Raw genomic sequence first — 224,968 nt, forward strand, 5'->3', positions numbered from 1 at the left:
ACACCTCAAAGGTGTCAAAGAGGCCCCTGTTTTGGACAGAACAGAACACTGGAATGGAAAAGAAATGGACAGACCTTATTTCTGTTCTTGTTCCCTTCAGATCAGGAGTGGAGGACACTTGGATTTCCTTTGTGTTCGTTCTGGTGACTCCTGCCTTCCAAAATCCCAAGATTTATTTACCATTTATCATCAGCTCAGCTCCCAAGAAAGCACACCCCACTGCAATTCTCCTTTTGTTCCCAGTCACCCATTTAATAAATAACGGGCACCTGCTACAAGGCCAGGCGCAGTCTAACCGAGATCACTGGGGAGCAAAGGAAAGGTCTCCCTGCCCTGGTGGGGCTGACATTCTGGGGGCAGGATGGTGACAAAGGGTAAACAATGAATATCAAGAAGTAAATTATCTGGGATGTTAGAAGAGGTCAGTGAGGAGGAAAAAGAAAAAAGAATATTGGCATGGACCACAGAATTAAATAGGCGGGGTGTCAGTAGGCCTCCTTAGGAAGGTGGCATTTGAGCCAAGAGGGTTAGAGCCCACTCTAACAAAGTCAGTAGTTAATCCTCAAAGGCTTCGTTCCCCGCGGAAAGTGGGGAAACCCAGCAGGTCACCAGGGATGCGCCTGACTCGAGAAAAGGCGACCGCTGGTTGCCGCTGGGAAGCCGCCCCGCAGCCCCGTGCGCCCCGCCAGGGCGCGCTGCCCTCGGCAGGGTTGCAAAGGGCGCCCCGCGCGCGGCCAAACCGCATTCCGCTCCCGGCTGCTGGCGCTCCAGCGGGCCCGGGCGGGGCCGGGTGGCCCGGCGCACACACAAACAAACCCAGGCGGCCCCCCTGGCTAGCGAGGACCGAGCAAAACAACCGGCCCTGGCTCCCCGAGCGTGTCCAACCCCAGAGAACGAGCCCCGGGACGAGGGCTGGGGCTTGGCCAGCCCCCGCGGCCGATCCCGGGGTCTGAAGTCGGGCGGCGGGGTTCGGCATGGGAAGGGGGTGCGCTTGCGTTTGTGAAAGAACGAGAAAGGGAAGAATCTCCAAGAACAAAACCGGTCCTCGCCGGGGAGCGCAGAAGAGGGAGGCCGCAGCGCCCAGGCGGGCCGGCGCCGGCCCAGCCAAGTTTGCTCGGCGTTAGATAAACTTTCCGATCCCAGTTTTTCCTGGTCGCAGCCTGGGTTCCTGGTAACAGGGTAAGCGCCCAGGGAAGACGACTGGAGGGGCGCAGGGTGGGCAGTACGAGGGGCTGGGGAGGGCCAGATCCGGGGTCGCGCAGGCGCCTTCGACGCCACCTCGGATCCGATCCCCCCGCCCCATCCCCTCCGCGAGCGCCACAGGATGGCGGGGGGAGGGGGATGGCTAGCCCTGCAGCGGAGGGAGGGCCGCAGGCAGACACAAAGCCCTTCCCTCTCCTCCCCCTTCCCCTCCTCTCTCCCCCTTCCTCCTCCTCCTCCTCCTCCTGCTCCTCCCGGGTGGGGAAACCCAGCCCCGCGCTCGTCCGCGGGGCCACCGGTCGCCCCCGCCTCCGGGACTTGCGGGGAGGGCCCGCGAGAGGTAAGGGGCGGTGGCAGCGGAGACCCCACCCCCTGTGCCCGCACCCAGCGCCCGGGGAGGCTCCGGGCGCGGGCGGGGCTCTCGGGGGTTCCAGGCGCCGGGTGCTGCTGCGTGCACTCTGCTCCCCTCCGAAGGCGAAGGGGAAGAGAGCCAGGGAGTGTCCTCAGGGGTGGTGGGGGACATACAGGGTTGGGGGCACCAGGGAGTGGGAACGAGTGCAGGGTGTTATTCCAGCGCGCGAGGTGGCCTCTGGTCTAGGCAGGGTCACCGGGTATCCTCAGCTGAACTCTGCGGAGTGGGGTGAGGGGCAGCCGGGGTGCAGGCACGATGGCTCGCGGTGCAGGGGGTGTGCGCGTGTGCACGGGAGTGGACGGCGGGGACCTTTGTGGAGTTCTACCTGCGGGGCTGCCTATCTGGTGTCAAGTGCGCCTTGCGCCCGTGCGCGCAGGCAGGGCTGGGGGTCGCACAGCCCCGTCCCCAGCGCGGACCCCGCGGGTGCATCTAGCCACCGTGCAGGGCAGACGCACCAACGCAAGATGTCCTCCCCCGGGTGGAAAAGTCCCCGCAGGAGGGTCGGTGAGTCCTGGCAAGGGGCGTTTGGGCTGTCGCGGTGATTGATGGCAGCGCAGCGGGCGGAGGAGGAGCCCCGGGCTCCTGCCGGGAAGGGACGGGGCCACTTTCCCACTTTGAGGCTTCCCCGCCCCCTTCTGAGCTCAGCCTCCACCCTTGGCCTCGGCTCCCACGAGCGCGGTGTCCACCCACCGGCGATGGCGCGCCCCTTGACGGCGGGGGACCGCAGGGTTTGCAGACGTTCAGCTTTAAAGGCTATGATGTGTTGCCAAGAAACACGACACAAGATCAGTCCCCTGGGCCCTGAGAGGCGCCTCTCTTCTCGGCGCTCTCAAATCCTTGGGGCTTTTCTAATTCAGCAGAAGAGGCTGCTGCATGCAGTGTAGCTGTGCTTCCTTGCAGGATTTGGGGACAATGGGGTTTCTTAGGAACATGCAATAATCAATAAGGAAATTTCGGAGTACTCTTCTACCGAAAGGCCCTTTTAAATATTGAAGCAAAAATAAACACTTGGCACCACTCAGTAGTTAAGATAAATAGTATTTTAATGCAATATTTTTTTTAAAAAAATCGATTGAATGTAAAAAATCCATGACGACCAAAATATCAACAGTTTGAATAAAGATGGGTGTTGTTATGACCCTGCTTCGTTGTGCAATGGAAACAGTCGTTTCCAATCCCTCCCCTCCCCACCCCCATCTGTCTTGTTCCCTGCCTGGTGGTTTATGAGGGTTGACAATGGCATGCAACAAAATCGGCAACTCGGCTGCATAGATGGTCGTGTTTATTGTCTGTAGAGCTTTTGTTAACTTTTTACCTAGTTCAGGTATGGGAGGGCATTTTGGTAAGTATGTATAGAGGCGTTCATTTTCATTTTTATCTCAGATCCAGTATGTCTTTGAACACGGACACATTCTCAGGCTTTGGCGCCTCAATAGACGACATCACAGGCCAGGGATGGGGGTGAGGGGGACCTGGGGCACAGTGAAGGGCCCTTGCATTTGGGACTTGGGAAGAAAGAAGGCTGTGGACAGGAGCTCTTGGGTGTGGGGACTTGCTCTCTCAGTGGTTGAAGGCTGGGGACATGGGCGAAGACCACCCTGCCACCAGGACCTCTCTTGTCTGGAGACGTTCTCCTGCAGACAGGTGACCAAGAGAGGAAACTAAAGTAGCCCACGCTTGACCTCCAGTGTAAGGACAGATGGGAGGGAGGTTGACTCCCTCCAGGGCTATCATTTGTGCTTGTTTAGGGATAACTTTCCAGCGATCCTTTTATCCCCACCCAAGGTGCTCCCCCCACATGCCTCCTCCAAAGTCAAGGGCCACTACTTACTTCAAAGAGGAGTTCCACTCTGCAGAAAGAACCTCCTTACTTAGCTAAATCCTCTTCCTCTGCTTCCACAGGTAAATCATTTCTCTTCTGTCCAGGGTATGCTACACTGGGCGGTAGGTACACATTAATGGGACCCATTGATGGGAGGCCCATTCTTCACATAGTCCCCACGTTGTATCATTTTGACCTTGTGTCGACTCCCCTTGTCCATTCAACCTTCCTAATGATCCTTCAAGAGTCCTACTGGGGCCGGGCGGGCGCGGTGGCTCACGCCTGTAATCCCAGCAGCACTCTGGGAGGCCGAGGCGGGCGGATTGCTTGAGGTCAGGAGTTCGAAACCAGCCTGAGCAAGAGCTAGACCCCGTCTCTACTATAAATAGAAATTAATTGGCCAACTAATATATAGAAAAAATCAGCCGGGCATGGTGGCGCATGCTTGTAGTCCCAGCCTGGGCAACAAAGTGAGACTCTGTCTCAAAAAAAAAAAAAAAAAAGAGTCCTACTGGATTCAGCAAAGGTTTCCCTGGCCCCTCCTCCTTTCCCCGCGTAAGGCACCGCCTCAGTGCCACAAGAAGTCCTTGTGTGTATCACTCAAGAGCAATATGCGGGGGACCTCACGTGCCCATTGTCTGTAAGCCTCTCGGGGTCCAAAGCCAGGCCACAGCCCTTACAACCTGCCACTCAAGGAGGGGGAACTGAGTGAGTGCATGCACAAAAGCAGTCCTTCATAAAGGCATTTTGGGGAGTTACATGGCAAGAAGTATTTTAATGCAATATTTTTAAAAAATCAATTGAATGTAAAAAAATCCACGATGAACAAAATATCAACATTTTAAATAAAGACGGGTGCTGTTATGACTGTAATGCCTGTAAAGAAAGCAGATAATATTTTTATAGCACTTTATAAAATGCCTTTACAGATAGTATCTCAGTTGTTTCTCACGACAGTAGTATTCATTGCATTTTGTAGGTGAGGAAAGGGAAGTCTAAAGGAACCAAAGTGCCAAAGCTGAAGGGAAGGTCTAGTAGTCGTTCTACGGCACCACAGCTGACTTGCTAAAGGTGAACCGGCTCAGAGGCCCACTCCGTGCAGTGTACGTCTAGAGCAGAATGTACCGAGTTGTGTTTCAGGATCCAGTTTTACTAAAAAAATTACTAAAGAGTTATAGTGATAAAATATGTTAGGGAAATGCTAATGTTAAGCTGGTTTTTTACTGCAGGACTTCTCAGGGCCTTTATTATTATAACATGCATTGGGACTCCTTAGGATGACACCATAGTATGGGTGTTTGCCAACTTTATTGGGCCACAGAACACTCTCATGAAGCATCTTCTGGATCCAGTGTTCCAAGGAGTACACATTTGGGAACTACTGCTTAGTTGACCCACCACCTTCTGACATCTGGGTCAGTTTCCAAGGAATGTTGATCCCACCCAATATGTGGTGCTCTGGACATGAGAAAGGCATAGCAATCCACCTTTGTAAATTTAGAGTGAACTGTCGGTTTGCTAGCTTCTGTGCCTCTGGTTAATGTGAGTCAGTTCTCAAAGGTTTGATCAGGTCAAAGGGAACCCCAGGCTCTGAAGAATACTGTCTTTTGCCCAGAAGTACTCAGATCTCAACCAGCCTTCCCAACAAGAGAATACTCTTAAACACAGCTATATATAGAGAGAATGGCAACTTCAGGGTTCTTGTACTGAGAGCACTAGTTCATCCTGGTTTTATTACATCCACTGAGTGGGAAGATATACCCACTCAATTAGTTTCCAGTCTTCTCACTTCCTTTTTCCCTGGGCCCTGGCCAAGTGGATTCTCTAGGGTGTCAATGTCTATATTTACTTACGAAAAGGTAGAAATAGTCACTCTCTGATTGTGGCAAACCTGGAACACGGAGCTGCTAACAGTGGGTCCCTCCCCACAGGAGGTACAGACCCCAGTTCGTAAGCACCCATTGTTTGAAATCAGGTGTTTCTAAATCAGAGTTTGCCTGAAATCTATTAATACTTGTTAGGGTGCTTTTCACAGACCATAACCCCAGCTATTCCGGCTTCATTGCAGTTAAATAAGTGATGAAGAAGGGAAGCTGCAGTTAGCATTTCAGAGACTCAAAGGGGACTTGTGGGCTAACCAAGGAGCCATGGGAAAGGTAACCAGAGTGTTACGGCTGTGGAAATTGAACATCCATCCGCAGATATTTCCAGCGCTGAGCAAATATAATATATCTCAAGATTCGTTCATAGACTTTCCCAAGCATGGAAAGTAAAGGGTCTCATTCAGAGATGTGTATTGAATAGGTGGCCTCACAGAAGTCGGGGAAGGAGTGTTGTGAGCAAAATGGACTTATCAGATGGGGTGGGATGGGAGTGCCAAGGGGAGGGGGAGAAGATGGAAGGCTGATGGGCCGTAGCCATGCCGTGGAGTTGCATGTATGTGTTTGTGTGCACACACACACATGTGCATGCTCATGTATGTGCCACCAAAGAAGAGAGTGTGGAGAAAATACTGAGTGTGATTTTTAACCTGTCGAGTTTAAAAGTCCTGTATGCTACCCAGATAGCAATGCAATGAGCAACAGGAAACACAGGGAGTCATTCAGCCACAGTGGGGACAGAAACAGGGGAATTGAAGAACTGACCACTCAGGAGAAGCCATGGGTCAAGCAGGAGGGGCCGAGGTGGAATTCTGGAAGGCACTTCTAGGGGGTGCAGAGAAGGTCGCTGTGAAGCCTGGGAGGGGGCAGGGGGTGCCTGGGTTGTTGATGAGTCTGACTGTGCAGAACTTCCCAACTGCCGGTGTCTGTTGTGACCAGCCAGGACCCAGGCTATCGCAGGCTGTTAGGTATTTTTAATATCAGCACAGAGAAGTGTGGAATGTCAGCTGAGCAAGTGACTAGAGCCATGCAAGTTCATACAACCACTAGCCAAGCAAGTCAATAGCTTTATCGCATAATGAATGAATGAATGAATGAATGACATTGTTTTTGTGGCAGAAACTTTTTTTAACTTGCTAAGGGTTCTGCGAAAGTTTAGACACATCCATTTCGTAGAAGAATCTAAGAAATTATTAATAAAGTAGGATTTTTAAAAAATATAAGTAGACAGTTTATTTGAGCCAAGTTTGAGGACTGCAACGTGAGAACATAGATGCAGGGTAACTCAAGTTGGATTTTTTTTTTTTTTCAATGAAGCTATGGACACTTCAGCCTGTGTGAAATATCTTATTCTGATCAAGAATCTTTGGTTGCAAGGGCTTCTAGTAAGAACTTTGAATACCCCCAAAAGTGGACCGACCATGCTTGAGAACCCCTGACTTTATCTGATGCCAGAAAAGTTATAAAGGCGTGCTCGTTTGGTTTTTTAAAACCAACTATAAGAGTGATTTAAAAGATATTGCTGAACTTTATAGTATTCAAATGAGAAACCAATTTAGGAGGTATTTTGACTACTACTGCGAGGTTATTTTAATTTGATGTTGCCATCTAGCCAAGTGATAATATTTAATACATGAAGGTATGAACATATAATCCTTCACTTGCCTAAAATTCTCAAAATTTGAGTCATTTAAAAAAATCAGACTTGGAAACATTTGTACTTTATGATTTAACATTTTAATGAATGAAGTCTTTTTTTAAAGAAGTAAATCGGGAAAAGAGACATTTTGGTTTTTATATATATGATTTTATTTGCTAGACCAGAAATTCAAAATACAAAATTTAGCTTTCTTAAATAGTTATCTAGTTAAACTTCAGTTGCTTTATAAAGCATTTCCCCCTATATTAAAGAAATCATCACAGATTCTTTTCCCACATAGGTAACTACTCTTTGCATTTAAACTATGGCTTGATTATAAGAATACTTTTAAAAAATGAATGGAGGCAGATACGTCTCCTATGTGGTAACCAAGGGCAGTAGCAGGGTGGGAGTGCATGTGAACCTTCGAGTGTCCTGAAGTCAGCCAAGATCCCCACACTGGGCACGGGTGCCAAAACCAGTGTCCGCGTCTATGCAGGAGCAGCCTGGCGGGTGTCTGACCTCAACACAGCAGTGTGTCCATTGTGGACGTAGTCCCTAAACGGTACTTATCATCTGACTTTTCTTGCCTGAGGTCTGAGTGCTTATGACTTTTTGTCATACAAACACTGTAGGCCGCACGTGGTGGTTCACCTGTAATCCTAGCACTCTGGGAGGCCAAGGCAGGAGGATCCTTTGAGCTCAGGAGTTCAAGACCAGCCTGAGCAAGAGTGAGAGCCCGTCTCTACTGAAAAAATAGAAAGAAATTAGCTGGACAACTAAAAATATATAGAGAAAAAATTAGCCGGGCATGGTGACACGTGCCTGTAGTCCCAGCTACTCGGGAGGCTGGGACAGAAGGATTGCTTGAGCCAGGGAATTTGAGGTTGCTGTGAGCTAGGCTGATGCCATGGCACTCTAGCCTGGGCGACAGAGTAAGAAGACTCTGTCTTAAAAAATAAACAAATACATATAAAAAAAAAACTTTAACTTTTTACATAATCTAGTGTTTATACTCTTCCTTTGACTTTCTCTAGTGGGTTCCTGTGCACAGAAACTAGCCTTCCCCTTTCTCAAACAAACAACTAGCCAATAGTAATATTTCCTTCTAATGCTTATGGTTTCCGTTTTACCAATTACTGTTTAAATTCATGTGAGATCATTTGGTAGGTGGCTTTTGAAGTAAGAATGAATCTTAATTCTCTTTTCCCCATGGCTTACACCCAGGCCTGGCATCATTTGGTGAATTAACCTGCCTTACTCAGCTCTGTAATACATGTTACATTGGGAAGTGTAAGTCTCCCTCCATTCTGCCCCTTTTTTCTTCTCTTTTCCCCCCAAATTTTCTTGGAAAATTTACCCATTAATTCTTCCAGTCTAATTTTATTCCAGGGGATTTTTTTTTTTTGGAATTATATTAAACCTAGAAACTAATTTGGGAAGACCCAGTAGGTAGTTTGGGATCCTTTTCTTCCAGAAAACTATGACGCTGAGTTAGAGCCTACAGGCATTGATTGCATATATTCAGACCACCGTGCTTACTGGTCCTGGGGGTGCCTGGTGAAGAAGGCACAAACCCAGACTGGTCGCACCTAGACAGCTCTGGTGTCAGGGCTGCTGGGAGGTGTGGAACCTTGGCTGTGCAAAGGTCCATTTGCAGCTGGACCTGTGCAGGTCTCCTTCTGTGACCCCCGGCCTCAGGGCCTTGCAGCTTAGCAGGAAAACTCACACACACTGGCAGGGACAGGACAGTGTAGCCCATGCTTGATTCCTAGCAGACAGACACATCTGTATTGAGTTTGAACTTGACAACCCCTAATCCAAGTTCTGTTATCTTCCTTTGCAGTGGTTTTTTCCCCCCTTGGCAATTTAGGGATCCCAAAAGACAGGGACTCCTGTCATTTTGGAAGAGGTATTTATCCCTCTTCCCTTCATTAGACAAGCACAAGGATCTGGGGGATGGGGTGGATTCGGGTTTAGAGAGTCCTCCGGCTCTTGGCTAGACTAGGAGAAGGAAGGAGATGTCATCTTCATGGACAATAGGACCTTTCAGAAGGTTTCGTGGCTTGTGAGCAAGCCAGCGGGGGAACCAGCGAGACAGACGAGGGGCAGACGGGGAGCGTGGCCCGCTCAGGTTGACAAAGGTGCTTTATCCAGGCTGGCCTCCTTAAAGCTTCTTAGCCCCTCCGTTGAAGTGGCAGTCAGACAGCTCCTGCCCCTCCCCATGGTGGGAGCCCGTTCCTGGCCATCTGTCATGGGGCACCCCACCCATTCTCTCTGTATTCTGGAACTCCTGCCTTAACAGATGGTGTGTACTTTGTATGACAAACACTTTTTTTTCTGGGCACATCTCATACCCCAGTTATGCCTAATATTTTTAGCCAATGTCTTCCCCTGAACAGTTTTCGAGGTGACCTTAGACCATGTATCTGCTCTGAAAAATACAAATAACTTCCTACCTCTTAACATCGGCTCAGGCAATCCCTCTGTCTTAAACTGTATTTACGGGAGACTCTGGGATTGGAGGGGGAGCTGTTTCAAAGGGCAGAACTAGGAAAGGGCAGATTTAAGGTTGGCTCCCAGACCTCTTTCTATTCAAGGGCAATATGGTTACATATAGAAAGGGACACTTAGCTCTGTCCTGGGCGTCAGAAAAGGATCCACAGTAGAAGGGGTGTCTGAGCTCTGACGGATGGCGTAACTGGTGTGAGCTAGTGACAGGTGGGTTCCAGGCAGGAGCAGCAAGCACCAAGAATGAGGATCGAGAGGAACTGGCAGCCTCTGGGGAAAGAACAGGTAGCTCATCATGGCTCCACTTGAGGTGCAAGGTGGTCCAGACCCTTGAGGGATTTCAGTGCAGGGAAGGAGGCAGGACCTGTACCTGCAGGACAAGTGGAGGACAACTTAGGACAGCGTCATATCCCAAAGAGTCACACTGCGGCGAGATGGTGAAGTCTGCCAGGGAAACGTTCCAGGCCACAGACAGATGCTCAGGTCCTGCGTGGACTTGTGCCCTATCTCTTGATGTAAGTGGAATCGCAGCCTCTTTGTCTATAACAGGAGCTGTGGGTAGACTTCTGTCTCAGATCAGGTTCCCTAGAAGCAGACCTGAGGGGAGAATGCATGTGAAAATGAGTTAGGAAACGTTCACAGGAACATAGGAGAATGGGCCAAAAGGAAGGTGCAAAACAGGAAAGTTCTGGAGACAGTGTTGGCCCCATCAGCTCAGGGGCCAGCCTACTGGAGTTATGCCCCTGCATGAGTCAGACTGTGGCTAAGGGCTGCCCCAAGCACTTCTATCTGTGCCTGCACGCAGGCAAACCAAGCCCCGTGAGCCTGAGGACCACCCTCCCACAGAGAGACACAGGTGCTGGCTGTGGAGTGACAATGGTTTGGCACTCTGAGGGCGTAGGGCCAGAGCAGCGTCTTCTGTGGCCTGGGATGCCTGTTCTCAGCCTGGCTCGAGCAGGGCAGAGTGGACTGTCACGAGGAATCCACCCTTCATCTCTGGTAACCTTGACAGTATGAGAGAGCAGGAGTTTCTCCCTGACCCTCTGCCGGGCATGGTAACATGTGGCTTACTGGCTCTATAGTGGTTTCACTGGCCCACCGGAAACTGTCTTTCCCAGCCATGCTCATTTCCCACAATTCTGGTTAAGATTTTTATGCCTTTCGACTTTATTGGAAACATTCAATATAATCACAAGGATGCCTAGAGCTGTGTAGATATCCTTCTTGGAAATAGTTGGCTTTCTGTTCCTATTAGTGTTGACTCCGGGTTCCTTGAAGAATAACTGAAGAGGTGTAGGCTAGAGGACACTGAGGACCTCAGGTCTAGGGGACCAGAGGACACGGAGATGTGAAGAATTTCCTCTTGGTGTCAGGAGGCAGCAGCACACACCACATGGCCTAGGCAGATCCTTTCCCTAAATGCACGGAAGCATCTGAGTACCTAGGCACCCTCCCACCTCGTCCTTCCTGGCCACAGCCGTCATCACTCCCTCCCTCTCTGGTAGGTTGCACAGGCCCTGCCAGTGAAGCCCGAGACAATCAGATGTGTAAATTACTTCAAACCAGCCAATCAGGAGGCTTCGGAGATGAAGCACGTTGTTACCAGGGGATTGTGAGTGAACGTGAGCATCCTCCCAGTATAAGCCACAAGTCAGAACTTCCTGCATCTGCTATTCTGAGTGTGCAGCGGCTGGAAGAGTGGTTGAGACAGAGAAGCCACGTGGCAGGACCCGATGGAATCAGATGAGATTTTAAATATTATGGGTCAAGATCTCAAGAGATGTGTCGTAATAAGGTCTAATTTGAACTATTGCAATACCGTTAGAAATCAGTCTTTCGTTTTTCATGCAGTTTAAGAATCAAGAAACCATAAGAATAATCACTGTAAGAGAAGAAACTATCAATGATAAGAACAAAAGAAATAATAGGGTATTGGGCAGATAGGAGGGGGGAGGGGGACGGGTATATACATACATAATGAGTGAGATGTGCACTATCTGCGGGATGGTCATGATGGAGACTCAGACTTTTGGGGGGAGGGGGGGAAATGGGCATTTATTGAAACCTTAAAATCTGTACCCCCATAATATGCCGAAATAAAAAAAAAATTGAAAAAAAAAAAAAAGAACAAAAAAAAATGTATAGCACAAAAGGGAAGGGTAATGTTTTAGCTGCTATTTTCCAGTAAGCTCTTTTAAACTTCTGGGCCACAGTTGATCTTTAATATTCTAAGGAATTACGTCTATTTCCCACTAAAGATTCTGCAATGAAAGTATGAAAGGCTTGGGGGGAAGCTGTGCTCACATCTTCTAGAGAGGAAAGAATAGCCCCGCATAGGAACCAAGATTCACATTTCAAAAGGACCATGATGCCTTTGTAAAGTAAATATCGTTCCAGAAGCTGAGATAAAAATGAATCTCTATAGCAAAATAGTTGTTGAAAGTTGACTGAACTGAAGGAACTATATGATTAAGTATTATTTAATTGACCAAAATTGCCTTTGAGAAAAACATTTTTTGGTGAGTGCTGGGAAAGTTGACCGAGACGTGGTACCGTTTGACTTCAAAACTTCATACGTACTGTCTGGCAAGCCCAGCACAGGGGCACGGAGAAAGGCCCCTGCCTGACAGAAAATAGCATGTCCCATTTAACAGAAAACCTCGGAGAATGAACGTTTGTCAGGGGACACGGTTCCCTGCCCTCGACCTTGAGGAGGAAATGTGAGATCTTGTCTTCCCTGGGGAGGCGCTTCAGCTCAGGGCCACCATGTTCTACAAGCCACTGGCCCTGCCACCTCCGCTCTGTTCCTCCTCTGCCTCACGCCCTCCCTGCCTCCTTCCCAGCGTGGCTTCCACATTCTGCAGTTATAACTCCTTCACATGTCCCTTAATTCTTTCCCCTGATCTCTCTCAGGGTGCTCCCCTGGCCAAACCCCAACCCTGGCTGAAGCACGCGTCCCCTAGGCTGTGCCCACACTGGGCAGGTGGACGTGGCCGGGTAAACCACAGCTGTGTTGGGTGTTCATGGCCATTGGTCTCGAGCAGTCCTGCTCCTTTCACCTCCCTCTTCAGATCAGTCTTTGATAAACTTGTTTTTAAAACTACATTTTATGTATACAGCAGTGAAAGTAAGTTTTGGAGACTAACACTTACTATTCTGCTATTTCCTTTTTTTGTCCTTTCTAATCCTATCCTATTCTCATTTCATTAAAATGCTTGGCTGGCCAGGCACGGTGGCTCACGCCTGTAATCCCAGCACTCTGGGAGGCCGAGGTGGGCGGATCGCTCAAAGTCAGGAATCCAAAACCAGCCTGAGCAAGAGCGAGACCCTGTCTCTACTATAAATAGAAAGAAATTAATTGGCCAGCTAAAGATATATAGAAAAAATTAGCCAGGCATGGTGGCACATGCCCGTAGTCCCAGCTACTTGGGAGGCTGAGGCAGAAGGATCGCTTGAGCCCAGGAGTTTGAGGCTGCTGTGAGCTAGGCTGACACCATGGCACTCTAGCCCAGGCAACAGAGTGAGACTCTGTCTTAAAAAAAAAAACAAAAAATGCTTAGCTAGCAACTTACTAACTTGGTTTCACACTAATGGGTTTTGAAAAAAGATGCCCTGGGATATGATTTCACTCTGACTCTTCCCTTCTCAAACCTCCCACATGCTCCCACCTTCCTTGCTCATATTTCACAGAGACACTAGAATTCATCAGCAGAATTTCTGTCACCTCCCCCCTCCCAGCGCTACCAGCTGGCCTATGTCCAAGGTGCAGGCTCTGCGCCCCCTCCTGCTGTCGGGACAGAACAGGTGTGCTCCTCTCCCGGTCTGCCCCTCCGCCCTGTGCAGCAGATCTGGTGTCTGTCGTAGACGATACAAGGACATTGCTGCAGCAGTTGTCCCTGTCTTTGCTGGGTCACCAGTTTGTCTCTGCTGGGTCATTTCCATCCAGGTGCAATCATACTGTAATGTTGCCCATCTTTAGGGAAACTTCCCTTGACCTTACATCTGCCTCCAACTCTGGCTTCTTTTCTCAACTTCATTTTACAACGGAACTCTTCACAGGGGCGTTGCTGTCCCTCCCTCCTGTTCTTTCCTTGCTCCTCTCCAATCAGGATGCTGCGCCCTGAACCGAATGATCTTGTCAAGGTCACTGAGGACCTCCCTGTTTTCAAAACTAGTGGTCAGTTTTTGCTCCCCATCCCATTCTGGCAGCATCTGATGTCATACCTCTCATGCCAGGAAGCCAGCCCTGGAGCTGATGGATCTTGTGTGCCATGTTGTGTGAGGCATAAGCTCCCATGGGCAAGTGCTCCAAGATCCCAAGAGATAATCATAGCAGCTGAGGGTACTGAGTGCCCACCACGTGCCAGACTCTCTGTCCAGGACTTCACACATTCTGGCCTCATTTCAGAATCACAACCAGCCTGTGAGGTGGTTCCCCATGTACCATTGCCGTGGTACACATGAAACAGTTTTATTTTCCCTCTTTTTTCCAGATTGTAGAAACTGAGGCACAGAGAGGTGAAGTAATGTGTCTATGGTCACAGAGCTTGAAAGTGAAGGAGCCACAATTCAAACCAGGTCCATCAAGTGCCAGGGCCTATGCTCTTAGCAACTACTCTACAATATCTCCAGAATATCCCTATGTAGAAATATGTGCATTCATTTTCTAGGGCTGCTATAAAAAAAATAACCACAAAGTGGGTGGCTGGAAACAAGGTAATTTATGATCTCACAGTTTTGGAGGCGGAAAGTCTGAAAATCAAGGTCTGGGAGGGATATGTCCCAGTCTTTCTCCGGGCACTGGCAGCTTCAAGCGTTCCTTGGCTTGTAAACACATCAGTCCAGCCCTCTACATGCACGTGATGCTCTTTCTATGCCTTCATACCGCCTTCCGCTATGCATGTCTGTGTCCAAACTCCCCTCATGTTGGAGAGAGCTCATCTGATGACCTCATCTTAACTTGGCTAAATCTGCATAGACCCTATTTCCAAATAAGGTCACATTCTATGGTCCTGGGGGGTGAGAATTTAAATATATATGTTCTGGGGGAGGGGACACAATTCAGCTATTAACCAGGCGTAAGATTTACAACTGATCAAACATCCAGGAAGTGTGGCCAATGCACACAGTCAGAAAATAGAGTCAGGCATTCTCAGTAGTAAATAGTTATCCCATGGTCAAAGTGCCCAGTGTGAATTGCCCTGTCCTGCCTTGTTCTGCTGGGGGTCAGAATTCGGGAGCGGGGCCCTTAGCACCTTCTCAGGAGTGGATGAAAGCAGAGAATGGAAGCCCAAGGCTTAAAGAAATGGCCAAGTGAAGTGGGTGGTCCTTGACCATTATTTGGTGACATGTTGTCCATTAAACCTCCGTGGCCAGTTTTTCATGATCTCCTCTTGATGGTACTATTAGATACCAGGTACTTCTTAAGGTGTCAGAGCTTAATAAATTGCAACTTCTCCTTTCTGCTGGCTTAAGGTGCACTAGAGGCCAAATGACCACATTTGGGAGATGAGTAGTAGAATTTCATAATTCCAAATAATATAGTGATTCTGATCACAATCACTATTAAAATCACATCATGGATCATGATCATAACAATAAAATGATAATAGATACTATAAACTATAAAAAAGATAAAAGGAATAATTTTTAATTCCTACAAAACCCGCCATTGTGTCCTTGATCTGTTCCTGACCAGCAGTAGTTCCCATGACCTTGGGGATTCCTGCGTTCTAACCCTGAGTTCTGTTGCATGGAGCAGCTGCTCTTATGAGCTATTGACCAGCTGCCACAGGCAGGGGTCAGAGGCCTTTGCGGGCTCATGTCTTTTGTCTTACAGAAAATTGTTAAAAACAGATCTCAGGTCCCAGAACTCAACTTACACAATGCATCTAAAATGACATCAATATCAGGTCCTCTCCTTTCCCACCCAGAGCAGCAGACCACCAGTTCACTGAAGCAGGAGAGAGAGAGAGAGTTGGGATTGCTGGACAGGACTGGATGACAGAGGGGTGTAAAGAACTCAACACAGCCCTACCCTGATTTGTGTTTCCAAAGGAAGTGGGATAGATAGGAATGTGGGCTGGGCACACTGCGGTTTCTTAGAGCAGCACGTGATAAAAGCAATATTTCTACAACTATAGGAGAAGTGGGAAAAAGATCAAGTCTCTGACTGAGACTGCAGATGATGCAAGAGGAATATTTCACTGGGACAAGCCATGCATCTCCCTTGTCTCCTGCCACCGTGGCACATGAATTGAAAATGCCTATAGAAAATCATTCACATTCTAGAAAAGGTCAGGAGACAGTGAGACCCATGCATTCTCTCATCAGATTACAATTGTGTACCAACTAGATGGTCCGGCACTGAGTGGGTAGGGTGCCCACTTTTGCACTTCCCTGACTCTCCGTGGCTATGGCTCTGTTCCAAGCCATTGTCCCTCTCATGGAGAGGATCACAGGATTTTGGGTTACAAAGATCACCCTGACTGCTGACTACAGACAAGAGTTTAGAAGTGGAGCAAGAGTGGCGAGACCAGATAGGAGAAGACTATGATCATTCAGAGAGTGGTGCTGGGCTGTAAGGAAGAAGTAGAGGCAAAATTTGGAGAACGACCCAGCAAAGCTGTGGTGAGTTTGAGGTGAGGAATGCAAGAGCTGCACCGAAGATGGCCCATCACTGACCACCTGTGTTCATGGAGGTGCCATTGAAGGAGATGGTACGTCTGGGAAGAAAAGAAGGCTTGACAATCGAGTTCCATTTTTTATACGTTAAGTTTGATGAGCCTGTGAGAACCCAAGGAGTTGTGGAGGAGGCTAGCTCCAAAGATCTGGAGCTCCCAGGAGGGCTTTGGGCTACAATATATAGGTAGCAGTTTTCAGTATATATAAAGCCAGAGGAGGATGAAATTGCCTAAGTAAAGGGTAAGGAGATGTTGTCTTGGGGTTAATTCATGTAGCACAATGCTAATAAGTGCAGAATTTTATATTGCCAGATGTGGCACCCAAAGTCTGTTGAAAACCTGGCAATTAAGGAGTTGGCTGCTGGTTCATTTCACTGGGTTGCATATCTCCCCTAAAAACAGAGCCCCCTTTGCAGTTGGTATTTAGGACATTAGCACCTGGCTCCCTGCAGTGCAGAGGGTTTCTGAGTCTGGCCTTTTGAGTTTGGGGCTGAGGACACCACTTGATGTCGGGGAGAAACTGTAGATTGCGTGCTGAGAGATGAGATCACTGGTGGTCATCATGAACTCTAGTATCTGTTGAGTAAATGTGTGTGTGTCACTCCTATGCTTGACATGGTCCATGGGCTATCTTATGAAATACTCATATCAAAACCTTGAAGTTGCTCTCTAAAACAGTCTCAGAGAACATAAGTAACTTGCTTGATGTTAATCAGTGGTAGAACAATGCTTGGACTCAGCTGTGTCCATTGACAGAGCCCAAATTCGTAAGTGCCAAGCTCTGCCATTTCCCCAGAAGTGAGCAGTCTAAGGAACATACATACTGTTCCATGACCCTCCGTTGTTGAGCTGAGTGTGGGACTCAGTGTTCATCCTCCACGGGCTGTCCCAGCCTCCCACTCAACTCCAGCCACACCTGTAGAGAAATGCCCAGGAAATCTGATTTTATAGTTTCCCTCTGAAATAGAAGTATTATTACTAACAAATAGTTCTGTGATGCTTACAGTTCATTAGAGACTTTCCCTGGCATCCTCTGGTCTCCATCCTTCGTGTGCCGTAAGGTCTACCATTCGCTTCTTTTCAGTTCATTGACAAATAAGAAAGAAGTTAGGGAGGGAGGTTGGTGCCTTTAGGGGTGGGTCCCTCCAGGAGGGAATGTTTTTGATCCTGGCCAAGTGTTGGGTTTTTTTAATGCAGGACTTTTAGAAGGGCTGTATGCTGAGAAACTGGGGACACAGGGGGAGGACCCAGGGGAGCACCTCGACATCCCAGGCTGTAAGCCCTTGATCCCTCTCCCTCCTCACCCCACCAGGCCCCTTCTGCTTCTGGCTGACCTGCCCCACTGGGGTCTTTGCTCCAGTCCCCCCAGAATGGGACCAGAGGTCCCACTGTGGGGAGTGGAGCCGGGGCTGGGGTAACCCCCAACTCGTTTATGAAAGCAAATGGAATTTTAGAACCTCAGGTCTGCATTCTTCATGCATTTCCCCTCTGCACCAGGAGATTAAAACATCATAGTCCAGTTTCTATGCAACTGCACCACAAGGATTTAACAGGCTTTTATAAATTGTTGGTTAGACCTGATGTCCACATTGCCTAATGGTTCCAGGAAATGACCATTTAAACTAATCTTTCAAGTAAACTGGGGCTATCTTTCCTCAGAGCAGACATATTCACCATGATTTTTCTCTAATTTTGTATAAGTTTCTGGATGACAATAGATTTTCCTTGTAGTAAATGGGGGATTTCCTGCTCCTGTGAAATCTTTAATTTCTCTGCTTTAGTTTTCATTCCACATAAAAAATACTGTGAATAAACAAACAAAATGCCCAAGCAGAGCAAAGGCCTGCTTTGTGGCATTCCTGGTTGTGTTGTTTTTGTTTTTTTTAATTTTGCTTTTTTTAAAAAGTCGAATTTAAAAAATTTTAAATATTAAAGAAAATTTGACTTTCTTAAAAGTCAAATTTTACTCATTTGGGAGCAAACAAAATGTAACTGACTTTTGGGAGGCTTTGAGTGTGTGATTACAATCAACACATGCTACAATCTACCATCTCACTTTTCTAGTGAGATTTTTCTCCAAATCTAAGGAAATTCTAAGAAAGACAAATAATGCTAGAAAAGCTATATATATATTTAGTGGGAAAAAAGAAAAAGCATGCCTTTGTTTGGAGTCCACCTGAATATATTTTCATCTGTTTCAGAAGGAAAAAATTAAGTCTTCTGATAAAGAAGAGAGAGTTTTAGAAATAAGGGTATTGCCCCTGGGCATTTATAAACCATCCTCATGATTCCTTGCCAAGTACTATAATAGAGGCAGAGTATTAGTGCTCAAACTAGGTGGTGAATTAAAGTTGCATGAGCATTTGCAGAGACAAAGAATTCAAGATAACAAAAAGACCCTAAAAAAATCAATGAATCATATCACCTAATTTTGCAGAAGGGGAGACAATCCTAGAAAAGTCAGATTATGTGCCCAAGTCCTTGTACCCAGCACACTTACCCTTTGGGGACTCTAAGCTGTGTGGGAAGTATTATGGCAGGAACTTTACCCACTTTACTTCACTCAAGTCTCCCCATACAGTTTTGTGAGGTAAGTGCCTTGATCCCCACTTTATAGATGGGTAGACAAAGGCTCTGAGAAGTTAAGTGAACCGGTCCCAAGGCATAAATGTAGCAAGCAGTTCTATAGCCAGGATTTGAAACCAGGAGTGGTTGATTGCAAAACCCAGTGTAGACTTTTCATGCTACATCTGCAAAACAGGCTGATTCTTAGCTTTGGTCAGATGCTGGGCTGACCCTTTGGGGCGAGGGACCAAGGTGTGACCTAGCCCCAGCAGCCAGTACTTGGGTCACACCAAGCAATGAGGTGGTGGGCTGAGAACACTTGGAGGAAGGGCATTGGGGTTCAGGGCCCTCAGAGGGACCCTTAGGGTACAGAGAAGGGAACCGAGGCCAGAGAAGCCACTTGAATAGCCTTACTAGTGTCTAGGATTGTGTTCCATGCCTCCTGACTTTTCTATGACTCCTGGAGTTCCACTTCTCCGCTTCCTCACAGCCAAAAACTAGCAGTGGAAAATCTGCATCTTAACTTGAGTAGAGTCTGGACTGGGAATATCACAAAGACAAAAGGTTGAAATGTCCATAAGAAAATTATAAGTAACTTAAAAGAGAAAATAGAGCCATGTGGCTGATCCAGCGAGGATGCTAATGAGAATGTTTGGGAGGATCCATCCTCTTAGATCACCACAAAGCCATGAGAAGGAGACCGAGCCATTTTCTCTGCAATTCTGGGTGAAGCTCTGACAGTCGTCTCAGTGAGGGGATCCTGGGGTATCTGATTTCTGGCTCAATTCTCACCTAAATCCACCCAGTTCTGCACAGCAAATGCCTATCCTGCATATCAAAACGAGACCAGGCATTCAAGCCCAGATAAAGAAATCTTTATGATAATTAATAATAGTAGTTAATATTTATTAAGTGCTAGCATGCAGCAGGTGCTAAGAGAAGTGCTCTTCTCTGGGCTGGGATCTGGGCTGGGCTTGCCACAGAGATCATCTCACCTCATTCTTAAAGCGAAATCCTGAGGGTGGGGCGTTCTTATTATCCACAGTTCATGGGTCAGTGGAACTGAAGCTCAAAGGAGTATAACTAACTTGTTTGGGGTCCCAAGATGAGGGATATGGAAGCTGGGATTTGAATAAAGAATGAGGTCAATATTCCATGATCCATGTTGCCTCCCAGGATGAAAATCTAATTCATTCTAGTTACTCACATCATATTGTAACTAAGCAGAAAGCCTCAGTTACATGTCTCTAGACCCAATCATTAGAAATGCAAGTATTTTTATAAATGAATGCTTTGAAATTTCCTAAAATAAGAACTTTGGTGGTTATAAATCTAGCCATAGTATGGCTTTCAAAAGTATCACAGTCATTGCTTATAGAGTTAATGTGAGTAATTTGGTTTTTACTGGTACCAGCCTATTGTGTACCTCTAGGGAAAGAACACACCAAATCTTAGGTCTGCCCAAGTGTAGCAAAAGCAGCCTTTTTCTGGAAGTCAGGGTGTTTGCCTCTGAGCAATGTTATGGCTTCTGTAATAGTTGAGTCATTTCCTTTCCTTTCTGCTAGCACCTCATTAACAGATAATAGCTTTTATTTCTACTTATAAAGCCAGTATCCACTCACTGTACACAATATCAACAATTCAGAAAAATACAAAGACAAACATACAAAATACCAATGCCTCATTGATTCATCTCTTGGGCCAGAGTGTAATGTAGTTCAGATCATGAATTGTTCATGTGGAAGATATTTCTTGAGAAATTTAATTTATCATGCAGGCAGCTATATAATTGTAAGGCTGCATATGCCTAGAATTCCATTAAAAGGAACACATTAGAATGGCATGGAAGCAACCATGACCTGGGTTTGTTTGCAGAGACAGCTTCCCATAATGGTCATACATTGGTAGGGTTTGAAGAAGCAATGACTCCCTTCCATTCTCGGGTGAGATGTCACATCCTCTGCCATCCTCTGAGATCTGGGTGTAGTAAACGTCTCTGAGAGTAGAACAAGCCAAGTATAAATCGGGGGTATCTCCATGATACCTCCTGCGAGCCAGCGTGGTGTGAGTGCACAGTGCTCAAGGCCCCAGCTGGTGCTGAGACGAAAGGATGGGTGGAGCAGTGGGACAGCGTGGTGACTAAAAGCACAAGACCTCTGTTCCAACCCTGGTCACTCCACGTACTAGCTGTGGATCTCTGGGCAGACTAATTAACCTCTCTGAGCCTCAGTTCCTTCATATGTAAAATGGAGAGAAGAATAGCACCTGTGATAAAGGAGATTGAAGGAGTTATGCTTGTACAGTACTTAAATTTGATTGGCATGGGGTGTGCACGCAGCGATTGCTCTTGTGATTTTTACATGCAATGAGGTCAGTAACAGAGGTCCTGAACGGGGAGGCAGGGCCTGTGTTTATTGTTCCTCAGGGCTTCTAGTGATGGAGAGGTGGAAGAGTGGCTGCGGCCTGGCTGGGTGGTTGCATTTGTCAGGAGAAACCAGCAAATAAACCCCACACTTCGCACATGAAGCTGTATGTGCAGCCGGTGAGGGTTGGGTGGCTCTTCTCTCAGAAACCCAGGCTGCTCCATCTTGGAGCATGTCACCCGGAACATAGTGTTGACAAGGTCATTGCAGAAGGGGAGAGAGGGCTAGAGACACATGAGTTGGTTTTAAATGCCATGTCTGGGGGTGACATAGATCACTTCCACCCATGTTTTACTGGCCCAAACCCCATCACATAGACCACCCCCCTCCCAACGCAGGAACACCTGGGAAGTTGGAGATGTGTGCAGGTGCTCAGCCAGCAGCCGTGGCTTCTGCGACAGTGGCTGCCGCGTTGTGAGTAGTGACATGGAGATCGCTTATTATTGCCAAGAGAGAGAACGTTGACAATGACTTAGAAGTGGGTGGCTTTCTGGAAGTTAAGGAAACTCCTTGTGTCGTGGCTTTTGGGATCTGTTTAGAAAATTAGCAGTGTCACATCACCCAGGAAATGTCACATCTGCATCTCCTTTACCGTGCTTTCATGAGAGAGGCAAAGACCTATGCAAAAAACTATACTGCTTTTTTTCTTTTCCTCCAAGAAAAGCATTCCAAGGTATTCCTATGTGGCCAATCTTCATTACTTCAATCTGCAACCCTGTGCTTGCAATTGTAATGCTCCCTGTAGCTAAGGATGCAAAACCTAAAACATACGTATTGAGATGCCCTGCATCATCGGAGAAAGGTTACGTTTCCCATGATGGGCTGGGTACTAAGGTAGGGTGATTTGGAATACATTTTAAATACCCCCCTATAAGAAAAATCTGCTTATTTGAGGTCTTAATGCCTAGATGGCGAATCTTTCCTTATCTGGGCTTGGCACATGACCAGAATCCTAAGCCCCATATCAGACAAGCAGGATGGAGAATTAAAGGAGAATAACGCATACGATATTTAATGGATTGATCACACTAGATTGGTCTACCTCTCCCACTAAAACCCTTGAGGGAAGAAGGATCCAAGCCTATCTCTTCCGTGCTGTGTTCCTAGCACCTAACCCAATGTCAGCCAAGAAATATGTATTTAAAAATGTTGATTATTTAAATTTTATTACTATATAACAAAGTTGTTTAAAAAAATAACTGTTGATTTAATTAACTGATCGCCCCTCAAATTGGAAAAAGCAACGATTCTGCCTATAAATGTTCATCTTTTTCTTGTGTGTTCTAAATGCCTCCCTTGCTCTCACTTGGCGTGAACCAAACTCATCAGCTTTGCGTGTCCATCTGTCCTCTTCCAAAGCATGCCCAGGTTGATGGGTCTCCTGTCTTCATCATTAAGGTATTTCCTACTTGGTGCACAGATTTATTTACTTCTTGGCCACTCAACAGATATTTAGTGTGACGCCCTGCCTGCCTGGATGCTGGGATGGGAGGGAGACTGGTGTGCCTGCCAGCTTTGTGATGACAACATGTGGCAGCTCCACATACGACAGCTGCTTCAATATGCGACCCCATCCAGGAATTTAAAGAGTGGCCCTGGTGGTCATTGGTGGGTTTTCTAGAATCCCACACGGTAGCAGTAGGAGGGAGTCTGTAGAATCCAGCTCTCCTGTCCGTCCTGGTGGTCGTGTTGCTCTAGCAGATCATAACCCAACAAATATTTCTATCACATTAGAGTCATAACCAGAAAAACCTTCTGTGTTTAAGAGGGTTTACATTCATGTGGTTTTCTCAAACTAAATTCCTCCTCACTCATTCATTCATTCCCGAAACATTTTTGGAGAAGTTTCTGTGTCCACAGGCCTTTGCCATGGACTGTGACAGGTCTGCCCACCACGTCCCCTTTAAATCCCAAGCATGGCCACACCAGGGGTTCTCTGCATACTTCCAATCGGACCTTCCCATTAGCTTCCCTGGACCTCCAGGTCCGTGAGCATCACATCTAAGGCCTCCCCTGGTCCCTGTTCATCTGGGGGACCCAGTTTGGGGCATCTTCCTGCCTCTGACCTGGGAGATTCCTGTCCAGGCAGAGGTGCTGGGAGGCTGGGGAGCTGTCTTAGTCTGAGTGCCCCCAGAAACAGGCTCTGAACGAGGATTGGAATGCAAATAGTTGATTGAAGGGCAGGGGCGATCCCAGAAAGCCCCTCCATAGGGGAGTGGGGACCCGAGGCAGGCAGCAGTATGGGGGACGTTATCAGTCATTTGCCCTGTAGATAGCTAGAGCTTAATCCTACAGGACAGCTGGCTCAGCTACCGCCAGGGGCGGAGGGGAGGAGGGTGAGGGGCCAGGTCTTCATGTGCTACTTCAGTCAGTCACAGGTTAAGGGCTGCTGGCGGTCGGGGGTCGATTCCCAGCACTTTAGGCCTCTTCCTGGATAAAAAAAAAAACCCTCCAAAAGCCAGAGGAACCCCTGGCAGAGAGATGCCCATGCTGGCAGTATGGGGTCGGGCAGGTTAGAGCCAGAGGTGGGGCTTGGGCAGCACTGGCACGTGGCTCTGCTGGAAACCGGCGGGTCACCTGTTTCAGAGGCAACTGGCAAATCAGGCGTGGCTTTTCCAGTAACTCCTACAACCTGTGATTTCAATCAGGATGATGGGTGCTATCAAGAGTGCTGTGCTCTGGCTGCTGGTGTCCGGCAGGAGGCTTGCCTCTTTGGGTGGTGGCTGATGACAAGTAAGAATTTTAGCTTCAGCTGTGGGGTCACAGCTGTGTGTGTGTGTGTGCCTGTGTGTGTGTGTGTGTGTGTGTGTATGCATGATAGTTATTACAAAGGTCTCCTTGTTTAAAAAGTCACATATACTGTTTTACTTAGACATGATTGTATTGTGAAGAGTAAATAGGTTTGGGTAAAATTGATATTTTTTTACTTCAGCATATTATGGGGGTACAAATGTTAAGGTTACGTATATTGCCCATGCCCCCCTGTCCCTTCGAGTCAGAGCTTCAAGCGTGACCATCCCCCAAACAATGCACATCTCGCTCATTATGTTTGTATATACCCATCCCCTCCTCCCCACTCCCACCTGCCCGACACCCGATAAAAATGGATATTTTTAACGTAGTAAATGGCACTATTATTTAAACATAGAGACCTCTGAGATGCGGTAGAATAATGGTGCTTGCCCAGATCCAAATCTCTTCCCATACCTTAAAAGAAGCCACCCAAAGCAACAAATAGAGCAAATTAAGCCACTGTTTACACAAGCCCTCCAGATTACTAAGAGACAGAATCCCACAGACTTCCAATTCCCAGTAAAGTAGCGAGAGAAGCACGCAGGCCCAGCCAGGCAGGCTCTGGGGCCCACCCCTGCGGGGACAGCTGGGTGCAAACCGCGGAGGACAGGGGGGAGAAGGACAGGAGCCCGCAGAGGCAAAGGGAATAAAACTAAGCGTCCTGCATAGATCAAAGATAATCACAAAAATCACAAAGCTTGCACCCCCCTCTCCAAGAGGATGCACTTATTTAGACAATAAAGAAATTACACTCCACCACGTCAACGGTAGAGGGCGCATTTGAATCAGGAAACCCATGCGCCGTCCCTGGTCTGCACCAACTCTCACCTCAGGTCCAGGAAACAAAATATATCACAAAAGGAGCCAGAAGCGGCAGACAACGTGCAAACAAAGCTACAATCAGAAGAAAACAAGATCTGAGAATCAAAGCATTTCAGCTAATGAATGTTCTCACCCCTTCTAAACACACACGTACACACATCGCAAAACAGAAGAAAACTGTAATACCATGTTCCAAAATTAATTAAATATCCTAAGATAAGTATCTTCATATATAAGAAAAATCTCAATCTTTTATCAAAAATTCAAAAAACCAGAATTAGAATGGACAAAACTCCGGAAGATGTGAAATGAGAGCTGGCTGTATTCTGGAGAGGAAATGAAGAAATTCATTTTGCAGATACTCCTGTTGCCAGCAAGGATGGCCCACATCCCTGCAGTTGGACAGCGGTCGAACCAATAACCTGGCACCTATTGTCTCTTGCTTTTTCCCATCCGCAGGCCTGTCCTTCCTAAGTTCCAGCCCAAGGCGAGTGAGCATTTCTTACACATAAGCATCCTGACTCTTCCAATGGGAAACATTTTGTAAGGCTGATCTTGGTGATAATTTTATTTGCCAATTTCTCTACTAAATGAGACTGTAGGAAATACCCAAATACTTTCCCAGGGCGAATCAAGTGGAACTTGTTGAATAGATTAAACTTTCCAAAAAGAGCTTCATTGTCTTTGATAATATGTCAAAATTTCAGAGATGTTTCCAAATTGTAGGGAATGACTACAATAAATTATGGTGAATTTTATAATTGAAAAAGTAATTTTCATACATTATATTTATCATTAAAGTTGTATATTAGCCAAAGAACACATGAAATAGGTTTTTTTTTTCCCTGCCTCTGTGTGACCAGCTTAGAAATGCTTTGCCTGGGTTTATATATTTGAAAAATAAGTGTGGCAATGGCTTCCTTATATGTGATATTTGCAGTGCATTGCTAACTTCAGACTGTGGGACAGATAGTATTTTTCTAAAGATGGCCACAACAGCATGTTCTTCTAGCCCATCCCACATGTTCTTCTAGCCACCACCCCCACTAAGAGATAAAGTCTAATCCCTTCCCCTGGAATCTGGGTGGGATTGTTTCTCACTTACAACCAATAGAATGTGGCAGAAATAATACTGCATTACTTCTGAAGATAAGTTGGAAAGGAAAAGGGAAAAGGGAATGCAATTTGTACGTTGCTCTCTGCTGCATTCTTGCTGGAGCTCTGAGCTGCCAGACAGACAGTTAGACCGTCTGAGGCTGCCATGCTGTGAGAAAGCCCAAACTAGCCCATGCAAAAAGACCATATGACAAATCCCTGAAACTACAAGAAGAGAGAGATGCCCCACCATTCTCTAGCTGTTCCAGCTGCCCTACCACTACCCCTTTTGTTCCAGTTGCAGATACCGCCTGGCTGCAATTACATTTGAGACTCTCAGCCAAAACTACCCAGCCAAGGCCTTCCTGCATTCCAGAGCCTCAGATACAATAGCAGTAATAAAATGATTATTGTTTTAAGCTACTGAATCTTGCAGTGATTTGTTATATAGCGATAGTTAACTAGGGTGAATGAAGCCACAGGAATAAGTACTATTTCTAGAGAAGTAATAATAACTATGCCTAATATCTTTTGTGGTTATTTTATTCTGGATAATTTTTAAAAGGGAAATTGATAAAGCAGAACATGCCTCTTTAGAGAAGAATTATGTTCCTTTCTAGATTTCACTTATAAATTAACCTTTCTAGTGGAAAAGAATTGAGTTGTGTTCAGATGATTTTCTTTTCTTTTTTCTTTCTCTTTTTTTCTTTTTTGTAGTTGCAAACCTTTAAATATCTATTGCTTTTGGCAAAAGGAAATGATGGGACAGGTTGATTGAGAGAGCTGTTTACTTTGTGCCTGGTGGGATAAAGCTAAAAAGATGCAGGAACTCAGAACATATCTGTGGCTCAGGGGTTTTTAATGAAGCCCAACATTGGGTAGCTTCCAAGCTGGCTATTTGGTAAGCAAACAGATCCAACTTTTAGGGTATAATAAAGTGACCTCAAATGGAGGGCTTGAGCAAGGAGCAAGCATTTCTGATGGCTAATGTTATGAAGTCAGGTGACCTGGGTTTGAATCCTACTCCCTCACTTACTGTGTGACCACTGGCAGTTAAATTGATCTCGTCTTGCCTCTGTTGCCTCTTCTATTGTTACAAGGGTTATTGTGAGGATTTAATTAAATAATACACATGAATGGCTTAATACAATGTCAAGCACATAGTGAGTACTAAATAAGTGGTATCTACTACTATGGTTATTATACGCTGTCTGGATTTTAAGCTCTAGATCCAGAGACCCAGATCTATTGAGGGGAAGATAAACTGTCCAGAGATTAAAATGTTTGACTCAGGTGCATGTTTGCTGGCTACCATGTTACTGCCCTGTGCAGTACACAGGACAATTCCAGATCTACTTAATCTGTCCAAGGCGATGGTCTTTCCCAATACAGGAGGACAGTTCCTCAACCAACAGTGTAAAGTACTTCACTCCCTTACTGAAAATCCCAAATAAATTATCAAGTTTCCATTGTAGAATTTAACATTTAAGTTAAAAATACCTAATCAGATCTCAGCAAATTAGGATTAAAAGGTCATCACTTTAATCTGATAAAGGGTATGTACAAGCCATATTTAATAGTGAAACACTTAATTGCTTTTACTCTGAGGTAGGGAACAAGACAAGCATGCCCTATCACTCTTATTTACTCTCACCTTGTATATCATCTATCACCCTATCACTTGTTGTTCAACATTGTATTGGTGGTCTTACCAGAGCACTAAGGTGAGAAAAAGAAATAAAAGTTATTAAAATTAGAAAATAAGAATGAAAATGGCCATTATTTAGGGTATTCAGGGGTTAGTATACTAGCAACAATTAGAAAATTAAATAGAAACATATAATTTGTAGTACCATAAAAAATTGAATATCCACGAATAAATTTAACAATAAATGTCCAAGATCACCTACCACACTGAAAACTACAAAACATTGAAAGAAATCAAAGAAAACCTAAATAAAGAGAAGGATATACCATGTTCATGGATTGGAATACTCATTATTTTAAAGATGTCAGTTCTGCCCAAAATGTCCTATAGATTCATTAAAATTCCAATTACAGTCCCAGCAGAGTTTTTTTTTCTGTATAAATTGACAAGTTTATTCTAAAATTTAGATAGAAATGAAAAGTAATTATCACATCCAAGGCAACATTTAAGAACAACAAAAAATCTGGAGAACATCACCAATTATCAAGACTTATTGTAAAGCTAAATAAGACTGTGGCATGAGGGCTAGGCTTGGTGGCTCACACCTGTAATCCTAGCACTCTGGCAGGCTGAGGTGGGGGGGGGTCACTTGAGATCAGGAGTTGGAGACCAACCTGAGCAAAAGCAAGACCCTGTCTCTACTAAAAATAGAAAAAATTTGTCAGATGTGGTAGTGTATACCTGTAGTTCCAGCTACTCGGGAGGCTAAGGCAGGATTGCTTGAGCCCAGGAGCTTGAGCCTGCAGTGAGCTATGATGATGCCACTGCACTCCAGTCCATGCAACAGAGCAAGACCCTGTCTCAAAACCCAAACAAACAAACAAAAGACTGTGGCATCAGAACAAGGTTAGACAAATAGATCAATGGAACAGAAGTGCAACTTGCAACAGAAGTGCAAATCCAGAGACAGACTTACAAGATATATGGTCATTTGACTTACCACAACTACAGTACAATTAAGTGAAGAGAGGATTTTCCATAAATGGCATTAGGTCAGCTGGAAATTCATAAGTGAAAAAAATGAAACTTGATTCCTATGCCATACACAAAAACTATTTCATGACAGATCAACTGTTAAAACTGAAACAATCAACCTTCTAGAAGAAAATATAAGAGAATGTCTTCATAATCTTGGGGCAGGCAAAGTTTTTTTTTTTTTTTTAAATAGCATTGTTCACCTAAGACTTGTGCACTTTACTGTATATTAGTTACAGTTAGTTGCAATTCAAGAAACATTGCATTGTATTCAATTCAAGGAACAATTGACTTGTCCCTTGTCTTTCATTATGTGACAATCTTAATTTTCTTCCTATTCCTTTTTGACTTCTCTATCTCCATTAGCTTCTTTTTGTACAATATTCTTTCTGCAGTTCGCTTATTTCCTGTTGCTACCATCTGTAATTTGGGCATCTTACCTATCTGTGGCTTCATCTGCCTGCTCTCTCTAGGTAGTTCTTTATCATACATCTGTTGCTCCAATCTGCTTCTTCATATGGGGTTCCAGGACTGACATCCAGCTGTGGTCTAGTTCCCCATGATGAGCTTCCATCCTCTCTGTAACATCCCTCCGAGTTGTTGTCTGGTCTGTGCTTTAATATCTTTAATGAGAAAGAAATCACCCCCCACCCCAAAATGCTATCCGGAAATTCTTTACTTTGAGTTGCAATTTGCCGTCTAGTTTCTGTCCTTGGTTCTACATCTACCTCTTAGATGTTCCTGGTCAAGTCTAATTCTACTTTCACGTGACAGAGGGAGCCCTCCCTGCTTTTTCTTTTCTCCAAGCCAACAAATTGAGGCTCCTTCAAACACTTTCCCCTAAATGTAGTCACATACTTCACTTCTATCCTCTTCTGGACAGGCCCCAATTTTATCATGTTCCTGTCAAAATGCAGCTCCCAGAATTAAACAGGAGGCTTAAGGGTGCTCCAGCTTCTGTAGACCATTGCCTGCCTCATTGCCGCCATGTTATCTTCTGGACATAGAGTTATCCATTTGTCTCTGGCAAACTGCCTGTTAGGTTTCTTAATCTGGATGTCCCCAGGAGCCTCATACTCAGCTTACCCAAAAATGCAGTAATCATATACCCACTGACACCAGCGGCTCCCATAGTCTCGCCCAGGCCCTCAGGTCACGTTGCCTGCTTCCCACTCAGGCAACTTGGTCCAACCCCTCTTCATCACAGGGCAGCTATTACACCACTCCTCCTGCATTCTCTCCTTGTGGATGTAGGCTTGGGTGGGAAGGACTTTTTATCCTGATATGGAATTATCCATTTATTCCTGTTAACTTTTCAATCAATGTACCATTCAAGTTAGACTCAACTTATCTAAAAATAGAATAATCATTCACCGTGCACACCAGTTACTCCTGTCAACTTCCCTATCCTCTGGGTGGCCATATCTGCCCCTTCTTCCTCATGTCTAGCACTTTTGTTCCCAGTTCAAGCCCATAGTTCATGTGTCCATGACCTACCCAAGTGGTCCTTCCACCTCCAGCACCTATTCCCGCCTCAGAGATCATCAGTGGCTCCCATGGGTTTGCATTGTATAACAGAAACCTTCCCTTAGTCCAGGCCCCTACCTGGCCGGCTTTTCCACATTAATTCTCAGTTTCCCCAGGGCCACTGGGATTCTAATGCTTGTACCTTGGCGCAGCTGCTTTTGGCCACGTGGTTCTGTCTAAACTAAAATGCCTTTCCCTACACTCCCCTGGTGGAACTGCACCCATCCTCCACATCTCTTTCAGATGGACCCCATCTGAACACAGGACCCCATTATATGTCCCTGCAGTGTCCCTCTTAGACCTTGATCCAAATCAACAAGTGGTTGTTAAACTGAATAAACAAATGAATCATTAATACTTGTCCCATTTCTTTAATCAGCAAAATTTAATTAGAAATCATTGAAAAATTACCACAAAGATATATGTATTCCTAGGAGCACTGGTCATTCCTGAAGATAAGAAGAGGTGTAATAGTAAATGGTGAAAGTATTTATTTGAGAAAAGGACTCAAATACGATCTTGGGGATTTTAATCTCACATATTTAAGATAGGCCCAAAGAATCTAAACTAATCTAAGTGCTAAGGTTTAGATAGTTTAAGGTCAACAAATTCTTAACTTGTTTTTTGAAAGAAAACATGCCAGGGTAAAAGATGATCCACCAGGAGAGGAGATGTGCTTCTCACCTCAAATATTATAGGACAGAAGTGAGAAAACTTCACTGTCACGACAACCTGGTTTCTGAGGGAGATACAGAGATCATTTCTTGAGAAGGTATAACCAAGAAGTCCATTTTAGAATAATCTAAAGTAAACTAAATTTTCTTCATTATACAAAAGCCTTTGGAAAGGGAATTAAAAGTATAACAAATTTAAATACTTATTTTTCATAGGTACTATAATTGCCTTTACCAAAAATAAATTATTCCTTGGGATAAGTATTCCTAGAACTATTAACAGGAGTTGTTTTATAAAGGAAGTGCTAATATCCTCATACAGACATCAGCTTTTGGATGCCTGGTTATCAGTATAACCAGGATCTTAATTCTGCTTGTATTGCGCCCCTTGCAGACAGCAAATAGATGAAGGACAGAGAGTCTTCTAAACTTACCTGAAATGCTCATGTTTTGGAATTCCCCATAGTTATGGTCTTCATTCCTTTCATGATTTTGAAATGGCAATATGTATTTCCTTCTCTCCCTGCCCGTTCCAGTTTCTTCTCAGGCAGTTTTCTATGGTTGGAGGTCAGGGGCACATGGCCAGAGAAGTTGACAAGGTCAAGTTGATAGTATGAGCTGAAAGAGAGAGGAATCAATCTTTGCAGACAGAGGACCCACCCTAGGAAACCTCCCGAGGGGAAGCCTACCAGGGAAAATTATACTTCCAGCCGGCTTGGCTTTGCTTTTCAGATCCTACCTGTTCACAATGGTCTCTCTCATCAGTTCACCCAATTCCCACCTCAACTGCAAAAATCTACCATTTTTTCAAAGGTGATGAGAGAAGAGCATTCAGCTATGTCACATGCATTACATTAATCAAATATTGACTGAGGCCTCAGAGTGTCATTTCCCATGAAGATTTTTTTTTTTTTTTTTTTTTTTTTTTGAGACAGAGTCTCGCTTTGTTGCCCAGGCTAGAGTGAGTGCCGTGGCGTCAGCCTAGCTCATAGCAACCTCAAACTCCTGGGCTCAAGTGATCCTTCTGCCTCAGCCTCCCGGGTAGCTGGGACTACAGGCATGTGCCACCATGCCCGGCTAATTTTTTATATATATATCAGTTGGCCAATTAATTTCTTTCTATTTATAGTAGAGACGGGGTCTCACTCTTGCTCAGGCTGGTTTCGAACTCCTGACCTTGAGCAATCCGCCCGCCTCGGCCTCCCAAGAGCTAGGATTACAGGCGTGAGCCACAGCGCCCGGCCCCCATGAAGATTTAATAAGGGAAGAACCCATCTTGGTGGCCAGAGTATATCTTGTAGGTGAGACAAGTATCAAAGTAGTGGCGATGCAAGGTAACGAGCTCTAGGTGCCGTGGACAGATGCATTGACCAGATGTATGACATGAATGCAGGGTGGGCTCACAGGAGTACCTGCAGGTGGGGACTTACAGAGCCTTGGGGAGTGATGGCAAGAGCCACCACAGGGGTTAAAGGTGGGGGCAGTGTGATTGACAAACTAAAGATGAATCTGGGCTTTGCCACTGACTAGCTCATGGCATTCGCCAGGTCACCTCACCTCTTCCGGCTAAGAAATGAGAATATAGTACTACCCACTTTGTAGGCTGCTGTGGCGTTTTGGGGAGAAGAGTGCTCAGCACAATGCCTGGTGGGGAATCACATCTTAACAAATGCCAGCAATTGCCTAGTATTTCTTGAGATGGATCTTAAAGGATGGACAGGATGGTGACAGGAGGGGGCAACAGAGGGTAAAGTGTTTAAGGCTAAGCAGCTACGTGTGTGTGTGTATGTGTGTGTGTGTGTGTGTGTGTGTGTGTCTTGAGAATATAGCAAATACACTAGCCCAGCCAAGGGATATTGCTGACCAGCAAGGCTTTGGAGACTATTCTATAGTGCAGCTCTGTCCAATACAAAGTTATTTTCCAATGTTCTTCTTGCTATTGATTCCTAGTTTTATTCCATTGTGGTCAGAGAAAATACTTGGTATGATTCCAGTTTTAATTTTTTGAGACTTGTTTTGTGGCCTGACATGTGGTCTATTCTTGAGAATGATCCATGAGCTGAGGAGAAGAATGTGTTATTCTGCAGCTGTTGGACGAGATGTTCTGACGATATCAATTAGGTCCATTTGGTCTCTAGTGCAGATTAAGGCCAATGTTTCATTGTTGATTTTCTGCCTGGATGGCATGTCTAATGCTGAAAGTGGAGTGTGAGGTCTCCACTGATTATTGTACTGGGCTCTATCTCTCTCTTTAGCTCTGATGATGTTGGCTTTATATATCTGGATACTCCAGTGTTGGGTGTGTATATATTTAGAATTTATATCCTCTTATTGAGTTGACCCCTTTATCATTATATAATGACCTCCTTCGTCTCTTTATACAGGTTTTGTCTTGAAATCTATTTTCTCTGACGGAAGTAGAACTACTCCTGCTCTTTTCTGGTTTTCATTTGCATGGAATATCTTTCTCCATCCCTTTATTTTCAGTCTGTGTGTGTCTTTATAGGTGAAGTGTGTTCTTGCAGACAACATACAATTGTTTTTTTGTTTTTTCTCCATTCAACCACTCTATGACTTTTGATTGGAGAGTTTAGTCCATTCACATTCAATGTTATTATTGATAGGGAAGGACTTACTTCTGCCATGTTGTCATTTGATTTCTGGTTTTGTAGTCCTCTCTTTCTTACTTTCTTCCTGTCTTCCTTTGCTAAAAGTGATTTTCTCTGGTAGTGTGTTTTAATCTCTTGCTTTTCACTTCAAAAAACCTTGTGTATCTGTGTACAACAGATACACAAGGTTTTTTGATTTGAGGTTACCATGAGGCTTGCAAAAACCATTTCATAACCAATTATTTTAAACATATGACAACTCTGCTTACAAACAAACAAGCAAAGAGAAATCTAACAGAAATTCTAACCTTTTAACTCCATCTCCCACCTTTTAACTTCTTGTTGTTTCCATCCATATCTTTTTATACTGTTTGTCTCTCAAGAAGTTTTTTTTTTTTTTTTTTTTTTTGAGACAGAGTCTCGCTTTGTTGCCCAGGCTAGAGTGAGTGCCGTGGCGTCAGCCTAGCTCACAGCAACCTCAAACTCCTGGGCTCCAGTGATCCTTCTGCCTCAGCCTCCCGGGTAGCTGGGACTACAGGCATGCACCACCATGCCCGGCTAATTTTTTTTTTTATATATATATCAGTTGGCCAATTAATTTCTTTCTATTTATAGTAGAGACGGGGTCTCGCTCTTGCTCAGGCTGGTTTTGAACTCCTGACCTTGAGCAATCCGCCCGCCTCGGCCTCCCAAGAGCTAGGATTACAGGCGTGAGCCACAGCGCCCGGCCAAGAAGTTATTTTTTATAGGTTTGTCTTTTAGTCTTCTTACTCAAGAAATAAGTGGTTTATATACCGAAATTACAGCAATAGAGTGTTCTATATTTGTGTAATCACCATTACCAGTGAGTTGTATACCATCGGATGATTTCTTATTGTTCATTAACATCTTTTTCTTTCAGAGTGAAGAACTCCTTTTAGCATTTCTCATATGACAGGTCTTGTATTGATGAAATCCCTCAACTTTTGTTTGTCCGGGGAAGTCTTTATTTCTTCTTCATGTTTGAAGGATATTTTTGGCAGGATATAATATTCTAGGGTTAAGGGTTTTTTTCGTTCAGCACTTTGAATATGTCATGCCTCTCTCTCCTGGCCTGTAAGGTTTCCACTGAGAAATATTCTGCCAGATGTATTGGGGCTCCTTTATATGTTATTTTTTCTTTCTTCCCTTAGGACCTTTTCTTTATTTATGACCTTTGGAAGCTTGATCATTAAATGCTTTGAAGTAGTCTTGTTTGGATTAAATCTGTTTGGTATTCTATGACCTTCTTGTACCTAAATATTGATATTTTTGTCTAGGTTTGGAAAGTTCTCTGTTGTCATTTCCTTGAATAATCTTTCTATCCTAATCTCTTTCTCTATCTCCTTTTTAAAGCTAATAACTCCTAGATTCGCTCTTTTGAGGCTATTTTCTAGATCTTGTAGGTATGCTTCATTCTTACTTAATATTTTTTTCTTCTCTTCTGTGTATTTTCAAATAGTTTGTCTTCAAGCTCACTTTCTTCTGCTTGGTCAATTCTACTGTTGAAAGACTCTGATGCATTTCTCAGTTTGTCGATTGAATTCTTAAGCTCTAGAATTTCTGCTTGGGTTTTTTCATTATTAAATTTATCTGATAGGCTTCTGAATTCCTTCTCTGGGTTGTCTTGCAGTTGTCGTGACAGTGTCTTCCCTCACTCTCTGTGCTGGGCTGCTGGAGTTGGGGGAGGAGTGGCATGGGCACTTCCTGGTGGCCACCAGCGCCAGGTCACACCTGAAGCCAGCCCAGTCTCACCCAGAGCCTGTGGTGCCTGTTGCCTGGCTACCTCTGATGTTTATTCAAAACCCAAGGGCTCTTTAGCCAGCATGTTGTGAATCCTGCCAGGACTGGGTCCTTCCCTTCAAGGCAGCATGTTTCCTTCTGGTCCAGGGCGGGTCCAGAAATGCCATCCAGGAAGTAAACCTTGGACTCAGGGACCGCAGGAGTCTGCTTAGTACTTTATTTTACTGTGGCTGCGCTGGTACCCAAATTGCAAAACAAAGTCATCTGAGCTCTTCCCTTTCTTGTCCTCAAGTGGAAGAAGACTCCCTGAGCTGGGCTGTCTGTAGCCGGGGGAAGGGTGACACAGGCACTGGCTTGGCCACCGCGGGTGATGTCTCACTGGGTCACATGCACTCCATGTCCACTGGCTCCGAGCCAGCACAGCCGCAAGCATTGCCCAAGGACTGCAGCCCCAGTGGCCCAGCTGCCTTACGAATTTAGTCCAGGCCCCAGGCTGCTCTTTGTCAGCCAGTGTTGGGGCTGGCGGGGACTTGGGTTTCGGAACCAGAGGATTTCCCTCTGGCCGGGCTGGTCAAAATGCTCCCTCTGTGGGCACCGGCAGAATTCTGCCCTGTGCCATGTTCCCCTGTGCTGGGGTGGCCCTGAGTTTCAGTGCAAAATCCCACAATCCCTCTCCCTCCCCAGGCACACAGAATCTTTCTCTACTAGGAGCTGGCACCGCACTGCCGGGGGATGCAGGGTGGCCTAGGCCATGCGGGACTGTCCTTCTGCTCTCTTCAAGTGCCTCTTTCCATGATGTAATGTTAAAACTGGGTAGTATGATCGCTCACCCGGTTTTTGGTTCTTCTGAAGGTTCTTGCTTGCATGAATACTTGTCGAATTAGTTGTTCACGTGGAGGGACGATCACTGGAGGTTTCTGTTCGGTCATCTTGCTCCCTAAGATTCTATCCAGTAGAAATATAATGTGAGCCACATTGTATGGAATTTGAAATATTTTGTAGTCACATCTTAAAGAGTTAAGATTAATAATAAAATTAATTTTAATAATATTTTATTCAATCCAATATACCAAAATATTTCAACATGTGATCAATATGAAAATTTATTCATTTTATTTAATATTAAGTCTTCAAAGTCTGGTGTGTATTTTATTTATTCTTTTTCTTTCTTTCTTATTTTTCTTGGACACAGAGGCTCACTCTGCGGCCCAGGCTGGAGTTGTGCAATCATAGATCACTGTAACCTCAAACTCCTAAGTTTAAGCAATCCTGCCTCAGCGTCTCAAGTAGCTGGGCCTACAGGCACATTGCCACCATACCCAGCTAATTTGTACATTTTTTGTAGTGGTAGGGGTCTCTCTACATTATCCATGCTGGTCTCAAACTCCTGGCCTCAAGTGATCTTCCCACCTTGGCCTCCCAAAGTGCTAGGATCATAGGCATGAACCACCATGACTGGCCCACCCTAGTGTGTATTCTCTGCTTACAACACATCCCTAGTCAGACTGGCCACGCTCAAGAGCTGAATAGCAACACAGGGCTAGTGGCTGCTGTATTGGATAGCTCAGCCGTTGAAGATCTTAACTCTGACAGCAGCATGGTTTTCTCTGAATGTTACTCTTTCTCTCCCTCCTCTCCCCCAGAGAGAGAGATGGCAATGCCTCTATCTAACACAATAATTTAAAGGAATAAAAAGAGAGATAAAAAATACTCCGGGGAACCTTCTTTCATAGCCAGTCTAATCCTGAGATTTTCACAAACAAAAGCTCAAAAAATTTCGATGGATACTGGAACATACTTTACCTGTTCCTGATTATATTAGCATAGATGCTCTGGAAATCTTGCAGCAAAGAAACCTGTTTTACTTTATATAACTCCACATTTTCCAATTTATTAGGATTGTGGAGCAATGTTGTAATACTTTCTAAGGCTGAGAATCCAGAGTTTGGTAGGAAAAGCTGTGGGAAAGGCTGGAGAAGTCTAGCTTTGGGTTCTCTGTGATAGCTACTGAGGCGTTACTAGGTAAAGTACTCATTGGAATCGGAATGGGAGAGAGAGCTCCTAGCTCCTAGCTGGCACAGTCAAGCTTAGCCTGAACCAACACCAGGAATGTGGTCCACTCATCATGACCATAACTTTGGCTGTATTTGATATCTAATGGAAATCAGTCAGATTGGTCATTGAATTTTTCAATATGTGAAGCTTGGGTACACAATAGTGGAATGAACCTAAACAGTTTTACCTTCTTTAAGAGAAGATCAGGGAAAATAATACACCCAAGACCAACATTAACAATTCGGAGAGTAGTACATTTCTGGTCACTGCGCACAGAATGGAAAAGAAGAGTTGTAGTTAGAGATAAACTCTACTAATAACAGCCTTTCAAAATGTCATCAAGCAAGATGCCTGCATGTGCAAACATTTGAAAATGTTTAATGACGCACAGTGATGGTGAACAACATGCGTATGAACCTTGTAGATGACTTTATCAACATATGTGGAAAAATGAGCAACTCCTTCTGTTTCCAGAGTTAACTACTGCTGTATTAAGAAAAGTTAAACCTACTTCCTATCTTGTTCTCTCCAACCTGCTTTTGCCTTGGGGGTTGTAATTTACAAATTTCTTTAGAAAGACTTCAGAGCTTCTCTTGAGAATAGTCACTCAATATTTCCCACAGTGCCTTGCACCTAATAGATGCTTAATCGACATTTTGTTTAATTAATGAGTAGTTCTGATCAACACAATCCCCCTTCGTAAATGTGGCTTTCCTCCACAGAGAAAGTAAGTTGAAACTTGAGATAATTTAAAATTCTCAAGGTTAGAAACACTTTCATAGCCTTTAGAGAAATTCTAGTTTGTTGAGAAACCAATGTAAGTTTGAAATGAATCTGCATTTCTCTTAGGAACACAACACTGTTAAAATTCGATAAGCCACTTAGAACAGATGCCCTTTGCCAGGAAAATGCTCCGGTGTATACATGCTGTGACGCTGACACAGGAAGGTCCACACGGCATCTCGAGTTGTTCTGCTGCTTAACCCTGGCTCGGGGAAGCCTCAGTCAGTCTGTTTTTCTTCTTAATATACAGTTATATTTTTCTTATATAAAAACACTGTTTTTAAGTGGATAGTATTTTAAGTTTCTATAGGTAAGATAGTATAACATACGTCATCAATATATATTCAGCGTAAGTTCAGTTTTGTGTCTTTTTCTTAAGATTATTTGGATTTGACTATTTCCCAAAGTCAAACCCCCCTTGGAAGTTGACTAATAGTATTTGCATGGTGAGCTTTTTTCCCTTGAGTCCTCAAAAGACTAAGTTTTAAATGCTGCTGCTACTGTAGCAACACTAATGAAAATTGGGTATTGTTACCGCCTCCTGTTCCCCTTTAAGCAAACGCCTTTCTCTATAAATGTGCTTTTTTTTTTTTGAGACAGAGTCTTACTCTGTTGCCTGGGCTACAGTGCCATGACGTCAGCCTAGCTCACAACAACCTGAAACTCCTGGGTTCAAGCAATCCTTCTGCCTCAGCCTCCCAAGTAGCTGGGACTACAGACATGTGCCACCATGCCCGGCTAATTTATATATATATTTTTTTTTTCGTTGTCCAGCTATTTTGTTTTTCTTCTATTTTTAGTAGAGACGGGGTCTAGCTCTTGCTCAGGCTGGTCTCAAACTCCCCAAAGTGCTAGGATTACAGGTGTGAGCCACCACGCCCAACCCTAAATGTGCTTTTTATCAGCCTCCCTAGAGTGCTATTGTGTTAAATCCAAGTGGGAAATATATGCCAGAATGCTACAACTCAGGCAACAAGTATTAATGCACATACCTATTTCATGCTTCATACAGTGTGATGCTCCATGCCCCGTGGGCAAAGGGAGAATTGAGACCATTGCCTCTGAACAACACACACCAAAACACCATTAAGCTCTCAGAGCTCTGTGTTTAAGGATCCACAAAGTAATCATTTAAAGATCTTTCAGATATGAAATAATAGTTAGTGGGCAAAGCATGACAAACACAGGCATGGATGTATACAAGAGGGGATGTATGTATGAGTTTGACGTTTTCTGTTTTGTAAAATGAAGGATTTGGCCTATAATAAAGATTTTCAAGGCCAGGCACAGCAGCTAACACCTGTAATCCTAACACTTCGGGAGGCTGAGGCAAGAGGTTGCTTGAGGCCAGGTGTTCAAGACCAGCCTGAGCAAAAGCAAGGCCCTGTCTCTACAAAAAGTAGAAAGATTAGTCAGGCATGGTGATATGCACCTGTAGTCCCAGCTATTCAGGAGACTGAGGCAGGAAGATTGCTTGAGCCCAGGAGTTTGAGGTGGTAGTGAGCTATGATGATACCATGGCACTCTAGCCAGGGTGACAGAGCAAGACCCTGTCTTTAAATAAATAAACACATAAGTATTTTCAAAATGAGCACCTAGAGGTATGGACTTACTCTCAGGGCTTCACATATTGTCTTTGGAATTTATGTTTTTATATCAAAGATAATAATTTAAAAGTAATTAAATTATATTCTGGGTTATTAAGAGCAGTGTTTTTCAAACTGTGGATCATGATTCCCTAGAGGCTTGTGACCTATTAAAGGGTGAAATTGGGCACATACAGAATTGTTTTAAATAAAAGTGAAGAGAACAGAAAATATAAGAGTGTATAGCTGGTAGTAAGAGCTAAGTATAATATCATCTTATAAAATGTTTGTTTGTTTTATACATATGTGCATGGATATGAATCATGATGTAAAATGTATTTATGACCGTGCACAGAAATCAAACAAGCTCAAAAGCCATTAATCAATAGATCACTGGTTCTCAACCTTCACTGCACATTTTGGAATCACCCACAGAGCATGGAAAATAGGGCTGCATGGGTCCCACCCTCTGAAATTCTGCTGTAATTCGTTTGGGATATACCCTGGGTTTGCAGCTATCTTAAAACTTCTCAGGTGTGTAGCCAGAACTGAAAACCCCTAAAGAGTTGAGCCTTGTGACCAAATTCTGCCAAGTATTATAATTTCAGTGCCTGCCTCTGGGCTTGAGTTTATTTAATTTGCCTCTGGATCAAGTTGTTCCACAAACTGGAATTGTTGCAATGAAGAAGGGGCAGAAAGAGGCTTACCACACACATAATGTTTTTGCCCCAGGTGAAGGTCAATGCAGTTTAGTGGGGGTGAATGAAAGAAAGTTTTGCAGTAGTACAAGTAGAGAAATGTAGTGGAAGGATTCAGAGAGAGAGAGCGGAAGAGCTTGGAATAATTTGAATCGTGTGAGCAATTCCACCTGCCCTTCCACTCAGTCCACACTCAGCATGCTGTGGGGCACTGAAGTTTGCTGTTTCTCCAGTTGTCTCTGTATATAGGGCCTCTGCGAGCCTCTCCACACAGTAGATTAGCTTTAAGGGTAATTTTTGATTTATTCTCTTATGTGAGCCCTTCCTGTCACAGACAATGCAACTCTACCATATTCATGCTGCAAGAATGACTTAGTTTCAGCAAAACATCATCCATTGCATTAACTGAGTTACTTTTTTTTTTTGAGACAGAGTCTCACTCTGTCACCCTGAGTATCAGGGTGTTATGGCATCAGCCTAGCTCACAGCATCCTCAAACTCCTGGGCATAAGCCATCCTTTGCCTCAGCCTCCTGAGTAGCTGGGACTACAGGCATGTGCCACCATGCCTGGCTAACTCTTTCTATATATTTTTAGTTGCCCAGCTAATTTCTTTCCTTTCTTTTTTTTTTTTTCAATGGAGACAGAGTCTCCCTCTTGCTCAGGCTGGTCTCAAACTCTTTGACCTCGAGCAATCCTCCCACCTTGGCCTCACAGAGTGCCAGGATTATAGGCGTGAGCCACCGCACCCAGCCAAACCGAGCTACTTTTAATTGCATTAGTTTACATTCATGTTCTTATGCAATTTCTGATTGTGCTTGGTTTTATAACTGTATAAGAACAAGGACATAGGTCATTTATACTTAGTTATTTTATTCACACATATTTATTGAATACTATCTTATAAACAATGCAGCAGAAGAAACACTAAAATTTCTGTCCCTTAAAAGAGTAATCTTACTTTACTCACTGGCTTCTTTTGCCCTGTGTGATTTGTGCTGCTCACCCTGAACACAGTGGGACTTTAAATTAAATCCAACATCTTATCTATCTATTAGTAAAGATTAGAAGAAATTGTGAAGTGATATAAATGGAGCTTAAAGTTTATTGGGATTATTTTTCAGTTGTCCTATCTGTGTGTGAAGTAAGAGTTCACAGAAAAATTTGGATTAAGAAGGAAAGTGAGGCCAGGAACAGTGGCTCATGCCTGTAATCCTAGCACTCTGGGAGGCTGAGGCAGGAGGATCATTTGAGCTCAGAAGTTCAAGACCAGCCTGAGCAAGAGCAAGACCCCGTCTCTACTAAAAATAGAAACAAATTAGCTGGACAACTAAAAATATACCAAAAAAATTAGCCAGGCATGGTGGTGCATGCCTGTAGTCCCAGCTACTTGGGAGGCTGAGGCAAGAGGATTGCTTGAGCCCAGGACTTTGAGGTTACTGTGAGCTAAGCTGATGCCACGGCACTCTAGCCCAGGCAAGAGAGTGAGACTCTGTATCAAAAAAAAGAAGGAAAGTGGATTTAAGTGATTCCTGAAAAGGGGTGATTATGATGGTGGTGGTGAACAGTACTGAGCATTTACTACGTAACCTGCAATGGGCCAACGATTTCCACGGATTATTTCACTTGATCTTTAGAACAACCCATGGAGATAGGTGGTGTTACAATCATCCCATTTCATACACCAGCAACCCAAGTTAAGTAGTTTGCCTGAGTGATTCAGCTGGGACTCAAGCCCAAATGTGTCCAGGCCTGAGAGCTGAATCTTCTCAAGTGTAAGAAGAAGGACAGGGGGGGATATTCCAGGCCAGAAACCTAACTCGGATCCAGACATGAAGGAAGGGATGTGTGTGTGTGTGTGTGTGTGTGTGTGTGTGTGTGTGTGTGTATGGAAGGGAACCAGGGGAGGTGCTGATGGAAAAACAGATGCCAGTTATAGAGCCTGACAGAGGAGTTGAGGCCATTAATTATTATGAAAACATTAGGAAAAAAAAACAAAACAAGATAATCTTCTTAGACTGATGTAGGGAGTTCAATAGGACAAGCAAGGAGAATGGAACAAGGGTTACTTGAGGATGGAACAAGCAAGGAGAATGAAGCACATGATAAACATTTATTTAGAAAAGAAACTCATACTCATGTGTGTGCATGTGTGTCTGTGTGTGTATAATTGAATATTCAAATTCACTGAAGCAATCTGGAAAGATATAATCCAAATTATAATGATGCCCACCTCTGCCAAGGGTATAGGTGTTAGTGGGGATGGTCAAAGGGAACTTGAACTTTGACCTAACATTTGCATTTTGTTTTCTTTGTTTGCAAGCAAGATGACTGCATTTATGTACTTAGGTAATTCAACACAGGGTATTGAAACAAACAGTCAAGATGAAATAAGGGACACTTGGGAGTTTCATATTCAGCTTACGCCCATCTCCCAAATCCTAGATGGGGAGATTGTAGGATCTTCTTTGTAGGAGCTGGGATACAGAGGATACAAGGGATAAGGGGAAAATGAATTGTCACTTGACTGATAGAGAAGACAGGACTGTTGTGGATTAGACCATTTGGAGTTTTTTCTGAACGTCGGCACAGGGATTTAGGAGTGCATTCTGGTAAAGGAAGCCCACTCCTTAGTTTCCTGGTCCAGAGGTAGAGACGGGATCAGAATGGGAAGGAGAAGCCATCACTGTGCTCCCATTTATCAATGTGTCATCCCAGAGCCAAGCTGGGAAGCAGGTCCTCTGTGTGATCTTTCATGGTGTTTTAAAAATGCATGCAAAACCCTAAGCAGTCGATTCTGTGTGTTGTAGATGGAGACAAGAGATCCAGACTTCTGAACTTCTACCAGAAAAGATAAAATGTGCAAGCCCTGCAGAATGCTGGGGAGGTCAGCCTGAACTGGAGTGAGGGAAGAGCAGAGATGCTGGCTTGAAGGGGTATGTAACAATGAGGTTATAAAACCCAGTGTGCACCAACCCCAGGGTTTTTTATTTCATTTCCAAGCCTGTCAACATGATCGGGGCTATTTTATGCTGTATGGTATGTGGCTGTGGAAGTGAGTTTCCTCTGACAGGGTGTCAGGGAAGATGTTTTCCTGTTCCTAGATGTCTGAAGGATTCTGGTTGTGACAGAGTAGCAGCAGGGCCACACCAAGATCAGGACAGGTTAGGAGCCCCAGGAGCATAAAGTCTAACCACTCATAATTATGGAGTAGCCATGGGCCAGGCATGGCTGTAAGCACTTTAATAGGTTAATTCATTCACTTCTCACAATGACATCATGAAGTGGACACTGCTGTTGCTCCCATTTTAGAGAGGATGCCACCAGGGAGCCCAAAGAACCTGGTTGGCTGCCAAGAAAGGACATGGCCTTTACCATGTCCTCCTCTTCTTTTACTCCTCTTCTTTTTTCCCTCCTTGCCCCACTTTTCACTGATCTTTTTCATAGAATTATAACTCTCCGGAATGAAAAGATATTAGCATCAAAGGGATATCAGTATAGGTCACTGTGGCAGATCATATTTTCCAAAAATGACCACACAAATATTACTGCTCTTCTAGAATCTTGCTAGAATCTTGCTCCATTTTCCCTGCCCTTGAATCTGGGCAGGATTCAGTGACTGCCTTGACAGAGAGAATGTAGCAGAAGTGACACTGAGTGACATGAAAACCTATATCAGCAAAGACAACATGGCTTCCACCTGGGTCTCTGAATCCTTTGAGAGGCACACCCTTGAGACCCAGCCACCGTGTTTCAAGGAAGCCCAAGCCTCCCAGAGAGGTTATAGGTAGGCACTCAAGCTGACAGCCCCACTGACATGTGACTTTAGACAGCTGGCACTAGTCCCCAGCCTCTGACCTGCCTGCACTCATGCCGAGGGGAGCAGAGACAAGCTGTCCCTGATGAACCATCCTTGCTGAGCCCTGCCCCTATAGCAGATTCATGAGCAAAATCAGCATTGGCATCATTTTGAGCTATCTCATTTAAACCCTTAGCAACACCATTTAAGGTAGGTATCATTACACTCATTTACAAGTAAGAAAACTGAGGCCAAGTGAGATGCAAGTGACTCACCCAAGGCCACACAACTAGTGTGTGTTTTGCTGAGATTTAAACCCAAGGCTGCCTGATTTCAAGCTTATAAGGTTCACCAGTGCCCCTGCTACATGTTCCTTTTGGGCTAGGAGTTGGCGCCTTAGCTGCTGCTCAGACACAACTGCTGTCAGAAAGCAAGCCCTTGAGAAGTAAAAGGTCAAGAAAGCAACATTTTTGAGAACATCCTCTGCACAATATGTTGCAACTCTATTTCCTTAATTTGGACACTGATTAAATGGCTCCTGTCCAGGCTTAAATGTGGAGTTATCTCAGGAAGCTATCTTCCCTCCATGACCTTAGATCCTATGGTTTCTGCTCGTATTACATAATATGTTTTTTCCTATCATGTAAACTAATAGTCATTGTATGATTATATGATCAATATTTCTATGCCTCACTTGACTTTGTAAAGGCCAGGGATTGGTCTGTCTCTCATATTCCTCACCTCATTTCTTCTAGCAAAGACCCTGACCTGAGCAGACAATGAATAAATGCATGTTAAAGAAACAGCAAAGGGCATTAAATGTAAATTTTCTTGATAATGAGGATGACAGGGTGAGCAAGTGCATTGTTTCACATATACACACTGATGCCTTATCATGTGTCGAAGGTTTATCTTTTGAGGCCAAAGATTTCTTTCTCACTTCCTCTGTCCTTCCTGTTGCATAAAACATCTTTGTGTTTGACTTTTATAAATAAATAACTTCACTAAAATGCAACCATAAACTAAACAATAACAGGAATTTCCACAGGGCTCTGAGCCTGCACTATATTATATTCAAGTGGAAAAGTTGTTATCCAAGTGGAAAATTGTTTCCAAGGTGGGAAAAGGGAGTTGGAGAACTGACATTGGTATGAGTGTTGAAAAATGAAATATGTAACTTCTGCATTCTTTTTGGTCAGCCTTTGCTGACGGGAATTGTGGCCCTTCTCTATTCACTCATATTTAGGAGTGTGTGAGTGCCTGCCACTGCGGCTACTTGAGAACTGTGAACAACTCTCATCTTTACATTGTCCAGAACATCCAATACTTGACCCTACACTTAGGAGCAATAAAGTCCAATATAATGGAGGTGGCAGCAGGACCAGAATATGAGGATGTTTTAAAATTACTATTATGAAGGATGGATAAATGCATGCAAGATGTTAGATAAGTTTAATCCTTTAATTGTATTTTTATTGCCTAGTCTGTCAGTTAACTTTTGCTGCCTAATAAACTGCCTCAAAACTTAGTAGCTTAAAATAACAGCCATGTATTATTAATAGTTCACGATTCTGTGGGTTGGCAATTTGGGCTGGACACAGCTGGGCCAGCTGGGCTGCCTTGAGCATCTTCGATCACCTGGCAGCCTGGCCAGGAGCTGACTGGTAGAGGATGGCCTTGGCCTGGGAGGGCTCATCTGTGATCTGCATGCCTCTGGTCCTCCAGCAGTGTAGACTGAGCTCATTCACTCAGAAGCGAGGCCCCAAGGGAGAGAGCACTCAAGGCTTCCTGAGGATTGGCCTTGAAAATGAGACAGCGTGACTTCTGCCACATCCTATTGGCCAAAGCAAGTCACCGGCCAGTTCAGATTCCAGAGATGAGAAATAGACCCCAGCCCTTGGTGGGAGGAGCTGCTTGGGCACCCTGCTAGAGGCAGGGGTTCAGAGAGGGTGGAGGACTGTGGTCATCTTTGCAACCAACACCCACGTAAAATGCAAATATTTCACCGAGGGAATTAATGACATTGCAAAGGAAAGGAAATCATTTGCATGGTTTGTGACTTATGAGAAAAACTGAATGGGTTTGAGAGATGGGGGTGGGCAGAGCACAGGGTTGACAGCTGGTAGTAAAGACAAAGAGTCTTTTTCTCTGCTGCTTCCTCCCATTGTCAGCTGCGGGTGCAAGCAACAAGGGCTGGGCAGGCAGATGGGAAGTAAGGACTAAAGCAGCCACTTTCATGTCTAACTCAGTAGAAAGAGACCTCTGGAATTTGACAGACCTGGCGTGGTCTCAGTTCTGCCTCCTTCCTGCCACCTAGCTCCAAGTTCCATACAGGAACTTATCTGATAGGTCTTGTTTGTTGGAAGCGTGTGGGGACCACCAAAGAGGGAGGGGAAGGGCCAAATGGTCTGTCTCCAGTATCTTTTTTTCCCCATGGATTTGAGGAAGGCTTCAACTTATGAACACCTGGCCTCGTAATACTACCACCATATCTGTTTTCTTTTAGCATATTATGGGTGTACAAGTGTTAAGGTTACATATATTGTCCATTCCACCACATTAATTGTTGCATGTAATCATCGCCATAGCCCTATAAGGGTGGAGTTATTATTATTCTTATTTCAGAAATGGGGAAACTGAGCCCTAAGAGGCTAAGCAGCTCGCCCTAGATCACACAGTTAGGTGGTGACAAGGTGGAATTTGAAGCTGGGCCGTGTGGTGTCACGGCACCCTGTGCTCTCACCCCACTTCAAGATGGACTTCCTGCCAGGCAGGAGTGGCTGCCCACACCAGGGATAGTCAGGGTCCTGGGGTTTGGCCTCCCTCCCTCTTCCCCTTGCCACCGTGTGATTGACAGGCCGGGGATGGGAGGGGTGTTACAGAAAGGTCAGTCAGTGGGATGACCTCGCTGGAGGCGAATTCCCTGGCAAGCAATAAGTGGACTACCTTTGGGTGGGCCTCGACCTTTACCTGGGTAATTAGGGATGGACGATTTTTAATGCCAACTGGGTAATCCCTTTTCTTCCCCCGGCTGAGTCCTGTGGGCCTCCCAAAGGCTGGGTTTGAGTAGTACTCTCTTTCATGGCACTAGCAAGCCCTAGTCGTCTGTCCAACAGGGCGAAGTCCTGCAGCCATTCCTGAGCCTAGTTGGAATAAGTCCTCACTCGGGCACAGTCCTCTGGAAACGCCTCCGTGCCTCAGCTCTGCACACCAAAGAATGCAGCCTGGCCGGTATCTCCCACCGGACGCCCCTCTTTTATCTTCTCTGGCTGTCTGGCTTCTCCTCCCCTTGATGCAAAAGAATTTCACTAACCAAATAAAATTCACGGAGGTGCTTTGTTTTCTCTGTTGTTCTCCGTGCTCCATGTTCAGGAAAAGGCTCGTGCTGCCATCCCCTGGCTGAGAATTTTAAAGTGGTTTGATGAAGATGGAATTGATCCCTCTTCTCTTCATTCTCTTTTCTCTCCTTACTTTCCTCAATCTTATCCCATTCTTTCCAACACTGGCACCTGCAGCCTAGAAGCCTGATAGTAACGAGGATAAGCAAGTCTCGCTTGAAAATAAATAGCACTTACCAAAAGCCTGCTGTGACTCAGGTCCTGTTCTAAGCATATTGCATGTTACTACTGCCTCACATGAGGTTGGCAGGCACTCTTCTTGTCCCCATTTTACAGATGATGAAACTGAGGCACCGAGAGGTGAAGTCTTCTGTGTGTCGTTACATCTGGCACATTCACGCGCTCAATGTGTGTTAGTTATTATTTGTAAAAACGAGGCTGTGCCTTAGTTTGGGTCAAGAGCTGGGGTGCAAGTGTTTCCAGGGGTGGCGCTGCCCAGAAGCACAGTGAAGGAGTGGAGAGTGGGATGAGGAGGGTGAAGGGGCCGTAGAGTCTGTGACCACGAGCAGGCTGCCACTGTGGGCTCAGTTCCCCTGGGGCACATGGCAGACTGTGTAGGATACATCTTGGAATTGTCCCACTAAGGGACACAAATGTTGAGGTGTTTGTGGGAGAATTTAATGGGGACCTTTTTAAATCAATGATGAACATCATGATTATATCCTGAATGTTGCCATCCATTTGTGCAGGGAAGTGGGAAAACCTAGTATGCATTACTCCCCTTGGCTTCCTGCACTTCTTCTTTGCTCCTGGTATCAGCTCTTACATGTGCAACAAACCACCCCCAAACTCCGTGGGAAAATTGATAAAAAGCATCTATTTAGCTCATGCAACTGAAGGTTGGCTGGGGTCTGGCTGATCTTGGTGGGGCTCAGCTAAGCGACTGCTTCCTGTGTAGGTCCAGCTAGGCCTGACTTCTCTCCGAGGTTCGGGCCAGCAACACCTGGGCACATTCTAAGTCCAGGTCGGTGGGCAGTAGCTACCTCTGGGAAGTTCTTCTCATGACAAGGATAAAAGTGCGGGAGGACAAGAGGAAACTTTAAGTGAGGCCACTTGAAGCCGTGGGTTGGAACTGATACGCTTGACATTTCTGTATTATTCTACTGGCCAAAGCAGGTCACATGGCCAAACTTAAATCAATGGGCAGAGAAATAGAATCAGTCTTTGCTGGAGGAATTTCTACTTAAGACCACACTTCCTCTGCCTTCTACCAAATTAGGCAAATATAATGCAAAATGTAAAAGCCTTTACCAATGGCAGTTTTAGGTATCACTTTGGGCAAGAATCCCAAATGCTTAATGATATTCTAATTTGTTATTAACGAGAGAGAAAATGATGTTATTAATAGAAGCTGTATACCCTTAGGTTCCAGGAACCTCTTTGTTATCTCAGACCTTAGCTAGGAGATGTGACCTTACCTTATATGACAGCCTTGTTCATCTTAGACTCAGAAGTCTGTGGAGTTGGTGAGCTTGTTCCTCCCGTGATAACAAACCTGTTACCCCCTTCAGTAGCTGCCCAAAATGGTTAGACTTGGAATCAGCACATATCAGTTGCTCCAGCTCGTCAGAATGAAATAAGAGCAGCAAGTAGAATGAATAAATTGTCAAGTAAATTGTGTGTGTTTTCCTACATTTTAGGAGAAGGTTTGAATTCTGTAAAAGTGTCATTTCTTTGCTTCTCTGAATACCTTGGCTGGCTCATCTGGCACGGATGCAATTTAGCTGGAAGGAGAAGAGGCAAAGCTTTTATGTTGGTTGGAATTTGCAGCCATAAATTTACAGGACTTTTTCCAAGTTAGCATGGAAAAGACTTGCCGTTTTATGCTTTTTGTGAGTTACAAGTCATAAAGCATATGCTAGGAGTGGCATCGCTGTTGGGTTCTTGGCTGTGTATAGAAGGTCTGCGGAAGAAACCTAAGCCTGGAATGATTAAATGTCTCTCCAAACACTCGTAAGTTATTTATACTGTGCGCATTGCCCAAGCAAGCGGGTGAACGCAGACCTTGATATGTCTTAACAATGGTACCTTCTTTGGCTTAATAGAGCATGATAATCAAACTGTTAATGAAATCATGTGCCTTATTAATGCTGTTAAAATTCCCACATTCTTAGTGGCTGGTTCCTGTCTGTATAAATGCACAAGGATTAAGTGGAAACTACCAGATGTGTAAGCCAATTAGTTAAGTGTCAGTTCTTGGTGATGGCTTATTTTGGGGTCCCCCAAAAGAAGACCCTTAGATAAGGATTTAGATGCAAGTAATTTACTTGGCGGGTGATTCCAGGAAGGATGGTAGGGCATGGGGAAATGAGACAGGGGAGGGGAAGTATAGTAACTAGTGTTAATGAGCAGATTACCACTGTGGGCACCTGGGTCTCATTCGTGCCAGGACCTCTGGAAGGTGGTGGAGACTGCACCTCCGAGTTGTTTACCCAAGGAGGGAAGGAACTGGGGTATTTATCCACAACTCCCACCCATTACTGGCGCAGTAACTTCCTGACATTTCTGGCCCACCCATGAGTGTTCAAGTATGCTCCTGTCACCAGAGAGTCTTTGGGAAGAGAGTCATGGGGACTTGCCGTGGGGAACCCTTGACATGGATGGGAACAGTGGGTGTCAAGGGGACAAGGGTGAGACACCGTTAGCCTCTGCCACAGGGCACTTGAGACATTTTGAGGAATGAAAGAAGGCAATATGTAGTTTTTAAAACTGAGCACAACAGACGCTAAATATCTCCAAAGCCTTTGGACTGAAAGAAGAAAGGAGAACATTTTTTTTGGCATGGCTGTTTATTTAAATTTGGGCACAGCCATGCAATGAACCATTATTGTTAATATAACCACTAAAAAAAAGGAGGAAGAACTCCTGTGCTGATGTGAAGGAAAAAAACACAGTACATAACAATATTTGGAATATGCTCCCATTTTTATAAACAGCTTTGGGTATAATTTACATATTATAAAATCCATTTTAAGTATACAAGTATGGACGTTTTAGTAAATTTATATAGCTTTCTAGAAAGTTCTTGTAAATGGAATCATACCACTTGTGGTCTTTTGTGCCTGACAACTTTCGCTCAGGATAGTGTTATTACGGTAATCCATGTTGTATCATGTATCAATAGTCTGTTCCCTTTTTACTGCTGAATAGTATGTCACTGTGTGGCTATATCACATTTTGTTTATCCATTCTGCAGCTGGTAGACATTTGGATTGGTTTTAGTTTTATTGTTATAAATAATGCTACTTTGAACATCCACATAGAAATCTTCATGTGGGCATATATTTTCATTTCTCTTGAGTAGGTACCTACGAGTTAGAATTTCTGGCTAATAGGGTGAGTGTATGTTTAGTTTTTTAAGAAATTACAGAACTGTTTTCCAAAGAGGCTGTACTGTTTTATGTTCCCATCATCTACACGGGAGAGTTCCAGTTTTTTCAAGTCCTCACCAACAGTTGGTATTATCAGTCTTTTTATTTCAGCCCTTCTGCTAGATGTGTAGTGGCATCTTATTGTGATTTTAGAATTTCCCTAATGACAGATGATGTTAAGCATCTTTTTATGTGCTTATTTGCCATTTACACATCTTTGATGAAATGTCTGTTCAAATCTTTTGCTTGTTTTGTGTTGGGTTGTTTTTCTTCTTCTTGAGTAGTAAGGGTTCTGGACCACTGCAGTTTTTTCTACAAGTTCAAAATTATTTTCAAATAAAAAATTAAAAAAACAATTCTAACTCATGCCTCCAAGCCTCCACCAGAACAGTGTGCTCAGGAATTGTTTTGTAGTGTGGACATCCTCACCGAAAGATTCAAAAGGAAGGGCAAGATCAGATTTTTAATCTTTTGCCAGAAATAGTCATTGTCTGGGAACAACACAATAGATCTTTTAAAATCAAGACATACTCCCTTGATTACTTCTTGTCTGCGAATGAAAAATTGGTGGTTAAAAATGTCCAGATGTTACAAATAGGCAGACATGAAAGTGCTTATGATTCTCTTCCTTTCTTTAGTGGCCGCAGAAGTTCCTCAGCTTCCTCAGCCTTTTCCCTTTGAGTATGATCAACAGTCATTTGCTTTGTATCTGCCTAATAGTGTAGGGTCAGACTATGAAGATGGAGGAATGAAGCAAAGCTGTTCAACCACCTCTGCAGCATGGACGCAGGTCCCTCTGGGCTCCACCAGAGACTGCCCCACTCCCATCCACGCCACCTTGGCTTCCTGCACAGTCAGCCCCATTTGTAGGGGTCAGCTCTCCTCCACTTCCCCCTAAATCCGCTACTTCTTTCTACTGTTTCTCATGTGATGAAAGTCAACCAAATATACATGCCTGTAGCTAATTTACTGAGTTCAAACAGAAATCAATGGACCAATCAGCCAATAGCAGATGAAATTAAGAACAGTAAGGTGGGAAAGGAAGATATTCCAATCCATTTGCCATATGTTCACTTTGGGCCAGTTGGCTTCTACTTATTGGCTTTTAATTTTTCAAATATTTAGTGAGTGTCAATCATTCATTCATTCACTCATTCTTTAAGGACACCTAATATGCACCTGTTACTGTGTGAGCGTAGGGGGAATTAGCAGTGGAAAAAGGTGGCAAAGTGCTTTCCCCCAACAGGTTGCCACCCTAGTGGGAGAAATAGATGAAAACAAGTGAGTAAATAAATACACAATACATGTCAGGTTATATAATAGGCATTATAAAATGAAATAAAACAAAAATAAAGGAGTAGGGACAGATGAATGCATAAAAATTCTGGAAGGATGTGCTTCAGAGGATTAACAAATAGAGCTGTATAGATTTTTAAATTTATATCTTCTAAATTTTCTAGAACAAGCATGTATTGCTTGTGTAATAAAAATGTTATTCTAAATTTACAAAAAGCATTGAATTTGAATGTCCACATGATTATCACCTGTTATATCATAATTTTATAAGAAAAACATTGGAAAAATTCAGATGGAAAACAATACATAGTCTTTATTAGCTGGGGTGTGGTTTCAACATGTTTTGGGAATATTGATATCTGGAAATATAAGATAAATAATTACAGAAAACCAGACGTGTTTATAAAATACCTTCCAGATGGGTAATTTGAAATGATGAATAATCTCTTCCAGTCTTAGGAAATGGCAAAATGTGCTAAGTAGGTCAGAATGGAAAAATAGTAGCATTAAATGCAAGAAACAAAGACCATGATATTTGAGCCCAAAACGCTGTTTCTGATGTTGTTGCATTTTGTTATGTTTTTACCAGCAAACGGAGTGCAAATGTGTGTTTATTAGGTCACACAACTAAATATAAAGTGAAGATTGTAGTTATTTGGTTAGCTTGGCCCAAGGAGACATCCAAACTTGGAAAAATCAGACAATAATAAATCACTTGAAGGCTCAACCCGCACTATCTGGCGTGGACTCAGCTCCCTGGAGCACATGGATGGGTGTCAGTGTTGCACACTTATTCCTTCCTTCCCTCTTCTCTTCCCCTCCTCAATGCTTCCACAGCCTGACTGCGCCTTGTCATTGATGGGCATTGCCTTCCAAAAAAGGTGACATGTTTATTTTCTAACATCACCACTGATTACAACAACAACCACTCACAACAACTGGCCACACAACGTCTTCACCAAGACATCCACCCAAAGCCTTCTGTTCCGACGCTGCTAAAGTTGTTCAATCTCTGGTCTATACTGATTTAAAAATCTACTTGGCCATCTCTGGTGCTGGAATAAACCAAACCCTATCCAAATATTAACTTCATTTTGTTTCATAAACTTGGTCATGTCCTATTTATTCACTTATGCACCAAGCTAAAAATTTGTCTCTGCATGGGTTATTAGTGGGCTCATAAGACTTTAAGTCTGAGCTCTATGGCTTTTTGCCTAATTTCTAGCAGGTTTCAAAGTGATTGCTTGATCCCAACAACTTTGAGGCTTGCTTTTCATTTGTTTGTTTGTTTGTTTTTTAACTTGCTTGTTGAGGCCAACAAGGATTGTAACTTTCACTCTCTTATTTTGTGTTCCTGGATAATTCAGTTTTGAAAAATCAAATTATGCTAGTTGAAAGAAGGCCTAGAATGAGGCAAGAACTCTATTTACACAGTAATTTAAGCAAAAGTTAAAATATTTGTTTGATAGTACTCAATAAAAATGAAAGAAGGTATATATATATATAGGAATATTTGAGATTAGTGGAATAATGATACATTGACTCATTTTTTTCTTATAACAAATACCAGCTTCACCCAAAATAATTCATTTCTTTTTATGTAACTACATTTTGCATTATGCTAGTTCAATTCTGCCATCAATAGATTTGATGGGCTTTGTTTTGAAAAGTTGCTTTTCTTTTTCTTCTTTGACTTTTAAAAAGCAGAAGTTACACTGACATGCTCAGTGTGGTATTTGCTGATGCATGAGTGGTTTTAATTTTTAGGTTTGTTGCCCCTCAACATTTTCTTTTAGTGGATGTGAATCACAGCTCTATTTTTCATTCCTGAGCACTGTGATTCATTGCCACCGACTTCCTCTGGCGCACACACTACACCACAGAGTCCTGTGGGAAATCGATTAGTCACTGCTGACCAAGGCCCCCTGCGTGCCCACGGTTGGCATCAGCTCAGACAGTGTCCTCGCGGGAGAGATGACAGTTGCTGTAGTATCTTCCTTTGGAGAAATAATAAAGCCTCGGTTTGGGGGTTCGTAGCAATCCATGGATTCATCTTTATAATATACAGACAAATTTGATATTGAAAAAGACAAATGTCTCATTGGTTAAGAAGCTTTTTGGGTACACTTCTGCCCTCAGGAAACAGGCATGAGACTTCACAGAGCAGGGTGCAGTGGCTCACACCTATAATCCCAGCTACTCCAGAGGAAGAGGTGGGAGAATCACTTGAGTCCAGGAGTTCGAGGCTGCAGTGAGCTATGATTGCACCACTGCACTCCAGCCTGGATGACAGAGTGAGACTCTATTAAAAAAAAAAAAAAAAAAAAAAAAGAGTAGATCTCAGCCCCCTTGCCTGTGGCACATGAATAGGGTGGGTTGTGGATGGGTTGAATCTTACTATATTAATGTAGCTTTGAAAAACCTGAAACACATTTATTTATCTCAAACATATTTTTTTCTAACCTACTCAAGTCTAATTTTCAACAAATTTTAAGCCAAGGGAATTTTCTTTATAAGCTAGACTTACAGAGACATTCCTAAAGTCACACCTGAATTATACTCAGTTATTCTTGATAGGTCTTCACGAGCATTTAGCATTGCCCAGTGACAGCTTGTGACCACCTATTCCTCAGGTGTAGATCCACCCCGCCTCTATTTGTAGCATCTAACCTAAGGGTGCTTCGGCTGCCAGCTCTGTAATAAAGAGAACTCTACCTGTCCTGTTCAGCAGAAAGCCTCTACAAGTGTAAGGAATTAGAGCTATTTAAAAACAGGGACGAATGGTTAACCAGTTACATAGGCCAAATAATGAGCCCTGGGTAGCACTGGGAAACGATTTTCACCTTGCTAGGTCTCAGGTTTCTTATACGCCTGTTAGCATGGAGAGTGACAGGTGGCAATGCAAACAGTAAACAGTGCACTCCAGGTAGGGGTTAGACATGATTGACCTACAAGCAGAACCCGGTCACCCAACCAAAAAGCCTGATCAAATACTAGGTGAACCCATAGGAGTACCACTCTTAACCTTTGGAGTTAGGCTCACCAGCTCTCTCTTGCTGAGACAACAGAGCTCCTCTCTGGAGGTTTCTGCTCCTATGTGTCCTGTTGATCATCTGGTAGCTCTGGATAACAGACATCATAAGAGCCTTTCTGGTTGGAATTGGAATTTGATGTTGGCATGCTGTTGGGGAGAGGGCTTCTAAGGGGAAATCAGGAGAGCCAGCTTCCTCCCCAGCTCTGGTTCTGGCCAGTTTTGAGCACCTGGGGATGTAACATAGCCTTCCAGCCTCACTCTCTCCATGGATGGAATCAGTTAGGGAGATCTCTACCGGAAGGCCTTGAGTGCTATATGGAAAAGGGTTCTGAGGTATCACATTGAGAAACAGTGCCAGAGAGAGAAGTCAGCGTGCCAGGTATCTGCCATCCATGTGCTCGATGATCCCCCAGCTTGCAGCCACAACTCTAAGATGATGTGACTTATGACAAGTCTAGCAGGCCGTGTTTGTTGGTAATGTCATGAATAACTGGCTAGCCTGCACACTCGCCAGCAACCTTCACAGGTGTAAAATCTTAACTACCAGGGGAAGCCCAGGTCTTAGGCTGTTCCCCCAGTTGGATCCTGGCTTGCTCATCTGTACAGCACAGTGCCCGTGAGCTGATCGGCCTTGGGAGCGAATGCCTGGTGGGGAAACTTGCTGTTCTGGAATTTGTAAGCCAAGAAAAATACACGGCTTTTTCAAAAGATGTCTTTGCTGAGATTAAAATCAAAGAGAGAGTGAATGGTCTTAGCGAGTGTTTCTCATAGATCCCTGTTCTACAATTAGAGGTATTAGATATCTGACTGGCCTCTCTTTCTCCAAACAATCAGGCCAGGGGAACACTGATAAAACCAACTTTCATAAAGCCTTTTTTGTTTCAGTTTCCATTTTCACTGGAATGTTAAGTTTTGTTTTTCTTGTTACTCCTGGTTGTTACCACGAGGAAGAGAAATTTATTTCAATGTAAGTGAAAGGAAGTTTGTTCTCTCTAGCTTTTTAGTTATTTCGTATTTTAGTCAATTTTATAATATATATCTCACTTTGGTATTTTTCTGACAATCAGTTATCTATTTCCCATTTGTAAGATATTTGTTTATTATTACTGAAGACAACAGAGATATATAGGCTGGTACCCTAAAATATTGCAGTTTTTCTCTTAGAAAAACTGTGTTCACTAGCAACTCTTAATATTTTATAACTTGCTCTTTCATTACTTATTGTCCCCGAAAGGCTTAACATTTTAAATTAGTCCCCCCATGGTTAATACTGTTAATACCTATTCTCCTAGATACTTGTTGTATTGTTGATCTATTAAAAAACTACATAAAGATTTAATAATAAAAAATAAAGATAATCATCCCAATACAAAACGTGTAAAAGACACGAACAGGCCATCACAAAACATACAAATGAATAATGATGCAAACATTGAGTGTTTACTAAGTGTGCCAGGCACTATTCTAAACATGTTACTCTATCAAGTCATTTAATTTTACAATAGCCCTATAAAGAAAACTCTGTCATGATCCTTATTTTACCAGTGGAGAAACTGTGGCCTCCCTTTGATGGATCACACTCATTTTAAAAGGAATGCCCTATAGGTATAAAAGGGATGAGGTGGATATAATTGTGTTAACATGAAAAGATGTCCATGTTCTATTATAAAATGTAAAATGCATATCACAGGACAGTATGTATAATGGGATACCTTTATATAAAAATGTGGGCATATACATAAAGTCTGGAAGGATTAATGAAATTTATTTCTAGGTGGGAAAGGATTAGAGGGTGTCTTAGTCAGCTCAGGTTGCTATAACAAAATACCATAGGCTGGCAGCTTAAACAACAGAAATTTATTTCTGTGGATTCTGGAGGCTAAGATGTCTGAGGTCAGGGTACAGCATTGTCAGGTTCTGGTGAAGGTCCTCTTCCTGGCTTGCAGACAGTACCCTCTCACTGTGTCCTCACATGGCAGAGAGAAAGAGAACAAGTAAGCTTGCTGGTGTCTCTTCTTTAAGGGCACTAATCCCATCATGGGGGCCCCACCCTCATGACCTCATCTAAACCTAATAACCTCCCAAAGGTGACACCTCCAAATACCTTCACATTAGGGGTTAGGGCTTCAACATATGAATTCACATTCGGTATATAACAAAGGAAGACTCTCCCTTTTTATTTGTATACTTTTGTGTTGTTTCAATTTTTACAAAGAATATTTATTATTTAATGATTGAAAATATACTTTCAATTTGAAAACAAAAGCATAGTGCTGGAAGGGATTGGCAATGACACCTAATTCAAATTTTCAATTTGTGTGGGTCATCAAAGAGATTTAATGACTTTTCCCAGCTCACATAAATGCAAATGCAAATGCAAACTCAAATTCTAGTCTGGTGCTCTTTCTGCTATAACATGTCACAGATTATTGTAATTATATAAAAATATTAAAAATAAAACAATGACATCATATGGTTCTCATTAAATTCAAAAGGCCAAAACAAGCAACTCAAAATGCGTCCCCAGTATTCCAGGCAATTTGTTGCCATTTTCATATCAACACTGGTTTTCACTGCTAATTCCATTGGTGTTAACCTTGTTTTGTGACAGTCATTAAGATGAGTAAAATCAGATGGCCAGTGTTATGACTATGTATTTGTAAGGTGAAACCAGAAAACAAAGCCTTATTCTAAGTGAAGTCATTTTAATGGCAAATGGGCAGATGCTAATTTCTTTTTTTTTCTTTTTTTTTTTTTTTTTTGAGACAGTGTCTTGCTTTGTTGCCCAGGCTAGAGTGCCTCAGCCTCCCGAGTAGCTGAGACTACAGGCATGCGCCACCATGGCTAACTTTTTCTATATATATTAGTTGGCCAATTAATTTCTTTCTATTTATAATAGATACGGGGTCTCACTCAGGCTGGTTTCGAGCTCCTGACCTTGAGCAATCCGCCTGCCTCGGCCTCCCAGAGTACTAGGATTACAGGCGTGAGCCACCGCGCCCGGCCATGGATGCTAATTTCAATGGACTCCATTCTCCAGCCTTTGCCAGTGAGATTTTAAGGTTTTAATTTAGCCCCAAAAAGCAAAGTAATGCACTGCAGACTCTTAAATTGTCACTTTTCTCCCTAAATCCCCTTGAAACACAGACAAAAATAACTTACTTTAGGAAACATGAGAAGAGTGGGTTAGGTGGGCATGTTAATCCTATCAGATTTGAAGAGGTGCTGGACAAATGTCAACAGTGTGTTTCTGGTTCCTCTGGCCTGAAGGCCCCCTACAGCAAGCCAGGGGTCTCCCTGAGCCAGCGCAGCCTCACATGAGTGTCCACTGGGATCGGGGCCAGGCTGGTCTTGCCAGGCAGGTGTAGGGCCTGGGCTTCATGTGTTTAGCTGGGCTGCTCTAACTTTTTATCTGAATCCCCTGGAGGGCTTGTGTGAAAACTTCCCCAGAGTTTCTGATCAATAGGTCTGGGGTGAGGCCTGAGAATTGGCATTTATAACTACTTCTCAAGGTCAAGATGTGCTGGTAGCTAGCTTTGGGGGAGAGCACCCCTAATTCATAGTGTTTGCTGATTTCCATTTTTGGTAAATACTCCCACCAGCTACCAAGTGTTTAACAACCAGAATTTCTGAATATTTAACAGTTGCCTCTTATGAGCTGGTGTGAGCTGGTGTGAGCTGGCACCAGAACATTGCTGCAGGGGATACTAATGCTGCTGATCTAGATGAGCTCCCCAGATTTCTGCCTGGAATCTCATCCACTGGGGACCTTGCCTGCTCTAACTCTGTTCCTCCACCCCCTGACTGTGTGCAGCTGAGCTCCAGACTCATCTATGGAACCAGTCATCTCCATTTTGGAGGCCCACAGGCTGCAAATTCAGCTAGTCCAAAGTTCAACTATTTTAGTTTTCTCCCACCACACCTGCTATCTCCCTAGATGCTATATGTTGGTGATATCTCCATCCACCCAAGTTTCCCAAGAGAGAAACCTGAATGTTATCTTAGATGCCTTTTCCTCTTCCCACCTCCCACTTACACTCAAACCCTGTAGCCACCCAATAGATCTCCCCTGTGTGCCCCTCCCTTTACATTCATCTCACAGGTGTTACTGTCATCCCCCACCCCTGACAGTGCCACTCTCCTACTCAGAAGTATTCAGTGACTCCTCATCTTCACCCATAGGATCAAACCTAAATTTGTTGGCATGGCCTACAAGATGATGTCATCTCCCCTGTCCAGCCTCAATTCTCCTTCCACGGAATACCTGAGGCTCCAACAATAGTGGGCAGTATTGGATTTGTGGCTTCTCCAAGCCACTTGTTCACCCCTCCCTTCTGTGTACCATTTCTCGAGTTCTTCTCTCTGCCTGGAGTCCCTTCCTCCACCTACTCACTCTTTCAGGCTCAGCTCGAAGGTTGGCTTTTTGTCAAAGCTCTTCTGGTCTCCTTCAGTGGATCCTGCCCCTTCTATCTTCTGTTCCTATTGCACTGGTCATGAATCACCATTTTAGCAGTGATCGTGTTGGAAGTGTCTGCATGCAAAGGGCAGCATTTTTATGTGTCTGTTATCTCACCTTGACTGCCTGGTATACTGTGGGTGCTCAGTCGTGTTTGTTGAATGGAAGAATGGTTGAATGGACTGTGGACCAAGTATCACCCATCCCCAGGGCTTAGACTGGGAAAGGTAGACCTGAAAAGTTGAAAACTAGGACTAAATCTGGATCATTCCTCTCCCACTTTTTGGAAGATATTTTCAGATTGCCCAGAATTATGGTCACTAGACTCTTCAGGCCCACAAAGTCCATTCTAGTCTATGTTTCAGTCTTTGAGATCAACCCGAGTGTATCTTATTTCTAGAAGGCTTAGAGTTTCATGCTGTGTGGGAGACTTGCAGACTAGAATGATGCAGGACTGCTATGGGACAGACCAACCAGCTCTGCGAGACTGACACAGTGGGGTGAGAACTGCCTAGACTTGACTGGTGGAATGGCAGCACTCTATTTTTCTTTCTTTTGGGCTTCCTACATTTTTCTCAGAGCATATAAATGAATCCAAACAATGGCAAGAATTTTCAGGGGCTAGATGAATAGAATAGATGGAAGAGCTCATATCTATATGAAGAGATGCAAGAAGTGAGGAACTCCAAAAGCCAAGAATAGATTCTAAACTGATGTCCCGATTTCATCTTTAAAACTCTCTTGCTCCAGGCCTAGCTTTCCTAGATCTGCTCTAAGTGCCTTCATCCTATCAGGTTTTAGAATGACACTTAGAGCACTGTAATACGTCTGTAATGACACCTATTCTCCAGGGACATAATAAGTGCTCACTGATTTACACTAGAGAGAGAAACATACACACACACACACACACACACACACACACACACACACACAATTACAAATCTGGATGCGAAAGCACCAGATAAATCTATTTGGATGAGCATAATGTTAATTAGTGATGGTCACTCTTTATTGTTCATGCATTATTATGGTTAATATTTTAAACAATAATTTAACTTGCAAAATGCTTTGCATGCATTTAATGTGCTATGATGTCTTCATAGTGTACTCCGGAAAAGGAGGTGGCCACTTGCATGAATACTTTTTACCTTGGCCTAGCAACTTAGTAAACCAGGCTTTTACAAAATATTTCTAATCATTTCTAATAATAAATAATAATCATTTGAATAGTTAACATTTATTAAGCACTTATTATTTGATATATTACGGGCATTGCATTAAGAAGTGCTTTGCCATGGATTATTTTGTTGAACACCCATTTTACAGATGAGGAAACTAAGCACAGAGTACCTAAGTAACTTAAGTAACTGCTGAAAGTCACGCCATTAGTGATCCCTGGGATGGGCCCTTCCCTGTTTAATGGTCATAGAGCCATAGCAAGGGAGACATTATTTTGGAGTAACTGCTGGAGTTTCTCACCGTGGTAGTGAGCATGGCGAAGAAGAAGAAGGTGGTGAAAATGTTCATGCTCTGAGTTTTAAATTCCCATTTCAGGCCTTGGTAGCTGTTTGACCTTCTCTGGGCAAAACTGAGTGAGTGGTTGTTAACACCTGCTCTGCACCCACCCCGGGCTGGTCTGAGCAGCAGCCGAGTTAACAATTGTATAAAAGTGCTTTGCGAGCAGGACCTCAAAAAGATCCTGTGGCAGGAGGCTCACCCGGTGACTTTTCCCTTTCCTTTATGGAAGAATGAGCCTCAGGCAGAGAATGAAGCTTCCGGGACTGTTTCCTGCCACCACTTTTCAGGGGAAGGAACGTGTACCCTTCGTTGAGCATGACATGATTTTAGATGGAACGTCTTTTTTTGAGATTAAGGATTTATTTTCAGATTTTTTCAAATCCATATACCTAGCATATCAAATTGCGGATTCACAATGATTTTTACTTAGGAGGAGTCATAGTGAAGTATTCTACAGATATGGCCAAAATCTGTGCAGACAGATGTAGATTTATGATCTATCTAGTGACACTCAAGTGTCCTTCGAGGCCCTTCCCTTGCCCAGAGTCTTCCCCAGTTCTGTGGGCATTTCACTTTAGTAATTTTGTGTTCTTTCTCATAAAAGGGCCTTCCAAAATAGAATGAACCTCAGGCCCCCTGAAGCCTGGATCTGCCCCTGCTTGACAGGGACTTTGTAGCAATTACAAGAACTCAAAATCTTAGGAAGAGAGATTTTCGTTGAGTTCTGGCTGTCAGGAACGCAATAGAAGCCAAGAAGAAGGAAAATGTTCATTAACAGGTTTTTAAAAATGAACTGAAGACATGAGTTCCAGAAACTCAGTGAGGTCCCGCCAATCATTTCCAAGTGGAGAGGAACATTCAAAAGCCGCCCTGTTAAATGACTGTTTGCAAGCTGATCACCAAGACAGCTTGGTGCAAAGAGTGTTAAATGCTAATGGCTCTCAGCAGGGATCTGCTTTAAACCATGGGAACCTACTCATTCAGGAGGACATGCTGGCCTGGCCAGGGCCCCTGACTGACATGGAGGTATGAAAGGCAGCGCCCCCACCACCCTTGCCTCACTGGGATAACTCTGTGATGGTGGGATTCATGCTCTTGAGCTCCCTGTGGGATCAGACTAAGGCTAGACCCTACCTACAACCACTCCTCCTTTCCTCACCACCTTATAAGACACTCCCAGTAAGCCCTGCACACCTGATTCCCCACCTCAGGCTCTGCTTCTAGGAAATCTGATCCAGGACCAAGCCCTTCTCAAATGATGCTGGACCTGTATGTGATCTTCCCCAGCAATCAGAGGCCCTCTGCCTCCAGGACTGTCCATTCCAAGAATGGTTGATGCTGATCATTAGGAAGGTCTTCCTTGATTTGAGCCATGCAAATCGAATCTGGTTTTAAGAAAACAGTTCTCTGCTCCACCCCACGCCCCTTCCCTGCCTTCTCTTAACCTAAATCTTCCCAGGCCCTTCAGCTAACCTTGTGTGGCCGGGTTCCTGTTCTCTCACTTCCTGGCTTCTTTCCTCACTGTGGTGCAGTGCGGCAGAATCCCACCATTGGTGCCCACCAAGACCGAGCCTCACATTCCCCCTGAACGCTGGGGACTCACGGAACAGGACTTCGGCCTATGTAGACACCGCTTTGCATGAGCCCAGATGCTCATCAGGGATTCAGGCAGCTCCACCATCTTAAGCCAACCGTCAGCTGCAGCCCACAGCCCCTCTCACGTGTGTTTCTGGTTGGCTGCGTCTTCATACCTTCCTCTAGGATGTGCTGGGGCACGTACCCTGCTCACAGGACTGTGTGCTCACTTCTGCTGCATCTGACGTTGTGAGCCTGTTTTCTCAGCCAGTTGAGTTGTATTTTGCACCCCAATAACATCATGTGGCCCCATCTTTTCAAAGCACGTTACAAATACCTCTAGGTACAGTCCAGATTTTTAGGTGGAACTCAGATGTGCATATTTTATATTTTTATTTCATTATTCAAATTCTTATGAACTTAAAGTGTTATAGAAAAATATAATAAGCACATCAAATCCATTAGCTTCTTTTGATGTAAATGTAAGTTAAAAAGTGAGTTGATTCACTTTTAATCAAAATCTGTAACCCCCTGTGGCAGGAGTTCTGAAGACAGCATGTGAATGACTGATGTTTAAGAAACATTGATTCATAAGATCAACATCTGCACAATCCCTATCCTAGTTTAACTTTTTAATAAACATCCCAAGCAGGCCAGGCATGGCGGGAATCTTGGGGTCTACTTCTGTTTGGTCACAATCCACCAACCGGGGCTCTTTGTGTGCAGGCATTTAACCATTGGGTTGTCATCCTGTTATGCACAATTTTCCATCTTGCTAAAAAGATGTGATTACTTGTCAGCTCCCTTTTTGAAATTCAGATCCACAATAGTTTTTTCCTAATTTCCTAGCCTCAGAGCTCCGCCAAACACATAAGGAGTAATGCCAAGCTGACCCACGGTGAGGACCATGTTCTGCCTAAGATATACTATCTCGCAAACAGCCCCACGTGGAATCATTTGTCAAATGGCCCTCAAGCCCACAGCTCAATAGCTGGAGGACTCTATTGCTTTCTCTGCTTTTGAAACCAGGGACCAACATTATCTACCAACTTTGTCTAGTCCCTTTTCAATTCTGAACGGTTGAAGTTAATCCCAGATAATCTCACGTGCATTTTATTTTTAACCATAGCCTGGCATTGACCCTTCCAGATTGGAAATAGAAACACCTATTGAATATCCAGCCTCCTCTCTTGCCAGCCTCCTCTTTCCATCTTATAGGCTCATTTGTTCATCTTATGCAAATTAATCATTTCAATGGGCAAGGAGTTTAGTAATTTTGCTTTTCTTTTATTCTGCTGCCAGCCAATCTTACCGTGTTCCAAAAACACCTTTAAAAAGTTATTGTATAGTTTTATTAAGCTTTGTTTTATTTGTAAGACACCCCTTTCTTGGGCTCTCGGCCTCTAGCTCTCATTCATACAGATCCCTCGCACTGTTTGGGACCCACCTGTGCCTCTGGAACCCTCAGCCCTATCTGTGTCCTGTCCAGCTATGAATTCATTGCCCAGTTGTCGGTATCAAACACATCTACTCGTGGTCCCTCTCCTTCTTAGCTTATGACTTATTTGTGTTTGTGGTGTCCGAACCCCATTTTCAAGAATTTTCCATTCTGCTTGATGGGAAGGAGGACACTTTTTCATAGACTCCAACTCACCTTTAAACTTTTGGAAATCTCTGCTCATAAGCCACAAAATTCACAGCCTGAGCAGGCTTCTGATACCCAGCGCTCATGAGCCGTAAAGATGACGTGAGAATTTCCCCTCACGTTGCCCATCACTTCCACTTCCCCACTCAGTTCCTCCTGATTATTTAGAAGTTGAGAACAGCAGCCCCACCCACTGCTTTCTCATCCTTCTGAGAGCTGAATCCGTCACCAAGTTAGGTCAAGCATGTGTTGTATGCGGTCTTTATCACAGGGATACTAGGAGGATGTGTGTGCACGGCTGACTCCACCACCAGATACGTCTCCTGTCTTTCTGCCTGATTTCAGTAGCAGGAATGACACCCTCCCTCCCTGCGTTTGACAATGGCTGTGGCATCTTGTCATCACGGTAGAACTTTTGCTTTTTCTCCATTCATCTCCATCATTTTCCAACATGAAAACCAGTACACAGATGCGTAGATTATTTGTTCTTGACTTACAGAGATGGTTTGTTGCTTGCAAAAAAAAAAATCTATTTCTTATGAACAGAATATGTCAAAGTATGCCTTCTCTTTATCATATTCTAATCAAGGGTCCCATTCTTGTGATCTCGCTGACTCCCATGCAGTTCTGTGGAGCTGACCATTCCCTCCAGCACCCCTCCATCCACCTCGGACTTCCCCCGACTCTGCTCTGCCTGGTGTGGGCTGGCCCACCCAGCTACTCGGCCTTGGCTCCCTTGGCTAACTGGCCTCCTACTAGTTTGGGCCAATGTGAAGCCCTGGTGGATACTGTGGGCGGAAGGAAGGTATTAACGATTCAGATTTGTGCCTCAGCAAAATTATGGGTGACCATCATCAGAGAACAGTTACTTCTGGAAAGGACAAGCTCACACGTGCCAAGATGCTATTAAAATGACCACCTGCGAAACAGGAAGAAGTTTTGGTATGAGGTTCATGGAACTTATGATCGATCTGGCTCTCATGAGTGTTTTCCTGGCAGATATAGTCATGATGGACATGCTGGGAAGACAGAAGAGGAGATGAACAGTTATGGAAACCCAAAGTTATAGGGAGTGCTTGCAAATTAATTTATTAATTTGTAGGACTTTTTAAGGAGGCATGATAGAAGATGAAGCCAAAAAAAAAAAAATGGATTGGGTCCAATGTCGAAGGACCCTTGCTAACAACCTCGCTAAACGGTTGGTGCTTCTCCCATGGGTGAGCTCATGGGAGCCCTAGAGCTCTGGAGTGAGGAGAGTGGGAAGACCAAGCTGTAGTAGGACAACTCCTTGTATCATCTCCGTTGTATACTGGGCTTCTGTAGAATATTGTGTTTGATGACAGTGTGCTGTGCCCTAAAAAGTTCAAAATCTGTTGTTGTGGGGATGGGAAATGTATTGGTAAGGGTTTTAGATGTGTACAACGGCATCACGTCAAGCTGGTTTAGGCAGGGAGGAATGCTGAGGAACAGAGTTCCCAGGGGTGGATCGAGCAGTGGGCTTTAGGTCTCGTGGGCCCTGTTCCAATGCTCCACTCACCTGGGCCTGACCGGAAGCAGCACTGCATGGCCTGGGCCTGGTGTGGGGGCAGGGGTGGGCACCAGGGCCCGGTGGGTCATGAGCAAGAAGAACAGGTTGGACAAACACCTCTATGGGGAATATGTGGAGAAGTCCTTGAAGCTGGGAGGAAATGAAGCCACCGAGCTCTCCATGGGCAGCTCGGGGCACGACCCCAGCCCCTTCAAAGTCAAAAACGATCATGACAAACACAAGGACAGAAAGCAGAAGAAAAGAAAGAAAGGAGAGAAGCAGGGTTCAGGGGAAGAAAATGGGAGAAAATGGAGAAGAGTAAAGCAGGATAAAAAGAAGCAGGATCAAGACTGTGTGGAGAACTAGGCAGAAATAGACATCCGGTGTCACTCCCTGCAAGATTAGACTGGCCTCCTGAGCAGCCTCTCACAAGCTTTTTAGCCAAACAAGAAGTAGAACAGACAGCCCTGCAAGAAGCTTGGAATCAACTGATGACACAATTGCAGAGAAAAGACCCAGGTGCTTTCTTTTCATTTCCTGTGACTGACCTTGTTGCTCCCACTACTCCGTGATCTTTAAACACCTGATGGATTTTTAGTACCACGAAAGAAAATATCAAGAACAATGACTACCAGTCCATAGAAGAGCTAAACGTTAACTTCAAACTAATGTGTACTAATGCAATGATTTACAACAAACCAGAGGCCATCTATTATAAAGCCACAAAGGAGCTATTACACTCGGGGGTGAAAATTCTCAGTCAGGAAAGAACTCAGAGCCTGAAGCAGAGAGTAGACTTCATGGCAGACTTGCAAAAAACTCAAAAGCAGAAAGGTAGACCAGATACCTTGCAGAGTGGGGAGGGTGGCAGCTGCTGGCTGAGAGAGAAGGAAGACTCTGGAGATACTGAAGCACAAGCCTTCAGAAGTCCCAATAAGAAAAATAAAAAGAAAGACAAAGATATGCTTGAAGATAAGTTTAAAAGCAGTAATTTAGAAAGAGAGCAGAAGCAGATCAACTGCATTGTTAATGAATTTGGAGGACCCAGCGGCTTGTTAATAGTGCGAATTTGAAAGAAGAAAACCAGACGGAACAACAACATTGAGACTTCTCCATCCTATGGATCCCATGGTAGAAGAGCCAGGAAACTCCCCTGTTAAGACTGGGAATGACAACTGGAAGACTTCAGTCTGGAGTGAATGCTTTGCAGAGTTTCAAAGAGGATAAAAGGAACAAAGTAACTCCTAAGTTAGGCTTGAACTGTTGACCCTACAGTTCTCACCCACCGCATCATGACTCCAACTTTGCAAATATTAGCAAGGATTATTCTGATTTAATCTATTCAACCTATGGGGAAGACTCTGATTTTTCTAAGTGAATTCAGCAACCATGAGTTTTTGGCCAAATGCCAAGATTATTGATATGTTATGGCAAGTAGTTTACTGGATGTTTAAACAAAAGGAGGGCATTCTAGGACCCTACAAGAGTTGGAGACACCATCACCTGAAGATGAAGGTCATACTGGGACACTTGACATGGCAAAAGAAATGGAGATTACAGAAATAGAGCCAGCAGGGCATTTGGACTCCGGTACTCAGGATAGGCTCACAGCACTGAAAGCAGTAAACAGACTTTGGTGCTCCAGTTGAAGTTTCTGACTCTGAAGAAGCTGAAGTGTTCCAGAAGAAACTCGATGAGACCACCAAGTTGCTCAGGGAGTTCCTGGAAGCCCAGAATGAGTATTTGAGCACCAGACCCCTCCCAATATGGCCTGTCTCTTGGGTCTCTCATCTACAGAAATGCATCTTGCTGAACAAGTGATCAATAATCTTAAAGAACTTGTGCAGCCAAGTAACTCCAGATCCAAGTAACTCCAGTTCGTGTATGTATATATGGAGTTCGAGCATGTATGGAGCTCCGAAAAGCAATGGGGATTTCCATTCCTTACCACATCATAGAAAACAACTTTGTAGATTTAACAGAAGATTTTGAAGAACCTAAAAAGACTGACGTTGCTGAGCGTGCTGATAGGATTCGAAGCCAACTGGTATTTGATTCTATATTATGTACACATTTTTTCATTTCTAACTTGGAAATGCTTTTCAGAAGATATTACATATTTGTAAGTTGTGTTTTTAATTAAACTTTGGAACAATCAATTTTAATGTTCCAGAGATTGGACTTGTATTAGGTAATAAAGCTGAACCTGGTAATCTGAAAGCAAAACAAAAAAGCAGTGGGCGTTAGGCTGAGCTTCCCAAGTGACTCCCACAGTGACACAGCGCAGTGAGCTCACAAGGGGCTGGCCACCACGGCAGGACAGGAAGCTGCTGCATCAGGAGACCCCCACCACCCCTGCCCAGCTGCGGCTCAGAGCCAGGCCAGCTCTGCCATGGCCCTGATCTCAACAAGACAACCCGGCCCCACCTCCTTCCCAACAAAGCCTCACATGAGCCCTTCTGCTGGGCAGAGCCTACGTCACAGGGCCACATCCCAGCAGTAAGGACGCCAGGAAATGAGATGTATGTTATCTTATTTTTGCATTCTGTGTTGGAAAGGACTTATCCTGCACGGAACTATCAAAGTGTGGGGGGTATGGTCAAAATATCTGGGACATACACAAATGACTGGTATCCACCTCAGGAAGACACATATTTTTTTAAAGAAGGGAGTATGGGATGAAATTGGCTTTCATATATATGTATGTGGTGTGTGTGTGTGTGTGTGTGTGTGTGTGTGTGTGTAATTTTTTTTAAAGAGAGGAGGTCTAGCTGTGTTTCCCAGGCTGGCCTCAAACTCCTGGGCTCAAACGATCCTCCTGCCTCAGCCTCCCGAGGAGCTGTGACTACAGGTACAGGCCCCCATGCCTGGCCTTAAATATCATTTTGATGAAACCATTTTGTTTTTCAGCCAAGGCCAGTCCTGAGGGCTGTGTGTGAAGTCATGAGACTGCTGGTTTCTCTAGCTAGCTGCATGTTTTATTTTATCAAGTTCTCTGAATCCAAGTTCGCAGCTCATTAACTTTTATGCCCGGTTTCAAATCATTTTTTACTTACATGACATGACGTTGGAACTTGGCCTCTCTTTCATGCATCAATTCTTGAGCAGTTTGGTGAAGACTCCCTTTTACCTAAGACATAGAGTCCTCCTGCTACCGGAGGGATACCCTAATCGTGCGACCATCAGCCCCAAGTCTCAGCCCTTTGCAATGTCACTTCCCACGGCACATAGCATATGTTTATCACAGATGTTATCTGATAGCGAATGTTTATCATAGCCTATTCCAGGCCAATAATTCAGTCTCTAGGACTCCAGATGAGGTTGGGCTGGAATTTCCTGTTGCTGTGGAATAAAGCATGTGCAATCGCCACGTGATGTGTTGCTAAAATGAGTGAAGTATCATTAGTGTGGTGGACACTGCAATGCCCACCAGCCTCCCTCCAAGAAGGGACTTACTGCCCGGCTGCCAGGAGTGCGACCACAGGCAGTCTACAGCTGCTGGGCCCTTCAGGGGTTCCTCGGCTGCAGAGAGCTGTGTAGTCCAAGGTCATCCACATCCAGTGACTGGGGGTGGTGGGGGTACATGGGCTCAGCCATCTCAGCCCACCTCGGGACACTGCCAGAGCTCCCTGTGAAGTTGGCTGAGCCTGCACCTACCTCCACGTCCCCCTGTGTCCACTCCTGCTTCCGTCCTGACTCCACAGGCTCTCATCCCCCGAGTGCTCCTTAATAAGCCTCCTGTGCACTAACCTCCATCTCAGATCCTGCTTCCCACAGCCCCCGTCTGTGAAATCAGCACGCAGACAGATGCCCCAGCATGTCACATTCCCAGCAGATGCTCCCCCTACCCAGGGCATCCAATTCACCTTAGAAACATGCACCTGCCACCTGCTCTCCACCAGGTGATGTCTGGTACCTGGTGCTTGGAAATAGTTGCAATCATTTAAAAACTAAATACAGGTCGGGTGCAGTGGCTCATGCCTGTCATCCTGGCACTCTGGGAGGCCAATGTGGGAGGATCACTTGAGGCCAGGAGGTAGAGATCAGCCTGAGCAAGAGTGAGACCTCATCTCTACAAAAAAAATAGAAAAATTAGCTGGGCATAGTGGCTTGAGCCTGTAGTCCCAGCTACTTGGGAGACTGAAACAGGAAAATCACTTGAGCCCAGGAGTTTGAGTTTGCAGTGAGCTGTGATGACGTCACTGCACTCTACCCTGGGTGACAGAGCAAGACTATGTCTCAAAAAAATAAATAAAAATTAAACTCTAATGATATGCATGGTGAAATGTTTAAGGGAAAGTATGAGTGTCTGCAAACTTCTTTGAAATGCACCAAAAATAAGATGGATTGAGGGATGAGTGGAGGGCTACAGAGATGGATAAATATGTGACAAAACGAGTATGGTGAAATATTCATGGTATAGCCAGATGGGGTCATAATGGGCACTCTGTGAAAAGTTCTTCCAACTTTGCTCTGTTTGAAATTTTTTATTACACAATGTTGGCGAAATCAATAGGTATAACTGTCCTAGAAAGGGAAGACTGAGAACGCTTTATGAACTTATTTCAAAGATAAGGTTAAGCCCATCTGGCATTCGAGATTATAGCAGTGTCATTTCCCTGATGTGTTGAATCCATCATTAATTCAGCAAACATTTATTGAGCATGTTCTATGAGCAGTACATACTGTAAGTGCTCTAGGTAGGATAAAGAAATACAAGAGCTTTATTCTGCAAGTTTCGTTACAGAAGATGAGGCAAATACATATAAAAAGTTAAATAATGGTGATTCATATCATATCATCCTAGGCACAGACATTTAAAATGTGTTTATTGGTTCTACTGTACAAGTAGTGTGTCCAGCATTGAGTAATAAAGATAATAATGGCAGCAGTGACTTGCGCAATGTTCACCGTGCACCTGGCAATGCTGCAAGGGCTTTGCCTATTTTGGTACATTTCATCCTTACATGGCGTGGCCCTGAGAACGTGCCTGCAGACATGCAGCTAAGGGGGACATGATGGCCAAGGGTGCCAGTTGCTGCGCTCTGTAACCCACCACCCAATCTCTAAGCCAGTGCCTGAGCCCTGCAGAGATTCTAAGGCAGTTCCACTCCCAAGAGACGGGGGACTCCTCTGACAGCTGTCGCTGTCCCTGTGACTTCCTGAAGGCCTTGTCGTCTTTTCTCAGCCTGCGCAGTGGTCTAGGATGCTTTCCCCACCCTTCCTTCCTTCCCTCTCTCCTGCGCTGGGACCAGACCTGCGTCACAGCCTGGAGGCTCTCCCGGCCCCCTAGATCCCCTTCAATCAGTATCTGAAAGCAAATAGCAAGGATAAATTTAGTTAAAAGAAAGCAAGAAGAGTCAGTTTACCTAAAAAGCCATTTTTCCATTATATACTGGCCTAAATCACCTTTCTTAGCGAATAAAAGCAGGTATCAATGGGAAATTGAGTGGATGCTCAGAATTACTTGTTTCTTTTAAGCACTTCATTTAGTAAAGCAGGATGAGTAGAGGGTCTCTCTTCTCTGTGAACTTGTGTAAGTGTAGAAAGCTGCAGAGGGGAGGTTCCTGGCCAGAAGGAGAGATGCAGCTTGCTCCTTACAGGGGGAGAGCAAGTGAGGGGAGTGGGGGGCCTCGCCCAGTCACTCGCTCCTCTGTGCTCTCGGCCCTGTGCTCGGAACCAGGCTGGGCTGCCTTTGGTCCTCTGGGGCATGGCAGGGCTGTCTGGTGTTCCAGCAGACCAGACAAGTCCCCTCGTCCTGCACACCCAGAGGGAGACCTAAGCTTCACATTAAGTGGGCACCAGACAGGCCATTGGCTGGAGCTTGGCCACTTCTGTTCCAGTAACTGACGTCATCCTGTGACGTCGTGGTTCTGCACAATCCATCTTGATTGTGTGGATTTCTGGACAAAGTGGCTTAAAGAATTGATACATTGAATGCCCAAGTAATTATAATGCTGAACACGATAAGACCCCATTTTTTCCAGGTAAATTCCTGGTTCAATTAATTCAAATTAGAGTGAATTCATCAGTGACGACTTCTTCATCATGTATCATACAAAAACTCAATTAAAGGATTTATCTTCGACTCCCTCATCAGCAACTTAAAAATTAGAGCATGAAGAGATTTATAATTCTAGTTACATATCACCAACTTGTTCTTCAAAAAAACTGAACTAATTAGATTTAACTTAGTTCCTTACAGTTATGTGGCTATCTTAATTAGAATTAGATTAAATCTTTCTATTAAATTAAGAAGTATTTTCATTAGTAGTATTTCTAATCTGCCAACTAGGAGACTATGATCTCTCTCTCTCTCTCCATTTACTTAAAGCTTTCTTTATTTCTCCTATTACAGTTATATCATTTTGAATAGTTCTTATGTTTATTGTTACACAGTTCTCACCTATTTAATTTTTGTAGCCATTGTGATGGAGAAAGATAATGAGTTTCTAATTCCATTACTAAAATTAAATAATGCTATTGATTTTGTGTAATTTTGCTGAACTCAACTATTTCCTTAAAGAAATTTTAGTTGATTTTTGTCAAACTTTAAGGTATATAATCACATCACCATGAAGACCAATAATGTATTAACTATTAGAGTTTTATAACTCTGCAAGTAATAAGTACTGATTTTAGAGGAATTAGAAGATACTGAAAGAACATTATCCTGGCCACCCCACTATTGTCATAACTACCATTTATTGCATGTCACATGCAGACACTTCCCCTAGAGCTTTATTTTATATGATTTCAATGACTTCTTGCAATAACGCCATGAGATGGATACTCTAATGATCCCCATTTTACAGATGTGGAAACTGATCCTCAGAGACATTAAGTAACACTGAAAGTAAGTCACACACACACACACACACACACACACATACACTGAATTACAGAACTTGGAATTTAACCCTGCTCTGGCTACGCCCAAAATCTACATATGTAATAGCAGCAAAAAAGGAAGTACTGTGCTGAGAATTAATTTAACTCAACGAACATGAAGAACTATTCAAAGAAAATTAAAATACCTCTGGGGAACATAAAGGCTCTGAAAAATCAAGGAAGGAGCTTTGTATTTTTTCTAATCTTGGCTCTCATTGTCAGTTTAATTTGCATTTTTATTACTAGGAAATTTCAACATTTTCAAATTAATCACATATCTTTCCTAGCCTGTGTTTTTTTTCTCTTTCTTTTTTTTTTTTTTTTTATTTTTTTTTCGTTTTTTTCTAGGAAAGGTTGTATCAGAATCTCTTTCTTTCTCTCTCTTTTTTTTTCCTTCCTATTCATAGATTCTGATTTCATCATTAGGACATTAGAGTTTTTTACTGATGCATTTGAATTAACTATAAATTAAGTATTTATCTTTTATCAAATTTCTAGCAAATGCTAAACCATCCTTTTATTTTGCCTTTTAATTGTTTGTGAGATATGATAATGTACAGGCAACTTAATTTCTTACATAATTTAATTTATCAATCTTCCTTTGTTTTCTTTTTTTTATTTTGGTTTTGGATTTTGCTCGTTTGTTTGTGTGTGTGTGTGTGTTTGTTTTTGGTAGGAGAATATGCTGAAAATGATCTTCCCAATCCAGATATGAGACAAATATATGCCTGTATCTTCATCCGGTTTTATTGTTTATTTCATTATACAATATGCCTGAAATGTATTTTCAATGGAAAGGGCAAGAAAAAGAAAATAATTTATTCAGCTGGCTAAAATAGTCACTTCACAAAAATCAGGATTTTTTTAATCAAAAAATCTTCAAAGATTTTGGCTTACAAATAAAAATGTGTCTTCTCTCATTGGGAGGCTACGTGTATTAATATATTCTTTTAACATGAAGTAACTTTTGTTGGTTACATGCTGACTTCTTTTTAAACAGACTCTGCTGTAAGTCCAAGATTAGTATTATCATGCTACAGTGGTATTGTGAGCTAAGCTGGAATTTGTTTTGTGTCTTGAGGAACAGAGAAATGCCCTGGAGGAATGGACTAGAAGCTATGGTTAATTAAGTAGGTCATTAAATATGAAATGTTCAATTTCAAATCAAAAGTTTCATTTATTATGTTTTAAACAAGAAGCAGTACAATTAATCAAAGGATGTGCCTACACTGTCAACACAGTTCTGCCACCTTCATCGCAGCTTGTTTATGCCAGCAGCAAAGAAGCCTGGAGAACAAGTGGCAATGAAATCAAAAAAGGCATTTCCTACAGCTTGTTGAGGATTGAATATTTTTCCTTGCAAGAAGTGGTCCAAAGCCTAGAATAAGTATAGTCAGTTGGTGCAAGGTCTGATGAATATGGTGGTTGACAGAGAGTTTCCAAGTCCAGCTGCTGTTAGTTTGAGCAGTGTTGTTTGTGCAACATGTGGTCAAGCGTTGTCCTGCAAGAGGATTGGCCTGTCTCTATTGACCTTGGCTGCTGAATCACAAGCATCCTCATCATTCCATCCAATTGGTTGCAGTAGACATCTGCTGTCATCGGTTGAACAGCTTTCATGAAGCTATAGTGGATAATACCAGCACCGGACCACCAAACAGACACCATTAGCTATTTTTGATGAATATTCAGTTTTGGACTGTGTTTCGGCATGTCATCTTTATCCAACCATTGTGCCAAATGCTTGCAATTGTCAAAAAGAATTCATTTTTCATCACGCATAACAACACAGTGTAGAAATGGTTTGCCTTCATGTTGTGACAGCAAAGAAAGGCAAACTTCAAGACGATTTCCCTTCTGACACTCGTTTAATTCATGGAGAACCCATCTATCCAGATTCTTTACCTTGCCCATTTGTTTCAAATGGTCCAATATTGTTGGAATAGTAACATCAAACTTTGGTGCTAATACGTGCATAGGTTGAGATGGATTCGCTTCCACTACAGCTTTCAGCTCATTATTATCCACCTTGGTCTCAGGTCGCCCATGGGGCTCATTTTCAAGATTGAAATCACCACAGTGGAACTTCTGAAACCATTGATGTACTGTGCGTTCATTAGCCACATCCTTCCCGAACACTTTGTTGGTATTTCAAGCTGTCTGTGCTGCATTAGTTCCACGATAAAACTCATATTCAAAAATAACACGAATTTTTGACTTATCCGTGGTTTTACAAAAATTGCTCCAAAAAACTTTGAAACATAATCACAAGCCAAAACATGTGTTTGCAAGACTGAGGATGTTTCTTCGAAATAAAAATAAAACAAGAAGTGTCAAAGTGAAATGTCAGAGATATCAACTGTCAAATTTAGTACCTAGATATCTCAAATTTAATAACCTAAGTAATTTACTCAATCAAGTTTATGAGTGGTTTTAATTTTAATAAGATCATGTTTTTTTACTTTTGAAAAATGAAAATATGATTCATGTACTATAGAATTCGCCCCTTTAAAGCATACAATGCAGTGAGTTTCATCATATACACAAAATTCTGCAACATCAGGACTATCTAATTCCATCACCCCAGAAGAAACCCCATGATTGTTGACACTCATTTCCACATTCTCCCTTTCTCCCAGCCCCTGGAAACCACTAATCTACTCTCTATCTCTATGAATGTACCTATTCTGGACATTTTGTATCAATGGAATAATACGATATGTGATCTTTTGTGTCTGTCTCCTTTCACTTAGCATTCAAGGTTCATGCAAGTTGTAGCAAATATTAAATATCGGTACTTTGTTCCTTGTTATAACTGAATAATATTTCATTGTATGGAGGTGCTCTGCATTATGTTTGTCCACTCATCAGTTGATGAGCATTTGGGTTATTTCCACGTTGGGGCTGTTAGGGATAATGCTGCTGTGACTCTGGGGAGGACAGTGTGTGGTTTTAGCCACCCCTTCCCCATTGGGATTTGTGCAAAGGCCTGGAGCTGGCTGTTTCCAGTTAGGTCTCATTCTCCCATAGCTAGAGAACATCACAATCCCAAACGCGGTAAAATCTAAACCCAATGGCCGGGATGCGTCCATTCCAGACACCATTTAGATAACCCAGCGGGTCTCAGCATACCCACACTCCGGCTGTTTCTCCAGTGTGGGATGTGACTCTGGGTGCAGGGCTGATGCTGGGGGTCCCCTTCCCTCCCCCCCACAGAAGGGTGTCCCTGACCTCACATACGCCTTCTCTCCAGTTCCCATAACTCACCCAGTGTCCTGACAACACAAGCTTGTCAGCCTGAAGGGATGGTGAGGCCCCTGGGATCATTTCAAACCCACACATAAGTGGGCCAACCTGTTTGACAGCAGGATTGCAGCAGGAACTGTGGGGTGGGGCTGTTTTCTCAGTGGGAAGGGCCCAATCCGAGCCTGTGCCTGTCTGTGCTTACTTCTCATGGATGCACCCTGGCACCTGCTTGGATCCCTGATCTGCTTTAACCCTTGCCTGACCACCATGTGGTTTCCATGGGAGGAACTCATCCTCTGAATGAATCCTGTCTAAAACACGTGGCTCCAAATCCAACAGGATATTTGAAATGTATAGCACTGATGTTTGGTGTGAGAGTAAGCATTGTCTTCAAATCAAAAGTGCTTCTGTAAAGGTTACAAATTTGAATCCCGCCCTTCCTGCAGTCATAAAACCTTAGAGCTAAAAGGGATTTGAAAGATTAACTATTTTTAAAAAATATACTTGTATTTGAGGACAGTTGCCTAAAATTAGTACGTCGAATGTTAGTAGTGGTTACTTCAATGTGGCAGGATTATAGATATTTTTAGTTTTCTTTTTCAAGCTTTGGTGTATTCCCTACAATAAGCATGTATTATTTCCACATCAAGGAAAAAATTAAAAACTAATATTTGAAGGCCAACAACTCCACCCTCAAATTTGGACTTGTTGACCTTGATAGTAAGCAAAGAAATAGAAACTTGGAGAGAATGTGCCCGGCCCAAGGTCATGCCATGGTTTACCAGTGGAATTGACTGAGTCCAGGTCTCAGGATCCCGTCCTGGTGGCTCTTCCCTGGCACCAGGCTTTGGGAAGACAGTGGTCACACTTGTCATCACTCACTTGAGCAGCAGTTTGAGGTTGGTTGTTTGTTTTCTGTCCCTTGTAAGATGCCTGAGTCTCCCCAAGGTGACATTGAGCAGGCAATTTGAGGAGACATAAATTGAAACAAAGAGATGCTCTTTTGTTTTGTTTTTAATATGCAAACATACATCGTCATTCCTTCTCCATAGATTGCCCTTCCAGGAATGCTTTATAATTATTGACATAGCCTATTCATAGAATCCTTTCAAATCCAAGCCTCCATGCCCCTTAGACCAACCAAAACACACTTCTGTTAGTTAAGGAGATGTCTACGCATTTCGGTCATGCCTTGAATTGCTGGGAAAGCATCTTCACCCAGGATGGCAGTAGGTGACCAAGCTCCAAGTCCCAAATCCATACCTTTCCATTCCCTGGGGCCCAATCAAGAGTCTTCTGTGCAGGTTTCACAAGCTTCTCTCATGGGTACCTTGGGCTTGGAGCTGTCCATTGCAATAGATTAACATGTCTTTTCTTTCTAGAACTCGTATATTTAAAATCTTGAAAAGTGGTTAAGGTAATTTCGTTGTTGGGAGTTGAAACATAGGCAAAATGTGAGAGCATTCCCATCATCTCCAACAGGGGACTTTCATACTACTTTCCTTTTTCTTCTTTGTCCGTTCCCTGAAAGATATCTGTTCTTTAGGGAACATTTGATCAGATGGGCCAAATTTAATTCTTTGTTTCATATCAGGAAAGGATTGTGTGTGTGTGTGTGTATGTGTGTGTGTGCATATTCTTTTAAAGAGACAAGATCTCAGTATATTGTCCAGACTATTCACAGGTGTGAGCATTGCATCCAAACAGCTAGGATGATAGGCATCAGCTACCATGCCCAGCTAAGGACTTTTTCAAAAGGATTTTGTTATGATTTTCTTGGCAATGCTGGCTTGAATATGAGTTGGCTTTTGTTCTTCCGGTTGTATTGACATGAACTGAATCTATAACCTCACCTGGAGTTGGGAGTGACAAATGCCATCCACTTGGCCGGCTTCAGGAACAAAGCAAGCCATTGTTGAAATGATGATTTGAAACATAAAGGAAAAGTCTCCTCTTTCTCTACTAGTGGGTGTTCATATTTATTTTGGAAGAGGATCTAGATGTCCTCATCGTGAAGGGGCTCATCATATGACGAAGGTGACCTTTTCAAGCATCAACACCTGTGAGAGCCTGCCACAGTTGGAAATCAGAGCGAGGCACCGGAACCGACGTGCAAAGGCACGTGGAGCTCAGCGGGAATTCAAGCAAGACCTCCCGGCACCTCCTCTGGGAAGGGGTCCCATTGGGGATGTGTTCAGTTCTATAATAAGACCCTTGGGAGGTACATCTTCGTGGCCCAGAAGGGAATTGGGAGCCGTGAGTCTAAGGAAGCACGAGGTGTTTGAGAAAGGCTTCTGCAGGGAGATGGGTTGGAGAAAGCTCTCAATGGTACGAGGTCAGAAAAGCCAAAAGGAGTGGGGGAGAGTGAAATACAGGGGAGTCCAGACTATTGAGGTGCTTGTCAGAGATGTGGAGAATGTTTGTGAGGAGGGTGAGAAGAGTCGGGTATAGTCCTGGAGGTGATACCAGACTTTGGATTCTTGGTCCCCGAGTGAATAGAAATTGGCAAGAGAACAGACAGACGTAGGCAGGCAAGGCTTTACTGGGGCTTTCTGTTCCAAAAGGGAGACGGTGCTGGTTAAGGGGCAAAACAGCCTGGCTCTCCAAACAAAGGGCTGGGAAACTTTTATGGGATTATAAAGAGGGAGGCCGGCGTCGGCCTTGAAGTCATCACATGCAAAGAGAAGGTTCTGCTGGCGCTGTAAACTTGAGTTCATTCTTCTTCAAGCATCACGTGTATCACTAGCATCTTAAATCTCCACCCCTGCGCCCTGAGCGTGATTTTTAGCATCAAAATGAGATTATATTGAGGGGGAATTTAGGGTCAGGTCAGTATGGGGGTCTATTCTGATTTGAGGTTCTTAGGTCCGGACAGGTCTAGTTTCTTTGTAGCCAGGTTCCTTGTCAGCTGGTGTCAGCATCTTGCTTCAGTGGTCCTAGGAGACATTACTCAAGAGACAGGCAGGCCAGACGCAGTGGCTCACACCTGTAATCCTAGCACTCTGGGAGGCCGAGGTAGGGGGATCACTCGAGGTCAAGATTTTGAGACCAGCCTAAGTAAGAGCAGGACCCCGTCTCTACAAAACACAGAAAAAAATTAGCCAGGCATGGTGGCACATCCCTGTAGTCCCAGCTACTTGGGAGGCTGAGGCAGGAGAACCCCTAGAGTCCAGGAGTTTGAGGTTGCAGTGAGCTATCATGATGCACTGCATTCTAGCCAGGGTGACAGAATGAGACCACATCTCTAAAAAAAAAGGACAGATAGTTTGGCTCCCTCCTTATATGGGTAATGGGCTATAGGAGCCCTAGCCCATGGGCTAGGTCATGCTGCCCCCCATGTTGCCTCTCTTGGTCAGAAGTGAGGCCTGAGACCTGTCCCTGTACTGTCTTGGAAGGTCTTCCATGGCCACCCAGGGCAATGGTAATGTTTGGTTCAGAGACTCTGCAGCCTGGAACAGGCCCCAAGTGCCTCACGCAGCTTGTTGTGTTCAGACTGATGTGTGACCCATGAGTGGAATCAGGGTTGGCCCAACTGAGGACCACACACCCACCCCCTCCAACCAGGGCAGCTGTGCCCTCACCTGGTGACCTTCCCCCCAAGGTTCCATTTGAATCAAGAAATTCTGCAGCAAATAAAAAATGCTGGAATTAACCAATCCAGTCTATCCACCTCATGCTAAATGTAGGGAAACTGAGGCTCAGAGGAGTGAGACAACTCATATCTAGATTATACAGCCAGTCAAGGACAGGGTTGGGTGTACTGCCATACCCCATGTGTGGCCCAGTAGTCTTTCTGCAGGCAGATTTTATTTTATTGTGGTCCACTTTACTGTGCTTTGCAGATATTGCACTGTTTGCAAATTGAAGGTTGTGGCCACCCTGCATCAGGCAAGTTTATTGTTGCCTTTTTTCCAACTACATGTGCTTACTTTGTGTTTCTCTGTCAATTTTGGTAATTCTCACCATATTTCAACTTTTCCATTATTATATTTGCTGTGATCATCTGTGATCAGTGATCAGTGTTCTTTGATGTTACTATTATAATTGTCCGGGGGCAACAGTGCCCATATAAGACGGTGAACTTAATCAATAAATATTGCATGTGTTCTGACTGCTCCACCAAGCAGCCATTCCCCGACCTCTCTTCCTCTCTATGGGCCTTTCTTTTTTTTTTTTTTTTTTCATTTTTTCTGTCATACTATTTTTCTTTATTTATCTTTTCACTCTAATTTAGAACTGGAAAGAAAGATCTATGGGCCTTTCTACTCCCTGAGACACAACAATATGGAAACTAGGCCAATTAATAAGCCACAGTGGCCTCTAAGTGTTCAAGGGAGAAGGAAGAGTCAGATGGCTCTCACTTCAAATCAAAAGCTAGGAATGATTAAGCTTAGTGAAGAAGGCGTGTTGAAAGCTGAGGAAGGTCTGAAGCTAGGCCTCTTGTGCCAATTAGCCAAGTTGTGAATGCAAAGGAAAAGTTCATGAAGGAAATTAAAAGTGCTATGCTAGTGAGCACATGAATGATAAGAAAGTGAAATAGCCTTATTACTGATAAGACGAAGCTTCAATGGTCTGGATAAATCAAACCAACTGTAACATTCCCTTAAGCCAAATCCTAATCCAGAGCAAGGCCCTAACTCTCTCTCTGATTCTATAACATGAAAGTTGAGAGAGGTGAGGAAGCTGCAGAAGAAAAGCTGGAAGCTGGCAGAGGTTGGTTCAGGAGGTTTAAGGAAAGAAGACGTCTGCAAGTGCTGATGTAGAAGCTGCAGCAAGTTATCCAGAAGATCTAGCACAGATCACTGATGAAGGTGGCTACAATAACCGATGTATTTTCAATGTACGTGAAATAGCCTTATATTGGCAGAAGGCAAGGATTTTGATATCTAAAGAGAATGCAATGCCTGAGTTCAAAGCTTCAAAGGACAGGCTGATTTTCTCATTAGCTGGAGCCAATGCTCATTTACCTGGGATTCCAAAAATCCTAGGTCCCTTAAGAATGATGCTAAATCTACTCTGCCTGTGCTCTATAAACGCAACAACCAAGGTTGGATGACAGCACATCGTTTACAGCATGGTTTACTGAATATTTTAAGCCCATTGTTGAGACCTAATGGTCAGATAAAAAGATTTTGTTCAAAATATTACCACTTACTGACAATGTAGCTAATCATTAGCTAATCATCCAGTAGTGCTGATGGAGCTATGCAAGGAGATGCATGCTGTTTTCACGCCTGCTAACACAACATCCATTCTGCACCCCGTGAATCAAGGAGTAATTTCTATCTCCAAGTCTCAGCATTTAAGAACTACATTTGATAAGGCTATAGCTGCCATAGATAGCGATTCCTCTGATGGATCTGGGCAAAGGAAATTGAAAACCTTCCAGAAAGGATTCACCACGCTAGTTGCCATAAAGAGCATCCATTATTCAAGGGAGGAGTTTGGAAGCAGTTCATTCTAACCCTCATGGATGACTTTGAGGCGTTCAAGACTTCAGTGGAGGAAGTTAGGGCAGACGTGGTACAAGTAGTGAGAGCACTAGAATTAGAAGTGGAGCCTGGAGGTGTGACTGAATGACTACAATCTCACGACAAAAACGAACGGAAGGAAGAGGAATTGCTCCTTAGGGATGAGCAAAGAGAATGGTTTCTTGAGATGGAACCTACTGCTGGTGAAGATGCCGTGAACACTGTTAAAATAGCAACAGATGATTTCTTTTTTTTTTTTTTTTGAGACAGGGTGTCACCCTGCCACCCAGGCTGGAGCACAGTGATGTCATCATAGCTCACTGCAACCTCGAACTCCTGAGCTTAACTGATCCTCCTGCCTCAGTCTCCCAAGTAGCTGGGACTACAGGTGCACACCACCATGCCCAGCCAATTATTTATATTTTGTACAGACAGGGTCTCGCTAGGGACAGCACAGGATTTAGAATATTACATAAACTTAGTTGACAAAGCAGCAGCAGCTAAGACCCTCCACCAGCAAAAAGATTGCAACTTACTTGAAGGCTCAGATGGTCGTTAACATTTTTTAGCAATGAAGTATTTTTTTTAATAAAATATGTACATATTTTTAGACATAATGCTATTGTGCACTTCATAGGCTCTAGTGCAGTGGAAATGTAACTTTTATATGCACTGGGAAACCAAAACCTTTGTGTGACTCGCTTTATTGCTATATTTGCTTCACTGTGCTGGTCTGGAACCCAACTGCAGTGTCTCCGAGGTGTTTCTGGAAGACCACACCCACCAGCATGCTCAAAAATCAAACAGCAAGCAACACTGAAGAACAGTCACTCACTCTGAGTTTCTTTTGAGAAGAACTCATCTTGTCAGAAGTAGAAAATTATCCTGACAAATATTTTCCAAATATTTTCAAATAAAAGACGTTGACTTTATAAAGCATGTATTTTACAGTTCTATAAAACACACAATCCCATGGCCCATGAACTATGAATAACTTTTAATACAACACAACTTAGGCAAATTAACAATCTCCAAGGTACAAATACCTTACATGGGGAAGCCAGAAGAACAGATCATTAATTTTCTATTGTAAATCATATTTACCTCCTCGAGCATTCCAAACTCCGATGCCACAATAATTTAACAGAGAATAAGTCTAGAAATGATGTCGGCGGAGTATTTTTCCAGTTTGGCTGGTAAGATTGGAAACAGTTTGTAATTGCAGGCCTGTGCTGCTGGGAGTTGTCTCATTAAACATTTCATTGCCTCAGATATTTGAAGGATAAAAATATTACTTGCCTTTGAATCTGGGACCAACTTTCCTGCTAAGTTATAAGCTGAAAGATCAAAGCCTCTTAAGGTTTAACTGAAACCACTAGAATAACCTGATAAATAATAGTTGTTACTTCTGCTAAAATGTTTCCTATTGCCAATAGCATGCAACAGTATTTCTTTCAACATTAGTCTATCACAATTCAGAAAAGTTATCTTGTTGTCTCAAAGGCATGCCTACTGCGGGAGGCACAGGCTCCAAAACCAGGTCGTCATGTGACGGGTGCATGACTAGTGTGTAACGACTGGTGGCGGGGGTGGGGGGCTGTGCCAGCCACCTAGGAAGCACTGTCTCCTTCTGTGGCGGACAAGGCACCAGCTACTCCACCCAGCCAACTGTGGTCACAAGGGATTGAAGGACCTGTGCTCCCAGCCCTTCTAATTTTTCAAAAGATGCTAGAAATCCAGATTAAATAAGTAAGTAATATCTCTTAATTTTTAAACATTGGCAACTATTCACCTTTTCTTCGTTTGCATTTCTGTTTTTGTAATATCGAGCAGGCCAAAGTTAAATTGGTGTTTTGCCCTGCAGTCAACATTTTTTGTTGTTGTTGTTGCAAAACAGGCTAATTCAGGATGGCTAAATTGCCAAAGATACTCTCTTAAGGGGTGCTCATCGATTCTTCTCTTTCTTCCCATCCTTCTTCTAAGGCATGCATCTGCAGTTTTAGCATTATTTTTCCCTTAGCGAAAGTCCAAAGAGTTTGATGTTTCCCATCAACATATTATACCCTTACTTGTGAAACTGTGAGTTTAGGCCATTCTGCCTTGCTCTTTGTCCTTGGGATATGTTACAACCTCAGGATTTCTGAGGCTGGTTTTTAAATTTACATTTTTAAGAATCAGGGAAACTTATGCATAAACGTGCCTGCAGTTAAAGCGATGTTGGGGGCTGCCCAGACTGGCAGTTGGATCAGCAAGAGGACAGCGTTGCTGCTCCAGCTCCAGCTTCAAGAGACCCCCTGGGGGGGGCGGTTCTAGAACTGTTCTAGAATTGAGCATCTGACTCAGTCGCTCCTGGCCACGTGGGACTACCGAGCACTAGCGGTGCAGCTAGTGTGAATGGAGATGTGCTGTTGATATAAAATACACACCAGAGTTGGAAATGGTATGGAAAAGAGAGGAAATATCTCATTTTTATATTGATTACATGTTGAAATGATTCTTTAGATGCAGTGGGTAAAAGAAGCATATTATTGAAGTTAATTTCGCCTGTTTTTACTTTTTAATCTGGTTACTAGAAAATCTGAAATTATATCTATGACTCGCACTATAGTCTATGCTCATTGCTACTCTAGAACAGGGGACATAACCTTTTTCTGTAGAAGTCCAGATAGTAACTGTTTTATAAGGCTCTGCAAGCAGTATGGTCTTTGTCGCAAACACTCTCTCTACAGTTCTAGCACAAAACCAGCGATAGATGGAAACGTAAATGATGGGCGTGGCTGGGTTCCAATAAAACTTTATTTACAAAAACAGGCCCGGCAGGGGGCCAGATTTGCTGACTCCTGCTTGATGAAAGATAAAAGCCAGGAGCGAGGAGGAAATAGAAGGACTTCTGAGGGGCTGGTGGCATTACATTTCTTGATCTGGGTGCGGGTGAAGTAATGTGCTAACTTTTTAAAAATTCTTCAAGCTACAGACGTACGATGCGTGTACTTTTCCACATGTAGATTACACTGCCATAAAACACTGACTTAAAAAGAGCCAGAGATGTGCATCTGCTGCTGTCAATCAGTGACACTCTCTTCCCATTTTACGAGTGAAACCATTTCTGGCTGTTTGCCTGTGGTCAGCCATTTAGTTGTCCAGAGTGACTTGGCTTGTCCCCCAGTCTGCGTTCCTGTCTTACTGGATATCTATTCTGTACAATGGTCACTACCTCTGGGAGAATTGTTCTGGGACAAAATTCAAGCTATTGGCCATTTGGAGAGTTTCAGGGGGATTGAATTCACTGGATAGCAAAAGCCTAAACTGTATTAAAGCTGCACATGCTTAAGCCACCAGATTTTGCCAATTAAAAAAAAAAAATTTTTTTTTGCTTCCCTATGAGCTCATCCTGTTCTGTGGAATGAATAAACGGGTTTTAATATTTTGCCATCAGAATACAGAGAGCCAGAAAAATATGACTTTTCCTTCTGGACCTTGATGTTGACCATTGTCAAGGCACTCGTTCGTGCCTGCTCAGACCAAACGAGAGAGCCTGGAGACAAGAGGCCGAGGTTAGAGCACAGGATACCTGCAGACACAGGCTCCTAAAGTCAGGGAGTGAGGACCCCAGACGCAGCCGGGCACTGGTAGCTGAGAGAGCATCCTTCTACCCTAACTCTCTGCTCCTGCTCCGCAGCGAAAGTTGCATAGACGGAGCTTCCAGAAGTGGAAACATTTTAAAATAAGTCTTTTAACTTTTCGCCTGTGGATACAGCTGCGTTGACACAAAGCCACGTTTGAGGCATGATGTCTCGGAAGCCTGGCACCACGGCGTGTTTTTCTACTGGGACCCATAATTGCTGGCTTTTAAGAGTGGCCCTGTGTTCAGTTTTATCAATGTGGTGCTTGAACTGGACTTTCAGCTGACCTCCAAAAGGAAATAGTTTTAAAAGGAAGAATTTTAAGTCTGCCAAGAGCCAGATAATGGCACAGCACAGAGAGAAGCTAGGGTTTTGTGGTTTTTGTATTAAAATACAAGACTCTTAATCCCTCAAAACAGCAGCCTCCAGAAAATTCGAAGTTTAATATATGAGGCTTGAAAAAACAGTTTTAAAGATCGAAAATTTCCCTCTTTATTTCTTTTGATTCACCCAAAAGGAACAAGTTCCTTTCTCCTGAACCTCCTCCTAAGTCTATTTTTGGTTTTATGCAAGTGACTGTTCTCGTTAAAAGAAATTTCGGAGTGCTCTGAAAATGTCCGTGCTGGGCTGCCGGCCTCGTGCCTGAGGAGCTTTCGGCTTGGATGCTCTGCAAAAATGTGTCCCAAGGACAAAGGCCGTTAACATTTGGTTAATCCAGCATCATAAATTACTCTTCCCATAAATTATCATAAAATACCCCCCACTGACTTTTTCTGAGCTGTCTTGCAGCTTTTAATCCCCCCTGCACATCCACACTTTGGGCTAACACTGAATCAAGTGAGGGCCCTGTGAGGCCATGGGGTGGGGCTCCAGCTGTCCTAGCACAGTCTGTGGTGCCGTGACGCCTGGCGATTCTCCTGAGAGCAATCGTTTTTGCTGAGAAATGCTACTTATTCCACCATCCGACTCTGGCTGGATTCTAGACAATGGACGTAAGCATAACCCATGGTTCTCCCAAACCAGTTGGCCACTTTTGGCTTCTTACTTTTAGTCTGCAGCAGTCACTGCACTAAGTGGGGCTGTAAAGAACAGCATAGGAGGTTGGGGGAACCCTGAATTCAGCTGAAATGTCACCTATATTTGCATCATCCAACACAAGCCCCTGGTGCAACGTATTTGGTTAGAGAACTGTAGAACTAGTTTTTTGTTTTTTGTTTTTGAGACAGAGTCTCACTCTGTTGCCCCGGCTAGAGTGCCGTGGTGTCAGTCTAGCTCACAGCAACCTCAAACTCCTGAGCTCAAGTGATTCTCCTGCCTCAGCCTCCCGAATAGCTGGGACTACAGGCATGTGCCACCATGCCCGGCTAATTATTTCTATATATTTTTAGTTGGCCAATTAATTTCTTTCTATTTTTACTAGAAATGGGGTCTCGCTCTTGGTCAGGCTGGTTTCAAACTCCTGACCTTGAAGGATCCTCCCGCCTCAGCCTCCCAGAGTGCTAGGATTTGTAGAACTAGTTTTAAGGGGGTGCACATTGAGGTTAGCAAAGGCCGATGTGAGTTTGCCTAACCTGTAATCTGACACTGATCCCCAGGTGTGCTGGGGAGTGGGATGACACAGAAAAGCCCATGGAGACAGGGGGCAAAGAAAAAACCTTGAGGCAGTGAGATGAGGGTAGGGAAGAGGCCTTGATGGTGTGGACGTGACACTGAGCTAAAGAAGACTCAGTCCAAGGGGGAGGAAGGATTTGCAGATATCAGGAGTTCTAGACACAGGTGCAGCTTGGAGCCAGGTACAGATGAAGGGGATTAGGAAAACTTTCCAGCCACTGGGGAGGCCCACCCAGGAGCCAGAGATGGCCAAAGAACCTTGGGCCCCCAAGAGTTCCAGGGTGGGGTGACCACAGGTGGTTTGTGAGCACCGTGGCAGCTGCAATGAGACTGGTTGGGAAGGTGTATTAGTTAGCTGTAGCCTCAGAATGCTGCTTAGCTAAGCACCCCCAATTGAGAGGCACACGACAAGAAGCATCCCTTTCTCACCTTCAGTCTGCAGGTTGGCTGGAGTTGAGCTTATGTAGGCTGGGCTCGGTGGGGCTCAGCTGGGCTCAGCTTGAGCCATGGGTTGGTTGAGATCTGCTCTATGTGTCTCTCACCCTCCCTGGGCTCTCTGGCACGTGTTCTCACAGCTGAGGCAGAAGCATCAGGGAACAAACCCAACTGTATAAGCAGTTTTAGAGCCAATGCTCATGTCATTCACTCTGTTGGACAAAGCAGGTCGCGCAATGAAGCCCCACATCAAAGGGACGGGGAGCCATGCTCTGCCTCTGCTGAGGGGAACTGCAAAGCCACGTGGCAAAGGATGTGTGAAGAGAGGGGTGAAGAGTTGGAGGTGGGTAGCATGATCAAGCTGATTTTTGCCAGCATCTCCTGGAGGTGATCACAGCTCAGGTTGGACTCCTATACTAATTAAACTCATGCAACGGATGTATAAACCAGAATGTCACTTTATTGATTTGCAATGAAGAACCTTAATATATTGTGGACCTGAAAGCTGGTGTCATCTTCTCAGTGTATTCTTTTGACATAGGAAATTTACATAGAACATCAAATCATAATTCACACTTGGCTCATGAACATGGAGATAGACCAAGAAGCATTGGTTGGATGACCCAAAAGCCTTGAATTATCCAGGTTTGGTGTTTACCTGAGGCCTACGTCTCCACTATGGGAAAATACCTGCCGAAGGGCTACTGGGTAGGCTGCCTCCCTGTTTAAGTGGAGTCAGTGCCAAATTATTTCTTTGTATCACTTTTTTCTAACGTCCTCTCTGATCATTCCTACTCTACATTCTTCCTTACATACAAGGTAACTGACTCAACTAACTGTAGCTTTAGAGATGCTAATGAGATTATCCCTCTGTGACTACAAGCTGATCACCATATTATGAATTAAGTTGTCTGCAAGACCCCACAGCCACCCTATGGCTTAGAAAAGGTGCCAAAGAGATATTCGTTAATATCTCTAAATGACATGGAATACCACAACTGATGGCATCTTACAGCCCCTGCTGGCCACGTGGTCATGAAGTGGTTGTCATTTCCTGAGTGTGTACAAACTTACAGTTGGACACTTATATCTCTGATGTTTCAGGCAACAAACCAATGATGGACCATTTGAAGAAAGAGTATGAGTCTAGGTTGTTGTCTGAAAACCTTCCATTGATCTCTTCTGTAAAACCAGAAAAATAACCAGCATCAGACTTGCCAAACTGATACCAGAGGCTTGGGGGAAAAAATCCCAGAGACAATAATGGAGCATCTTTTAAGAGATGTTGTGTCATCAACATACTTAAAAGATCAGACTCTGTATATGAAGGAGTTTTATGAATATTTTAATTAATTTTGATTTTATTTTCTTTTTATCGGGGCAGAAACCCCATATTTGATAGCAGTCTGTGTCTAAATAAGCCTTTAGCATTTTAAGAGTTCGTTCAATAAAATTAAAGTAAATTCTAAGGGATAAGAAAATAAATTCTAAGGGACTATCATGGTTTACTCTGCAGCATTTGTCTTATTAGATGATATGTTAAATATTGATGTCCCTTACTATTGATGGTGACTCAGATGCTATTAAATTTAGTATTTCTACACAGGAGTATTCCAGCGACTGGTGATCAGAAATGGAACTAGTACCAGGAGTGGGGTGGCCTTGGATGTGGCATGATTTCAGACCTTGCAGGGTGGCCAGTAATGAAGAAACAGGAAGAGAGATCACTTGTTGTGTGGCTTCTTAAAGACTTTATATATAGATACCAGGATAGCTTAGCCACTACTCCCCATCATTTTTTTTAAATCTTAATTTTTATTGAGATATAATTTGCATACAGCAATGTGCCAAGTCTTATGGGTGCAGTCCAGTGAACTTTATGAATACACTCCTGTAGCCACCACCCAGATCAAAGGTCTAGAACATTTCTATCACCCCAGGTGGTTTCCTGTCCCCTTTCTAGTTAACACCTCCCTAAACAAGGATAGCTGCTATTCTGGTCTTTATGACCATAGATTAGTTTTACCTATTATTGATTTCCATATAAATAGAATCATAATGTATACACACCCATGCAACTGGCTTCTTTTGCTCAACATAATGTTTTTGAGATTCATCTGTATTGTTTCATATATCAGTAATATGTTCCTTTTTATTCCTAAGTACTTATCCATTGTATGAATATGCCACATTTTGTTTATCCATTTTCATGTTGATGGATATTTAAGTTGTTTCTACTTTGGGCTATAATGAATAATGCTGCTATGAACATTTTTATGCCTGTGTCTTTTTTGTAGACATATATAGTCATTTATCTTGAATGTATAATGGGGAGTGGAATTACTGGGTTATACAGTAAGTATAGATATTGGTAGGTAATATCAGTTTTCCAAAGTGGTTGGACCAATTTTTATTCCTATCAGCAGTGTATGAGAGTTTCAGTTGTTCCATATCCTTGCCAACACTTGGTACAATCAGTCTTAAATTTTACTTATTCAGGTGGGTGTGTGGAGCTATCTCATTGTGATTTTAATTTAAATTTTCCTCTCAAGGTGTGGTGTCTTATACCTGTAGTCACAGCTACTCAGGAAACTGAGGCAGGAGCCTCACTAGAGCCTAGGAGTTTGATGCCAGCCTGGGCTGATACTGAGACCCTGTCTCTAATAATAATAATTATTATTATTATTTGTATTTTCCTGATGAGTAATAATGTTAAAAACTCTTTCATATGCTTTAGGTTTTGATATTCTCTGTAGTGAAGACTCCATTTAAGTCTTTTGTTCTTTTGAAAATTCGTTTTGTCTTCCTGATATAGTCTGGCCATAAGTTCTTTGCTATGTATGTGCATTTAAAATATCTTCCCCTGTTCTGTGACTTGATGTGGTTTTTTAATTAAAAGCTTTTAATTTTAATGAGTTCCAATTTATCCCGTTTTAGGGTTTATCTTTTTAAAATACTTTTTTATTGAGATCATTTGTTCTTTCTATATCCTGTTTAAGAAATACAGCTGGGTGCAGTGGCTCACGCCTGTAATCCTAGCACTTTGAGAGGCCAAGGCGGGAGGATTACTTGAAACCAGGAATTCAAGACCAGCCTGAGCAACATAGCAAGACCCTGCCTCTACAAAAAAATAGAAGTATTAGCAAGTATTAGGTGTGGTGGTGCACACCTGTAGTCCAGGCTACCTGGCGGGCCAAGGAGATCATTTGAGCCAAGGAGTCTGAGGTTGCAGTGAGCTATGATGATGCCACTGCACTATACCATGGGCAACAGAATAAGACCCTGTATCCAAAAAAAGAAGAAGAAACAAACAAAGAAAAAAAAAAAAAAAAAAAAAAAAAAGGCCGGGCGCGGTGGCTCACGCCTGTAATCCTAGCTCTCTGGGAGGCCGAGGCGGGCGGATTGCTCAAGGTCAGGAGTTCAAAACCAGCCTGAGCAAGAGCGAGACCCCGTCTCTACTATAAATAGAAAGAAACTAATTGGCCAACTGATATATATATATAAAAAATTAGCCGGGCATGGTGGCGCATGCCTGTAGTCCCAGCTACTCGGGAGGCTGAGACAGAAGGATCGCTCGAGCCCAGGAATTTGAGGTTGCTGTGAGCTAGGCTGACGCCACGGCACTCACTCTAGCCTGGGCAACAAAGCGAGACTCTGTCTCAAAAAAAAAAAAAAAAAAAGAAAAAAAAGAAAAAATCTTTGCATAGTCTTCATTTTTCTGGTCTTATAACATTTGTTTCTCTTGCCAATTCAACTGTATGCCAAAATCAATGTATTTACTTGAATGGGGAGAATGGAAATCAGGTCAGGCTAAATCTGAGGCAGGAAGTGTTACAGAGTTGAATTAGGAAGGTGAGCCTAACAAATTTGCAGAATAGATTGAAGCAGGAAGAGGCCCCCCACTGACAGATTTTTGGTCCATGGGACCTGAAAGGCTTCGTGGTTGGGTAACCAGATAACGGGCTGTGTTGCTTCCAGCCCACGTGTCTGCATCGTATCTCTCAGAGTGTTTTGAGAGGCTCCTTCACCTAATCGAGCTCTTCCTTGTTCACAACTCCTGGTCTACTGCCCAGAAACACTAAAAAGTCAATGAAGTTCATGTTTTAGGGACACTGCACCAATTTCTGATGGCCATCATTTTTCTTCTAAAAGTGCTCAAAAACTATCATCTTAATGATCCTTTCTTGACCATATCCAGAAAATAAAACTTCCATTTGGAATAGCATTTACCCATCCCTAGCCTTCTGACTCCTCCCCCATTCTCGGTAAGTTTTCCTAAAAAAGGTCGATATCAGTAGTTCCATGATCTCATCTGTTTTTCTGCAGGGTAAATGTTTGGGTCTGCTTTTCATAATGAGGCCCTGGCCGGGCCGGGACTGAGCTGCCCAGGCAGTGTGGACCAGGGCTAAGCAGGAGTTGGCAAGAGGCGCAGGACACGTAGGGAGAAGGCAGGACTGCTGTGAACTCTGTGGAGGACAGAAACATGTGTCTTAAAGTGGATTTGGATCAGGTAGCAGCAGCTGAGTTGAAACCTCAGGGTTCGATAGATGGGTTTTGGAAGCGGTGAGCTGCCTGGCTTCCCTGGGAAGGCAGGACAGCTCTGCAGAGAGAACGTCCTCCCCTGCCTGGCAACTCCTTAGAATGTTGGCACAATGGGAACAGAGCAGAGTCTCCTAAGAGGTGGGAATTGGCAAGGACAAGGAGGAGCAGCCATCAACATCTAAGGGTGAGCTGGGTGAGGGTTAGTAGGATGAGGCTCTGCGGAGACCCCCTAGGCTTCCACCCATAGGCGCAGGGGAGAGGAGCCTGGTGTGGTAGAAAAAGAGGGTTTTGGGGAGTCATACATACCTGGTTCTAATCCCGGCTCCACCACTGATTAATTGTATCACATTTGACAAGATGATACCTCTATCTTAAGAGTGACAAGAGGTTCAAACAGGATACTATGTATAAAATGCCAATTTCCCCACATTCCTCCCATTTCTTTGGCTTTTCTCTCCTGTTGCTATACAGCAGATAGCTCTTAGTCCTTATTTTTCTTGCCCACTTTGTAGCACTGGCACCACCAAATAGTCACATCTTGAAATAAAACCTTCTCTTGGCTTCCATGTAGATCCCACCCATGACAACAGCTACCACGGGTATGCTGTGACAACTCCCAGGTCTGTCTCTCCAGCACATACCTCTTTCCTAAGAGCCAAACCCACTGATGTACTTGTCTCCTTTCCACGTGGGCATCCCACTGACGACTCAGACTCAATAATTCCAAAACTCAACTCATCATCTTTTCCTTAATTCCTTCCCTCCCTCGCCTGTGTTCTCTGTACTGAGAACCCAGTTATCAAGCCCCAAACTTGGGAGTCAGGGATTCAAGTGCAAGTGGTTCCTACTGATCTTCAGGGAAGAGAAACAAGGAAGGGAAGGAAGCTAGGATGGGGCGGTTTATCACACCTGGCACCACTGTGGACGACCAGAACTGAATCCCACTGAAGAACTCTGAGATGCTGGGTAGGGCACAAGCTTCAGAGTCACCCATCCCACACGGCAGAGGAGCTGGGTCTTCATTGCCAACTTTAACTTAATTATGGCCCTCACTGGACTATGAGCACCTTGAGAACAGAGACCAAACTTTAATTCATCTTCATAGCCCCATAGTTAAGTGAATGACTGAATGACTGAATAAATGAATGAATGAAAAAGCAAACCGTAGAGGAGGTGACACAGCATACAACCCCCTGCAAATTTTGTTTAGATAATCAAGGAAGACAGCACAGTAAGGCTGAGGCACAGAGTCCTTCTTTCACTATTGCAAACCCTAAGGTAACATTTCAATCACTTCTAAGCCGGCAGGCAGACTTTCCTTGTTAAGTTCAGGGTCACAGTCCTCCTTATAGCTTTGTCCATACTCTGAGGTATAAAATGGTCAGTAGAGTGAATCAAGAATCTGTTAAGTGCCCTGCTTTGATTACACTCAGTCTCCCAGGAGATGTCGCACTGTTTCCTCTGCCCTTCTCAATCTTGTCCACCTCCCAAACTCTTATTTGTCCTGTGAAGCCCATCTCAAATGTCCCTCCTCTCTGTAGCTTTCTCTGACTGCTGACTTTTGAAGAAAATTGATTTCTGCCCCATCTCCACTCTACTCTCATTGTCAGCTTTTATTTATTACAGTCTGTTCCACGCAGTCTTTCCCCTTGACAAAGATTCTTCCCTTGACCAAACTTGAGTGGGGCTCCTGAACCTTCTCCCAGGCCCATCTGTGCACTTCCCCATAAAATTTGGTTTTAACAAATAATGCTGCAAAGTCAGTTTAGCAAGAACCCCTGCCACCCTCGCTATCTGATCGGGCTCCTCATCCTCCGCCATCCCCCAGGTGATGTCTGATCACCCCGGCTTGTCTTTACCAAGACTGCTGTTAGGTGGGTTTTAGCCAGAATCCCCCTTGCTCCTGTTGCTTCCCCTTAGTAATTTTCCATCCACTGACCCCCACCCTGCTCAAGCTATCTTTGGGGTTGAGCCCAGTCTCTCTTCTTGACTGCAAAATCCCATTGTCATGGTCCCTCTGCTGATCGTGATGGTTCTGAATAAAGTCTGTCCTACCGTGCTTTACCATTAATGAAACAATAATGTTTTATTAATGTCCTATGTAGACTATGAGCTCTTCAAAATTAGGGCCAGGGCTTACTCATCTTTGTGTTCCCAGAGCCTGGGAGCGCAGTGCTTGGCATTATATTTTTGCAGAAGCGTGTTTACCGAGTTGAATCTCCCTTCACTGCTAAATCCTATTTCTGGGCTGGTTTTGAATACAACAAGAAAGCAATACTCATGTCCCCCAGTTAAGGGGACACACACTTGTGTCATTCCCATATGGCATCATCTATTCTTCTTTCTTCTTTCATCCTCTTGTCTGTGCCTTCCTTTGTCTCCCCAACTTGTGCCTTTGCATAAGGTGAGCGCTGTCTCATGTGTGTCTTCTTGACTTGTTGAATCAGTTTGAAGAGGAAAAGTCAAGAGGCGCAGCACGCATGTACAAGGAGCAAGGCAGTGCAGAGGTGTGACCTGGCACTTCAGCCCGACCTCCAGAGTCACTGCTTGTCTCTGCCATGTCATCCCTGTTGACGTTGGGAACATGATTGAACACTTTTTGTCTCATTATCTATAACGTTCAGGCTGATGAGGGGCCACGCTCTCATGGATGTTGTGAATGTCCCGTGAGACCACGTATGCGCCCAGCCTTCTACTGGCAGCCCTGTCGTTGCCGTGCATGCCAGCTTGACTCCTGGCGACTGGCACTCGCATTCCTCTGCCTCGAGAGTCCTGGGAACTTTTTCTTTTTTGAGACAGAGTCTCACTTTGTTGCCCAGGCTAGAGTGAGTGCCGTGGCATCAGCCTAGCTCACAGCAACCTCAGACTCCTGGGCTCAAGCGATCCTCCTGCTTCAGCCTCCCGAGTAGCTGGGACTACAGGCATGTGCCACCATGCCCGGCTAATTTTTTATATATATATCAGTTGGCCAATTAATTTCTTTCTATTTATAGTAGAGATGGGGTCTCACTCTTGCTGAGGCTGGTTTCAAACTCCTGACCTTGAGCAATCTGCCTCCCAGAGTGTTGGGATTACAGGCGTGAGCCACCACGCCCGGCCAACGTGCTGTCTTAACAGGGGCTGGATTGCCCCCAAGGGGGCAAACATTTGTTCTTGGGGGTCATGAAAAAAACTTAACTCTTTTGATGTATAAAGCACAGATAGACATATGATACACAAACAGATATAGAGTAGATATCTGTGGTATTAAAATTTAAGGGTGTCAATTCAAAAAAAGAGAAAAGTCTGAAAAGGCTGGAAAACACTGGTTTGCAAAGGTTAAAAGATGTTACGATTGACGTTACCCTGGCTTTTGACCATTCTGGGTGGCACTGTTTAGTTTGTAGGGTTCATGTCCTCTTTTTGGAGTGAGGAGTTAACAGTTGAACTTTCATAAAGTTGTTTGGTTAAGTTTGCCCAGCGAAGCACCAGGCTTTTTGGCAAAACATCCATCTGTTTGTGGTTAGGATTGTCCTGGTTCTTATTACAGCCAGACGTGGTTACTTTTAGAGAATCATGAGGCTTGGCTCCATAAACAAGATTCCCATGTCATCAAACCTGACGTCCTTCTAATCTTTCCTTCCTGGCTTCTCTCAAGCTCCTCCTCCAGGGAAGATAGCATCAAATTTGACAAGAAGGAAAAAGGACCAAATTCTTTATTTCCAATCCACATTTTCTTTGTCAAAATGTGATCATATAATGAGCAGGGGGTTAAAAATTTATGTTACTCATTAGGAAGGCATCAGTAGGGTAACAAAGCCAGTTCCAAGAAGGAGGGATACAAAAGACTGATAGATATAGAAGCAGTTCAAGGAGAGGCTGCTGAAACATGCTCCATGTATACACTCGCTGACTGAGATACAAAACTGGTGACCGTCCCTAGGGGGCCATCAAACCACGATCTTTGGAGTTGTTCTCTACCATATAAATATTATTTGAAAATTATATTTGGATATTTCGAACAATTTTTCTTAAGATCACCTAGATTCACCCTATCACTTTCTGTAGCAATCAGGCTGGGCTATGAAATCTTAACAGACATTATTTCTTCATTTTCCCTTTTGAGTATCTCAAAAACTACCTGAAAAGCTTGAATGAACTTATCACTTTACATCAAAAACACCTGGGAGCTGGGTGCAGTCACTGGTTTGCTGTAAATCTTCACAACAATCTTTACAAATTGGCATTTGCCAATTCCATTGTATAAATTATTCCAGCCAAGGATATTTTCAGACTACAAACACGACGCCATGGAGGCAGAGTTGAGCAGAGATGCTTACCGTCACTATTGGGAGAGGGTATTTTTGAGTTCCAGCAAGTCATCAGTTGTGTGCTATGGCATGTATTCTATGCGTTATAGTCATGGTACCCAAGTTACTTCCCAAGGATGTAGAATCATGGCCGGTATGTTCATGGCTCTGAAGAGCCTCAAAGATCAGCTCAGCCAGTGGTTCTAAAACTATGTTCCCTGGAACCCTAAGGTTCCCTGAGGGTTACCTAAACTGCAATTCAAATTTCTTTTTAAAGGTTGTGCTTTGTAAAAAGATAATAAAAATGTAAACATGCATACATATGTAGCAAATATATAAAAAAATGGGACTGATGAACACCAAGTTTAGAATTCTTATAACCTGTAAGAAGAAAGGGATAGGATGACAGGAATTCATAAGACAGAGAGAAGTGACAGATCTTTAAACCTTTTTGTGTATTTTAAACAGTGCGTACTAAATTAACAAAACACATATCTACAAATGCTTTTTAATATATCAGATTTCAAACTTTTAAAACAACACTAGCACATCAAATTGTGTTGCCAGGTTAACTTATTTTTGAGCACGTAGTCGGAATAAAGTTCTCTCCTGCCCTCTCGGTTTCATTAAACATTTTACAATGTTGCATGGTGAACTGTGCAAAAGCATGAAACCATCACTAAGGCTCTTGCTTTATGTTATTTTGTTTAATGAGGCAGTGGAATGCATTTTTAAATTTTAAAATAATTTCGAAATCACACAAGGTTTACAAGTATAGTATGGAGAATCCTAAAATGCCATGCATCCAGATTAACACATTTTTAACATTTGACCACATTTGCTTTATTTCTTTTTCTCGTTTTCTCTCTCCACACGTGTGTGGACACACACAACTTTTTCTAAACCATTTGACAATAAGTTGCATACATCACGCCCCTTTGCTACTTAATACTTCAGTATTTACTTCTTAAGAGAAAGGACATATTCTTAACATCACCACAATGCAGTCTTCAAATTCAGGAAATTTAACATTGATGCAACACTTCAAGCTATTGTCCATATCCAAGTTTTTCCAAGTATCCCAATAATGTCCTTCCTAGCTTTTTCTCTTTTTCTTTTTCTTTCTCTTTTTCTTTCTCTCTCTTTCTCTTTTTCTCTCTCTCTTTCTCTTTTTTTCTCTCTCTCTCTTTTTCTTTCTCCCCTTCCTTCCTTCCTTCCTTCCTTCCTTCCTTCCTTCCTTCCTTCCTTCCTTCCTTCCTTCCTTCCTTCCTTCCTTCCTTCCATTTTTTCTTTCTTTCTTTCTTCCAATTCAGAACTGTTTACTGAATTTAATGGAAAATATATCCTCAGACTTTCTTTGCCTTCCACGACCTGGACATTTTTGAAAAGTATACGCTGGTCATTTTTGTAGCGTGGCCCTCAGTGTGGGTTTGTGTGGTGTCCCTCACAAGCAGATTCAGGTTTTGCACTCTTGGCAGGAATGTCACGGGGTGATGCTGTGTCCTCCTCAGTGCCCGATGTCAGGGGGCACATGGATGGGGGGTTGTTATATTGCCAATGATGTTACCCCTGGTTGCTTGGTTAAGGGAGTGTCCTCCAAGTTTCTCTGCAGTGGGAGGTTACTGAAAGTCGTGGCTTGACTAAAACCGAGAGGTGAATCAAAGGGGAGTTGTTTAGACTTTTCCGGATGATGGATGATGGCTCTAAAGTTGCTCTGAAAATGCCGTCCAGCTGGGCCAGCCGGCCTGCTCCCTAAACTGGGAGGCATTTCTGTGGCCTTAGAAAGGGCAGCATCAGCGGCCTGCTCTGCGGCCAGGGCTGCAAAAGCTGTCAGTGTCAGCACGGCCGGCGTGGGGCACCCTGGCACACAAAGAGCCAAACTGAGTCCTAGAGCAGGAAGGAGCTGACACCACCAGGCTGGGCCTCGGGGAGGCTTGTGAGTGTGGTCATTCCCCTGCTTTGGAGCCGTGATTATTTGTGGGGTGTGTCTTTTCTGAAGTGTCCCCACCTTTCCCATGTAAAACGGAGACCACGTTTCTTCTGAGCCAGGGCTGCCGAAGTGCTGGGCCACAAACCATGCAGGGCCTGACCCAGCCTGGGTCAGCGGCCTCTCGGAGAAAAACAGGAAATTAGAACATATGCACTGCCCACATGCTGGCTGCATCATGGCTTTCTCAGCGGTTCCATGTGGCTTGAATAACAGCGTAATTTTCCTTCATGGAGTAAAATACCCAGACTAATGAAGATGTATTTTATTGAATAATGTTTTATTTTTGTAAATTATTTCGTGCCCGGCACTGTTTTAAGTACTCTCACAGACTCACTCGTGAATTCATGCCACAGCCTTTCACTGGGAGGGGGAACACATGGGGTCCCCAGGGCGGGTCCTGGGGTCTCACCCACGTATAGATTCACCAGGCTTACTGCGCATGTCAGACAGCCCACGGGCCCTGCCCTGGGGGGCACATGAAGTCATGGGGGCTGTCTGCCGTGGGCCCCCAGAAAGGAGAAGGTCCCATGGGGAGTAGGGGTGGGGAGAGGCCGCACAGAGGAGGTGGTCTTTGAGCTGAGTCTTGGGGGATGAAGGGGATGCTCAGAGGCATTTGCAGAGACTGAATGGTGTGTGCAGAGGCACCAGGGCCTGGGCAGAAGTGGAAATAAAGGTTCTAGTTAAATTGGGGACCACCATGCACTCCATGTCAAAGAGTTTGGGCTTTATCTTCTAAATATTGGGGCCCTCTTGATTAGATTCTGTGTTCTAGAGCAGGGTTTCCCAAACTGGTTTCTGGGGAACAAGACCCTCGCTTCCTCGTCTGAGGGCGCCCACGCTTATGGGATGGTGAGCTGGGGGGGTGTGAAGTCATTTCACCCCTGGCCACACTGAGGCTGGGGGGCGCGGGCCCCAGAGAGAAGGGCTGAGCCAGGAGGTGGGAAAAAGCAGTGGGGGAGGGGCCTCGTGGGATCTCGGAGGAGCCCCTGTGTTGACCCAGGCCCCTCCGTGAAGTCCCCTCCCCCACTGGTCTTCAGGACCTCCCGTCACCACTTTCACTGCTTAGAGAATTTTAAGTTTTTATTTTGATAATGTCAAACTTCCAGAACAGCTGCGAGAATAGTTCCGAGGACGCCCCTATACCGTTTGCACAGATTCATTTTATCCCATTTGCTGTACGCGTCTCTGAACCCTGGGAGAGTGGATTGCAGAGGTCGAGCCCCATGGCACTTGCTATGTCAGGATGTATTATTTCTCAAGAACAGGGACGGTCCCATGTTCCCATAGTCTGATAACCCAAGACTGGGGCCTGATCATCATCGAGATGGTATTTTTATCTAAACCACAGATACTAATTTTTATTGATTCTTCCATGATGTCCTGTAAGTGTGTTTCTTCTTCCATCCAGGATCACATCTTTTTTGGGAGGTGTCTGTTCTCTTTACTCTCTTTCAACTTGACGTGGTTCCTCAGCCTCTCTCTGTCTTTCACAACATGGATATTTTTGTACAATGCGGGCCAGCTCTATTATAGAACTGCTCCTCTATTATAGAATGCTCCTCAGTTGGGGTGCACAGGATGTTCCCTCATGATTTAATTCGGTGTACACAAGCCCTGTTGGAACACCTTATAATCGGTGCTGTGCTTTTCTCGGGCATCCAAGCTGGAGGAGCACAGGATCTGTCTGCCCTCGTTGATGACGCTGGCTTTGATCTCCTGGTCAAGGTGCTGTCTAGTCTCTCCACTGCCAGGTTACTGCCATTCCCCTTGCAATGGACGAGCAATCTTCAAGGAGATATTATTGCTTATTTGCAAGCCAATTTGAATTGGGCTTTCTGTTACTTCCAACACAAAAACTCCTAAGTGATTCAAGGATTTATTTATTGCAGGACTAATTGCTGATTACCATGGAGAAACAGGCAAGGGATTATGAAGAGAAAATAGCAGAGGTTTCTTAAAAGCTTTCATTGTGGTCAGATGGGAGCAGAGCTGGACCAGAGTGGACTAATCATTTGGTAACACGTCTTATTCTTTGAATTTATTTTGTAAGGTCTGAAAAACAACAACAAAAAAGGTACTCTATTAATAAAAATTATATCCTATCTTCAAAATTGATATATGATTAGTTGCACTGAATGTAACATAACATTTTAACTTACTTGCAATTTGCAGTAGTCTTTCATTTCAGTTTTTTCTTTACTCTTAAATGGGTAATGTCAGTTACATTCAAAAAGGATAATGGTTATTTACAGGGACAATAATTTTATTCAAAATATGTTTATGTATTTTTTCTAGATTTTATATGGGCAAGAAATGTTTCTATTAATTGTAAATACAGTACCAATTGAGCTGGCTTCTTCCTTACGACTCATGGCTTAGAGGAGCCATGAAAACAGACTAAAAGAAAGCTTTGAGTACAAGTGATTTATTGAGAGGTGATTTCAGGAAACATCCTTAGGAAAATGAAGGTGAGAGATGGGGAAGCCATTAAAGCGTGTGTTTGTGTGCGTGTGTGTGTGTGTGTGTGTGTGTGTGTGTGAATGAGTGTCGTTGACTTGGTTTGGGTCCCGCCAGAAGCAGACCCTGAAATAAGAATTCAAGTGCAGGCCAGCCATGGTGGCTCATGCCTGTAACCCTAGCCTTCTGGAAGCCGAGGTGGGAAGATCACTTGAGGTCCGGAGTTCAAGATCTATCTGAGCAAGAGTGAGACCCTGCCTCTACTAAAAAACAGAAAAACCTAGCCAGGCATGGTGGCACTCCCCTGTGGCCCAGATACTCCAGAGGCTGAGGCAAGAGGATCGCTTGAGCTCAGGAGTTTGAGGTTGCTGTGAGCTATGATGACACCACGACACTCTAGCCAGGGCAGAAAAGAAAACACAGAATTCAAGTGCAAATGGTTTAGGGTGAGGTAAAGGGGATTTTGGCAAGCGAGTGTGGAGTTGAGGAAGAAATGGTAGCCAGTAAAGGGTTTGTGGTCAGGCTAGCTTCCAGTGGGGCTACTGGAGCTGCATCTCACAGGGCATCTCTGGGAGACGGTACAGAACAAGCCCCTCAGAGTGATCCCACTGAGATGGGGGCAGGATCAAGGTGAGAAAAGTCACCATTGCTCTGTGTATTACACGACTTCAGAACTTCCCCACCTGGGACTGCCAACTTAGGTCACTTTCAAGGCGCTGGTCTAGGTTTGGCTGGGAATGAAAGTGTGTGAATGTCGATGTGAAAATACTCAACAAAGATAGGTCAGTGCTAGTAAGGAACGTTTCCTATCTCCACTTTTGTGTGGGGTATCTATGCTAGAGGGGCAGGATCAATGCAAACATCACAGCTTCTCTAAGCAATCATAGGCAGGAACCCTGCTCCAGGGGGACTGTATTTTCAATTAAGAATGCTGACATGAGGCCAGGCTCATGCCTGTAATCCTAGCACTTTGGAAGACTGAGGTGGGAGGATTGCTTGAGGCCAGGGGTTCGAGACCAGCCCAAGCAAGAGCAAGACTCCATCTCTACAGAAAAAAAAAAAAATAGCTGGGTGTGGTGCCATGCCTGGAGTCCTATCTCCTCTGGAGGCCAAGATAGGATGATTGCTTGAGCCTAGGAGTTTGAGGCTGCACTGAGCTATGATGAGGCCACTGCACTGGAGTGACAGAGTGAGACCCTGTCTCAAAAGAAAAAAAAAGAATGCTGAAATGAAGACCCAATTTCTTTCAGTGATGTTTAAGGAGATGGTACTAAGATTTAGGAAGTGTGGACACTTAAATTTTATTTCACTGGTTGGTGGATAAATCTTTTAATTTTTCAGAGGTTCAGTTCCTTTGTATGCAAAATGTTGGGGTTAGATCATTTTGGAGAAATGTCCATGGAGAAGGCGGTCTTGAGCCGGTCTTTGAAGAACGGACAGAATTGAGATGAGTGAAGCAGAGCAGGTGTGAGGGGTACATTTTGCTCAAAATGCAAAGGTGGGAGTGGATGTAATGTGCTGGTAAGATGCACCTGCAGTTGTGCCCTGCCCACATCCTTACAGTACACTACAATGGGCTTCTCACTGCAACTCTCTGCCTGGCCACCCGATGGCGCCAGGGAGTTAATACCCCCAGGAGTAACTCTAACAATGACCAACAGTAGTTGATGGATAGATGACCCAGCTTCTTGACCAGGAGTAGGAAAACTCTGGCATATACTTACCTCACACAGTCTCTCCACGGTCTCCAATGGCATCAAGGTCTAGTTGCCCCCAGCTGTACAAGTTCAGTCTTCAAGGATAAATTTTTCAAAGATAAATTTTTTGCCGTTCGTACAAATATTTTTAAAACAGTGTCAAAGATTTTTTAAACTTATTAATGAAGGAGGGAAACAGCAAAATGTCACAAGTGATTTAAAGGTAGAAAACTAGTAAAGGAGTGGTTGCTGTGTTTCAATAAAACTTTATTTACAAAAGCACATGGCAGATGCATTGGGCCCACAGGGCCTCTCTGCAGACTCTTGATACAGGCAGTTCAGAATGCTGAAATGAATTTACAAGTAGATGCAAAACTGGTCAATATCCACAGGGCAATAATCAATTGCATCTTCAAAGAACAAAATTTTCATCTCTTTGGGAAATATTCCTTATTATTATCAGTTTTCTACAATTTACAGAGTTGAAAATACAGTTCATCCTTATTATTTGTGAATTCTGTATTTGCAAATTTGCCTACTCACTAAAATTTATTTGTAACTCCCAAATCAATAACCATGGCTTTTTTTTTTTTTTTTTTTGAGTCAGTGTCTTACTCTGTTCCTGGTGTTGGAGTGCAATGGTATCATCATAGCTCACGGCAACCTCAAACTCTTAGGCTCAAACAATCCTCCTGGCTCAGCCTCCTGAGTAGCTGGGACTACAGGTGCACAACACCATGCCCGCTAATTTTTTAAATTTTGTGTAGAGATGGGATCTTGCCATATTGCTCAAGCTGGTCTCCATCTCCTGGACTCAAATGATCCTTCTGCCTCAGCCTCCCAAAGCGCTGGGGTTACACATGTGAGCCAGCTCACCCAGCAATCACGGTACTTCAGTGGTCATTAGTGCACAGGCATGGAGTGGCAAAAAGTTTGAATCACCTGACACATTCCTAGCTAGGGAGGAACAAAGCTCTGCCTTCTTGTTTCAGTTCTCGGACTGTAAACAAATGTCCTGTTTATTGTCTGTTTAATGATGCCTTTTTCACATCTTTGTGCCTTTTTTTTTGTTTTTATTTAGATGATTTTGATGTTTTAAATGACCCTAAGCATAATGTCAAAGATCTACCTAAACACAAGAAGGCTGTGATGTGCCTTATTGAGAAAATACGGGTGCTGGATAAGCTTTGTTCAGGCATGAGTTATAATACTATTGACCGTGAGTTCCATATCAATGAATCAACTTATATATTAAATAAAGTGATTTAAGATAGAAACGCACATAAAGCAAAATTTATCTGTTAATGAAAACGTTGTGACCAGGGGCTGGCAGGAACCTAAACCTGTGTTTCTTCCTGGAGCAATAGTTCAGTGTCCCCTAATTCACGGCTGGCAATGACTTTATAGAACGTGGTATCATGAAGTACGAGAATTGACTGTAGCTCAAAGACAGCAGGAGGTGGAGATGATCCGGAAGGATGTCCCAGGCAGCACACCCAGAAATTCGTCCGTAATGTTTTCTGACGTCAGTAATACACCCTTAGTTGCCGCTTCTCTTCCTGACCCCCTGACGGTGTCTCTCTCCTGTCCCTGCCATGTTTCCTGGAGTCACCTCCCAAATAAGCGACTTGCACACCAACACTTGCCTCGTACTCGGCCTTGGGGACAGGTTACATTGAGCAGAGGGGCCTGACGAGGAGAGTGGAGGGCTGCAGAGACAAAATGAGCAGCTGCAACTGAAAAGCTGGGCTGGATACAGAAGAAAAGGGGCCCTCAGTACCTGACGAGGGAATATGGATAATAAATTCTCAAAAAAGGGCTGCAAATCAGGAAGCAGAATTCTGGGCAAGGGCTGCCCCTTTGGTGCAGGTCGGGACGGGGCAGAGACAGACAGTGGCAGTACACAGACGCTTAGGGGAGCTGCTGAAGCCATTAAGGCCTCCACGGTCCAAAACCTGAGTGAGTGCAGAGAATGGGAAGGAAGATGAGAGATGTTTCCAGAAGAAGACAGCAGAACTGCGGAGTGATTGATGCGCGGCGTGAAGTGGGGGGCAGGGCGGGCCAGGGTCCCTCCCTCTGAGGTTTCAAGCCTGGTGTTGTCATTAACAGAAGAAGGAAGAGAGGACTTCAGAGGAACGGAATGTGAAGTGGAAAGTCAGCATTCGCAGCTAAATTTGAGAGAAAGCAACCAAAAATGAGTGCTGCTTGTGCTTTTTCATAGACAGATAAATTCTGAGTACAGAGAAGGAGGTAGGAAAGGAGGAAGAAGACTCAGCCTTGGTGGTGGTTCTATTTTATTGGAACCAGACAAAATAAATAGTTGCAATCCAGAAATAAAGCACACGTCTGCCGACTGAAAGATTTGACGTCTGTCTACTCTCTTTGTATAACCCGATGAAATAATATAGGGAGAAAATATAATTAAAAACAGGGAACAGGAGAAAAAAGGAAGTTCTCCTAAGAGAATAGGAGGTCTATGGAGAAACGCTTGGTTAAGATAGAAGTTTGCAGCTCTAGGGAAAGCCTCATATATTGGACAGGGGTGCCACCCAGCCTATGATGCTGTAACAGACAGGTAAAATGGGGATATATGAATAAAGGTCCTTCATAAATCAAAGTTCCATATACCCACTGGGTGACTGTCCCCAGAATGATGGGGCGTTAGCTCTGCTATGCCCAGACCCACCCACTAGAGTTAGGCCGGTGAGGACCATGAAGAGGTTCATTTGGTTCCACATTGAGGCAGATATAAACTATTTCTCCTGATTTCAACATCCCCTGCAGCCTTCTGGAGAAGAATAAGAAGATAAAATCTTCAGGAAGATTAAAGCATGAACTTCTAAGTTTGCCCTTTGCTGGAGATGGTATTACAGCTACCCAAGAAGAAGGAGGCCTTGTTTTACAAAGATGATCAGCTTCTGGGTGATTCTCAGGCATGATACCCACTTTTCTATTATCTGCGGCAACTGGAGGTCAATAGCAGCTGGTTGTGGCGGGGTCATAACGTTGCCCCAGCTCCAGAGAAAGTGCACACAGGGCGGCCGTGTCTCAGACACAAGGCAGAAGTTCTTTTCAATGCTTACTGGATGAGTTTTGACTTCCAAGATGAGGACTCTTGGATGGGGAAGGCATCTGGTTTAGGACTAAGGACAAGACTGGAGGAGTCCAAGATGGGAATTCCATAGTGAAGGGGCTATGGTGTATGAAGACAAAAATCTGTTTGATCAATCACATCTCTGATATAAAGTTTACCAGGCACAGAATTCATCCCTAAAAACTATTTTCCATAAAGTTAAAATTAAATGAATTTTAAATGAAAAAATAAAGACCCTCAATCCTCACACCATACACAAAATTTAATTTGAGCTAGATCATAGAACTATGTATAAAAGCTAAAGCTATAAAGCTTTTCAAATAAAACTATAAAGCCTTTAAAATAGCTTTAATTTCTTATATTACAAAGGAAGAGGCTGGGCATGGTGGCTCATGCCTGTAATCCTAGCATTCTGGGAGGCTAGGAAAGATGGATTGCTCAAGGTCAGGAGTTAGAGACCAGCCTGAGCAAGAACGAGACCCTGTCTCTACTAAAAATAGAAAGAAATGAATTGGCCAACTAATAAATATAGAAAAAATTAGCCAGACATGCTAGTGCATGCCTGTAGTCCCAGCTACACAGGAGGCTGAGGCAGAAGGACTGCTTGAGCCCAGGAGTTTGAGGTTGCTGTGAGCTAGGCTAACGCCACGGCACTCTAGCCCGGGCAAGAGAGTGAAGACTCTGTCTCAAAAAAAAAAAAAAAAAAAGGAAGAAAGGTATAAAATTAAAATAAAACTGAAAAAAGTCTTAGTTTCACCATACTGCATAAGAAAACTGACCAAAGAATTAAGATGGCTTTATGGAGTTTGCTACAGAAAATATTTTTTCCATGAAAATTATCAATATTGGTATAATACCAAATAAAATATTTGTGTTTATTAAACACGGATTTAAAATGTCCTTTGAGGTCACAAAGATCAGATTAACAGCATACAAAGATTTTTACAATAGTCCATAACTCTGTCCCATGCTTAGAAAAACTGAATGAATTGCATTTCATTCAAGTAAGGAACTTAAATTAAAAAGAGAGAGAGAGAAAAAAAAAATCAAAGCCTCCACTCACCTTTGCAATAGTGACAAAAGTGGTCTAAACATGGCTCTTGTCTGTCCTCCTCACCTTCAAATTGAAGCATCTTCCCTCCCATGGTCCAAAAGTCTCTCTCTCTCTCTCTATTTCATCTAAGAAATCCTTATCAAAGGAGACACGTACAAGTAGTCTTCTGATTTAATGGGCTTTTTCTTTATCAGCATGTGCTTAGTTTATTCCCAGATCTTTGAGCTAAACATCTAGTTAAGATGATGACGAGCGTCTTAAAGTCCTACCTGCCTCGGCCTGCCGAGGTGGCTCACGCCTGTAATCCTAGCACTCTGGGAGGTTGAGGCAGGTGAATTGCTCAAGGTCAGGAGTTCGAAACCAGCCTGAGCAAGAGCGAGACCCCGTCTCTACTATAAATAGAAAGAAATTAATTAGCCAACTAATATATACAGAAAAAAATTAGCCGGGCATGGTGGCTCATGCCTGTAGTCCCAGCTACTTGGGAGGCTGAGGCAGTAGGATCGCTTGAGCCCAGGAGTTTGAGGTTGCTGTCAGCTACGCTGTCGCCACGGCACTCACTCTAGCCTAGGCAACAAAGTGAGACTCTTGTCTCAAAATAAAAATGTCCTACCTGCCTCAGAGATCTCATGGTCTCCTTCTGAAGCGATTGTGGTCAAAGCGTAGTTAATGGAACAGAATATAAATCTGCCCAAACTTCTCAAGACTGTCAGTGGGCTGCACATTCTCCCTCCCCTGCCCCACCTCCGCCGGGCTCTCCTTCTGTGGGCTGAGAATATCTACTCCCCGTAAACGGAGCCGGCACATGGCTCCAGTTCCAGCTTTCAACATAAGCACCTATGCTGCGACTCGCAGCTGAAATTCTTGAGCAGCAGACTCTGTTTCATCTGAGCACAGCTGATGAATTACTAGCCTGGGTATTTGCTCATCCCTGGTCCCAACAGCTGAGGAGATGGGGGGGACACAGGCTGGGAGTCCCTCCCACCCACGCAGGGCGTATGCGTGAGGGAAGCAGACCTGTGGGTCCTGGTGAGCTGGAAGAGTCTACCTCTGCCTGAGGGGCACACAGAGTCAGCCAGCGGTGGCTGCTCTGCAGGGATAGCTCAGGGTGACCAGAGAAGTCTGACATCTACATATTATGCACGATGTCCTGATTTTGTAAAGTTGCCAGCTCTAGTCCTTCCCATATCCATGCGCACTTGGCACATCCATGCTTGGTGGCCTGATGGCCATCTGCCAACTTTGCCTGGGAGCTGTCGTTGGCCACTAGAGCCCATTCTGTCCATACAGGTGCTTGATAGAAGTTCTCGTGAACTAACATCCCCTGGGGACAGTTCTAAGCCAGTGACGGGGGGCAGTTGGTGGAGAAATACCCCAGCTCTCCCCTTCCTCTTTTGGGCAACTCCAAGCCATGGCCTTCACTGGTTTCCAGAGCTCCTCAGAGGGTTGAACTCCAGTAGCCCACAGTGGTAAAGTACCATGTGTCACTTGCCCTTCCTACCCTGGATCACATTCCCATTCCTCTACCAGTTTCACCTGAAGTCACCTCTACTGATATACTTGGACATGAATCCTTGCCTCGGGGTCTCTGGAGACAGTGAATTCAAACATTTTGAAAATGAATCACTTAATATCTTGTGTCTGCAGTGTGGACTTAATCCAAGAACCTCCAATTAAAAGCAGCCACCTACATAGACTCTTTTACCATCATGGACAGAGAGTCTTGGAAAAGAAAGCTCTTAAACTCAAGAGCTAACAGGTTAACAAGTAGACCCCACGGAAGTCCTAGAGTGTGTGGCTTCTCACAGGAGGCCTAGGATGCTTCCGCACTGTGTTGTGTGAAGTCACTGCACACGTGCGCAGTGTTTTGTGACCTCTTGTCACATGGAGCTTTTCGAGTGAGGAGGTTTAAAACTGCAGTTGACCCTTGAACAACATAGGCTTGAACTGTGTGGATCCACTTATACATGGATTTTTTTCAATAAATTTGTTGGAAGTTTTTTTCTTGGAGATTTGCGACAATTTGAAAAAAACTCTTGGAAAAAACATGCAGCCTAGGAATATTGAAAAAATTAAGGAAAAGCTATGTCATGAATGAATAAAATTGTGTTGATCTACTGTTTAGGAAGCCTTACCAATAACAGTAGGCTATAGCTTGTTATGTGTGGGGGAGTCAAAAGTTATACTTGGATTTTCTGCTGCCAGGGGCTTGGCAGGCCCCCTCCTCCCCACGTTGATCAAAAGTCGATTGTACGCATACTTGTCAATGACCCTGGAGGTAGCTACTCCCCCCTCCCTCCTGCCTCTCCGTGTTCCAGGTGGGCAGAGGCCACCAGCCCCAAGGCCTGAGCCACAGGTTCAGGAGAAACTGTCACTCAAGGAAGGAATAAGGGATGTCCACAGGAGTGGAGAAAAGAGATGCGTAAGAGGCTAGTTCTTGAATGGCCCAAGGGGAAAATGAAGGCGCTGGGTGGGAAGTGAGAGAGGCAGATTCCTATCCCAGAAAAGGACGATTTTCTAACAAGCAGAGTGGCCCACCTGTCACCCTTGCAAGGGGGGAAGGGGGCGGGGGGGGGGTGGAGGAGGCACACAGCCAGTGGCTACCTGGGCACTGGTGAAGGTTTCTACAGTGTGGACAAGGTGAGAGTTTCTGTGAGTCTGTGAACCAGGTTTCCAGGGAGGGAAGGGATGGCCCTCCACCAGAATTAGCCCCATTTCCAGGCCAATGCTATAAGTGGCATAAATGACAGTTTTACCCCCAGCACTTTGTTTAAAAAAAAAAAAATGGAATTTGGCCAGGTGCACTAACTCATGCCCGTAATTGTAGCACTCAGGGAGGCCGACGTGGGAGGATCGCTTGAGCTCAGAAGTTCGAGACCAGTCTGAGCAACAGTGAAACCCTGTCTCTACAAAATAATAGAAAAATCAGCCGGGCATGGTGGCGCATGAGTAGTCCCAGCTACTCGGGAGGTTGAGGCAGGAGGATCACTTTAGCCCAGGAGTTTGAAGCTGCTGTGAGCTAGGCTGACGCCACAGCACTCACTCTAGCCTGGGCAACAGAGCAAGACTCTGCTCAAAAAAAAAAAAAAACAGGAATTTATTTTATTTCCTCACTCACTCTTAGGAATATTGAGGTACTGAGCCTCATTCCTCCAAATTCTATTTTAAAAAACAAGGAGTACAGGGGCTGAAAATACAGTTCTTTGCATCTGACTTCTTTTTCAAAAATTAATTTGTCTTTTCAGTGCAAAGTTTTCATGATTTTGAAACTGTTAAAAAAAATTTGACTATTGAGTGGGGGAAAACCAGTGTCAGATACTGACACAAGATGCTTTAATTTTTTTTTTTTTTAATCACATACCTTGAATTGTCCAGCCAGAGCCTGGAATAACGTTTTTCTGTCCAACTTGTAAAATCTGTGGTAATACGAAGATAATTATGGAAATATTCAGAAACCTTCCCTGGATCCAGACACGGAGCCGCCGCCACTTGCTTGAATCTCTCTTAGGAAAGACGAAAAGCATTAAAAAGAAAGAAGACCTGTCGCTGTGGGAGCAGGCTAAGGAACCAGGCAAAAACGTGAAGTGCATTTCTCAGATTTGGACTTGACCTGACAGGTCCCCTGGGGTGAGTCACTTTCTCCTACTTGGGTCAATTTGGCTGTAAAATAATTATAATAACGAGGTCTTGTTTACCAAGACTGAAGTCCATGTTGTCTTGCTTCATTCAACTGCTAAAAAGAAAAACTAAAGGAAGTGATTAGAAAGCTTTTGTAGCCAACTCTCACGCAGTTTGAGATTGAAAACCCACAGCTTGAATACACCAAGAGTCTTTTAAATCGGACTTGTGAGTGGTGGATTCCAATATAATTGAAATTGCTGCTTCTCTTGTGGGTTTGCACTTGTGACCTAAAGCAAATAAAATAGGAAGGGGGGAACAAGGGATTGGGGTGAGGTTGGTCAAAATATTCAAACTTCCAGTTAGACAGGAGGGATGAGTCCAAGAGATCTGCTGTGTAACATGGTGACTGTAGTTAGTAACAATGTATTGTATATTTGAAAATTGCTAAGAGGGTAGATTTCAAATGTTCTCACCACAAATGAATGACAAGTGTGTGAGGCAATGCATGTATTAATTAGTTTGATTTGCCATTCCACAATGTACATATATTTCAAAACACCACAATATATACGGTTTTCAGTTGTCAATCCAAATAATAAAATAAAACAGGAAGGATATGGTTTGGCTAAATAAATTAAAAGAAGAGAAGGAGAGGGAAGGAGAGAGGAGGGGAGGGAAGAGGAGGGGAAGGAAGGGAAGGGGAGGGGAAGGGAACAAGCCCCTCTCTGAATATATCTCAGACCCTTTATCTTGCCAAGATCTGGCCCGTGCCCAGGCAGAGCGAACGCTGAAAGAATGCCAGTGACTCAACCCAGCTCCGTTGAGCAGTCAACTGGAAATTGGGGACTCTGTGTGTCAATCCCACTGGGCCAGCCCACAGCCAAGGTCCAGGTGGTGGCCTTGGCACCTGGCCTCAGTGGCTGCCAGTAGAATGGGCTGGAGAACCAGCCTTGAGCAGCGTTCCACAGGCAGCCGGTGCAGCCTGGAGCTCAGCCAGAGGACTCGGGAGTCCCTTCCATTTTTAAGGACAGACCTTCCTTCACCTCAACAGTCCGTCTCAGGGCCACGTGGAAAGCCACCGCTACATTTACTATAAAGCGACAGAGCCTGGTATTCCCGGGAGAGTGAGGAATAGTTACTTCTTTCCTTTGTCCTTTAGCCCGGGCTAGCCGACCAGCTCCGTTTACATTCTTTCAGTGGTGTTATTGAAAGCGCTTGGCAGCTCCAAAATGTTTGCAGTGTCCTTCGTTCCATTAGGGCTGTCTTTTTTTTTTTTTTTTTGCTAGCTTTTAGCTAGCATCTGGGAAGATCCACGGGACAGAGGCACTGGGCTTGTTTTTCAAGAATCTGCTTTATCCTTCGGGACAACCAGGAAAAGAGCTAGCTGCCACCGGTATAATTCTGGAGGAATTTCACAGCCTCTCAAGCCACGGTACCGTTTCGTTTCCTTCTCCAGCCAATTACTAGGGTGGTTTTAGGACGCAATTGCTGGGGTGACATCTGCCGGGAGGGATGGGGAACCGTGAGTGGAAAGGAAAAGTTATCATTTTAAATTGTACTTAATTGCTGTCAATATCGAGTCAAGGCATTAGAGGTTATGGTTTGGGAAGAAAACCATAGGTACGACAGGAAAGAACTTGAACCAGAACTTCTGTGGGGCTCTTAAAAGCTTTATTTTTAGAAATAATAATAAGCTACGCACTGTCTGCTCCAGCTGTTGGACAGTCCCCAGCATTTCATTCTGTGGGATGGTATGTACCTGCTGTGGCCCCCGGGGTGTGTTCCTGCCACCTGCTCTCATCTCTGCCTTGGAGCAGACTTATGAGGAAGGAGAGATGCCACCTGCATCTCTTGAAGAATCTGCCTGCCCGGCATGGAATCCAAAATGGATGGTGAATTGCGACTACTTGAGGTTAAAGTGCATGCGTGCGGTTTGCAGGCAGCTAATTAAAACGAACTATTCATAGTTCACTTCTGGAACCCAAGCTGCTCCACTGCTATAGGCAAAACCCTCTGCCTGCCCTGGCTCATCAGAAAGGGCTCGTGTATGGAAAACTTCGGAACAGAACAAAGAAACTTAGGTCTGGATGGGGAACGAAGTCTTGGCTCTCCTTTAGCAAATCCTGCACTGCCAGGCTAAGTCGAATTCCCTGCTGGGAAAACGTCTGAAAGAAAAGGAATTACAGACATCACAGACATCAGGCTTGGCTCAAAGCAGCGGACGCTTTTTCCTTCGTGTGCTTCTGGGTCTAAACAGGTCACCGTCTGCACTGCACGGTGTGAGCGCGGTGCCCGTTCTGCTCTCGGTTCTGAGCACGCCGCTGTGTTTTCCTTCTGGAGTTGTTCCAACCTGCGGCAGACTTAGCTCGTGAGGGATGAGCCCGAGGACCCGAACGTCCTCAGTCAGCAGAATCGCACGCTCCTTTCTCAGGAGGGGTTTGGAACGCTGGCCTTCGTCCCGGTGGGATCACAAGTGGAAGGAAAGGGAGGAAAGATGCCACTGAACCTTTAAAGTGACCGAGCCGTGGAGCAATGACTCAAATAGGTGAAGGTCCCGGAAGGAGGGACGGGAGTGCGCTGTGTCGTTGTTTTTTCCTAGATGAGATTCCACGAACGAATCATCACAGCTCTCTGCGTGTGCGAGCAGAGAGGCAAATTCGGAGCCAAAAGGAGCCTTTGTGCAAAAGTTGCTCCCCCCGCCCCCGCTCATGTGCACTTTTTGGGAATGGATTTGTGCTTTTTCACTTGTCCAAATATCCCTAATGCCACCCTAGATGTCCCTTTTGTGCCGCTGGCTCTCTGCCACCTGACTAATAATGAAATAATAGCCTTAGCAAACCTGCAGTGGCTGCCTGGGCTCTGGTGCCTCCCCCAGCTCACCCCTGCAGCTGGACTGCTTTTAATACTCCTTAATGGTGCCAGAGATGTTTTCACTTACTGTTTCTTTTACTGTCCTTCCACTGTGACGGTCATGCCTGGGGGAAGCTACGTCTTGTGTATGTTATGGCAAGAAGAGCTGGATGAGGAAGGGGAGGGTGGTTTTGGTTTTATTCTTGCTCCTGGGACAGCTTCACTGGGAAAGGAAGGGTTTGGAGACACTCCCCTTGATCCCCTCAATGCACGCAGGCTTGAGCCAGGTCCGCTGCCCGAGGTGTGTACGCATTTAACTTAGAAGGGTATGTTGAAGGCTTTGTGGCCCAGAGAGAAGGATTATTGGGTTTCGATGACCCAGCAGGGGAAATTCCAAGCTCGAATAGCCACAGTTATGATTCAGAACTGTGTTGTTACGCTGCCTTTACATTCTTCTCCACGTTCCAAAGTTCCCCCCCACCCCCTTGGATGATCGCAGAGCTGTTTACATGTTGTCCCCTTCCATGAACTGATCTCTGTAAACAGTGACACAGGATTTCATCCAAATAGTTCTGATTTCTAAGGAGAAAAATAGAGGGATTTCTTCCCAGTGCCCTTCTGTTGACCTTGCCTGGGGGAGAGGGCTAACAGAGCTCAGAATGACCTCACCCCCTTCCAACAGGACTTCCTGGGACATACAGGACTTCATTCTTTGGCCGTCCCTCTGTGATCAGCCGCATTCAGTCTATAAGCTTTCGGAGCAGATTATGGGGACATTTAATATTGGTCCCTTTTGGACTTCAGCGTGAGGTCAAGCAAACACACAAAGCAATCATTATGCTTCCCGCCGTCCTAAGCACCGCCGGCGACGTCAGCCTCAGAGGTGGGACTGGGGGCAGCGAGGTGGGGCGCCAATGAGGAACTGTGGCCTGGGCAGGAAATCAGGCTGAAAGGAGATGTAAGGGCTTGGTGGGAAATAAATGGCACTGTGTTGTTGACGGAAAAAATCTTGGCAGGACTGTTGTTGTGAGTGTTCTGTGGCTTAGAAAGGAATTTCCTACAGGCTGGACTAACCATTAAAAATGTCTCTACCTTCAGGAGCCCCCGGCGTGCAGTGGAGCCTCACCGGGGGAAATGTCAGCTTGGACCATGGGCGCCCGCAGTCTGGACAAGCGAGGAAGTTTCTTTAAGGTAAAAAGAAGCCTTGATGGGGATCTGGGCTTGCTCCCTTTGCCTGGCTGCCTGGGAGCTGCAGGCGCTGGGCGCTGCTGTCTGAGCCCCGCTAAGGGAGCTTGTCTGAGCCCAGCCTCTGCCTGCTAGCGCGCTTTCCAGCAGGTTGGAGGTTCTGTGATTTCGTACTTTGGTGCAGGCACAGGACTCAGGAGCAGGGAGACCGTGTAAGACACTGGGGCTTTTTTATCTGTGGACAGCTCAGCTTTTCCTTTCTCAGCTGCACAGTTTTATGGTGGAAGCTGCACTTTGCCTTCCAATAAATTAATGCTAAAGTCTCATGTGTTCTACCCCTTGATTATATGAATCACTTAAGCTCCAAAAAAAAAAAAAAAAAAAAACAAACAGATTCCTGGGCCTCACCCTAGCCTGATTAAATGTTATTTTCTGGTGTATTTTGTCCAATACCCCCAAAGGCTTTTGATGCTAAGGCAAGAGAGAAACAAAGCAGCTAGGTTAAAACTGTACTTTTCTGTATTCATATTGATGTTAATGGGATTACATTACTTTGCTTGCTCAATGAGACAAGATTTTAAATGGGTATTTTAGATACTGTGTGTATGCGTTTAATGAAGACTCCGTGGTCATTTCTAATGTGTACTTGGGAATTAATTCTCTTCTTGTGGCTTTTGACTTCATTTCCTTTTACTCACCCTCAAGTTAATGCATCCTCATTGTAGAAAATTTGGAAAATATGGAATCATGTGATAAAGGTGGTAAAATGTGTGTTTGAAATCTGTCCCCGGCAGGTGTTTTGATACCAGTTCTTATCCCCTGGGGACGAACACTAAAGGCACTTGATTGCTTTATTGCTGGGGAAAAGTAACCATGTTTAATCATTACGTCAACCCTATGGATTGCATGTATTTATTAACTTTTATTTACATGTCTCCTGTTTCCAAGAGACCAAAACTGATTATGGTCAACCATCGACTCTATAAAAATCTGTCAGAAGAAACCTGTTGATAAAGCAAAGCTAAATTCATTAAACCTACTCAATAAAGTAAGCGAGAGCAGCACCAGCTCACGGTCTTATCAGTGCCTAAGCGAGGGGAGGTTTCGAGGCATGGTTATAGGTTTTGGGGGTCTAGGCCCAAGTCCTTCAAGCTGCATTTTTCAAGCTGGAGAACTGAACGGACTTCAGTGAAGTGTGTTACATGATAGCTTGGGATTGGTGGATACAGCAAGACTAGGGTCTTGGAGTGAGTCTTGACAAGTAAATCATTGTTTGATAAGTGGATTGTTTTCCCAGGTGAGCATACTGTTTGCCAGGACCAATTTTTTTGGAGGTTATTTCCTGCAGCAAGCCGTGAAGTTATTTACTGGTGTAAGGGCTTAACTTAACTTTCTGGGCAAGTACATCCTGGAAGAAAGAGTTAAGTTGTGTTGACACAGATGGTCTCAATTCTCAGTCCTAATAGTTAAGCTATGTGGACATAAGTAGTCTCAATTCTCAGCTGATTTACTCAATTTTAATCAGACCTGTACAACCTCCACCCCCAGGAGGCAGGCGAGAGGTGGGGAGCACCTCAAGTCTCCTGTAGACCAAGAGCCAAACCCACCAGCTCTTCCGACTCCCACCCGCTAGGTTCCTGGGTTGCTCTTATGTTGAGATATTTATCTCCCCCTGGTAGAAGGGATGATCACAAACCCTTCCTTAACCCAAAACACCGCCTAAATCAGCTTAAATATCGGCTAGTCCATAATTACCACCTTACGATGCTCGGCAAGCAGAGTGGTGTTTGCATCTTCCATAGTATTTAGATGTTAAAGTCAAAGCAAAAGAAGAAAATTTTAGTCAAAATTACCTTCGAAAATTCGTAAGGAAGGTGCCCTGTCAGACCCAATGCACTACCTATCGTGAAGTCCGTTGTAGCCAGTTTTTTCTGCAGTTCTGGGAAAATCATGTTTGTTTTCATTGTAATTTTCAGTGGGAAAGCAGGCAAAGGAGCTGACTTGTATTTCTGGCCTGTGCTCCGTGAAAGCATCCTTCAGGCTAGAGGTGAGGGGCCTGCCTGAACCTGCCGAGGGCGAGTCCTACTTTATAACCCCTCCTGAGTCAAATAGTCTTCAGGACAATGTTGGCAAAAAGGCCTGCACTGTTTAACTGGTTGTCTGTATGTGTGTGTGTGTATACCTTTTTTGCCGAGCTTAAATTGTTTAATTTATTGAAGTTAGATGTTTCATGTAAATGATATAATTATCATGATTCCCCGAAAATAAGACCTACCCATAACATAAGCCCTGGCAGGATTTCTAAGAATTTGCACAATAGAAGCCCTACCCCGAAAATAAGACCTAGTGATGGGCGTGGCTATGCAGCAGATCTGCACAACCCATGCATTTCGTCGCGGAGCGGGAAAGAAGACGAGCAGCCCTTCTCATCTGCCCCATCGTGACAGCTACCATTCCAGAGGTGACCAGAAAGGTGCGGGCAGCCCCACCAACAAGGTCGGCTCCCCCTGTCAGGTCCCGGCCATCCTGTGCGTGCTGCAAGCTGAGGCTTTGAGGGGAAAACAACACATCCCTGAAAATAAGCCCTAGGTTGTCTTCTTGAGGAAAAATAAATATAAGATCCTGTCTTATTTTTAGGGAAACACGGTACTTTATACTTTCTTTCTTTCCTCGTTTTTATAGACAGTTTGATTCTTTGCTACGACTATTTCATAGTCACCAGAGTTAGGCGTGTAGTTATCTGCAAGGATGAGGTCAACTGCCCTTTGGACGTTTAGTACTGACTCTTTGGAAGTTCATTTTTAACAAGCTGGAGGAGAGTTCAGTGCTGAGATGGTTTGTCACTCAGCCCCTCCAGGGACCCACTGTCCCTGCTTTATTTTGACTCACATCTTTTCAGCACCTGTGATCAGCCAAGCCCTGTACTCAGCCAGGGAGAGGGAAAAAAAAAAAAAAAAAAAACAGAAGCCACACCTGACCTCATGGAACTTTTAGTCTGGTAGCAAAGAAAGATATTAATCAGACAACGACAACACCAAACACATAATTGTAAGTTCCGAAAGGAAATAGTGCTTCATGTGAGAAGTAAAAAGGGCTCTGAGAACGTATGACCTAACCTGGGGTTCCAGAGAACTCTTTTCTGAGGAAATGGCCTTTGGCTGGAGAGCTGAGGTTGGCACCAGACTGTCTAGGAGGGGGCGGGTGGAGCTCAGTTTCGAAGTGACCCTCCTGCTACCGTGGTGCGTTTCTCACCGACGTCAGTATTGCCCTATAACTGGATGGGATCATGTCATAAAGCACGGGGATTCTTGGGTGCATTCTTGGCTCACAGCTGAATTCCACACGTGTAGTGTCCCTTTCTTGGCTGTTAGTGCTCACGTGATTTTGTGTAAAGCACAGATAATTGAAAGGCCGTCACTGGACCGCTTTTTCCTTGTTATCCTCCCCCATCCAGTTTGTGTTTCTAAACCTCAGTTGCTGACCATGAGTAGGAAGCCTTGATTTGTGGTTTCCCATCTGTCCTGGCTCACGAAAATGACTCAGATACCTCGGAGGACAGCAGGCGTGAGGGTAACGCACGGATCGTCTGAGGGTTCTGGGATAACTGAGCATGCCCCGTGGTTCTTGTTCACCTGGAATCACATCCTGGAGGCTCTGGCCATGTGCACCCTTTGCTGGACAAATACATTTTCCACAGCCTTTTGCAGCACGGTTGTTCATTTTCCACAACCATCTGTGAAAAATGATGTCTTCCTGCTCTACAAAACACACGGCAGGGGCAGGGGGTTGATGCCCTAGGCAAGGCAGCCAGAGCTTTCTGTTTTTGAGTCATAGAAGTGAACACCTATTGCTATTAGATTTCAAAGGCGTGTTGAATGAAAGAGTTTGTGTAAGAAAGACATCATGTGGGCTGGAGAAGTTCTAGGCGGTCCTGAGTTCGGGACAGGGATGTTCAAAGCCATCCTTGATCCCTCCTTTTCCTGCATCCCACCGCTTCCCCAAGGCACCCTTCCCTCCCCCCGCCCCACCATCCCTATGCTGACAACTCCTCCTCGTGTCTCCAAAATCCATGCCCATCTTCCCTCTCCTGTGTCCACCTTCCTACTTAGGTTCTCATTCTTTCATTTGTGTGTTCATAGTCCATCTACACCACCACCAAATGTGTGTGTGTGTGTGTGTGTGTGTGTGGGTGGGTGTGTGTGTGTGTGTGTTTTCTCCCAAACCATTCCATCCATCCACGCCAACCTGCTGGAAGACTCTGGGTCTTGCTGGGCACAGGACCAAGTCTGCGCTCTTCATGTCGTTCGGGGACTTGCAGGCTGTGCTTCCATCTTCCCGCCAGCAGCACCAAGGGTCCGCTCCAGGGATCCAATCCCACCGATCCCTGGCCCCCAGGCTTTGCCCACCACCTCCCCTCTTTCCCCCTCCTCCTCTCCCCATCGGCCCCCAACTGTCCTTCCAGGCAGGACAGACGCACTTCACCCACTAACAGTGGCACTCTCGTGGGCTGAGCTGGTATCTGCCTTTACTTTTGTCTGAAGAGAAAATTGTGGTAGACGCGTTACTTATGAAGGCCCAGCTGTGGTCCGATGTAGCACCCGGAAATAAAACAGCAATCCATAACTCATAGCTCCCCCGTGAGGAACCCGTTCTTCCCTTTTGTCACCACACAGCCCTGACCCTGAAAGGGATCCTCTTATAGTAAAGAATGAGGCCAGAAGGGGACGAGTGTGACAATTCTAATTCTTACAGGACCTGCCTTTGGGCTTCCGGGGCCGGCCTGCCCTCCCCGGCCTCAGCAAGTGTGCGGGGCTCCCTCCCCTGGGTGGCTGCCAGCCTCTGGGACAGGGTGTGAGTTGGTCTTCACTGACCGAGAAAAAAATGTGTTTTAACTACTGGGACATTAGTCCCCTGTGCCTCAAAACCACTCAGGCTGTGGAGAGATGCCCGAACCTGGGCTCACAAACCAGCTGGGGTTGTTCGCGGGCCCAGCCCGGCAGCGGAGGTTCAATTTGAGAGACCCTCTCTGTCACGTCTCACAGCTTGGAATGAGGTGCCTCCTGCTTGTCTTTCAGAAGCAGAAAGCCTGTCATTCTAACTTGTGGCTGTCACCAGGACATCCAACAGTCAGAGGTGAATTGGATGGAGGCTATTTCCCCATGGTAACAGTTTTTCAAATGTCTTTGCATTGTAAGCAGAAAACTACTTCCACAACCAAATCTGGGGCTGGATTATCGATGGCTATGTAACTAAGTACCCTAAACCTTGGTGGCTTCAAACAGAAAACTTTTATACCTCATATTTTTTGTGTGTCAGAAATCTGGGTGCAGTTTAGCTGAGAGCCTCAAGCTCAAGGTCCCTGTGAGATTTGGGCTGAGTTGTCAGTCAGAGCCACGGTCTCAGCTGAAGACTTGGCTGGTGCGGTGGGGAATCCCCTCACAAACTTTACTTCCCCCTCCCCGCCCGCCCCGATGTTTCAGATGGATACCCCTCACACACTTGCTTGGCAGGTCTTCCGGTCCATTGCCACGTGGTCTCTCCACAGGGCTGGCCTCAGGACACGACAGTCAGGTCCTCCCAGGGCAGGCGATCCAGGAGAGAGCAAGAGGGATGGGAGCCACAGTCTTTTTATAACCCAATCTTGAGGTGATGGCCCATCACTTCTGCCATACTCTATTCATTAGAAGCCAGTCAGTAAGCCCAGCTCTCAAGAGCGATTACTCAAGGGTGTGAATACAGGAACACCTGTTCCTTGGTGTTCATTGGGGACATCTTGGAGATCACAACATAGAAAAACAGCTCAGTCACAAAAATCTAAAGGGCCAAACAGGGATGAAGGGAGCGAGTGGGCCTGGTGTTGGACAGGTGGGACTGGCAGGAATTGTAACAGACCTGGATAATATAAACCCCTTTTAGGAGGGAAAGCTGCCACCTCAGTTCTAGCCGATTGTTGTCTTCCAAGAATGAATGTCGGCCCTCTGGTTTTCTCAAGAGAGGCCAGAAATCCAGATTTATGTGTAAAATAATCCAAATCTAACACATTGAATGCCATACAAAAAACACCCAGAAAATTTTCCTTGGGGCCAGTGTTTTATTATGAAAATAGAATAAAAACTTCAAGTGCTATATTTTACTATGAAAATAGAATAAAAACTTTGAGTGTAATTTACAGGTAAAGATAAATAGAAAAATGAAATTAATTGACTTATATTCATTTAATCCATGTTTTTAGAATTAATTATAACAATAAGAACATCAACAAGTAAGGTTTTACGTATGCTTCACACAGCCCTGGGATCAAAACTAGAGTGAGTTAAACACAACTCTCATGGCAATTAATGTGTTAAAAAGCACTGTGAGTGGTCAGGCACGGTGGCTCACACCTGTAATCCCAGCAGTTTGGGAAACGGAGGCAAGAGGATCACTTGAGTCCAGGAGTTCAAGACTAGCCTGGGAAGCACAGTGAGACCCTGTCTCTACAAAAAAAATTTTTAAAGAATTAGCCAGGCATGGTGGCCCACACCTGTAGTCCCAGCTTCTCAGGAGGCTGAGGTAGGATGATTGCTTGAGCCCAGAGGTTCCAGGCTGCAGTGAGCTATAATGATGCTACTATGCTCCAGACAGAGCAAGATTCTATCTCAAAAAATAAAAAAGAAAAAAAAAAAAAAGAAAAAGGCACTGTAAGTACCAAGAAAATGCTTCTGAAGGCTGACTCTGACCCATGAGTGTCAGTTTGGACTCACAACTAGTTAATGGCTTGGAAGAGGAGATCAGCTGGGTGGGAAGTCCAGCCTCCTAATACTTCCTGCCGCCCAGGAGGCTCTTGGGGGTACACACAGGAGGCTGAAGCCTCAGCTTCTGTTCCTCTTGGGGGCCTCATGTTCAGCAGTATAAGGGGGTGGGGAGGTTACATAGGCAGAGCCCAGGAGTTCCAGCCAAGCCTGAGAGACAGGATTATCCATGAATGGGCTGTGGGAATATAGGGCAAGGGGGAGCAAGTTTCTCTGGGTTTAGTTCCATGCCTTGGGCCAGCCCAACGTCCTGGGGTGTGCGGGTTACATAACCAACCTTAAGTTGTAGAGGCTCCATGTCCTATTTTGGGGACTAGCTCTCACCTTTAGCTAGTGGGGTACCTAGAGCCCACTGTCCCAGATGGGGACATGGGAAGATATCATGGGAAGAACCAGTATACGATGCAGAATCTTCTTCCTCTTCTCTCTCACCTTCTAAAAAGGAGATGGGCTATCTAGACCTCTCTCTCACCTGCCTGTAATTCCAACTGGATATTCATGTTGGGGTTTTTTGTTGTTGTTGTTTCTAAGGTTATTTGTTTCTTCTTCTTAAAAAATGTATTTTCTTTTTTAGGGTTAAGGTTTGAAATAGGTTTAGGGGTTAGAGTTAGGGTTAGAGTGTGAGTTAGTTGGTTAGAGCTTGGGTTAAGGTTGGCACTCGGGCTAGGGTTAGGATTAGGGTTAGTATTAGGGGTTTGGGGTTCAGAGTTAGGGTAAGGGTTCTATTTATTAATATTGATTTTATTTGATAAAAATTGTATGTATTTATTATGTACAACATGTTTTGATAATGTGTACATTATGAATGGCTAAATTGAGCATTACTCTATGCATTACTTCAATATTTATCATTTTTTGTGGTGAGAACACTTAAAAATCTATCCTTTTGTTAATTTTCAAGAATATACTACATTGTTATTAGCTGTAGTCACCATGTTGTACAATAGATCTCCTGAACTTATTCCTCCTGTCCAGTTGAAATTTTGTGTCCTTTGGCAAACATCTCACCAGCCCCTTTCCCCCTCAACATCGTTTGGTAGCCACCATGCTACTCTACTTCTATGAGTTCAACATTTTTAGATGGCACATGGAAGTGGGATCATGCAGCATTCGTCTTTCTATGCCTGGCTTATTTCATTTAATGTAATGTCCTCCAGATTCATCCATGCTGTCAAAAATGACAGATTTCCTTCCTTTTTGAGGTTGAATAACAGTCCATCATGTTTCTAACTCACATTTTCTTTATCCATTCATCTGTTGATGGACACTTAGGTTGATTCTCTATCTTGCCTGCTGTTGACAATGCTGCAAGGAACATGGGTATGTGGACATCCCTTCTACATACTGACTTCATTTCCTTTGGATATACACACACTAGTGGGGTTGCTGGATCATATGGCAGCTCTATTTTTAATTTTTTGAGGAACCTCCATACCATTTGCCATAATGGCTACACTAATTTATATTGCCATCAACAGTGTACCAGGGTTCCCTTTTCTACACATTTTCTCCAAAACTTTTCATTTATCTTTTTGATCATAGCCATTCTCACAGGTGTGAGGTGATTGCACATTGTGTTTTTAATTTGGAGCTTTATTTTGAGTTAGTAAGTAGCACTTACCAGCAGTGTTCAGTGGTTCCACTAGTCATTCACAGCTTAGTATAAACTAGGGCTTTCTGAACTACTCACTGAGAATAGCCTAGAGAAAAAATTTGATTTTGTGTGTGTTGAAGGGCAGGGGACAGAAAAAGGTAAATTGGGACCTCTGAGGGGTAGGACCAGGCTCAGGGCCCCACTCTGGGAGAGTTGTGCAGCATGGGATACCAGTCACCTATAATGGAGAGGGGAGCAGTCAGGAGAGGGTGTCAGGAAGTGTAGGTGAAGATACAAATAAGTGCATCTGCTGATGTTCTCCAAACGCCATTGCCCTGAACCTGCAGGCCATGTGGCTCCAGGGGCCTTCCATTTAGCCCCATCTTTCTTCAATATGTAGGTGGGACAAGCAAGATCAAGGACTGTGTCTCTGGAGTGAGACAATTGAGCCTTGTCCCAGTTCCAGTACCTACTACCCATGTGACTTTGAGCAAGTTATCTCGACTCTTTGAGCTTCAGTTTCCCTATCTGGAAATTGAGGATAAATGTACCTCCCTCCCTAATAAAGCTGCAGTTATAAGAATTCTGCAATATCACCCTTCAAAAGCACTTGGCTAGCTCCTGGTGCATGAAATGGCTCAATAAACACAAGTTACTGTTGACAAGCCAGGTCCTCGTGTGCTGAGGGCCGCATGGAGCGCGTCAGGGGCTGAGTTCCCCCTGCAAATCGCAATGACTCGGCGCTAGGCCTTGGGTTTCTCTGCAGGGACTGGACTCACCTTCAGCCAGCGGAAGTGAGCCCAAGGTCAAGGGATGCTATTGCCCTGAGTACCAGGGCGTGCACTAGGTTTGACCAGAGGCCTGGGGTGCATGCACCCACCCCTTCACATTTTCATGTCTTCATCTGTCAAATAAGAGGGGGTTCCACTGGGAGGATTTCCTCCCCCAGACTTCTCATGTGATCAGAGTCCCTCTGGGTACTTGTTAGAAATGTAAATTCCCAGGGCTTGTCTCCTACCCGCTGAATCAGAGCCTCCGAGGGAGGGGTGCCGAAGCCTCAGCGTTAACAAGGGACTGGGCAGTCCCTATCCTGGGAGAGGCCTGGGAAACACCGCATTAACTTAGGCAGGTCCCTTCGAGATAATAGCACGCCTGAGTCTGTCTCTGCATGCGCATGCGTGTTGGGAAATAATGGTGCTTGAACTGTGGACCGGCAGCACAGGCAGCACCCGGAGCTGGTTAGCAATTCAGTCTCCAGCAGTGGTTCTCAAAGTGTGGCGCCAGATAGCAGCCTCAGCATCACCTGAGAACTTGCCAGAAATGTACTTCTTGGATTCCACCCCAGACACAGAAAATCAGAAATTTTGGGGTGGGACCCATCTAGCACCTTCTGAGTGATTCTCTTTTTTTTTTTTTGAGTCAGAGTCTCACTCTGTTGCCTGGGTTAGAGTGCTGTGGTATCAGCCTAGCTCACAGCAACCCCAAACTCCTGGGCTCAGGCGATCCTCTTGCCTCAGCCTCCCAAGTAGCTGGGACTACAGGTATGTGCCACCATGCCTGGCTAATTTTTTCTATATATTTTTAGTTGGCCAATTAATTTCTTTCTATTCTTAGTAGAGACAGGGGTCTCGCTCTTGCTCAGGTTGGTTTTGAACTCCTGACCCTGAGCGATCCGCCTGTCTCGGCCTCCCAGTGCTAGGATTACAGGCATGAGCCACTGCGCCCGGCCCCTTTGGGTGATTCTATGTTCACGAGTTTGAGAAAAATTGCTCTAGACTTTGTATTTAAATAAGCGAACAGGACTATACAAAATACGTATGAATGTCTCCATTCTAGACCTGGCTTCATGTCCCCCTTTGGAAAACGTGGTGATATCACCTAACCAGCTGGCTAGGGAGCACCATTTGGTTAAGACATAGATAGTACTTTGATGATTTCAATCAATCAATCGCTCTCTGTAAGCCTTGGTGTTATTACCACTGTCTGGTAAGATGTTACTTCTATTTTTTTTTCCTGCCTGCTTTCCCACTCTACCCCCACATTTTATTTGCTCTCCCAGAAGTATCTGTATGCAGACACACTAGTGAAGGTCTTCAAAGGAAGGATGACTTGGCTGCCCAGAGCCCAGTAACATTCAGAAGCAAAACAGCCCTACCCTCAAACACCTGATCTCACTGCTTAGCCACAGGTACTTGAACATTCAGTGTGCAAAGATTCAGGGATGTTAGCCCTTCCCCTCTCAAACTAAAGCCCAGGGAAGATGAATACTCAGACTCTATTGTTGGTATAAACTGCCATTAGCCAAAGGAACAAGCCATCGAACAGCTGTGCCAGGTGCTTTGTTGCTTGACATTCAGATGAAATCTACTATTACGGTGCCACTCCGTATGCACAGCCCAGCCTTCCTTATTCAATTACTTTTTAAAATTTCTGTTTAATCTAGTGAACACTGTTCCAGGCTTTTATCTAAGCACTTTAAAACCATTGACTTATTTAATCCTCATACTGTTATTATCCCCATTTTGCGGATAAGGAGACTGAGGCATAGAGAAGTAACTTCAGTTTGTGAATTATGTGGTGGCAGCTCCACGGTGACTGTACTGACACTTGGGAGGAATTTCATAGAGACGGGACCTAGCACCCATCTGACTCTCCTTGGGGCCTGAGATGCCGACTGTGTCTCAGCCAGCTCAGAAAGGAGGCACGCGTACTCCCTCCTCCCACTGCCTTCTGCGTCTCGCTCCCTTGGTTGGATGCTTATGAACTGATCCTCACTGCTCCTGTCCCCAAACCCTGTCCCCAAACCCTGTCCTCTGCTGGCCACCCACAGCTATCGCTTTCCAATGGTCATCTCTCAGAGCTTCCTGTCGGAAAAAAGTGGGGATCCTTCTTCTCAAAGACCACCAGCAAGACAGCCCTCATCCAAGTTAAGTTTACTGGCTTATCGCAGCCAGAGAGAAGACACTAGAAGAACCAAGGCGGATACTCAGTCAGAGGGAGGTAGAGGGTTTGGGCTTGTGCTGGATAACCCTAAGGATAGTGGGGTTACAGGTTTAGCAAATGAAATATACATGATACCAGTGAAATTTGAATTTCAGATGCAGTATAAGTACTTTCCATGCAGTATTTAGGACATACTTATACTAAAAAAAAGTATTCATTGCTTATTTAAAATTCCCATTTAACTGAGCATTCTGTATTTTATCCAGGAACTCTAAAGCAGGGTTTGGGTGTTGCTGGGAAGCAGGGGCAATCCATCAATTGGTGTGGCTGCCCGGTATTTATCCAGAAGGTTGGAGAAATAAAGGAGCTAGAGGTTCTATTGGTAAGGAAGCAGCCGACAGTGAGCCGACTCATGTGTGTCAAAAGAGGGGGCCATTTAGTCATTTTTTGTGGTTTGGTTTCAGTCTTGTTTCAGACCTGTCCCCAAGTGGCCTTTTATGATCCCTGTTTGTCTTCTCTGAGCATTGTTTATGTTCAGCTGGGAGCATGCCAGGGGCGTTTCTCACTTTCTCATTCTACTTCCAGATTCTGATCATGTTTCAGAGTCTCGAAGATGCGGGTCACTCGGGGTTCTGCTCAGGACAACTGGTTCCATCTTGGCCACTAGTTCCTTGGAAACATTTTTGGTTGCCACAGCTTGGGTGGGGGTGCTTCCGGTCTCTAGCGGGCAGAGGCCAGAGATGCTGCCAAGCTTCCTACAATGCCCAGGACAGCCCTCACCACAAAGAAGTATCTAGTCTGAAATTCCAGTAGTGCTGAAGTTGAAAAAATCCTGGTGTGCACTGAAAACTAAGAAATGACTCTTTTCTGAGGTTTCTCTAACTCCCTCTGCATCAGGCCTTCCAGAAGTAAAGGAAATGAAAACAAGAAAAGCGTGATCATGGACCGGGCATAGTGGCTCACACCTGTAATCCTAGCACTCTGGGAGGTTGAGGCTGGTGGATTTCTCGAGGTCAGGAGTTCAAAACCAGCCTGAGTGAGACCCCATCTCTACTAAAAATAGAAAGAAATTAATTGACCAACGCTATCCGGGAGGCTGAGGCAGGAGGATGGCTTGAGCCCAGGAGATTGAGGTTGCTGTGAGCTAGGCTGATGCCACAGCACTCTTCTAGCTGGGGCAACAAAGTGATACTCTGTCTCAAAACAAAAAAAGACAAGACAAGACAAGACAAGACAAGACAAGACAAGACAAGACAAGACAAGAAAAGCATGATCATTTATTGAGCACTTGCTGTCCTGCAAGCTTCTAGAGGGCAGAGATTACATCACACTGAATTTTATCACCTGGGCTTAACTCAATACCTGGCCAGTAGTAGCAGGTGTTCAATCACTATGCTGGCTGAATAAAAAATGTGTCATACCTGTGCATCACATCTACATGTATTACACATACATGATTCATTTGCCCCCCCCCCCCCGGTATTGATCCTGCACCTGCAAGGTGTAGGCCAGTCCTGGGCTCTGAGTGTGGGGTGCTGGGGGAAGCCGATGACAATTAGAGAAACCTGAGCTTGAAGGACGGGAAGGAGGAGAGGGCCACCTGAGAGGTGGCCTTTAAGCCGAATTGTGCAGGAGAGAAAGAGATGAGAAGAAAAGCATTCCCAGGCAAGGAGTTGTGCAAAGTCCCAGAGCACTGTGTGAGGCTCTAAAAGAGAAAGGTAGTGACAAGTGGAATGGATGACAGGGCCAGGGCAGGAGAAGCAGCGGCCAGTTGTACCAGCTGGGTGAGGCGGTGGGATTCTATTCACAGCCATGGGAAGCTGCGAAGGGTTTTGAGGAGGGAGTGACATAGAGCCCCCACTATGTGCCACCCTCATAAAGCTCACCTGGCATTAGCACTGGGTCTCCAATCCATCAACCAAGAAAACTTAAGTGCCATTCAGATCCTCCCTGAAGTCACTCAAAGGAGGCCAGAGCTGGCCTCCCTGCAGAACAACTTGAGACCTTGAGATTGGCTTGCTGCTCTTTCACTACCATGTTTCGCCCAAAATAAGACAGGGTCTTATATTTATTTTTCCTCAAGAAGACACCCTAGGGCTTATTTTCAGGGGTGTGTTATTTTCCCCTCAAAGCCTCAGCTTGCAGCACGCACAGGATGGCTGGGACCTGACAGGGGGAGCTGACCTTGTTGGTGGGGCTGCTCTCACCTTTCCGGTCACCTCTGGGATAGTAGCTGTCACAATGGGGCAGATAAGAAGGGCTGTTCTTCTTTACCACTCCACAAGGAAATGCATGGGTTGTGCAGATACACTGCATAGCCACACCCATCACTAGGTCTTATTTCAAGGTATGGCTTATATTGCACAAATGCTTAGAAATCCTGCCAGGGCTTATTTTATGGGTCTTATTTTCGGGGGAAACAGTACACCTGGTTCTTTACGTGCCAAGTGGCTCTTTCTAAAAATGTCCCCTCTCTGTCTCTCTCAAAATTCTTGCCTAGTCTCCTGGTCATCTCTGGCTGACTCTGTCCCCCTCGCCCCACCCTTCTGGTCTCTGCTGTGCATCCTCTTGGCCCATCTGCAGTCTTCGGCTTGATGGTTTTCTTCTCCGCCCCTGATTCAGAATCTGCCAGAGCAGACTCAAAACTCACACCTGCCTCACTTGGCAGGCAAGAGAGGGAGGAGGATTGCAAACTCTTGTTGTTTGTTTATTTTTTAAGAATGTCCCATGCTTTTTGAAATCACTCCTCTACCTCAAGTATGTGGAGTGGATGAGAGGAAGACAGGAGAGGGGATGAGACAATCACTGAGGACAAAGTCAGCAAATTGTGACTGTCAGCTTGGTCCAGCTGGCATCTGTGTTTGGGAGTCAGGTTCTGTTGGGGCACAGCCATGCCGCGCATTTGCCTATTGTCTGCAGCTGCTTCTGTACCTCACTGCAGAGCTAAGTGCCTACAGAGACCGTACGGTGCACAAAGCCTAAAACATTTACTATCTGGCTCTCTGTAGAAAAAGTGTGCTGACCACTGACTTGGGAAATAATTGCATTGTCACTGAATTTGTCGAGACAGTTTTGAGTGTAGGTAGCACCATCTCTATTTCACAAATGAGCAGAAACATACCAGGGCCATTAATCTGCCAAAGGATCCCCAGAGACTAAGTGGCAAAGCCAAGATTCAGAGGTCTCTGAGGGCAGGGTGCACATTCTCTTTCCTGAACTATACCTTTCTGCCTCATACTTACAGGTTGTTAGGAAAAACTGCAATGATTCCACCAAAGGTCTTAATCTTAGATGCTTACAGGGGCTGGGTAATGTAAGCAAGTAAAGCCAACCCAGGCCAAAGCTGATGAATGGCAACTGACATTTGACCTCAGTATTGGAAAACAATAGGGACTGGTGGGGTCTGTGGCCAACTGAAGAGGAGCTGTTCTACGGAAAGAGGGCAGTATTGCCACAATGGCCCATTGTTTCTAATATTAAGAATTTAGAAATCTGGATTTTTTTTAATGTAAACCTCCTGATTTTTGCATGAAATATCCCTGTATTTAAATGATGAAACTATTTTAACCATAACTGGCAAGATAAGCCCACATGAAGCAAACTGGGCAAAGCATAGCTGGGCGTGCCGTATGGGCCACCAGAGGATGACCTTTTGTATACAACATATACATTGGAGTGACTGACACGGCCTTCTTCAGTGTCTTAGTTCATTTTCTGCTGCTTTAACAGGATATTTGGGAAACAGGGAAAGAGAGAGACGGGAAGGGAGCTGCACTCATCCTTTTATCAGGAACCCAGTCGCAGGGTGACAGCATTGATCCACCCAGGGGAGCAGAGCCCCCAAGACATAGCCACCTCTTAAAGCTCCTGCCTCTCAGCGCCTTTGCACTGGGGATTAGGCACTCAGCACATGACTTTGGGGGGACACAGTCAAACCGTAGCACTCGGGAAGGGAGGATCTGCAAGGAGACGAGAGGCAGCTCCAGGTAGAGTTGGACTCGCACCAGCCAATAGTCCTGGCCTCCAGGGCTTCCTGTCCTTCAGCCGGACACTGAGCGCATCCTCGCCCTGCACTTATCACCAGAGGGGAAGCGGGAAGGAAGCTCCATCCATCACCAGAAGGGCTGCCCTTATTATAGTAGCAGAAGGAAGGAAATGCAAAGGAGCCAAAGAGATTACAGAGACAGGAACACTCTGCTCAGAGGAAGGGAGTGCCGAGGTAGACTTGGGAGAGCTTCCAGGGTCTGAGATGGAGCTGTCAAGTTTGTCCTGGGATAGCCTCAGGGGCGTTCCAGGAGTCCACACACCAACCTTTTCAAATGTAACACAGCCCGTATTCCTTTCAGTGCATCAAAGATGTATACGCCCTGCCTGGGGAACACTGGTGGAAAGGCCGTGAATGTGTAAGTCTGAGAATCTTGACTGCCAATCCCTGTTGCACCACTACCAGCTGCATGACACTGAAAAACCTCTCTGAGCCTCAGTTTCCTCATCTGTAAGATGGGATTAATAAAAGTCTCTGTCCTATGGTGCCAAGATGATGATGGAGCATTAGCGAGACGCTAATGTGCAATGCCTGTGATCGAGAAGGCCTCTCCCAGCCACTGAAACTGGGGTTAATGAAGTGTGTTTCTTCACTTTCTTCGTGCCTGTGACATTGGTATCCTGGGACTTCCCCACAGTTGGCACAGCTTAGTTCCATTCTCCCTCTGTCACGGCTGCGGTGCTACCGCTGCAAGGCCTGACGAGACTTACCCAGGAAGCATCATGTCCTGTTCTGGACACAGGCACTTAGAAAGTCTCTCTCTCCCACCGTGCAGGTCAACGAGGCTTGGGAAAAGTCCAAGTAACCCAAAGACACCATCATTTATTTACTAACTAAGGCTTTGAGTTTAAAAGTTCGAAGCTTTCATTTGGAAGGGGTTGTTGATAAAAATTTAAAAAAAAAAAAGTTCAAAGCTTTTCAGAATCAAACCTGATGCGCAGAAATTACTCACAGGCAGCAGAAGTTGGCGGTCCACCTTCCACGCCGTGCAGGGACTTGTGGTCATTGTTGAATGTCTACTATTTGGAAGGAGCTGGACTTAGAGTGCGGGTGATGAAATACACGCAGGGAACACCATGCCTGCTCTCCAGTTTTTGCCAGTAATCTACTAAGGGGCATAAAATAAATACGCCTGCCACAGGAGCAGCCGGGCTTTAATAAACCTCCTCCTTGGGTCCCCCATCCCCGTCATTCACCCCAACACATCATTCCCAAGACCAGATGAAATGCCCTTAGAGTTTCTCAAATACTGAAGTTTTTATCTACCACGGCCAGTGACACATCATGAAAAAATAATTTTTGTTTTTCCCAAGCGACACAGAAGTTAACTCTGTGCTGAAATTGAAACTGTTCCTTCCCAAAAGTGTTGACAGCCAAGTGCTGAGCGAGTTCATGCGAGACGAGCGTGTGCACGTGTGTTCACGTGTGTGCACGTGTGTGCGCCTCTGCGTCAGGCCCCGCACACACCCCACGGCCCCAGTCACCTCTGCCAGTGCGGGCTGGTGCGGACTGGGACTCTTGTGCCCACGATGTGCTGGGCACCACCGTCCTCACGCTAATCCCCTTTCATCCTCCCACCAAGTCGTTATCACGTCTTTTACAGATGAGGAAATAGAGGATGAGGGAAGTTACAGTCTTGCCCCACAGGTCTCACAAGTCGTAAGAGCCAGAGCTCACTTCGAACCCTTCACGCCAGGGCCCTTGGGCTCTGGGGCTTGCCAGTAAGCTAAGCTGGCTAAGCGGGCAGCCCCGCCTGGTAGCCCCGGGGCGTCGGCTTCCCAGGGGCACCAAGCAGGACCCCCGGGTGCGGTCAGCGTGCGCAGGGCCCGGGTGCGGCTGTGCTGGCTGGTTGAGCCCAGCCCATCTTGGGCAGGAAGAGGCGCGGTCCCCCAGGCAGCTGGCCCGCTCCCTCTGGCTCGCACCCCAAGTGTGCATTGACACGGATTTTTGAGGACAAGGAACAAAGCAGACTGAACTTTTCAAAGGAGAGATTTCCCAACGATACGAAAGTGGGAAGTGAGCTTTGGAGATGTGCTTGGAGAAATTGGGGAAGTGATTCCCCGAAGCCTGGTCTTCATTCTTGTGTGCACCGTTTGCAATGCTTTCTTCCTCCTGGGGCAGGGGGAGTTTATTGATATAATTTCAAACTTCCAGAAAAGTTTGTACAAGGAATTCCTATATATCCATTGCTGTGCTTCCACATTCACCATTTTTGTTTACCTTTTGCCCAATTTGCTTTTTAATTCTCTCTCTCTGCATGCACACACACACACACACACACACACACACACATACATGCACACACACACACACACCCATATAAATATGTCAATACCGGATGTAAACATATAACTTTGTCTCTCTATATGCAGCTGCATAGGTATTGTATTTTCTGAACCATCTGAGAAAACAATGAAGACATTCACCCTTGAACCTTCCCCATTTACCCATGAACTTTTCCCCATTTACCTCTGAATTCTTCAGCGTGTATTTCCTTGAAACAAGGACATTCTCTTACACAAACCACAATAAATGATCAAAGCCAAGAAACTAAACACTGACACAACACTCTTCTCTAACCCGCAGTCTTTAGAGCTCGTTCACCATCCTGGTCACAACCTCATGCTATTACTTTTCCCTTGTCTTGGGTCCCACCCAGACTCCCTGGCTGCATTTAGGTGTCGTGATTCTTTTAGTTCCCAGATAGTACTGTGTCATTCATTTCATTGCACGTTTAACTTTTTGCCCAACTGTCACATACATACAGCAAGTGCTCACATCAGAATCCTGCTTGATGAATTTTCACAAAGTCAACATACCTGGTACTGGTAGATGATATAAAAAAAAAAAAAGTGACTCCCTTGGTTATGGGAATAGATGATTCTCACTGGTGAGCCCAGTGTACGAGGCGCAGCAAGCCCGGCCTTGGCTCTCATGGGACATGGTTGTGGCTCTGGCTGAAGGACCCACAGAGCTCCCTTGCGTTCACCTTTCACTTCCTTGCCCTGTGGATTCTTGTGGCCGCCTGTGGCCTCTTGCACCTGTGTCAGAGGATCTGCTCAATGTGTCTTGATAATTGAATTAAGCTAAACATTAAAAACAGATTCTAAATCTCAGCCTTAGCTCCAGGAGTCATCCTCAAGTATTCATCAGCTAGACCAGGACAAGTTTCTCATCCGATCACAGATGAGGCCAGAGCAGAGCAGGGCTTCCAGGCATCGCTCCTAGACGCAGAGGAAAGAAGCCGGGTCCCCAGCCTGCCCTCACTGCTCCAAACCCGACAGGCTCCTGCTGCAGGTTGACATGCTTTGTTGGGCCAGATCATCCCTCCCCGGGCATCCCAGCTTGGCCACCTGACTCCAGAGGCCTGTCCACATTAGAAAGAGTCCTGGCATCCTTTGCAGGGATGGTAATTTCTAACCATCTTTTTGGGAGAACAGCAGGCCCTTCTTCTCCATCCTGAGTGTTCGATGCCACCAGGGAATAGAAGACTCTGGGATGTGGGAAAGGCACAACTGAAGGGCTGCACCTTGTCCCCAGCATCCAAGTGTGTCCTGCATTGGGTCACCCTGAGTCCATGTACATGGAACCAGTGAAAGTGCTGCAGGGAGGTCTGCTCCTCTTCACATTTCGGGCCCTCTTGGCCATTGCTTACGGTGACTGTCACTTTCTTGGGGAAGCCAAGAGTTTGGAAGCTAGAGATGGGTTATTATACATTATTTCCTCAAAAGAAGGTCTCTATGGCATATATTTGAAAGAAAGAAAGAGAAAGAAAAGAAAGAAGGAAAAAAGGAAGGAAGGAAGGAAGGAAGGAAGGAAGGAAGGAAGGAAGGAAGGAAGGAAGGAAGGAAGGAAGGAAGGAAAGAAAGAAAGAAAGAAAGAAAGAAAGAAAGAAAGAAAGAAAGAAAGAAAGAAAGAAAGAAAGAAAGAAAGAAAGAGAAAGAAAGAAGGAAGAAAGAAAGAAACTCTTCTACCTAGTCTTCTAATTCTATGGGACCTGTTTTGTTGTTGGTTTAATTATGGTAAAGCATAAGTAACATAAAATTTACCATTTTAAGCATTTTTGAATGTACAAGTCTATGGCATTAAGTATTAATACATTCACATTGTTGTGCAACCATCACCATCATCCATCTCCAGAACTCTTTTCATCCTGCAAAACTGAAACTATGTGCATTAAACATCTCTCCATTCCTGCCTCTTCCCAGTCCCTGGTAATCACCCTTCTGCTTTCTGTTTCTATGAATTTGACTCTTCTAGGTCCCTCCCGTAAGTGGAATCATACAGTGTTCGTCCTTCTGTAGCTGGCTTATTTCACTTAGCGTAATGTTTTCAAAGTTCATCCATGGAGTAGCATGTGTCAGAATTTCTTTCCTTTTTAAGGCTGAACGATATGGATATGCCACATTTTGCTTCTCCACTCATCCACTGATGGTTGATGGTTGCTTCCACCTTTTGGCCATTGTAAATACTGCTGTTCTGAACACTGGTTGGATTCTGGTTTTATATTATATTTTATTTTATTTTTTTGAAACAATCTTGCTCTGTCACCTGGGCTAGAGTTCTGTGGCATCAGCCTAGCTCACAGCAACCTCAAACTTCTGGGCTCAAGCGATCCTCCTGCCTCAGCTTCCCAAGTTGCTGGGACTACAGGCTTGTGCTGCCACGCCTGGCTAATTTTTCTATTTTTAGCTGAGATGGGGGTCTCACTCTTGCTCAGGCTGGTCTCAAACTCCTGGGCTCAAGCGATCCTCCTGCCTTGGCCTCCCAGAGTGGTAGGACTACAGGCTTGAGCCATTGCGCCTGACCTGAATTCTATTTTTAGAGAACATTATTTAGTTCTCTTGCCCTGAATAAGAATATTAAAACTTCTCTGATTAAGGGACACATCCACCCACAGGCACATGAACATGTGTGTTGATGGGTGCATGATAGGCCTGAAGCTGAATCTGAGTCTCTTTTGCAAAATGCAACTACCAGTGTTTGGTGTATGGGAGAGGCAAGTGGCTTTAATGACAGTACCATTGATTCAATGATCAGGTGGCCTTGACGGAGATGTCAAGTGAGTTAGGTCAAGCAAATTAGTTATCAGGGTTACTACTGTCATTAACTACTCACCTGATGCTTGTTTTTGTTATCTTCTTAGTCACATTATAAACCTTTTGTGGAACAGGGACAATATCTTACACTTCTTTTGGTGTCCATTTAGGCCACAGTCCTAAGGGTAGCAGGTCTTCAATAGATGTGAGTTGACAGTGACTCATATCCCCAATTTGCCAATCTGTTCACACTGTGCACTGTCATCCTTGGTGTTCTCCTACTAGTCTCCCAGTATGTATTTTCCCACCATCAGAAGGACTTTTCTTTTAGAATTTGCATTAAACAATTGCTGCTGTCATGTTTGCAGCTGGGTGGTCGAATTAAAGTAGTGAATTTAAGTGTCGATAAAACACTTGCAAGAGTTCGATTTAACCAATACATATTCAGCACCCACTACGTGGCCAGTTGGACAAGGCGCTGGATATACCAACCCAGGAAAGAATTAGTCCTGTGGCTGGGGCTCTCACATGGCACTAGAACCTTGTTCACGGTGTCGTCTGCCAGTCAGCTGTAGAGTTTGCTAAAAAGGCCGAGTCTCAGGCCCTACCTCAGACTATGAGTCAGAACCTGCATTTTCACAAGATTCCCAAATGATACCTGTGCACATTCCAATTTGAGAAACACTAGTCCGGTGAATATTATCCTGTTACTTTTATTCTTTTTAAAAATTTTTTTGACCTTATTTGGAGACACTGTTAGTTTTGTTCTTCATGATAAAGAGGATTATTTTGTTTGTTAGGGGAGAAGCAAGACCAAGGTAGCACTGGGAACCTGTGCCCAATTCTGGTCACCCCAACCTAGAGGAGAACAGAGTTGGGAAAACGGTGCATGGGACTCCTGTGTACCCATTCGCTAGGGACCCTGGGAATGGGAGCGGCACAGCTGAAAGGAAAGGCCTGGGGGTGGGGTGGGATGAAGGGGTCTGGCCGCCTGACGTGGAGCAGATAGCCTGGAGTTCTTGCTCTAAACTTGCAGTGAAAAGAAAACACTGCCTGGGTTCCCCCGGTAGCAGACTCAGATAGGGAATAGGAACACAAGCAGTTCATTTGCAAAGTGAGCGCAGGAAGCCCAGGTAAGGGAGTAGCGAGTGAGATGGGAAGGGAAGGCAGCCCGCACAAGGCTCAGTCCTGCCGGGGACCTCTGGGAGACTGGGGGGGGGGGGGAGGAGGTGGCCGAGTTGTTCCTCCCAAGCGCAAGGCAGCTGGTATGGATGCACCAGTTCCCACCCCTCCTGCGTCAATGGCTGCCCCCAGCACTCCGGGCACAGAGCGTCCTCAACCCTTGGGCACAGACTTCCGGGTGCTTGCAGTAGAAAGCCCTCAGAGCACAAGGAACGGGGCCTTCTGAGGGACGTGGGCAGGGCACTCACAGCACCTGCCACAGGTGTCCAGTCTGAAAGGATAAGCCGAGGGGGCCTCCGTGGACTTCTGCGTCAGAGCGCAGGTCCCCGAGGAGGAACAAACCTTTGCCTTTCAGTTAAGTCTCAAATCTTAGTGACTCATGCCCACAGAGTCACTGATCATCTTCACAAGACCGAAAGATGACTGAGCTTCCCATTCGCTTACAATCCAAATTCCCTTTTTGTAGCCCCTCTGCCTCCTTCCTTCCCTAAACCAAATATATGTGCTCAGAGGACATTTTCACTGTCAACTTACAGAAACATGTTTTTAATTTTCGATTTCAAAATTTCCACCGCTCTGATGTTGCAAGTTATAGATTCATGTCTCCTCCCCAATTCCTTTTTCTTTGAAGTCTTTCTTCCTCCATGTTTTTCTGGTTTTCTGTTTTTTAATTAAAACTGAAATTCCAAATATAGCAGTTTCTGTCCCCGGGGGCATCACTTTTAGTTAGCATTTCTTCAAGAGCCACTGCAGGACACTGCTCCCCGGACATGGCTGACCAGAGACGGCCCTAAGGGCAGTAGGTCTGGGCAACCCTGCACACATTGTTCTCTCCCTAGAGACACCAGCGTAGTAGAGATTCTGAGGAGAGCACAGTGACCTCGTTCAACCCAGTGTTTAACCCGCTTTCCACAAATGTTCCCAATGTCATTGGAGCAGTACCCTTTTTATTGAAATCATGCCCATTCACAGCCTATGCTGCCTGTATAGGTGAGAAGCAGTCAGAGAGATACTACTTATATGTAGACTCTGCTCTTTCATGACATTTGAAATCAGTAGATGTTTGGAGTGGATTGTGTAGAAGCCAGTGGGGTACAAGGAAAATTCTAGCTCAGAGTTTACTTGGTTTTGTTTTAACTAGAAAAAGTGAAAACCACCTGACACATAGCTAATGTTTTGGAACGAAGGATGACTTCAATTCCATGTTAAAATCAACCCTGGTGTGTAATTGAGCAGATGTGAAAAAAAAAAAAAAAAGGTGGGCTGGAAAGATGAGAAACCACTAGGAAAAGCAAGGCCCTGGCTTTTCCAGGGCCTTGGGTCAAGGGAGGGAGGGGGCCATGGGTCAAGGAATTCAATAGATCAATAATGATGATCAACAGAACATCTCATGTTCTTTGTTTTACCAAAGCCTGCAACAACCAAGCAATCCACTGCTGGCGAGTTTAAGTACCTGGCCACAGAGTACTAGCTTGCTGAGCCCAGGAATTCTGAAGGAAACTTGCCCAATTGCCATGCTTTTAACTCCAGGCTCTCTGTTAATTCCACCCATTGAATTATTCTTTTGCTTGTATTTTTCCCAAAATAAAAGTAGCTATGTTTTTCTATGAAAAAAAAAATGTGTATCAAAGAGAAACTTTAAAAAAGTATAAAGAAGAAAAAGACTATTACCTATATTGTACCATCTCTAATTGCCCCACTGGGAAATGATCCCAGTGAGCCTCTTGACGCTATGCATCTAGATTTTTGTTCTATCTGTAATTGTACTATATTATGAAAATCTACACGTAAGTGCATCCACATGAATTACATAAGTGAGTTCATAGCACACATACTGTTGCACAACTTTTTTCTATTTAAGAATATATTACTATCTTGATATGCTGACATGCAACACATTGCTATATATCATACACCTGAAGAAATATATACCAGAATCACCATTTTAATGGCTGAACAGCATTCCATTATATTGGTGTACTGCATTTTATTTACCCAGCCCACAGTTATTAGACATTTAGTCCTTTTTCCACTGCTCACTATTATAAAAGATACTGACAAGAACATTCTTTTACATATACCTGATTATTTCTTTGGGTCAATTCCTGGAAGAAGAAATGCTGAATCCACTAGTTTTTACACTTAAATGTTGATGTATATATTCTGATGGCCTTCCAGAAAGGGTGAGTCATTCTTTTTCCTCCAGTGCTTGTAGAAAGCCCAGTGAAGACAGCTGGTTGGTAGGAAGCCGGAGATGATAAAAGGGAAGTGAATGTGGGTACAGCATCCACGCCACTGCATTCCGGAAAGACAGAGCACGACAGCTGGGAAGAACCCAGTTCGTGCCAAAAGAGGCATTAGAAACCTAAGGATCTATTTAATGTTTGAGGAAATTGAAACCCAGAGAGGTGAAGCAACCCTGCCCCCTCCTCACAAAGGCCAACGTCCCACAGTTGGCAAGTTTCTTAGGATAAATGCTGCAAACTTCAGGGATAATTTTCAAAAAGAGGAAAAAAACATGACTCTCATACAAATATATAGTGAGTGTGTGTCAATGATTGATTTAACTTGTTAATGAGAAAACAAACAGGATATTAAAGCTGATTCCAGATGGCAAAGACTAGCAAGTAAAGTCAGTGGACAAAAGAATAACACTTTTAACATCTACTGTGAGGCAGTTTTATGTATCTAATTTGCAAGGTTAGGTATAAGCTTAATATTGCCAACATTCAACAACATTTTAAATTGATGCATACTGGATATACATAGTTTGGGGAGTACATGTGATAATTTAATATATTCATATAATTTGTAAAAATCAAATCAGTGTATTTGGGATATCCATCACCTTAAAACAATTTTTTGATCTTCAATCAATGCAATTTCATATGGTTCAACCTGATACATTGCCCTGAAGACATATAGGGCAATAAAATCAAAACCTTTGGAGTTGTACCAGGAAAACATCATTTGCAACTTAAGAATCTTTCACAAGTTAGTATCTGATTTTATAGAGTCTGAGCCTTAATCAAAATAGAAGTCAGACAAAAATGACATCTTAGGTGACCCTTAGGTAGACTTGGCTAAACAGTGCCCAACTATGACTTCAAAAGGGATTTTTTTGTTGTTGTTGCTTTCCATGACCATGGAATAATCTAACACGATATTGTCCTCAGACAACTGACGTAGTAAGTCAAGTCCTCAGCAGAATGACTGTCTCAAGATATAGTCATACAAGCTGTTTCCGTATTTCATATATTGAACTACAGATACTATATGTATTTAATACTTTTTTTAAAATTATTTTTCTTTTCTTCTAAAAATGCACCCCATTGAAGGTTGCATCTGAGTGTTTGCTCTACAGAGTAATTTTAAACATAGTTCAATGAAACAAAACAACTCTGGGCTAGGCTTCTGGGAGTCGCGCTGAATCAGCGGCGCCTGTCCAAACACTCTCCTCCCTCCTCCCAGCCCTTTCCAGCTTCCACTGTGTTTGGTGAGCAGTGTCCGGCAAGGTGGAGCCCACTGTGGTCTCTTTTATATGTCGGTAGGAGGAGCTTACAACTTAATTATCAGGAGGACCGTGATTTAGAGCATATGGTTGACACCTAATGAGAACTTCACCAAGGACCAGAAGAGAACCACTGCATCCCAGATGTGCAACCATAGTGGAGTGTTTTCTCGGGTGGTGCATAACTGAAAAATCTCGAGCAGCCTCTTTTTAGTGGCTACCACAATTTCAGCTACTTCTGCATCCTGTCTGGCTGAGATTATTATAATGGACCGGTCAGAGCTCCACCTCCTCTGTGTCCTGACTTACCCCCTGTCTGGAAGGCAAAGGAACAGAGAAGTCACCAAAAGGAAGGCAAAGAGGGAAGAGCACTTGACAAGGAATGTGAGCAGGGACGGCTCTGAGCTGGGAGGCCAGGTGGGGCCGTCAGGGAGGGACTCTGGGTCCAGGAAGGACCCACAGGCAGGCCCGCAGCCCGAATGGTGAAAAAGGGGCCACACAGGAAGGTGGGGGCCGGGTTCTCAGGTCAAGTTCCCCAGAAACAGGCCCAGAGGTGAAGATTTGCGGGAAAGTGACCCTCAGGAAGTGCTTCCAAGAGAAACCCACAGTGGAGCGGGAGGTGGCAGTGGGTGGGTGGAGGTGGGGTGAGAAAGAGATCAGACAGGGTCCAATGTCAAGCAAAGTCCCCTGACGGGTAACTTTAGTTCTGTCTTAAAGGGAGCTTGAGGACAGTGTAGGTCTCACCTCAGAGTGGTCCCAGTCAGGGCTGAGAAGCTGGAGTATTTATACCCCAGTACCCAGTAATTGTAGGTGGAGGACTGACCCTGGGGGTCCTTCTTTGTCTCTGAGCCCCAGACAAAGCTGGCTCCCGCAGCCCGAAGGTCTCTTCTGGCAAGGGATGTGCAGCTGGCTGTGAGGGATGCGGTTCTGTCCTCCTGACCACCCTCCAGAGGACAGAGAGGCCCCCTTGGTGGCAGCGCTGGTCTTCAGCAAGGCTGCCGCACAGCCCAGTGTTTCCAGGGATTTTCACACCTGAGGAAGGTCCAAGAGACTCCACGCTACGGAAACTTGGTCTGTCAATGCCTTGGGGTTCCCCAAGAGGTACCCGCACACCCTAGGGGCACTAGGTTCTTCATTTTCTGGGGCTTCCCTGACTTCAGATATTCTGTCCACTCTAAGGACATCCATGCTTCTCAGATCCCGTGTCCCTGTGGAATTAAATTGCTTGTGGGGACCACAGGACGTGGACGTCTTCCTCCCAGGCATTGCATAAAAACTCATGTCCCCAGCAGATACTATGAACCAACGCATTCTGCCACCTGGGCCCACCCTGCACTCTCAGCACTCTGTTAAGCCAGACCTCTCTTCTGCCATCCATGGGGGTGTAAATTGATGAGCAGATATTAAAGGTGCACCCCTGCTGGGGGCTTGGCCCCTGACACCGCCGTGACCTCTCAGACAACTCTGGGAAACCAGCCTTATCATCCCCTCCATTTACAGATGAGGGACTTGGAGGGGTCAAATTCTTTGCTCAAGGACACACTGCTTGGACCAGCAGAGATGAAGGAATTCCAACCTAGGCATTTAGTCAAAATTCTGTTTTTAAATATCAAACTATTCATTTGACTTTATTTCTTTTAGATACTGCTATTTGCTACTTTGAGCTAAGAAGGAAAGTCACAACAAAACACTCATTTCATTTGTCTCAGACAAGAGGACAGGGTGGGTGGCATATTACCTTGTTTTCTACACAGATGTTATTCGAGGCATGTTGTTATTGTTGTTAACTCCAAAGGAGAAAATGGGATGAAAAGATAGTAAGTGTTGCATTTTGGTATATAGAAGGTCCTGATTCTGATTAAGGTGATGTTTTGAATCCACAGAACTAAGATGGACCATTGGATAAATGCTGTCAAGCCCATCTGCTGTCCCTTTGGAATAAAAAATCGAGGGCAGGCGGGGCGCTGTGGCTCACGCCTGTAATCCTAGCTCTTGGGAGGCCGAGGCGGGCGGATTGCTCAAGGTCAGGAGTTCAAAACCAGCCTGAGCAAGAGCGAGACCCCGTCTCTACTATAAATAGAAAGAAATTAATTGGCCAACTGATATATATATAAAAAATTAGCCGGGCATGGTGGCGCATGCCTGTAGTCCCAGCTACCCGGGAGGCTGAGGCAGAAGGATCACTCGAGCCCAGGAGTTTGAGGTTGCTGTGAGCTAGGCTGACGCCACGGCACTCACTCTAGCCTGGACAACAAAGCGAGACTCTGTCTCAAAAAAAAAAAAAAAAAAAAAAAAAAAAAAAATCGAGGGCAGAGTTCTATTTCCTAGGGCAACCCTCAGACTTTGGATGATTTTGAAAAAAGACAACCCTCTGGGCACATTCCTTGGCCTGCAAAAGGTGCCTTGGGCAGATATAGCCAGCTCTGGGTGCTGCAGGGCTGGGGGCTTGGAGAACCATGTATTGGTTATATATTACAGTGGTCCTTTACTTCCACATACAAAGTTAAATTCCAGATGAATGAAAGGCCTACAGATAAATAAACACATCATATGTAAATAGACAAAACTACATATACAGTAAAGTCTTAGCAAAAAACAGAAGAGACTGTTTATTACTTCAAGATAAGGAATGTCCTACACCAAGTCAATAAGCAAGAGGCATAATAAAAACTTCAATCAATTTGATTTTAACATCATTAGAGGCTTAAGAAAGTTTAAAAAGTAGAAAAACAGTATGAGAGAAAATAGTTGAAACATATGAGACAATGGATGCATATCCATAACATGTACAACTTTATAAGAAAGAAAAAATCAAGAAACCCCAAAATGGGCAAGACTGGAAGAAGAAATTCAAATAGACAACAAAAACATAATCAAGGCAAAGCAAGTCAAAGGGAAACAAAATCATTTCTGTTCATCAGATTGTCCAAAGTGTCCCGACCCGCGGGACCTTCTGTTACTCGCGGGGGCGAGGGGGACCGTGCCTGAAAGAGATGAGCGAGAGAAAGAAACGAGACCAAGCGAATGATTGTCAAGGTCTGCTTTACTTAGATTCTTAGTAGGTTTTATAAGCATACAGAAACAAGGAAGTAGAAACAAAAAAATAGAGTGTTGACGATGAGGCTTGGGTCTGGGTTAATCAGCCCCAATCAGCGTCTTATCAGTATCCTGTTTTTGACTGGTTACTCATCTCCAACCTGGCAGGTGGTCGGGAACAATTGCAGTCAGCATACTCTGGAGCATCCCGTGGTCAGCACGTCATGGACTGCATTCTTCTGGGAGCTATAGCTGGAATTTTCCAGGGCGAAGTCCGTGCGTAGGACGAGTCATAGGGGAGTTGAGGGTCTTTGAGGGTCCTTGCCTCTAACACCAAAGCTTATAAATTTGATAGTACCAAACACGGACAAGTGATAATGGATGCTTTCGAAGATGGCGGGGCGGGACAGTCCAGAAGGGCACAGGCCCTGGGTGGCCACATGGCACCCCTCATACCTCATGCCATGTGTAGACCCAGCATTATCTCTGATGATGCTTCACACAGCACACAAGGGAACACACCCAGGTGTTCATCACAGCACTGCCTGTGACAGCAAAGCCTTGGAAACTGCCTAAGTATCTATCAGAATAGAATGGACACATGGATTGTGGCAAATCCCCATGGTGGAAAACTGTTCCCACTGAAAACAAATGGATGAGGTCTTCATGCATCAACATCAATTAGTCTCACATTTTGTTGGGTAAAATCAGTAAATCAGGACGATGCCACTGGGTGGGACAAGCACAAAAGGCTACTGTCTAAGAAGGAGACACACGAACCAGCAATGGTGCTTACGTCTGAGTAGGTGAAAGGGCGTGTAGATGACGGCCAATGAGATTACTTTTAGCCACAATAAAATTATCTTTCTCAATGGGAATGTATTCGTGTATTATGTTTGCAATTACAATAAAATTTCAAAAATATAAATGCAAATACCCTTGGGAAGTGTAACACACAGCTTTTAAAAAAAACCAAAACACTCCTTTCCATCCCTAAATAAAAATAATAATAATAAAATAAAAATAAATAAAAACAAAACAAAAAAAGGCAAGATGCTTCCAAAATGCTCTGGCACCCCCAGGTGTCCCTGTACAAGTGAAGGAGAGGAGCCTCCATTACTTTTGTGTTTTCATGGTGACAGTTCCTGGGGGCAAAGGTCATTTGAAGGTGTGGAGGAAGCCCATTATTTTCCAGACTACTTTAGAAAAACCCCAGCATGGAATGTACCCAGTAGGCCACGAGGTTCCTGCAGCCCAGCAGAAGCAGACGGGAGAGAGCACTGAGGCATGTGGCGTTTCAGGTCCTGGAGGTGGGTCTGTGATTCCGGGATTGTAAAAGCCCACCACACCTCAAGGCCAAGTTGATGCACTTGTGGGACAGAAATTCCATAGCTGGGAGCCAAGGACTAGACTTTTCCCACACCCTCGGTTTCAAGTCTTCATCATTATCAGCAACACATCCCTCTTCAAACCACTGATAACATTCCCTAGTGAGACTTGGAATTTGGAGAGCTCTGTATCAGAACTTGTTCTATAAGCACTTTCTTGTTTTATTTTTACTTGACCTTCAAGAGAATTTTTCTCCTTTTATCTAACCCTAAAAGAAAGAAAACAAGATTTGGGGTCCCTCCCTTTTTCTTCCTCCAGCCTCCCTTGCACGCTGGGATGCATAAACGACATTTCTCCTCATTAGGGGAGAAAATATTAGCACCTAGTGGGCAAATCTCTAGATTTGAGACTTCTGGGAAGACAGGCAGGGGGAGACTGGACTTTACAGACACTGGTGCTTTGTAGTCCCACGTCTCTGCTGCTGGCATTATGAAATGACCTCTTTCCAGACTGAGAGGTGTACGAGTCCATTTTAAGTGTCTTTTAGCATCAACTTTCTGCTTGATAACAATTGACAATAATATAAAGATATGATTTAAATAGGATGAGAATTAGGGAGCACTTATGTGCCTGTTGCAGTGTTTTAATCTCCTTGTCCTTTTTAATCCTCTTGACAACCCTCCCTTAAATGCACCAGTCTTAGCTTTGGGAGTTTAAGGATGAGAGCACCCAAATTCAGCCACTCACCCAGAGTAATCTAGGCAACCGGGAGTCGAGAAGGCAGGTCTTTCTGAGCCCAGAGCCGGTGTGTTTACTGCTATTCCACCTGCCAAACCACCAGGTAGGCCACTGCAAGCCAGACTGCCTCGAAACTGTGCAAGGTTGCTGCTCGAAAAACGGCCCCTTGAATGAGATCTCCTCCTACAGAGAAATTACTCAGAATGATTACAAAATGGTACAAATTAGTGCAGTTTCCTGCACCAGACCAGAACTTGGCAGGCCCGGCCTTGCCCAGGCTCAGCTCTGGGTGTGATCTCAAAGGGCTGGGAAAGAACCCGGGCCCTCCTGAATTACTGCCTTGCCCTCTCAGTCAGCGTGCCAGTTCGTGTGCAAAATCACCCAGGTGAAAACCTCGGGCTTCTCGTGGTTTGTTGTGCACCATTGCTCACATGTCAGGGAGCCAGCCCCAAGGTACTGAGTTTCTGAGCAGAATGAGACCCACCCCCTGGCCTGCTATCCCCTTGGCTCCTATGGTGGTCACCAGCCCCAGCCCACCCTGCTTCTTCCCCAGGAGTCCCGAGCCAGGCCAGCAGCCTTCTCTCTTCCAGCTTACACGGACAGACACACCAGCACTTTGGTTTTGGAGACTTGCCGAGCACCTCTGCAGGGAAAACCTAACCCAGGCAATGCCTGGCTTTATGAGTTGAAGCCAGCTGTGCTCTTTATGTGTAGGTGGCCGTCTCTAAGGTTGGGGTCTTTGGCACTGCTTGGGAGGTTTTCTGGGAATGACACAGATGTGCTGGGGTTTTGATGTAAGAACCACTGTCTCACCAGCATAGCGCTCGGCAACCTGGTGCCCCGTCTCACGCGCTGGCTGCATGGGTAACAGCCGACTGGCTCTGATGCCGCCTTCCCCGGGGTCTGCACACTCCCTGGACTGGAGCACACGGTGCTTACCCGCTTTGCAGATGCTTAGGCAGCCCCTTCTCCTGTTTGGGGGAATTCTGGACAGATACAGGGTTGCGCTGGGGTCTTGGGTTGTGTAAAGCGGATCTGGAGGAATTTCAGTTGGTCGCAGCAACTTTGATAAAGGACTTGCATTGAAACTGCTATTGGCCTTAATGTGGGAAAGGTGAGGTTCAAACTGGCCTCTTTTGGTGGGTGACAAATTAGCTTTGTCCCCAAAGAAGGAAATTTGCAAGACCCAAGTATAAGGGATGAAATAAAAAATCTATAGGAATTAAAAACAAATATACAAACACTAAGCTTCTCTGAGAACAATGTGAGATACACCCAAAATCCAATCAGCAGGACCTGGGCATGACCTCAGAGAGGAGGGAATGTTTTGTGATGTTAAGTTTTGCTGGTGGGTATATAGATCCCTGGCCCTGGAGCACTAAACTCTGGTGCATTTGTGAGACAAATGCCCCTCCCTCTGCCTTCAGACAGGTGAGTGGACTGAGTGGAGGAGGAGGGGGAGGGGAAAGCTGGAGGGAAGGGCCCACAGCCACCTGCCAGGTGCTGCCTCTGTGCTTGTCTGCCCCGTGCCCTGGGCTCCCTGCACCTTCATTCTGCACCATAGCCAGGTGGTGTCGTCCGACTGATTGGCCCTGCGAGTGCTGCCGAGCAAGTGAGTCTCAGATCACAGGTTCTCGTGCGCGGCTAGGTGTAGAGCAGGAAGCAAGTGTGGCACTTGGGGGTCTGGAGATGCAGCCAAAGATGTTGGGAAAGGCAGTGTCTGGGGGAAGCAGCCTCACAGGAGGGAAGCAACTCTTTTCCTGGGGAAGGCCATTGGGGTTTTTGCGTTCAGATTGATATCTAGTGGCCCGAGGGTGACTGGAGGTGGGGAGGGGACTGTGCCTGGTATTTTCCTGCTTGGGTGTGGGTCCTCACTCCCAGGTGTGCCCGAGGCTGTGGCTGGCCCTCCCTAGGCTGGGCTCTGCTCCCTGGTGGGCCGTGTGTGGCTCTCTTATCTGGGACCACAGCCATGGCCCAGTGCCAGGGTGCTGCAACAGCAACGCCCAGACTCCCCCAGCCCCGACCTGCTTCCACCTTTGTAGTCCCTCCCTCTCCTTCCACTTGCCTGCCCACCAGCCTTCCTTTTCCCTGTTTTCCTAATAGTTATGATGATGAAGTATTTTAAGCATACAGAAAATCACACGTGATAACACCAAAACACCCATCACTCAGCTCTGTCAAGTCTTATCATTTTGCCATTTTGTTTTAAAAAATGAAATCTCACTCAGCACAGTAACGTGCTCCTGTAGCCCCAGCTACTTGGGAGGCTGAGGTAGGAGGCTCACTGGAGGCCAGAGATCTGCACTATGATACTGTGATTCCCTGAAAATAAGACCTAACCATAAAATAAGCCCTGGCAGGATTTCTAAGCATTTGCGAAATAGAAGCCCTACCCCGAAAATAAGACCTTGTGATGGGCGTGGCTATGCAGCGCATCTGCACAACCCAGGCATTTTGTCACCGAGGGGTAAAGAGGACGAGCAGCCCTTCTCATCTGCCCCATTGTGACAGCTACTATCCCAGAGGTGACCGGAAAGGTGCGGGCAGCCCCACCAACAAGGTCAGCTCCCCCAGTCAGGTCCCGGCCATCCTGTGCAAGCTGCAAGCTGAGGCTTTGAAGGGAAAATAATACATGCCCTGAAAATAAGCCCTAGGGTTTCTTCTTAAGGGAAATAAATAAAAGACCCTTTCTTATTTTCGGGGAAACACGGTACACACAGATGTAAGGTCTACCCCAATATGTATGGGGATTATAATCCCAATCCTAGACAGGAGAAATGGGTGCGGGTGTTTACAGGTCCAATAGCTTCCCTGTTATGACATTGTGCTATGCCCGTCTATTCGGTGTCCGCATTAAGTTCGGCATCAATGCAGTGACCTCTCGGGAGCAGGGGACCACCAGGTTGCCTAAGGAGGGGTGACCAACACAGGACGGAAATAACAGGTCAAAACTCTGGTGCTGATCAGTGGTGGAATGGCACCTGCACTCCAGCCTGGGCAACATAGACAGACCCCATGTCTAAAAAATAAATAAAAATCTCAGAAGCAGCTGAGCCCTTAAACCTGTGAACACCTGCATCCATTTCTCCTGCCTAGCAGTAACCACCATCCTAGATTAGGATTATAGTCCCCATACATACTGAGATGGACTATATTTTTGTCTGTATCTATAAAACAATGTATAGTACAGTTTTGCATGTTTCTAAAATTTGAATGATACATTTCTTAATCTAACATAGACAAAGTAGTACCCTTTCAACATGTAATCAATATAAAAATTATTGAGATGTTTGCATTTTTAATTGATACATCACAGTTGTACATTTTTGGGGGGCACGTGTGATATTTTGATATACGTATACAATGTGTAATGATCAAATCAGGGTAATTGGAATATCCATCACCTCAAACATTTATCTTTTCTTTGTGTTGGGAAAGTTTTGCATGGCTTGAAACTTCACATACATATCGAGGCTTGTGTATCTTTAGCCCTACAAAAATATCGCCAAATCGCTTTCCAAAGTGGCTCTGTGAATCATATTCTTCCAGCAGTATAAGAGGTGCTATGGTTTGAAAGTCCCTGTCAAAACTCATGTTGAAATTTAATTGCTATGGTAACAGTATTAAGAGGTGGGACTTTTAAGAGGTTAGTAGATCACAAGGGTGGAGCCCCCATGAATGGCTTAATGTCCTTATCTCGGGAGTGGGTTACTTTTCCCAGGAGTGGCCTCCTGAGAGAAAGATGAGTTTCAGCCAATTTCTTCTCTCTGTCTCATACCCTCTGTTCCTCTTCCCACTTTCTGCCATGGGGTGACCCTCCCCAGATGCCAGAGCCATGCTCTTGGGCTTCGTAGCTTCCAGAACCATGAGCCAAATAAACTTCTGTTCTTTATAAATTACCCAGTCTGTGCTACTCTGTTATAGCAACAGAAAACAGACTCAGTAAGACTAGGGGATCCTGTTTTCCCACATCCTGGAATATTTGGCATTGTCAGGCTCAAAAAAATAAAATAAAATTGCCACTAAGATGTGTACACAATGGGATCTCCTAATCATTTTTCTCTCCCACGACCTCAGTGTCTGGAGGCTCCACCTGCAGTCCTTATCCTGGTAACACGCAAAGGGGGTGGATGGAGCATGAAGGGCCTGGCTGGCTTCCCTCCCTCTGACCGCTAAGTGTTTAGAGAGTGTCCGGAGCTGTCCAATGGGACTCCCCTCTCCATCAGCACTGTCTCCGTCGACAGTTCCTCCCTGCCTCAGAGCTTTCGAATATCGGCCACACATGCTGGTGACTTCCAAATATATAAATATCTTTTTTTTTTTTTTTTTTTTTTGAGACAGAGTCTCACTTTGTTGCCCAGGCTAGAGTGAGTGCCGTGGCGTCAGCCTGGCTCACAGCAACCTCAATCTCCGGGGCTCAGCGATCCTACTGCCTCAGCCTCCCGAGTAGCTGGGACTACAGGCATGCGCCACCATGCCCGGCTAATTTTTTGTATATATATTTTTAGTTGGTCAATTAATTTATTTCTATTTTTGGTAGAGATGGGGTCTCGCTCTTGCTCAGGCTGGTTTCGAACTCCTGACCTCGAGCAATCCGCCCACCTCGGCCTCCCAAAGTGCTAGGATTACAGGCGTGAGCCACCGCGCCCGGCCAATATCTTTATTTTGAATGGTAAAAACTACTTAACAGGTTTATTTGATGACCAGTAAGCAACCCAATTAAAATTTAACCTGCCCAAAGTCTAACTTGAGTTCCTCCTCAAGGCTAATTCTTCCCCCTTTCCTTCCTTCTCAGTCAAGGACTCTGCCATATATCTAATTGCTCAAACCAGAAACTTAGGAGTCATCCTTGACTCTTCTCTTCCCAAGACCCCCACATTCAATCCATCAAGTTATATCCATTCCTAAGTCAGACTGTTCCTGAATTTCCCCCTTTTTGTCTTTCCCCTGCTACCACCTTGGTTCAAGCCACTGTCATCTCCCACCGGGACCACTGCAGTTACTTCTAACCGACCCTCCTGTTCCTCATCTTGCCCTTACAAATCACCTCTAACCAGAAGCCAAGCTTGTCTTTTTAGACCATAAAAAAGAAATAAAATGTCATTCCCTGACTTCAAGCCCTCCAATGGTTCTTATCTCAGAAAACTGAAATTTATGAAAACTGTGATCTACAAGGCTGATAAGATCTGGGCCCTGCCTGGTCCTCCTTCCACACACCTTCCTAGCTTCTAGAACCTTCTCTCTGTGTGGAGGGCTCCTCCTTTGATCTGTTCCTGGCACCCTTGTCATTCAAGGCTCTATCACTTGCACAAAGACCTGTCCTGACCAACCCCCCCCCCCTGGCTTACGTGGCCCTAAGCTGCTCCCTATGACATCACCCTGATCTGTTTTCTTTCTGGAACTTCTCAGTGCTGTGGTCTGCCTGCCCCATCACAGTGTCATCTCCTTGGGAGCTGATATCTTCCCAGCCTTACTCCTCATGTAGTGCCTGGCATGCAGAGAGGGTGCTCACAAAGTTCTGCCAAAGCAATGGATGAATAGTTGGGGTCAACATTTTGGAACAACCTGTGAGCTCAAGTGAAGTTTCTCTTCCAGAGTCTGGGCAGGATAAAAGCCACTTGAGACAAGACGACATTTATCTGTAGCTAGAACAGTGGTTCTCAAACTTTTTAGTCTTTAGACCCCCCAACACTCTTAAAAATTATTGAGGACCCCAAAGAACTTGTGTTCATGTGGATTATAGCTATAGATATTTGCCCTATTCGAAATTAAAAAGAAGACATTTTTAAATGTACTTGTAAAACAATAATAGACCCATTGTATGTTAATATAAATAACATTTATATGAGAAATAACTACATTTTCAAAAAATACTGAGCAGAGAGGCAGCCTTGGGAACAGTTGCTGTATACTAAAAGTGCCTGGTAAGCCCCGGTAAAGATTCTACGGAATTAGTGACTAGGTGGGCGCAAGGTTTTAGACCAGCCTTCCTGGTCAGACACCACCTCTTTACAGGATGTGGGTGTGCGTGAGATAGAAGAAACCTCAAGCCTTTTGCAAGAAGAGTCCACATTTTCCCCCAGATGCCTGTGTGGCCAACCTGCCCACCTGCCCACCCCAGCCTTGCTCAGTTCTTTCTCTCCCCTTTCCCCAACAACCTTCTCTCTTCAAACAACGCAAAGAATAGTACAAGAATTCATTTTGTTACCTTTGAAAACAATTTGTAAGCTGTCTGTGTCTTTTGAATTAGCTTATTTCTAGAGCCAAAATAATGATTACATGAATTTTATTCCAGGGAATTCCTCTTGAGTGTTTGTTTCCCTTGGGGGAAAAAAAAATGAATGCTGAGGCCTGGTTTTGCCAGGATTTATCTATGCCTGTCGGGGTTCACGTTGAGACAGCGAACTGGGTGTTTTATTCCTTACTACAATACTGAAACCTAACAAACCGGGTGTCATACTCTTTTCCTTATTATAATACCGAAACCTCAGTTCTTCCCCTTTCTAAGGAGAAGCTGCCCCCTCCCCCTTTATTTTTTCCTCTGGTTAGAGGAAATTCACAGAGCCAAGATTAAAAAAAAAAAAAAAAAAAAAAAAAAAAGATGGTCCCCTCTGTTCCTATTGAGGAGCCTATTCCTCCCGGGCAGAGTGGGCAGCCACGCCTCTCCACTTCCTGACGTCATACTATTTTTGTCTTTGAATAGCTCATTGACACAATCGCCTCAGAGATCGGAGAACTGAAACAGGAGATGGTGCGGACAGATGTCAGCTTGGAAAATGGCCTGGAACCCGCTGAAACCCACAGGTGACCAAAGACACGCTTAGGGTGCTGGGTGCGAGAGAGGGACGAAGGGAACCTCGTCAGCGACCAGGGCCGGCTCCCCGGTCCCTTCTCACCAGTTTGGGGCCTGGGAGTATGGTGGCGACATGGGACGAAATTCCCTGTAGGAGGTGGGCGTGGCCTAGGAACTTGCTGTCTGCTTGTTTATTTTAATCGCTTTGAAGGCACTTGAACTTTGTACTCTCTCGATTCTTCCTGGCACCAGAACCCCGGAACCCTAGAATTGTCTGTGCCACACCCACCTACTCACAGTGATGGAAACTGTAACGCAGCGGATCCTCCGTGTGCAAAATAGAATTCAGTGTAGCCGTGTGAGTCTCCAGAAGGTTGTAAAGGGAGCAACTAAAGAGGATGGACTCGTTTTGCATTCTCAGGTCAGAGAAAAACCTCAGCTGTCACCATAGCCATTAACCTGAAAAGCCATCCAGTGTTCTGGAAACTGGATGTGGCTGTGAATGATTAGGAAGGGAGACCAGGTGCCGTGCTGGGCAAGCATTGTACCTGAGCACGTACTGCATGCTGTCTCAATAGGTATAGCAAGGATTCTATCGTCTTTACCTGGAGAATGGGGTGCAAAGGTCAGGGTGGTGGAGGGAGGTTGGAGGTGACCTCTTGCTGGTCTTCGAGGCTGTAAATTCGTTGCTAACAAAGATAACAGAATATAATGGCTACAAAAAAGACCTGGACACTTGGTGCCTTGGAGGCTACGTTTATTATCAGCTTCCCCCTTCTCCCAGAAAGTGGGGTGTCGGGGCTGCCTGGAGCAGTGTGAGGCTGAGATTTATGGAGTGGGTTTGTTTGCAAGTCAAGCGACAGCCAGGCGAGCCAGGTGGTTCAGGTTGTTCAGGCAAGTTTCAAACCAGCCTGACTTGTTCCCTGCTGTACACAGGCTGAGGGGAGACAGCACTGTCCCAAGGAGGCGCTTTGCAGCAGGAACGTGGTGCTTCGACACCCTGTCTCTGGAGGAACTGCCTTCCGCCTCAGCCGTGGAAATTCTCTGTGCCTTCTGCTTCCTTTCCTTCTCTGTACGATGACCAGGGTAGACCAGATGGTCCCTTCACTCGTTGCAGCACACCCAGGCAGTCTGACTTCTTGACTTTGACGTCACAGACTTCCACCAGTTAATATTTTTTCCCCATAAACTAGACCCAGGCACAATGTTTTTCAGCTGGAGACGCTCTGTGTCACACACATTCAGAGTGTCTGAACATGGTGGAACTTTAGCCAGGGGATCTCTTTTTACCCTTTGCATTGTTGAGCTCGAATTTAACTGGGGAGCCCAGGCTGGTGACAGCAGGGTACAGAGGAAAGCTTTTGTAGCACTCATTCATTCCACACCCAGAGCAGGCAGCCCTGTGAGATAGATCCGGAGCTCTGAAGACAGCAGACACCCAGACGCTGGGTGGCAAGAACCCCCCCCTCCCCTGCACACAAGTCGCAGCAGGGGTGTTAGGGTTAGGGGGCGGAGTGTCATAATGAGTTAGGGACATCCAGATCCTGTTCTCTGACTTCAGCAGGGTGGGGAGAGCTGGGCAGTGATTTAATCTTTAAAATCTCTTTTAAGCTTTTCCTTTTCAAATTTAAGAATGACTGTAAGCATTCCACAATAACTCTTTTTTTTTCTTTCTGGATGGTCACTTGTTCTTGAATGCTGTGTTGATTAACACTGAATTTATGAATTCTTAGGGGCATTTTGCTCTGCCTTTTCTTTTTAATTTAATGGCAAAGAAAGAGAAAAGGCAAGATGAGTTGTCTTTATTTAACAATGTATGTCATGAATGCCGAGTGCCAGGCATGTCCTAAGCGGTTCACAGCTACTAACTTACTGAATCTTCCTGCCATTCCTAGGAGGGAAAGCTCATCAGGACTCTTGTTTTGCTGATGTGAGAACTGTATGCTGCTGGGCGGGGTGGGGGGGGGGCCTATGGCTAAAGAGACTTTGGCTTGTGGACTGGAGTCTGTTACTGATTTTTTAGAAGTGGTGACTTTGCTTTTAATGTCTCCATTTTGCCCAGTGGAGATGTTAGGAGAGCCGGACATGAATGTACAGAATAAAGAGGACTTTGGTTGTTTACGAAATGAAGGCAAAGCCTCGCTGTGGCCACAATTCAGCCGGGCACAGAGCAGGGGAGGGGAGCAAAGGGGGAAGCAGCTTTTGGGGAGCAGAGTTGCTTTAAGGGAAAACCCTGTAGAAGGAAGCAGGATCCTACCCCTCCCCCGCCGCAGGGACCCTAGTCAGTGTCCTTTGTGGCATCGCTCCCCGTGGGTGTGAACTGGGTGTGAACTGAGATACGCCTCGCCTACCCCCACCACAGCCACCACGAAAGGGCTGTGGTTCCTCAGCTGGTTGAACACTGGGTGAATGGCCACACTTGTCACCTAGGGTAGGAACCACTATTGCCCTGCCTGTGTTGGCATTTGGTTGCTCCTTCCTGATCAATGCTGAGATCAGTTTGAGATTGTTAACTTTCCCTGTGCCACAGACTCCTCGGAATAGTATTTTAAATGCATAAAATAAAATATATAGCATGACATGGGAAAACAATTATATTGAAATACGATAATCACAGTGTGTCAAATGCGTGATTTCATAGCCTAGGTACTTCTTTATTAACACATGGTGGATGAGCATAAACAATATGATCTTTGTGACAGCTGCAATGACAATGACAACCTTTGTGGTTTCTGTTGGTGACGAAGTCAAAGGTACCAAGAATCCCAGTGTGGTTTGTTGCCTATGTTCAAAATGGAAGGAAGTTAATTCAAATTGAGGTTAGTGAAAAGAGAGACGTCACTTTTTTCTGTCCGATGGATGGTCACTTCCCACCTCCCAGCCCATCTCCTGTCTGCATGATGCCACGTGGTCTGTCTGCCCTCCTTTCTTGGAACACTTGCTTGGCTTGGCTTCTGGACACCACACCTGCCGGGGATCCTGTCAGCTCACCTGCTGCTGCTCTGGACCCCTGGCTGGTTCCTCCCTGTCTCTGTGACCTCCCAACCTCTGCTCTTCACTTTTCACACTTCTCCTTTTCTTGCTCCCACAAACCTTGTACAAAAGACTTCAAAATCTGTGTGTCTCCATGCCCACATCATTCAAATGGGGACAATCATAGCTACTGTGTGGGGTTGTCACAAAGATTCAGTGAGTTAATAGCTGTAAGGGACTTGACAGAGTGCCTGACACACAGCAGTCAACACACTCTGTGTTGTAGGTGACATCCTAGGTCATCCCTTCCAGCCTGTGGCTCTGATACTATCTATATGGTGGCGATTCCCAACTTACATCCCTTGGCTCATCCTGTCTTTGAATCCAGAGGTTTGTGTCCAACTCCCCACTCAGCCTGACCTTTGACATCACAAACTTACAAAGGCCAAGGTTGCAAGATTAAACGCCTGGGATCCCTTCACAAGCCTGCTCCTTCTGTGCCTCTAAGAGCTTGGGCCTTGCAGTTGTCCCTGATGCCTCTTCCTCTAAGAGCCCCTCCCATCCACCTCCAAACCCTGGCAGTTCTGCCCTTCAACTGACCCAGGATGGGACAGCGTCTCGCCAGCACCGTGGCAGCAGTCTCACCTGGTGCCTCGGTTTCCCCTTGCTCCTCCTTCTCCAGGCTGTCACCCGAGAAGCACAGAGAGTGGACTTTCAGTTCATCTAAATATATGACGTGTCACTCGTCTGTGCAAAGCCTTTCAATAGTTTTCCATCTAAAATTAAAATCATTACAGTGGCCCTCAAGACTTTACAGGAGGCCGGGTGCAGTGGCTCATGCCTATAATCCTACCTCTCTGGGAGGCCGAGGCGGGCAGATTGCTCAAAGTCAGGAGTTCGAAACCAGCCTGAGCAAGAGCAAGACCCTGTCTCTACTATAAATAGAAAGAAATTAATTGGCCAACTAATATGTATAGAAAAATTAGCCGGGCATGTTGGCGCATGTCTGTAGTCCCAGCTTCTTGGGAGGCTGTGGCAGTAGGATCACTTAAGCCCAGGAGTTTGAGGTTGCTGTGAGCTAGGCTGACGCCACGGCACTCACTCTAGCCTGGACAACAAAGTGAGACTCAGTCTCAAAAATAAAAAAAATAAAAAAGGCCTTACAGGATCTGACTGCCCCATCCCCCTGACACCTTCTCTGACAATCTCTCGCCCTCCATCACTCAGCTCCAGCCCCACTGACTTCCTCCACTGCCTTGGGGCTCCTGCCCCCCAGCCTTTGTTCTTAACTATTCCCTGTGCTTGGAATGCCCTTCCTCCAGAAAGCACTCACCCTTGAGCCCCCCTTCTCCTCTCCACCCCTTACCTGGCTTTATGCGTCTTCATAGAACTTGTACAGACAGGACATGTACTCACTGGCTTAATCGTGCATTTTCTGCTTCCCACGACTAGAAGGTAAGCTCCACGAGAGCAGGGGCTTGGTTTGTCCCTGGCAGCTGGGATTTCAGTGCCTAGAACAGAATCTGCCATTAGGACACACTCAGTACATATCTGTTGAACAGATAAAGGAAAGGCGCCAGGCCCTTTGGAGATTCTACAGTTTTAGCACATCAGAGGCTTCTTGCAGAAATGAGACATCACCCCTGTGCGACAATTGGGGGACACCAGCTCATGCATAAAAAAGTTAAAAAGTTGACAATGTGTGATAGACCTTAGGCTTCCCCCTAGCAAAGAAGAGGAGAGGCCAAAGTCCCTTCTCCCCCATCTCCAGCCGAGCTCCCTCCACCAGTTCCGATTTATGGGCAGGTTTAATCCTTTGCTCATTGAGTAGGAGCTGATTAAATCCACCTCCACACCCTCTGCTAATGTTTTACCAAAGAGAAGCCCGCAACCCAGGGGGAAGATGAAGGACTTCTTGTTCCTGATTATTTGCTCTCTCCAAATGTTGTTTGCTGTTTCCTCTGTCTCTCCCCCCCCCCCCCGCCCCAAAGACTAGAGAGTATGGGAACACCAAAGCTTTTCACACTCCCTTCAGCCCCCATGACTTCACAATCCATTTTCATTTGGGGGAAGAGGGGGTCTGCCTGGGTAGGACCACCAGGCCTGAGGTGGGCCAGTGTTCTACCCTCATCATCACCTAAACCCATCACCTCTGGGCAGGGACAAGTCTACAGATTCCCTTGTCCTTAGGCAGAATAGAGGGATCAGCAAAGCAACAGTTGTCACGAGATGTTCTCTGGGCTCAGGCTGGGTATGCAGCATCCCTGAGGATCCCAGACTATCGCTGCTCTGTTGACTCCTCCGTTCCCCATCCCTCCTGCTCACTGGTCCACTCCAGCTCAGGCAGACAGGTTCGGGGGCGGGGGGGGGTGGTGGTGCCTGGGGTCCTGTATCTTTGTTTCTCCTACCATGTCTCAAATCAGACACCTGCAATTCCAAAATTCCTTGGCCAGCTCTACCCAGTGCTACCGTGTAGCAGCTGGTCATCACCATTAGCCTCTTCTAGGAAGTTCTGAGCTTCCCAGCAGCACTTAGGTCAAAACCACACAAAGCCCAGACTGCTGCTTCCTTGCACCACCCCTCGATTCCTCACTTGACGGGAGGTTAGAACCCAAGATGAGAAGAATCGTGTCTGTAGTCTGGGGAATCAAGATGCCCAGAGCTTCACTGTAACAAGTCTCCAGTGGGACACTTGTAACCGTATTTAGCTGCTCTGTGGCCCCCCGAATGAGACTCAGCCCCACTTAGTGCTACTTTCTAAAAACCTTTGCCCTGAAGTATAACATAATTCAGCAAAAGTGCACATATAAGTATACGGTTAGATGAATTTGTACAGAGTAAACACACACTCTGATTCCTTTCATTCAACATTTTGTATAGAATTCCATTGTGTGAATATACCACAGTTTGTTTAACCCTTTTGTTGATGGATAGTTGAGTTGTGTTGGGTTGTAAAGTGGTTATTTATTCAGCTTTAGTAGATAGTGCCCACCGGTTTTCCAAAAATGATTCTATCAATTTGTACTTCCACCTAAAGGGTATGAGAATTCTGGATGCACCATTCTCATCTGCACTTGGTAGTGGCTACCTTTTCATTTTGGCCATTTGGTTGGCTGTGTTGACTTGGAGTTTCTGAAGCCGTGATGAATGAAGACAGGCAGGAGTACCTATATGTTGTGTCCCAAGTATTTATGGCAGTACTGTGGAACTCAGGAATGGGGACTCTTTAGTCTTGACAGAGCGTCATATTTTTCACCTAAGTTTAAGGCTGAAGTCTTGGGGAATTCTGAGCTCACGCCATTTTACTGGGTGGTATTTATGGAAACTGTGAAGTTATGGAAAGGATTATTTGAGAGGAGGAGATAAAAAGTAAAATCTAAAAGTTATGAGAAAAGTGTAAATACATATGTACCTTTTTATTTATATTTCTGCTTTTGAATTTTCTTTCTAATAAAATTACTGCAGAAAAAACTGGCAATGAATTCTCCTCACTTTTTACAGTATTTTGCTTTACTTTGTTCAGTACTTGTATGCAGAAATATTTAGCATCCCATGAATTGATTTGGTCAAGGCCATTAGCTACATTGTAACTAAATGCACCTAAATGTGATACAGCTATTTTTGGAGTTTAAGTTCTGCTTTTAAGCTCAGAATACATCCTCATCCAGTGCACTTTCTCATATTTAAAAAATATATATGTCCTCAACCTGTGGAATTTAATGTCCCTTGAATTTACCCCATTCTACCTTCTGTTCTTGAAATGTAAGATACCGAGTGACTATGTTTCATTGATTTGACTCTGCTGCAGATTTTGGAGAATATATTTGTGAGGTCATTAAGAAGCAAGTTCAAGCCACTGGATGCAAAATCACTTTGCATTTTGACTTCCTACACAGTATCTGTGTCGTGCACAGTGTTCACCAGCAAATCATATATTTTCCTTTCTTGCCATGTCTGGACACCTGCCTATACCGCAGGCCACTGCTGGTGCTGGGCTTGGGGCAGTCCCCCAGCATCTGTGAGCAGCCTCTCCCAGAACCAGGCACACTTATAAGAAAGATTGGTTTTCCTCCTTAATGTGAGTTCCAGTCCAGTTCAGCAGAACACAGAAAGCTCACAAGCACCATTTGCTGCAGAACATTAGGCATATCTTGCAGTATCTTGGGCTCCTTGATAAAAAAAAGCATTTGATGCTATCGATGTTTATGGTTCCTTTTCGCACATTGTCTGTTTCTAAGAATTATAAGTGCACATTTTCACTCATTTCTGGACGTTTGTCATTGCCTGCCTGTTTTCCTTCTTTCTCAAAGAATATCTGATGAGAAAAGAGAGTAGAGAAGCTCCCTGACTTGGGTCAAGATTGCGTTGTGAAGGACAGTGGAAAATCCATTGTCTGAAACATCCAAGGATACCACAGACAGGGCCACTCTTTCCCTTGTGGGGCTGGGCTGGGAGGGGTGCTGTGGGGGCCTTGGCCGTGGTCATCAATGGACCAGGTCCTGCAGCGGTATAGTTTTGCGGTAAGACATGTGGATACTCTTCTATGACCAGTTTGATCAATTTACCCCCCACCCCCTAAGGCATTTCCTTATTTCAAGCCACCGGGAATGTTCTGAATATGGTTTCAAGAAAGTTTATGAGGATTGACCAACCCTGCTCATTCTGTTACCAATGTAGCAACAATTAAGTTCAACTTAAAAAAGATATTTATTAAGTAGATGCTACTTGCTAAAATACCTACGCAGTGGAGCCTGCAGATTCACTCCACCTAAGGCAGGAAAGAATTTTCAATAAGTGAGTATTATGTAATAAAATGAGAATATAATAGAAGAATATACCAGATGAACAGAGGAGAATACCAGATGGCCTGAGGGCCTCAAGTGGGAAGCAGGTACCATAATTCTAGGTCAGAGGTATGGTGGCCTTATTAATGAATGAGTTAAACAGGTGTAAGAATGGCTTCCAGGCTAGGCGCAGTGGCTCACGCCTGTAATCCTAGCACTCCGGGAGGCCAAGGCAGGAGGATCGCTCAAGGTCAGGAGTTCAAAACCAGCCTAAGCAAGAGTGAGACCCCGTCTCTACTAAAAATAGAAATAAATTAATTGGCCACTTAAAAATATATAGAAAAAATTAACCAGGCATGGTGGCCCATGCCTGTAGTCCCAGCTACACGGGAGGCTGAGACAGAAGGATGGCTTGAGCCCAGGAGTTTGAGGTTGCTGTGAGCTAGGCTGACACCACAGCACTCTAGCCAGGGCAACAAAGTGAGACTCTGTCTCAAAAAAAAAAAAAAGAATGGCTTCCAGATCAAAAATTCCTTGAAGAGCTGTTCAGTCTGTCTGTCTTCTGGGTATCTTTGGGAATATTTTTAAAAGGAACATTTAAGATTCCTTTTTCTGATTACCAACTGTAAAACATGTACATCATGGAAAAAGCACAATGCAAAAATAAAAATAAACATCACCATGAAGCCATCCCTTGAGATATAGAACCACTCTTGAAGGTTTATTTGTTGGGTTGGCTCTTTCATTTCTTTGCTTTGGCGTGTATCCTTCCAAAGTTTTTGCATTACTGCACACTTATGCGGTAGTTCATGCATGATTTTTAGATTTACAAGGGTGCTTTTGATCAGCTTGGAAATGCACAGTGTCCTAGAAATTGATGCCATTTTTGTGGAGGGGTAGCACCTTCCAGTTTAGTGGCTGACTCCTCTGTCAATAGTAAACTTTGGCCACATGATTTATCAGTGGCGTACTTTCTATTAACTGAGATCTGTTTTATCTGTGGGCTTTGCCTTGCTGCTATGCTGGTCATTGGTTCTGCCACAAAATACATGCTTAGTTGGAATTCAGCTGTGAATGAGTCAAGCCAGGAAATAACACCAGTGTCGCCCAAAGCAGTTAAATCCTAGAACCCGCGGAATGCATGCCTTTCCACGAGGCAGGGTGCATGCTCCGGGCTCCCAGGGCATCGGGACTGGGTCTGGAGCCCGCCTGGCTCCTTCTCCTGCCTGTTTTTAAGCTCCATAGGCCACCAGGACAACAGGTTCTTTGTTCCTCTTTCTTATTTTTACAGGAATGAATGAATGCCTCTGCCGGCATGGACTCCGTATCTGGCCTTTTCATCTCTAGCTGGAGAGTAGAGAGAGGAAGTTCCTAAGCAAAAAGCCACCACATTTTCTTCCCTCCTGCAAATGGCAATGCCTCCCCGGCGCCAGAAACGTATTTTCGTTCCCATTTCTCTGTCCTCTCTTCCTGGTCCTCAGTAGATAGAACTGAAAAATCACCGAAGGCCCTAAAACTTTTTCACAAAACCCTTCCTACAATGTGCTTTTAGAAATCTTCTTGAGGAAGTTGGGCTTCTGTCCTCAAAAAGCAGCAGCCATTAGACATGCAGGAATAAAACTCATAACCTAAAATATGTTAGTGAATCTTTTTCCTTTTAGAGTTTAAGCAGGGGTTAAGGAAAGTCCTGGAGGAATTAAAATACCAAGTTGCATGCTGCAGAGAAACTGAACAACGAGTGAGAAAACTGGACTTGGAACCAGTTCTATCAATTTCTAGCAGTTTGACCTTGAATAAGGAGATAAACCACATAGCTTTTGATTCCTCTCTGCTACATATGTGGTGATCCTTACAAGAATATTCCTTCCCCCAGGCCTCTGCCCATTACTTTTTCATCTGGGGTGATGAGTCAGGGGTTTTCCCAGCTCACTTGGCAATTTCTGTGCTGTAAACAGAGTGTTAGCCAGGGTTCTGCAGTACCCAGAATGGGTTTGGGCCTTCCTTGTTCTCCAGACTAATATTACAGAGGAAAGGTTTAGTTCAGCTTCAGAATTCTAAAGAAATATTTTTGTGTTTGAAATCATTGGCCATCAACTCTAGGCATTTCTTTTTTTTTTTTAATATAGAGACAGGATCTTGCTCTTGCTCAGGCTGGTCTCGGACTCCTAAGCTCAAGCAATCCTCCTGCCTCGGCCTCCCAGAGTGCTAGAATTACAGGCATGAGCCACCACACCTGGCCAACTACTAGGTATTTCTGAAATTGAAGTATTTCTGGGAAGTTTTTGTTTGCTCTGTGTGTGTGTAAATGTTTAACAAAAATTGGAATTGGTCCTTGTGCTGGAGATTTTTATCAGATGGATATCTTCGGTATGGGCTGTTATTTTCTACATAAGAGGCCTCTTCTACTAACATTTTTCCAAACACCATTGGCCCCAGACCCACCACCTCTCTTCTCCCAGCCCCACTAAGCCCTTGCTTAATCTCCCACCAAGCCAGGCCTCTTGGCTACTGCTTGGAACTTGGGATATGGTTGCTTTCCCTTTGACACATGGTCAAGGATCTACTACTGCAAGAGCAAGACCATGGTGGACACAAGACTCTGATTTCTGTCTGGTCCTCCATTCTTAAGACCACTCCTGCATTGACCTCATGTGGCCAGAAGCCTGGGCCCTGTGACTGTGCCCGTGCCACATCTGGAGTTGTACCTTTCTTGCCACTGCAGCTGGTTGAGGCGACAGCATGTGAAAAGGCTCTGTGGGTCTGGGGTGCAGCCAAGGGCTCTACATGGACAGAATGAGAAGGGGAGATCAGACCCTGCTGGTAGATGGAGAACCATCCACCATCCTCAAGAAGGTTCTGGGTTTTCCCCTCCCCCAGGCTACATTAAATACTGCCAAAACAAGCTCCAGAATCTTATCGAATAATCTTTGTCAATCCTAGAAAGAAAACACACTGCCTTGCCTTCTTTTTATGACTATCCAAAAATTAGGAAACAGTGACAATCATCTTGGAAATTCCCACTGAACAGAAGCTTTACTCACAGTGTCATAGACATTCCAGACTCTTATAATCATCACTTCTTTGCAGGTTGTGTGTGTTTATTTTGGTAACAGGTTCCTTTCTTTCACCAAGAAGCCATTTTTAGACACAGGGAAACTGAGGCTAAACGATACGTGGCAGTGGGCCAAGGCCTCACAGTTAGGAAGAGGCAATACTGAGCTTTGATTTCAGTCTGACTGCGGATCTTCCTTCCATCTGACCGCTGAAGGTTTTGAGGCAGAGGGAGAGAGGGAGCCTAGAATGGGGGGTGATTCCATTGAAACTATGCCACGCCTTAGAAAAAGTATCATCTTGATATCAGCACATTCAAAGGTGCAGGAGATGGCTGGTTTTGATTCCAGAGAAATGAGGACTCATGGATAACTAAATGCTAAAGCCCCCGTAGCTGTGTGCATGGGGTTCCCACCCTGGGTTTCTCTGGAGATCTCACACAGTGCAGCTACCTTGACCCAGGGGCACCTCCCTGCCAATACTGTCTACCCTCTAGTTTCTCCTGTACCCAACCAGCTGCTTATGTTGGAATCCTAAATCTCACTCCCCGTGTTGGAATAAGGCATTCTGTATTTGGGGACCTTGAATGGAGCACTTATCACCAATGTCCCATGTTGGTGGGCAAGGAATTACAAGTCTAGGCTAAAATTGGTCATTGCCTTTTACATCCGAAGTTCACCCCTTGCTGGTTGGCCTCGGGTTAGAGGGGTGTCCATGGGAGAAATTCATGAGCAATGAGGAAGGAGCTGCTAAAACTTTGGATTGTTGTTCTGGAAGGATGGAGCTGCCTCCTTTTCTTGCCCCAAGCCCTGAGATGTCCAAAGGCCAAGGGGTTCTTGGTAGCTGTGGTGACTTTTGCTGCCATTTCCTGATAAACACAGAGACAAGAACCCTTTGTCTCCTGAGACTGGAATTGAGCAGCCAGATTCTATTTGTTGTGGCTGAGCTGAGCAAAGGCCTGAGTCAGAGGTGGGCATGGGGCCCCAGAAAGAAGCTCCTGGAGAGACTCAGTGTCCTTAGGCATGTTTCTCCTGCCTGCTGAGGTCTCCTGCTCTATAAAACTTGCTGTCTGCAGATCACCTCCTCGGGCCCCTGGTCATGGCCAAGACCAGACATTTTATCAACACCTGACCTGGGCTAGGCTTACGTATGGCCTGGGGGTGAGGGAAGTATGATGCCAAGTCAAGTACCTCAGAGGGACGAGAACGGTGCATAAGGGAATTCTAAGATTATCTTTGAGCTCGGTTTTTTGTTTTGCATTGTTTTGTTTTGTTTGTTTTGTTTTTTGAGACAGTCTCACCCTGTTGCCCATGCCAGAGTGCAGTCATCGTAGCTCACTGCAACATCACATCAAATCCCCAGGCTCAAGTGATTCTCCTGCCTTAGCCTCCCAAGTAGCTGGGACCATAGGCACACACCACTACATCCTGCTAATTTTTCTATTTTCTGTTGTTTGTAGAGACAGGGTCTCGCTATGTTGCTCAGGCTGGTCGTGACCTCCTGGACTTAAGGGATCCTCCTCCACTCCTGCCCCCTCAGCCTCGCAAAGTGCTGGGATCCCGAAGTGTGAGCCATTGTCCTGGCCTTGAGCTCAGTTTTAACAGGAGCCAGATACAGCAAATGGACGTTCAAGGACAGTCTGAGCTCAGCAAGGAGGGGCTGAGCAATGGCACACAGACGCTTTTACAGGACGCTCTTCCCCTAGAATCCAAGAGAGAGGTTTGTAAACATTAATCCAGGAAAAGTGTCCTCACATTCTAAATCTACCACCACCGATTATCTTAGCCCAAATTTCAGTCTTCTGTTGTGCCACAATCTTTCTCTTATCCATGTGCCATCTTTGCTATTAATTGACCTAATCACTATCTTTAAATTGACTCGCCTTTTACATTTATTTACATTTATTTTAAAAGGCAATTTAATATCTCCTCCATAATTGGGAAATACATAAAATAGATATAACTATTAAAATAAGTACTGGCCATTAAAATAATAACCATGCCTCCAGGAATAACCTTGATACATCCGCTACTCTTTGGGAAATACTGTCAATGTTTAATAAACCATCGAGATGTTATAAAATAACAAAATTTATCCACACTGTTCTACCAATAGAGTTTTATTTTGTTTTTGCGTTTCGCACTTAGCAAAACTACAGGTCATTTGGGAGATAAGCAATGGGACGAATCTTAAGCCATAATTAAGTTATAGGCCAAAGCAAAATAGAACCTGGGTGCTGCTCTAGTTGCTGTTTGTTTTTGTTTTATGGACATGAAGTTAACATCCTGTTAATGATAATTAGCCCCACTGTCTTCATTCTATAAATAGTTATTAGGCACTTACCTTGTAAACAAGAAATTGTGTTTTTTTTCAAAGTCTAGAAGGTCCTCTGGGAACCTTCAGGGAACCAACCCTTAGGCCTCAAGAAAAGCAAAGAGTTTTTCTTAAGGGTTGAGTTTTCAGGGAGTGCCTTGCTGGAAATCCAGGGGAGGCCTGAGAGGAATCCTGCCAGTCCCAGGTCTGGTGACGTAGCCCACACCCAACACCACGACAGGCCTGGGAAGAGCAGGCAAAGGAGGCAGGTGTTGTCTTTCTGAGAAGAGCATTCTCCACACCTTTGTGGATCCTGATGTAGCAGAAAGGGTCTGGGCTGGGGAGTTGGGAAGCAGATAAGAGACAAAAGCCAGCCGGGCACAGTGGCTCACGCCTGTAATCCTAGCACTCTGGGAGGCCGAGGCGGGCGGATTGCTCAAGGTCAGGAGTTCGAAACCAGCCTGAGCAAGAGCGAGACCCCGTCTCTACTATAAATAGAAAGAAATTAATTGGCCAACTAATATATATAGAAAAAATTAGCCGGGCATGGTGGTGCATGCCTGTCGTCCCAGCTACTCGGGAGGCTGAGGCAGCAGGATCGCTTGAGCCCAGGAGTTTGAGGTCGCTGTGAACTAGGCTGACGCCATGGCACTCACTCTAGCCTGGGCAACAAAGTGAGACTCTGTCTCAAAAAAAAAAAAAAAGAGAGAGAGAGACAAAAGCCAAAACCCAAGGTGTTTGGGGGAAGCTGTGACAATCCTTCCTCCACCTAATCCTGCTGACTTAGTTACCCCAGTGTGTCCAGATGACTCACGTGAGTTGAAGCAAAGCAGAATACCTTGTTATTACAGATATGAGGTGGCTCTTTCCATGAAGCAGATATGAAGTGGCTCTTTCCGTGAAGGTAGATCACAAATGCACCAGATTCCAAGGTGGACGTGACAGTGTTTGTGCCTAGGCCCACTCGGTCACACAGACACAGCAGGGAGCCAGAAAGCTGTGGAACTGGCTTAGGAAAGCACCTCTTGTTAGGGTTGCCAAGCACCTTATTCATCTCCACAGAGGACTTGCCATTCATTCTGGGAGCGGTTTTCAGAAGTTGTTAATTAACTGAACTGTTTCCCTTTTAGTTGAACTAAGATTTAACAGTCTGCTGTAGAAAGGAAAACTCTTAGTACATTTTAAATGTTTAACCGAAACAACTTTTGTCCTCAAAAAGAATCAGTCACATCTTACCACCGATGTTCCAAAATCGAATTGCTCAGCTGAATGAAGGTGTGTTTTTTATACACATAGAGAAGTTTTGAGAGGGCTTTTTGGGTTTTTTTTGTTTATCCCCCTGTCTTAGCACTGAAGGTGGAACCATCCAGAGCCCTTCAGGGCTGCTGGACACAGCAGCCAGGTGGACATGTACCACTCTTGGTTGACAGTAAGAATTTGGCATTTTGCCTTGTATCTAGGCACCTTGAACTTTGGTTTTGGGATTCAACAACCGAAATAGGATTCTTACATCTAAAAATTTATTGACTGTATTTACCATGCCAATATTTCTTTTCCACAGAAACTATCTCACATCAAATTTTTGTGTATTTTGTCTTATTATTATTTTAGAGACAAGGTCTCACTTTGTTGCCCGAGCTATAGTACAGTAGTGCGATCATAGCTCACTGCAGCCTCCAACTCCTGGGCTCGAGCAATCCTCCCACTTCAGCCTCTCAAGTAGCTGGAACTACAGATGCATGCCACCACGACCCCCTAATTTTAAAAAAAAATTTTTTTGTAGAGGCAGGGTCTCGGTCTATTGTCCAGGCCAGTCTTAAACTCCTGACCTCAAGCCATCCTCCCGCCTGGGCCTCTTGAAGTGCAGGGATTCTAGGCATGAGCCACCTCGCCCAGACCTATTTTTGCCCACTGCAAAGTCAAAAAGTGGACTTCATATGTGTTGTTTGGGATAGAGCTTGGGAAAGGGAGTGATGTAATGGGAAGTGGATGGGGGCCTTCTGAACTCACTTTTATCTAGAGCCTGGTCATTAGGAGCTTCCCTGGTAGCCTGAACTGTCTTCTGGAATGCTGGACTATGACAAGAAAGCGTGTCTGTCATCGGGAAGCTCTGCTGTGTGTCCATAGTTCCACTGAGATGAATCTGATTCTCTCAGTTTTAATCAAACTGAGGCTAGCGTCTGCCTGGTTGTCCTATTCAGAATGCACTTTCTGCAATCACTTCTTTCTCTACCTCGTTAGGCTGCTAGTGCCTGGCCCTGGGATAAAGGGAATCCAGCCCAGTGGAAAGGCCCCTCCCATCCCACACTGCAGAGAGCCCTAATGCAGTTGTGACCCAGGTGGGGGTGGCTGATGCTAGAGTGGGTGCAGCATCCACCCATCTGCTACAAAGCCATGAGGCCCAGGTTGGGTTGAAATGGGGACAGATGTAGGATGTGAGTTTCCTGGTGAGTCTTTGCTCTCTGCCCCTAGAGGTCCCGCACATGTATAGTTTGCCCAGCGTTTTCGCATATAGGTCTCACTGGGTCTGTGTCTCTAGGCCCATGACAGTGGCCTAGACATGTAGACATAGTAGTGATATCTGAATACATAAATGAACCTTATACTCATGAAAAGCCCAGTGATATGGTAGGTATTATTACTTTTTTTTCAGTCTATCATCTTAAGAAATTTCAAATGTTACAGCAAAGTTACAAGAGTAGTACTATTCACCTAATTTTGCTGCATTTGATTCATCTCTATTTTTTCTTACTATTTTGAGGCCAAGCATCTGACACTTCCAAGAATTTCCACACTTTGCCCCTTTATTCTTCAGTGTGTATCTCCTAAAAGTAAAAGCATTTTCCTATATAATAATAATAAAATTATCACACTCAGGAAATTAAACATTTATACAATATCATCTAGTATATACCCTTGTATCTTCAATTGTCCTTTATAATTTTTTTAATCCTGATGCCATATAACAGCAAGTCTGTGCACTCAATGTCGTCATCCCATCTCTCTTCTTCTTGAATCTGTAATAATCCTACAGCCTTTGAAACATCTTTCATGATACTGACATTTGGAAGTGTTTAGGCTATTTGTTTCGCAGATAGTGTCTGAGCTTGGAATTGTCTGATTGTTTTCTCCTGTGTAGATTCAAGTTAGCACATCTGGGAGCAGGAAAGGCCACATGGGTGATGTGCTCTCCTTCTCAGAGCTCCCTATCGGAGGCATGTGGTATCAAGGGGTCTCGTTTTTAGAGGGGTTAATGCACATCACTTGGATAAGATGGTGTCTTCCAGGTTCTTCCATTGTCAGGATATCTCTTCATTTTTGTACATCATTACGTGATCTGTGGGGTGATATTTTAAGACTGTGAGCATCCTGTTTCCCAATCATCTTTCACCTGCTGGTTTTAGCACCCGTTCACAATGTTTGCCAGCATCGATTTCTACCTGGTGGTAGAAGTATTATTATTTACCATTTTCGGATCGAAAAGACAAGGTTCAAAAAGGGACCTGACCCAGGTCTTGCATGCCTGGCCAGGCTAGAAGAGGGACACCACGCTTCCCGCCCTGAGGCTGGCACCCTGGCCATCCCACCGTGAGCACGTCTTTATTAGAATCCCCTGGATTATGTCACAGTGGTTTTGCCTTGTGTAAGTCACTCATTCTCTGCCTGCCCTCCTATTTTCATGCAGACATCTGTCTTAGAAATCACTAGTTTCTACTGAGCTCATCGGGTTCTGTCTTAGGTCAAGTTCCCTAGAGGCAGAGCCTGATTCGGGGATTCTTGTGCAAGTGATTCGCTGAAAGAGGCTCTCAGGAGCAGTCAGCAGTGGGTCTGCTCCCAGGGACAGGGCATGACTTCCCGGGCACTTCTAGGAGGTGGGGCAGCTGCGAGTTTTCGGCAGCCAATGCTCACCGCTCCCCACTCTAGTGGGGGGGGGGCGGTCTGGGTGGGGCGCCAGTAGCATCCATTACGTGTTCAACCTCTCATTCATTAGTTCTTTCCTGAAGGTTGTCCCTGATAAAAGCCAGTTTGTCCTGTAATAATATGCTGTAAGCCTCAAATGACTGGCTGAATCAAAGAGTTGGCTTCGTCATTTGCAAAGACAAGGTCTAATTTATGGCTGCTGCTTTATGAGGCCCCACGAATCCTACTGACTGTCTTCCTGTCTAGGCCCTGGCTTTCAAGGTTAAGGTCAGTTGTCAGAACAAAGGCTCTTGAGCTCCTTGAAACAACTGAGGAGTCACAGGATGTTCCCTTCTAAGGAAGGAAGAAGTGTCAACATGTTTACTCTCAGCACACGTGAGCACCACGATGGCCGTGTTAAAGGCTGCCCAATTTGGTCTTGGCAAAAGATGGCCAACCTGAGATGGCAGGAATGAATGGAATGTTTCTTTATTTAGATTCCAAGAATTCTTTCAGTGGTATGCTACCCAACCCCCTCCCCCAGGCCCCTGAAAAGAACAAAACAAAACATCTAATTGATTCCGAGTCAATGTGTGTGTTTTGCTCTTAGATCCCAAGCAAGTGCTCCTCAAAGTGTGGTCCTCAGATTGGCAGTATTGGTGCCATGCAGAGCTTGTAAGAAATACAGCATCGCTGGCCCACCCCAAACCTGCAGAGCCAGAGTCTCTGGGGCTGCAACCAGGAAACTGTGGCTTAACAAACCCAGGGTGATTCAAGCACTGATCCACAGCAGTGGCTATGAACTTGGTTTTGCATTGGGATTCCCCTGGGGGACTTTAAAAAATTCAGATACCCATGTTCCACCCCAAAGTGTCTAATTTATTTGATCTAGGGTGCAGGCTGGCTATTGAAAGTTTTTTAGGCTCCCCGAGTCACCTTTACTGGCAGCCAGGGTTGAGAATTGCTGGTCTAAAGCTGGCTCTTTTACCATATATGAAAGGAATTTTAACACCAGCTTCCTTTGAAGAGTGTGTTCTTTCAACTGCAAATATTCACTTCCAAATACCCGGAGGCCCTGGTATGGCATTCGCAGAAAGAGAAACTGTTCTTTTTTTTGGCATAAAATCTCCTATCTGGAAACTTGTAGCAGGAGTGAAGGAAAACTTTCACATATTTCAGAGAAAATAAAAGGTACATTTTGAATGGAAGAGTGAGATTCTTTAGACCTGAAGAAAGTGAAGAAGGTGAGGAGGAAAAGCTAGGATGGCATCTCTGGCCGGTGCACATGCTGTCATTGTGGGTCTTGGTATTGAGTCTGCACACCCAAAACCGGTTGGCTCCTTCTATATTCAATCCCACCTCTTAAGAGTGGAATTGTCCACGTGGAAATATCATTTGTCCTTTTATGAATTTCCCTACCCTCACCTTACATCCAGTTTCATCATCCATCCCTCTTGGTGATGAAGACTTTGTCAAACCACACTCTAGTGTTTCTTTGGGTGCAGTGGTTTGAAGATCGTGTGCACCGCAAGCTGCAACTTTGGACACAAGTGGTCAGGTTTGACATCCCTCCTGCAGCTCCAGGACCCTCACTGGTCACCTGCTTCTGGAGACCCAGGGAGTATCTCCTGGCAGAGGGAAAGAAACCCCAGAGCTAAGCAGCCTCGGATGGGAATTTCAACCCTCTCTCTCATGACCTTGAGCAAGATACTTAACTAACCGGCCTGAGCCCCTCAGTCCTCTTTTTATAAAACTGGGATCACAGTGCCCATTGTTCAGGCTGTTGTGAGCGGTAAATAGGAGAATGTCGTGGGTGTGGTGGCTCACGCCTGTAATCCCGACACTCTGGGAGGCCAAGGTGGGAGGATCACTTGAGTTCAGGAGTTCGAGACCAGCCTGCGTAAGAAAGAGCAAGACCCTGTCTCTACTAAAAATAGAAAAACTTAGCTGGGTGTGGTGGCACACACCTGTAGTCCCAGTTACTTGGGAGGCTGAGGCAGGAGGATCACTCGAGCCCAGGAGTTTGATGTTGCTATGAGCGAGAATGAAACCAATGCACTCTAGCTAGGGCAATACAGTGAGACCATGTCTCAAAAACAATAATAATAATAATAATAATAAGAGAATGTTTGCAAAGGGCTTGGCATACAGCAGTCACCACCTAGATGCAAATTATTTCTGTGTTCCGATCTGACTTGTTACCCACAAAGTTTGATGAACGCCAGATCTTTTTTAATTCCTAGTTCTACCACTTCATGGCTATTATAACTCAGGCAGTTCAATCACTTCTTGGGCCTCAGTCTTCTCATTTGTAAAATGGGGATTTAACACTCACTAACAGAATCAGTATTGACACCAAAGGAGGTCAATGTGGCTTATTTATTAGGATGCAATTCACACGCCATAAAATTCACCCTTTTATTTTTTTTTTTTTTTTTTTTTTTTGAGACAGAGTCTCGCTTTGTTGTCCAGGCTAGAGTGAGTGCCGTGGCGTCAGCCTAGCTCACAGCAACCTCAAACTCCTGGGCTCAAGCGATCCTCCAGCCTCAGCCTCCCGAGTAGCTGGGACTACAGGCATGCGCCACCATGCCCGGCTAATTTTTATATATATATATCAGTTGGCCAATTAATTTCTTTCTATTTATAGTAGAGACGGGGTCTCGCTCAGGCTGGTTTTGAACTCCTGACCTTGAGCAATCCGCCCGCCTCGGCCTCCCAAGAGCTAGGATTACAGGCGTGAGCCACAGCGCCCGGCCAAAATTCACCCTTTTAAAGTGTATGATTCACTCAGAAGTTTTTAGTATATTCACAAAGTTGTGAAATTATCACCACTGTTTAATACCAGATCATTCCCATCACCCCAAAAAGAAACCTGGTACCTATTTGCAATCACTTCCCATTTTCTGGTAACCACTAACCTACATTCTGTCTTTGTGGATTTGTCTGTTCTGGACAAATGTAAATGACATCATACGGTATGTGGTCCGTGCTCCTGGCTTCTTTCTCTGAGTATGATGTTTGCAAGGTTTATGCATATTATAGTATATATCAGTGCTTCATTCCTTTTTATGGCTGAATAATATTGCATTGTAAGGATAGACCATATTTTTTTATCCAGTTGTCAGTTGATAGACATTTGGGTTGTTTCTACTTGTTGGCTTTTATGAGTAATGTCAATATTAATTTAACAGTAGTACAGCACCACTCCACTGGGAGGTTTTGTTATAAGTAATGCTAGCAGTAAAAATGCTTGGATTTGTAAGAAGAAATAAAGGTACAAAATAAGTGTGCGTGCATGGCATTTTTGCCTTTAGATCAGGATCATGGTCGTGCTTATGATATGCACTATTGAGCATTAGGACCTCATGGTTACCACGTATGGAATCTCAAAATCAGAAATGTTTTATGCCAGAAGGCAGTCTGAACTAAATGGTGTTTAGGATGCTTAGAACCTTTTGAAAATGGGAGTAGAAATAGAAGGTCAGGTCTGTCAAGTAAGAGGCGTTCTATTTGATATTGGGAACATAGAGCGAGGAATACAACATGGTGTCTGCCCTCAGAACACTTCCAGCCTGGAGGGAGGACGCACAAGGTGGTGTCACAGGGTGGGGTGTGTGCTGTCATAGGCCTGGCCGACGAGCTCGCCCGGATGGGCTCATCGCTAGGGAAACTGCACGGCAGACATCTGACCCTGCCCGTTCTCTCTCTCCTAGCATGGTGAGACACGAGGATGGCAGCTATTCTGAGGATGAGGGCGTGAAGACCTGTCCCCGGGACTCTGGCTATGACAGCCTCTCCAACAGGCTCAGCGTCTTGGACCGGCTCCTCCACACCCACCCCATCTGGCTGCAGCTGGGCCTGAGCGAGGAGGAGGTGGCAGAGGTCCTGCAGTCCCAGCCTCCAGGGGTAAGACTCAGAACCTCCGGGAACAGGTTGAGGCAGGCAGGACTGCTGCTGCTGCTGCTGCCTTAAAGACAAACACTTGAAGGTAGTTCCAGAAAGTTCTTCCTAGCTTGTAGGGAGCACGGTTCCCACTGTGTAGATGGCTTACAATGCAGGGAAATTCTGGAAATTACAGAGCCAACTCCTAGTGACAGAGCCCTCGATGATTGTCTCTGTCCTCATCTGCTCGGTTACCATGGCAGGTGCAGGACTCAGCAGGATTCCCCGGTGGTATCAGGCAGTGAGTAGGGGCCACTGGCCAGGGGCCCTGGGCCTGACAACTTGCGCCTGGGCATTGAGGATGAGCCTGGCTCTGGGGGTCCTCAGTGGCCTCTGCTTCTTCCCTTTCATTCCAAGCCTGAGAACCTGGCCAGGGACCCAACCCTCAAAAGGTCTATGCCCACGGACTTGTCTGTTCTGGCTGCTGATATAATTTTCTTTTTCTTGGGCTTTCTCCATGGCTTTCCATGTGGATCAAAGTCCGATTTAGTTTTTTCAGACACTGTCTATCCAAGGCCACTGTCTTGTCTCATCAAGACCGCTTCATGACTTACGGAAGTTCCTGAAATAAATGTCATGCAGCGATCAGGATGTCCTGTGCTGTCCAATAGGGTGGCTTCTTGCCCCATGTGCTCTTTAGATTTACATGAGTTAATGTAAATAAAATAAGAAATTCAGTTCCTTGGTTGCCCCAACCACATGTTAGGTTCTCCCCAGCCACCGGTGGCTACCATATTGGGTGCCACACAATGGGGACCACTTTCACTGTTGCAAAAAGTTCTACTGGACAGCACTTGTGTGTAATGTCTTCTAAATAAAGGATAAATACAATAAATCACAGGTGACATAGGACAAAATGGCATAGGACAACAGATAGAAACTCTATTACGTAGAGGGGCAAGGAGAAACTTTTAGCAGTAGCTGGCTGGGGAATGTCATAACCATTGGGCACAAAAATAGCGTTTTGAGTTTCCTAGCAGCCAGAACCTGTCTGTTCTCACTTTTTTTTTTTTTTTTTTTTACATGTAAGTGGGTCGTTATTATTTCTCACAGGACAGAAACAGGCAGAACTAAGACCTGTGTTGGGATGAGCTGAGGGTGACGAGGCCCATACTCGGTCACCTCTGCAGAGAACTTGGCCAGCGCGTGGGCCGTTGACGCTAGTTCTGCTGTCTGTGGTGAGGACGTCTCCTCCCACATGGGCTCCCTCACTTTGTGCCAGCCGAGTTGTCCGCTCTTGCATTGCTGCAAAAAAACACTGCGAAGAGGAAAGTCGCTGAGTTGCTAGGCGCCAGGTCCCCTCCCTGACACCTCCCCCTCCAGGGGCAGGTCGTGTCCATTCCTGCCAAGACCTGCTGCCTGGACAAGCCAGGCAGCGTGTGCTTGGCTTCACCTGCCGATCCCTGCACGGGGCCTACTGACGAGCCCAGGCAGGCTGGGGCCAGGGCGAGGACAGGCGGGGCAAGAATGACCAGAGAGGGAGGAGCAGGTGGCTGACAGTGTGCGAGGGGGGAGGACTTGACAGTGTGCACGCCGTGGTGGCGTGAGTGGAGTGGGCCTCTGGGGTGCCCCACCTTTAATTAATCTACAACCTCAGAAAGGGAGCCCCAAATGGCTTCCGTAAAGGACCAGAGTGTAAATATTTTCATCTGTGCAGGCCATACAGTCTGCATCTCGCCTACTCCGCTCTGCCACTGTCGTGCAAAAGCAGCCATTGGCACCACAGTGTGAACACCGTGTAAGCGTGGCTGTGTGTCAATGCAACTGTACTTACAAAAACAGGTGGCTGGAGGGACTGGGTCCTAGGCCAGACTTTGCCAACCCCGACACAAGGCTGCACTCCTCCCCAAAACAAGGCCTAGAGGTTGTAGTTTCCCCAACCCCCAAGGCTCAGGTAGGTCCCTATCTGCAAAATGAAGGAACACTTCCTCTCTGCCCACCAGCAGTGCTTTGGCCTCTGCCCCACAGGAAGCTATTTAGGAAACATCTGCTTCAGGTTTAGGGTGTCCTAAAGAAGGTCAGGGAGACACTGACTCCCAGACCTGCCACTGGATGTGCTCAAAAGTCTTCCTGTCTCTGTCCTCATCAGACACCCAATTCCTATGCGTGCTCCCCACACCCTCAAAAAGTTATCTCAGGAGCTATTAACCGGACGTAAGGAGAAGAGTGATGATTAGATGGAAAAATGGAAGGCTGTAGAAAGGTAGGGGGGACTGGGAGGGTATAGAGTAGGTATCCAAGTGTAGAGGAAAGAGAAGTAGTTCAAGAAACAGAACAGGTTAGGATCCTTGGAGAAGAGTCGTGTACCCCAGAAGGGAACCAGGTCTCAGCCAGACTGCCACACTGCACACTCCTGGGAGTGCTGTTCAGTTTGTAGGCTAAGTGAATGTGCTGCCTGGAGTTGTGCAGTGCACGGCCTGCACAGCAGTACATGGCATACTCACATCTGCAGTGACTGGGGCCAGAATGGAATCCTGAGATCAGCACTGGGAGATGGGCTTGTTTAAAGCACATGTCTGAAGACAATATTAGGATCTGGAGGGAACCGGCAGAACGTTAAGTGAGTCAGGAGTAAATGGACAGCCTCCACGTTGGCTGGGGTGGATCTCAGAGCACATCCATCCACCTCCCAAATGGAGCAGCCAGTTTTCAGCTCCAGCAGACTGTCGCTTGCCATCGATCCTGGTCTTGCTATATCGTGTCATTTTCCAAGAGAAGCTAAAAATTCAGATTTTAATGTGGAAACAAAAAACAAAACAATTTCTGCTTTTTCACTGTTGGCAACAAATTCTAATTCCTGTCTTAAAATACACCTATGAGCCAAATTGGCCAATAAGCTCCCAATTTACCACTTGCGGTTTAGCCACATTACCCGTGTTTAGAAGTTAGGTTTCATCAGCTAAGATGCCCATAGAAGACAGGGGCTGGAGAATAATCCTAGCAGTAAAACTGAAAATGCTTATGCAGACGAGGAGAGTTCTTAGCTACAGGGAGAAGGTTCTGTCAGAGGGAAAGTAGGATTCTTTTGAAGCCAGTTATCAAAGAAAGGCGTCTGCAGCATGCTCTCTGAGCACCCCTTTCTCTGGCAGTAGAGTTTCCTGCACTGCGCCATGCAGTTCAGCTGGGAAGAGGGTATGAGGGAAATCATATGCTCAGGTTCCAACCTTCTAGATGTTTCCTAAGCTTGAGTGTCTTTTCCCTCCACTAGATCTTCCTGGTTCATAAATCCACCAAAATGCAGAAGAAAATCCTCTCCCTTCGCCTGCCCTGTGAATTTGGAACCCCACTCAAGGAATTTGCCATAAAGGAAAGCACATATAGTAAGTGGCCGTTGGATGGTTAGGTCCTGGTTGAGCTGAGGGCCTTGAGGCTCTCAATGGAGGAGAAGTGAAAGGAGCGTGGGCTTTGGGATGGACATGCATGGGTCTGTGTCCTAGCACTGAATAACTAGGCAGATAACCTACCCCAGGAGCCTCAGTTTTCTCCTCTGTATAATGGGGTGATGGTAACCTCCAAGTTGCTAACAGGTCAATTAAACACACTCAACCTGTGTGTAAAGTGTGCATACATTAGGGGCCTAACAGAGGTTGGCTTCCCTGCCCCTTCCCAGGTAAGCAGAGCGTGGATTTGGCTCCCAGGTGTGTGATGACTAAGCTGCAGGGAAGTCTTTAGAGAGAGAACCTGTCTACAGGATCCAGTGCCAAAGCATGTGTCTGCACATCTTCATGCATAAATAATCCTTGAGCAGATGCGTTTCCTTCAGGTAATCACCATGCAGGCTTCTGTGAAATGCAGCCAATCAGAGGCATAATCCAGCCCTTTGGCTAATATTTTGAAAGCAGGGAGGTGCTCAGTGGCATCGGTTTTCTTTCTGCCATTCTGGGGTGGCTGTCCACTTTTTGGTCATTGGAAATCTGAAGTGTTGGAGGCCAAGTTTTAAATAAAAAAAGGGAACACACAGTTCTGATGTACTGCCAACCTCTAAGAAAGGATGGGAAGATGGATCCGCACACCCAAGGGGGACGGAGGCTTTGCTGGAATCGTGGGTCAGCCAGGTTGGGGGTGAAGGCCTGAGAGGCAAGTGGGGAAGCGAGACTGAGACCTGGACTCTCACTCGTGTCTCTGTTTACCCCCCGTCGCCTGGGTTCCTGCATGTAAAGAAAGCAAAGATATGGCGGTCAGCATAGGGCAGAGATGAGATTGTACTTGGCCTGGAGTGCGCAGTCTCGCTGAGCCCGATGACCTTTAACGTAGTCTGTGGGGGAGACAATTCTGGCGGAAGTAAAACCTGCCAGCCCGAGTGCGATCCGCCTCCAGTTCAGTTGTACACCCGGATCTCCCAAGGTCACGGATGCCAGGAAAACACCTGCGCCAGAAAGGTGCACGATCAGGTGCAGCCCAGCAAATAACGCAAACGCATTAGAAGGTGATCAGAAGACACAATTCAAACCCACTGTTTTAAAGATAATGAACTTATATTAAGCGAATTACATTATTCAGAGTTGGCTTTTTTGAAAGTCCGTGAACCAAGAAGCCACAGATATAACTGGTTTTTAAATCCTTCCCAATATCCGAAGTTAACCGTGATATGTTGGTCTGGGAGCCACCTCCTTTGCCCTTCCAGAAGCCCAGGCAATGCTTGCAAAATCTTCCTCATTCATCGAGGTCCCTGTGGTTGCAGGTTTTTCTTCCTAAATATGACAAAACCTCTATCACTTCCTTCGTCCTCTCCAGGTGACTTCAGTGGTTGGAAGAGGTAGTTTGAGCAAAGCATTAACCCGATCATAACCAGTGACCACAGGCCTGGGTCCCACCACGAAGGCCCCTTCCCGGCCAGGGCCTGCCTGTCTTCTCTACAAACTGGGGTGGCGGAAAGACTTGCTATAAAAACATGCAGAGCCAGGTGCTGTGGCTCATACCTATAATCCCAGCACTTTAAGAGGCTGAGGTGGGAGGATTGCTTGAGCCTAGGAGTTCGAGGTGACAGTGAGCTGTAATCGAGCCACAGCACTCCAGCCTGGGCAACAGAGTAAGACCTTGTCTCTTTAAACAAACAAACAAAAAAATAGATATTTTTGTCATAACTTCAGGCCGATGCTGTTTAATAATAAACATCACTTCATGTTTGTATACAGTGCTTTCACGTACATTATTTCAGTTTTTAAAATTTTGGTTCCCACTAGTACCCTCCTGGGAGAAAAAGAGAGTACTGTTACAGTCCATTTTACAGACAAGAAAACTGAGGCTCAGAGAAGTTAACCTACCCCGAATCAGTTCCCTCCTCTGTAACTCAATCAACTGTGCTACATGTGTTTGTTGTTTAGGTGTGTATGTGTATGTCTGTGATCATATATGTTTAAAGGTATGGATGTGTTTTGGGGTGCTAGAGAAATGCTAAATAAATAAAATGATACAAAATAGCAAATAAGCAAAATAAATGAGGGAACAGAGTGTTTAAAAGGGGGAGAAAAGGCAGCTGATGGAGGAAATCTTACTAACCTGAGGCTATTTGGAAGGTTTTGGAGGAGTGGCAATGTGCTAAGAGTTCAGCCAAGGTGGCCTGAAGGGCAGTTAGCAAAGTCTTGAGTACTTGAAGTCAAACCACTGACTGCCCCCCACCCCATTTAGAAGAGGTACAAAATGTCACCCCATCCTGCCAGAACGGAGCTTCTCCATTAGGAAATTTGTACGCTGGGGTAGGGGTGGAGCGGGGAGTGACACTCAAGGAAACGGGTTTTTGAATGTTTCATACTGAATCTCACCAAAAGTCGATTTAAGGGGACCTCATGGTATCCTCCCCTCTTTGCATTCCTCTGCCCTGTGCCTCCACCAGAGGTGCCCTGTTTTGGCAAAAAGGAGTGTGACCCAGGAAGTCCGTGTCCTAGGAAAGTCAAAGAACCCAGGGGCATGGGGGTCTAGGTGTTCCCCAGGCCCTGGCATGCACTAGTGGCCTCTCGCTCCACACAGACTGTCCCCTTCCCCCGGCCCAACTTTGTGTTCTGAACTTGGGGGAAAAAAATAAAAAAGCAGTTGTGCAACTGGAGCCTGTCCTGGTCTGTTTACGGAGCACTGGAGCATGTGCTTGGCGAGAGTCAGGCGGCGAACCCCCAGGCCATGCGGCTGTTTACGGGCGGGCTGTTGGCCGACACGCACCATCCTCACAGCTGGTTCTGATAAGCCACGCGGTAGTCGGTTCGCGAGCACCGAGAGGGGCCGACACAGACACACGCGGTGCTAGAGGGCCCTGCCTGTCCCAGAACGCGCGCAGGGAGACTCAGCTGTTTCCGAAATCTCTCTTTTCCAGCCTTTTCCCTGGAAGGCTCAGGAATCAGTTTTGCAGATTTATTCCGGCTCATTGCTTTCTACTGCATCAGCAGGTAAGGCCTCTTCCTCTCTTGTGATTTCAAGATCCTGCTTGGTGTGTGCGATGTGACTAGCCTGACATATCTTGAGGGATCTGGGACGTCAGTGGAAGGGACAGCCTCTTAAATAAAATGTTCGCCACGTCCCACAGGCTTAAGGTGGAAACAGCTACCCTGGCCACTCCAGGTATAAATTCTCAGTAATATGATTATCTCCTCAAGCTGCTTCTAAGGCTCCTTTCTGCCAAATCCATCAAGCAGGAAACACACACAAACACACGCACACAAGTGAACACAGCACTTACACGCATACGCACACACATACACACACACAGAAAGAGACCGATCATGTAAGCCGGAAACATTTAAAGGTTCATGATAATGTTTCCGAAACGCTTCAAGGGATGGAGTTCAGTCTACAAATGTGGGTTCTTTAAACCAGCCCATAAATCCGGCACTGCTGTCCCTCAGGCCAACTGGGTGCTCACGTCTCTTTCGTAACGAGAGCCACTGTTTTAGGCTGCATGAAGTTAAGCCCCAAATCAGAATGTTAACCACTGTCAAGAGGGTATGAGTTGAGGAAGGCTTTCATTTTTTAAAATTTGTTTTCTTTTCTTTCTAGTAATAGCAGTGTTTCAAATCAAGCGTTCTCGGTGACTAAGAATCGAAACTCTTCTTATCTGCAGTTACACCTCCTCTTACTGTTGTTTGTCCATTGCAGCTAATACCGTGGAGACAGAGAAATGCATTAACTAGGGTTGTTTTCTGAGATCACTTCTCACAGCTATCACACATTTGGGCTGAGGAGTTTGTTTGGGTTTGATTTGTTTTATTTTAATTTAAGGATTAGGTTATTTCTCAAAGATGAGTTCCTCAGGCCCATTGCCTAGAGCCTGCCAGGGAGCAGGCATGAAGTGCTGTACCTCCTGCAGGTCTCTGGGCCAGCCAAAACCACGCAATCAAAGGCCCGAGGACAGAGAGGACTTCCAGAAGAGGGGATTCAGTGCTACTCACCAGCAGGAAGAAAGGAGGTCATTAGCTAGAACCGAACTAGTACCCTGTGAGGGTCCCCCCAAGAGGATGCCACCGTCCTGCCATGGTTTGGTAGGACCTTCTGGCCTATGTAAGGAAATGTCTTGCCCAAAGAGAGGAAGCTGGTGTAGAAGTAAAGCCCCCAACACACACACACACACACACACACACACACACACACACACGTCCTCAGGGAACCACACCTGGTCTGGTCTAGAGCCAGCCAAGTTGAGGAGTTAAGTCCCAACGCTGGCGTGTCAGCCGGAGGTGAAGTCAGCTGATGTTTACCCTTCCCAGTTTTCTCGTTGGTAATTGTGCTGTTGTCTAGAAGGATCGTCACACCCACAAAGCGATATTTGGCAACAGCACAGAAAAGATTCCATCAGTGTTCATGATAGACTGGAATACCTGCTGTCCGGGCCTATTTGATGGGTAAAGGAGATAAAGTCTAGGAAAGCCTTTAAACAACAAAACATGACACCAACTTAAGGTACTTACAGAAAAACATCTCAACGTTGACATTTTGCAACTAGGGAGGCCTAAGATTAATTTCTCCCTTTTTTCCCCCAAATGTGAAAGTACTTGATGTTTTTTGTTTCTCTTTGTATGCTACTCATCTGCGTTCTTGGTAGTCAGTTACTGATTTGACCCGGTCTTAGTAAAATATTTATGAAATACTTTAGTTGGTGATTAGCAGTAAACATACTCAAATAGAGAAAGTGATCCAGAGTGTCAGCCGTGGTGTCTCACACGGAGTGCACTGGACAAAGGTATTCATGGATCATGAGCATAGGACTTGCGCCATCAGGAAGGCTTGATGAAAAAGCACAGTGGGGCCTGGTGGCTCACGCCTGTAATCCTAGCACTCTGGGAGGCCCAGATGGGAGGATCGCTTGAGGCCAGGATTTCAAGAACAGCCTGAGCAAAGAGCAAGACCCTGACTCTACAAAAAATAGAAAAATTAACTGAGCACAGTGGCACATGCCTGTAGTCCTAGCTACTTGGGAGGCGAGGGAAGGGGATCACCTGAGCCCAGGATTCTGAGGTTGCAGTGAGCTATGATGATGCTATTAGACTCTAGTCCCGGTGACAGAGCAAGACTCTGTCTCAAAAGAAAAAGAAAGAAGAAGGAGAAATGAAAAGAAGAGCTGAGAATACAAATAGTGACTGCAGACCTTGAGCACCAATGCCTGGTAGCTGTGTGTGTGTGTGTGTGCTGCGATCGGTGTAGTGTAGGGAACTGCCTTTCACACCTTCACGTGCACTAGAATCGCGTGGGATCTTGTTGAGACGCAGAATCCGACTCCGTGGTTCTGGGCCGGTGCCTGGGATTCTGCATTTCCAACACGCTCCCAGGTGATGAGGCCACAGCTGCTGGTGCTTGGACCTCACTTTGCGCATCACGGAGATAGAGGAAATAGTAAGTTTAGAGGTCTGCTGTATCTGTGCTAGGCACCATACACACATCATGTCTAATCCTCATGGCGCCCCTGTACATTAGGAGCAGGAAGACATTGAGGTGGAGAGAGGGAGGTCCTTGCTCATAATCATTCAATCAATAGGTAGCAGTTATAGGATTTGAACCCAGGCCTGCCTTGATGCCAGAGCCCATGTTTTCCCACCATACTACACAGCTGCACAGACCTTGTGGCCCATCATACCTGGGTTCCAACCCCCACTTCACCTCCATTAGCTCTGTGCCAGGGACCTCACCTGTCTACATTGTCACATGCTCCCGATCCATAGAGTGGGAGCACGACAGCTTCTCCCAGGGTTGTGTGTGGGCCCCACGTGAGTTAAAGTGCTTGTTGCAATGCAATAGTGGCTGCTCAACAATGTAGGTCCCCTCCCCTTTAGAAATGCTACATATAGAGCAAAATGAAGATAAACCTATTAATAGATTGTGCATGTATGGAAATTCTTGGGTGAAACATATCAAAGATGATGCCTTTAGTTTGTGTGTTATGCAAGCTTTAGAACTGGGGCTTCTTTCTTTCCTTTCTTTCTTTTCTTTCTTGACAGAGTCTCACTGTATTGCCCAGGCTAGAGTGTCGTGGCGTCATCCTAGCTCACAGCAACCTCAAACTCCTGGGCTCAACCAATCCTTCTGTCTCAGCCTCCCTAGTAGCTGGGACTACAGGCATGTGCCACCATGCCCAGCTAATATTTTCTCTATATATTTTTATTTGGCCAATTAATCTCTTTCTATTTTTTAGTAGAGACGGGGTCTCGCTCTTGTTCAGGCTGGTTTCGAACTCCTGACCTTGAGCGATCCGCCCGCCTCGGCTTCCTAGAGTGCTAGGATTATAGGCTTTCTTTAACACAGTGTAAGTGAGAGGGAAGTGTCCGTGTGTGTGTGTGTGTGTGTGTGTGTGTGTGTGTGTGTGTGTGAAGACGCTGGGATACACCCTGGGCAGCACAGTGGAAGAGGGCTCACATACAACATCTAATTTTCCAGTAGATCAAAGCCTAAAACCACCCATTAACAAATGACAGGTATGCCTTCCTGTCATATATCATTAAGAAAAACCCAAACCAACCATGGGATGTTTAAGCTCCAGGTATTGCACTGAGCAAGGTAAAAGCTTACAATAAACACAGGTTGGTTTTGTTGTGTGCGGCTTTTCCCCCCAACTTGTCTAAAGAAAGTAGATTTTAATTATGTTGGTCCGGCCATACAAACACATATTTACAGGATGCTTTGGTGTAATACAGTTGTGGTTCCCATTAATCTTCATGTCAGATTATAATCAGGGTCACTGCACTCCCCCTCCTCGCCCCCCCACACCCGTGCCAGGTCAGGCAGCAGCTGTTATTAATACAAACACTGTACGCTCCATCTGCCCCTCCTCTTACTCAGACACAGGTAGACAAGCAAAGGGGAGATGCTCATGACACTTGGGGACAGGTGAAAGGGTCTCGTGGAAGCAGGAGGTGACCTGGGCTTGACACCCTAGGAAAAAGCAACCTGCTGACCTGGCATGAGCAGCATAGTAGAGAGAGCTTTTGTGACACTGGTAAGTGTCCAAACATCCTTGTTTTGTTCTTTTCATTGACTTACTAACTGGTTACTCATTGTCAACAGCTTCAAGAGTTCCCAAACTCTCCAGTCATCCAGATTTAGTCTGTTTCATCCTAGAACGTTGCCTAACCTTACCGTGAACAAGAGGTTGTTTGACATAGTTATTCTCTTCAGTGAAAATTTTCAGGACATCTTGTGAAGACAAAATACAGGCAGAAGCTCCAAGTTTTGTCCCTCACTAACTCCACCCCAAGCCACGATGGCTTTCTTGCTGTTCTTCATACATGCCAGACTCTTGCTGACCCCAGGGCCTTTGCACATGATGCTCGTTCTGCTTGGAATGTTCCTCCCCTCATGGTTTAATCCCTGGCCACCATTAGACCTTCAATCAAACACCGCCTGCTCATGAAGCCCTGTCTGGCCCACCTTCACACACGAACACTATTTATTCCGCTTTCCTGCTTTGCTTTTGTCCCTGTCACAGACCCCCTTCTTGTATATTCCACGAATTACCTATTTGTTTATTATCTGTCGGTGTCTGCTGCAGTGAAGCTCCACACAGGCAGGGGCTTTTGTCTGTTTTGTTTCCAGCCCCTGGGGCCCTCTCTGGCACACCCATAGATCATTGTAAACACTTGTTGAATAAATGAATGATTCTTTCTTTGAAGACCAATACCGCCACTGAAAAAAAAATAACTCCCTTTTGAGAAAGTCACCATTGGCATTGAATATTTTATTCATTCAATATACACTTTCTCCCTGTCTGTATCAGACAAGGCATGTGCTTAGCCCCGTGGGGAATCCACCAGTGCTCAGAGCATGGTCCTGGCCCTCAGGGATGAATGTGAACAGGTGTTTGTTAAGTCTGCCTTTGTCCAAGGAAGCGAGTCATGGTCGGTGTACCTACTCGTGACGACTCTATGCCCCGGCTGTGGCGGGACCCTGGCGCCCGCCTGGCTCCTTTCTGTTGGGCCTGTTTCCTTGTGTGTGTTTGCCCGGCTGCACATGGCACTGTGCTGCTTGGGCGCTGGGGTTGTTGGCATGAGATGCCTTTGTCTTGCCTTCCTATTTGGAGTTTGGTCCAGGGTCCTGCAGCATCAGCATCACCCAGGAGCTTAGCGGAAATGCAGACTCTCCGGCCCCTCCCAGACCTCCCGCCCGAATCAGAGTATGCAGCCTAATCAAGACCCCAGGGGTTCAGGTGCATATTAAACCTAGAGAAGCTGTGCCTTCAAACACAGGGGAAAGGTCTGTCTTTAGCACACAAAGGAGGATGTATGGGCACTAACTGGAAGATGTCATAAGAAAAAGCAACCGATATCTATTGAGAGCCCACCATGTGTAAAGCAATGGGCTAATAAATCTTGGTTTAGGATGCCACATTCCTGCTCAGGGAGGTACAGCCTAGCATTCGAATGGGCTTCTGGCAAATTATAATAGTACGTATTATTTTATATGTATGATAGATCTGCGAACACAGTCCAATCCTGATATTAACTCTACATACCTTTTAGCTACCCAGCAGGGAAATTTGGTCCTCAGACAGGAAAAGTAAAGGTAAGTCATAGTTGGGTATGCTATGCTGCCTACTTAGGACATTTTCAACAGCATAAGCTAAGAAAATCTCTAGGATCAAAATGAATGCAAGAGATCAAAACCAGACCCGTAATTACAAGCATTCTCTTTTTTTTTTCCTGAAAAATCAGGGATGTTCTGCCGTTTACCTTGAAGTTGCCTTATGCCATTTCAACTGCCAAGACTGAGGCTAAGCTTGAAGAACTGGCCCAGCTGGGACTAAGTAAGTGGGGGCTCCCTGCCTGGGTCTGTTTAAAATGAATCCATGGAGCAGGGTCAGTGTTGGGCTGGCTGAGGCTACACTACTACGCCAAACACACCTACTGTCAAAAATAATTCCCATCTTCATGGCAAAACTCAGCCTTCGGGTCCTTGAGGTCTCTGAATCTCTGTGAGATTCTCTGGCCAAATCAAATGTTCAGCCCATTCTCTTCCCCCCCCCCCCCCAGCCCATTCTCAAAGAGACTGGTACTGAGTTTGCCTGGGTAACCCCCAAATCTCCCCACTTTCTCCTTTCAATGAGTTTGGGCTACCCAGAATGCTGAGTCCTAATGTAAACATCTGTGATGTCTCAGCGTGTTCCCTTTCTATGGCATCTTGCTGGGGAAAGGCAGTGCTCGACAGAAAGGGAAATCCAGTGTGGTGGGTTTCACGTGCAAGATTTTTATTTTTGAAGGTCACATGGGCACTGACGGCACTTCTGTGCTTTGAGGAATTTGAAGGCACAGGCACCTAGAGTACCATCTGTCTCACTTCCTCTCTTATTGTTCAATTCCCGTCCTGCTGTTCTGGGCCACGGCTCTGGCAGCTGGGCACTTGCTTCCCCCTCCTGCCCATTTGCAGATGTCCCCTAAGTCCCCACAGTCCAGCTAGACAATGGTTGCCAGTGGATCGAGACACACAACTTGTCCAGTTTAACTTCTTTTTCCCATTGCCCTGGGGAATCCATGTGGGCTTAATTTTCGTAAAAAAAAAAAAAAAAAAAAAAAAATTCAGTAATCGAACTAAGCATTGGTTCTAAAATTTAAATTAATTGACATTAAATGAAAGTTAATATTGAGTTTCTCAGTGGCACTAGCCATATTTCAAGTGCCCAATAGCCACCTGTCAGCTCTCATGTTGGATAGCACAGAAGTAGAGGGAGGCAGGATAGACTTCACAAAACAAGTGATAGGGACACCAACGTCTGGATGTCACCACACAGACAGGACAGGGCCAGGGCTCCATGTGTAAGCCTCTCCTCAGTCTTTCCATGAGCAGCCATTCTGGACCCAGGGGAAAGAAAGGCATTTAAAGCAAACACAGGCATAGCTGGAGAGAGAGAATGACCTACTCCAGGTGGAAATGACAACAGACAACATTGATCACCTCGATTTGCATAGGAAACTGAGACCCATCTATCAGAGGAGACACAGGCAGTACAGATGCAATAAGCAACCTGTGCCACTCCACAGGGTTGACTATTTGCAGCCAGGGTGAGGAGGTTGTAGGATTTATGAGGGATGCACCGCAAACCACCAAGGTCTTTGGTTGAAACTGCACTGCACATTTGAATGGGTCTGCTGTCGTGATTTTTGCTGATGGACCCACGAGAGTATTTTCCTCCTCTTGGGGTTTTAATGCTGAATGTGTAAAACCCCAGGCCGATTGTGTAACATTCCCCGGCCTCAGCTGCTGGTCCTGTCCCTTAAAGGGGAAGGAACTTCAAGTCCCGATTCCTCAGCTGGCAGCTGCCTCTGTGGAGGGCATCCCAGGAGAAGTTGATTGGGAAGGGTGGTGTTGCTTTATGCATTGACTCGGTTTTTGTAAAGCAAGTCAGGGAGCCCCGATGGCCTTTGTAGAGCTTATGTTGTAACAATTCCAGTTCTTTTTTTTTTTTTCCTTCTGACTTACCTATGAAAGGCTGGACTGGAATTGCATGTTGGCCAAGCCATTTCTCCTGAGCTTTGAAGGTGACAGGCCCCTGGCAGCCTTCCTGCCCTTTCCAGTAAGGGAATGCAGTAAAAGCAAAAAAAAAAAAAAAAAAAATACCGAAAAACCAAAAACAGCCCCCAAGTGTTGTGCCCCCCTCCTCAAAGTGCGTGTTGTCATGCAGTGTGCTTTTTTTTAACTTGTGCAGGAATGGTCCCAGTGTACTGTATTTACATTCTTGTGTTCACTGATAATGACTTTCAGATTTTTGGAGCTCTCCAGCTGACACCAAGCCCCCAAACCCTCCAGCCCCCCACAGCCCTCTCTCGGACGGCGGCGGCGTCTGTCCTGCCTCCTCGCGTCAGCTCTGCCTCATAAATGGAGTGCATTCTATAAAAACCAGGACGCCTTCAGAGCTGGAGTGCAGCCAGACCAACGGAGCCCTGTGTTTTATTAATCCTCTTTTCTTGAAAGTGCACAGCCAGGACCTCAGTGGAGGCCCGAAACGGCCGAGCACCAGGACTCCCAACGCGAATGGCACCGAGAGGCCGCGGTCCCCCCCGCCCAGGCCCCCGCCGCCCGCTATTAATAGTCTCCACACAAGCCCTGGGCTGTCCGGGACCGAGACCCAGACGAGCATGCCAGAAACAGTCAACCATAACAAACACGGGAGCGTAGCTCTGCCTGGAAGCAGACCAACTCCCATCCCTCCGCCGCGGCTGAAGAAGCAGGCTTCTTTTCTGGAAGCGGAGGGCGGCGCAAAGACCTTGACCGGCGGGCGGCCCTGCGCGGCCCGGGAGCCCGGGGAGCCGGGCGCAGCTGGCAGCCCAGGTGGAGCCCCGCCCGCGGGCGCCCCGGGGGATTGCACAAGCGCCCAGCCGCCCAGCGCTGAATCACGGCCCCCGTGCCATGGAGGCCGGCAGAGGCTGAGCGACATGAGCATTTCCACTTCCTCCTCCGACTCGCTGGAGTACGACCGGAGCATGCCTCTGTTTGGCTACGAGGCGGACACCAACAGCAGCCTGGAGGACTACGAAGGGGAGAGCGACCAGGAGACCATGGCGCCCCCCATCAAGTCCAAGAAGAAAAGGAACAGCTCCTTCGTGCTGCCCAAGCTCGTCAAGTCCCAGCTGCAGAAGGTGAGCGGCGTGTTCAGCTCCTTCATGACCCCGGAGAAGCGCATGGTCCGCAGGATCGCCGAGCTGTCCCGGGACAAATGCACCTACTTCGGGTGCCTGGTGCAGGACTACGTGAGCTTCCTGCAGGAGAACAAGGAGTGCCACGTGTCCAGCACGGACATGCTGCAGACCATCCGGCAGTTCATGACCCAGGTCAAGAACTATTTGTCTCAGAGCTCGGAGCTGGACCCCCCCATCGAGTCGCTGATCCCTGAAGATCAAATAGGTAAGGACCCACTTTTTTCCCCCCAAATATACAATCTACTACTACCTTAACCTCGCCGGGCCAGTGCACCCAGTGTTACTTATTTTGGATGAAGTTTGGTCTGAAGTTCAAAACAACACCAAACTCCACCCCCTGGTCCAATTTGAATGGAAAAATCTGCTTCTTAAAGCAGCTGCTACCTGGCAGGCTTGAAAATGTTTTCAGGAGTGACAGATTGGATCTGCAGAGTGATTCTGTTCAGGGTTTGTGCTGTTTGGGCTTCGGAGGGTCCAAGTTGCCGCCTGTTGTTGTGTCCCGTGCGTGCTACATCTGTAGAGAGTTTTCTGAAAGCGTGCATCTCTGCAGGCTGTGCGTGCACACGGAGGTATTTCTGCTGTCTTCCGAGAGGCAGTGGGTGTTTTGCTCTGCTTTGTTTGTGAAGTAAACTTTTTACTGAGGTGGATAGCGTATGTTCAGAGACCAGGTATGTGGCGAGTTTCCACCGGGAGCACACCTGTGTGACAAGCGCCAGCTAGCTTAGTAACCTGCCCAGCATCTAGGACCCCTGGGATCCCAGAGGTAACTGCCCTGCACGCTTTTCATCCCATAGAGTTCTGTAAGAGGCACCGTTTGGAGTGAGGAAAAAAAAAAAAATAAAAGGAAAAGGAAAAGATAGCTTTCTTTTTTGTACCTTTAAAATAAGTAACATAGTTTGGAGGTGACACAGAAGGTGTTTTCTCTGAAGTCAAGGGGAAATACTTGTTTTATAACCCCATGTGAGGACAGCATCGTTAATAGTCACTTTGGCCGAGGCAGATGTGAATTTGGCAAGCAGTCTTTTTTTCCAGGGCAAGAGTGTTGAAGGGTTGTTTTGGTTTGTTTGTTTCTTTTAACCTTTCAGAAGGTTGACTGTAGAAGGTTAGTTTCAGAGACTCCATTCACTGCGCAGTGACAGCCAAAGGAGCCACCAAACGTTTCCAGCAGCTCATAAGTTAAACCCGAATTTTTTCTTTCTGACTGGATCTGTTTGTTGAAAGTAGTAAACAGTGTGCGGTAGAGTTCTCTCACTCACGCTCTCTCTTTCTCTCTCTCTCCTTCCCTTTCTGTCTCTCTTTTTCTCCTTTAAGTGAATTTCAGCAGCACTTTGATTTTCTCACAAAGGAATCAAAGCCTTGTTTGTTTTCCTGTGGTTTGACTGAGGCGGGGTTGGGCAGGGCGTGGTCAGAGCTGGGGTGTTGCTGAGGAGAGTGGCTGAAAGGAATGTGCCCTTGTGAGGTGCCTTGGAACTGCAAAGGGCTTCAAGGAGAAGGCAGCGTATCCACACAGGCCACCTCGTCCCCCCGTCCCACCAGAGCCCCCATTTCAAGGGAGACCGGCTCTGACTTCATGTTGACAGGGCCCCCAACCTGCCAGAGATGCTTCCTCTCAGGGGTGGGGGGGGATGTGGGGGGCAGCCAGGCAGACGCTGATGTCAGGCCTGAGCTATGTGGCGGGCGGCGCCAACCAGCCCACAGTGCCTGGCCTTCCTTCCCTGCAGATGTTGTAAGCACCGACCCAAGTTAGTCCCAGTTTCCTCTGATTTCTCCATGCCAGCTCCTTTGTAGTTAAGTTCAGATAAGGTCCTTGCTCTTAGAGCTCAAGGGCTCACTCATTTTCTCCAAAAACATGCTGAAAATTATACGCTTTGCTGCTCCAGAAGGATGCAGCTTTTAATTTAAGATCTAAGGTCATAATCTGAAGAGAAGCCAACATCTACGGAGCCTCTGATAGGAGCCGGCAGCCAGTCCAGCTATTCCAGCGCGTCTTTGCCTCGCCCAGTGCAACAGGCACCGGCATCCCATGTGCAGTGGACGAAGGCAGGGCCGTGCCAGGTGGAGCCATTTGTCCCAAGGCCACACCAGCTAGTAACTAGCAGGTGCAGCACTTGAGCTTCTGTCAAATGAGAAGCCCGTGTTTGCTAAGCTGCCCCTTCTGTGCTGCTTGTGTTTATATGTTCTCGTCAGGATTTCGGGAATCGTCACAGTGGCCCACCCTTCGTTAAGGCAGCTCCAACAAAAGCTCTATGTTGAGGTGTGCTCATTCCCACCTTATCTCACTTCCTGTGTCGCACACCAGACAGTCTTCACTTCGAATGCCACCCTCAGAATTCCAAGCCTCATACTTGTCCCGAACAGATGTCCACTGATGCTCGTAAGGCTTTTCAAGAACGCCAGTTGGGTTTCTCTGCTTCAAAAAAAAAAAAAACAAAACAAAACAAAAAATCTAGTTCTATCCTCATTTCCTGGCCTCCAAAAGCATTGCCATGCTCTTTTGTGGGTTTGGGTTTTTTTAAACTTTTGCATTAAAGCAGACAGTTCCTCCTGTTGCTTCACCAATGAAAGCATCAGTCTGTTTTGAAAGTGTAGTGAAAGTGCTGAACTTTTGAAATGAATAGGAAGGTGGTGATGGGAGCAGAGGTCAACCTGAGAAATTCATCGCAGACCCAGTTGAAGGGACAGATGTGACCCTAATTATTAGAAAGCTGATCCCCTTAGACATACAAGTTACGAGTTTAGGACTCTGATGAGAACATGGACGTAACCCACTTGTCTATGATTTACATATTCCTAAAGAGAAAGGTTCATTGGCTCACTGAGGTCTTGTTAATCCAGTGACTGCTTTAAGACTCACACCGAACTCAAGGTTGGTATATTTGAGTAGATTTTGTTCGTGGTTTGCACATTTAGTAACAAAGACCAAGATGTGTGGAGAGATGTGCAGAGGGTTGTACCCTGTGAGTGGGGCAGCTGGCGTTCAGTCCAGATCCTCTTGCCTGGATGTGTGCTCATTCCCACCTTATCTCACTTCCTGTGTCGCACACCAGCCAGTCTTCACTTCGAATGCCACCCTCAGAATTCCAAGCCTCATACTTGTCCCGAACAGATGTCCACTGATGCTCGTAAGGCTTTTCAAGAACGCCAGTTGGGTTTCTCTGCTTCAAAAAAAAAAAAAAAAAAAAAAAAATCTAGTTCTATCCTCATTTCCTATAACTTCTGAAGGAGATAGCTCTGCACTAGAAGACAGGAATTCTAATTGAAAGCCCCGATTTGCAGAACATTCATCCTGAAGTATGAGGAAGCATTTCACTGGTTTAACTCCCGTAGAATTAGGGCAGTCATTCTAGGTGAAAATGACCACGAGAATGCATGCATGTGGCTGTCTTTAGCATATGGAGACAGTGCTAACCTCTCTTCTTCAGATTGTGGTTCCTCAGTTGCATAGACAAAAGCCAGTGGGAACAACAAACAGTTCTTACCCACTCACATTTTGCCCATGTACTGGTGTTATTATCCTTTGTAGCACTTTCTAGACAAGTATGAATGATAAATACTGAATCAGTCTCAAAGGGAAAAACTGCCACTGTAAACATTACCTCCTATCACAGAGCTTTACATTCTGCTTAGACTACCCTTTAGAGCACTTCTACACAAAAGCCCTGCCATTTAGAGGTTCTTGAATAAATATTAGTTGCCTGGCATCCACTTGGCTCTCCTGGTTGGAGAATGAAGCCAATGAGGGTAAGACGTGGGTTAGGTCCCATGCAAACCAGCTCTCTGTTCATTCCAAGACCATATATTGGGCTTCTCTTCTGGACAGAACACTCACCTACCCTCACCCCTCCACAGTGGTACATGGAAGAACAACGAAATGCTTTAACAAAAAGCATACCCAGCTTCCGGGCCCTACTCGAAGCCCTAGAGGTGGGTCATTTCGTTGACAGCATGTGTTATGCTCATTGCTGATGTCCACGGTAGGTGACTTGTTGCCCCACCATGTGCTTCCTCATTGGTGGGCTTTCCCATCGCACCACTCTTGCTTCTGTCTTTTTCAACCAATGGGAGAAATTCATCTAAAACTTCTGGTTGAGAAATCTCTGTTTTGTGGAACTTGTTGCAATGTTGTGATTATTAGTGTTTTCATTTGAGTAAAAGAATGTTTATTTCCAACTTGATGTCAACCTTGGGAAATCCCTGTGTTTTCTTTTTTTTTTTTTTTTTTTTTTTTTTTGAGACAGAGTCTCACTTTGTTGCCCAGGCTAGAGTGAGTGCCGTGGCGTCAGCCTAGCTCACAGCAACCTCAAACTCCTGGGCTCCAGTGATCCTTCTGCCTCAGCCTCCCGGGTAGCTGGGACTACAGGCATGCGCCACCATGCCCGGCTAATTTTTTATATATATATCAGTTGGCCAATTAATTTCTTTCTATTTATAGTAGAGACGGGGTCTCGCTCTTGCTCAGGCTGGTTTTGAACTCCTGACCTTGAGCAATCCGCCCGCCTCGGCCTCCCAAGAGCTAGGATTACAGGCGTGAGCCACAGCGCCCGGCCTTCCCTGTGTTTTCAAGTCCTGTTTCAAGAAAAAATTTCTCCAACTCCAAAAATGTTAGTGAGCCTAAGTTTTCTGTTTCATTCGAACTATTCGCCACAGACTGACGACCGTGACACAAAACAGCCAACTGTTCGTATTCCTTAAAGTCAATAGTGAAAACAAGACAATGTTGTTTTTATTCTTTTAATTGTCACAAACCAACATGTATGTTTTCTCCAAAGAGCACTTTAATGATTTGAAGGAAAAGTATCCTGAAACTCAATTCCCACATATTTCAAAGAGCACATCAATTTACTTATCCAAGGGGTTTTTGTTTAATAGAAAAGTGATACTGAAAATGTGGTCAGACACAGCAAGTACAGTATGCATAGAAAAGGGAATTGGAATGATTCGCTAGGAGTTAAACAATCACTACTTTGGCTCAGATCGGTTGTTTTGTTTTTTTTACATTTAATTCTGGCTCTGGCTTCAATCTCTAAGTGTGACTTGTTTTTAATTTTTCAGTTCACAGTTTGGTGCAAGCCCCTGAGTTATCTGCTCTTTTTTTTTAAGATAAAGATCCATTCTTAGAGGTGTGAACAGGGAGGCATGTTAGTTAGTGCCAAACTGAGATTAAAACCTTGACTCTTCTGACTTCTGATCTACTTCATGTGACCCTGTCCCTTCAAGAAGAAAATGTCCTTGTGCGGTTGACAAGGGGTAGAGAACAAGGAGAAAGACTGGCCTCTCGAGGTGTATAAAAAGAATGCCTGGGCCGGGCGCGGTGGCTCACGCCTGTAATCCTAGCTCTTGGGAGGCCGAGGCGGGCGGATTGCTCAAGGTCAGGAGTTCAAAACCAGCCTGAGCAAGAGCGAGACCCCGTCTCTACTATAAATAGAAAGAAATTAATTGGCCAACTGATATATATATAAAAAATTAGCCGGGCATGGTGGCGCATGCCTGTAGTCCCAGCTACTCGGGAGGCTGAGGCAGAAGGATCACTCGAGCCCAGGAGTTTGAGGTTGCTGTGAGCTAGGCTGACGCCACGGCACTCACTCTAGCCTGGGCAACAAAGCGAGACTCTGTCTCAAAAAAAAAAAAAAAAGAATGCCTGTATTATTTTCAAAAATTAATTTAAATAGGTAGAGAGCAATAAGAAGAAGCACCCATGGGGTATGCTTTGTTGGGTAATTTTGACTTTAGGTCATCAAAATTGGGTCAATTATATCAACTAAAAGGAAGTTTACAACCCTAGAGTTGAGAATCTCTGACTTATGAGTCCTTGATGTCATGATGATACTCACGCAAGGGGCTGTTCACTCAGTAATTCAGAGGGGCCTTGCTCACAGGTGGATTGGGGAGTGGCACCACCGAATAAGTCATACGGTGATGTCTGCACCAGAGTATTTTTTGGCTGTGTCCCTAGAATCTTCCTGCCTCCTGGGCAGGAGACATCACCAGGTAAAAGAGGAATTCGTGAAAGAATTGAGGAGTGTGACCCAAAGGACACCTAAAATGCTGCATGGATTGTGTGGGAACATGAGAATCTTTAGGGCTTGGATGCATTTTCTCACCCCCTACCCCTGCCAACAGGATGGCTCCAATGGCTATCTTGGCGAAGCAAACGCTGCATAGACGGAGCCCTCCCTGGTCCACGGATCCAACCCAGGCCTTGTCTCGCTAGCTCAGTCTCTCTACAGGGAACAAGTATGCAGGCGCAGCCCCTGCTCTGTCCTCTCAGACACAATGTCCACTCTGGAGCGTCTCAGTTATTGTCAAGGCCCCGGGGAACTCACGGCCACCCTGTACTAAATGCATACTGTGTCTTTAATACAGCCCAGCGAAGACACCAGTGACCCCTCCCCATGGGCGGCTCCTTATGGTCCACAAAGCATTTTTATGTATAAAATCTCCTTTAATCCTCCTAATGCCTTGGGAGGCTCCATTTATTATCCTCGTTTCTATAGATGAGGAAACAAAGCTCAGCCAAGTCACACCATGATGCAAGTTGGACTGACACCAACTCCCGTGGCCGGCCTTTGGCTACACTCTGGTGGCGGCTTATTAATTACCACTGGCCTCCCCGTTTGTTTCATGAGGCGGGAAGAAGAACACAGAGGTGGAGGCACGTCACATCCAATATCCATACGACTTACCTCTGACACGTGCACCTCGATCGCCTGGCCAAGGCCACACTTGCCAGGTTTCTGCCCTGTAAAATCGATCGAATATTCCCCTCCTTGCAGACTCCCTAAGTGTGAGTCACCAAGCACTGCCCACACTCAAGGGATGGGGCTGGAATTAACTCCACCTCCCTGAGGCAGGAAGATCTACATAAATTATTCAGAATTTTTCAGGAAGGAAAATTGGTCTAGTCTTCTTCCTTGCCTTGGTGTTTTTTTGGTTTTTTTTTGAGACAGAGTCTCCCTGTATTGTCCAGGCTAGAGTGCTGTGGCGTCAGCCTAGCTCACAGCAACCTCAAACTCCTGGGCCCAAGCAATCCTCCTGCCTCAGACTCCCGAATAGCTGGGACTACAGGCATGCGCCACCATGCCCGGCTAATTTTTTCTATATATTTTTAGTTGTTCCGCTAATTTCTCTCTATTTTTAGTAGAGACAGGGTCTCACTCTTGCTCAGGCTGTTCTCGAACTCCTGACCTTGAACAATCCTCCTGCCTCGGCCTCCCAGAGTGCTAGGATTACAGACATGAGCCACCGTGCCTGGCCCTTACCTTGATTTTTGCTGGCCTTTTATAAGAAGGCCCTGAAATCCATCTGACAGATCCCTTACATAAAATATTACATGAATATAGCCTATGTTTTGTATAGGCCTTCCTCGAAGCCCACCAAAATGAGCAAAAACAAAGGCGAATCCCAACCCCGTGCTTACTGTCTTTATTTTGGCATCATCTTTGCTGGGTTGGTGGGATTTTCCTTACGATAATAGCATATCCTTTATTAGTTATTATTTATGGGCCAAAGTGTGCATGGCTGAAAATCCTTAAGGCCAGCCCAGGTTACAGGACATCCCTGCAGAATGACAGGGGACCCTGCCTTCCCCACACATGTATGGCAGTTTCACTAGAGTCATATGTAGGTCTGTATTCTGCAGGGGTAAGGAGAAGAAATACAATTCCTATGTAGTCACCTATAGGAAGGATTTTCTGTTCAGCAGTTCTGGAGCACGTGCAACGTGCAGGCCTCGCGCTAGGGACTGCAGATGGCTCCAGTCACAACCTCCAGGGCTGGTTTTCAGAGGGCTTCCCCTGGAGGAGAGAAGTCTCATTCACCCTGTGTCATGGCTCATGCAGCAAAGGTGGCAGTGAGGACGCGGGGAGTGGGGAGGAGCCGTATGAAGGAGGCAGGCAGGTGTCCTCGGAACCCTTGTGCAGGAAGACAAGGGACCCACTGGGACAAAAGGAGGGGCATTGCAGGCAGGGACAGCACGGGGAAAGGCACGGAGGCACAGAGGACCTGCAATGCCATTTGCTTCAGCAAGAACCTGGGCTCTTTGTGGGGACATGGCAGGAAAGGGAAAAAGAAGACAAGACAGGGGCACATCTCTAGGAGCTGAGGCCTTAAGGTGGTGAAGAACATTCTAGAAAGATCATTCTAGAAAGATCATCGGGCAGAGTAAGAATCAAACCATTTAATAATCTCTCTAGCCCAAGTGCCAACCAATCAAAACAGATGCTGGCCATGAAAACCTGTGGCCCAATGTGCCCAGCCATGAGGCCAATGCCTGGAGTGGACAAAAATAAATCAGGTGCAGCAACCTGGGCTCTTCCCAGTCAATAGACCAAAGGCTCCGTGAGTGATGCTCCGAATCTCCCCTTCATCTCAGGGACAGCGGGGGTTTGGGAGTTCTCCAGCCCCGCCTGTGTGCCATGTTTTCGCATCTGAAATGGGGGTGAGGGCTCTTCCCCCCTCCACCCCCAGAGCTCTGGAGCGTGCACAACCTCCCACAGGCTCTCGGGTTGTCTCAGGGCTGTTAGATGGGGACAGAATGAGGCTGTGACAAAACACTCGGATTTTAAGGCAAGGAAAACCCAGAAGCCAGGCTCCAACTCTTCAGTGTTTGTTCCTGAGCAGGAGCTGAGGAAGAGTAAGGAAAATTTGAGTGCCTAACAGAGAGATGGGCAGGAAACCAGAGGCCTTTTCAATTAATGGATCAAAGCCCGTTAAACCCACATTTTAAACCAAACCACAGTTGATACCGGAAAACAAAAAACAAAGCGGGCCTGAATCATGAAACCTAGCGTCCCTTTCCAAGGCGTCCATCCTTTGCTCAAAGGGAATGGAGGGAACCAGTGACTCCGGTGCACTTGCTGGGTGTGGGGTGCCCTTGGTGCGAGACCTCATCCATCCTCCCAGCAGTCCCAGTGGGCAGCCATGAGTGGCCCCATTTTACAGACGAGGAAACTGAGGCCGAGAAAGGTCATCTTCCCTCAAGTTCACAAACCAGAAAGCTGCCCACTGGGACCTTTCATCTGAGCCGAGTGCTTCTGCAACACCGGGCAGCCTGCTTTTTATAAGAAGTTTGTAACGGGGGATCAGCAAAGTGCTGTGGTGGCTGCCTGGGTGTCACATGGAGGCTTTTCAGGATGTTCCCTTTCATTTTCCTAAGCTGCCAGCCCTGCTGAGAGGGGTTGGAGAAATTTCCTGGCCCAAAGGCAAGAGTGTGCGATGGTTCAGAGGAAGGGCTCAGGCTGTGGCGCTGGGTGTAAAGTCCCCACTGTGCTGCCAGTGAGCCATGTGTGTTTAGCCACATTTCTTAATTTCTCTGTGCCTTAGTTTCTTCACACGTAACACGGTGTCATGCACGCTGTCCTGCCCGCTGACCAGCCTGATGTCCACCGGCACCTGTGACATTTTGCCTGAGGCTTTCTCACCCCCTCAGAGCCCTGGCCCCAGGGGGCAGGAAAGGCTGGGGAATGAATGCCCACCTCGCCCGCTAGGAGTACCCTCTACCAGGGCATGTCCCACGCTGCCCCTGGGAGGTCCCGGGGGCGTTGAGCTCCTGGTGCTGTGGGCAGTGGTAACTGGCTTGCTAAAGCACACGACATTGGCCGCCTTCCCTCCCCCACGGTGCTGCTTGGGATCGCCTCCCAAATTAACCACTCACACCCAAATCCTTGTCTCAGAGTCGGCATCTGGGAGAACCCAAACTAAGACCAATAGGAATTATGTGCCCATTTTGGTCAAAGAGTTGTTTAAATATATGGAAAGTGCTTAATGTGCATAGAATACTCCCTCAGCATTAGTTCTGATACTTAATCCAATAATGCATCCAAAGGAAAATATGTTAGCACATAAAATAAAAGAAAGCAGCAACTCATTTTGCCCTTTTTATACTGAGGGAGGCCCAACGTGCCATCTCTTGACTTGTTTGGAGCAGGAACAACCTAATTTGCATCTCATCTCCACCATTCCAGGAAAGTCATCTGACTTTCGAGCCTCGTTCCATCTGTAAAATGACAATGACAATACTTCCAACTTCATAGGACTAACGTGAGGGTTAACAAGGTAGTACATATAATCTTAGAATAGGAACTGCACAAATAAATGGCCCAATAAATGTTAGTGGTTTATAAATGCTTAAATTTCATAGTTTGAGGTTTTACAAAAAAAAGGCCCATGTATTGTCATCAAACATTAGATCCTATTTCTTCTACTTTACTTTTTTCTTCCTTGAGCAACTCATGGCATGGGATCTACTACTTTTAAAAAATAATCAGAATACTAGAATTAGAATAAACCAAGAGGTCATATAAGTTACTTGACAGAGATAAAATGTAACCTGCACATTTTTAGTATAGTCATGCATCAGGTAACAACAGGGACACGTTCTGAGAAATGCGCTGTTGGGTGACTGCATCATTATTTGAACATCATAGAGTTCACTTACACAACCCAGATGGTGTAGCCTACTGCACCCCTAGGCTGCATGGTACAGCCTGTTGTTTCTAGGCCACAAACCTGTACAGCACGTTATTGTACTGAATACTATAGGTTATTGTAACTCGGTGGTAATTATTTGTGTATCTAAACTTATCTAAACATAGAAAAAGTGCAGTAGAAATACAGTGTTGTAATCTTATAGGACCACAGTTGTATATGTGGTTCCTCAGTGACCACCGAACAGCTTTATGCAGCACACGACTGTCTTACGTTGTCTAGACTTGGGTATTGTTAGAATCCTCTGCAGGATATGAATTATTATTTTGTATTTTAACAATCACCAACTCAGTTCCAGACTGCTAGTTCTGCCTGGCCTTCCATGGGCGGTTATTGGGATGGCTGTCCAGACAATGGCAGCGAGAGGTGAAGGGACTTGGTCAAAGTTGCTTAGGAAGACAGAGCCAAGGGGAAGCCGATGCATTGGCCCGTCCTGTGGGGCCTCCTCATCTGATCTGTAATCGCTGGAATCTGTGCTGTAGGTTAGCGTGAAGGAAAGGGTCTAGGCATCTGTCTCCCATTCTTAATAGGCAAGTGAACCAATTCTTGGAGAAGTAACAAGAGTGAATCACCAAGCATATTGACCTCTTCCTATAAACTAAACTGCATTAAGTAACATCGAGTTGAAGAGAGCCCAGAAATTGCCACAGTCCCTGCCACTTCTCTCTTACGGGTGATTATGAGTGGGACCAATTGATATGATCTGTCGTGGCCTGTTTACAGGACAGAGGATGAACACAGAACATAAAACACAAACGCGCAGAACACAAAGAAAGACGCAGACACACATACAGACAGTTGACTCGAGTAATAATACACTGGGTCAGTTTTATTTTTATACTCTAAAAAATTAAAGTTAGTTCCTTGTACGTAACCACCCAGGCATTGCAGCAATGGCCATAAATTCTGGAATAGCCTTAGGGAAGCAGATGTCCCCTGACTCAGAATCTCCAGGTGGTTGCTCTAGGCGCCAGGCATAGATCACGGACCAAGGTTAGCAAGGATGGGCAAGGCAAGTCACGGGGGGGGGGGGGGGGGGGGGGGATTTCTCATCCCCAGATTTTCTTATGGTGATCCCCTAAGATCTTCGGCTGAACCCCCGCAGCTGTGCCTGGCTTAGGTCACCCCTCCCTTGAGGGGTCTTACCCGTCATTGACTAACCAGCCATCTTATGGGGTGTTTATCATGTGGCCTCCAGACCCCCAATGCCGTGGGGCGGGGCTGCTCTTGCTACTTGCAGCTCAGGTCCTTTGTTATGCCTCTAGGCAACACCTTTGTTTATCACAGGGAGCCTGTCCGGAACACATTACTTTCAAACACTCTGGGCAGAACACGTACATTACTCACTAACTTTAATTCTTAAACTAAGAAAATATATGTCGGTCCCCTACGATGATCTGTATCAATATTTTTAGAAAACTTGTTTCCAGTTTTGGTCATTCACATTTAGTTTCTAAAATTCAAATTGTTGTGGTTCAAACAATTGTCTAGTATTTTCTCGTTATTAGAAAAATAGAAAAGACATTAGTGAGCCTTAAGAAAAATATATACTCATTTTATTCATTTTCCTTTCATGGTTTCAGATATTTCCAATTGTTTCATATGTTTGCTTGTGGATGAATAAATTTGACATAACTCCAAGAACTCCGGAAACATTTCTTGGTTTTGAATCCTGACTTCCCCTCTTGATAGCTGCATGACATAGATCTCGTTGGGTTTCAGTTTCCTCATCTGTAAAAGGAAGGAATTCTAGCCCTTCCTGTGTGGGGTTGTTTGAGGATTTGAAGAGTCAATCCCTGTAAAGTGCCTAGAATAGTGTGATTGTTCTTACAGTTTAAAACATTTTGCTTTGTTTTATTGTATTAATAATTAATGCAACCAGAGATAATAGAAAACAACAGAGTAGTAATTTATGAGACATGTGACCAATTTGTTCTTTCCTTTTTTGTCTGAGCTAGTCCACATTCTGAAAGATCCTGTGTTCTTTGTGTTCCAAAAATCATTTTTCCTTCTTTATGGGCATAACCTTGCTTTTCCTACTGCAGAGAACCAGCTGGGACATGGATCCCTCTGTTCATCTGGACTCTTATGCCCTACTCCTTATGTTTATTAAGGATTTTGGGGGGTGGGGAAGATAGGAGTAATGACAAGAACCTTTTTCATTCTGGAAAAGAAGGCAGAGATCAGTCTTTCTTATTTTTAAATTCTGGTCTTTAAAAACAAAGTACTAAAAAAAACCAAAAAGCAGCACTAGCAATTACTGCTTCACTTTGTTTTGAGAAAAATGCCCTCCTCACTTGGCAATCGGTCATAGGTTGCAACCCGCCTTGCAGATTTCCACAGGCCCATTTGCGCCTAAGGGTGGAGTTTACGGTACAAAGGCCAGCGCCCCTCCCTGGCAGCGAGGAGGAGTTCCATGAGAGAGCCCAGGCAACTTGCTAGTAATGGACTTTCTGTTGTCTCCATTCCCCACCAACAGCGCTGAGCCTTTTCGAGATGATTTGCATTAACGCTCTGGCTCACAGGTGACCAGGCTCAATCTGAAGTTAAAAGTTGCCCTTGCAGTTCAAGGTGACAATCTCAGGGCTGTCTTCAGCTGTTCCCTGTTTATCTGATTTATACATATTTACTGAGGTTTGACTTATATCCATAAAGTGCTAAAGTGCTCAGCTGGACTAATTTTTTACATATGTGCACACCCATGTACACTGGGTAGTACACATATGTGCACTACCCAGATCCAGATATAGGGCATCTCCGTTTCCCCAGAAGGGTCCCTGTGCCCTCTCCTTGTCCATATTCTGTCTCCATAGATTAGTTTTGCCAGTGGTTAAACTTTATGTTAGTGAAATGCTATAGGAGTTACTCTTATATCTGGCTTCTTTCGCACAGCATTGTGTCTATGAGAGCCACCCATGTTGCATCTAGAGCAGTAATGTGCTCATTTTCATTGAATGACTATATCCCATTGTCTGAATTCCATGGTACTCTTTTATTGTATAAATATATCAAATGTGTACATTTGGGATGGGATGGGCCTTTGGGTTGTTTCCAGTTTTTGACTATTATAAATAACACTGCTATGCACATTCATGTACATTCCTAATTAATGAGTGCTGTGACTTTCACCCTCATTCTAACCAAGTAGTGGTCACTTATATCCATGAATGTAGTTTTCAGAAGCTTTGGATGAGAGGAATAAACTGGTGTGTGTTTTTAAAGCACCTTGAGCTTTAGAAGTTACAGATCATTTACTTTGAGAAACAGTAAAAATGGTTGTTTAATATAGTGTGTCCTCAAGCAAGCCATCAGTCATTGCTGAGACTCAGTTTCCTCATCTGTAAAATGGGCATAATACTAGTATTATGTGAAAATATAATTAGATGATAGTGAAGTAAAGCACTTAGATGGAGCCTCATCTGATCACTCAATATTAATTGCTGTTATTGACTTTTAATCATAATGACCAAGTACAGTAAAGCCAAAGATGCTATGAAGTTGCACAAATTTGTTAATCCATAATGACCAATCCAAACAAGTAATTTATTTTAATGCCAGATGTGAAGTGAATATGTTGTTCTGTTTATCTTCTTACTTTAGAATCTCTTTAACATCACTTTGATTTCTAAAGTTATATAAAACTTTATATTTTTTTATTTTATTTTATTTTATTTTTTTGAGACAGAGTTTCACTCTATTTCCCGAGCTATGCCATGGCATCAGCCTAGCTCACAGCAACCTCAAACTCCTGGGCCCAAGCAATCTTTCTGTCTCAGCCTCCCTAGTAGCTGGGACTATAGGTTTGCACCACCATGGCTGGCTATATTTTTCTATATATTTTTAGTTGTCCAACTAATTTCTTTCTATTTTTAGTAGAGACAGGGTCTTGCTCTTGCTCAGGCTGGTTTCGAACTCCTGAGCTCAAACGATCCTCCCACCTTGGCCTCCCAGAATGCCATTATTACGGGCATGAGCCACCACACCCAGCCCAAAACTCTATATTTAAGCAAAGATCTCTTGGATAGCATATGGAGGTAGAAGAATAAAGGAAAACTTGGGCTGAGGAATCTGATCATTATGGAGTCAGCCTTAACTTTGGGTCTCAGTTTTAACTTTGGGGTACGGAAAAATTATTTTTGATGTTTGTGCATCTGGTACAAACCAGATTTCTCTCTGTCTCTGACCATCTAATAATTTGAATTCAATATGATCTGATCCAGTGTCAGGAATTCCAAAAGCCAGAGAGATAATGCAACTGTTTCCAATCTTAAATGTCAGCAGATCCATGGGCTTCCAGAGTGGAATGGATTAAAGTGTCATATGTTAGATGTAGATGCTGCAGTAGAACCCCGGCGGCTTTGACGAGAATGTGCAAACAGGCAAGGCTGAAAAACTGGTATTGACAAGGCAGAACACTTATTATTGTACAAACAATCTTCAGCCTAGACCTCCAAATTTATGGTACTCATCATTTTAGTATCAGCCAAGAGAGCTACTCCACTGGGCAACCATTCAAAGGAGGGAAAAATAATGCCTCCTACACACACCTAAAGGTATTTCCTAACTCTGAACAGAAACACATTTCAAGAACTTTTAAAAACTTTTAGTTTTGAAATCATTTCAGACTTACAGGAAAATTGCAAAAATAACATAAAGAAATGTCTACCCTTCACCCAGACCTCGAATGTTAGCAGTTTTCCACATTTGCTTCATCCTCTTCCTTTCTCTCTCTCTATTCATACACACACACACACACACACACACACGTGTGTACTCATATATGCTCTCCTTTTTTCTGTACCATCTGTAAGTTACAGACATTATATTCCTTTACCCCTAAGTACTTCAGTGTGTATTTCTTAAAACAAGCTCATTGTGTTAAAATTAGCACTGATGCCATGTCCACACTATTACCTAATCTGCAGACTTTATTCACATCTCTCTAATGCTCCACTAATATCCTTGATAGCAAATGAAATACTGAATTTTTGGGTCTTTGGTTCCAAAGATCACATATTATAATTTAGTTGGATTTATTTACTCAGAAAATTTTCTAAGGGATCTTGAACCCTCGCTGTCAGAAAACCTTTCCTTTAAGATGACATTTGCTTTCTAGTCAGTTGGTTGACCAGTTGAAGGAGTAGGTCAAGAGAATGTCTTCTAAGAATATTTCCTTGTACTTATGGGGACAGGGGCTGTAAAAGTAATTAAAACAAATATATTTCATTGCAGTAATTATATGCAAGCAAGACATTAAGGAAGATTCCTTCTTCCTGGCTTTACAGGGGAAAAGTGTGAGTCATAGTGCTGCTGTGTGTTGTCTGTTGTTTGGTTGCTGAACTGTGGCTTGCCTGCCCCGTAACCAATGCATAAAGTTGCAGACATCCATTCTGAGAGAGCAGACGTTGCGTTTCTTCTTTCTTCAGACAATGGTCACAGTAGCTGCACTTTCTTTGGCAGATGTGGTGCTGGAAAAAGCCATGCACAAGTGCATCTTGAAACCCCTGAAGGGGCACGTGGAGGCCATGCTGAAGGACTTCCACGTGGCCGACGGCTCGTGGAAACAACTCAAGGAGAACCTGCAGCTGGTGCGGCAGAGGAACCCACAGGAGCTGGGGGTTTTCGCCCCAACCCCTGATTGCATGGATGTGGAGAAAATCAAAGTCAAATTCATGACCATGCAGAAGATGTATTCCCCGGAGAAGAAAGTGATGCTGCTGCTTAGGGTGTGCAAGCTCATTTACACTGTCATGGAGAACAACTCAGGTGAGGCTGCCAAGCTCGTGGCCACTTCCCCCCAGGGGCCAGCGACAGGCTGGACCCGGCTCAGACTTTCTGATTCTCAGTTTGTCCTCCTTTCAGGCTCTTGTTTTCAGCAGGTGGCTCACAAAATTGCAGGTTTTTCTCTGATAGCTAGCAAATTAGTCACGTGCAACAGATTAATGGCACCAGAACATATAAGTGGATGTGGGCAACAAGATTTTTGTACATTACCGATTTAATTAAATATTTAGTTCAGGGTATGCTTACAAATTCAGTCTCTGGAATTTGAGTTCAAATCCTCCCTCTGCCAAGGAGTTAATTAACTGGGGGACTTTGATCACCTCAATGAACCTTCTACGTTGCAGTCTCTGCATCTGAAGTTGGATGTGACCCTTTCCTCCGCAAGGATTAGCTGAGGCAGCTCAAGCATAGCCCCCACGTACAATGGGAATATTAGCAATTATCATTACTGTGTTTTGGAGAACGAGGGTTTGTGTCAGTGATCTACAGAATGTGTCAAAAACTCCGAGCATTCAATAATAATGAGGCTTCATTAGAGCCATTTCATTGGCTGCCCTTTTTTGCTACAGACTGAAGCAATGTAATTGAAATTCACCAAAGAGTTACCAAGTTGAAATGTAAGTCCTAGGATTTCCCCTGGCTGCTTCCCGTGCATGCAGGAGTAGCCATGATTCATGCAGAGTGATTGAGCTTGCATTGTTACAGGTCTTCAGCAAGCTTGTCGTAATTCCAAGGACAATTACCAGCTTTTCTTCTGGGTGAAATTGTTTCACAGAGAAGCAACGGAGAGAAGACACGGGCTCTATTAACCACTCCTTGAGTAGATAGGAATGCGTGCGCACATTGCAAATTATTGAGTGAGGACATTAAAGTCTGAGCTCTTGGTTCTGATAACGATTAGCATGTGAACATTGCCTCTGAAATTTGCAAGCATATGCTACATTTTGGAAATAAATTTCCATAGTTCATAGGATCATTCATAAAAATTCCCAAAATAATATCTGTAGAGGATGATGTTCCTCTGAAGCACAGGTTCTCAGCCTACACACTAATGACATTTTAGACAGGGTCATTCTTTGTTGTGGGGGCCGTCCTGCCTCCTGTAGGAAGTCTAGAGGCATCCCGGATGACATCTGCACCCCCACCCTACACACACCCTACACAACCCTAGTTGTGACAATGAAAAATATCTCCAGACAGAGCCAAATATCCCTGCAGGGGACTGGCGGGGGAAGGGTACTATCACCCTCAACTGAGAACCACCATTGTAAAGAAAGCCAGAAATAAAGATAAAAAGGTTTTTGCCATATATTGCTATTAATCAATGTGCATACTCAACACATACTCACTTGGCACATTTAAATAAAATTAACTGTGTGCTAACATTGAATACAGAGCAAGGGTTATCCCTGGTTTGAGTTTGGTTTTGTCATCATGTTTATGAATAATGTGCACAGAAAGCAATAGCAATAACACAAAGAATCAGTATGGGTAAATATTTTATAATATTACTTGCTGAAGTTAAAATAGTTTTTAAAGTACTCTATTCTATTACATAATTTAATACAAATCATAAGAGTGAGGAGAAAATCTGTAATGTGTTAACAGACTCGCAGACATTCATTGTGAAATTGGGAGGAGGGCTGGTCTCTGACATTAGCAGCTGCGGGGCCTGTAGGCTGCAAAGGATTCCAGAAACACCCACCTCTGTTTATAAATAGCGCATTTCCCCAGAACGATTCCTTGCTATCTAATAAAAGCAGCAAGTAGGATATGAAAGGAAGAAAAGTTGGTAAAAACATTCCTGTCCCGCTCTGTCTTCCTACTCCCAGGGAGGATGTATGGAGCTGATGACTTCTTGCCAGTCCTGACCTACGTCATAGCTCAGTGTGACATGCTTGAGTTGGACACCGAAATCGAGTACATGATGGAGCTCTTGGACCCATCCCTGCTACACGGAGAAGGTAACCTGCCTCTGAAAAACTCAGAGGAACTGGGTGGTTGGTTAGTTTTTTCCATTTTCATTGTTCTAATTGTGATGAAATTCACAAAACAGACAATTAATGATTTGTTTTATTTTATTTTATTTTGAGACAGAGTCTCACTTTGTTGCCCAGGCTAGAGTGAGTGCCGTGGCGTCAGCCTAGCTCACAGCAACCTCAAACTCCGGGGCTCAAGCAATCCTGCTGCCTCAGCCTCCCAAGTAGCTGGGACTACAGGCATGCACCACCATGCCCGGCTAATTTTTTCTATATATATTAGTTGGCCAAGTAATTTCTTTCTATTTATAGTAGAGGCGAGGTCTTGCTCTTGCTCAGGCAGGTTTCGAACTCCTGCCCTCGAGCGATCCTCCCATCTCGGCCTCCCAAAGTGTTAGGATTACAGGGGTGAGCCACCTCGCCCGGCCTACAATTAATGATTTTAAAGTGACCAATTCAGGGGCATTTAGTAACAGTCACAATGTTGTGTGACCACCACCTCTAACTCCAAAACATTTTCCTCACCCCAAAATAAAACCCTGCAACCATTAAGCATTTACTTGGGTGCTTTTGGACATCTTAAGTGTTAGCTGCAGTTTAAATTTTTTTTTTAATATAAAAAATATTACAAAAGTAATACATGTTCACCATAGAAAATTTGGAAAAGTCAGAAAAAACACACAAAAAATGTAACCCTGCCACAATTATACATCACTGAGCTTGTTTAACGGCAATGAAATCTATTATGCCATAGAATAAATGCCATTTTTTGAAAGGAAATGGTTTCTTTGATTACAAGAGGAAATTATAAACTTTTATTAGAAGCCAGAAAAATAAACTGATATTGTATCAGTGAAATGGATAAAGGCCTGCCTTTTGTTTTCACCTTTTTTTTTTAATTTTGTTTTCAAGATGAAAACGGTGTTATTTTTTTTTTCCAATTAAAAAAAATAGCATCTGCTCATGGTTAAAATAAAAATACAATGGAATGAAATCTGGATGTTTTCTTTCAATTCACCTTGGCAGTTCAGGCTCCTCTTTGTCTCCGCCTAACCCCTACATGTCTTAGCAGAAATTCCTTCTCCTTACACATCAGAGAGGTATTTTATCATGGGAAATAATTTGGATATTTGGCACTATACTGCACAGCCTTGGAAAGCGAAATAACTGGGACTCTTATGCAAGCTTATCTTTTTAAAGGAGAACGAATCAGGGCCTGTGTGTTGTGAATCCTGTTAATCCATTTTCATATGTCTGTGAAAGAGCCCAGACACACCCTGGGGGTGATTCTCTTTTCCCTTTTCTCCAGTGAGTTACCGTCTGGGCTTGAGTAAAAAGGTCTACCTGCTGCCAGGATGCCCTAAGGAATGTGTCATCCCAGCATTTTCCCTGGAGGGAACTTAAATACATTATTATCCCCAGAATGTGTCCCTTAGTGTCCTCAGTCCTCTAATGAGAATTCGCCAGGCCTGGGGTTCCCTCCTGCTCTCCCTGGAGCCCTGAGTGTGCCATTCCAGCCCCGCTACAGGAAGTGCAGACTTGGGATCAGTGATGAGCGTCTTCCATCCTGTCCCCCACCCCAGACAGGTAGGAACAGGCCCCTTTCATACTTTCACCCTGTCACCCAAAGCCCTGCCTGGATCCTTCCCTGCCTGCTCTGCCTGGGATTGGACAGGAGGGGAAAAGCACATGGTTTTATCCAGGGACCGAGAGAAGCATATGTCAGTCTAGACGCCATACTTTTCTTTCTTCTACTGCATCATTGTTACAATTTGGTTTTTATTTTCCTCCCAAGCTTCAGTCGTGTTTAATTCTGGTGATGAGTATGTAGAGCTCTTGGGCCTTTGGGGAAAGGGCATGCCAGTGCCACTCAGAGATCACCATTCCAGCGCTGATGATGTCTGCTTAGGACAAACATATGCTTGCATCCTGTGGCCAGAGGATAGAGACAACCTGTTCCTGCCCCCTTTCCCAGCGTGGCCCCTGAGCAAGGTGCTGTGTTGATGGCCAGCGGGCAGGTGGCTGCCTTCTCCTCCAGAACCCCACATGAGAGAAAGACACGGGCACACCCCTGCAGGCACACAGAGCAGCCACTGAGCTCGCCTCTGAACTGGAGCCTGCTTCCACTTAACTGTGTCTGGGGCTTCTTGGCCTCCTTCCTTGGGAGAGCGGCTGGCCCAGTCGGGTTGGCTGTGGTTACAGACCAGGCCTGCCCAGACCGACGGAAGCTATGCAGCCTGGGAGGAAGGGGCTGCGGAGTGGCAGCAACACGTCACAGCTCAGACTTTTCCATGGCCAGCCCAAAGCCCTCTTTGGTTTGCGGGGTAGCAGCCACATCTCTTTTCTGCTGCTTAAGCAGGTATTCTCATTTACGGAAAAGGCATCATAGAATCCCTTAGAAATGCACAGCTCTCGCGGTAGGGTTATAGTTTTGCAGAAATTTAAAACCCTCCTCTAATTGCATCCACATGTTCCAAAATGTGGTCGATTTTGTGCTTCCAGCATTTTGAGTTTTCTGCTTAGTGGCTTCAACAGAGCTGTGGAGTCTAAAATTTAAAGTCCAAAGACACCTTCCTCCACCCCACAAAGATTGTAAGTCTTCCGGGTCCTAGCTCCAGTGCCCACCCCTCCATGCAGCCTTTCTTGACTACCTATGTCCACTTTGCTTCCTCTCGAAATTCCCTGGGTAGGACCTATACTCTATGCTGCTGAGTTTCACAATCATGTGCTGATTTGTTCGTGGGGCAGCTAGTAAAGATCAACAAGTCAAAACTCTGAACTGGGGAATTTACCCCATAGGTGGCAAGGTCAGGGAAACCCTTCAAATCACCCTAAACAAAAAGCATGACATGTGATATATGTGTGTAAAGTATGTAGCTCAGGGCGCCCAGTGAAAAGTAACTTCCGAGTCTCCATCAGCAGCCTGAAAACAACAAAGGTGTTTTCCATTCTAGAATTCTCGTCCAACGTGAGCTTGCAGGGTGTGCTGTTCACGATACAGATGGATGGAGCCGTTGCCATCTTGCATGTTGCCACTTCTTGACCAGACAGAGTTCTGCAGGGGCTTGACGAGCGGTTCCATCCTTTAGCCGTGGAGGTGACACTCCGCACAAAACCCATTTAACCACAACTAAACTGTGGTTCCTGAAGGAATAAATAGCCAATGTCTGTTTTCTTTAATATGTTTATCAAGTTCTAGAGAGCAGGGACTCAGATTCTGTTTCTTACAACCCACCCCCTGTTCTATACCCGGCCTTGGTATCTCAGTGGAGACTCAATGAGCATTCCAACAAAGAATGATTCTAAATAAGTTATTATTATTATGAGTATTTTGAAACAGCATCTTGCTTTGTGGCCCAGGCTGGAGTGCAGTGGCACAATCATAGCTCCCCACAGCCTCTAACTCTTGGGGTCAAGCGATCCTCCTGCTTTGGCCTCCCGAGTAGCTGGGACCACAGGCAAGCGCCACCAAGCCGGGCTGACTCTAAATTTAAAATGTGCTGTGCCCAATTAGGGAACTTTTAATGAACATTTGGGGCGCCCCCTAGTGGCTCTCTAGCACGGAGATTATAAGTTCCTCCACAGGCACCTAATTATATTTTAGGACAAAACTATGAACAAAGTCATACACATCTCACAGTGTCATAAGTCCTTTAACACTCCCCCCAGAACGCAAGGTCATTCCCAAATGCACCATCAAAGGGATAGCACTTGCTTTTCCTTGTAAATCATTTTTTCCTAGATACCCCAAATGATACCTTAGTCCCAAAGTAAGGGCAAGGAAAGGAATCAGAAGAAAGAAGTTATTTTGAAGTACCCATACTTTTGTGAACACACTTGTGTATGCTGCAGTTTCCTTTCAAAGCGTACGGTTTACTTAAAATTTAGAAACTATCCATTTCTAAAAGGAAATCCCAAGAACAAGTATTGCCAGGACCAAAAAAAAGTATTGCCATAGACAAAAGTAGCTGACTCAATAATTTCGAGGTTTTTGTCGGTGTCACCACTAGCATGGAAATCCCATCGGTGAAAACAGGGACGTTGTCAGCCTGGCCTGTCAGGGCTCCCCTGGCCCTGGCACAGGCCTGGGTCACTCTGTAAATCTCTGTGATAGGGGTGAGCGAATGGATGGATTGAAGGGGCGAGTGACGTGCTCTCGGACGTGTGCGCCTGTGAGCCCCCAAGGAAAGGCATGTGGAAAAAAAATGGAGGAAACACAAAATATGGCCTCCAACACTCGTGTACCCTGTGATCACCAGAGGGTGACACTCTTGGAGAACTCGCTCTTTCTGCTCTTTGCCAGGAGGCTACTACTTGACAAGCGCCTACGGAGCACTTTCTCTGATAAAGAATTTCCAAGAAGAACAAGCAGCGAGACTGCTCAGCTCGGAGACCAGGGACACCCTGAGGCAGTGGCACAAGCGCAGGACCACCAACCGGACCATCCCCTCGGTGGACGACTTCCAGGTGCGCAGCGGGGTACCCCACAAGCCGGCTCACCCAGCACATCCCAGCTTGGGGCCCCCCGGGGTCCTCCCTTTGTTGAAACATCTGGCAGAAAAGGGATATTTCAAACCACACTCTGACCTTGTTCTTTCACTTCTCTGTTTTCTTTAAATTTATATGTACATATATATACATAGGATGTTTGGCCCACATTTTGCTGCCCTTAAGAAAACCGAGTCAAATGAAGGCAGGATTTCTCCCAGAACAGGCAGACAGGAAGTCAAAAAGCAGGAGGAAGCGCTTAGCCCAGGCCTCAGATATTTTGTTCCATCAGGAAGCAGCAGAGTTGGGTGCTGTAGTTGGCCTGGTCTCTCTCTGGGAAGTGGGAGAGAAAGATACAGTGATGTCCTTCCCCCTCTCCTTCCTTTTTCCCTTTTCTCTTGCCCACTCCCCAAAACAGAAGATTCCAGAATCTCAGCAGCCCATTGGGGCCCAGAGTGAGCCGGTGAGCATTAGAGCAAGTTCCACTCAGGTCCCCAAGCTGGAGTTTTTCATGACCCCAAATTGGTGTCTGGGAATGTGGGATCCCCAAGGAGCTCGTGCCTTAGAGAGGAGAGGTAGGTCAGGGCCATAGAAATCTTTACCCAACACAACAGTTCCTGATTTGCTCACAGTCTATGAAATGAGGAGCTAGTTGGCAAATGCCCTTGAATAATATTTTGAAGGCTTCAACTGAATTATAAAACCTACATGTGCTTTGTGTCTAGGGGCCACATGCTGACTTTCCCAGCAGGGAACAGGCAAAGCAGGACAGATTCACCTTCCTGGCCTCCCTTTTTTTTTTTTTTTTTTTTTGCCTCCTAGTGCTCTGAAAATAATGAAAAGGTACATTTGGTTCAAAGTCAGCCCATCATTGAAAGACAAGATCAGCTCGTTCTTCTCCAAGATTGTAGTAGACCCAAAAGTTCCTGCCCAGGCACATAAATCTAAAGATCGAGAATGCATGCTGTGCGCTTCCCCAGCTCCTGGGCCTGTTTCAGAGTGTCCATGTGGTTAAGTGATTTCGCGCATGCAGACCCTGGATGCTGCCATATTGGCTCTCCAGGGAGGGGAGAGAAGAAGAGAGGCAATGAGGAAAGCTCATTTTTCCATCCCCCCACCTGCCACCAGACCCTTCCTCCTGTCACCTCTCTCCATCTGGAGACCCCTAGACACCAAGGAGCCCCTTCCTTCTGTGTACCCCCTCCTCGTTGACCTTGCTCACCACGGAGATGCATACATTCTCAGCACTTAACCCCAGAGGGAAGCTTTTAGCACTTTACTAAGCGGGAAATACAAAAGCTCAGACACAAAGGTCCCCTTGAAATCCCTAAATCAGAGGCCACAGACACACATGCCCCCTCGCATTGGAAAGGGGAGTATACCATAGTGGCGGAGGCCTTGGGGCTGGCACTGCCATGTTGTCCTTGCTGTGTGGCCTTGGGCAAGTTGCTTAGGCTCTCTGCGCCTCAGTTTCTTCCCTGGTCAGATGGGGATTGTGGATGGTGTAGACTTCCTTCACAGAACCCCTGCAGGAGTCATTGAGTAACCACACAGAACATGCCAGAGCTTCGTGTTGGGAGTGGGGTGGGAAAGGAGGCCTCGTGCACACTGCAGAGGTTTCAAATTCAAGACTGTCAGTCTGGGCACCTCCGCTAGCTCAGCTCTCTGCAAAGTCCCTGGGCTAGCAGACGTCCTCACCAAAAGCAGATATGAAACATACCTTACACGCACGGAGCACACGGTCCTTCCAAAGAGTTTCCCTTCTATCACCCACCCAGACAAACCCTCGTGGGAGCCGCATGGGAACCGGGGCAGAGAGTACCCCTTCCCTTCACTCCTGAGCAGGGCCGCCAGATTTGGAACAAGAAAATGTATTTGTTTTCTAGCTGAAACTCAAATTTAGCCAGGTGTTCTATATTTTATCTGATAGCCCCACCCTTCAGGAAATGGGAACTGAATGGTTATTTGGGGGTCACAAAACCTAAGAGTGCCTAGGATGACCTGAGGATTCTTGGCGCCTGGCTTGGGCTTTGTGTCATGTGAGACCGCAGGTTTATTGTATTTCGTGATGGCGCACACCTGGCACCATTCACAGCGCCGAGCCCGCAGATGTCTCCTTTTACGTCCCCGCAGCACCGCTGTGCTCTTAATCAGCTCCATCTCCAAAGTACTTGGCAGAATCAACATCCTCCTCCTCCTGACTTTTTCCACATTGTACCAGAAAGCCACTTGGAGCCTTGCAGTGGGTTGAATCACGTGAAATCACCATTTGGGGAGATTGGGGTCAAATACCAGCAGTTTCTTGCGATTCAACCTAACATTATTGCCCTCACTTAAGCGTCATAAGGAAATGTGTCAGACGTGAACATAAGTGGAGCACAGTGGCATGTGCCTGTCGTCTCAGCTGCTGGGTAGGCTGGGGTGGGAAGATCGCTTACGCCCAGGGGGCCCAGGCTGCAGGGAGCTATGATCACGCCATTGCACTCTAGCCAGGAGACAGAGCAAGACCCTGTCTCTAAAAGAAAAAAGAAAAAGAAGAAAGCAAGCATAGGATCTGCTGTTGTGTCTAGATATTTTAAATCTCTCCCTGCTGACTCCTGGTTCAGGCTCTTCCGCTATTTGGTTTATTTCTCAAGCCAGGAATAAGCCCAGCACTGGATATGGGTCACACTCTTAAGCAGAGATTTCTTAACCAGGCCTTATGAGGGATCCTGCAAGATCAGAACCAGGACTTCCTGCCTCGTATTAAATTAAATTAAAATGCAGCCGCTTGGTCCATCTGGTTGGACAGTGGACAGTCCAGCTCTCCACTGTCCAAACTCAGATCAGCCTCTTCTCTTACAATTCGAAGCCTGCCAGCTGACAATAGACATCGCGACAAGCCAGGGCCTTGAAGCACTCACACTTTTAGATCTTTCACTTGTCTCCCATCATTTGCACTTATTGCCAGATCTGGTTTTCTCTTTTGACTTTGTTGTGACATCTCTCTTCCCATCTGCAGAATTACCTCCGAGTTGCATTCCAGGAGGTCAGCAGTGGCTGCACGGGGAAGACCCTTCTCGTGAGACCGTACGTCACCACCGAGGATGTGTGTCAGCTCTGTGCTGAGAAATTTAAGGTGAGGGACCCTGAGGAGTACAGCCTCTTTCTCTTTGTTGATGAAACGTGGCAGCAACTGGCAGAGGACACTTACCCTCAAAAGATCAAGGCTGAGCTGCACAGCCGACCGCAACCCCACATCTTCCACTTTGTCTACAAGCGCGTCAAGAATGATTCTTACGGTGTCATCTTCCAGAATGAGGACGAGGACCTCACCACCTCATAGAAGACACATGGGACACATGGTGCATCCAAAGGGGGCTAGGAGCCTCGCCTTCTGGCTTCTGTGTGCTTGAGCTTGAAAAGCAGTCACCTCCTCGGGGACCCCTAGGTTCAGTGACAAAGCCCATCCATGGGCCAACCTGGCCAAGGGCATTGTAACCACACGAGGTAGCTGACGCTTGTGAAACAGAATTCTCCTTGAGCAGTGGAGAATTGCATTTGACAGTTCAGGTGTCCTGAGATTGTTTGCTACCTACCCTCAGCCAGGTTCTAGGTTGGCTTTTATGTATGTATATATGTCAAATAAACATTTAAGATACAAGCTCTTCTCTTGAATTCAACAGCAAGTGTTTGACAAGACTGTCCAATGAAGAGAGTCAGGTACTTCTCAGTTCTGTGGATGGATCCATCCTTTCTCCCTTCCTTTCTTTCTTTATTCTTTTCCTTTCATTCTTTCTTCTCTTTTTCTTTCTCTTTTTTTTTTTTTTACAAAGAGCCCTTGTGTTTTTATATATTTCATAGAAATTTTTATAGCAGTTGCAGGTAAACTGTCAGGATTGGTTTTTAAAATATTTTTGTAACTTTAAAATATTCTATAATTATGCATGTGATTTTTAACATTTAATATTCAAAAAGAAATCTCTTGCTGGATTTGAGAGTATTGCATTTTACAGGTCTCTCTTCTGTAACTGGATGTTTTGGCAACTTTGTGGGGAGAGACTGCTGGATTCTTAAAGCAATATTTTCCTGACACTGGCCACAGAATGCCTTTGGAAATCTGATGTACTGTTACCTTGTTCACGTTCAGTGGTGTTTTACTGTTTTGTTTTTTAAACAAGTGATGCTGACAATAAGGAGAGAAATGAATGTAGTGAAAGGTAGAGAGAGAAATAATAGACTCTAACAAAGGACTGGGGAGTGTAGTCTGCTGGTTCAGGCTCTTTGAAAGACATAGGAAAAGGAGATGGGAGGAACCACTTATGCTTAAAATACTGTAAATACGCAATGAGATTTGGCAAAATCTATTCCATATGTTATCCGCTTTTGGAAATGATTTTGAAAACCCCATGAGGAAAAAAATTAAGAATCACACTTCCCCCCCTCCCTTTCCATGTAAATCAAAACTAACAGCATCGAATTATTTGGGGCAGAAACCAAGTAATGTATAACGTGGCTTTTGTTTGAGTTAAATAAGATGTTATACATTGGAAAAGTTTGAGAATGCATCCCAAACCCATCTGTATCATAAGAATTTACGGTGCAGTTAAATTCATGTTTTATAAAAGCGTTTTGCAGGTGCACAAACTATGAGGGTCTTGTATCAATGTAACACAGGTAGTTACAAAAACATGTTCTTGTACTGTGTAAAGATGCGTAGTCATCTAATTTGATTGGCTTTGTACTTTGTACCTTTTTTAGCCTTGGCTTTTGTTGTACTAGAACCCTCAGCACATACTGTGTTGTACTTCCTTTTGTAAATGATTTTTTAAATGGAATTTTGCACATAATACATTGTAATACTATATGATAATCATGTGTGAAAATAATTTTTGAAATGTTCTGGAGTGGTCTTGTTTCTTTTAGAGTGGGAATATTGTCATGCACCACACAATGTCACCTAAATCTGAAATCTGAGCCAGGGTTTATGGTTAGGTTTACGGTTACATAATCTATAGAGAGTACACAGAAAAGCTCACATTTTCCAGAAGCTCGGGTACTGATATTAGGCAAAAGTTAAGGAGCAAGAGGAAAAGATCATCCTCTGACCTGAAAGAGTTCCTAATGTAGTACCTAGTGTAGTACTAGGGTACCTAGTATAGTACTTGGCGTAGTTGGACTCAGAGCAGATCACAGACAATTTGAGCGTGGAGTTAGCCAGAGCCCTGCATACGGGCCGTCCCTGTCCTCATAAAACCTCTGTAATTGCCCCGGCTGACAGTTCAGCACTGTTTCAAAATCCGCAGGGCAGAGGCTGGTTTTCTTTGCTGTCATAGTCCCCATACTTGGAACCATGTCTGGCATATAGTAAGTGCTCAATAAATCCTTGTTGGCTGAAGGAAGGAAAACATGAGTTTAGAAGGCTTCCTAACCCATCAGTATAGACACCTAAAGGTCAGAGTGAAGTCTGTGTGAGCTGCCTGCTTTTGAAATTTACAATGAATTAAAAGATGACAGCTCAATTTATGTAGTTGTCCTCCCCACAGCTTTCAAATTAAGATCATCAGTCTTTCCTTGTACTTAAAAACAGGCACACTGTTGATTTAAAGCAAGTCACAGCCTCCGAGCAGCCTTCAGCGGGATGAGAATAGGAAAAGTTAGCGTGGGCAGAAGGCAACATCACAAGACAGTCCCTGGTTTTGTCATTGGGCAATGTTTCCCTGTTAAAATTACAACACAACACATGTGTCTCCACTTTTTCCCCCACGCAGGCATTTCTCACTTCTCAAATTGCCAGGAAACAGACTTGGCTGAAGGTTGGAAGGAATAAGAGGAGAATAAATATATACATGCTGGGTGGAGGAAGAGAGAATGCATTTCCAAACCTAAAAATATCTTATAAGGGTTGAATGCCGGCCAGAGGAAGAGGTTTTTTTTTTGTTTTTTTTTTTTTTAAATGTTGTAGCACTGCCAAATATCCCCCTCACTCCAGGGACATAGAATATAAATAGAAACTGTTAAAGTAGTTCATATCTTGTGGAAGTTACAACTTTAGATATATAAGAAAACACAAAGGCCAGGAAGCCCAACCATGAGTGCTTCCATTCACAAATGTGGTTTCATCTCCACTGACCTTCATTTTCTTTAAAACCCTTGAAGCTCTGACCTTCATTTTCTTTAAGACCCCTGAAACGAGAGGGCATTCTGATTTTTAACAGCACACCTGGTTACTTACTCCCCAAGAGTCTAAGAGAAACGGCATGAGGGAAGGACTCTGAAGAGTGCAGTACATACGGAACACACGGATTTTAATCATCTGGCAGTATCTGACAGTGAAATTTTAAATAGCATTTTTTCAGACCATTTTCATGATGGTGAATTTGAGTTTAAAAGTGCTGTTTGCCATTTAGTTAACCCTAATCAAGTTAGAAATATGATAAACGTCACCTAATATTGCAGAATCATAAGCAGGTGACAAAGAAAGGAAGGAAAGAAAGCAGAGAGTATGAGAGGGAGGAGGAAAACATCTGGCATTTGTCTCAGGGAACAGGTCCTTGGTTGAGAAAGATTTATTTTACTCTAACATCAAAGATGGGTGGCAGTTGGCACAAACTTTTCCCACATGAATACTGACTTTGCTAGGAAAATAGGCGTAGGAAGCTAAAAAAAAAAAAAAAGAAAAATTCTGCAAGGTCTGGGCCAATAATCTACATAATAGTAGTAACCACACCTGCCCTCAGAAACCTCCATGGAGAAACTTTGATTGGAGTGAGCAACTGAGGGGTTGGAAGGGGCACTTCTTATCTTGATTCTAATATACTTTTGCATTCAAAAGTAGAATTGTCTGAATTCTGCAATTCTACATAATAGACATTTGGAGAGCATCATTATATAAATGAATCTGAGTCTTTTCTTTGACTAAACACATTAGGACTACGGCAGCCACCCCTCCTTTCTCACTGCCTGGGGTGAGAGGCTCAGAGTCTGGGGCCCAGAGGTGGCCAGGAAGGAGATTCCAAATGGCCTGCACCTCAAACCAGCCGTGGGGTCCTTGGCAGGATATCACTACACGCAATTAGCTCCATTCCTTCCTTTTCTTATCATCCCCCCGCTGTGACTCTGGAGAGTGGGCCTTCCACCACACAGTAGGTTTTAAAATGCTCTTACTGTATCCCAAGGCTTCTTGCCAAAAAGCAGGCTCGGATCCTTTTTACAACTTGTTTCTCCTGTTCCAATCAAAGACTCAGAGTGTGAATGGGGACCCACTGCAAACATTCCCTGCCCACACTGTCTCCAAGACTCTGTGTCCTCTGTTCCTATTTGAACAGACAGTTCTCAGCTATGGCTGCATCTTGAAATCACCTGGGGGCTTTTAAAACTCCCAATGCCCCAGCTGCCCAGAACATCAGAGTCTCTGCAGATGGGAGCCACCCAGCCACATTTACTTAAACTTCCAGGTGCTTCTACTATGAAGACGGGGCTGAGATCCACTGGTTTACATCAGGGCATCTTAAGATAAAAACACACCTGGGAGAAGTAACACCTTGTCTATGGCCACTAACCCCTAACCAAATACACCTTCTCAACTTTTATTTGGCTGGTGGAAGCCCATGGAATATATACCTTCACCTGTCCAGTAGAAATATGAAGCAAGCCATATAGATAATTGTAAATTATCTAGTAGTCACGTTTTAAAAAGCAAAAAGAAATGGGTAATATCAATTTTGGTAAAATATTTTATTTAACCCATGGTATCTCAAATGTATTTCAATAATTAAAAATATTAAAGAGGTATTTTATATTTTTAAATTTTTAATATCTTCAAAATCTCATGTGCATTTTGCACTTACGGCACATCTCATTTCACACTGGCCATATCTCAAGTGCTTAACAACCACATGTGGCTAGTGACTACCATATCGGATAGTGCAGTTCTAGCATATTAACTAGGAATGCTTTTAAAAGCAAGAAAAAAAAAAGTATGTGTATATAAAATAAAATCACATCCACAGGTTATATCTACAAAGAAACACACACATCCCTACTGTCAAACATATGTACTTATTACTAGTGTGGATAAAAATAGCATCTTGCTTTATCGGGGGCTGTGGTAAGAAGGCAAGCACAAACTAATTCCTACAAAGTGCTTAGATCAGCCAAGCACCACACCATAAGCACCATTAAACATTAATCAACTGCTTTGACATTTTCCAACTCAGGCTGATTTCTACTCACCCACTGGCAAGTTTCTTACGAAATAGAAAAAAGGCAGTAACGGGTATCAAAGGTTTAAGAAAAATGTATTGGGGTGGCATGCTCCGAGTGGGAGGATCAAAACTAAAGTCAGTACTATTCATTAACTCAGTTGTTGCTGGTGATGGCAGTGATGGTGGAGTGTGGGTGTGTGAATTGGAAGTAGCCTATTTTTCCCAGTATTCCCTACTGGCCAAGAGTATTGTCAGGGCCCATAGCCAGTGGTAACTTTTGCCAAGAAGGGGAAAAGGGCACAAGAGAGCTTGCAAGGACAAGTCTTGCTGGTTTCTCAGTCATGGCCAGGGGAGGCTAAAATAGCACTCCACAGAAAGGAATTATTTAAATAAAAGCATAATTATACTCAGTGATTATTTTGATAACTTCCCCCAATTTTTCCCTTTTTATTTTATTATATTCACTTACTTACATACACACAGGTTTATATCATTTAACAGGATTTTTCTTCAAAACATTATGCTTTACCAAAAAGAAGAAGGTATTTGATGTGATTGTCTTTATTTCTAATGTCCAGGCTTCCTATTTCTTTCCAATTCTACAAAATCATGAAAGAATGGATTTATTTTTCTGATTTCAGTTGAGTCAATTTTATCTTTCTCATCCTTATTTTTCTCTGCAGTCTATTAACGTACAACCATACGCAGAACAGACTCATGTGTTTACTATGAACGGAAAGGAAAACTACAAAGAATGACAAACTACTAAAGACTCTTTAACCAATCAGAAATAAATACGTAAGTGAACCAACTAGAACACTGGAAAGCTGTTTTTCACTAGCACATGAAAATACAATACTAGGCAAATTGCAAAATCTCATTTACCAAATAGTTTAAGGTTTTGCTGTAAAAATGGACCAAGGATCACATCTCTTGGGAGCTCTCAGAACCCCCTAGACCTGCCGCCTCAGAATCTGCATTTTAACGAGACCCTCTGAGGATTCACAAGCACCTGATAGTTGGCTTGAGAAGCATCAGTTGAACGCATATTTAAAGGCCGTGACATTTGTGCAGCTGATACAAATAAACACACGTAGTAGGTGTGCTGCCCTTAAAACCCTGGACGAATAGAAAATAGCTTGATGATGCTTACTAAGAACAAGGCTTAGCTTCAAATCTCCTACATAATCAACAAAAGGCTTTAAATGCAAATGTCGGGAAAACGAGTTTTTTGCCCCATTGCTATATATATTAAATGTTATTCTTCTTGCTTTGAGAGGAAAAAGGGGCGTGAAACTCATGGGAAAAAGATTCTGAAAATGAGGTTGAATCAAACTTAATGAGTCCGCACATTGGCCTCCAGCGGCCGTCTGAGGGCACGCAGGGGCAGGTGAGTCAGGAAGTTTATTCTGCCCGGGCCAGCTGTTTGCACATGCGCACAGGCTGTGTGTGCGCGCATGCGCGAGAGCACATGCAGGGACATGTTGCGGTCGAACAATTAATTAGTCATACTGCACGTGATACAGGAAGTTTATGAGCTTTTTGGCTTTGTGAAAGGACAGCCAACATCCTTTTAAAAGCATTTCATTCCCTGAAGGTCATTTTACTCATCAGTTTTTATTTCATTCCCTGAGGACCATGTTACTCACCGGTCTTATAAAACAGAGAAGGTATATTTTTCTGGGGGATGGACACACTTGAAGCTCTAACTAGGGTGCGGCAAAGGCAATATATGTAACCTAAACATTTGAACCCACGTAATATGCTGAAATAAAATAAATAAATAATAACCAAAAAAAGAAAAAGAAAGAATAACATTAATAAAATGACAACAAAATAAAATGTATTTGGTGACCACAGAGTGAATTATTTAAAACATCTTTGGAAAAGTGTGCTCCTATGGAACTCCCAGCAGATGTTTTCAAAGGGTAAAGAGTTGTGGCCTTGCAGAACTCTTCCATTTCTCCAGGTAATAATTCTGGACAACCCCTTTTTTTTTTTTTTGAGACAGAGTCTCACTCTGTCGCCAGGGCTAGAGTGATTGCAGTGGAGTCTGCCTAGCTCACAGCAACCTCAAACTCCTGGCCTCAGGCCATCCTCCTGCCTCAGCCTCCCAATTAATTGGGACTACAGGCATGTGCCACCATGCCCAGCTAATTTTTTTCTATATATTTTTAGTTAGCCAATGAATTTCTTTCTATTTTTAGTAGAGACGGGTCTCACTATTGCTTAGGCTGGTTTCCAACTCCTGACCTTGAGTGATCCACCTGCCTAGGCCTCCCAGGGTGCTAGGATTACAGGCGTGAGCCACCTTGCCTGGCCTTCTGGACAAACCTTGGCTCTCATTTGATTTTCCAGATGATGTTGGTTTATTTCACCCTATCTTTTTGCGGGTAAGAGGGATTTTTAAAAAAATAAATAAACACAATATTTAGTCATTAAAGCCAAACATTGGCAGGCCTCCAATGGAAAGCAGAAATCCCTTCCCTTCTCTGCACCCCAATCCATTCCGACACCCCCTCCCCAAGCCACTTTTCCAGCTGTGTCTTCATTATTTATCCGCATATTTCTACTAGCACGCTTATGCTGCTGTTTATTGGTTTCTTTAATATTAGATATTAATTATTGATTCCATATGGAATCAGTATGGAATGGAATCACCTTCTCATACGGTGGTCCTCCCCTTAGAGGGGAACATGCGGCCACGTGGTCAGTTTATTGGAGGACTGAAAGACGTGAGTATCTGTGAGGCTTTTCTGTTGGGACATGCCATTTCCCCGCAGGAAAATTCTCCAGCATCCTCCGTGGGGAGTGCCGTGGTGGGGTTTGATCTGACTGCCCGTGTTCTGGAAAGTAGCAGGCAAGGGGTCTGCAAGGGGCGCGTCTTCCAGGGCGCCAACTTCCACTCGCTCCCACTTCTAAGGTAGCGTCTCACCCTCACCCTGGGACACGGCTTCTTGGTCTCCCCGGGGAGTCAGGCTCTCATCTTCTCCCTTGGCCTACACCCGCTGTGTCTAATTCCCAAGCCTGCACAGACTCTGCGCCAGGAACCGATTGCCTTGCTCCTTGTTGGCTTTTCCACCTGCCGTTGGTTAAGCTTTAGCTTTCTCCTGTCTGCCCAGTGTGTTTTCTAGCCTCCAAAATTTTGTTGCTAATTCTTGTCACCGTTTGTCCCCTCTTCCATTCTCTTTGTTCCTATGGATTTATGCCCTTTTTTTGTTTTTGAGACAAGAGTCTCATTCTGTTGCCCAGGGTAGAGTGCAGTGACATCATCATAGCCCACAGTAACCTTAAACTCCCCGACTCAAGCAATCCTCCTGCCTCAGTTTCCAGAATAGCTGGGATTACAGGCACACACCATCACACCAGGCTAATTTTTAAAATTTTTGTAGAGATGGAGTCTTACTATGTTGTCCAGGCTGGCCTCAAACCCCTGGCAGTAAGGGAGCTTCCTCCCTTGGCCTCCCAAAGTGCTGGGATTATAGGCATGAGCTACCATGCGAGGCTGATTTATACCCTTTTAAAAAATTCTTTTTTAATTCTCATTTTAGTGAGGTATAGGTAGGGAACAGATGTATGCAGTTTGCCTCGTTTAATTGAAACCTATAGTCAATTTTTAATTTGAATAGTGAACCCATTTATAATCCTACTTTTCAAAACTGAAAATAGATGATCACATTGGTGGTCAGGGTCAATGCATCTATCTGTCCAGTTATTATTTTATAAAAAATAAAAATTTTTTATACGAAGGCATCCAGCAATTCAAGCTGTTTTATTGTAAAGTATTCTGCCTAGGATACATCAAAATATATATTTACTGTGCACTTTGTGCTTTCCATATAATCTGAAGGAAAGGAAACAGAGCAACAACAGATGAAAAGCAAAGCTGTTTGCTTGTTTTAAATGTGGGATTTTGCAATGATGGATGTGAATCTAGGTCAGCACTATTTACAGGGAGCACATGGTGTTTTGTTTCAATGAGCAGGAAAATGTTTTGTGATTAAATGTGGTAAAAAAGCTTGTAGCTTTTTCCAACTAAGCAGTAAAAGGAATTACTCAATGTAAAATGATAAATAAAGAGTTCTATGAGTCATATTTAATATAGGGAAAATGTGCAGCCAGGGTGGAAACAGTGTTTTGCTGCCTGTTAAAAATAAAATCAAATACACTGAAACAGAAATCAATAAAACAGAAGTTGTATCTCAGAAGCCCAAATAACTGGGGGACTCTTAAGGGGTTTAACATAGTTCATGCTTTTCAACTAAATTTCTTGAAATGATAGTGACAGTGATGTAAAGGCTTGCTGCTTTTTTTTTTTTAAGTCAGGTTTATTAAGGTATAACTTTCATACAGCAAAATTCACTCTTCTTAGTATACACTCTATGAATTTCAAAAGACACATTCAGTCATAGAGCCACCATGACCATCAGTTCCAGCCCTGGGCAACCACTGATCTGTTTTCTGTTCCCATAACTCTGCATTTTCCAGAATGTCATATAAATGGAAACATACAGTACATAGATTTCTGACTCTGGCTTAAATATTTGTGTATAGGTTTTTATAAGAACATAAGTTTTCATTTTTCTGGGATAAATGCCCAGGAGTGCAATCGCTGGGTTAAGTGGTGGTTGCATGTTCATTTTGTAAAGAAGCTACCAAACTGTTTTCCAGAGAGGCTGTACCATTTTACACCCCCACCGGCTATATATGAGTGATTTAGCTTTGAATTTTTTGGTAAATTTCAGTGTCACACTGCTGAAAGTGTCAGATTAACTAAGTTTCAAACATATGCTCTGTTAAAAATGTTTTATGTCTGCAAGTGTTATAATGAACAACGTTCTAATATAAATTAAGTCACTTACAAAAGGGAAAAGAAAAAAAAAAACAACAAACTCATGTTGACTTTACTCTTTTCCCCCAGAAACTTTATACATCAGAAAACGATGGAGTAATGATGTTTACAAAGTTCTGGGGGAGAAAACATGGGACTAAGGGCTATCTATATTCCATTCACACCCCCTAACAGACAAGGGATCTCTATGAATACAGTACCAGTACCACGAGGCCTGAGAAAAAGCAAAGCAAAGTAAAGCAAACAAAGAAAAAACTCTATAATGAAATCCAGCCAACTCATAAACAAATTGAAATGAAGAACAGAGTGGGAAAATTGTAATAAAAAACGGTGGCGAGGGTTGTATCCACTCAATTATAGACTTACAACCAAAAATCTAGGGGACACATAGTTGTGACACTGATGTACCTATAAATATAAATCCTGAAAAGTAACAATAATGCAGGCAACATACATAATCACAAGAACAGGGTGGAGATGGAGGTAAAAATCATAATCAGCTCATTTTTCATTAAAAAGAGTCTATAGCGCCCTAAACTGAAATTTATAGTAAATACATGATTTCAATCTCTTAATGATTTTCATTAAGATGTTGAAATTATACTTAATACACATACAATGCTATATATATATATCCTAAACTTCAGAGAAAACTTTTAGGTACCCATATTTCTGTGCTGCTCAGCAATCTCTTCGGGTTTAATTCAATTCTTTTTTCTTCCCTTAAATTCAAGGAAAATTCAATTCCTTATATTTAATAGTAACATATGAATTTGAGCCCTTTTTAAGTAAAAGTCTCTTTCTTACTCTCCTTAAACTACATAGAGAGATGTCTGAAGTTCCCCAAGGGTTAACATGGTTTATTCCCAGGTGGTAGAATTTTGAGTGACTTGTTGCTTTCTTCTTTGTGCATGTCTAGAAGTCTTTGATTTCTTAATAATGTGCATGTCACTTTTATTAAAACAATACAGGCTTTTAAAAATGTAAATAGCACTAAAGGCATTTTAAAAACCCATAAATCAAGTGTGTTGACATGCAGAATTTTCTGGGTGGAGCAAGAGAAAAGGGAGGGCTGCAAATGCTGCACCCATCTATCTGGTATAAGCTGCTTATGGGGAATGTGAACAACACTCTAGGACTCCTGAGTTGTCTTTGCGAAGGTGTCCATGTTGAGGGGTTTGCCGCTCCTAGACTCTAATTTTCTGACTTCCAATTCTTCAAAATGCAAAACACTTCATTTCATTGATTTTCTTTAACAAACACTTACGTAGCACTTAAAATGTGGCAAGCATCGTACCAAGTGCTTTACAAATACTAGCTCATTTAATTCTCATAACAATCCAATAAGGTAGATGCTATGATTATGTAGCTTTTACAGATATAAGAACTGAGGCACAGAGAAGTGAAATAACTTAGTGGATAACATGAATACCCTGTTTGCAAACTACTAAGGATGACATTATCTTTTGGATAATCTGTATGCCACCTTGTGTATTTAGCCATCCAACTGATATTTGCTACGTACTTACTGGCTACTCTTGGCGATGCTGTTTCTTGGGAGGCACTATGCAATGGAAACTGATCAACAGTTTTAAAATAAGTAGACAAACAGGAGAGAAGGAAGATTCAGCTTGTGTATCCAAGATATTCTCTGTGCTTTCTTCCACGTCCCCCCTGAGCTGCCATGTGTGGGAATGTAGCTACTGGACAATTCTGATCTGTGTCTCGAGATGATTCAGAATCACAATTTCTATCAGTGGTTGTAAACCAGAATCCCATAACATCCAGTCTCTGCAAGGGGTCTAGTGCTGCCCTTGTTGTGTTAAACCCACAATGGTTTTTAAAAAATCAAAACCATGTTTACTACACCATTACTTAAATAGGTACAAACAAAAAGTAATTTATAAATTTCTAGTGTTTATAGTACTAAGAAATCAGAACCAAATAATGATAGAAACCTTCAAAACTTCTCGACCAACAGGATTCAAATCAATATGGGTTCATCAGGAAAAAAATGTGAAATGACCAGAAAAAGATTACTGGGCATCCTGTCTAGTATACCCGTCCAAGTTTTCTCTGCTTTTCATTGTCTTTGACCTATTTTACAAATCTGTAAGCTGTAGAAAATTGATAGTAGTGAAAATTATTCTGGCCCACAGAAATACAAATGCATTGTGTTGTGTCCAGTGGAGACGCAGTGGGTTACTGCTCAGTGGACATGGACCAGTTTCAC

The 224,968-nt window shown here is 44.9% G+C and overlaps 1 protein-coding gene, 1 long non-coding RNA gene and 1 pseudogene across 8 annotated transcripts; 2 read left to right on the top strand and 1 right to left on the bottom strand.

Moving 5' to 3' along the window:
• Positions 1–836: 836 nt before the first annotated feature.
• Positions 837–214,578, top strand: RIN2 (Ras and Rab interactor 2). Of its 7 annotated transcripts, XM_076011169.1 has the most exons (14): positions 837–1,179; positions 43,031–43,156; positions 99,828–99,953; positions 113,810–113,902; positions 150,808–150,908; positions 171,632–171,824; positions 175,069–175,180; positions 178,165–178,237; positions 183,983–184,074; positions 186,027–187,166; positions 202,907–203,212; positions 205,063–205,194; positions 209,513–209,676; positions 212,699–214,578. In XM_076011169.1, exons 4-14 carry the CDS (start codon positions 113,846–113,848, stop codon positions 213,020–213,022), a joined length of 2,694 nt encoding a protein of 897 aa, XP_075867284.1. In that variant the 5' UTR covers positions 837–1,179; positions 43,031–43,156; positions 99,828–99,953; positions 113,810–113,845; the 3' UTR covers positions 213,023–214,578. The 7 variants fall into 7 exon arrangements, with proteins under 7 accessions (XP_075867284.1, XP_075867282.1, XP_075867283.1 ...); XM_076011167.1 differs by lacking the exon at positions 99,828–99,953; XM_076011168.1 differs by lacking the exons at positions 837–1,179; positions 99,828–99,953 and adding an exon at positions 1,459–1,540.
• LOC105867387 (bromodomain-containing protein 7-like) lies at positions 58,019–73,037 on the top strand (annotated as a pseudogene).
• LOC142876905 (uncharacterized) lies at positions 153,531–155,624 on the bottom strand. Its single transcript, XR_012923753.1, has 2 exons — positions 155,237–155,624; positions 153,531–153,679 (listed from the first exon to the last, which is right to left on the bottom strand). It is a non-coding gene; the product is annotated as an uncharacterized LOC142876905 (long non-coding RNA).
• Positions 214,579–224,968: the final 10,390 nt, after the last annotated feature.

This window comes from Microcebus murinus, chromosome 16 (assembly GCF_040939455.1).
Source record: "Microcebus murinus isolate Inina chromosome 16, M.murinus_Inina_mat1.0, whole genome shotgun sequence".
Lineage (NCBI taxonomy): Eukaryota > Metazoa > Chordata > Mammalia > Primates > Cheirogaleidae > Microcebus > Microcebus murinus.

Excerpts from the sequence above, each read along its gene's own strand:
- RIN2 (XM_076011169.1), top strand. The coding sequence starts at position 113,846 with ATGTCAGCTTGGACCATGGGCGCCCGCAGTCTGGACAAGCGAGGAAGT. Across the intron at positions 150,909-171,631 it reads GAACCCGCTGAAACCCACAG|CATGGTGAGACACGAGGATG; the intron begins GTGACCAAAGAC and ends TCTCTCTCCTAG. Across the intron at positions 209,677-212,698 it reads CCTCGGTGGACGACTTCCAG|AATTACCTCCGAGTTGCATT; the intron begins GTGCGCAGCGGG and ends TCCCATCTGCAG.